The sequence below is a fragment of the Podarcis pityusensis genome (genome assembly GCF_964106645.2).
Source record: "Podarcis pityusensis genome assembly, chromosome: 1".
NCBI classification, from domain to species: Eukaryota; Metazoa; Chordata; class Lepidosauria; order Squamata; family Lacertidae; genus Podarcis; species Podarcis pityusensis.
The window spans coordinates 97,973,675-98,262,032 of NC_138028.1; the positions used below are offsets into that span (position 1 = coordinate 97,973,675).

At 41.7% G+C, this 288,358-nt stretch overlaps 7 protein-coding genes and 2 long non-coding RNA genes across 18 annotated transcripts in view; 3 read left to right on the forward strand and 6 right to left on the reverse strand.

Moving 5' to 3' along the window:
• Positions 1-14,677: 14,677 nt before the first annotated feature.
• On the reverse strand, positions 14,678-20,019 carry LOC308479365. The gene is made up of 2 exons (XR_013987645.1): positions 19,680-20,019; positions 14,678-15,293 (listed from the first exon to the last, which is right to left on the reverse strand). It is a non-coding gene; the product is annotated as an uncharacterized lncRNA (long non-coding RNA).
• A 5,380-nt stretch (positions 20,020-25,399) lies between these two features.
• R3HDM1 (R3H domain containing 1) lies at positions 25,400-73,181 on the forward strand. 7 transcript variants are annotated; one of them, XM_081006012.1, is made up of 26 exons: positions 25,400-25,538; positions 26,640-26,850; positions 34,129-34,170; positions 34,613-34,702; positions 40,039-40,153; positions 41,014-41,092; positions 42,143-42,202; positions 42,291-42,431; positions 45,219-45,327; positions 45,413-45,508; positions 46,559-46,596; positions 46,682-46,732; positions 46,853-47,079; positions 51,399-51,653; positions 52,500-52,654; positions 53,145-53,246; positions 54,994-55,269; positions 56,484-56,607; positions 62,992-63,146; positions 64,117-64,265; positions 67,291-67,394; positions 68,567-68,736; positions 69,346-69,496; positions 69,747-69,829; positions 70,514-70,598; positions 71,740-73,181. In XM_081006012.1, exons 2-26 carry the CDS (start codon positions 26,680-26,682, stop codon positions 72,102-72,104), a joined length of 3,393 nt encoding a protein of 1,130 aa, XP_080862138.1. In that variant the 5' UTR covers positions 25,400-25,538; positions 26,640-26,679; the 3' UTR covers positions 72,105-73,181. The 7 variants fall into 7 exon arrangements, with proteins under 7 accessions (XP_080862138.1, XP_080862140.1, XP_080862142.1 ...); XM_081006014.1 differs by lacking the exon at positions 53,145-53,246; XM_081006016.1 differs by lacking the exon at positions 51,399-51,653.
• LOC308479271 lies at positions 59,438-67,279 on the reverse strand. The gene is made up of 2 exons (XR_013987588.1): positions 64,881-67,279; positions 59,438-59,759 (listed from the first exon to the last, which is right to left on the reverse strand). It is a non-coding gene; the product is annotated as an uncharacterized lncRNA (long non-coding RNA).
• Positions 73,182-75,767: 2,586 nt separating the features above from the next.
• UBXN4 (UBX domain protein 4) lies at positions 75,768-93,725 on the forward strand. Of its 3 annotated transcripts, none has more exons than XM_081007692.1 (13): positions 75,768-76,005; positions 82,879-83,002; positions 83,770-83,798; positions 85,398-85,516; positions 86,975-87,113; positions 87,750-87,837; positions 88,910-88,964; positions 89,634-89,798; positions 90,586-90,713; positions 91,102-91,204; positions 91,910-92,041; positions 92,200-92,405; positions 93,132-93,725. In XM_081007692.1, the coding sequence occupies exons 1-13, from the start codon at positions 75,924-75,926 to the stop codon at positions 93,268-93,270; spliced, it is 1,509 nt and encodes a 502-aa protein (XP_080863818.1). In that variant the 5' UTR covers positions 75,768-75,923; the 3' UTR covers positions 93,271-93,725. The 3 variants fall into 3 exon arrangements, with proteins under 3 accessions (XP_080863818.1, XP_080863819.1, XP_080863820.1); XM_081007693.1 differs by having other exon boundaries at positions 89,637-89,798; XM_081007694.1 differs by having other exon boundaries at positions 82,900-83,002.
• A 60-nt stretch (positions 93,726-93,785) lies between these two features.
• Positions 93,786-118,561, reverse strand: LCT (lactase). The gene is made up of 17 exons (XM_081005134.1): positions 117,550-118,561; positions 116,531-116,607; positions 115,069-115,152; positions 114,827-114,932; positions 114,175-114,253; positions 111,130-111,838; positions 107,759-108,407; positions 104,026-105,588; positions 102,051-102,319; positions 100,564-100,854; positions 97,813-98,011; positions 97,431-97,633; positions 96,859-96,956; positions 96,101-96,235; positions 95,537-95,760; positions 94,687-94,923; positions 93,786-94,331 (listed from the first exon to the last, which is right to left on the reverse strand). The coding sequence occupies exons 1-17, from the start codon at positions 118,205-118,207 to the stop codon at positions 94,120-94,122; spliced, it is 5,793 nt and encodes a 1,930-aa protein (XP_080861260.1). The 5' UTR covers positions 118,208-118,561; the 3' UTR covers positions 93,786-94,119.
• A 604-nt stretch (positions 118,562-119,165) lies between these two features.
• MCM6 (minichromosome maintenance complex component 6) lies at positions 119,166-140,259 on the reverse strand. Its single transcript, XM_081006581.1, has 17 exons — positions 140,079-140,259; positions 138,400-138,546; positions 137,742-137,852; positions 136,411-136,660; positions 131,700-131,865; positions 130,637-130,782; positions 129,884-130,034; positions 128,877-129,018; positions 127,610-127,751; positions 127,401-127,508; positions 125,853-126,008; positions 124,243-124,371; positions 123,262-123,423; positions 122,455-122,590; positions 120,971-121,135; positions 120,286-120,425; positions 119,166-119,653 (listed from the first exon to the last, which is right to left on the reverse strand). Exons 1-17 carry the CDS (start codon positions 140,195-140,197, stop codon positions 119,537-119,539), a joined length of 2,487 nt encoding a protein of 828 aa, XP_080862707.1. The 5' UTR covers positions 140,198-140,259; the 3' UTR covers positions 119,166-119,536.
• Positions 140,260-143,563: 3,304 nt separating this feature from the next.
• Positions 143,564-195,682, reverse strand: DARS1 (aspartyl-tRNA synthetase 1). The gene is made up of 16 exons (XM_081007690.1): positions 195,416-195,682; positions 192,008-192,065; positions 187,451-187,543; positions 178,485-178,587; positions 167,174-167,276; positions 164,843-164,923; positions 163,764-163,823; positions 154,965-155,076; positions 153,415-153,549; positions 151,953-152,100; positions 149,707-149,853; positions 148,048-148,090; positions 147,637-147,717; positions 147,060-147,171; positions 146,036-146,107; positions 143,564-144,124 (listed from the first exon to the last, which is right to left on the reverse strand). Exons 1-16 carry the CDS (start codon positions 195,485-195,487, stop codon positions 144,033-144,035), a joined length of 1,512 nt encoding a protein of 503 aa, XP_080863816.1. The 5' UTR covers positions 195,488-195,682; the 3' UTR covers positions 143,564-144,032.
• Positions 195,683-243,019: 47,337 nt separating this feature from the next.
• CXCR4 (C-X-C motif chemokine receptor 4) lies at positions 243,020-248,519 on the reverse strand. Its single transcript, XM_081000709.1, has 2 exons — positions 248,306-248,519; positions 243,020-244,703 (listed from the first exon to the last, which is right to left on the reverse strand). The coding sequence occupies exons 1-2, from the start codon at positions 248,321-248,323 to the stop codon at positions 243,630-243,632; spliced, it is 1,092 nt and encodes a 363-aa protein (XP_080856835.1). The 5' UTR covers positions 248,324-248,519; the 3' UTR covers positions 243,020-243,629.
• A 7,518-nt stretch (positions 248,520-256,037) lies between these two features.
• The window catches only part of THSD7B (thrombospondin type 1 domain containing 7B), a 646,019-nt gene continuing 613,698 nt past the window's right edge, over positions 256,038-288,358 (forward strand). For both annotated transcript variants that reach the window (XM_081005543.1, XM_081005546.1), the window contains exons 1-2: positions 256,038-256,167; positions 259,347-259,652. The gene's annotated coding sequence lies outside the window, so the exon portion shown is untranslated. The remainder of the gene's footprint in view (positions 256,168-259,346; positions 259,653-288,358) is intronic.

Here is a 288,358-nt window from a genome sequence, read left to right on the forward strand (position 1 = left end):
GGGAGGTCCCATTAGCTAAAGTGGTGCTTCAGGTTAAGAACAGTTTCAGGTTAAGAACGGACCTCCAGAACGAATTAAGTACTTAACCGGAGGTACCACTGTATAGGGTTGAATCAGTCTTTACAATTTTTCTCTCTATACTATATTCAAATAGAATTATTGTACCATCGTTGCTTAGTGTTCATAATAAGTTATTCTGCAGGAGCTTACATCAGATTTAGAAACAGCACAAAGGTGCTGTATTTGTTTAGCTTGGGCTTTACTTGTGTGAGTCTGTGTGTTGGTCTAATTTTTTTTTTAATGGCTTCTGTCAGTTGTGGCATCATTGCAAAACAGCTGGCCATCATGGTTTTGCCTTTGTGGGAATGTTGTTCTTCCTGTTCCTAGTTGTGTCTGGCACCATGTGAGCTGCTGTCCAGATGGAACAGGACATGAGCTACATCACTGTCTGCTTTTAGCAGCCTCTTCATGTGACATTTAACTTAAAAGTGGAGCTGCGTAATGTCTAGCAATGTAGAACGTTTGAATTGTGTTGCGCGGGGGGGGGGCAATAAATAACTTTTTAGCTATGGTAAGGACTTACAGGGGGGTTGTGGGATTTTGCCAGCAAAAGATGGTCAGTACATCCTGTGGGTTTCTCTTGTTCATAGTTCTAATTATGCCTGGCAGACAGATTTGTGTGATGTATCCTGTCTCCTTAAAGTGTTTTATAAAACTAGTCATAATTTGGGAGAATGTGCAATGGAAAATGTAGTTTAGTTTGCTGTTGTGAGTTCCTTTTCCTTTCCTTTTGTGTTTGCAGAATATAGGCGGAGGAGTAAAGATGATGGATCAAAATCCTATGATGCTTGTAGGTGGTAATTTTAAATGAGCAATCTCTGACTAGTTCTCCCTGCAGTAGCACCAAGCCCTTTCCTTCAAGTTTTGTAAAAATGAAATAGATGAATCAGGGTATGAAAGGGAGGGAAATCCCACTTCTGGTGTGAGGGAAGAGTAGCAGTTGGACTCTTCATCAGGCCTTGACATCGGGAGGTGAGGTGGAAATCTGCCAAATTGAATTTGTTTTGAATATGTGACCCTGCTGAGAATGCCTGCCACATGCCCTGAGGCAAATGTTTTGACCCTTATTTATGTGTACAAATATATATTTGTTTGAACCTTGCTTGGGGGGCCATTGGGGTTGGTTTTCGGTTCAGTTATTTGACTTAATTAGGTGGACAAGAGGAAGCCAGCTGTCCCAGGGTATACGTTCTAGTAATTTTTGCTTTAAGATCTGGGGGAAATTACCAAAAGTGGACTGTTACACGACCTCTTACGATCTCAGAATTTTGCTTTAAGGTGACCATAGTGAAAGGAAATATGAATGCTTGTTTAGTATGTGTTGGTTTCCAGAAATCAAGTGGCATCTATCTATACTGCTTTCTTTGATGAGGTTACAGAAAACATATTGCTTGTTCCTGCACCAATAAGTAGGCTTCCCTAGAATTTAACTCTGTGTGTTGGACTCCTCATTATAGTGCCAAATGGCAAGGTATGGATGATCACATTAGGCTTCTTAAGCCAAATTGGACCAATCTAAGTACGTAGTAGATATGATTGTAGGAGTGAATAGGGTATGCTTGGCTTTCATACTGTGAGTTCTTTCCTGTATCTGAAGGATTCTGTTGGATGAAATTGTATGCTTTTGTTTTGTAGTCTTGCTTGGCCTTTAGAGAGTTCTCTCTGGGAATCCAAGAGGACATTATGTGCAACGAAATGTAAAGGTACTCCTGATCGTTAGGTCCAGTTGCGGATGACTCTGGGGTTGCGGCGCTCATCTTGCTTTACTGGCCGAGGGAGCCAGTGACTCTGGGGTTGCGGCACTCATCTCGCTTTACTGGCCGAGGGAGCCGGCGTTTGTCCACAGGCAGTTTTTCCGGGTCATGTGGCCAGCATGACTAAGCCACTTCTGGTGAACCAGAGTAGTGCACAGAAACACCATTTACCTTCCCGCCAGAGCGGTACCTATTTATCTACTTGCACTTGACGTGCTTTCAAACTGCTAGGTTGGCAGGAGCTGGGACCGAACAACGGGAGCTCACCCCGTCGCGGGGATTCGAACCGCCGACCTTCTGATCGGCAAGCCCTAGGCTCTGTGGTTTAGACCAGAGCAATGTTCCTCAAATTCTGGCCACACAGAGTATCGAAGCATGTGAAAGAAGTGCTTCTTGTATGCTTAGCGTTTTGAACTCCAGCAGTGCATCTGGCGTGGAAACATTACGTGGTTTGATCTCAAGCTGTTGTAGCATGTATGGTGAGGTGTTGCTGTTGCACTCAATTGCAGGTTGATGTGGTGCTGCCCCTTGCCAAGATCAGGATGGGACAGGATGGGGGAAGCACTGGATGTTTTTCAGGTACACATGCTTTTTTTTCTTTCCTGGCACTGCTGGTAGCAGCGAATGTCTAACATCTAATGCCTAATGAGAGGTGATATGCTAGCCATCTTCAAATAACTAAAGGGCTGTCACATGGAAGATGGAGCAAGCTTATTTTCTCCTGCTCTGGAGGGTGGGTCCTGAGCCCAATGGCTTCAAGTTACCAGGAGATTCTGACTAAACATTGGGAAAAACCGTTCAACAGTAGAACAGGTTCCCTTAGAATATCGTGGACTCTCCTTCATTGATGATTTTTAAGCAGAGTTGAATGGCCATCTGCCATGGATGCTTTATTGAGATTTCTGCATTGCAGGGAGTTTGACAAGAATGACTTTAGGGGTCCCTTCTAACTCTACAACTCTTATGACTCTAACTTGGTACAAGACAGTTTCTTGTGTTCCTATGAACAGCAACACATACACTTTTTTTGGTATGTAATTTATATAGTAATTTATAGTGCCACAATTCCATAATCCTCTGCAGTAGACTTATGTAAATATACTACATGATTAAACATCATCTAAGTACGTAAAACTGGGCATGAGGAACCTGTGGCCCAACATATATTGCTGGAATCATTATCTGTGGCCATAGGCTGTCTCTGTCTGATAAGAGTTGTTTCTTAACAACAACAGCAGCAGCAGCAGCAGCAACAACAACAACAACAACAACAACAACAACAACAACAACAACAACAACTGAATTTGTTAGTCACTTTATTTTGCCTAGGACAACCCAAAGTGACTTACAACCAAACAGAGTGACAGACGGGGGAACCCCCCTCCAACATAACTACATTAAAACCAAGAGGAAAAAGAAATACAACATCCTGCCCACTTCTAAAATGCCAGATGGTTGAGGGGAAAAGACCTGGCTACAGAGGAAAGTTTTTGCCTGGCACCTAAAGATATGTAGTGAGAGTGCCAAACGTGTCCCTGGGGAGAATATTTCACAAATGGGGAGCCACTGCAGGAACGGCCTATTCTCATGTTGCCACCCTCTGGGCCTCTTGTGGTGTCAAAAACGTCTGGAGGGTCACAGGTTTCCCTTTCTTCAGCTAAACTGTGATGAAGTTCTGATCACATACCAAGATCTATATCAAGTCAGTCTGCAAATTGTGGTTTGTGTGGGTAAATATTACATCAGCATGGAGCAAACCACAGTTAAAGCAGTTTCTCTGCCCCTCTGTTTGCCAATCCAGCCCCACTGCCGTTGTCATTTTGCAATCTAAAACACAATTTCCCCACACTAGGTTATTCAGATGCAATGCAACACTATATTTTAATGTTACGAGCATGAACTTCATTCTTGTAACAAACACTAAATGGCTTGCCTAACCTTTTTGTATACCACTACTGTAAGCTTTTCCTGTGGTTAATCATAATTGCTTTGTGCACCAGGATTGCAATGCAGTGTCATATGCTACGATTACAACCCATCTTAGTGTATAATGTATGGCTTGTGTAAACCATAGTTTTGTCATGTTGGATGAAATTGTGGGTTGTATATGGCCTGCTATTAAATAAGGAAATGAAATATTCAGCCACTGTGTTCAAATGGTGGAGAGAGTGCCTAGTTCAAGGACAATGGTGGTGCCATAGCATTGTTTTGCCTTTTTTGTGAATATTGCCCACATTTGACATCTTAACCAGGATTAAGACACCAAACCATGGTTAGACCTATATTATGTATACCCAAGGTCAATTTGTGCTAGCATAGTTTCCATTGAAATCTACCTTGTGCTTTCCATAGTCTGTGGTTTTATTCACTGAATAAATCTTGGAGCATTTTCCTTGCATTAATTTGCTTGCCCATGGCAAGTTACTTTACTTATTTATAGAATGTCCTTCCTTTCACCACAAGCAGCCTACACCAGTAATTAAAACAATAAAATTCAATTAAAAAAACACCACAGTATCAAATGCAGTAGCTCTGTGCAGGTTATTACTGCTGTTAGTTATCCTTGTCTTAATGGTGAATCATTAGTGATGTTGTTCCTAGCTCCTCTGAGCCTTCTTTCCTTTGCCTCACCCCTTGTAGTAGATAGACAAAACTTTTTAGCTTTGGATGCTAAATAAGCTCTTGTTCTCTTTATTAGGCTGAATACTCTTTACTTTGCTGATTAAAAACTGCTACAGGATACAGATGGAGGCAAAGTGTTGAGAAAGAAGGGTGAACCACAATCTCTTTGACCCTGAGGTGATAGGGATGGCAGAAAAACTGAACATAGATGTTAGTTGTCAGCTGTTTGTAAAAGAATATATAAAATAATTAAGAAGAATAGGCCAACAAGTAACTTTTCAGACATAAACCGTTTTTCTCCACTAAGCTGGCCAACAAATTCATTCTTCTTGCTAGCATTATTGATCTCAAAACTGATAAGAAAATGTTAGTTTTAGAGAAAACATTTGAAATTATTTTAGTCTTTGTTCACCCTGGACTTTGAATTAAATGTCATGGTTAGAAAGGGCCCATGAAATGAGCATAGATTTGTTGAGACATTGGCGTATTCACACTGTATTGGAGTCTAGGGCACTCATGGCACAGCTCACCATGATGTCTCATCTCCAGGCCAGCCCTTCTCAACAGCTGCAACTTGAGTGTGGATTTAGGAAGGTGTGTCACTTGATTAGGATATCTGGGTAAAATGTGTGTCCCAGTCGCATGGATCCATATGCATGAACAGCTGCTCACAAGCAGAGGTTTATTTTCAGACATCTGTGCTCTGACCATTAATGTTAGGACAAGGACAGCAGCACCTGATTCTCCTCCACCACATGACCCCCCCCCATACACATGTTGCACATTAGTTATCTTGTTAAAACATTCAACTGCTTCTTCATAGTGGACATTGAATGCAACAGACCAGATTAAACTGCCCAGTCCCACTAGTGGATGCCAGCACAAGCACTCATTAGCACCTTGGGACTTTCCCTCTCTCCTTACCCCTCATGCCTTCCCCAGATCTGCTCTGGAGGGTCAAGGAAACCTTCCCAAAAGCATGCGGTGGGAGGAAGGAGATGATTGTTCTGTCAGCACAAGTAGAAATCTCCTTAGTGCTACATTGAATTTCACCCTGAACTTTTAATTCTGTGATAAATCACAACTGAACCCTGGCATTTTTTAAGTATGTAGACTAAATAACGGTACTTTTGGCTCTTTCTTTCTTTCTTTCTTTCTTTCTTTCTTTCTTTCTTGTGCCACATCAAAGCGTTGTTTAGTAGACACACTTACTATATGTTCCTTTTCTTAGTTTTCAGTACTGGGTAACAAATTATTCTTTGGTCGAAGGAAAGTTATATCCAAATACATGGAGGTGGTTTGTGGTGAAAGTACTGAACTCTTGTAGTGTTCACATTGAAAGACGAGCAAAAATGTGGAACGAAGAGGTGCACCAGGGCTTCTTTAAAGCACGGGAATACTTAACTCCTATTGGGTGAGAGAGTTGGAGACGTAGAGAGAGTTGGAGATGTAGAATCCATTTTAATTCCGAGTTTGCCTCTGTATGGCCACAACAACCAAGAAACAGTGACAAGCAAAAGTTGAAGATGCACACCATATAGCATCACTGAATGTTGTTCTCTGGAGGGAGGAAGTATATGGGATGTATCCAACAGTTGTCACATTTGTGCAAGGACTTCCGCTTATGTCACAGAACTTCTTTTCCCCACTACACATTCCCCAAATCTATTCTGAGTTTCCCCCCAATCCTTTGGAACAGATTGGGGTGGGGGGTAGGCACGAGGAGAGGAAGGGAAAGTACCAAGGAAAAGTCCTTGAGTGAACGAAACAGCTTTGTTGGATGCAACCCAATGTATTAAGACATAGAAACAAGTGTAATTGTTTCTTACTTAACAATGCACACAGTACCTGATGTTTGCTGGTGTTGAAACTGAGTGAAGCGAATTTTAGAATAAAGAAATGGGTCCACAAGAAAAACTTGTGGTCAGGATTCCTAATTAAACTGTGTTTACATTCAGTCTTCTCAAGAAGTTGAAGGTATGCTTGGTATATAAAATTCTTTGCTATGTGACCTTCTACAGTTAACACCACAAAGAGTTTTTGATAAAGACCATAAGATTGTATAGAGCAGTGCATCATACAAATTTGTCATTATGTGAAAAGTATTAAGGTTCTGATTATTTTACTACTGAATTTCAGGAAGGCTTTGTTACTGGCAACATAAATCTCTGAAGAGTCTCAAATTCTGCGCTTTACATTTCCTCACCAGTAAATCCCCATGGGATTTTTCATAATTGCATAGCATTGCAGTCTTCTTTTGCTTATGATGTCTGTAGACTCCTGTCATCTTTCTGTTCACATCTTATTCTAAAATGTGTATACTGCTAATTAAGCAGCAGTGGCTCTCTTGGCAACTAACGATGTGTGTACAGAGTCTTGCATATGTTGCCAGTTGCATTTCCCCCTTCCCCTTGAACTTTTTGGAATCCCAGTTGCTTAAGCTAATTGCTTAAATTTTACACTGTTTAAAATTGCTTACTTTTTCTTCTTCTACTAGCGCTAGAAGAAGAAGAAGAAAAGGTAGAGGTAGTTCTGTGCTCAACACTTCTCCTGGGTTTTTACAAGTTTCCATCAATTAATGAGCAAAGAAAATACATTCAAAAATTACCAAAAAAATAAATAAAATTGCTTACTTTTTCTAGGCACACTTGCCCTTTAGCATCATTGGTTTACAGCAGCTTAAAATGATGGGTTTTTTGTTTATTTCTCTGTGTGCTTTATAGCTAGTAATAATCATAACATTATGCATAAGTTAGTTAATGAAACTGAATCCCAGGTCATACTTTCTGACATTCAACCAGTGTTGCCTTAAGGGAAAAAGTACCATAAAGAAATGCATGAGAAGAGTCACTGCTCCCCAATCACTGTATGCAGGTCTTTGGATGCCTGAGTCTCCTCTTTTAAAGTTTGTGTTCTTTGCAGGGAAGTGGGAATTGGCACTTGGCTATGAAGCTCAATACATGATATTGGACAAGTCTCCTTTGCCTGAGCATAATGTACTTCATGGGACTGAGCTCAAAAGAAGCACATTGTACACTTGTATGTTACAGAAATATATTTACAGAACTGTACATATGAGGACATGTCATTTCAGTTTCTTTTGTTGAAGTAAATACCTTCTTTCACAAAGCTGGGATGGAGAGGATTTGGAAAGGTTATGAACCTTTTGGGGGGAGGCATCTGAGGGAAGATTGCCACAGTTGCCGTGGAATGTTGGTGCTAATTTTGTTACCTAGAATAGTTAACAAACAGAATGATAATTCTTGTTTACTGCTGCTTCCTTTCCCTTGTGAATTATACTATTCAATCTGCTATTCTCTTGGTGGTGTTGCTGATCACCAGGCAGGGAGCTATTGAAAACACTGATCTAGACTTTGTTTTGATCCCTTTGAAAATGGCTCATGTTGGTGTTTGAGAAGAGAGTGCTATAAAAACAGAATTCAAAAAAGCCAAATGTTCTTCTGATTAGACATGTAAGAAGAATGTTTCCAATAAAATGTGCTTTCTGATTGAAATTGGCAAATTTCTCTGCAAAAGACAGCACATCTTCAAAGGCAGAGGACCTTCAAAGGCAAAGTATCCTCTTTAGGAGATGCAAACTTGTACATCAGAGCTTTCCAAACTGTGTCGCGACACATTAGTGTGTGGGCTGCAGTGTAGAGGTGTGTCACCCGAATGCTCCCCGTGCTTTTCCTGAGGCTGGAAAGGAGTTAGTTTAACCTTTGGTTTGCTAGTAAAACTGAATTGCCATGTCGTGAAATGATGCATGTCTAAAAAGTGTGTCACCAACATAAGAAGTTTGGAAAGCTCTGCTTTACACACTTACCCGAAAGGAAGCCCATTTGAACTCATTGAGACTTTTGCCTGTATAGGATTTGAGCTGCAAAATTCTTTAAGTCAGCTGCATTATGCCTAACTCAGGGTTTCCCTAACTTGACTCTCCAGCATTCATTGTTATCCAGCTTTAGATCCAAAACAGCAGAAAGACACAATGTGGCTCCATGCTTGTCAGCCGATGTGATAACCGAAGTATTGGGTTGTATCAGACATGGCCAAACTTGGCTCTCCAGCTTTTTTGGGACTACAACTCCCATAATACCTAGCTAGTGGGACCAGTGGTCAGGGATTATGGGAATTATAGTCCAAAAACAACTGGAGACCCAAGTTTGGGAAACCCTGGTCTAGCTATAGAGTTTATCCTGTAAAATGTATTAACGTTTTATCTTCTGAAGCATTTAAATGGTTCTTGTAATCTTTCCTATAATCGCTCACACATTCTTCTCTGTGTCTCAACTGTACATGTCATACTGATTTTGTGCAAGTCTTTAGATTGGGTTAGTCACCTTAGTCATCTTCAGATATTGTTGGACTTCAGCTCCCATCACCCTGGTCATTGGCCGTTCTGGCTGGTGCTGAGGCTTGAGAGTACCAACAACTGGAGAACACCAGTTTAACTACCACTGCATAAAATGTGTGTGTTTGCTTCTTAATTTCCACCGACATTATTCAGTTTCTGATTTGCTTTATTGAAAATGTTTAATATTAAACATTAATATTAAAAAAATTAAAATCACAGAAAACATTGGCTGATAACCCATGTTAGTCCTAGGGTGGACCTCTTTAAATCACTAGACTGGCATATGGCTTAGTAGAGTTGAATATCATCCATTATTTTAACTTCTGTTCCTTCTTTTTTGAAGAGTCAATTGTAATTTTGTGGTTTAGGAGGCAAACATTAAATGTATTTAGACATAGGGATAATATTTAATTGTATACTAATCCTACATTAATATTAAAATGTCCAAATCCTTTGGAACAAAATGAATTTATGGAGAATTGGTCCTTAGCACACCCTGGAATGGTGATATTGGGCCAATGGGAGAGGGCTATATTGTGTTGAAGGTTAGTTCTGGTTCTCGGATACAGTCGTCAAGTGATTTAAAGTGCCTGTCAGGTCTTAAAAGTACGCTAGAATATTCTGCATCTCAATTTGATATGATTTAAGTGGACTGATTGCTCTGTTGCAGAATTAATGAGGCATTCTGATGCACTACTGCATGATTAACACATGGTCATTATTCACTGCTGCTTTTTACTTTAGTTTTAAGTGCAGCTATCTTCACTAGTATTTGTGCAGTTGTAGTCACAGGACAAAGACTAGAACAGCATTAGCTAGCTTTAGTACAGCACAGTACAGTAATCATAAATAGGAAAATGTAGCATATCTGCTGTTCTAATGTTGTAGTCTGTAGTCCTCTATAAACACTGCCTTTGTGTAATCTGTGCTTTGTTCAGCTACTAATGGATATTGAAGTGATAGGAATGGATGAACATGGCTTAAATTTAATGCAGGATGCTCAAATCCAAATATGTAAATTATGCTTAATTTCTGTGCTTGCACTACACCAGGGACTGGGTGCTGACCATATGATCTTTTACTTTGAGTGCCATTTTCTTGAAAATGAAGTCCATCAACCTGTATACAGATCCTGGGACTCTGCATTTCAAGCGCAGCCATTGTGGCCAGTCCTAGACAACAGTTCCTGCCAGCTCATTATACTTGGGTCTTCAGTGGGCCAGAAGGCATACATGAGGGTTTCCCAAACTTGGGTCTCCAGCTGTTTTTGGAGGGCCAGTGGTCAGGGATGATGGGAACTGTATTCCCATAACAGCTGGAGACCCAAGTTTGGGAAACCCTGGACTAAATGCTCCAGTGGAAACTGAAAAGGAAAAGGGAGTAGGGTTGCAGCACTTAATTTTTAAACCTTTATGCAGCAAATCATTTGCATCAGATATATGTTTCTTACTTATTATAAATCACTTTTATTTTGTCTTTATAGATAGTCTTTCCTATACAATGATATAAAATGCAAACAATAATACAAAATAAGGCAGTTTTAAAATTTCTGAGTTGTTAATCATTATACAAGTCAGCAGAAATATTTTTTAGAAGTAGACTTCCTCAGTGCCCATCAAAAACATGGACATAAATTCAGAAGGAAAAAGTTCAACAACTGTGGATCCTCCACAAAAAAGGCCCTTCCCCCAGTGTTACGATATGAAAGCTAGGAGCTAAATGGCACTGTAAACCTAGGTTATGGGCACAGCAATGGAATGTGTAGGCTCAGTTTTGTTAAAACAAGAATATGAAGCTGAAAATGAATGAACTGCAGCTAAAATATTACATTCATTTTTCATATGGTCTAGTCCTTCCCCTGCCCACCCTCCTAATATTCTTAAGAGGGTCTCTTCTCCAGTCTTCAGAGAGTAGCTGAAAGTGGGGAGGCAGAAAAAAAGTCCCCCTTTCCTTCCACTCTGCAGTTTTAATTTGCACCCAGAGCTCAGAAACTGCTTGAGCTAATGAAATTCCCTGTTGCAAAATGCGCCTGGAACAATGGGAGTTTTGAACACTTCCTTCGCCCTGATACCAATCTGATCTTCTCTACTGTCCAATCAGAGAGCAAGGCTTCTGACACTTATCTTAAGGCCCTGGTGGGCTTTTAGGTAACTTAAGTCATTTAAAGCTTTAAAAGGTTAATACTCACACTTAAAACTGAGCCTAGACGCAAATTGAAAACCCATATTAATTTGGTGTGATAGGTGAGAAGAGCTTGGATACAAACGGTTCAGTGAAATCCCTGCCCTGCATGTTGCTTATATATTTAGAGTTTGTTTCAAAATGTTTTTTCATGCTTCATATTTGAAAGTGCAAATAGAAATAATGGGTAGCCTTTGTGCCTTTAGATTTAACTGCTGTGCCACAGACATGGAAATATATTTTTTTCTTGCCATGTTACTTGCACATTCTTACAACTAGAACAGTTTGTGCTTCCACTTCTGCATCTTGCCTCCCCCAAAAGCCTTCATAAAGACACGAAACAAGATTAATCTTGGGTCCAATTGAGTTAATGATTTTCTTCAGTATCTAAATACATTATTTCAATTCAATATTCAATGTATTTCAAATACATCCGCAGTCAGAGTGCAAGAGTGGATACTAATTTTCAATCTATCTTAGTGGACAGTTCTGCAAGAAAATAGAAGGCTGACTTTGAGAACCTAGTTCATTTGTATCCAATTTCCACAAAAGGTATGGACAGAAGTTCCTGTAAACATGTATCCTGCATTTATAAAAATACTAGATTCCTGTTCCTTGTATATCCCCAGTCTTCTGCAACTGGTTCACATGCACTTGAATACAGACTTTTTGGACACCATTTGCAAACCAGCTAACATTGCTTAACTTTCCAGTTATGGAAGGAATAAAAGATGCTTAAATTTGCTGATATTTTGAAGAACAAAAAGCTTCTCACCGGTGCTGATTTATAGGCTCAAACTAATCAGAATTTTATCCCCTGGTTTCAGTATTTGCAGATATAACATCTAACACTTGCACCTGGCATCCGCAAGAGTTGTATGATAAAAGGAGCTCTGTCTGTTCTATGCAAGGACACAGGGAGAAAGATTGAGAGAATAGGACAATAATCTAGAAATAGCTATCATACACCTCTGAATGTTAGCGAACTGGTGGAACAGATTCCTATGAGATGGTATCTCCCCCCAACCTGCCTCCTGAGGAAGGTGTCTCTGTACGACACATATGGTTGCCAATGTGAAGAAAAACCTGGGTCTCTTGCCCTCTGTTTTGCAAGAGCAAGGCAAGCAGGTCTACTTGTTGCTGTGTTCTCTTCTCTTCCTTTGTGTACTTAAAAAACCCTTCCTATAATTTGGCTGCTGTTGTCTGAAGTGTGCATGCCAAACTCATGTTCTGGTAATCTCCTACCTGCCTAGCTGGTGGGTGTATTCTACTTAGTGAAAGAGTAGGGTAGATAGAGAAAAGCAGAGCACACTGATCTCTAGGAAAATACAGAGCTGTGTGCTCACACTGCTTTCTGAGAAGACTGAGTAGACCTGGCAGAAGTGCAGGGTGTGCCTTCTTAGGGTTCTGGGCTTTAGTACTTCCTTCAGCACCCTAGAATGACCTCCCTTCTCAGGGCCTGTAAATTTAAGACTGATGTGGTGGTGACAGGAATTACCACATAGGCAAGATGCAGCTCATCTGCCTTCAAGGCTGTTGTGTGGCCATTGCACAAGGCCCTAAGCAAGCTCTCCTAGTCTTCTGTTACAGCTGTGTCCCAAGATTTTCCCATTTGGGGAAGGGATTGTGCAGTTCATTAAGGCAGTTGACGGGTATATAGTACTAGTAGAACCAAGTGTGGTTTACTGGGAAACCTCATGTGTGATGTCTAACATAGGTCATACTCAAAGTAAATTAATGGACTAACATAGGTCTCCTCAGAGTATCATTAACATTGGATATCTCTCTATGGCTCTGATTTTATGTTTCTAATTATGGCTCTTCAATGCTTCAGGTCCTAAATTGGTGATCCTGCAACCCCCATGTGTGTCAAATTGTTTTTATTAAAATACAAGTGATATTAGTGATAGATTAAAAAAAAAGTTTTGTTGCAAATTAAGGGAGATTTGTACCCCAGTACAGTGTTAGAAACTGAGATATGAAAGCTAGGAGCTAAATGCCACCTTAAACCAAGGTTATAGGAGCAACAACGGAATGTCTAGGTGTGCTTTTTAAAAAGGATACAAAGCTGAAAATGAATGAACTGCAGCTAAAATATTGTGTTCATTTTTCACATGGTCTAGTCCTTCACCTGGCCACCCCCCTAATATTCTTAAGAGGGTCTCTTCTCCAGTCTTCAGAGAGTAGCTGGAAGTGGGGAGGCAGAAAAGGGTTCTCCTTTTTTGTTTTTGTTAAATTGTTAAATTGTTGCCAGTCTTTTATTTAAACAACTTGCCTGGAATTCCATGCAAGTGAGTAAACAGGCTGGCCAGTGCATCCCTCCTTTCACCATGGTTTCCATGGTTGCTACAGAGGAAGGAAAGCTTCTTCCAGTTACTGCCATAGAAATGCAGCAGGGTAGTGGATGAGGGATGGATAATTTCATTCTTCCTCTAGTCTGCTGCTTCTGCTTCTTATCAACATAATCATCTATTGAATTTATATACTGCCCTATACCCAGAGGTCTCAGGGCAGTTCACAGAACAAAATTAAAATATAAAACCACAAAATATATAGATATATAGTAGAAAGTTTGTCCTTTTTTATTAGCTTCTTTCCCTGCTGGCCAGTTCTTTTTCAGCCATCATGGAAATACTAGTAATTAGCCTTTTAGCAGGTTAATAAAATAAAATTGCAAGGTACTAACTGTTGTGGACTTACTTATGTTTCAATAAACATTTAAAAATAATAAGAAATCCACCCTTAAACTCGAAAAGTAGGATAATTTATCTCCAATTTCATAAACCTTGGGGTGAAGGAAACAAAACCTTCTAAAGCATTCAGCTTAATCTTTTCCCCCAAGTTGCTTTCCTCAGTGTTCTATAATTGAATAAATACTGTTTTTAAAAACCTGTAGCTAGTTCTTGTATCCATGGCCAAGATTTGAAACATTTACCGATACATCTAATAGAATGGCTTCTGGAAATGTTGAGTATTCAAGACCTGAGATAGGGCATTACCACCTTGCTGGTTGCTGTTACCTTTGGGTACTTTAGGAGTCCCAGATATGGCAAAGTACAGATGATGCTAGGGCTGAGCCTTGGCACTGACAGTCAGTTCCAAGGCTGAATTGCTTCAATGGTTCTTTAAACAGCGGTCCATAATTTCTCTTAAATACATAAATGCTTTCTTTTGAAAGTATTTTTCTAAGATTTCATGTGCAAATATCCCCCCCCCCCCACTGTATTTTGCAGTTTTGATTGCAGGAAGCTTGACCCCACTGCAAAAAGCCATTTCCATGGGATCAGCATAACAGCCATTAGCTGATTACTTAGACTGATTTGCTCAAGTGTTATGGCTGGCTGTAGTATTTTTCAAGGCTTGTGCTTCTGCAAAAGTGTAAACCTTAAACGATGGCACGCCAATAAGATTTGCTGCATTATTGTATGCTGGTGAAAAAGACAAGCTAAAAATATCAGGAGACAGGAAAACAAAGAGGCTGTGCAGGTGGGGGGGGGGATAAATGGGGGACTAGTTGAATGCTGTTGTACCCCCGCAAAATCTATAGTAGGCAAGACTCATTTTTATTGTAATATATCTTTAAGAAAAATCTGACAAGACCAACCAAGTGAGATACATTTTCTGTTTTTTATATTTAAAATAATCAAAATACAAAATGAGACATTGATTTCTGACAGAATTAAGTCAGCCGTTGGCATAAAGATGACTTTTCAAATACAGAACTTTATGAAGCTAGTTTTATATTTATGCATTATTGGGAGGAGGGCAGGTCGAACAGCCTTAATTTTAGGTCTTAAATAGGTTGAACCTTTGGGTAACCTCAGTTATTTTGTGAGGAATAAATGTTATAGTTTCACAGTGTGAGTTAAATGTGAAGTGGAAAGTGACTAAAAATCCCTACAGCCATTTCATAGTATTCTCACAGTTTCACAGGACATTTGCCTTGCTTGCTGCTGAATTGCTAATGAAGAGCTCAATATAGCTTTTGATGCATTTCAGTTTTTTCTCTGTGGAGACTGGCTAAGGTGTTGCTGACATCACAACATAATACAGCTGTTGATTTTCTATTATGGTTGATGCTTCAGCAAGTGCCTTAACCAACTGCTTCAGCAGCTACCTGCCAAATGCCTGAAAAATGAACAGTGGGTATGTTTAAAAGCTAGGCTCTTTTTCAAAGGAGTCCTCCAGAATCTTAGAAAACGGATATTATGGAAAGAGTACCTTTAGCAGCTTTGTATTATGATGCTAAATTGCCGGCATGATGCAGGTATGTTAATTCTTCAGTATCTAGTTTCAATATGGTGAAAGCTTGCATCTATCTAGAGAAGTGGTTGGTGTTTGGGCAAATTTCTTCATAGTATGCTAAATTTATATCTTGATGAAACGTATTGAATATGGATGTGCATAATTTCTTTAGTCCTGTGCATACATATTCTACTGTGTTGAAGTTTGGAGAGATTATAATGGATTATTGTTAATGTACTACAACTGAATAAAATGCCCCCTCCACAATAATATACAAACTAAAAAAAGGGACAAATCTATTAAGTTTTTTTTAAAAATGAAATTCTTAAAGGAACTAGGTTGCCTTGGAAAGTTTTTACATATAGTTTAAAATAAAACTACCTCCTGTACTTTGAATAGATTCCATCTGGACATGCCGTGCAATATTAAGCCTGTTTTTGTTAAGTATAAAAATCCCTACATCTAATTTTTGCTCTGATGATAGTGCAGCAGAGTCAGTCGTAGTGAGAAAGTGATCTTCCTTGGGATATCTAGGACTGGGGATTTGCTCAAAATTAACACTGCAATTAACTAGTAAACATTGTACTGTACTAGTTAAAATAGAGCAAAGTTACAGGTGGGGGCAGGCAAGTAAAGAAGCAGTATAATAATACATTAACTATTTCAAGTGATTGCAATTATGCACTGATATTCCATAAAAAATGTCAAATGCAGGTCTAGAAGAGGTGATTGATTGCTGGTAGAAAAGAACGTTGAAACTGCATAGGTTGTGTCCAGTTAGAAAATGTTGCTGTTCTATACTAGAATCAGTAAGGGAGTTCAGCATAGTACATTTTATGTAGACCAAAACTGATTAGGATTATTATGTTTTTTAAGGCTTAAATTCTCATACATCCTTACTTCTAAGGACCTTTTAGGTCTTTGGGACTCACTTCTGAATAGACAGGCACAGGATTGTTGTGTCAATGGTACAATATATAGCTCCCCCCCCCCATTTTGTTTCCAACAATTGGTACAGATTTAGTAGCTGATAGACAAGAAGCTGATAGATTAAAATATTTAAGTTAAAATTAGAATTCAAGTCGAGTCAGAGGTATGTTTAAAAACTTTTGTTTTTGGTGTATTTTGTGTTGTATTTTAGGAATAAAAATAATAGGAAGTACCCAGAATATAAGGAAGGGGTGGTGGTGGAATCTATTTATAGCTTTGTTTTCATTTTTCCCTACTGAAAATAGTATTTTGATCAGTCACCATAATAAGCAGTTTAAATGTTGTTAAAGTAATTAGCACTGATGATGGCATATTTGATGGAACACTACATACATTCTTCCGTCATAGGCTGCAGAAAGATTAAACGAAGTTCCTCAGTGTTGCCTATTTAGATTGCAAAAAAGCATTTTGCTAGTAGGTTTACACTCTAAATTTTCATGTCTCATTTTTAATACTTCTGTAATATCTAAATTAAATGTATTTTAATGTGTGAGAGGAACATGTTTATATGTTAGGATAGGCAAATTAAATTGATACAGGGTTGTTTAAAGGAACGTGATAACAATATTAAGATCAAATCATGTACATAACTACAGCAATACCTTTTAAATACTGCACTCAACATTATCTGAACTTAAAATGTGTTGCTATATAATGGAATGATAAATGTGAGACTATTATCTGTATATAGGAAAGACTCTTTTATAACATGCAGTCCAGCCTCTCTTCATTTTTTTTTTTTTTTTTGAATCTTGGAATACTAGCAGTAGTCCCTAATAATTTTACCTAAATTATTTTAATTGTTCTGTGAGTTAATAAAGAAGTTGGTTAAAATAATGCATTATTTTGTAAAATTGGTAGTTGATTAAGTAGCATTTTGATAGATATGTTTTATACACTTAGTAACAAAAACTAGGTTTAAAAAAGTTGTTCTTGTGGCAAATAAGTGACTGTACTGTGCTAGATTTAGATTCCTTATTAGATAGGTTTATAGGGTAGAATATGTCAATAATATCTTTCAATTTGTTTTTTTAACTGGAGCCTATGGAAGATGTGTAAGCTTCTTTAACCATTTGGTGTCCCATCGAAAGTCTGTTAATAGGTAATTCAGAAATCTGTAAATTAAGGTATAACCCCAGGCTTCCTCAACCTCGGCCCTCCAGATGTTTTTGGCCTACAACTCCCATGATCCCTAGCTAGCAGGACCACTGGTCAGGGATGATGGGAATTGTAGTCTGGAAGGCCGAGGTTGAGGAAGCCTGTATAACACCTTCAGTCAAGAAATCAAGTTGTTTTGCTAGGAGCTTAGGTAGCACCCCCCCCCCCCCGTGGTAACTTTCATTCATGATCAAAAGTCCCCCCCTACCCCTAGTTAAGAAAATCTGTGGAGAAAAATTCTCCAGAGTTGGGAAGCTGCTGAAAACTGAACCACTGTAGTTACATACAAGTACCTGAGAGACAGGTTACCAACCTTGCTCTGCTACAGACTTAGCTGGATAGCGTTAAGCAAGTGTTTCCCTCTTATCTCAGTATCTAATGCTCATTACAACAAATAAAATAAGAGTTCATGAAATGCTTGGAACATGGTAATTATAGAGGGGGGGAAACATGGAGATAAGAGGGCTATCAGATTATTAGGAACGCTTTATATGTTTTGACCGTGATATTGGAATTGATCCCATTTCATGCACTACAGAGCAAAATACAAGACCTTGCATTCCCACCAGGGGCTTACTAATTTTTAAAAACAATTTAATGTAGCTATGTCTTTTATTTTTTGTTCTAAAAGATAGATGTAGATATATTTAACTATAGCCAGACTAGATGCTAAATGAGATCTTTAACTCTTAATCTTCTGACTGGTTTTCTTCATGTAAGTGGCTATCAGCTAAATTATTTTGAAGGCTGATGAAAAAAAATATTGACTAGTTCTGATGGATCCATTTTTTCAAAGGTTGTCACTGCAGTTCTTATTCTTTTGTCAGATCAGGTTGGTGATGGTGGTGTTAATGTTAGAAAATAAGAGAAACGAATGAGACCTGCAGTGACCTCTTGGTGGTGTCTTCCCTGCCCCTAATAGGTCTTCTTTTATTCAAGGTTTCAGTCAGCCCGAAACAGGAGATTCGTTGTCCTCTCCAGGCTTGTTGGTGGTGGAGCTTGGTGGTGGGAGTGAGGAGATGGAAACATATAATTGGATACTTGGTGATATGGAAGACCTCCGCTTGAGATACTGGAGAACCTTTACTGGTTCAAGTAGTAGACAGGGTTCCTTGCAGGATGTATACATAATATTTTGGGTTGGCCCTGTTAGCTTTCAAACTGATATGTGCTCAACCATATCCCTCCGTAGGTGGGAATGACTGCTGATAGCTATGTGAAAGCAAGTACAAATGCTTAAGTACTAATGTTTCTCTTTGATCTTTTTTCTAGAAAATGTTATTTATAGTGCTGAATAATTAGATATATTTTTTTTTAAAAAAGCATTTTCCTGTTCCCATTTCCATGGTTACTGCTTTGGACTATGGTATGGCATTTGAGCGAGCAGCAGACAATCTTACCTAAGCCTTGCAAGCTAATTAGGGAACAGATTGGTCTTACTGGTATTTAAGGACCTACTAATCAAACTGTAAGCAAAATGAAAGCATTTTCACTGCTGAAAGAGCTGGTTTTTACTTGTTTCCTTCCTTTTGACTTTTATGTAGTCATGCTAATTGTACCTTTTGGTGAACACACTAGCAACTGCATTTTTATATTCAAACTTTGCAAGAGCGTCAGCCCAATTGCCTGCTGTGTAGAGACATACAGTGGTACCTCGGGTTAAGTACTTAATTTGTTCCGGAGGTCTCCTCTTAACCTGAAACTGTTCTTAACCCCAAGACCACTTTAGCTAATGGGGCCTCCTGCTGCCGCCGCGCCGCTGGAGCACGATTTCTGTTCTCATCCTGAAGCAAAGTTCTTAACCCGAGGTACTATTTCTGGATTAGCAGAGTTTGTAACCTGAAGTGTCTGTAACCTGAAGCGTATGTAACCTGAGGTACCACTGTAGAGAGAAATAACAAGATGGCTGGGGGTTTTTTTTGCAGGAGAATTGTATCCTATTGTGACTAGAAGGTATTCAGAGGAAGATTCCTTGGTTTCTGCATCAATGTTGAAGATCCTACTTTGAAACTTGAAAATATGATCCGTTCTAAAAATCCTTGATGGATTTGATGACCTTTTGTTTTTCGCTAACAACAATTCAGCCAAACAACTGCTGTTGGCACAGTATATACCCCCTTACCTTAGGACAACCTTTTTTTGTTTTTGTTTTTGTTTCAAAATTTAGCTTTTGTGGCAAAAAAACAAAGCAATTGCAGACCACAAAATGTGGATTGAACTGGAGAGTGCCAGAGACCTCTGTGTGTTTCCCTTCTGTACACAGTAGTGTTGCAGGGAACACTTATTCATCCATAACTTTCCTAGCTTCTGACCTGAGAGAGAGGACAGTGGTTCCCAAAAAGAGTTTTCAAAGATCTTCTAGTACTCTGTGTGCCTTTTTCATTAAGGTTAGAGGGCTTATTGGTGGAAGCTGGCGTGCCTTTCTGTCTTAATGTGTCTGGATAGTTTAAAATTCCCAGTGTAATATATTCTGCTTCTGATGCATTCTAGAACAGGGATAGCAACAGCACACTGTTCCCTCCCCCCACCTTTGGCATTATGACTCACAGCTCACAGATGCTGATATTGCTTTGAAATATAATTTCTTAAATGCTGTGGTAAACTGCAATTATCAAATTGAAAATAGTGTGGCACTTAAGGCAATGGGCAGTGATTCAGCCTCTTCTGGCTTACGTGAGATTTATTTTAAAGAGCACATACAGTACACAGAATGCCATGGTTTATTACGTAGGCATTGAAGGCAAAATGAATCATGTTTGTAAAACACTCCTACACAACCTTGGGGCACTTGAGGGCCCTTGCTGGATTATTTGCGACGGAGGGAATCTCAATTATGCATTGGGTTGCAGCTCACCTATTCATGGGCAATTTGGTGTGCTGCTGTCATCTTTAAATTTGTGCACCTTTGTCAGACTCTGTGGGCACTAAAAAAACCTGTTGCACTTGGCACTGGGTGTAGAGAGTGCAGCTGGATGGGACACAGCTGTGGGCAGCCTAAGGAAGTAACATCTACCTTGGGCCTGCCCATAAAAGCAAGCTCTGCCGTGGGGACAGTAAAGCAGCTAGAGGGGGAAGAAAGAACTGTGACCCTCTGGACAGTCGTGAGTCAAAAGGGAATTTCACCTTATTTTGGCTGTCCCCTATTCTAAGGAAATTTACACAATTTGGCTGTGAGGTTGGACCCTCTTTTAGATACATACTCATGCATGTTTTATTTGTAGAAAGTCCCATTGAATAAAGTGAAACTTCTGATTCAAGTGGCATAGGTTCATACTGTAATTTTAACTATGAAATAAGTTTTTGCATTCTGAGTAAAGGTGATTAGGAGCAAACTGTTAAGCAGGAGTTGGGGTTGCAACTGGCCCAAGTAAATATATTTCCATAAATGAAGTCAAACTTGGCAGATTTTAAATGGTAGAGAGTCATCTACAGTTAAGAGGTATTGACATCTAAGACTGCCTTTTTGTAAGAACAGGTGGAGGAGTTTAAAATGCAATCAAGTCCACTTCTCACTTCTTAAAAGTATTTTTTAAAGATTGTTGTTTCTTATGATATGAAAAACTGTGCTGCAGTCTTATATATGTTTATCTGGGAGCAAGTCTCATTGAACCCAGTGACACTTGTTTCTGAATAAATAAGGATGGGTAGAATTGCACTGCACATAGCATTTGTATTCTGGCTGATCTTTGAAAAAAATCACTTATAATTGAATTTGGTTATCTGGCAGAAATGAAATGTCATTCATGAATTCCTTCATCTATAGAAAACATGTATGTTTCTTATACATTGCAGAAGAATGACCTTTTTGTTTTTATTGCATTAAAAAATATATTAAAAAACCCTCAAAAAATAAGCATCCTTAGTACTGGCTAAGAATTGTTGCTTCGCTCACTAACATAGTTTGTAAGATGACAGTGGGACACTGTTCTGTCTACAATTTCTTAGGGAATATTGTTCAAAATTGTCTTCTCTACCCTGGTGATATTTTTTTCTTACACTGCCATGAAGTAATTTGCAACTAATAAATGGGCACAATTGTGTGTGCAGCATGCATGTATCATTGAAATCCCAACCCCATGCATATTTGTTGAGAAGTAAATCTTACTGTTCAATGGAATTTATTCCCAAGTAAGTGTACACCAGTTTGGGCTTGACATCTCTCTATCTCCTTGTGTTACAATATGAAAAACTATAGTTTATGTCTGAAGCAATTGCATGGCCCTCTGCAGTCGATCATGTTGCCAGTGCTGCATTTTGAAAGGAGAAAGTCAGACACTCAAATTGAGTAGATGTTCTGGTGTTTTATAATTATAAGGGTTCTGGCTTCCTAAACATTCAGATTAGCAAGTGTCAGTCCATGTATTGATTCTGAAGAGTTTTACTGCCCTCTGCTGCCCTTTCAGTATTTTTCTCTGCTTTTCCTTTTATGGCAATTGTAGCTGTTTTTCTACATCGATCCTTCATTATATCTCATTATAACATTATAAAGTTGCTCTGTATTTCCAAATGAAAAGTATTCTTCCATTTTGTTGGCACTTTCATTATAATCAAACCTTTTATTGGCATCACATACAAACATCCATAGTAAATCAATACAGAATTACCGCCACCCCAATGTTACAGAACATTTGTCAAATGAAAAGAGGCAAAAAAGTCTAATGTTACATCTCTAGGTCTCCAAGGAGATCAGATGTCTGCAATGTGTTTCTGCGACAAAAAACCAAATAAAGATATTTAGCCACTAACTTGGTGAGCTCCTGCTCATTCCCCAGTAATAGAAAATGTATGACCTCCAACTCTGGTTTCCATTTGGGGTTGCAGAGTTGATCTAGAAACTGTTGGTGGAGAGCAGCATATAGTTTACATTTAAGAACCATATGAGTAACAGTTTCCAGCAGGTGGTCTTCACACGGGCAAATTCTTTCTCCTTCCACCATTCCTGAGAACCTACCCCAAAGGAGGTTTGATGGGTCTGAATTAAACCTGGCCAGCGAAAATGCCCTTCTTTCTTGGGGGATAAGCAGAAATTCAAGATAATTGTGATTAGTTTCATATGCCCAAGAAAGTTGAAAGTAAAGAGGGGAACATGTTTTCTCTGCTGCTGCTGCTGTTAGTTCCTGGTGTTCAATGTCCCACAACCTAGTTTTTATTATAGCCTTGGCAGATGGTGGGGGCATCAATCACAAAAGTTCCATTGACAGTTCAAGTTGCTGTACCTTTATATTAAAACTGTTCTAGCCCTGGGGAAATAAAGGGGTCTGACAAGACTTTGCTGAGGGGAGGATCTTTGTCTAATGTGAGGTAGATGTTTAACCAACATAGAAGAAATCTCGCCCAGGCAATGGTTTCTACCTTGTGTTGACCTCCCTCTAGACACAAGGCTGCATTGGGTACAAAATGTGGGACAGCAAAATCTTAAAAAAGAAAGCTGCCCTCACTCGTTCTACCAGCTGGGTAAACCCTGGCAGCCAGACTGGAATTCCATAGAGCAATTGAGCTATTATTTCACGTTGAAGACCTTGAGGGCAGAATTACCTCTTGTTATGAAAAATCACATTATGGCCTGCATAGACATCTTACTGGCATTCACCGCCATTGCACGGTGCGAGGACCATAGAAGCCTATGATGGAATGTAATTTCCAGTTAGTTAAATTCAAATACCTGCTGAATGGGTTTTCTACCAAATACCCAGCTATAGCTCTTGCGTGAATTCCCAAAAACCATTATTTTGCTTTTATCAAAGTTCATGCACAATTTCATTCTGGACAGATAGTCCAGTACAGGAATTTAACAATCGTTTTAGGCCAATTCTTGTCTGTGAAAGCAAAATCATGTCATCTCTGTATAGGGGGATGGGAATGCTTGATGCGTTGAGTTTTGGGCTATGGGCATCCACCTGTTTTAGTGAAGAAGCAAGGTCATTAAGAAAAAGATTAAAAAGAGAGAGAAGCGATTACACAGCCCTGGTTTACTCCTCGGTTTATAATGACGGGATCTGTCATTACATTCCCTGGTGTTGTTCTTATACGACAGGTGTTCTTTGTATAAAGCTTTTTGATCAAGTATAGTAATCTAGGTTTTAGGCCCATTGTCTCCAATTTGGTCCATAACAGCCCCCTGTCAACAGTGTCAAAAGCAGCCTTGATATATAGGAAGGCCACATAAAGACATTCTTTATGAAGCCGCGTGTACTTAGCAGCTAAGTGAGATAACACTATGCAGTTGCGTAAAGTGGATTTCCCTGACCTAAACCCTGTCTGCTCTGGACCTATGATGTTATTTTCATCAAGCCCAAGCAGTTAGTTTATTTAGCAGATGTTTAGCGTACAATTTCCTGATGTTTAACAATAGACTTATTGGCCGATCGTTGGCACTTTCGCATTTTGCTACAGAGTACATTTCAAATCTTACTGCATTCCAACTGCATAGAGACATCACAATTCCCAGTGGCCTTGACCTATTTAAGTGCACAGCTTCCTTCTGTGCATGAATGGGATGGAGGAAATCCATATAAGGCATAAAGTGCCGCAATTTTAAACAGAGGTAATTGCCCTAATATGAACGTTGGCTTTTTTCTTATGGGCCAACACAAGTATCCTTTCATGTGAAATGGGACCTATGACTGTATGTACAGATGCATTGGAATGAGGTGGTAGAATATGGGGCACTACCTCAGGCTAGATACTTCTTTAAATTCTTGCCCAACCCTGCCAAAAACTAAATTATTAAGGGGAGAGCCCAGGCTTTGGCCTGTTTTTGTACTTTTGCAGCTTTTAACTGGAGAGCTTATTTAAAAATAGTGCAGACTGCTCTATGACTTCGTTGTGCAATTTGTGTAGAGCAGTCTTAAGGTGGGGAAGAAATGAAAAATACTGGGGGAGGGGGGTTGTTGTTTTTGTTTGTTACTATGTTGTGTATTTTTTATGTGCCTATATTGTAAACTACCCTGTGACCCTCGAAGGGTGGTTTAGAAATTAAATAAATATATAAAAATGAGGAATAGATCAGATTTGTTCCCTGCTCACAGAATGAATGCATCTTTTTTTCCATCAAAAAGCATGCACTGAAAATCACCAGTATGAAAGCGCATAATGTTGTCTCATAGTCATAGGGCCTTTTGAAATGTCAATGCATAATAGCCAGGGTCTGTGCCTGTTATTGACTTGTGAAAAGCTAATTAAAACAACAACAATATACTAAAGAAATACTTGGGTGTATGGCACACTAACAAGGGGAAGTCATCTTAAACTTGGTCAGACAGTGGGCCAGATTTTACTGAATCATTGTACTAGTGGGAACCAGCACAATAGGGCTGCTTCCCCCACCCACCTAATTGAGCCATAGTACAAGCTTCAAATTGTAATGATGGTACAATGGCACAACTGTGCCCTTACACTACTGCAGGCATCCCCAAACTTGGCCCTACAGATGTTTTGGGACTACAACTCCCATCTTCCCTAGCTAACAGGACCAGTGGTCAGGGATGATGGGAATTGTAGTCCCAAAACATCTGGAGGGCTGAGTTTGGGGGTGCCTGCACTAGTGCTTATGCCATCCTGCCTGATTTTGTGAGCTGATCGTACTGCGTCTGATACTGATGGTAGAACACATTAGGATATAGTATGCACGTTTTTGCCAAAGCAAGCATTTTGAAGACACAACAACCTCTGTAGCAATAAGATTCATGTTTCTGTCTTAATTTGATGAATCTCAAATTTATTATGGTTGAAATTATACTGTGATGTCTTGCAACCCAGTTTTCTTCACTTACCGCTAGTTTTACTAATGGTCATTATTAAGAATAACTTGCTAAGTGTATCTTGAAGATTGTACACTTCCCACGTTTCAAAGGCAATCTGGGAGGATACTATTGAATGGATTATAGAGAATGGGCTTAATGTCATGTTTTTAAAAGATTCTAAACTTTGGATTGACTTTTATATATATATAAAAAATTGTTTTAGGTGTCTAAAAGGGATGGTATTTCTGATGCCCGACAATATAATACCGTCCAGGGGTCTCCAATGGTGATAAGGACATGGGACTCCTGCCAGATTCCAGATGGTTCATCACAACTGACATCTTGGTTGGCGACTGTGAAAAAGATCCTTGGATTATTTTATTTTATTTTCGTGGGAGACCGCAGTCGCAGATCTACAGGATACACCAGGCAAGTAATGCCAAGCAGCTATTGATTATGTAACTCTTTTAAATAAGATTTTTTTTTTAAAGTTCTAAGTTTTCTACTTAACAGTGCAAATCCTTTGCCTGTTTACTAAAAAATCCCACTGTGTCCAATGGAACTTAGCTCATAGTTTGCGTTGTTAGGGTTACAGTCTTAAAGACTTAAGTATGTAGAATGGACCCCATAGCTGTTGATTATGTGTGTATTTATGTATATTTTTATCCTGCTTTTATTGTCTCCCAAGGTGGCTGATGTCAACAAAATAAAATAAAGAGAGAGACAGAAGTCTTTCCATCAGGCTTACAAACTAAAAAGACAAGGGGAATGGCAATGGAGGGCAAAGATAGAGGAGAGGGAGTTCTGGGAAACAAAAGCTTTTACTACATTACTTGTGACATTTTGCGTGGCCTAATAAATGGCTAATCCATTTTTTGAATATTTGTCATTGGCCTTCCCTTACTTTTCATGTATCCTGGTTTTATTCATTTTAAATTTTCTTAACAGATTGTCTGATTTTTAAATACTGTGGATTGGATCCAAAGTATCCCTTCCATGAATGAAAGGACTTCTTCTTTTTATAAAATAATTTGAGATCCAGTAGAGGCTCCCACTGGAATAAAGGGGGAGGTAATTTCCACTTGCATCCCCCATCACCTCCTGTTCTGTTCCACAAATTCATCCAGTGCTCTGGAACAGCTTTTGGGGGTTCTGAAAAGGAGCATCTTATGACTGGATTTCCACTCTATATGTTTAGTACAAATAATAGGTAGAGAATATGCTACTGAAAATGACATTTTCTTGGATCAAGCTCAAAGTTCTAGTTGGGGAATCACACTGGAGTTTTAATAAATGGACTTTCATAGTTCTTACTCTTAAAGCTTAATAAATCTTGTTTGGTTTTCAGACTTAGTTTTGATACTTAAATTGGTTCTGAGATCTGTAATTGTGGTCGTTCATGATGAAAGGATGTTCATGGAGAAAACTATTTTTAAGCATGGATTAGATATTGTTCTTGTTACAGTTATGTTATATAATATGTGAACTAGGAGAACACAAATTATAATGGCTCCTCCTCTTCTTTTTAAGGCTCCATATTTCCTTTAGATTTTTAAAATAACCTTTTCTAATGAGGATGACTGATACTGTTACTGTAAAGGAGGGAGGTGAAACAATGAAAGATTCAGAAACGGAGGTAAAACACAACACTGCAGTGCAACCCTTCATAAAATCAGAAAGCCACGAGCGAATTCAAGTGGAAAAGGATGAAAGGTGTACCGATAATAAAAATGATGTGCAGGTAAGAGATTTCTTTCACCTTATTTTCACCCTCATAATGCATATTGAGCAATGAATTCTTTAGTGCTACTGCACTTTTTACGTTACACCCCACAATTTCCTACTGTGAGATGCCATTCAACTTCAATGATGTTTTAATAACAGAAACTGCATGTATATTTTTCTCTTTCTTTACATTTCCCTTCCCTTATTGTTTACTTGTTAGTTTGCTTTCAGTTATTCCTGAATAGATATGAAGGTACGTTTGCCAATTTTCCCAGATAGGGAGATGGAGGTATTTTGGTAGCAGTACATGTTTTGTTGCACCAAATTGTAGAGTTATTATCTCACTATTAATATTGTGACTGCATGCTGCTTGATAAAACACATTGAGCCTAAATTAATATCTGTTGTTTTGACCTGATTGCAAAGTCAGGCAATTTGTCTCCATTCAGTGGCCCAAACAACACGCTCCATGAACGGAATACATGAATTTTGCTGTGTGGTGGTTCCTCTTTTTACTCTGTATGTGTGGTCGTGTTTTGTCTTTCCAAATTATATAAATTGGTTCATTTCAAAAGTGCTTCAGTTTTTTGCTTACTTAAGCATTCATATTCTGCTTAACTCAACAAAAATGGAAAGCCATCTTTTTTAAAAAATGGTAAACTTAAAGGTGGCTTAGAGGGTCTAGCCATCTTAAAAGGGTTAAATGCCTTTGCCTGAATGCTACCCACCTGTCAAAGTTGACCTGCAGGAGAAGGATCTGCTTCACCAACATGTTCCCTGATGAAACAACACCCAGCAGGTTAACCCTCTCCTCACAAGCTTGACGAGAATCATAGGATTATAATTTTGTAGGGTTGGAAGGGATCACAAGGATCATCTAGTCCAACCCCCTGCAATTCAGGAATCTTTCACCCAATGTAGGGCTTAAACCCACAGGCTTGTGATTAAGGGTTTCATGCTCTACTGACTGAGGATTCAATCATGTTGGTCAAGCAGCACCCAACAGGATTGAAACCTGCCCATCAGGTTGGCTTGCGCTGAGCTTACGGACCCACTTGGACCTTCTGGCCAATATTTTGTCATCTCAGTTCTCCTAATCCACTTAAATTACACCCACACTTCCTCTTCCTGTGTGTGTTTATGTGCAGGCAGGCAGTCTGCTGAAGTTTGCGGTTAGCATGTAAAGGTGGCAAAAGGGGAAAGCTTAAGAAGCCCCACTGCACCACAATGCCAGGTGTCCCTGCGAAATGCATGTTCAGTACTTTGCCCACAGTTGGGAGTTGTTGGTGTTGTGGCAGGCAAAATAGTGTGTGCAACTGCTGCAGCAGTTTTGGCGGGAATGTCTGGTTCCTCAACCTCTTCAGCCCTGCCATAGATTGTTTTGCCACTTATCTAAGTGACAGAGGTAGCAACTATGGTGCAGCCATCTGCTGCTGAGTTGTTGTGAAGCGCTCAGAAAATGGTCAACAAATATCTCTCTCCTGCCTTGCATTGATTTGTAGGGGCACAATGGAGCTGCTTTTGGAGGAAGAAGGGACTTCTCATAAGCTAAGTACAGAGGTAGTGAATTCCTCTTCCTCAAGTAATGACTATAATGGTTTTAATCTATCCCCTAGAGTTTGTCAGCAGGGGTCTGTAGTTTTAGTAAAGCCAGCAATAGATTTGTCAATGGTCCGTATTGTGGTTATAGCAACTGATACAAACTCATGCGAGTAGCCTACCCTTTTCCCCACAGACCAGCCTTTACAACTGAATGAAGCAATGCTTCAGGAAATTAGAGAAGCCCTGTTAGCGAATATTTCTAAGGAAATAAGGGAACTTCACAGTGCTTCCAGTACCTAGTGTTCCAGTGCCTGTACTCCAGGCGGGGCTTCAGCATTTCTGCTGCTGTTGTTCGTTCCACTGCTCAGACTAATGTAATGCCAGCCTCCACATGCAGTTCCAAGAGGGCAAGTGAATAAGAGGAGGTGGTTTAGACTCAAAGCAAGTTACTGACACCATGTCATTGTAGACCTTTTTTTAGTTTTGGAATTGAAAGAAGGCGAACACAGTGATGAAGCGGAAGAACACACCTCTCATATTCTTTCCCCTGCATGCTTTTGCTGTACAAGACATTGGCCTCACTGGGTCTTAATGACAAACCTATTTGATACTCAGTGCTACATTACTTTTGGTCTTTGAGTTATTGAATACCTTGCATTCCTTGACATTGGCATTTGTCGGATTTTTGTTTTACATAAAGTAGAAATAGTACAGTTGGCGCTGATTATAAACAATATGTGACTTGATTGTATTTGATTATAGCTTAGTTGCTCATTTATGATTTGGGATAGACCGTGATACAGTTCCCCAAAGTATTAAGAGCAATAGATCTAACACAATTTATGCTGGTTTCAGCATTATAATGCCTGAAGAAGCTTCCATGTGATAGCTATAACATTCAGAGTGGCATTCCCCATTCAGAATGGGGAGTTTCCTGCTATGAATGTCTGGTGACACTGTGAGAAATGTCTCCCCCCCCCCCCATAGGTACATGCAATAGGCCTGTGAGCAGAAGTGTGTTCTCAGTATAAGCCATGTGGAAATTATTTTTTAAACTGAGGCTATGTGGCAGTGTTCGAAACTCCCATTGTTCTAGGCGCATTTTGTAACAGGGAATTATATTAGCACAAGCAGTTTCTGAGCTTTGGGAAGAGTACTGCGTCTAATATTTCAGATTAAAACTGAAGAGTGGAAGGAAATAAGGACCTTTTCGTGCCTCCCCACTTCCAGCTACTCTCTGAAGAGTGGAGGCGAGACCCTCTTAAGAATACAGTGGTGCCCCGCAAGACGAATGCCTCGCAAGACGGAAAACTCGCTAGACGAAAGAGTTTTCCGTTTTGGAGGTGCTTCGCAAAATGAAGCTCCTATGGGCTTGCTTCGCAAGACGAAAATGTCTTGCGAGTTCCTGCGGTTTTTTTCCCCTCCCCCCCCTTTTTATAAGCCGCTAAGCCGCTTATCTGCTTATCCGATAAGCTGATAAGCCGCTAAAAGCCGCTAAAAGCGCTAATAGCGCTAATCCGCTAATCCGTCAATGGGCTTGCTTCGCAAGACGAAAAAACCGCTAGACGAAGAGACTCACAGAACGGATTCTTTTCGTCTTGCGAGGCACCACTGTATTAGGGGGTGGGATGGGGAAGGACTAGACCACGTGAAAATACATTATTAGCTGCAGTTCATTCATTTCCAGCTTTGTATTCTTGTTATAAAAAAGCGTGCCTAGATATTCCGTTGTTGCGCCCATAACCTAGGTTTAAAGTGCCATTTAGCTCCTAGCTTTCACATCTGTTTCTAACACTACTATGTGGAAATTAGTGTCATGCAGAAACTCTCTGTGTTATAGGTACTACTAACCTCCTGAGTCCTTACCGCTTCCCATCACCTGTTGTTTTGGCATCTCTATTCCCTTAATCTTAGTTCTTGAAGAATGTGATCATATTGCACACTCTTATTCAGAAAAAGTGCTTTATAGGCAGTTCTCATGTTATTTGCAAGTAGACTGAAAGAAGCAATTTGCACCTGGTTTTTAGATTACAGTTAAAAGGTTTGCCCATCTGTTAGGAAAAGATACTTGTAAAATGAATGAGATAGAAAAATCCTTCCTCCAAATGCCACCTACTTAATACAAATTGTGCTGTTGATGATTTCTTTTACTCAAATTAAGCATTGATGCAAGCCTGCTACATGTAAGTTTCTCTTTAACAGGCCTTGATTTTCATTGTAATGATTTTAGCAATTTTAAGTAAAGAATGAATGCATCTATATATATGAGGGGGCATACATGGGTGGCAGGATTTTGTTTAGGCCATGATTTAGCACTTTGGAACCTTTCTCTGAGACACTACATAGGTTTCCAAATTAGGCTGTTTCCATCAGAGTGTGATTCATGTTTCCTCCTCATTCACCATTAGAAAATGTAAAAAGAAAAGAAAAAGCCTTTCCCACACTCCATTTAACAGAAGCAGATGAAATTTGCAGGCATACTGCCAAATTACAAGCAAGTGCCTCTAGGGGTGCTAATGCTAGGCACCCTTTAAGTTTATAGGAGTTCACTTTCCATATGAAATCATTCCCTCTGGTTATAAGCATGATCTATTAGTCATGCTTTCTCTCCTTCCATGTTGTTCTCCTTTCCTCCTTTACCCCATTTTGCTTTTTATGGTAAGCTCAGATATTTTATTTTTGCTTCCTGCGGATACTAACTTACTGTACACTGTGGAACTTCTACGTCCACTGTGCTCTGCTCCCATCTCTGCGTGCACCTTGCACCCTCCCCAGATCTGTTCCAGAAGATTTGGAGGACCTCTAAATCCATAACAGATTTAGGGACTTACAGGTGGTAGAAAGGGGAGATTCTGTTGCACAAGTTGGGCTCCAAATCATTTTTCCTTAAAATTTTATTCATGGTAATATATGCAAGAGGCTCTAATTTTAAGACTGCAATCCTAATTGTATATTCAATGGGACTTGCTTCCAGATAAGTGTGGTTAGAATTGGTGCCTAAGACTGAAAACATTTAAAGCTGACAACTTCTACAGGTACCTACTGCATCTGGCAATGCACACCTACATTGTTCCAGTTTGGGGGCATCAGTGCTTTTGTAGAGTTACCTTATCAGGGTGATGTTATGCATCAAGAAGGCTAGCAATGCTAAATAGGAAAGGACAAAAAAAATCTATGACAAAATCTGTCAAAAACAGCACTTTATCCTTAATGTAAACCACATACATTATCAAAAGTCAACATTTATAATGTATGCATAAAAGCACCAACTGTTTTATGCATGCTACTGTTTTATGCATGCTGTTGTAAATAACTTTGTTCCTTTCAGGCCTGCATCAATTATAAAACTTGCTCCTATAGCAGTGATCCTAAGCATCTGACTGTTTGTCAGCCTTGGATTATACAGCTCCACCACTAGGACTCTTTGCATGATCTCCTAATCTCTCATTTGGTGCAAATGCAGCTGCATCTCACACGTGCACACTGTATTACCAAAAACCGCCATCTCACAGTTTGCACACTTGAAATTGGGCAAGTTCTAACAATAGGCCTAGTAGAAGGATCTTGGACCCTAGATCAGGCATAGGCAACCTCGGCCCTCCAGATGTTTTGAGACTACAACTCTCATGATCCCTAGCTAACAGGACCGGTGGTCAGGGATGATGGGAACTGTAGTCTCGAAACATCTGGAGGGCCAAGGTTGCCTATGCCTGCCTCTAGATTCTTACTTACACTTGAAAAACAACTATACATGTATTTAAAGGTCTAGCTCACTGTTAGATGAACAAACAAAAGATATTTATATCTTTTCTGAAGAGGTTGTTTACAGTAGCTTTATCCACCATCAAGGGATGTTTCTAGGGAACGTTACCTTTGTGTAGTAATAAGAAGAGCTTGGTGTATCAGACTACTCAGTCTGGCATCCTGTTCCTTTACAGTGGTCAGCCAGGTGCCTGTGGAAAGCCTGTAAGGAGGATATGACGACAGTTTCTCTCTCCCACGGTGGTTCTCCAGCAACTGATAATCAGAGGCTTTCATTCTGGGGGGAATATATTGCTATTGTGACTAAAAGCATTGGCTGACCTGAGACTGGTCGCTTTCATTGAGAAGAAGACTACTGTCTAAACTGTAGTTTAATCATGCAGTGTGTGGCAAAAGTAGTGCCTTTGTCCTGATTCTCCTGATTTGATAACCCCGGGTTTCTCTCTCTCTCTCTCTCTCTCTCTCTCTCTCTCTCTCTTCCTCTCCACCATGTATATTTTTATATCTGTTAAGATGTCTCCCTTTCTGAATTGCTTTCAAACTAAATAGTTCTAAAATGTAGCCCAGGCATAGGCAAACTTGGTCCTCCAGATGTTTTGGGACTACAACTCCCGTCATCCCTAGCTAAGAAGACCAGTGGTCAGGGATGATGGGAGTTGTAGTCCCAAAACATCTGAAGGGCCAAGTTTGCCTCTGCCTGATGTAGCTTAAGACATTCTAAGCAGTAACCACTTATTATCTTTAACTTGAAGAAAAGCATCCAGAATTTCTGCAAGCAATTAATTTACCTCCAAGGGCTAATGAACCTTCAGCTTTATCTCAGAACTTGCAAGCAAATGCTTTCACAAAATTAAATCTTTGTTTAGAAAATGCCTTAGGGTCTCTTCAGTTCCAAGAATATATATGCAAACAATGCAGATACCGATAAAGGAAGGAGGATTTGGAATCCCAGATTTAGAATTGTATCACCAAGCATATTTACTTTACCTTTACACAATTCTGGAGATACACAACTGAAAACAACTGTCCAAACTTGGTCCTGCTGCTTTGGACTATTTCTATGTGGCTGCTTTGGACTATTTCTATGTAGCACCTTTAGAAAGATGAGCGGCACTTGGGTTTAAATACATTAATACTCCTAAGTCTCTCTGCCAGCAATGCTTGCTGGAGGAAGTCACTAGCAGAGGGACTCGGGAATAGTGGTGGTTTCACCAGTGATATTCCGCTGAGTGAAGCTGACCACAGTCTGTTCCTCATACCGGTCCTTGGCGGTATATTGATATATCACCCAGGCCTAGTCATGTGTCGTTTCTATACTGGATGAAGTAGTAGTTTTGATGCAGGTTATTTCCAGACCATTTTCAACTTGTGGCAGGCAGTGGCAAATTGGCTGTACCTAGTGGCTGATCAGATTACTGTTGATATAAAGTTTGATTGCTTTCAGCAGGATGTTTTTGCTTATATGTGTATTAGTGCCTACTGAAGATGGCATTTTCTCTGAGGAATACAGTAAAAGAACAGTGGTAAGAACAGTAGTTACTTTCCAGAGCTTAAACCAGGCAGAAGAGTATTGGCTAAGTGGCGACAATGCTGTTTTAGAAACAATAATCTTCATTAGTTTCTGACAGTTGTGTAACCCCTTTGCCAGTCTGAGCTGAGCAGATGTGGGGGGCAGAGCGGGCAGGGACATATTTTTTTTTGCACTTGTCCTGGGGTGTGTTAACTTTTCATTAGCAAGTTATAAACTTGACAGACTTTTCAACGTATAAACAGAATTATTGTTCTAGAAAGGAAGGTTGATGTTTCTCCATCCAAAGATCTTGGGACCATGCCTTTTGCATTTGCTCATAGGATGGATAATTCTGCAAATAATGGTCAGCATGGAATTGTTTTCTCTCTGCTGTGCACGCTGGTGAATTGATTAATGCTTTTATACAGTCAGTGCATAAAGTTTTAATGCAAACTCTCTTTTGTTATGCTCACCATTCAGCGGCCAGTGCAGTCTTTTGGACAGACAGGAAAAAGGTCAAAGGTACAGTAGACTTGTGTGCTGGCATGCTAAGGAAGTCTTCATGCTTGATGAAGCCTTGCTATTTTGTGAAAATATGTATTGACTTCAGTTTTGTTCTTTTCTTTGGCAATAAAGTATTTTTGTTTTGGATTTTTGATTTGCCTAATTGTTTTGTTTTGCTTTGCCTGTATATTTCTAGTGGCTTCTTGTTGCTAGACAGAGGAAATAGTGCTTCTCTTTGCTTAATTTTTTTTCCAGTAACTGAAGTTGCTTTCTGCTAATAATCATGATGACTTTAAAGCTTTAACTGCTTGTTCTTTTGCCTTCTCGTAATGAATGATTGTGTATTGAAAATAGTCAGCATACGAATGTGAGCAGTTTTGTTATGCGCTTGGCAGTAAGTTAAATTGAGGAAAACTATCTGTGAACTGTAGATTTTTAATTTATAAATACTTTTCTTTAGTCAAGTACAAAGTTAAAGCTAGTTCGGGGCCTGGCTGTGTGTGAAGAATCTCCTCCACCTCCCACAGCTGAAATTTCACAGGACATCCAGGTAAAAATAAAATTGAGTATGAGACCTGAAACCTGGGTTTTTTGCTCTTTAAAGAATGTTTTGAAAGAGAGCGGGACTAGGGTTGCAGTTAGCCCTTTTGGGGAATATGTGAGCAGCTAGAAAAAGAAGTCTACGCCTATGGATTCATGTTGGTGTGTGAACAATTCATCACGATAGAACACTAAATCATTCCCTTGATCAATAATATAAAAGTACTTAGGTTGAGTGAATATAGTTTGCACACATGCTCTGTGTCTCCTGTGGCTCATACCCAGCTTTCTGGCTGACAAAGTCATTTGATTTTTGAATGTTTGGTAACTCTAGAATATCTGTGTGTGACTAATACATTATAGAAGGTTTAGCTCTGCAATCAATAAAGTGATTTGCAGTATACCTACTAGTAACTTAGAGACTTGTTTTCTGATGTTGAAGTAGTCATATTTAATGTGCCTGAATTTCGTGTTCTGTAGAAATACGGTACTTCTTCCCTTGACACCAGTGTGGCCTTATGAGTCCATCTTACTAGAGCAGCATAGTGGGATTGTCTTGTAAATCTCTTTAAAAGTCTGCCCTGTGTGGGGACTCCTGAGCAAATGCAGTTGTATCATAGGGCTTTATTATAGTCATTGGCCTGGTTTGCATGGAACACTAATCCACGATTTAGTGCTGTATGAGCAAGCCCAAGGTACAACTGGAAAAGGTCTAAATGAGTCAAGAAATAGAAAGTAATGGGAGAAGTTGGATGATGTGGTGCTCAGTATTATGACGTAGGTGACAGGGAATAGAAATGAAAGCAGGGTTCCCCCACCCTGCTGCAAATATATATCTGACAGGAATATAGTTTTCTCCTCCCTTTTGCAAGTAAAATAAGTTCTTAGTTGTTGTTTTGTTGTTATTTTTGAACTCACAAGTCAGAAAGTTGCTACCTTTTAAAATAGGTGTTCCTTTCGGTGTGCTGGTGTACATTCTTTGGCATGTGGTACAGTGGTGCCTCGCAAGACGAAAAGAATCTGTTCTGCGAGTCTCTTCGTCTTGCGGTTTTTTCGTCTTGCGAAGCAAGCCCATTAGCGGTTTAGCGGATTAGCGCTATTAGCGGCTTAGCGGATCAGCTGATAAGCGGCTTAGCGGATCAGCTGATAAGCGGCCTAGTGGCTTAACGGATCAGCTGTTAAGCGGCTTAGCGGATCAGCTGATAAGCGGCTTAGCGATCAGCTGTTAAGCGGCTTAGCGGCTTAGTGGATCAGCTGATAAGCGGCTTAGTGGCTTGGGAAAAAGGGGGCGGAAGGAAAAAAACCCCACAGGAACTCGCAAGACATTTTCGTCTTGCGAAGCAAGCCCATAGGAAATTTGTTTTGCGAAGCACCTCCAAAACGGAAAACCCTTTCGTCTAGCGGGTTTTCCGTCTTGCGAGGCATTCGTCTTGCGGGGCACCACTGTATCTGTATCATTTTAGTTGTTAGTTAGCAGTAACAAGATTATTTCTCTTTAATAGCAAGGGTATGCATTCTGTTATTTGCTATGAACTTATACTAAGTTATTTACTAAATGCAAATCCTCATCAGGGAAATTAGCTAACTACTTGGGTGGGGGGGTCATGACTCATACCTTACAACATTCCATTGTAGTATGAGGATCCGATTTCTGCTTCCATAGTTAAGAGAGTCATATTGTCTTGTGTATATTCAGAAGTGATACTAGCACTATAGTTGGCTGAGCCTCCTTGACATCTGTGGCATAATGGAAGCAGGGGTTGGAAAAGATAATAGATTCCTACACTCAAATGCAAGAGAGGTGTTAGGAGTTACTTTTTTGTAAACAAAAAACAAAAAAACCCATCAGTCAAATCAGAATTGTAATGTAGGGTTGAATTATTCTCCGAAATGAACGGATTTCTCATATTTCTCTTTTAACTTCAGCTGTGAGGGTGAGTCAGGTTTCCATCGAAGCAAAAGCATTTCTCTTTCATTCTCTAAAATGATATTGGTAGATTTTGCAGTACAGTTGTTTTGTTGTATCTTCACAATTTGCTAAACTACAGGAAGTATGGTGTGTTGAGAGTAACTTAGATTAATTTTTGTTGAGCCCTGAGTAAGTAAGGAGATCAAGGCCACTGAGAGGGGACTAGGCTTTGTGCACTGGGCCCAGAGCCAACCAAGGGTCTGGACTCCTAGCTTTCAGTAAAAAAAACACCCCAAAACAGATTTTTGTATGCTCTGAAAGGAAAGTTTTGAAGCTATGTAGAGCCACTCACCCAGAGACTTTTCTGAGATGAGCCAGCCTGCACCTGCCTTTTTGTGTTTTAATCAGTGAAGTGAGATCTGTGTTTGGTAAGTGAGCTGTTTGGACACTGGGCAATAGATTTGAAACCTGCTGTCCTAAAGTGTTGTTGTTTCTCCCTCTGATTTACTGCACTTTTATTTCCTGTTTGGTATAGTTTTCTTCCATCCTAGCAACCAGAAGAAATTCACTGTAAAGCGAACTTATGCTCCATCTTCGCTATACATTTAAAACAGTATCATACCACTTTATACAGTCATGGCTCCCCCCCAACCCCAGTTACTATTGTTTATTAAGGGTGCTGAGAGTTGTTAGGAGACCCATTCATTCTGCTCATGGAGCTGCCATTCTTAGAGGAGCCAGCCCTTTAGGCTGAGAATTAGTGGACTGGCTGGAGCAAAAAGAATCACAAGTTAGTTTAAAGTGTGAAACTACATATTCTCAGAGTATTTTTGTTCACACGGTTAGCTAACTGGCGTTTGTTCGTATTTTGCTGTAAACACCTGTTGGCATTCTCTTTGTCAAACATATTACCTGTGTGTAACTCCAGATTTGTTTCAGGCCTGCCCACCCCCCACCTGCAAGACAAGGGTAAAAATTTGAATATGACCTAAAAATATTCACAGATGTTATGCAAATTTGAGTCTTTGAGAACAGCAGCAGAGGGCCTAATCTGTATACTTTATACCGTATTGGCCTGAATATAAGCCTCACCTTTTCCCCAAATTCCAGCTGTGAAAAGTTAAAGTGCGGCTTATATTCCTGACCTTACGGTATGCAGCCAGGAGCTCAGGGCAAACAGTGCCAGGAGCGTGGCAAAGCAGCGTCCGCCCCGTGTGCAGTCCCCCGTCCTCTCCCCAAGGCCAGGAAGGGAGAGAGCAAGGAAGGGGAAAGGCTGCTGGCAACGCAGCATGCCCCCCCCCCCCAGTATGCAGCCAGGAGCAGCAAGGAATGGAGTGGCTTATATTCAGATATTTTTTCTTTTTCTCTCTCTCCCCCCCCCCCCCCAAATCAATTTTAAAGTTGCAGCTTATATTTGGGTGCGGCTTATATTCGGGCCAATACAGTATGTAGCTCAGGAAATCCTATTCGTGATCCCTAGTTGGTATACTTAACAGTTGAAAGGGGCCAAAAGGATATAAAGTGAAATGCCTAATCACAAAGCAGGAGACACCCCTCTCAAGCTTAGTTGAACAGTCCTTAAATTCAGTATTGTCCAGTCATCGAATTGTAGAGTTGGAAGGGAAGGTCATCAAATCTGACCCCCTGCATATTGTAATCCTCAATTGGTTATGCCATCGGATGGTTTGTACTTAAAGTTTCTATGGTATACATTAAAGCAAGGATGTGTTCAAGATGTTTGGCAGCTTGTTATTTTCTTAGCTTAATATATTGGACTTTCCTTTATGGCAGGATAGATGGACATTGACCAGCATGATATTAAAAAGTCAGAGCAATAATATGGCACAGTGTTTCTGTGGTGATTAATGCTTTTGAAAAGGCTAGGTCCACCAACATGTGACGCACTAGCAGGGACATTCCCCAGGTGTTTGAGTCCATTGAAAAATTCATCTTTCATGAACATTAAAGTTACTGCAAGGTTTAATTTGAACTGGACTGAAAGACTGCATTGTTGTAAAAAGACCAAAATCTGAAGCTCGTTTTAAAAGATGAATGAATGCAAAAAGTCATGTTTCCATAAATGTTTTATGACTAGTTTACACATCATCATATTTATAACTGTGTTATTTTGATACTTTGGGAAAGTTTGGTATATATTCCTTTTTAAAGTAGACTGAACTAGTTTTTGAAACAGTGGTGTTTTGTGCAGTTTATGGCATAATTCAACAATTTCTGTTTTTGTGTGCTCTATAGTAGTTATTCTCTGGCAAGGTTCTCAACTTGAATTCATTTCTGTTTCTTGAAGATTCTCTGGTGAATGTTGAAACGAGTTACAATTGAAAAATTAATGAATACTTTATTTATTTTGCTGCTGTTCTGTCTTCAATGGCATAAATGAGCACTGTTCCACTAGCTGCAACTATATTTCACGTCCCTTAAATCAGATTTATAGAGTTGTGTCCACTGTAGCAAATGTCATTTTGGAAAGATTTAGATAAACGAAAAAAGACTAAAGCAATATGTTAAAGGTATGTGACAAATTGTTCAAAATAAAAAAAATCTGTATCAATGTAAATTCTGTCAAATCCAGGCACTAAAATGGGTTGTTGTTGTTTTAATAAATAAACTAAAGGAAAGATCGCTACAAGGGAGGAGTTAGCTTTACAGAATGCATCTTTCCTTCTCCCCACCCCCCAGTTCTGTGTCCTTTGTTAGTTCCAGGGAATGGGAATCTGCACCATCAACTTTGTTTTTTTGTAACTCCTACTGAGTTCAGTGGAGTTAACTCACAAGTAAGTGGGGATAGAATTGCCATCTAAATGCTGAAACGAATGGCCAGCCATAATTACCTAGTTTCATGTAACGTTAAGCCAAACCCATGTTTTAGCGTAAACAAGCAAATGTCCAGGTTTCCATTGAGAAAATCATGGCTGCGTTGCTCTTTTTCTGGTCCTACTGCTGTTGTGCTGCTGTGAGCAAAGCCATGTTTTGACCCGACATTATGTCCCCTGAGTGGTAAGCCAGAGAACAAATCTTGGTTAAAACACATGGTTTGACTCTCTAGCGAAATAAAGCATGAGCCCAGGCTGAGAGACAATGCAAAACCCGAAGCAAATGCCCATATATTTGCTTGTCTGTGCTAATCCATGTTTGCTGTAGCATTATAACTGGACCACTGCTTGGGTTTTGTTTGGTCCCCAGCCACTGAAATCTGTGTTGTGCACTAAAGACACATAGTGGGTTTGTGGGAAATAAAATAATGCTAATAAATCAATTTTCCTTTTAAATGGATTGAGAGGTTCTAAGACAATGCTGTGTGATTCCTTTCTGGATTCCAACCAACATACTAGGCTCTCCGCTGCAGTTGGTTGATTGCTTAAAATGACACATTTTTCATAGTGGGAGGGGAAAAAATGACGGATTTTACTTTTCAACAGGAGAAAATTCAGATCCAGCTAACACAGTCTTTTGAAAAGGAGGAGAAACCCTTGAAAGATGAAGCAGAAAAGGAAAAGTCCATTGATAAATTGCCCAGGAAAATGTTATCAAGAGGTTTGCTATCTATCGTTCTTTTTAAAAATCTCATTAATCTAGCAGGAATGCTGTGAGGTGGCAGTGGGGGGAGGAGGAGGGTGGAGAAGTATAACTGGAATAGGACGGTGGCCTGGACCTGATTGAGAACGTTTTTATCTACTCCCTCTTTCATTCAGAAGCCAGAAGGTGGGGAAAGGCCAAGGACAAAAACTAGGCCGTCACCAAATTTATTGTATGATTCTGTGCATGTTTGTTCAGAAGTAAGATTTCAGTGGCCATGTTTGGATAATCACATCTCTACTTAATAACCCAAGATATGAACAAGCTTTGTGGTCTCCCCCCCTCCTTTTATATGAGCAAGAGAACAAACAACCCAGGAAGTTGTCTCAACTGGGAAACAATGTTTTTCAACTTGGGAACAAGCTGGGATATGACACCTGGTTTAAAGCTGGCTTAATTTTCTGGCTTATTCTGGAACTATTAACCATAGTTTCCTGGTTTGGACAAAAAAGGAAATTTATAGTTAGCTCAAGACTTCCTTTCTTGCTTGTTGGCTTTCACAAAGGAAGGAGTAAAGGGGTTTCTTGTCTGCTCCCAAGACATGTTCATATATTGGCTATTAAACCAAGATGTGGTTGGCAAGATGTGTCAAAGGGGATTACCCCTGGTTTAGTTTGGGTGACCCTTGGGAATAGTGTGGGGTATAGAGGGGGGAGTTGCCAGAAAGTGTGCCCCCCCTTCCAAATATACTTCCAAATGTGGTGTTCTGTTTATTAATATGTAAAAAGGACAGCTCTTAACATATAAGGAGTATATTTTACTAAAATAATTAATATATTTTCTCCAATCCTGGATTTTTCTTTCTTTTTTCTTTTTAGATTCTAGCCAAGAATATACAGATTCAACTGGTATAGATCTACATGAGTTTTTAGTAAATACGTTGAAAAATAATCCCAGGTAAAGAGGTGGTAGTTTGTTGTTTTTAAATTCAAATTTATTAAATTCAAATTTTCTTACTCATTTTAGTTTGTGGTACTAGTAAGTGCCTCAAATATTGCTCTGGGGCAGTGGTTCCCAATTAGCTCATAACTATGGAAATAAGTTTTGAATATAAGTTTTTCACATGACCCGGACAGCTGAGGGGTATGGAATGGTGCCATGGGTGGATTACGCAGACCCCAATTAGGAATCACTGCTTTAGGATGCCTTGTGTAAAGCCTTAAAATATTTATATTTCTGTATCCTGTTGTATCAAAGCCTACTTCTTCAAATGATTATTTCCATTCCCTTTACTCATATGTTAAAATAGCTTTGTCTGAATGATTATCTGCTGAAATCGGTACAGAAACTTACATAAGTGATGGCTAATATGATGGAAAGCAGGGGCTATAGCAGGGGAAGCCAATGTGGACCCCGGCAGATGTTGCTGGACCACAGCTAGCATGCTGGCGGGGGCTGATGGAAATGGTAGTGCCACAACATCTGGAGGGAAACATGTTGGCGATCCTTTATCTACAGCAATTGCCTCGGCTGCAACTCATGTGGCTTTTGTTGTTTACACCAAGAAACCATTTTTTGGGAGGGGAGGCCTGGGAGCAGAGAGACTCTGCCAGGCTCTGCCTGGGTACAACAACACAAGCATTACTCCACTAGTGCAGGGCTCCTTGTTCTACCTGCCAAATAAGGCTTTCCAAGGCTGAGCCAGTCCAGGATCCACTGGATCCAAAGACAAACTATCATGCAATATCATTGGGCTCAGTTGTTTTGCCAACAATTTGCCTGAACCCCACCTACCCCCCTATCCATGGCAGAGCTGGGCCATGGCTTTATTAAGCTCTGCTTGTTAATATATTTTAATACATTTGTGATTTAGAATCATAGAATCCTTTTTAATAGAACAAATAGTATTCTTGCTTAATACACTTATTATATTACAGCATCTGGAAGCACTATTGTCTTCTGTTGGACTACCTCCTTTGTCTCACCCCTGTGTTTTTTGGTTTCTAGGGACAGAATGATGCTGCTGAAATTGGAACAGGAAATCTTAGATTTCATTGGTAATAACGAGTAAGTGCTACTTGCTGGTTTTGAAGAAGTTTTTATTATATACGGTGTAGTAACTCAAGTAAAACTAAAACTTGATGCTGCTTTTCAGAATCCCTCGAAAGAAATTCCCCCCCATGACCTCTTACCATAGAATGTTATTGCACAGAGTGGCTGCTTACTTTGGACTGGAGCACAATGTGGACCAGAGTGGGAAGTCGGTTATAGTAAATAAAACCAGCAATACCAGAATGTAAGTTAGGAATTTTTTTTTTATTCTTCATTAATCAAGCAGTCCAGTTGTCTGGATGATGGAATGTTTTAGTCTACTGACCCAGGTAGAATCTAGTGAATATCTATTTTTATTTCATTTTTTTTAAAGGATTCTTCTTTTCCTAGAGGTGATCCCTAAAACATGATTGTATTTCAAATCAAAGGGATCACTAATTTTGTGGGTATCATGATAAATGAAAGCTATTTTCAGTGTCTGGGGTGAGGGTGTCACTATTCATTCTCTGACTATCTAGAAATCTCTTCAGTGCTGCTGTTCCTCCATCTTGTGAGAATAATTCTTATTCCTGAATTGTAAAAATTTGGGATCTTGAAAATAGAAGGGTTACAGCAGGCAAGACAATTAAAATGTATAATTGGGTTAGAGCTAGCTTTTTGTTGCACTACCTGTTTTTCTTTGTTATTCTGTAATTGTTATGCACAAATCACACATTATTCATAAAATAACAGTCTTCAGTAACTATCTACACCACAAAAAGGGTCTTTTGCTGTATTATCCTGAAAACAAATATTGTAATAGTTAACAGATTAGTTCTAACTTGACACACAGTTCTTGCATCAGACAACCTTGATCTCCCTTCTTGAAATCAAACAAAATGCACAAGCTTTTCCATGTACAATGTATGCCAAACGTCATTCAATCAGTCATTTGCCTCTGGGATTTCCATATTTCCCCATTTATGAAACATTTCTCTTCTAGCTATAGTAATTTAGAGGAAACAATAATTAATGCCAACCCTGGGAACCAAGTCTTCAGTTTTGATGGTGTTGGTGGCAGCTCAAACACAGTAATTGTCCTTAATAATTTCAGCAACTTTCTTCCCTACATTCACATCATACATGAAAGTCTTCTGGTCTTGGTGCAACACTTTTTGTGTTAATTTGTTGTTGTTTTCCTGGTCTTTTAAAAATAGCGTTAAAGGTGCTGAAATGCTTTGTCAAATTGGGGGTTAAGTATGGCAGCCAAAGTCAAAGGACAGCATGCAACGTTTTGCATAAATAGAAGAGTTCAGCAAGAACAGTAGACAAAGTACCTTCATATGTAATAAATTGATTTCATTGGGAAACTGGCAGTGGGCCTCTTTTCCTTTTGGAGCCTTACACCAAGCCATTGTGTTCAATGAGATGTTGATTCTCATATAGTTGCTCCCATGTAGAAGACCCCTAGAAATATTTCTGCTGTGTAAGAGTTTGAATACAGGAGGGTTAACCCTCACTTACCATGTAGATGCCTGATCAGAAAGTCACAAGTAATATCCACAAAGGTCATTTTATGCAGAAGTAAGGGAGCCATGGGTATTGCTGAAGGTTTTCTGGAAGCATCTCTCATGCCGGATGAGGGACACCTTACTACTGAGTTAAAGTATAGCTTCCCTCTTAGGGAAGAGGAGCTAGTTTAGAGAACACACAGTTCCATTGCTCACCCACAAATTAGTCATCTGTATAACAGTAGAGTCACAAGCACCTTGTGGTCCGCTGATATACCATAAGTTTTTTCTTTGTCTTTGGGTGGCAGCTATATTTGCTCAGAAAATGGTATTGCAGAAAAGTGGAACTTACTAGCTGTTATGAGGGTTTTCATTTCATTCCCACAATTATTTTTTGTGTTTGGAAATAATTATCTCATCTTTGTAACTCCATCTTTTCAGTCTGTAAAATGAAACAGACATACAACATTAAAAAAAACTATATTTAAGATGTGCTTATGCAAGATGTGCTCAACAATTACATATATTTGCTTGCTATACTCTTTGTTGTCTTCCCTGTTGTAAAATGACTTTGACACCTGGTTAATGAAGACTTTAGTGAGTTGGAGAATGAGCTACAGTAACAGATGAGCCCTTTTATTGTGAAAATAACTTTTGATATCAAAAAACATAGGCTGCTTTCTGGAAGCCCCAATAATAATTAGCAGGCATTTCATATAACCTATAGACTATGTAAATTATTTTAAAAGGTTTTCAATGTTCTTATTTTAAATCATTTGGGATGTAAAATAAGAATTTTAAAAGAAAACCTTGGAGGTCTGCTCCATATTGAATAAAACCCAACTTGCCTTTTCCTCATAGGCAGATTCCCCGCTCCAGTGCCGATCAGTGCTGTTAATGACATCATCAACCCAGTGCACACTGGGACGACTCAGTGGAGTGGTGATTGCAGGGCAGTAAATTCAGGGACCTTTAAGAGAAAAGAGGTAAGACAGTCTAAAGGTTCTCTGAAGTGCCTGCTAATTACATTTGGGCATCCAGTAACTCTTAGGTAGTTTGGGAAGTATTTCATTTAATTATAATATAGTTCAGGAATTAACTTGATCCTTGCTTTTATGCAAATCTCTAGAGTAGAAAATAAATGAAAAAAATTGCAAAACATGTGTGCTAGTGTACCACAGTGTGTAGTTAGCAAGGCCCCCAAATAAATTTCTTATTTGTGAATGGGTTTAGAATTCCCATTTACAAATTAAATGTTTATTCTGCTGTTAGCTTTACTTAGTATCTGTATGCCTCAATACAATTTATTCAAATAAATGTATGAAATGAAGGGACATCAGTGCTCTCACAAGCGCATAAACTTCACTAGTTGCAAAAAAATAGATCAAAGAAAATAAAGGTGTTAGGACAGAAGCTGTATCCAGGGCAGTATCCCAAGTGTGTTCTCAGAGTTGTACCTTCTTCAGATTTAAAGGTGCACACACTTTAAAACATTTTCATACCTGTCATGATTTATTTTATCTTACTCATTTTTTTTAAAGACCTGACCAGAAGTTTTGTGAACATATAAAAGATGAAAAAAGTGAAGATTTTCAAAAGCGGTACATCCTTAAAAGAGAGAACTCTAGTCTAGACAAAGATGATAACCAGGTAAATGTTGAACTCATATAGTTGTCTTGACTACACACTTGCATTGTGCAATAGAAATTGGCAATTAATAACTTATTTAATTTAGATGCGAATACGATTAAAAGATGACAGAAGAAGCAAATCTATAGAAGAACGAGAAGAAGAATACCAGAGAGCTAGAGAACGAATATTTGCACAAGATGTAGGTATTAAATTACAAGGAACATTCATAGCATCTTTGACTATGTATGACTACCATGACCTTAGATTGTTATACAGTACTTTGTTTATAATACTTGAATATTTAAATCACTTTGATGTGCATTGGGTAAAGCTCATAAAAATGCTGTGACTACATTAACATTCAACAGTGTGTTGAGGGAGCGTTCAGTTGGTTTGGAAACTAGCAAGCAACTTGCTATTCTTCTCCACCTCTAGACCTTTAGATAAGGAAAATTTACGCCAAATAAGGAGTGGTGGATAACAGACTGAGGAATAAAAACTACTCAGGCCAGCTGTCCCCTGAGGACTTGTTAAATTCTGGATGTTTTAAGACTTGCTGTCCAGTGTCCCTTGTTTCTAATAAAACTTATGTCCATATTAATTTCTTGGAATCTTAAGGTTTTCAACAATATTTTGTATTTCTGAGAAACTTGCAGTAGAGACATGAAGGTGGGGAGGCATTTGTTCACTTTTTACATAATATGGGATGTGGATTCTTTTTAATAACATGCTACTTCTGTGACAAGAGTGTGGGATAGTAGGGATGTGCCAATGTGGAGGGTGTAGGTTGCATTACTTTTTGTCAAGGTAGCCTTGCCCCCTTTACCACCTCCTTACAATCCTGATCTGCCCTTACAGAGAGAGTGAAGATCTCTGTATTGCTGTTCGTTGCTGTTCGTTAAGCATAAATCATCTTACCATTATTTAAAATGAGTTCAGATATCCACCTGTACATATGGTGATTCTTAATCGTTCTGACTCTTTCGTATCATTGTAATTTTGTACAATATAATGAAAAAAGCAGCCAGCACCTTACCATGGCTTAGCATTAGGAGTAGACTAGGCTAGTGTGTGACATGGCTTGCTATAATCTTACTATTAACTTGTGAACCATTATTGGGTAGTATGGGCTATTTATTACAGGTGACCAAAAACATTTAAACGTGTGTGTCATATTATTTGTCACATTGGGATTGATAATACAGTAGTTAGCAATGGTGATCTTCATTCTACACTGTTTCTTCCTCAGTCGCTGTGTTCCCAAGAGAATTACATTATTGACAAAAGGTAAGAGAAATCAGTTTTTAAACAAGTTCTTATTTGCTTTTTCTAATAAAATATTAAGCTACTGTTTTATTGAACATGCCAACAGAATCCAGGAGGAAGAAGCCAATAGTACCCAGCAAAGGCGGCAGATCTTTAGGTATTGAATAAATTGGGTTTTTTAAAAAATCCCAAAGTATTTTGCACGTATTTCACTTTTTCTTGTCCCTGATTTTGCAAATAATCCCTGTATTTTATAAGCCAATTTGGTGAATTGCAGGGTCAATAAGGATGCTTCAGGGAGGTCAACCAACAGCCTTCAAAGCAGTACAGACAATGAGCTAAAGTATTCTGAATCCCGTCCATGGAGCAGCACCGACTCTGATAGCTCCCTTCGCAATTTGAAGCCAGCTGTGACCAAAGCCAGCAGCTTCAGTGGGATCTCTGTTCTGACAAGAGGCGATAGCACTGGAAGCAGCAAAAGCACAGGCAGACTATCTAAGACAGGTATGAGTGACAAACAATCTGCTAATGTGTACATGCGTCAAATATCTAAGGAGAAAATATACCCCCTTTTTGCAAAAAGTAGTCCTCCGCCCTATCAGAGATTATTTTGAGGAGAGTTGCTTTGGCTTAATTGCAATAGCATTTTGCTGCAAAACAAGTCTGTAGTGTGGTGGTTGGGAATCTGTGGCTTTCCAAATGTCATTGGACAACAACACCAATTGTATCTTACCACTGGTCATTCATTGCTTGCTGGGGCTGATGAGATTTGGGAGTCCTGCAGCATCTGGAGGGCCACAGGTTCCCCATTCCTGATATAGTGATTAAGTTTGTGTTGTTATAAAAAGACAAGCAAGGCCCACTGTTATCCCATTGCAGCTGGAATAAAGGCAATGGCTTTACCCCGCTTTACCACCTGAGTCAGTTACTCCCCCCCCCAAAAAAAAACATGTTAGAAGCCATTGATTATGCAACATATTTGGAACTACCTGGTTAGGCAAGGCATTTGGGTCAGCATTAACCCAACTGGTCCTGATTAATTACTGGGGGCAGTAAACTGAAGCCTGACATACAGTATACAGTGCCAATCAAGGAATTGAAATTCAGTTAACATTACAGTATGTCCCTGACATATTTAGATTGGAAAGTTTTCATTTCAATAACATTGTCGGGTCCTAGACATAGGCAAAAAATTGGGGGGAATAACTACAAAAGCCAGTTTCATAAGAATGGCTGAGAACTTCTTGGTGTAAGGTTTTCTGTGTGTAAGGTTTCAAATGACAAGTGTACTCTTCATGTAAGATAAAACACACATTGGATTTAATGTACACAAGTACTTATGCAGCTACTTACCTTTGAAGCAAATACGTGAGCCAGGATAGATTGAGACAGTTGTGACCCAGTGTCTATAAAGCAGGGATTTGAGTGCAGGCCACCCATTCCCAAATCCAAGCATAGCCTTCTGCACTCCTGGGCTTGAAGAAGCTGAGCTTTCCCGCTGTCTCACTGTTCCCCCTTTCCCTCTTGGGAATTGGTAGTGATGTTCAGTTTTGGGAAGCCAGGTGAACAACCTTGCCAGCGTTGCCTCCCATGGGCAACTGCCTAGTTCAGTATTGTCTACTTTGACTGGCAGCAGGTCTCTGGGTTTTAAGATAAGGGTCTTTCCCAGCCCTACCTGGAAATACTGGGGATTGAATCTGGGACCTTCTTCATTCAAAGCAGTTGCCCTGCCACTGAACTACATCCCTTCCCCGACGATGAAAGCAGTTTGTTATTTTTTATGTCTACATTTAGGCTATCTCCTATTGAAGGTAATTATCTTCTGTATCAAGTTTTGCTTCGCTTATAGAAATTAAATAAATAAGTAAATAAGATGAAATAATTTTTTGTTAAGCATGAATTTAAGGAATAACTTAATTTGACAAAAGGTGTGAGCTATGAGAGGCTCAGTCCTGCTAATGGGAACCAGTTTTAAAATATATCTTCCTATGGATACAGGTGATCTGGGAGCTATGTTCTTTGCCAGCTAAGCAGTTATCAACTTTTTGTTTCTGGGAGTGTAAAGCTCTGAATTATCCTAAATCTGTAGTAGTGCATGTCCTTTCTGAAACACAAAGTGCCAGTCTTGAAAGTCAGCTTGCTTAGTTATCTTTATTTTATTTTTTTAGCCTCCTGGTGTTAGCAAAAGCTGTTGATCTCTGGGTCTTATAGCAGAACATGTCAATGAAACATGGATTGTGGCCTCACTCTATGGAGGCTGTTAAGAGCTTGTTTGTGATATGACTGTGAAAGACAGCAGGGCATTTGCAGAACTTCCAATGTTCCAGCATTTACTTAGCTCTTTCAGAACCTTCTCTTAATTTCACAGGATCCATCTCATCTCTGCTTTACAATTCAACGCTGAGTTTGGACACAGCCCAACATATCAATCTGTAGGCCATGTTGTGGGAGGAATAGGGATATTTGTTGGTGATGGTGTTCAGTCTCTTGTGGAGTTTCTTCACATAAAAAATTAAGGTTATGGGCACAGCAATGCACAAGAGCCCTTTCCATTACTGCTGTCTAGCAAGACATCACTGTTTAATGTTTGGATTTCACAACAATGTTCCCGTAGTATTGAGGCTACAGTACTGTAACATTTTCCTTGGTAGTTCTCCAGAATTGGTCCTTCCAGTTCTTTGCTGTGTTAGTTGTTAGAATACACTCATTTTCTCCCTCTCTGAACTTCCTAATGGGCATCCACAGGTATAAAACAAAACTTTTAAACTTGTGCAAAATGTTCACTGTTGTGAAGTGAGTGCATACCTGTGCATGTTAGAAAATCCTATAGTTAGGTTGGCCCTATAAGAAACAGGTTGGGTAATTCATTAGGAAAGCACTAACTTCAGTCCCGGGAGAACTTTTGTTTTTTGCTGGAATCTCAGCGGTCATCCAAAGTGTGTTAAATTTCCAAGGCAAGAGTACATACACAGGATCTCTTCACAGTTAAGGTACAAGTAATCTGTGTTAAGCAGTCTTTGTAGTCTTGCTTAAAAACAAGCTGGATAAGCTTGTAGTCTTTTAGGTTGTTGCTTGATTTTAAATGGCAGTTTGAATATAATTTGATTGATGTTACGAATGTAATTTTATGTTGCTTGGTTTTAATTATATACTTTAAGTTGATGGTTTAATTATGTTGACTTGGCTCCCAGTTGAGCAAAACAGCAGCATAAAAATCAGATAAATGAATAAACTAGTCGAGGATTATTTGCAGTCAGCCTACAGTCAGTGAATGATCCTCCAGAAATAGACCAGTGGGCCACGCCTACATTGATCTAATGCACCAAAACGAAAGCATTAAAGCTTTAGGTATTCAGATTTCATATGTAACATACTAGTTCACAGAGGACCATTTCAGTCTAGCAAACCATAGTATAAATCTGGAGTAGCCAACTTGGTGCTATCCAGACATTTTGGACTATTGATTCCTAGTAGTAGTAGTAGTAATAGTAATAATAATAATAATAATAAGACTATCCTGCTCTTCCTCCCAAATGAGTGCAAGCTAGCAAACACAAACAAACGATAAACTTCTAAAATACTGAAAAACGATTCTAATATGGATGCAGATTTAGCTTTAATTATGCTGATGTCAATCAAATTTGAAATCTTGAAGATTATACCATTTTATAAACAGTTAATTGTTTTCCTAGCAAGTGGCTTGATTTAGAATGCTACGAAAGCCAGTATACATTCTTTCCACAGTTTCATCAGTGCTGCATCATGTTGCAAGGCACACTTGTAGACATGCTTGCAGCATACTGATTCAGCCACAACTGAAAAGCAAAATTAGTACCATAAATTTTGATCTGCTGTGTGAAGATGAAAAGTGCAATCAGAGTGAGAGCTCTTCTCAGTGAGGAGCAATTGTTCATAAAAAAAAAAAGACAAATCTTGGCTCAACAGAGCCATTTAAAATGAAAGATGTTGGCTTCATCTCAGATATTTATCACCTTAAAGATTATACAGAAGCTGCTGACTTATTCTTACATCTCATATATGTACATTTATTACAGAATCTGAAATATTAAAGCTAAAGTTGAGCTATGCCAAGTCCCATTTTGGTAAAAGGTTAAACACGTTCTTAATATTGCCTCTTGACATCAACTTGGCTTACTGTTGACTTCTCCTTAAGATTAGCTTCATCTTGATACCTAATTCACTGACTGATATGCAAGGGTGCAGTAGATCAGGATGGGGAACCTGTGGTCTTCCAGTTGTTGCACTACAATTTTCATTTCCCTGACAGCTGGCCTTGCTGGTTGGGGCTGATGTGTTGGAGCTCAGGAGCCTCAGAGTCCCCCCCACCCAATGCAACAGACATAAACTCTGTTGTAGGCTATGTATGTGATAGAGGGGAATCTAATGGTATTACATGGTCTCTTTCGAAGACTGCTTCTGCATGCTTTGGTTGCCTCAGATTTCTCAGCCTACTGCTCCATTGATTAGAACCTTTTTTTGGGTGTGTGTGGGGGGGGGAATAAGACATGGTGTGTTGCCATTCTGCTTTATTTTTCTCATGCCCAGCATGAGGGCAAAGAACCTGTGCAGAAGTTTGGGGCAGCTTTAGGGCAGGCCCCTCTGCTCTCCTGGCATGCACTTGTAGCTGATGCAACTCACAATCAGGAGAAGCTGCAGGGGTTGGGGCGGGACGGGGCAGCTACTGTAGTTCCAGGCTGTGCATTTAAAAGCGTTAAGCATTTAATAACAACCTGCCTATTTAAATGTGCATGACTGTTATTCTGTCTCTAGGTGAAATTCATTTCTCGTTACTCCTCTCCTAGGTTCAGAGTCTTCTAGTAGTGTAGGGTCATCCACGGGTTCTCTTTCTCACACCCAGCAGCCTCTTCCAGTCACAGCTCTCAGCCAGCCTTCTCATGGCACATCTGCCGTCTATCCAACTGTCAGCACTAGTAGTTCCCTTCCCTTTGATGGTGGCATAAGTGGGCAAGTGGCGCCTCCTAGCAGTAGCTTCTTTTTGCTTCCCTTGGAAGCGGCAGGCATACCACCTGGAAGTATTCTGATCAACCCTCAAACAGGTTGGTATCCAGCCGTGGATGTCTGTGCCTTGTCTCTGTCTCTCTGTCTCTCTCTCTCCTTCCCCTTTCCTTCCTTTTAACAATAACGTTTAACTTGCCATAATGTGTAAAAGAAAATAAATTTTAAAAAAGATTATTATCAGTTATTTATTAAATGTATATCCCACCCTTCCTCTGAAGATCACAAAGATCTTTCTGCCTTTCTCTCCTCACCCTCCCAGCCTGATTTCCCCTTCTCCTAATTTTGCAGCAACATGTATTTTAACACCTCCTCAGAGGACTTTGTAAAATTGTAATGTTATATACCTTGATGTACAAATGGTGAGGAATAGTGAAGATTTCTCATCAGATGATGCTCTTCTGCCTTATGAGGAGCTCATGTGTGTACAATATTTTCAAATGGCACATAATAATATTAATAATAATAATAATAATGTGGAATTGATAAGTATAGATGCTGCAATTGGTTTATGATCTTAAATTACTTTTTTTCTGTTAATACCTTCTATACCTAGGTTGGTCTGTTGATAGGAATAAATGTACAGTAGTCCTTTATTGGGCCACCTTCAGTTGAGAGTGAAGGGGTGTGATATGGTTCTGCTGCTAAAGCTGAACAGTGTCTGAAAGGGAGACCATCTGCAAAGCCCTCGCTTTTCCACTTAATCTTCCCACAAAAAAGCCTTGCTTTGACACCTGCTATTAAACCCTTTCGTCCTCTTGAGGAGCAAACTATAAAGCAGCGCTGTCTCTTGAAAATAGGTAGTGGTTGTAATGCTATGTTTTGTTTTGCCGGTAAATTGCATTTTGCTGAATAATGTGTGTGTGTGTTTCATCTCGGTTCTCTAGGTCAGCCATTCATTAATCCAGATGGCACTCCAGTTGTGTATAATCCTCCTATGCCTCAGCAGCCTGTTAGAAACCAAGTGCCTGGACCTCCTCAGCAGCCACCTCCTCCCCTACCATCTCAGCAACAGCCAGCAACCAATCACATCCTATCACAGGTGCACATGTCAAAATATGCAATGCTTGACTGAGTGCTCTTGGCATCCGATGAGAAGAAAACAGTGGATCGTTGTGGCTATTAGTTGGGGAAAGGTGGCGCTGTCCTATTTATGACTTAAGGGGACAATTTTTTGTTCCAAGTAACTGCATTTTCTTAAAGCAGTGAGACAACCTGTCGTGGTTACATATGCAATGTGTGTGCCTAAGTTTTTAAGAGCTAAGAATCTTACAAATCCGTCTTGCTTAATGTGGTGTGGGACGTCCTTATGAAGCAAGTCACACCTATAGATGGAGGAATGCTTATCGTTAGGGTTACTGTAGGTAATCTGAGTCTTGTGTCAAATTTACTTTTAGTTGCACAATTAATATGGAGGATGTTCTTGATTTTGCATAAATTTATCCCCCTCCCCAAAAGAAGAGAAATACTGCCACTTCCATTTCTTCTTACTCTGTTGTTAACTGGTGTGTGTTCCACTGTTACTTCTTCAGCCTATCCGACCTCTTCAGCCTTCTTCACAGCCTGTTCAATTCTCCACAGTCACTTATCCACCCCCGCTCCTGCCCGTCTCGTCTACCCAGCAATACACTGTGGTATAATACCTTCTACTCAACTCTTCTGTGCATGACAGAATCTTTATAGACTTAGCTTCATGTGTTGGGATGTGCATGCATAATAAATAATACAAATACTGACTGGCTGTGGCATCCAAGGTAATTCAGCATGGGCCGGGGTGCAAAAAAGGGGTTCAAGGAAGAAAGTAATCCTGCCCTGAGTTCATTGGAAGTTTACCTGCAAGTTAAAAACAAGCTGTGTGCACAAAAACAATTGCATTCTTGGTTTTTTTTAAAAAAAACCCTGCTTTGACATTACTTTTTCTCAGCCAAACAGTATTTGTTTGTACCCCTTGAATATTTTTTATTTTGTTAGGGCCCTTCCTTCTCTCTCCCCCCCGCCCGCCTATTTCTTTGACTAACCTCCTAAGGTGTTTTGCTTTCTCTCATCTCCCACTGCAATAAAAAGCTTTCTGCCACCCTTTAATGTTTGATGGGTACCAGAATTTGCCTCCCCCCCCCTTTTTGAGTGCTGCAGCTTAGCTGCATTCCTCAAAATTATAGACATCCAGCTTCCTGATGCAAGGTAAGATTCTCCACATATCGGAGTCCTTCATTGCAGTCTTTTGGATGAATCTGAAAATTTCAGATTCTGTCAGTTCTTGCTTTTTCCGCTTAAAGTTCAGTTCACCCAATTCTGCATCAGTTTGTGGGTTTTTTAAAGGACCGCATGAATATTTGCATGCATTTTCATGCTAATTTCTCCCAATACACTCATTCTTGTGTTCATTTCCCCCCAGTATATAATTTTTTGTGTGCAGTTCATTTGTTTGTTGGATAACCGCATTGCAAAATTTGGAGAAGCGTGAATTTCAAAGGATAAGTTGCACTTTGGTTTGTGTATTGATTCAGGAAGTGTGAATTTGGTATGTTTACATTAAAAAGAAACTGGATGAATTTCTCATCCATTTCTACTTGGAGAATTATGCTTTAACATCAGATGAATGGGAAAGCCCCAGTGCATTAGTGGAAGTCCTTGTGTGCACTTCTGCTAGTGGCACTAGTTAGCTGAATCCTGCTCTATATATAATATGTGCACACACACCATTCCCAACATATTTAAAACCAAGTTCGATGAATGGACAGGTGATTTGTCCTGGCTACTAAATGTCATTTTTGTTACAAACTCAAATTCTCAAATTTGCTCTTTTGCGTAATTGAACTTCTCATACACAAAATAGCCAGATTTCCGCGCCTCCCCCCCCAAGGTTCCCCAGCTTGTTGCATCTGTATCTGTTGGCAAATATTTCCATGGTACATTAGCACCAGAAAGCAGTGGCGTAGCGTGGGGGGTGCAGGGGGGGCCGGCCGCACCGGGCGCAACATCTGGGGGGGAGCGCTCGCACTCGCAGCTCTGCCCCCTGCTAAAATCCACGGGTTAGGGGGCGTAAATTACTTGCCTTGCCCCGGGTGCTGACAACCCACGCTACGCCACTGCCAGAAAGTATTACCAGGCACACTGAACACAGCTTTTACAAACATTAAAGTTTGTGTTTCTTGCTGTAGGTATAAAATTTGGTGTGTCATTTCCCATATTTCTACTTATTGCTGCTAATGAGATGTTACCTTTGTCTTAAGGCTTTCACTTTTAAGCTGCTATAACTAGATGTGAGGATACTTCACTATTTCATGTTTACTTGTGTGTTGTTGTTGTTTTAATCAAACAGTGCTATCTCCTCTCGTGCATTCGAAAGAGGAATAACTCTTACTGTTTTGCTTATTTCAGCAAGACAACCTAGGCTCCCAATTTAGCCATATGAGTCTCTCCCGACAGCCATCTGGGGAAGCTGCTGATCCTCATGCCACCATGTTCCAGTCCACGGTTGTCCTTCAGCCCCCACAGCAATCTGGTTTCATCATAGCAACGGCCCCACCTCCTCCACCAGCCCCACCGCCACCCCCTGGCCAACCTGTTCCTACTCCTAATTACAGTGCATCCAGCCACCCTGTCAACCAGCAAGTTCTTCAGCAACAGGGATATATGCAGCAACCAATGCCACAGGTAGAGAGAGCTTTGTAATATTACCAGACAATGTCAAAGGTGTAGTTCATATTAACTGCTGATTAAACTGAATCTAGCTTTGTGTAGGGCTTCCTCTTCCTCCCACCCCTTTAATTTATGTGGAAGCAATCTGAACTTCATACTTCAGTCACAGAAAGAATTAAAGGACCCTTGCTGTCAACAAGAATTAACTTTTTTATTGCTTAATTTTAGCAGAATTAGAAGTTGATGCATATTTATTACATATTCGAGTCTTCTGTTCTTTAAAAGGACTGTGTGTGCATTACAATAGTTAAAATAATGCCTCATAGGTGTTCCACTGACATATTTGTAATACTGTATTTTGACCTAAACAATACGTATTTTAAGTGAGACTACAGTGGTACCTCTAGTTACGAACTTAATTCGTTCCGGACGTCCGTTCTTAACCTGAAACTGTTCTTAACTAGAGGTGTGATTTCACTAATGGGGCCTCTTGCTGCTGCTGCGCCGCTGGCACACGATTTCCGTTCTCATCCTGGGGCAAAGTTCTCAACTCGAGGTAACTCTTCCAGGTTAGCGGAGTTTGTAACCTGAAGCGTTTGTAACCTGAGATGTTTGTAACTCGAGGTACCACTGTACTTTTTATAGCCTGTGTCTTGTTATTGTTGAGACTTCCACAAGAGCCTCTTCTGTTTATGATAATGGATCCAACAAAGTCATATTCAGGGGGGGGAAAACCTATTGAAATAAGTGTACTTAGATTAATCATGCTCACTGTGTCCACCCAGGCATGGCCAAATGTGACCCTCCAGCTGTTTTGGGACTACAATTCCCATCATCCCTGACCACTGGTCCTGTTAGCTAGGGATGATGGAAGTTGTAGTCCCAAAACAGCTGGAGAGCCAATTTTGGCCATGCCTGATACAACCCAATACTTCGGTTATCACATCGGCTGACAAAGCATGGAGCCACATTGTGTCTTTCTGCTGTTTTGGATCTAAAGCTGGATACAATGAATGCATGTTAAAATTTCACCAAGAGATAATACTGTTCAGCAGCTAAACGTTTAAATAACCCCACTCCTCCTATTTTTCACTAGACTTGCTTTTCTGAGTGTGTGTATGTGTATGCTTATAGGCTTTCTTATTTATCTGCCATCATTTTATGCTGCTGGACGTGACTCAATTATAGAAGCATATAAATGAATCTTCAACATGTTGCTTCCTTTTTAGATGCCAGCCTGTTACTGCGCTCCAGGCCAGTATCCACACTCCAGTCAGCAGTATCGGCCAGTTACTTCTGTTCATTACAACACACAGCAAAACCAGCCACTGCCACAGCCTGCACAGCAGACAGGTTGGTGGTCTCTCCCCCTCCCCACCCCCTATAGCCCAAATGCATGTACTTCTGGACTTTTTCAGGGTGCTGTGTAATGCAGGAGGGAATGCGGTTTTGTTGTGAAAGCCTGAAAGGTCTGTTAAAAATAAAGTAAGGTTTTTTTGGCTTTGAAGTGCTGATAGAATTCCCATTTGGTGAAAATGCATTCTTTTAAATTGTTCAAGCTGATAAAACCTAAGAGACAGGATTCACTAGAAAAGAGGGTGGGAAGTAAATTATTTGTTTGGAAAACATAACCTTGAACACTCATTCTCTTCAATCCATTTTTGGCAATGTGAAGAACTTCTAACAAAAGTCCAAATTGACATGGATTGATGTTCTCCTCAATATTCAACTTTCAAGTTTGTGCAGTTTATACTGTAACGGTAGCATTGCTCCATAGGTTTTTACCTTAAACTTGTTCAGAAATTCTTCATATAAGATATCTCTGATCCTGAGTTATGGCGAACAAGTTTATCTCCCATTGCCCTTGGCTTTTGATGTTTCTCTGGGTCTTCATTCTCAAAATTGCATAAAACTATAACATTTCGGCTTTGTCTTTTCCTTGTCTTTTCTGCTGTTTCTTGAACCTCGTTTAGTCATAGGCGGTAGTTTTAATACAATGACACCCTTACTTTTTACAGATTGAGCTATATTGTCAAGAAGGTTTGTACTTCAGTATGGTTTAGTGTTTGTGCATGCATTAATTGTTAAGAAGTACAAAGGGGATTCTTCTTTGAGAATTGACAATTGGACTCAGATGTTTTGTTTATTTTTTGAAATTTTGCTTTACTTGAGAGCCTCTTAGAAATGCTTTCTAGAATATGAAGAGGAACAGTTACGGCTTTTGTCCCACTGGCAACACTTGTGTTCTCAGTGAGCATGTTTTCATTCCCACAGCAGCTAAATAAATAGCAGGGAATATAGGATTGGCTTCTCTTTTAATATGTGCTGTAGAAGTGCAAGGGCTGTCAAAAATGAGATTGTGGCCTTGATCTAGTCATGTTGATAAGGGTTTTTTAATGCCGCCTTTGAAAACTTTGTGTTTTGAAAAAAGGGATACCTCTTACACCATTGGGTCAGGCATGCTGTATCTACGTAGGCCCACATGGAAAGATCTTTTATAGGGAAGGATCAGGCTGGTTATCAGAATACCCAGAGTGTCTGCTCTCTTCCAAATCCCACACAAAGGCTCCAGGAAGACCTGTTTTAAAGTCTGCGTTGATTATATTGGTAGGAGCCACCTTGACTCATTGTGAAGGGATGAAGTAGCATTTGAGCATTTGAAAAGTCAAATATTACCCATTCCTTTATATAAAATATCAGCTATTTTAAGTCACCTTGAGGATGTCTTTGGGACAGAAGGGTAGCATGCATTCCAGAAAAAAATTAAAAAGTTAAGGCTTTCTCACTTTAAAAAACAAATTTAAAATCACATAACTAATTCTTATTGAGCAGTGTTTGAAAACATTTACAGAGCACCACAATATTACAAGGGCAAGGATGATAAAGAAATCCTAATAGAAAATAATATATTTTATTTTTTTAAAGAACCACCTTTCAAATCTATTATATTTCAGCAATGATTTTGGCACTACTAAAGTGTAGTTCTGTAGTAGGTTTAGGGCTACTAACATTGAATGAGAAAGAATTGTATGATCATATTTGCTTATATTTGCCATTGTACATGGGAATACAGCCATGCTAAAGTTAGATTTTGTCCATCTTAGCAAGGTTTAAAATGAACTCTCTCTCTTTTTGTGTGCACATGTTATTACTTTAATCTTTATTTTAGACCTGAACAAGTTGCCTTGAATCAATATGAAGTTGGGACCTATTGAAATCAGTATAAAAAATAGATACAAACTTTTCACACTGATTTCTTGAATTTCAATGGGACTGCAAGTAACTTCTAAGTATAGAGGTTGGATATATGCAGTGGCTTGGATCCTAATTCTTCCTGCTTCCAGAAACGCCCTGCATTCCATCTTGCATTCTTTAGAAGCCCTGCCCCAAGAAACTTTTGGGGAGGGCACAGGTGGCTATAGGAAGGAAGGAGAGGCCTAGAAATTCCTTAATTTACCTTCTAATCCAAGATACTTCTTTTAATTGCATAAGGATACTGTCTCTGACTTGGCGGCCTTTGAGATACTTTAGGGCTCATTAGCCAACCACGTCACACAGTTATTAAAATTCTCCTCTGTTTTCTCACCCAAGTTTGCCTTACAATATTGAGGATTGCTGTTGATGAAACTCAAGCAGAAACTTCCTTTGCAGTGTAGAACTTGGTTGCATGGGTCCCAGCCTAAATATTTTCCATCTCGAACAGTATTTCCCACTTCCTGTTTTACAACTCAAGCTGGGCAAGACTGCCATGACCAATACATTGTGGATGTAGAGATTGCTCATCAGTATGCTCCTGCGGGAGGGGTTTTGCACGTTAGCCAAAGGGCCAGAGCGGGTTTGTTTCTGAGGAGTTGTGCCAGTTTATACACACATTTAGAAGCTTCTGGAACCACCAGTGCTCTGCTGGTAAATTAGGTCCAAGCTGCTGAATCTTAGAGGAAATGTCAAGTTAGTTTCAGGATGTTTGAAGAATGGCCTGGAAAGTTTCCTGCTGTGTGTATGGGAGTTCAAAGATTTCTAGGGCAATAGGAAATAGTATCTATGTAAGTACAAAAAAAGCACAAGTGCTCTGCAAAATGTGAAAGGACTGAAGTGTTTAAGCCCATTCTTTCTTAAGTGAAAGCAAGAATAAGCCCATTTGAATGCTACCTGTTGTTCACCACTATCTTCAGTGACCTGTGGCTTTTTACTTTGCAGCATTTTAAATATTTTAGATAATTACTGAAAACAACTTTCAGAATATCTACGTATTTTGTAGTAAATGTGTGGTTTTATGTGTGTCTCTGTGGCAAACCAGGCCGTGGTATGTGTGATAGATTGTGCAATAGGTTGGCTTTATTCATGAGCTGTTGGATTCGGGGCCGTAACACTGTCTGAGAGGGTTACATTTCTCACAGTGAACCGGTCTCTTTTTCAGCTGCTTCCTGGCTTCCTTTTTAAAGGGGTCTCAGGTGTGTCTGTCTTGGATTGTTGCTTTCTGATCAAGGAGCAAACGCTGTTCTTCCCTTTAAGAAAATAAAGAAAGAAAAGTCAGCAACATCTGTCCTTACCTAGGTGGCACTAGAAGGAAGCACCAGGAAGGTGATGTTCAGAAACAGACATTGGGCAAGAATATCTTTGACAGGCTTTTTTTGCCATTTTGTGGTCTGTTTTGTGTGTCCTGTGTTCTTTGTGTGTTTTCTCACCATGCTTGAGGTTTGCACTTCGTTAGTGAAATATTATGTCTCTTCCTAATTGCATGAGATGCAGATCGTGGTATTGTAAGCAATTTCGTTATTTAAGGAAGAGATAGTATTGCAGAATGTATTTTCTCGTTCTTTGCAGAGCTCTTGAATTTTGGGAAGCATGAGGTTTTTAACTACAGTTTGCTAGCGCTGCTGTAAAATAAATTTCAGCAGATGTTGCTTCTTCCCTTTCTTTTTCCTGCTGAGTGCTGTATTTCTTTCATGCCACTTGGTATTCTGGGGTAGAATAGTGAAGCTAAAAATAGAAAGTGTCTTGAAACCCCATGGGGCAGTGTGTTAGCAGCAATTTATATTGCCCTAGTTCCTCTCTCAGCATGGAAAATTGATTTTTGCTTTGTCTGTGTGAAAGTGCCAGAAGACACTGAATAATTTTCACAGCTACACTGCAGTCCCTGAGAAATATATTTTTTTAAAATTTTTTTGAAGTTGCAGCACTTTTGTAGATTTCCAGGTTTCTATGCCATCATTGGTACCGTAGCCTGGGTTCTAGTGCTGCTGGACACAATTTCTTAGGTGCTGAATATATTCAGGCATCTGTTTTATTTGAAAATATAGAACTGTTGAGAGGAGAGCATGATAAAACCTCAGGATCTCTCTTTTCTAAACAAGATTGGGAGGGAGGTATACTAAGTAAACTGTAACTTTGCGACCATGCATATTTAATCTGGCTTGTACACATCTTTTAAGTTTATGTCTTAATAGTAGATTGTTAACATGTGTTTTAGCTGCAGTCCCACTCAATTACTTCAGATTATTACTGATTTCACCTTTTAAAAGAGATTGCATGCTTTATTTCCTTAAATGCATACATATGATCTTAATAAGGAAATAAAGATCCTGCTTCTACAGGATGTAGTTTTGCATAGTAGGTCCAATATTTTAGGTACAAGGCAAACCTGCCTTAAGGACAAGAAGTTGGGTGAAATCAGCCACTTCTCCATTCTGAGCTTTTGAATCTTTATCTAGTAATGAACATGATATTTGATAGCCTGTGTCTAGAAAACAGATGTAGTCCACTCATCAGACTTAACATCTTATGCCATGCTCATTCTTAATCAGATAAATTTGCTGCAGGAAAGACTTGTAGAAAAACAAAAACAAGGTATCATGAATGGGTACATTATTTTTGGGAGAGCCCTAAGGTTTAGTACTGTATTCAGTGTGTCTGGGATTGTGAATGCACACATGTAAATAATGCAGCATGGCTGTCCAGATGAAACACTTCCATTTAGAGTTAGGAGAACTGATTATTATTAAACAGCAACGCACTGACACAGGTGATACATCTTGTTTTCAAAAGCAGGACAGCAAAGTGCAATGGAAAGTGATACTTCCCTTGAAACTGAGGACTGGGAAATCAGTGTCTGAAAGTTCAGCACAGCATTCAGCATTTCAAAGTACAACTAGTGGCTTGGCCCCCCTCATCTGTTTTCAAAGGAGAAAAAAATGCCAAACACATTACAATGCAACAGCTGAAATGAGGCCTCTCAAGCACTGTGTGCTTTACTTTATTTATATGATTTTCCAGGGAGACCGGAAGGCACAATTGTAAAGAAGCAATTAGGAAGAAGAGCAAAAAGATAGCATTATGTGTCCAGAAAAAAGAGAAAGGGGCAGCTGATCATATTTTAACAGATGAAGGTGTATATTGCAGAATGTAGGTCTTAATTTGAGTTTCCAAGGGCTCAGTGTCAGTTTATTGAAATAAAACATGTTTGAATGTTACAGATACAGTGCTGGGTTTTCACTGGAGAAATAACCCATGCCTTTAAAAGCTGTGCTCATCACCCAATGCTTTACACTGTATTAAAAAAAAGCTTACAAGAATGGTACATTTTTTTGACATTCCACATGCAAATTATTTTCCAGTAATTGGATGGGACAGAGAATCTTTTCTATTAACTTATTCTATTCACCCAGCAAAGGAGCAGCGCTGAATCTTGCCAGCTCCATGCATAGTTTTACTGGGACCATATACCTTATTCTCAAAATAGGGAAAAAAAATAGGCACCTGACATTGATAAGACTGTGCTCAGTCTTCATTTCTTAAGTAACTTAGAAATTTGAGCCTGTTCTGTCAATCTGTATGAAGGCATTTGGTTTAAGAAGATCTGGTAATATACTTTTAAGGTGATCTGATAATACACCTTGGCCTTTAAGTAGTGAGCTGGTACCTTAGCTTAAGGTCAGTGAGAATTTAGCCCTTGTTGCTGTCCTTTGAACCCCATTGGGAGACTTCCAAACTACCATCTTGTCAGTAAATGGAAAAGATGATAGGAGGGGGAACCTTTTGTTGCAAAATATTCCATGTTCTTTTTATACTTAGGACTGTTCCAACTCATGAAATAAGTCAGACCTGTGACCAGGTAAACAGACACACACATAAGATAAATTGTCTGTCTTGCATTGTTGTTCAGTGGGCTTGTTCAACTTGATATGCATGTGTTGTTACTGATTAAAATAAAACAAAATTACTCAAGGAGACAATGAAAAAGGAAAGGAATCAAAGTTCAAAAAGCCAATGCTTTGTATACCTGAATAGAATCTGTCATTTTAGTGAAAATGAAGTACAAACTCATAGTTGCACTGGACTTAAGTAGGCAAAAGTTGCCACATGCCAACTAATTATGATTAGTTGGAGGAACTGTCCAAACAAAACTGCCCCATGTATCTATAGTGCCCATTAGATGTTATAACACTGGCATGGGAGCTCATTTTCCTGTGAGTTCAGTCAGTGCTATTGCTGTGACATCTGAAAAGGCCCACAATTAAACAAGCAGGGCTATTGACATGGGTCTTACTGCACAGTTGTTGACAGATCCTGTGCAGTTATCCCTGCCAACCTCATGCTGATCCTTTAAACATTACAACATATTTGTGCAATAAACCCACAGATTCCTGTTCTACAACTGTAGCATCTAAAGGGAACTGGGGTATAAATATGTTTTGTTATAACATGTCAAAATGAATAATAATATTTCTGTATTTGCAGGTTACCAAGTTATGCCTAACCAGCAGCAAAACTACCAGGGTTTAGTTGGCGTCCAGCAATCTCAGAACCAAAATCTAGTCAGTGGCCAGCCAAACAATATTGGAAATCAGATCCAAGGTGTACTTGTTCCGTACCCACCTGTGCCATCTTATCAAGTAAGCTATTGTCTGTTGTCTTCTTCTTATTGCAAATATGAAATATAATTGATTCTTTTTTAAAACACTGAAGCTTTGCCTAGTCAGGACTAAGGGTGGTTAGTCACTTTTGGAACAGGGTTATCACAAATGTATGCAAACTTCATTCTTAACTGCCACAAAATGGTTTGTTGAAGTGAAACATTTTATTTGTAGACTAAAGCTTCACAGTTACTCAGTTTGGATTTTAAGCAATGGAGAAAGTTTGCTTACTCTGTTTCCAGAGATCAGCTAAGCCCATTTGCAGAACAATCAAGGTGGCCGAATACAGTGCGTCACCTTGTCTTTCTGCATATTAGTTTTGTGTAGCTGACATTCACCTACCACTGTTCCACATCGTTTTCATAGGCATCTTGAAGAGCCAGAGGCTCTGGAAAATCCTCTCTGCCATTCCACAGGCTCTGGTCAAGAGTGAGACCCAAGACTTCCTCTGAGCTAAACCACTTCAAATTGTATGTAGGGGCTGCTGGAAAACTAGAACCAGGAAGAATATTAGGCTCTGGAAGGCCCTGACACCTAGTTTTCTTTGTGAAGGGAATTACTTTGTATGGATGAGAACTCATTCATTTTGGACCCCTACCTATAATTTGAAGCATTTCATCCTAGCGATAGGTTTATGCCTCCTTGGTAAGTACTAGGCTGTCTCTCTTGGACCCGTGAAGCTGTTGTCAGGATGGGTATTTATGGACCTTGGTTTACAGCAGGACTTGGGAATGTGTGGCCCTCCATTTGATATTGGACTCCCTTCTTCTATCAGCCCCAGCTAGCATGGTCAATGCGCTGGGATTATGAGAGGTGCAGTCCAGCAACTTCTGGAGGGTCACCAGTTCCCCACCCCTTGTTTACTAAACAGGTTGTCACAATAAATGTGTCAGTTCTTTTTCTTTTAAAAAAACTTCATTAGGTATCCTAATGTACTTCTAATCCTCAGGTTTCAATGGCTCAGGGTTCCCAAGGAATGTCTCAGCAGACATATCAACAGCCAGTTGTTATTCCCAGTCAGTCTAACCAAGGACTATCCACATCGGGAATGCCAGTTTACTACAGTGTCATTCCATCTGGACAACAGAATAATTTAAGGTGAGTTTAATATTATTATTTTTTAAGAATGGATCATATTATTTGTATGCTGCTTTCCCACATAAGGTTGTGCTCAAAGTAGCCAGAATCCACAAGAAAAAAAGGCAGTAGGAAAAGCAGTTCATTCAAAAACTTATTGGTCTTTAGTAATCTGAGCTGATGTATTTACAAGGATTTGAAATTTCCTACATAGAGGCTGTTTTATTTTTATTATATTATTAAAAGAGAAATGTCTGGTAGTCATTTTAGTTAAGGAATGCTGTAAATGTGCAGGGCATGTAGCTCAGTTGGTTAGAGCATGGTGCTGATAATGCCAAGGTTGCATTTCCAATCCCTGTTAGGGACAGCTGCATATTCCTGCATTGCAGGGGGTTAGACTAGAAGATCCTCAGGGTCCCTCCCAACTCTTATGATTCTATGTCTGCTGAAACTTCAAAAACCATAAACTGCCTTCCTGGACATAGATTTCTTTTCTCAAATTTCTTATTTTGCTCAGTGGATCTTAGACTTTACGGCAGTATGCTCTGTGCCTTGTTCACACTCCTCCTTGCAGGAAAATTGCAACTGTGCTTACTTAGGATGCAAAAAGATAATACATTTTCAAACTGTACTTACTCCCTTTTTTCTGGCACAGAAACTGCCCAGCTTTCCCCACAGCTTCACAACACAATAGGGAGTTATCATCAGCATTTTAAATGCCGCTCTTGGCTGTCTGTCTTGCCCCTCCTCCTCCTAGTCTTAAGATGTGCTGTTCACTTTTTCAAAAGGTGAGAGAGCAGGAAAACACAGCATTAAAGACAATCCTTTAAAACGAGCAGCAAAGCTGCTTCAAAGATGTGGGTCTGAGTTTGCAGTTTCGAACTGATCAGCATTGTGCATAGCCAACTTCTACTGCTGAGCTGGTTACCTCTGACCTAGACCCCAGACAAAAGGAATGATACATCTGTATATAACAGGCATAGGCAAACTCGGCCCTCCAGATGTTTTGGGACTGCAACTCCCATCATCCCTGACCACTGGTCCTGTTAGCTAGGGATAATGGGAGTTGTAGTCCCAAAACATCTGGAGGGCCGAGTTTGCCTATGCCTGGTATATAACATAGTGAGTGCGTTTCCTCAGTGTCTTGACTGCTCAAGCTGTCTTAGGTCTCTGTGCAATCCTGGTTTCTTGGAAGGAGTTAATTTGGCAGCAGTCCCAGACAAGTAGGAGAATTACCTATGCTATCTGTTTCACTGATGCCAGTCTGCAGGTGACCTGCTCTAGCTTTTGTAAAATTATAAATATATTTATTTACAACTCACCTTTTCCCCAGACCAGGACTCAAGGCAGGCAACAGATAAAAACACAGATAAGACAGAAAAAGGCTACATACACAGGAAATGTGACATAATTCCAGTGAACCTTTGCATCCAACCAAAGTGTATGTGTGAGGGGGTTGTGTAACATATGCAGTACCTCGTGCCAGGCTCAAATTTTACTCCTAATTGTGGCGTTTCATTTGCACCATCACAAAGAAGGTTGTGATTTAAACAGTGGGAGCTGACAGCAAGCCACTTTGTGGTTCAATTAGATTTATTCAAGCATTTAACAAATACATAGTTGTTCTAATGGCATTCATTTAGTTATTATTACTAGCGGTACTACATGGATGGATGAAACGATCTGATTCTTATTTGAGTGCTAAGAGGCAAACTAAGATGTCTCAAAAGTGCAATCCTGTACGTGTCTACTTGAAGGTAAAAGCCCCACGTAGTTCAAAGGGGCTCACTCCCAGGGTAAGTATGCATAGGATTATAGCCCAAGTAGTGTGGTGTATTCTTCCATTGGTCCAGAAGGTATATTTTAGCCTGTTACCGGCTCCTGCTGTGTTTGTGGAACCCATGCCCTACCATTTCCTCTCCTATAGTGATGAAAGACATAATGCAGAACTTCTTCCTACATATCATCCAATGCATTTCTGCATTAGGATGAATTAATCTGATTTGTCACAGATGAATAAACCTGTAATTACTCCCTAATGACAAAACAGACAAAGTGTTTTAAGCAGTACCTGCAAATGGATACCAAGAGATAACGTATCCTATGGTTGTACTTCACAAACATGGATATGCCACTGGGCAGAGAGAAAAGTATCAACACAGCATTAGTTTCCCACTTAAGGCCAATTTCTTTCCCTTATCAAGTAAAATGGATGGGTTTCCAAGGATGAAGCAATAGTATCCTGCACAGCTCTTTGGTCATCTGCAGTTATTCTGCAGAAGTACTGCAAAATAGATTTTGAGGTCACCTTGGTGAAGAGTTCTGACTTCGTTTATATTCCCTGCAAAACAACGAAAAAATCTCGCCTGTAGGTTATCTTTGTATCAGTTCTATTTGATATTTAGGGTTCCTTTGATCTTTGTGCGTTGTGCTTTGAAAGCAGCTTTTATTTTTTTAATGTCAGCAATTTGCAGTAATGTGTTGCATTAATGGCAATCTTCAAAGCCTGGTCACCTTTCCAAAAGCCACACCATGAATAATTCACAAGAAGATTAGAGAAATGAGAACAGTCACTAATTTTTTCCCCTATGGCAACTGTTTCACCCTCTCATCTTAGTTTTTATTAGTATAAATTGTAAGTAGGGTTCATTCCCCCCCCCCCCAGAGCTTATAAATCTTTTCAAATTATGAAACGACAAACGAATTGTAAAATGGCAAAAAGGGAAGGAATAACAATGTGCCCAAGCGGTCTGTAGGATAACCACCTTACACAGGTTTAGCCGCTTTCTTCATCCTGCAGGGGCCAGCCCTGTGCCACCTCTTTACCTATTTTGCCAGGATGGCAGGTATATGAACTAGCAGGGTTGTGCAGCTGTACTTTCTGTAACAAGTAAATTATTTATTGGTTCTCCTGTTCAAAATCAGATCGCATGCTAAAGTGGCTTTCACAAATTTCAGATGTCCTGGCTGAGGTCTACAGTTTGCATTTAATACACGGTATTTTCCTTCCTTCCATCTCTCTCTCCCCCCCCCCAACCTTCTGCAGCTCATCAGTAGCATATCTTCAGCCTCCTGGATCAGAGCAGATACCGTTCCCTCGGACAACCTCGCCCTGCAACTCCCAGCAACTCCAAGGACAACAGTGTGCAGGTGTGAAAAGAGAGTCGTGACCATTAGGCCCTTTCACTCTCTGATCGTGGGGCTAATTTTTTAAAAATAAAGACAACAACCTTATTTGCTTATCAATCCTAGTCCAGTTAAATTGCTTACAGTGAGTAATGCATGTACTGGATTCTAAGATTTGTTGAAGTTCATGAATGGAGACTTGCCTGCCTTCTTATCTGAATACCCCTCCAGGCCCCGTGACCCCTGAGAAGCCCTATCAAGAAGGCCAGGGGCACCCTTCCAACCAGTGTGGGATGGCATGCATCAGGCAGGGGTGGGCCTTCTGCTGGGGAAGTGGAGTTCACCAAAATTAGACAGACCTCTTCCTGTCGGCAGCAGCAGCCACTGCCGCCACCAATGAAGTGGGCATTGGGGCAATGATGTCAACTGTCTGCTCTCCTGGCCTAAAATATTTTTGCTGTTCTGGCCTAACTTACCTCACAAGGTTATGGAAAGAATGAACTTGAGAAGGAGAGACTGTATGTGCCACCTTCAGTTCCTTCAAGGAAGGGAAGGAGAGGAATGAAATAAGGATCTGGAGAGCAGTGGGTGCTCAGCATATCCTAGGTCTGGCTTTTGTGTTCAAAGCACCCACAAAAGGTTTCTAGTAAATCCTTATAATTTCAGAGAACAATTGGTACTTTGCATTGTGTACTTGGTGTTCTTAATGGAACTGTAAAAAGAGGAAGAAAAAGAATAATAGCTCTGGGTTTCTAAATGTTATTAGTTGGGATTTTGGAGATTTGTTTCTTTAGGAAATATATATATAAAAATAAAAAAAATTGTCCAGTAGCACCTTAGAGACCAACTAAATTTGTTCTTGGTATAAGCGTTCGTGTGCATGCACACTTTTTCAGATACACAGGTACCTGTTTCTTTATGAGCTATAGTCCCCGTCCCCCCCAGGAAAACTGTTGTGCAGTAGACGGAGTATATATAAAAAGTAGGTTGGAGGGCTGCAAAATTGCTTCCAACATGTACAAAAGCCCTGAATTGTGTCTCACCCCATCTTCATCTCTGACATTGGTGGATTACGGAGTGGAGAATTTGCTGGTGGCTTTAGCAGGTGGCTGGGTTAATGTGACTGGAAGCAATCTTTAGGAAGGTTGGGGTAACTAGGAACTTAAGCACCCTTCTTTCCTAATTTTGTTTTGTAGCAGTAGCACCACCACCAGGTGGAGGAATGGTAATGATGCAACTCAGTATACCCAACAATCCTCAGCCTCGACCCCATTCACCTCCCCAGTGGAAACAAAATAAATATTATTGTGACCATCAAAGAGGGCAGAAGTCAACAGATTTTGGCGCTTTGGACAGCTCTACACAGGTATTCCATTTTGATGTTTTAAAAGGGGGGGAGCATTCATTTCATCATTTTCAGTGTGTAGCAGGTTTTTAAAAATATTTACATACCTAAATATTATATATTGTGGAAACGACTAAGAAAGTTGTACAGATCGCCAGTAGAAAATTGCCCCTTTTTTGGTATAATCAGTGGTTCCTGTGTCTTCGCCCACACACACCACAATATGGGATGGCCTAGTGCTGCAGCAAAAGGAACAGCACACTAGTATGGGTCACAGTCTGTCCTTCAAATGGTATCCCCAATAGGTTTCCTGACTTACATGTCTAGGAAGAGGGGCAGAGTATTGTTTCTTGTGTTTAAGCATCTTGCCAGTCACAGTAGTAGTAACAACTTTGTAATGGGCTTGTGATTTTATGCATCATAGCTGCATAACAGAGAATCATCTCTTTATATGAAATGGGAAATGAGAAGATTTCAAAATGCACAAATTCAAAGTTCACTTGCAATCTATGAAACTGATATTCACAACGGCCCCCACCTCCCCACCAAACAAACTTGCAAGGGTTGCTTTCATCTATTCTCGTAAACTCAGGCATAATGCTCTCTTTCCTTTTTTGTTTTCTTTTAAAGTTGCAGCATAGTCCACAAATAGGTAGTCCTGTCACCTCTCCAGCCCAGTCGCCAGCGCCAAGTCAGCTGTCAAACATAAAGAACATCCGTCCCACGTTAACACCTCTTCCTCTTGTGCCCCCATTCTCTAGACCTTTTGTTCCTGGACAAGGTGAGAACTTGATTACATTTTTTACTTTTTTTTAATCACTTGGAGAGTTGAATTTTAATGTTTCTCCTAAGGCATGTTGACTTCCCATGAATTTGGAACTGACTCCATCCTAATTAACTGCTGTCAGTGCAGTTTCATTGACTTGGAATATTGATACCATTGCACAGAAACAGTTAATTGCATTTGTTTAGAATTATTTAGAATTGATTGAGCAATCTGAAACCTAAGTTTATTTATGTGTCTTTTTCAGGAGATGCCAGATATCCCTTACTTGGTCAGCCGTTGCAGTACAATCCTCCAGCTCTGCTACATGGGCATGTAGCAGGTCCACAGGTAGGGAACAGTAGGAAACAGCCCAATAATTTGGATGTCACTTGTTTGTAAGTCAGGTTCATTTTATAAATGGGAAAGAGAGATTACCCACTTTCCTAAAAAAAAAGAATTGTTAACGTTTGTAAAAAGTAGGAGCAGCTATTTTGAAATAAAAAACATGCATAAGTGATGCTCCAGTTTGAGGTGGGGAGAACCAAGATAGGTTCATTACAAATTAGGCTAGACAAAAATGTCCATTGTCAAAATGAAACTGCATAGTGTTACAGAATTCTGTATATGTTTGCCCTCTGTGTCTCAAGTTGAAATCCAGGTTAAAGACAGGTTTGGGGGTAGTAAGAATCTAGGCTTCACCTAGAACTACTGCCATCTTGCAGAGTGTAGAAGTGCACCAACACTGTGCTGTTTGGATCTCAAAGAGGGTTCATTGACCAATTACTCGAATGCAATTATTCGAGTTCTTCTGGAGTGCAAGTAATTTTTGTCAGTGTGAGAGATGTGCTACTTCATGGGTTCAAATGGCACAGCACCGCACCTATTGCCAAGTAAAACATTTTCAAGAAAAGGAAGCAGTAGTTTACCATTTGCTCCACTTAGATGAATTGTGTCATACCCTCCATCCCTTGTGGGAGGTAAAAATCAACCTCTGATCATTCTTTGTGTATGTCTGGCCCCTCTCCCTGGTAGTGTCAGCCTGGAAGCAGACATGGGAACCGAGGAAGAAAGCCAGCCAAAAAGGCTGCTTCAACAGACCTTGGTGCAGGAGAACCAGGTATGTGACTTATTGTAACTTTGATGCAGCTGAACTACTAGGAAGGTATATTATGCCTGTTACCATTCTATCACAGCTCTCTAGGTCTAAATGTCTTCTGGAGATGGATTCAGAATATGCCACAGCAATAAGAGGTGCGATAGGTTACCTGTCCAAAGTGCTTTGCATCTGTGCTCAGATTGTGCGAGCTACTGCTATTTCCCTATCACCATGATCACATTCATGATATTAAGCTGATATTGCATAGTATGCTTTGTACACGTGCCCCTCTCTGTGATGAAGAGCCAGAGTACGTTTTTTGTTTTGAAACTGCTGCCATATCTGGAATGTGTATAAATCTCATTGGAGAGCTTTTTTTAAAACGTACCTGTAACGGAGACAGAGTTTGTGAAAGACTCTTGCAAGAATCACAAAGTGACATTTCTGTTCCAGCAGATGGGGGGGGGGTGTTTGTGTGTGTGTTTTATCTGTAGGGTTCCTGCCATGAGAGGGGAAAGCCAAATATTATAATTTGGGTTCCTGCTGGAAATGCTGGTTCTCACATTCAATTTGTTGCAAAACAGCAGATTTAGAAGCATCAGTATTTTTGAAGTTGTTGACTACTGCTACTACTTACTGAAACCCATAGCCACTTAAATTTACTGGGTAATCTCTAATTATGGCAGTGGGTTTTCAGAAGGGAATCTGTCAGTAGAAAAGGGAAGGAGACATTTCAGTGATCCTCCCTGCACCCCTCCTAAATCTGCTTCAGAGAGTCCCACTGATAAATTCCCTCCTGCCTAAGGACAATCACCACTGGATACACTGATCTTGACATTAGTATCCTCAGGCCATTGTAGAAAACTTGGCAGTTAATAGATTACCTTTTTTCTAGGTATTGAGAGGGTGTGGTGGCCCTTGTCATTTCATGACCATATGCTGCACCTTTCCATTCAGTAAGTTTTTAAAATAGCTGCTGCACAGCTATTGATGTCTCATTTGTTTCTTCTTGATAACAATGGGCATTATTGAATTGTTAGGTCAAGGAACTGGGTTGATTGCCAGCCAAGCACAAAAACTTGTTGGTGGGTCTGGCTCTGGATACCATAGGCATTACAAAGCAAGCCATTTTTAATCCTGCATGTCTTTTTCCACCCCTCAGTTGTAGGAAAAGTCTTAGAAATTACTGAACTGCCAGAAGGAATAACTCGTGCAGAAGCTGAAAAATTATTTGTGGAACTTCTTAAAGTTGGTGCCAAGATTCGGTGGCTACGGGATCCCCAGTTCCTACAAGTGCAACAGCAGCAACACCATCACTACTGTGGTAGTGGAGATAGTAATGTGAACGCTGAACCTTCCAAACTTAGTGACTTGGCATCTACGTACACGGTTCTAGCAACGTTTCCAACCATGTCTGCAGCCCAAAATGCATTGAAGAAACAAAGTAATTCACTGAACAAGTTTAGGCTGAGAACAAGCAAGAAGCACTACGACTTTCACATTCTGGAAAGGGCTAGTTCTCAGTAACAGCCACGTCATTGAACATTCAGCCTTTATCACTTCCATGTCCTTATCTCCTCTACTTGATTGGCTTGATGTTTATGGGTTTTTGTTGTCTTCATAAAAGACTCCTTGGATGTCATGTGACAGTAAAGCCTTTGAAGAAAATAAGCCCAGTGATCCAGGAGAAGATGCAGAAATTAACACGCAATTTAAATCATCAACAACTTAAAGTAAAATACTGCTGTGATGTGAAACGGACAGGCAGCCTTCTCTGAAGAATGCTGTTGAAAACACCCCTTTTGTAGTAGTTTCGTTTTATATTTCTGAATTCTTGTATCAGATCCAAAGCTCTGTTGTACAGCGAACTTTTGTTCATAAGGAAAAACCATATTCTTACGTGTATTTTGTAATCCCTTTGCACACAGCCAGCACACTTCTATCAGTTTAAGGGCAGTGATCTGGGGGAGGGAGGGAAAGAGAAGCGCTTCCAAGGAATTTCACTGTGTTTCTAGCCCAGTATGCCAAAGGGCAAGGAAGGTAGCATATTTCTCTTCCCCTCTGTTCCTCTTCCAAGGGTAATGGAATCCAACAATAACTACTGAAGACCTTCTCCAGTCCTGCCGTTTCAAGATTTACTTTAGAGATGTGAACCTTTAACTGCCAATAAATTATATTCCTGAGCAGCTTGCTTCTGTTCCATCAGGATAAGTATTAAAAGGGGGGAAATGAGCACTGCAGAAAATTTTTAACTGGAGCCCATTAGTTTTTAATACACAGTGAGGAAATTAAATGTGACTCCCCCAAATGGCAAAAAGTAAAAAAAAAAAGTTTGCACTTTAATTGTGTTCCCATTGATATAGTTTTCTTTTCTTTTTCTTTTTTTACTGTAAGAGTAATCGCATTTGATAAGTGCTGGAAACTTCTTAAGTGGTTTAAATATGTTTTTTCATCATTTGTAGAGGATCACTGGACATCAAATGATTCATTGCACATATAAAGGAGACACCTTTTCAATTTCTGTATAATTTGCAAGGCTGTACAATGTGTGCTGATGCAAGCCTTTCTTCAGTTTGGAAAAAAAATAAATGTTTACAAGTACAAGTTTTCCGGTGTACTTTTTTTTGTGAGCTTGAAAGAAATGGACATATTTCATATTTCATAATGCAGTTGTAGATAGTCATAGCAGGCATCCTTAAGCAATGGAGGGTACCAGATTGGACTTCTGCATGAGGTAAGACTTCAATTAAATTGAATTAGTTCTGGCCATAAATAGAGAAAGTAAGATCTTAGTAGCAAAGTCATACAGTGCCCATTCTGTGCACAATTACTTGGAACTAAATTACAGTGGTACCTCTGGTTGCGAATGGCATCCGTTCCGGAGGCCCCTTTGCAACATGAAAAGCGTGCAACCTGAAACGCCGTATCTGCGCAGGTGTGAAGCGCGATTTGGTGTTTATGCGTGAAGTGCTATTTAGCCCTTCTGCGCATGCGTGAGCAACGAAACCCAGAAGTAACCCTTTCCGGTACTTCCGGGTTGCTGCTGGACATAACCTGAAAGAATGTAACATGAAGCAAACGTAACATGAGGTATGACTGTACATTAAGTTTAGTGGGATAATCTATGGTGGGTTTACAGCTTTAATGTAAAAACCTTTGTTGTAATCAGCATCTCTTCGACTAATTCCACTTTCTGATAGTTTCTCTGTTCCACACTACTCTTCCTCCTCCTAAAATCACAGTGGCATTAAATGAATCATGGAGATAAACTGGGTGGAATATGGTGCTGAACAAAAAAAGTTGTCAAATCCACTTTTATGGCATACAAAACGGTAGTACAACCTTGGCTACAGTCAATTTGGTCCAGGAAACTGTCTGGATGGAAGACTAATTAGGAACGAGTTACAAGCTGCTAAATAGAAAGTAGGATTTAATTGTTAGCAGTAAAATGATAAGCTGCCCAGCCAAATGCAACCACAGTGCATCAGTTAGCCGTTTTATTCTGTACAATGGGTGGTGAAATTAGTGCCTTCCAGATGTATTTAGAACTCCTATTAGCTGCAGCCAGCATGACCAATAGTCGGATCAAGGGAGCTGTAGTCCAGCGGCCATCGCTGCTACACAAGATTAGCCCATACAAGTGGAGTTGCTAGGAGGAAATTGTTCAGATTGTCAATTCAGATAACAGATTGGCAGAAATTTATATTAGGTGGCTAAGTACTGAGAAAATATCATATTCAGGAGATACTGTGGTCCTTAAACTCATATTAAGGACTTTTGTTGAGGCAGCTTCTTAGTACATACTGCCTGTTAATGCCATTTCCTCAAAGTATAACAAAGCATTTTAGTACAGAGTTAGCATGCTATATTTTTTAGATTGGCAGCCAGCATTTTTAGCCTACTTAAAAGTGCAGGTGTTGCATTATGGGTTGTACCTTCCAGACAGCTGGCCTGCCAATAGCATGTTTTTGTTTGAGTTGTCACTTGCAAATACAGTGGCAAACTCATTTATTAGAGCCAAGATTGGTCTTGTGCCTGGTTTTCACTATTAGTATAACTACTAAAATGCCTCAAGGATACAAGAAGCCGCTTTACCTATCTCATTAGGCTGCCATCTGCATTTACTTGAGTTTTTAGTGTCTGGAAAAAACAGCTACATAAAAAGCAATGAGTGCAGCTCACTCTTTATACATGTTTACTCAAAAGCAAATACTCTTAAGCTCTGTAAGGCCTAAGTTCCTCTCACACCACAAAAACAAGAGTGTTGCAGCCTTTGATATTAGGAAGCTAATAAGTTTGTTGGTGAGAAGAGTACTTAATTGTTTAGAAGTTTTACCCTACCTGTCCAGATGCATTTACAATTTCAATAAAAAGGCAGCTGTAATCATAAAAAGCAGCTAAATTCTAGAGATACCAAAAGGCCTTTGTAGAAACATTTTTGGCTAGCACACTTGTATGAAACTCAGTGGAATGTTTAAGTAATTTATCTTGTGAGAAACAAAGCCCATAAAGTCTGCTTTGTTTTCAACGTTTGTAACTTTCCAGATCTTAGTTCTATTTTTTAAATAGATATACTGTATAAACAAACCCTACATCTTGCAACAGATAGGCTTGGAGATGAGCCTTTCCGCCATAGGATTTAGGAGGTTTAAATAGCTGCCCCATGATTTGTGCTTAGTTCGCATTAGCAAATAAAATCATTCAGTGTTGCATAAAAATCAAGTGGTTTTTATTTGACACGTTCACTTTTTAGCCAGTACTATGGTGCAGTTTGGAGTACCTCGCCTACAAAATAAAGATTTTTGGCAGTTTTCCAGTTCATGCCCTCATTTTTGCTGCTGTCCCCACCCCAAAGCGCCGCTCCCGTCGTCACTCCCTCGCGAATCGGCTGCTGCTGAGCCGCCGCCTAAAAAAAACAAACAAAACCGCCCCCCGCCGCGGAATCTACAGGCGCGAATCGCAGCCCAGTTTACCTCCCGAATCTAAGCGTGCCCTACTGCCACAAACGCTTCCTCTTTGGTGCTGTGAGGGTGATTGGTGGTGGGTGGGCTTTTTTTATTATTATTAAGGCGCATGCGCCCTTCAATGTTTTTCCCCTACTTCCGGCGGGTAATCCAGGAAGCGGATCTCAGTGGGCGGAGAGAGAGAGAGAGAGAGAGAGACGGCGTTGTAGGTGCAGCGAAGCGCGACGCAATCGCGTCCGAAGCGAGGCTGACGTTTGTGACGCGCATGCGCGCTCCGCGTCGAGGCAAACGGACCGCTGGGGAGGCCGCGGAGGGGCAGGCAGCGGGGCCGAGCGCTTGTGCATAATAAGCCCAGGCCCGACGGGCCGCCGCCGCCGCCATTATGCTGTGGTTCCCTGGCACCATCCCGGCCGCCATTGCCGCCGCCAAACAGCGCAGCGCCGTCTTCGTGGTGTTTGTGAGAGGTACGGGCCCACCCCCGTGTTTCCGTAACGTGAGGATGGGCGGGGGCGGGGGAGGTTTCGGCTGCCTCCGTGCCTCTCTTCTCAGGCTTCTTTCCCTCCCCTCCCCGCCCAGCCTCAGGCGAGCTCCCTCCGCCTACGAAAAGGCCTCTTGAACGTACGGAGGGGCTTCATCCCACCCTCCGCGGGGCCTTTGGGTCCGACGCCTCGCCCTCGCGACTGCCCAGCAAATTTGGGAAGAGGAGAGGGGCTTTTGCTTAGAAGCACCCGAGCTCGCCCGTTCAGCCGGTTTCCCCCTTTAATGAAATAAAAGAAAAAAAGGGGGGAGGTGTCTTCTTGAAAGATTGGGGGGGGGTAGCGGGGAAGAGGGGAAACCCAGCCAGGTGGGCTGGGTATAAATAAAAAATTGTTGTTATGAGGAGCGCCCGCGTTTCTCTGGAAATACCTACGTGAGCGCACTCGTGTGCAAATAACTCAGTCGACAGAGCGTGAAGACTCATAATCCCAGGATTTTTGGTTTTGAACCCCACGTTGGGCCAAAAGATTCCTGCATTGCGGGGGGTTGGAGTAGATGACCCCCGTGGCCTCTTCTGACCTTACAAATTCTCTGTTACGGGTGTCCTGGTGCGTGGAAGGGGACTGGCGATTCAGTGGAAACATCCCCGTGTCCTGTAATCACAGTTGGCTCCCTTCCTTCCAGTGCTTGTTACAGAACAGGCCTCCCTAGCTCAGTGCTTGTAAAAAAAAGACATGGCTATATGCTTCCTTCAGTAAGGTCTTGTGCTTCCTTCTCTCTCTCCCCCCCCCCCCACACTTTATTTCTTGTACGCCTAGCCTAATGCTTCTTGCTTGTTCTTATTCCCGTGTATCCATAGCAGCCATATGTGTGCCTTGGAGCTTGGCACTGATTTGGTGCTCTCTCCTGTCTTGTGACCTATATGGGGGCAGTGCTTGCTGTGTCATGCTGAGCAGGAAATAAAATGCCTTCATTGCGTAGGATAAGAAGGAATTTTTAATGTGCATTCCTTCATGGAACTCAAGGCAGCGTATATGTATGAAAGGACTGACCGAATCGAAACATGCTTAGCTTCAGCAAGCTGGCTGCATCATGCGTTTTTACACCCTGGAAAGGGTCTATCTGTAGCACTTCCTATGTTGTTGGAAGTTGGTGTGATGGGAGTTGTAGCCTGATAGCATCTGGAGGGCCACAATTTCACCATTATGCTTTACGACTTACGCTAGTTCCATGTATCCTGCATATAGTTTCTGGGAGGACTTGTTGGTTTAAAGTTTATCCATGTTTGAATATGTTGGGTTCAGGTCATCACATTTTGGTTTGGTGCTGTAGCACTAGAAGTTCCTGTGGGAAAGTCACATAACATTTCTTCCAGGACACCACCTTTAAAAGGCCTGTCTCCAATGTACCATATATAGGCTATGGGAATTAGAGGTGCTGCACCAGTGCATCAAACGCTGGAGATTATTGTCACTCTATACTTTAATTAAACTGGTTTTCTGTAAGATCTGGTATGACTTCTTCCCCACAATGTAATTTGTCACGATTCTTCAACTGGAGACCTGTCTTCAGGAAGATAGTAAAGGACAATAATGGGCTGTCATTCCCACAATTACCTCACATTTTCTCAAAAATGACCCGTAATACCTTTGATACTGTCATTGCCATGTCCCTATTGCCACTTTTTTCTTAAGACTCAGGGCAAATTATAAAGGGTAACTTTTTGCCTGTGCCATGCAAACTTCCACTTACGTTCCTGCTGTCACCTTTTTTGGAATTGCCACAAATACTTTTATGTATCTAATTTCTCTTGTTACCTCTCTTTCCTCCCATCCTTCCTAAATATATGTGTAGTCATAAGTTCTGAAAGTACGGTACTTTTACCATAACTGGAAAAATCTGGCATCTGATCATGTAAATGCCTCAGAATGTGCCTAATTTGTTCTGCCTTTCAGCTGTATGCTATGAATTCTGGATGCAGTTCTGTTTTCTTAATATTCCCACATGAATAGTAATAATATTTAACATACATATGCTTACAGTAACTAGACTACAGATAACTATTAAGGCCTTGCAGATTTATTGCCAGAGTTCATGAACTTTTAGATTTCCCACTGAAATAGAAGGGACAAGGAAGTGCTTCAATTTAGAATAGTCTAAATAGAATAGTCTAAACAGTGTGTCAATCATTTGGGAGAATTCTGCTAGTTAAGTAACACTAGAGAGCTTATATACAGAGTAGCCTCAGATCTACTAACAAGCAAACAGGAAGCTAAGTTAGCTAAGATAGGCTGTTAGGTGTTCACTTGTTACATTTGTCCATGCCAGGATTTTTTTCCTCCAGTATATTTGACACTTCTGATAAAAAATTAATTTTCTTCTATTATAGTGTGCAAAATAGCTGCCTGCACATGCCATTGTTTTTCTAGAATCCAAAATAATAGATTGTTAAACTGTTTAGTGTACCATATACAGATGTTAAAATAGAATGCACTAGAATCTGCAGTCTGCGTTATTTTTATTTATTGTAAGAGCACTAAGAGTTTTATCCAACTAAATTACTGGATGCACAGAATGATTTCCACACCCTTCATATCATCTCAAAATCTGATCTAGAGGATTTGAGAAACCCTAGGGCAGAAAAGGGAGGCAGAGTTCCTTTGTGCTTGCGAAAGTTGTTCCATGCTTACAGCTATATAGTTGGATGCAACCCTATATCCTTTCCTCATTTGCACTATAGTATGCAATCATTCCACTTGTGACACAGGATTAGAAAGTATTCTGGGTGCACCCTTCGAGATAGGTGGTGGAAGTCACGTTGTTCATGTTGCACTAAAAATTGATACAGAGATGGCCTGCATTTCATAGAATGGTGGAGCTTCAGGATATGCACATATATTTTGAAATCTCACTGTTTTAGTGTATTTAATGTATCTTAATTGACAAGGCAACAGGAGAGAATGAAATATTTTTCTGCATCTGTAAAACAATTGTTGACAGCTCCTGGACATTATGCAGCAAAATTATTACCAATACATTTCTAGTAAATGGGTTTTCAGGACTGTGGAAATGTATGGCATCCAGTTTTGTTCTGAATAGTGATAGTAATGGTATGTATATTGTGGTTGGTAGACTGATATAAGTTGTTCTACAGCTCTGGAAAATTGTCCATAACTGGAAATGGTGACTGTTTGACTTACTGCCTAAAGTTGGCTTTTTTGGATACACCAAAAAGCTGCTTAGAGAGAGGGTAGGATGTAAATATAGTAAATAATTCAAAAGAATTGAAGTCATCCGTGTCAATTTAATGATCTGAAGTATTTCCAAATTTTAACACAACACTGGATAGGCTGAAACAGGCATGTCCAACAAGAGACTGTGAACTACTCCCAGTATAATAATAATAATAATAATAATAATAATAAATTTTATTTATATCCCGCCCTCCCCAGCCAAAGCCAGGCTCAGGGCGGCTAACAACAAACAAATAATCAAACAATCAAATAATCCAACATTCTAAAACATTTCATTATAAAAATTAATTAAAATCAATTTAATGGCAACCGTTGAGCAAAGTTCTGTGCAGGTTGCCAGAGGAGGGAGTCAGGCTGGGCCCTGACCAAAGGCCTGGTGGAACAACTCTGTCTTGCAGGCCTTGCGGAAAGATGTCAGGTCCCGCAGGGCCCTAGTCTCTTGTGACAGAGCGTTCCACCAGATTGGAGCCGCAGCCGAAAAAGCCCTGGCTCTAGTTGAGGCCAGCCTAACCTCTCTGAGGCCTGGGACCTTCAGGATGTTTTTATTTGCAGACCGTAAAAAAACTCACAGTGATTGTCATTGGAGGAGGAGCGTGCGTGGGGTGGGTGGGTGGGTTGCCCAGAGTTGTTAAGCTTTTTGTGGGAGGATTGCACAGAGGTTTTTTTAGCTTTCCCCCCATAACTTTTTGTACATGATAAGGATCCTGTGATCTACCAGGATCAGTCAGGGATCTACGGTAGGTCGCAATCTACTGGTTGGACATCGCTGGGCTAAAACAATCAGCCCACCCAGCATAGCCAGTGGTCAGGGATGCTGTAGTCCAGCAATATTTTTGTGGCTGCAGTTTCCCTCATCCCTGAGCTAAAATACTGAAATTTTGCAGCCATCTTTGAAGTGAAAATTACTAGAATGATCAGTCTTAAGCAAAAACAGTATCATCAAACTGATGAAAACTCATGAACAGCTAGAAGAGTGCAGAACTGTTAGAATTGATCGTGGCCCAATGGAATGATTGCTTAAAAGCATTGAAATTTTGCAAAGTCAGTTATATAGCATTTTGTAAATTAACAGTACTCAGCTTGTGCATGGTATGTTTCTTGCATGTCCGCTGCATTTTACATCACATGATGAATATCCTTGTGGGAAATCAGCACACTTAAGCTCTTTATTTTTCTTTTCATGTTCTCTCTAGGGAAGTGATTCTGGAGTACACAGATTATAGCTGTGCTAGCAATTGGCTCAGCTCAGCTATTTTCTATGTGTGCCTGCCTCTGTCAATACTGCAGAGTTGTTCTTAAGCATAGTTTAATTATACAAGTTAACCTTTGACAAGATCATTTGAAAAAAATGTAACCTTCCCTTTCTCAGACTACTGTACTTTACTAAGTATCAGTATCTGCACAGAAAATATGGTGGACTTTTCTGTTGTAAAGCTCTTTAGGTATTAAATAGTGATGAGATACAGTATGCTACTCAGAAGTCAAGTGGATAGCAAGTGGGTTAACAACAGTATTAAATCAGATCACATACCTATGATCATTTCCCTTCTGTTCTGTTCTATGTATTTGTATTCAGCTTTGCACTCTTTCCTGAAAACTCTGGTCCTTGAGTTTGGAGAGCATCTTGGGGAAACATAATGAGAAGTGTGTTCCTATCAAAAGTATGAATAAGGGATTCAGACACACTTTCTATCATAAGTTTTCAAAGTTTAAACCCTGCTTCTTCAACTACAGAAGTGAAAAGCAGCAGATACCATGGGAAGGGTCCACACTGCACCGACTCATCAGTCCTCCTGGAAACTGGGAAACTTGGGCTCTTCCTGCATATCCCCCACTTCTCATGTATGCTAATGGCTAAGCAGTGCAGGAAAGAACCCCCACCATGAAAATAAAGGTAGAAGGGCCCTGAAGTGAATAGAAGGTTTCCCTCAGAAATTATCATTTTTTAACTGATAGTATCTTAAGTTATAAATAGAAGGGGAGAGCAAGAGTTAAGTAATGTTTCACCCAGATGCAGGTGCTGCTTCAAACATTCACATTACTGTAAAGTTGTTGGCATCCCTCTGTCTCGGGAGACAATGGAGTGCGTCTCCAGGGGTAAAGTCAAACTGCTATGTTAGCAGCACCAAAGTGATCTCCCCAGTACACAAGCCTGGGAGTGTGTATGGGGGACCTGGGCTGCCCAGATGACAAGACCTTGGCCTTGCTGATGTGATCTAAAGGAAAGAAGAGCAATGCGTTTGGCACCAGTTCTGCTGCAGGAGTTGCTGGAAGGAGGCGTACAAAATGCCATTCAACCGCCTTAGGGAATCCACTCCAGATTTGTGTAAAAATATAAAAACACAAATTCAGGGAATTCAAACAAACAAAAATAGGGTCTAATCTTATGGGCCAGGGAAAGCCCAGGCTGAAAGCTAATATATATGTGTGTGTGTGTATCCGAAGTACAGGAGTAATCTCATGCATAGATCATATTGCTGGAAGTAGGAGGAACTGCTATGTATAACATTGGTAGCTTGAACTTTTAGGATATAGTCTGGCTGACGCATTAGGATCTCAGACAGAGAGAAACATTGCATCAGTAACAAATGGATTTAGATTTAAGATAGTGGGTGAATGAAGGTATAGAAGACTCTTCCAGACCACTTAACTTATATTTGATTACTTCACTTATGAATAGCTGCTAATCGTTCCCTTGCTCCTTTAAACTGGCAATAATTATTCTCTTTCAAATTCTGCCCTCTTTCAGTTGCTGAAATTGTGAATTATCAATAGATGAAAATATAAATGAACACTTCATGCCTAATTTCATTAGGGGGAACATTGCAGATTGTCAGCAGTCTTTCTATATGGGTTGTTATAGCTCTGTTCTGTTAAAAATTGTTACTTTGCTTTTACAATAATTGCACATGAATATGTATGCTTTTATATTGCTATATGAATAAGTGTTTCAAAGGCAGAAATTATGCATTAAATTGCTTCTAAAATGTTACAATTTTCTAGCTGGTGCATTGTTTGGCCACTTTTTTGTCCTTTAAAAATCATAGGATTGACAGATTATAAAATAAATACTAGCTATTAGCCTTTTAGAGAGTGGTGAAAGATTTATTTGCTGGAACATAATGAGTTAGCAGTTGCAAACAGAATAGTTATAATTTTTTCATATGTAAATTAATAAAATAACAAATACAAGTTGATCTATTGCAGCTCCTGATGTAATTATCAGTCATATTTCTAACACAATCTTTTGATCACGTGATCCGAAAATGTTTTAAATGAACACCAAACTGTGAGAGACCCTTGTTTTGTGGAGCACTGCATGTTGATGTTGCACCCCCTTTACATAATTATATGTCACTTGTCTTTCTCGTTTGGGTCATCTGGAGCTGCTGGTTGTGCATATCTTGCACCTGCTGTCTGTTTGTGACACTTTTGGGTCTAGAGTCTTTTTTTAAAGTTGAGCCGTTGGCACCTGGTAAGTGGGTTATACTATCTTTGGGTCTATCCCAACTCTGTAGTTGTGTGATCATCCTTGCCCTAAAGTTATAAACATTGCATTTCTAGTATGCTGTAATCTGTAATTAATCTATATTTACATCTGTGAAGAAGACTTCTTGTTTTTCGCAGGGGATGATGAACAGTCCATAGAGATGGCTACCAGCTGGGAGAATGAGAAAGTGACTGAGGCAGCAACAGATGGCTTTGTAGCTATTAAAATAGATACCCAAAGGTTTGGCAACTTCTTTTACTGTTGTTTTTGTTGTTAGTAGTAATTTACTTTTAAAGAGACCTCTGTATAATGTAGTTACTTTGGAAGGGAATTCAATTGGTATGTGTGTGGAATATTGTTATCCAACTAGACACTAAGTGTATATTTTACTGAATAGTTTACTTTATTCTCGTTATATTTGTGCTACTCCATTCTCCATTAAAATTAGATCCAACTGATACTTTTCACTTTGAAAATTAAAAGCCATAATACTTTCAGGAGGACTTTAAAGTCTGGAGGAGACAAACCATGAACCCATGTTCAGATGACACCTAAGCCAAACCATGGCTTAACTCAGGCATAGGCAAACTCGGCCCTCCAGATGTTTTGGGACTACAACTCCCATCATCCCTAGCTAACAGGACCAGTGGTCAGGGATGATGGGAATTGTAGTCTCAAAACATCTGGAGGGCCGAGTTTGCCTATGCCTGGCTTAACTCACAGGACTGGAGAAGGAATAAAGCAGCCATGATTTCCTTTCCTGGAGCCCATAATTTGTGCTAAACCATGGTTTAGCATAACATTACATATGAACTGAGCCACTGTATAATCTGCATACTGTTTTATGTAAGTTAATTTCAGTGTAGTGTTTTAGAGAAATAAAAAATAATTTGTTGTGATCCTACAAGGCTTTTAAACAATTAGATATACAATAACAATGTAACTGATTATTTTATGACATTTCGTATTAGTGTGATTGTCTAAACTTGATACTTTTTTTTACACAGTGAAGCCTGCCTGCAGTTCTCCCAAATCTGTATCCTTGAACAAAATATAATAAATTGAATCATTTCAGACTCAGATGTTCATTTATGGGCTTTGTTATTGTATGGTGCAAACTACAGGATCTCCTCCCTCAGGAGATTCTGTCTGTTCTCCTTTACTGCTCCATATGCTTCGAACTTCCTTCTAGAATACCTGTGTGATGCCACCTTTCTTACTCCATCTAAACGCATCTTCAAACCCACCTTTTCCTGAAGAGTTTCCTGGTTACTATAACTGACTACTAAGCCTAAGTATGTGAAAGTGAAACACCCCTTGTATTTCTCGCCTCCACTTCCTAATATTGTAAATAATAATAATAGGTAATAATTTTGTATTACTGTTCTCAACAGAGAGGCATCAAAACCATAGTCATTTCTGGCTCTCCTCACTGGGGGTTTATCTCTGGTTTTTCATTCTGTGCTTTTCTTAATTGTTTATATAGTGATATGGTATATACTGAAAAACCGGGACTTTGAGGGTGCTGTTCCATGAAGAAAACAGCTTGCATGAAACAGCACCATGATTGGGATGGTTGTTCTACTTGTAACCATCTTGGCTAAGGTTTATTGAATAACTATCTGTCATGAGCACCATTTCAGAAAAACAGTGTGACCAAACTGAAGATAGATCTTCAAATTTTTTTTACAGCAAGTTGATTTGCAGTAAATTTAGGAGTAATGAAAAACAAATAAAACCCACCATGCTATTGACTTTTGAGCTTCACTACCAAAACATGTTGTGTGTGGAATGTTAGTTGATGCCAAAACAATTAGACTAAGACATGTAGAATAGCATCTACTACCTTGGTGTACAGAGGCAATTTACTTCTGAGTACCAATGACAGAGACAAATCATGGGAAAAGCTGTTTTCTTCATGGTCCTGCTTATGAGTTTGCCAGAGGGATTTGACTGGCTGCTGTTAGGAAAACTAAGCTGGGCTAAATGAATCTTTGCTGATCCATCAGGGTAGGACCAAAGCAATATTTGACCATGAACTACTGCCCATGTGATTTAATTGAATCTCAAGATGTGGCTCACAGAGGATGCCACTTAAAAACAAAAGAGGTGTATGCTTTGAGGTTAGAAGTGATCCTTCTAACTTGTGTTCAGTTTTCATTCAAAATATTTTTGTGCAAACTGTCTCCATGATAATCTGACACATTTCTTTAGAGCTGGGAGAAGAGGGGTGAGGCAGCAGAAAAGTGATGGGCTTGGTATCACTTAAATTTTCCATGGGGAATTCCGATATTTCTGTACTGGTAGCATCAGTTTGCTATAGGTGGCATCCAGTTGGTGTCCCATCATTGATAAAAGGTGCTGTCGGCAGATCAAGAAGGCAGACACTTTTAAGGTACTCCTCTTTCTTCTCTAGCCCTACACACCCCTAATCGGCTTCAGAAGGCCCCTATATTTGGAAAGAAGGGGAAACTGTCAAAAATTGTCTCCCCCATTTCACTGAGGGGCACTAGTTCAATATATGCTTTGCTCAGCTGTTTGCAATAACTTATAATCATTTGCATTTATGTTTCTTTTCCAATTTACTTTTGCCTTCCTTACAATTGAGATGTTGTCCTTTACTATTGCTGCATAGATCCTGTAGTGTGTGTTCCATCCAGTTTCTTTATAGGAGACAATGGAGTCCCGTTGGAAGTGATTGCTGGCAGCGTTTCTGCAGAGGAACTTGTTACAAGAATTCATAAAGTCAAGCAGGTAAGAAATAGTGACCGACCTGGTTTTTCAGCATAGTGAAATAAATGTTTAAAAGCTCGTTCCTGTTGAATGGATTACAGGCGGAAAAGGTCACTGTGTCAGTATGCCTATAGAATTGTGAATTCTATATGTTCTTGCTTGATGAAAGAATATTTAATCATACTATAGTTATGCTAAATTAAGCCAGTTTTATGTACCAAATTGGAAATGTACTAATAGAGCAATAATGACCTTTTCTAGAAGACATTTTTCTTGATGGGCTTAATCATTGGGGGGGGGGAACACTCCTGAAATGTACTTGTTTCTCACCCTTTTTTTAATGCAGCAAGAAAGGTCAGGTCACATGTGTTTCCCTTCATTTGCCCCTTTAAGATCAGGCTATACAGTGGTACCTCCGGTTGTGGGTGGGATCCGTTCTGGAGCTCTGGTCGGATCCCAAGGTTTCCACAACAGGAGGCACCACTTCTGTGCATACACATAGTGTGGTAGAGCGCATCTGCGCATGCGCGCGTGGTGAAACACTGGTTTGCCGCTTTTGCAACCCAAAGTTTACGTTACCCGAGGGTAATGTAAGCCGAGGTGCTACTGTAATTAGTCTTGAGACATGGCATAGAACTATTGTCCCCTTCACACCTCCCACTGGCACTTTTATGATGATTATTTTACTGCAAACTGACAAACTGGTAATTTGGATTAAGTTTTTCATAAGATTAGGCCAGGTGGTGACCCTAGCTTTTTATTTAATCCTAGCTGCCTCTTAAGTGTGTACCAGGGCATATGCTATTCAAGCATCTTTTTCTAAATGTTGTATCTTTCCTTATCAACCCCTGTGATAGTAGTTTGCCTTCAGTCTCTGCCTGTGGGATAATATTATATACTAATTTGATTGTTATATTCAAGGCTCCTTGACTTGGTGACTTATAGTTAAGTGGTCTGGAATTTTGTTATAGAACTTTCTTCTCATTCTACAACTGCTAAAAGAGGGGACAGAGCTGTGCTACACACCAATTTTCAGGAGATATAAAACAACATCAGAGAAAAACAGTGCAAACAAAACGACTTGTTCTCACATTAAGAAATAGTAATATATGACATATTTTGCTTCCTTCTCCCTCTCCCTCTGTCAATAGAAGGGTTATTGTACTCATTTCAGGAGATCTTTAGCTACACACTACTCTTGAAAGTGAAGTCATCCATAAAATAATAGTTGCTTTTTCTTCCTGCAGTCAAACAGGGCCTTTGACAGCCATGCAGCCATGTTTCTGCTCTTTTCACCATGTATTAGTATCATACAAAGTGCACTCTTAAGCTTACTATTTGTAGATTAGGCTACATGAGCATCAGTTTTGTACTTTGAAGCCTAGCAGTTGTTTTCACTTTGATTTAGAAAATGGCTTAAAAAGCAAAAATTCTGGAATTACAGCCTTTTACTGATATCTACACTTCTTTCTTCCTTAGATGCACACGTTAAAAAATGAAGCAATGGAAAGTTCTGTGCCGTGTTCCTCATCTTTAAATGGCATCACAGAGGACTCTCAGTCCCAAACAGCTGAGCTTGCTGAAGCACAGCCTGAAAGGCTAAGTGTATCCTCAGCTGGTAAGTATGTGCAGCTGCCTACATTCAAGATTAGTATTTACATATGGAGTTAAAATGGTTGAAAAAGTAAAGGATGGGAAAGACCTTCTTTAAGTGATTACCATTTTTGTGTGTGCCTCATTATGCTACTACCTTGTAACTATTTTTTCATTCCCCTCCATAACTGCTGCTCGTCCCTGCCACGCTTTCTCATCTGCAGTTGTTTCTTCAGGGGTGCATCAAGAACAGGACAGGGCCAGCCATGCCTTGCTCATTCTAACACAAGGAAAGAGTGGTACAGAGACAGGTGAAGTGGAGGTTGTAGTGCTGTCAGGTACGCTACTGGCCTTGCTGAGAATGAGCAATTCAGTGCGTTAATTAGGCAAAGGATATCTGAAACTATGTTAACTGCTTAACTGTTGTGAAGAACCTGGATCCAAAGTTGAAGTATTCAGAATATCAACTTTGTGCAGAAGCAGCTGAAGATGTTCTTTATTCTAAATAGTGAGCTAGTTTGGATCATTAATATTCATAGAGGCATGATAACAATATTTTGTAAGAGTTCATACAGCAATTGCTTATGATGGTAAAATGTTGATACTTTTCCCTTTCCCATCTCCTTCTTTTCACTTACCTGTTATTTCTAAACTACTTAAGGTGAAGTAAATTTGGACCAGACAAATGTGGAAAGTGACGGAAGGGGGGAATCGCAGACTACAGATGACCTTACAGCCAAAGTAGAAAGGTATGTTTTTTGCAGACTTTCTGGTTATTCTAGAAAGCAGGGCTAGGCAGCCTTGAGCCCTGAGGGCTGCATGCAGCAGTGGGAAAGCAGTTGAGGATTGTCTGGCAGTTTTCATGGTCAGAGCCAGCCACACACATGCACTCTCATTCGTTTTTCCAACATACAAACACACACAAAGAAAAGATGGGACTGTGTGGCAAGCACAAGACTGCCTGTAATAACTGTGTCATCCATAACTATCAGACTGCATCAATTCAAGAGGAGATTGCCACCATTTATCATTACTTATTACTTCTAGAGTCTGACTTAAGGGCCAAATCATCAAGCCAAGGCTTAAAAGGCAGATAGTGTGAGAAGAAGCCATTTCAAGAGAATGTGAAAAGCACAGGAGAAGGCAAAATTACACTGATCTGCAAAATTACACTGATCTGTCATCTGGATTGCACTTCTCAACTGTAGTGCAGAGCTACAATGCAGTTTAAATTACCCATCGAAACAGTCCAGATCTTTTTAAGCGCCTTTTGAAACCTGTTCTTTGGCAGAACGTCTTCTAGGTCTATGACAAGCTCTCATGCTTTGTTATTTGCTGCCAGCCAACCCTTCTCCAGCTTTGCAACAGGACAGAATGCAGGTGTTGTTTTTTACCCACAGTTTTCTAGTTTATGCATCTTCATGGCAAAGTTCTTACCCCTTTTCTGTCATACTAAAGTTAATTCACCAGGCCTGTGTATTTGGCAGTGCAGGCAAGGAAGTACTTTATGCAACTGAAAATTTAATAAATGATAATACTGAGTTATTGTTTTTGCTTGTTATTATGATACATATTTTTGTGTTTTTATATTGTAAACTGCCCTGTTGTTTTTGGATAAAGGGCAGTATAGAAATTTAATAAATATAAAATTAATAATGGTAATAGAACTGCTGTTGGAAAGCAGAATTGCTGTATTATAATATACTGCCTTTCAGTTTTGGGTGGTTTTGTTTTTTGGCAGAGTCATGTATAACACTTTGATGTGCACTTCCCCACACAGAAATAAGGTTTCACCTTGTGTTTGTATTCTTCTAAATTTAGAGTGACAAAAAAACTTGAAGAAAGAAGAGAAGAGAAAAAGAAAGAAGAAGAACAGGTAGAGTGTAACTGAATTTATAATGTTGCATTTTATTTTTATTTTGAAAAACGTATAAGCTGCTTAATAAAATAAATACTGTACATAAAATAATATGAGTATCAATAATACATATCGCCCCCAAAAAATAATATTTAATTATATGAATAGGCTTGCTGGAATAACAATTATCAGGTGGCTAAAGCAGCAATTTCATTCTCTTTTAATGTCCGGGAATTTTCTATTAAACTAATTTTCAGGAAAATTTTAAATTAGTTGTGTATTTATATGATAGGTAAAGGTAAAAGGACCCCTGACTATTAGGTCCAGTCGCGGACTCTGGGGTTGCGTGCTCATCTCGCTCTATGGCTGAGGGAGCTGGCGTTTGTCCGCAGACAGCTTCCAGCTCATGTGGCCAGCATGACAAACCACTTCTGGTGAGCCAGAGCAGCACACAGAAACACTGTTTACCTTCCTGCCAGAGCGGTACCTATTTATGTACTTGCACTTGACGTGCTTTCAAACTGCTAGGTGGGCAGGAGCTGGGACTGAACAATGGGAGCTCACCCCATTGTGGGAATTCGAACCGGCGACCTTCTGACCAGCAAGCCCTAGGCTCTGTGGTTTAGACTATAGCGCCACCCGCATCCCTTTAAAAGCATAGGAAAGGTGTATTCTCTTTTCACTCAGAAGGAAATCAAGAAAGAAGTAGAAAGAAGAAAAAGTGGAAAAGATATGTTGGAGTACAAAAGGAAACAAGAAGAAGAACTTACAAAGCGAATACTGGAAGAAAGGAACAGAGAAAAGGCTGAAGACAGAGCTGCTAGGGAGCGCATCAGACAGCAGATTCAAATGGTAAGTCATCTGTTACAAGGGGGCCTTCAACAAAGTGTTGCATAGTGGAGTGCTCTCTGTTCAGGATGTCGGCCACTCTATTCCTGTCCACCGTCTTCCCCTCTCTCCAGTTTCCTATCCCCACCCCCCACCGGCCAGTCAGCATTTCACTCTCACTCATTTTTCTGATACTCCTTTGTGTGTTGAATATGGAGCATCACTCAAATAACTGAAATCTCTGTTAGTACAGTATATATGATTTATTAGGTGAGCTTCTTGGAAAAAAGTAAGTTCTTAGCAAATTGACCTTCAATACACCTTATTTTCCCGTGTATAACGCCCCCATGTATAAGACGACCCCTATTCTTTGGGACTTCAAATTAAGGAAACGGGGAGATTGCTCAGAGTTGTTGAGCTTTTTTTGGGGGGGGGATTGCTGACAATCGCTTATCTGCCTGGCTGCCGCTGACAATCGCACACGTTGCCGAAGCCACCAATCGTTTGTCAGTTCAAACACAATGGATAAACAAGGCTTCCAAACTCCTATTCCCAGTTGCACACAGGGAGGAGGGAGAGGGCAAATCTAAGACTCACCTAGGCTCGTTCATGGCATGGTAAAGCGTGGTTTAGCATGAAGATGGCATGTGAAGGTTAAGTGTTTATTGAATATAATAAATGAGAACAAATTATGTCCCTCACCACTTACAAGTTGGTTGGTAGTAATTTCTTTCCATGAGACTGCACTGATTAAAATAGCCTCGACTGGGCCATGGTAACATGTAGTGAATGTCTTTGTCCTCTTATGAAGGATCGTGCTGAAAGAGCAGCTCGTTTTGCAAGGTCCAAGGAAGAAGCAGAAGCTGCAAAAGCTGCTGCTCTCCAAGCTAAGCTGGTTGAAATGGAAGCCAGGAAGGAAGCATCACAGAGGGAAAGAAGGTGAATTCTTTTTCATGCCTTCATCCAACTCTTCCCATTCCCTTCACCTTGTACACACCACCTTCCTCCTTTATTGTAGCACCATGCATTTTTTGCTTTGTTGTCTCACTCCTTTATCAGCCCATACAATCAACCTTCTTGGCCCTCTCTTTGTAAAACGATAAACCCTCAGCTGAGAACATGTTTCTTCTGTATTCTGTATATTCTCTTAGTGTGCTACTGCTGCTAAGGAGATGTCAAATAATAATTTGATCTAACTTAAAAATAAATGCAGTTGATGAACTCTTCCTCTCTAATATCCCCTGGTATATGAGTGAAGCATTTAAAGGAACTTAAGTGATGGAAGCTGTTCTTAAAATTCATTCTTAAACTGATATATTTTCCCTAGTGCTATGGCAAGAATTCAGTTTCGCCTTCCAGATGGATCCTCTTTTACCAATAGTTTCCCTTCGGATGCCCCGTTGGAAGAAGCCAGACAATTTGCTGCACAGGTAAATGAGGATTTGTTTTATTTTAAAGTTATAGAAGATCATGTATGTATAGTTACCATAATCTCTTCAGGAGTTTTGAGAGAAAGATGGAACGTTTTGAGGAAAAAACAGGTGGCAGCTTTGGCCCTTTGTCTCAATGCTTGGGAGGGTTTTAAAGATGCCAGTTATTGATCTAGTTAGTGCATAACATTGACCATAAATGTGGGTCAGCTGCATTAACACAACTACAAACCACAAGCAGCTAAGTGATCTGGTCTTCAGTTTATTTCACACTGTGGTAAGGGCAGTTGAGAAATGGGGACTCTGTGTGCACCAATTTGCATCTTGTACACAAGCTAACTACCCTAATATCTGAACAATTGTAAACTGTTCTGAGAATATTTGTTAAACTAAATGAAAGTTTTACAACCTTATCATGTCACTACTCGTTTTGGTCTGGCCACAAAATAGGATGCTTCCAGGTGTCCTCAAACTTGCCCTAACTGGCATACCTCTTGCATAATTTTTGGGTCCTGTGTCTTCAGAAGACAAAAATAGTAGGTGTTGGGCACAGATACCATGTGTAAATTAAGAGTGTTGTTTTCCCCCTTTGAAATAACTTATGTTGAGATGAAGCTCTGCATTTCATGGTTAAAGGTCCTTCCCATTTTTATTTCTAAATTTTAAGGGGAATACAAAGTACTTACCTGATTTGTTCTACTACAGACAGTTGGCAACACATATGGCAATTTCTCATTGGCGACAATGTTCCCCAGGAGGGAATTTACCAAAGATGATTATGGGAAAAAATTAGTGGACCTGGAACTTGCCCCAAGTGCTTCCGTAGTATTGTTGCCGGTAAGTGTGCTTTATGGAAAAGATTATTGAGGTATTCAAATTGTGCCATGAACTGTTTTACAACCATTCAATATTACTTCTTGGAATAACCTTGTGTATTTATGGAGTTTTTTCTAGAGTCCAGTTTTCAGTCCTGTTTGTTTTGTATCTTCAAACAGGCAGGAAGGCCAGCAACAGCAGTTGTCCAGTCTTCCAGTGGAGATTTTTGGAGATTCCTGGGTACTATCCTTTATCCACTCATAGCTGTTTGGCGATTTATTAGCAACTTCCTGTTTACGAATCCTCCTCCTTCCCAGCCTACTGCAAGACCTCATCAGCAGGATCACTCAAACCCTTCAGCATCGAACACTGCAGAATCAAGCAGGTAGAACTGACAAGTGTTCTTAAATTATTGTTTTTCACTCCCTCTGGTAGATGCAAGGGCTTGGGAGAAAGACAGGGTTTTCCCTTGTTTAGGCTGGGATACAGAGAAACTCTACATGAATAACTAGCATATCAGTGGCTCAAACTGGCTTCTATGGACAGGATACCATGTTCTAATCCGAATCTACTTTTTGATGGGCGATTACAAATAGCAGTGTAGGAGTAAGCAATAAGAATACACAATGTGTTGCATGCTCCCTGGCCATCTTCACTTGGTAGGGTTTCTTTCTGAAACAGCAGTTTGGATTTCCATGCCAGCTGCTGCCAGAAAGATAGCTTCTGAAATGCATCCAGGAGCATTTAAGATTACATTTTGTGAATGTGCCAAATTAATATCACCATGAGCCAGGAAGTGATGGCCTGGAACCGGCAGCAAACATGTCAGTGCACTATAGTCATTCATAGGTGACATTCCCTCTGTTCTTCAGCTGAATCCACTCTAGGGTGCATTTTGAAAGAAATAAAAACTACATTTTGTACACTGAAAGAGGTATTAATGTGAACTGAATCAAATTATCCAGTTACTTCTCCTGTACAAGGCAATTGTTAGAAGGGTGGATGGGGTGCTAGAATTGAATCAGGAGCTGAATGAATGGTACCTTCTGACGTCTAGAAAACATTGCCACTGTAGGGATTTAATCTCGAACTGCATTTCTTTTTTATTTAGACAAGCAGTCAGGAAACGAGTATTGGAAAAGCGGGGTGAAGAATTCAAAAAAGAAGGCAAAATCTATAGACTGAGAACTCAGGATGATGGAGAAGATGATAACAATACTTGGAATGGAAATTCAACCCAACAGATGTAGTTTTTATGAGTAAACTGTGCATAGTAATCATTGATTTTCCCCTTTGATTTAGTTTAATCCTTCTGCTGCACAAGTGGGCTTGTATGAGTATGCTGCCTGCATTATGCCATATTCCTGTCATAGCACATGGAATAAGGTGTTAATTGTGTAGCTGGATACTGCAACTGTAACTACTGCCAAAAGCTCAAAGAATGTAAAAAAATCCCCATCTTCCATCAGCTTTCAGAATTTCATACTAACTAGCCCTGTTGTCATCTGAAGGCACTTTTTAATCTATATAAATCTTGGAACAAATCGGAAGCCCAGATTAAAACAAGAGAGTCTGACTAGCAGAAGCATAATACCTTGCAAATTGGATAACTTATTTTTTCCCCCTTTAGTGCTTCTGCAACTACAAGACTATACTGGTAGTTTTTAATCTCAGAGCATTCAAATAAAGGTTTTCAAAAAAAGAAGTCGTCTGTATCATCCTTATTTGGAAGATCTCTGATACCAACTTGACACTTTGCAATATGTTATCAACTTGTTCATTTATTTTAAAATTGTCCCCACCCCTTATTCCCAGGGTGAACTGCACATAACAATTCAAGCAATAAAAATATTAACGTCAACAATAGGTATTAAAATCAGTGCTTTTTTTCAGGGAGTATTCAAGGGTACGCCGTACCAGCACCTCTTCTTGTTGTTGTTTAAAAAGTATAGCACTTACTGTAACAACTTCATGCTGAGTACCGGCACCTATTTTTGCTAGAAAAAAAGCACTGATTAAAATAATTGTGTGCCTGTTCTAAACATGGGCAGGAGAAAAAACTATCGCATGATAAACTAATTAAATGCAAGCTGCAATATTTAAAAACTTTTTTGGCTGGCTTTTTTGGTCCTTTTTCTATATAGATATGAAAAAAGAGCAATGCCTAGCACAGACATTAAGAATAGGGAAAAGAGCACATAAAGGCCTACTTCTGCATTAGACAAAGTCAAGTCCAGTCCCAAAAACTGCACCTTCATGGCTGAATTGTCGATAGGCCGAGCACTGCTGCTTGTTGGCGCCATAGTAGTACCTAGAAATGTAAGTGAAATTCACATGAATGACACTATGAGCAGGGAGTACCTTCTGATCACCCCCATTTAAATCTTTTTTACTTGCTTCTCCAGCCTTCCAAAATACATCAGGCCATTCGGGCAACTTTTCTGTAAAAATCTAGACTAAATCATTTAAGGCCATTACACCAAAGATTTTTTTCTTACACAGCCAACTTCTGTTACCATATACCACCTTACTTTCCAGAATCAGATGTCATTAACACAATATGCAAGTTTTCTATAAAAGCGAAGTTAAAAGTTTTAAACATTTAGGTTATTTTTACTGTACCACTTCATGGATTTTCCTAACTCCGCAATTAGTAATCTACCTACCTCCAGATTGTGACTCAAGGCACAAATGAGGCCCAGTGGCTGGATCTGGAAAGCCATTACACCGGATGATAGATGAATAATATTTTGAAGACTCCTTTGGAATTCTGGATAGATTTGGGTCTGTAAAGTTGGTGTAATACAACCCAAATCTTTCAGCAAAGCCCACTGCCCATTCAAAATTATCCATCAGGCTCCATACAGTGTAGCCTCGCAGATCAACACCATCAAGTACAATTCCTGTTAAGGTGGTGGGGGGAAGAGTTTTAAAATGCAGCCCTATACATGCTTACACTATACTTTAATGATCAACAGGGAGTGAAAACCAAAGACCCCTTATTAACACTAGGTGCTTTACAAAGTATCCATTCCTAACAGAGATTGGCTGCACCTTAAAAATCCCAAATTCCTTTTGTATCCACAATCTGGGTGATCAAAAAGTTGTCAATTAATGGATTTTTTTCTCATGTCTTCATATTTACTGGCAATGACAACAATGAAACCAGACAGTGGTAACCATTTTAGAGGACTTAATGCGGCGTAAGAGTATGATCTTGTGTCAATGGGAATTAAGCAACATATTCTGTCTTGATTCTGCAGACTAGTCTTTCACTCCTGAAGTCAATAGAAAGTGAAAGTCCTGGGGCAGCTCCAGAAGACATTTCAACTCCCACACTAGAAACCAGTCTTGCTTTCTGCCCAGCCCTATGCAGATACAGGCACAGAAGGGCCTTACCACCAACTCTGTTGCAAGGAATGCAGGGCAGGGCAGAGGATCACAGATCAATTTAAATCCATGTGTCACAAACATTTGGGGGGTGATTGGGAACCATGCAGAGAGGAAACCACGTACCTTTTAAAGCTTCATTGATGTAACTCCTTAAGTAGTGTATTCTCCAAGTATCATTGAAGCCCCCGTCTATACGCTCTGAAATCCCATTCTCGGTCACATAAATAGGTGGGTCATTGTATTCTTCCTTGATCCACTTCAGGAGCCTCCTGAAGCCGAAAGGGGTCACCTTCAACCAAAAGGAACCAGAGCCCAGCCAGCTGCGGTCTGTTATAGAGGCAACACCCCTGCAAAAAAGAACATGATAATAATGTGGGAAAAGGTTATTTGTATTGATCCATTAAAGTCAGCTAGACATCAATCATGAAGACTGGTCAGCAGTAACCTCTTTTGTTGGGGGCTTAAGTGTGATGCAGTGTGCAATGCACTGGGCTTAGAGAGGAAAATGGGTACTCAGCCTTAAAACTTTCTAGTAGATCACCAACTTGATGCCCTCCGGATGTTTTGGTATACAATTTCCATCAGCTGCAGCCTGCCCAACCAAGATTATTAGGCACAGAGTGAAAGCACAAATTCCAGAAAAGTATGCATGCTTTGATGCAGTATGAAGTCATGCTCACACCTTACCTATCAGCATCGTAGGATGTAAAGAGAGAAGAATAGTTTAAGTTGGATGCCAATACTGTTGTATAGTGGTTCAAACCAAAGAAGTCAAAGGTGCCTTTAATCCTCTGCTTTTCACTTTCAGTAAATTCAGGGAGTCTGCAACACACACAAAATGGGAGAGAGGCTCACATAGATGCATTTAACAAAAGGGAAAGCTTCAATTATCATCATACTTACTTTTTTTAAAAAACAGGGCACTGTCATTCAGAGCGAAAGTATTGTTTTTAAAAGCAACAGCTGGTAGCTGGAAATTTTAACATGAACAGTAATGATGACCACATGTACTTCACCTTATTCAAAGAGCAGGTACTCTAAAAGACTAGTCCCCTGCTTTGTCTCAATCATCACCCTTTCCTGCTCCCTTGCTGTACTACAGTATTACAGGCTCTGAACATACCCTGGATGGAGGAGAAGGAACTTTCAATATAGGGTGGTTCTGTTTCAAGGGGAGTTTACCCACAACTGTGCTTTAGCTGCTGATTGCCTGTGGCATTAAGCAAAGAGGGCAGTGCACACCAGGAGGAAAACAGCAGCAGAGGAAAACTACTTTGGGGAGGATAGATTTGTTCTTGGACACAGCCAGGGTGGCCCTTCAAAACGTGTGGTTTATTTTTATTTCAACAATTTAGAAAGAATCGCTTCTAAGTGACATGAGCCAACAGTATGGACCACCCGTGGTTGTGGTCCAGCTGCTGCAGTTAGTCCCGCCAGACACTTACCGCGATTGGCCAACACTTCTCTCTTGTATCCTCCTTTTCATCACCTCGCTATAGTCACCGTTTCTGAAGATAGGGTGAGCAAACCAACCAGCAAAGAACTACAACAGGGAAATAAAAAGAGATGCTTATTAAGCAACGCTTTGGCAACAGGTCTCTTGGCTGAACCAATAGTTACCAGTTCATCAGACTGACCCAAAAGGCAAAGTCTCATCCCTGTCTCCAAGTGTCTGTTTTTAAAGGATAGTGCAACACCCCCCAAGGTATCCAAACAATGGCAGCTGACTGGTCAGGATCGTGGCGAACATTATGATTTGAGTGTTCAGATGAAATATGGTGCCCAAGGATCAACACCTTGGGTCCTTTAGAAGGATTGACATCTTGTTTTGCTGAGTCTCTGAAGCAGAGTTAAGGACATAATACAAGAGCCTACTTGAGGAGGCTAAAGGCCCAGCTAGTCCAGCACTCTGTCCCCATAGAAGCCCCAAAGGGAAACCTGTGAGCAGAACCTGAGTGCAACAGCACTCTTCCCAGCAACTGGTACACAGAAGTTTACTGTGGAGTCCTCACATTACCTGGACATATCTCCTGGCAGCGTCGAGGTCATCCTGCTTGGCAGGGTTCTTGGGTTCAGCCCACTCTACGCTGATGGAAAGAGAGATCAATCCTCCTTGCTTTGGGCGGTATGTTTCATTGTAAAGATGCCAGACTTCTGCGTGGGCCTTGATCAAGTTGTGGCCCACTATGTAAGGGGCTCGGCCTGGTCTGGCAGAGATGCCTAAGAAGACAAGATGATTGGAAGTGCATTATTCTGCAGCACTGGAGAATGCTTCAGCTGAAGCAGCAATTAATGGTGCATTTTGATAGCGTTTCTCAATAGTTCTAGGCAATTTGGCTTTCAACCAGGAGACACCTTCAAGAAAGGCATGCTCTTGCCAATGAGAACCTACACCTTACCTGGAGCTGAGACTCCATAACCGTAACCAATGTTAGCAATGGCATAGGGCTCATTCAGGGTTATCCAGAATTTCACCTTCTCTCCAAATCTTTGGAAAAGGATCTCTGCGTAATCTTTAAATTTCTGGATTATAGTCTCATTTTCCCACCCTCCAACATCTTGAAGGGCCTGAGGGAGGTCCCAGTGGTATATAGTTACCTAGAGATGGAGACAAGACATTCACAAACACCTGCCATTTTGTCAAAATAACCAACCACTTAATTGTAGTAGGAAACCGGGGCAATGCAATTGGGGGGGGGCATGCAAAAGTAAAGCTAAATGTGAAGTTTGTCCATTATTTAACTATTAGGCACAGTCAGCCATTTTATGCAGATCTACCACATACAGATGGGTAGCCGTGTTGGTCTGCCATAGTCGAAATAGAAAAATTCCTTCCTGTAGCACCTTAAAGACCAACTAAGTTAGTTCTTGGTATAAGCTTTCGTGTGCAAGCACACTTCTTCAGATACACTGAAACAGAAGTTACCAGATCCTTCTATATATTGAGAAGGTGGGGAGGGGTATTACTTAGAAGGGTGGTGGGAATCGGAGATTGGCAGATAGCTGAGATGAGCCTGTTGACGACTCTTAACGACTGTAATAGGTCTTACAGGAAAAGGCAAGGGGTGAGAAGGTGAGAAATGGCTTAGTCATGTATAATGAGATAAGAATCCAATGTCTTTGTTCAAACCAGGTTTCTCCATTGTTTTAAGTTTGGTAATGAGTTGTAATTCAGCAGCTTCTCTTTCCAGTCTATTTCTGAAATTCCTTTGTAGTAAAACAGCTACTTTGAGATCTTGTATAGAATGTCCTGGGAGATTGAAGTGTTCTCCTACTGGTTTCTCTGTTTTGTGATTCTTGATGTCAGATTTATGTCCGTTTATTCTTTGGCGTAAGGTTTGGCCTGTTTGTCCAATATAGAGAGCTGAAGGACACTGTTGGCATTTGATGGCATACACAATGTTAGACGATGAGCAATTAAATAGTCCCGAGATGGTATGTGTGATGTTGTTGGGGCCAGTAATGGTGTTGTCCGGGTGTATGTGGCAGCAAAGTTGGCATCTGGGTTTATTGCAGGCTCTGGTGCCAGTGTCCGTGTTAAGTCTGGTTGTAGTATTATTGTGGGTTAGGAGTTGTTTAAGATTGGGTGGCTGTCTGTAGGCAATGAAAGGTCTTCCTCCCAGAGCTTGAGAAAGAGAACTGTCATTGTCCAGGAGAGGTTGTAGATCTCTGATGATGCGTTGAACTGTTTTAACTTGGGAGCTGTATGTGATGACTAGTGGAGTTCTGTTATTTTCTTTTTTGGGTCTGTCTTGCAGCAAGTTCTCTCTGGGTATCAGTCTGGCTCTGTTGATCTGTTGTCTAACTTCATCTGCTGGGTATTTTAGTTCTGAGAAGGTTTGCTGTAGATCTCTTAGGTGAGAGTCTCTGTCTGTAGAATTGGAACAGATGCGGCTGTAACGTAGTGCCTGGCTATATACAATGGACTGTTTGGTATGTTTGGGATGGTAGCTAGAGGCATGTAGATATGTTTGTCGGTCAGTTGGTTTACGGTATAAGGTGGTGTCTATGTGTCCATCCTGTATTTTTATAGTAGTGTCCAAAAAATGTATTTCTTGCATAGATTGATTCATTGTAAGGTTGATTGTGGGGTGAAAATCATTGAATTTCTGGTGAAAGGTGTCCAGGGTCTGTTGACCATGTGTCCAGATGATAAAAATATCATCAATGTATCGTAGGTACAAGAGAGGTTTGAGTGGGTAGGAGTTTAGGAAACGTTGTTCTAAATCTGCCATGAAGATGTTGGCATACTGTGGGGCCATGCGGGTGCCCATTGCTGTGCCGCTGATCTGAAGGAAGAGGTCATCACCGAATTTGAAGTTGTTGTGGGTAAGGACAAATTGGCAGAGTTTGGTGGCAAGGTCCGCTGTGGTTTTATCTGAAATGGTGTTCCTTATAGCTTGTAAACCATCGTTTACCACATGTAACTACCACATGTAACTCAACAACAATTCCTGGATTGTGATGGTCAGAAAGCAAACTAGTTCCAGAAAACACGTGAGGATTAACAACACCTTTTACAAGGCTATCAAGACTTTGAACGTAGCATTTTCAGTTCTCCTTTTTCCACCTTTCCCTGAACCCTCATTCAGTCAAAGAAAGCGAGAATCAAGAAAGGAGTACAATATGGGATGTATTTTCAGAAGTTCTTGCGGCATGACCTGGAAGGTGTAACACAGATGGGACCTGCCATGCCTAATGGTGTCCAGAAAAAGGCTACAGTCTGGGAGCGGACAATGAATTCCTGATAAAAGTTTATTCTACTTCCTTGTGGATACTTGGAAGAAATCCAATGCAGAAACTTAGATTTCTGGAGCAGACACTGCATTCTCTGCTCTCTTAAAAATCATGGCAGATTTCATAATTGTTAAGTCCTATATAAATACCCTGAGCCCACATTATCTTCTGCACAAGTTTAAAATAGGTAGAGCTTATAAGTGACTCCTCTGATTAGAATATGGCAGCACGCATTTGTGTCAGCCTCTATGAAATGGTCTCTGACCATTTAACACAAGCTAATTGAAGATGTCTGAGAATTGAAGATATTGCCAGGTTCTACAGTGAACACTGATAAACATAATCTAATTAAAAATCAGACTGATAACGTATGTTACACCTTTTCCCCTGCGTGCAGAACTCCAATCATTTACCTGAGGCTGGATATTGGCCGCAAGGAGAGCATCCACAAGCCTTTCATAGTATTTCAGGCCAGCTTCATTTATGTACTTGGTGGTCCCATCGGGAAGAATGCGAGTCCAGGAGATGGAAAAGCGATAATGAGTCACCTGGAGGTCCTTCAGAATAGCCAAGTCTGCCTCCATCTTGTGGTAGCTGTCGCAAGCTACATCTCCATTTTCATCGTTGCTGATTTTCAAAGGCGTATGTGCAAACTGGTCCCAAATGCTGAGACCTTTCCCATCCGCTCTCCATGCCCCTTCAATCTTTAAGGAAACAAACATTTCTCACATTTGTATCCCAGCTCAAGGCAACATACATGCCCCAGCCTCAGTTTTTATCCTCACAACAACCTTGTGGAAGTAGGTTGGGCTGAGAGCGACTAGGCAAAGGTTGCCCAGTGAGCTTCACGGCTGAGTAGGAATCTGAACTAGGGTCTCGCCAACCTTAGTCCACCATTTTAATCCAGGCTTCCCCAACACGGTGCCCTCCATATGTTTTGGACTACAACTTCCTCAGCCACAAGCTGACTGGCCAATGGTCAGGGATGCTGGGAATTGTAGACCAAAACATCTGGAGGGCAACAGCTGGGGGAGAGGAGGCAGCTCTAACCACTACAGCACCCTGGCTCTCACCTTAGTGATTCACCATGATCAAGGTCCCCAAGCCTGACAGCATTCAGCTTGCTTAGTTGGCATATTATTCACAAAATGAAGGTTTAGAATAGCTTCCACAAACAAGCAACAGTCTAGCAATAGACTACCTAAACCTGGAGTTTCATTCATGTGGTCTGTGGCATGACGGCAAATCTGTGGTTGAAGACTAGCACATCCATGCCATTAAATCCTTATTTGCATTTTTATTGCTTCTTGTTGCTCCTTTTATTTCTTATATATTTATATATTAAAAGTAAAAGGTAAAGAGACCCCTGACCATAAGGTCCAGTCGTGACCGACTCTGGGGTTGCGGCGTTCATCTCGCTTTATTGGCCGAGGGAGCCGGCGTACAGCTTCCGGGTCATGTGGCCAGCATGACTAAGCCGCTTCTGGCGAAACAGAGCAGCACACGGAAACGCCGTTTACCTTCCCGCCTGAGCAGTACCTATTTATCTGCTTGCACTTTGACGTGCTTTCGAACTGCTAGGTTGACAGGAGCAGGGACCGAGCAACGGGAGCTCACCCCGTCGCGGGGATTCGGACCGCCGACCTTCTGATTAGCAAGTCCTAGGCTCTGTGGTTTAACCCACAGCGCCACCCACATCCCTCTATATTTATATATTACAGAATTCAAATTTCAGTACAATAAAATATGACAGGTAAGGAACAAAAGAAGCAATTAACTGCAATTAACTATCATACAGCATCTAGCACAGTGCATTGCAATTGCCACCAGAAGCAGAAAAATCATTAAGCTGCTCTGCGATTTTCAAGTGGTCTGGTGGGTGGGGACCAACTGGCCTAACCTGATATGCTGCTGATGCCACACTCCAATAAAAGTTCTCTGGAAATTCTCCATAAAGGAATTCTTCCTCTTTTGGCAGAGGGATTCCATTCTGACGTATGATTCCAGCATAATATATCGCTGAACGTTTTGGAGTTCTTGGCCTGTTCGGATTTTCAAAATCAACCTGGTGAAGGCCGAATCTTGGCTCGTAACCATTTAACCATTCAAAATAATCCATGAAAGACCAAGCAACATAGCCACGAACGTTCACGCCGTCCAGCTTGTAGGCTAAAAGAGAAAGAAACACTTGCTTAACAATGTAACGATGAGCAAGACAGCAGAATTGTGAAAAAATACACTAATTGCCCATTGTATGTTCACATGCATATTAACAGCCAATCCTTGCCAATTCACAAGTCCCACTGACTTACTCCCTTTCCACAAGCATTATTTATTTATTTAAATCACATACCACCTTTTCCTCCCAGTACAAGAGCAGGAGATGGGTGCTGACAAGCAAAATAATAATAATAATAATATAAAAAAATGTAAAGAATTTGTACAATACAGTGGTACCTCGGGTTGCATACACTTCAGGTTAAATACGCTTCAGGTTACAGACTCCGCTAACCCAGAAATAGTACCTCGGGTTAAGAACTTTGCTTCAGGATGAGAACGGAAATCGTGCTGCGGCGGCGGCAGCAGGAGGCCCCATTAGCTAAAGTGCTGCTTCAGGTTAAGAACAGTTTCAGGTTAAGAACGGACCTCTGGAACGAATTAAGTACTTAACCCAAGGTACCACTGTATTTCGTTTCAGGTCTTACTTCATACTCATGCATTTTCAAGGATAGCAAATCCCCAAACCAGGCTTTACTAAAAACCTTATGAATTATATACTTTAGGAAAGATAAAAAAATATATTTATTATAACTATAATTCAAAACCATTATCAAGAAAGGAAAGAAAAAAGGACTTCTGCATACTTTACTGACATTTCGTACTTATTAAAACGCTATTGACTGTGACACAAAGACTGAGGATGACCAGACTATTTAATGCATGTAGCAGAAACAACCCTCACGTGTAGCTGTTTGGATAATCCACGGTTTGAGGCCTGTAGCCAGACATTTTGTAGAGAAAATAGGGAGGCCTGAGGGGTCCAGAATAGTTTCAGAGCAATCAGAATATAAATACAAGTAGCCTAATATGTTTAAAGCTATTTAATTGGGTTCAGTGTAAAAACATGGGCGTGTAAAGTAAATTTCAGGAGGAGCACAACCTTGATTGATCCAGACTCTAGCATGAAGGGCTATAACCCTTTTTACCACCCACCTTCTCTTGTACTCTGGATCAATACCCTTGATCTAGCAATATACTTTAAAAAACCCAATCACATAACTGGTATGTGTTGTCTAATTTGGCACTCAGAGTTCTTTTAATGATGCCTTGTGGCGTATAAGCATTTTGTGCTGACTCTGCACAGTTTGGGAACGACTGATCTAGAATCTAAAACTAAAACTAGTCTACACAGACCGCTAACTGATTATTTAGCTGATTACATTGAGCAAACTTCTATTTTTACCCAGTATCTTAAAACTTAAAACTAGGGACGCGGGTGGCACTGTGGGTTAAACCAAAGAGCCTAGGACTTGCCAATCAGAAGGTTGGCGGTTCGAATCCCCGCAACGGGGTGAGCTCCCGTTGCTTGGTCCCTGCTCCTGCCAACCTAGCAGTTCGAAAGCACGTCAAAGTGCAAGTAGATAAATAGGTACCTGGCGGGAAGGTAAACGGCATTTCCGTGCACTGCTCTGGTTCGCCAGAAGCGGCTTTGTCATCCTGGCCACATGACCCAGAAGCTGTACGCCGGCTCCCTCGGCCAATAAAGCAAGATGAACGCCGCAACCCCAGAGTCAGTCACAACTGGACCTAATGGTCAGGGGTCCTGTCTTAAAACTAGACCACCTCAACCTATTGGGTTATTACAACATCTTTACCTTTCAAAACTTCATCAATGTGTGTTTTGTAATAGAAGATCCTGCTGGTGTCATCAACATCAGACTTGGCTTTTAGCCCAACCCCATTCTCAGTAATGTAAATGGGAGGATTGCTATATTCCTCTTTGATCCAGTTTAGCAGCCTACGCAGCCCCCAGGGCACTGCCCGCATATTTTCCATTGCTGAGCTAGGCCAAGAAGGGTCAATCTCCAATACTCGTTCTTGATCATACTCGTAAGAATATGGTTTCAGCCTGGTGGTGCTGTGCTTTATAATTCCGGCAGTGTAATAATTCAGGCAGAAGACATCGGCTGTGCCCCTGATATAGTCTTTCTCTTCTTGTGTGAAACCTGGAAGCCGGGAAGATGGTAGTTTCTGTAGTTCACTCCTGTTCCCTACTTTCCACTTCATTGCATCTGGGTAATCGCCGTTTTTAAAAATTGGGTGTGCAAACCACCCTCCCATGAACTGCAGGTAGCGATCAGCAGCTTCTACATCCCGAGGATCGTTTAGTGTCTTTGGCTCAACCCAATCCATGTTGAGACTCAGAGAGATCACACCTTTCTGACTCTCTCTGTATTTCTGGTCATATGTGTGGTAAACTCTTGCATGGGCCTTTAGTATTGCATGAGTAACACTGTAGGATGCATTGCCTGGATTATCTTTTACATTTGGTGGGAATAATCCCGTATCGTAGCCTAGCACAGAGATGGCAATCGGTTCGCTGAAAGTAATCCAGAACTTGACCCTGTCTCCAAATGCCTGAAAACAAAAGTCTGCAAAACTATCAAACAGTTCAACCATCACAGGGTTTTCCCAGCCACCAATGTCTTGTAGAGCTTGGGGCAGATCCCAGTGGTGGAGAGTGACCATTGGTGTGATATTCCGGGCCAGCAAACCATCAATCAGCTGGTTGTAATAATCGACACCATAGTTATTTATAGAATGGTTTCTTCCATTTGGAAAGATCCGAGGCCATGCCAGGGAGAAGCGATAGGTGTTTACCCTTAAGGCTCTCAGCAGATAAAGATCTTCATCTACTTTATTGTAGCTGTCACAAGCTATATCTCCTGTATCATTGTTCTTAACATTCCCTGGGATGTGGGTAAAATTATCCCAGATGCTAGGTCCCTTCCCATCTGCATCCCAACCTCCTTCAGTTTGGTAGGCAGAAGAAGAAACACCCCACAGAAAATCTTCTGGGAAGGTGCCATAAAAATACGTGTCTCTTTCCAAATCAGTCTGTTTTGAAAATTTCTCCCAAACCACCTTTGCCTTTGAAGGAACTTCAGAAGCTGGTAAACTAGGCAGCCGTGGAGGTATGGAAACATCCTTTCTGAGCGGCTGGATAAATTTTCTTGAGACCGTGCTAGGAAATCCATTATTTTCAATAACGGTGGAGAAGAAATAGGCAGATTCTTTGGGTGTCCTTTGTCTGTTTGCATCTTCAAAATTCACTTGGTGTAAGCCGAACCTTTGACTGTAGCCTGCTGGGCCTTCAAAGCCATCAATCAATGACCGGGCAATGTATGCTTGAACATCAACTTCATCTTGCTTTATAGCTGTCAATGAAGGAGATAGAATTTAGTTAAGATTTTTAATCATTTGTTTAAATACACAGCACAACCACAACTACCCTCTTCTCTCAGCATTGCAGCGACGGCATGGATTTTCAGAGGGTAGCCCATATTGTCCCAGGTCAGTGCAAACTATTATTGCTATTCATCTGCACATTTAAATTTCCTTTTAAAGTCATTTGCATGTAAGAGACAATATACAAAATGGCATAGGGAAGTGATAATGCACTTAAACAGTTCAAGGACTTTGGCCGGTTCACACATGCATCCTCATTTTTACTCAACTATACAGTACTTGGCTATACAGTACCTGGAAGAATACTTCCAGATGTATAAATTAGCAGCCAATCATTTCTATTTGGCTTTGAGCAGCAAGTGGAGCAGCAAATCTTTTCCAGACGTCTGGAATCTACGTGGCATTCTGTAGCCAGGTGTGCAGTTCTTTTCCCCAGCTCTACATTAAAAGGTAAAGGTAAAGGACCCCTGACAGTTAAGTCCAGTCGTGAACAACTCTGGGGTTGTAGCTCTCATCTCACTTTACTGGCTGAGGGAGCCGATGTTTGTCCGCAGAAAGTTTTTCTGGGTCATGTGGCCAGCATGACTAAGTCGCTTCTGGCGAAACCAGAGCAGCGCCGGAAACACTGTTTACATTCCCGCTGGAGCAGTACCTATTTATCTACTTGCATTCTGACGTGCTTTCGAACTGCTAAGTGGGCAGGAGCTGGGACCAAGCAACAGGAGCTCACCCTGTTGCGGGGATTCGAACTGCCGACCTTCCGATCAGCAAGCCCAAGGCTCAGTGGTTTAGACCACAGCGCCACCCGCATCCCAGCTCTACATTAGGATCATGTTTATATATTCCCTTCTCACTTACAGCACTGCAGATTGTGTATTCTTTCCCAGCCACCACACCCGCAATTTAATGGCAGGGGAAGGAGTGAGAGAGAGAAAAGAACCAGATATAAGACAATTCTTTTTGGAGGGGAAAGGGTTGAAGCGACAAAACTGGTTCCTAGGGGGAAGAGATGAACCACAGAGGCTACAACAATCTAAATAGCACATAATTGGCCAAACAATTTGCTAACAGCTGCGCAATAGGTCATCTATCTATATCTTGGGGAAATTGTGCAACTGTTCCAGTGTGTTAAAAAACAACAACTACTGGCCAGATTTTCTGAGCTCTGAAAACAAAAAACAACAACACACACACACACACACACACACACACACACACACAAAAAGGAAGGTAATGGGAAATGTGGGAAGAGGGTGTATTGATCACTATGTCATGCAGATGACATAAGTACATGTAAATTCCACAGTAAATGTCCAAGGTTGAAGCAGCCTGACTCTTGAAAAGCCTTGTGAGTGAAGCAATGTGAAAATTCTGTCTGTGGCATGCAATCTTTGACGGCTCACTCCTATCAGTAAATTGATACAGGAGTGACCAAAAAGTAATGAAGATGCAAGGTGTCAACTAGTGTTCTCATGTTCAGGCATTCAGGGGTTACAAACTAGGCATTCCTTGATGTCTTTTATCATGGGGTGACAAAATATACTCTGGCTGGGATGAATGCATTAATTACATCGTTTTTCCACCAGGCTCAACTCATAAGAGCATCCAGACCTGTTTGGAAGGGCAGAGCAAAACAGTTCTGCATCTTCTAAGCAGGCAGGACAAAACGGGATAGCTAAGCAAGTCTCAGGTGCTGTCCTCCAAGCCAACCTAGGTAAGCAACCTGTGTATTTCATATACTGCATTTAAGCTGTTTTTTAACACTGCATGCCTATTACCCGGCAAAACTGTTATTTTGAGGACATTTAATTAAAGTATTAAATTTGCTTCCGATTAGTTAGGTCAGTGTCTCAAACCATTTTTAAACAAACGAAAATCATCACATTTAAAAAGTGATGTTTGCATGCCATTTTCACACGGTGAACATATCTACTCATTCCATTCCTTTCCCCACTGGGACAGGGCATGATATTTACCATATGCTGGAGACTGACAGGAATGTGATAAGATCTTGGAGGATATTGTGTTGAAAGGGAACAGGGGGCTAAGTCAATAAACTTGACTTCATCCTTACAGGTTTTCTTTCAATTCCCTTTTGCATGCCTGTTCCCCTCCCCAATTCATAACAGCCCCTTGTACCTTTCAAAGCCTCGTTGATATAAAGCCGGTAGTAATCCACTCTCACGGTGTCGTTAACAAGATCGCCTCCGTCATCTGTCGGTGCGCCATTGTCTGCTATATAAATCGGAACTCTTGTTGTCCCAGTATATTCTTTGGACACAAACAGCAGCAGTCTCCTCAGCCCCCAAGGCACGGCATAGAGCCAAGGTGCGGCTGTCTGCGGCCAAGAAGGATCTACGTGTTGGGAAAAGTCTCCGATATCCTCATAGGTTGGAGCGCAGCTATGATTCACTGGAGCACTGATGAGCCTGGAAGTGTAGTGGGAAAGGCCAAAGAAGTCAGCCGTCCCCTTCACTTGCTGCTTCTCCTCATCGGTGAACCCAGGGAGCTTGGCAACGGGAGTTGAGCACTGCTGGTTCTTCTCCTGGATTTGCGATTTCAGGACTTCTGGGTAATCGCCGTTGACGAATATCGGGTGAGCAAACCAGCCCAACATGAAGTGCAAGTAGCGTTCTGCCGCTCTCACATCCTCAGCACTGCTTGGGGTCTTGGGTTCAGCCCAGTCTGAATTCAATACTATTCCCACCTTCCCATGCTGTTCAGGGCGGTACTGGGTATCATAAACATGCCAGGCTCGAGAATGAGCTTTGAGAATAACATGAGCCACCTTTTTTTATGGGAAGGAAGGAAAAAGTATTATTCCACTGAGTATAACTCACTGGTAGAGCACATCATTTTCATGAAGCAAGTGCCAAGTTCAGCCCCCACATCTCATCCTTTACATGATCTATATACAGTGGTATCTCGGGTTACATACGCTTCAGGTTACAGACTCTGCTAACCCAAAAATAGAACCTTGGGTTAAGAACTTTGCTTCAGGATGAGAACAGAAATCGTGCTCCAGTGGCGCAGCAGCAGCAGGAGGCCCCATTAGCTAAAGTGGTGCTTCAGGTTAAGAACGGACCTCCGGAACGAATTAAGTACTTAACCCGAGGTACCACTGTAAATGCTAGGGAAGGCCTCTGCTTGAGACTTTGGAGAACTGGTTTCAACTGCAGCAGAGAAGGGTAGCCAATATGGATTCCCTCCAGATGTTGTTGGACTCCCAATAGGCCCAGTCAGCATGGCCAAAGGTCAGGAATGGGGAGGTGGAGTTGTAGCTCAACAACATGTGAAGGTACAACATTGGACTATGCCTCGGCTCGCTGGACCAAGTAGAAAGACAGGTTTATACCTAAACACCATTGATATTTGCAGCCCAGTACATTTCCTCATAACATTCAAATTAAATTTGAGGGGCCCAGGCTCCAAACCCCACACCTCAAGGCTTACAGAGATCAGGTAATTATAGCAGCTTTTTGTCATACCTGAGCTCAAAATCAAGTTTGCACCACGTTATAAGGAACACTTACTACAGTTTGCAATGCAGGAAACAGTTCCTTCAAAAGCAAGAGAACTACCTTCTCACTCATTTGCTTGCTGCTGAAACATTTCCAGTCCCCAACATCTGAAAACATGGCTGTAGCATATAGCATTGTAGTATCCATAAAAGTATCTGTCCTAAACTGGTTTCAATTCCAGTCCGCTAAAGATTCCATTTCTTCCCCCAACTCCTTTCTTTTGGAAGCCAAAGCGTTACAACACCTAAATCTAAATTAGCCTATATTCCAAGTAACTGGTAACATAATATACGCTCATGTGGCAGAAACTATTCCCAGAGCAGGCTAATCCAGGTCTGTCTACAGGCTGATAGATGTGCTGCAAGTATTCAGAAACTGTCCATCAGCCAGTCTCATGGCAGGACAGTCACATGATGGATAGCTGTGTGGTATTTGTAAGGCAATTAAAAAATCCCTGGGATTCTTCCCTGAAGATGTCCTGACATCTACCCAATTATCTGTTTTGAGGTATGGTTACGAAATCCTCACAAATCTGCCAGGAAATATTGAATGTGCCAGTTGTTCTCATTGTACCACCTGCTTATACATTTGTTTTAGAAGTTCATTATAAGATACCAGATATTTGGAAATCTTTGCCAACCCCTTTTAAACTTTTAAAACCCCTTGAAGCCCAATACCCTAATAAAACTCTTTTCTTCCTCCTTATACCTAAGTGGTGCACAAACATTCTGATACACTGCTCAACTGCACTATGCTGTCAGGTGTGGATGCAGAGAAAAATTACTTCTGCTGATCCAAGAGATTCCTAGTCTACTTGTAGATATGGGTTTAAAGATGCTTGTTTGGACAACCACTTCTGAATAGAAAGGTAAAAGGCCCCCTGACCATTAGGTCCAGTCACGGACAACTCTGGGGTTGCGGCGTTCATCTCACTTTCTTGGCCCAGGGAGCCGGCGTACAGCTTCTGGGTCATGTGGCCAGCATGACTAAGCCGCTTCTGGCGAACCAGAGCAGCGCACGGAAACGCCGTTTACCTTTCCGCCAGAGCGGTATCTATTTATCTACTTGCACTTTGACATGCTTTTGAACTGCTAGGTGGGCAGGAGAAGGGACCGAGCAACGGGAGCTCACCCCGTCGCGGGGATTCGAACCGCTGACCTTCTGATCAGCAAGTCCTAGGCTCTGTGTTTTAACCCACAGCACCACCCGCGTCCCACTTCTGAATATATAGGATGCCAAATATACTGTGGCCCCTATCAGGAGCGAGATAATGGGTTGTTGTTTTTTCACAGTGCATGAAAATGCTTCTGAGGGTCCCTTCCAATGTTACACAACCAGTGTCTCTCTAACCACACTGCGGCCACTTCCAATACTACTCTGTAGTGCCAGAAGTAACATGCAAGGAGTTTGTTCTATGCTGTGACACCTTTCCCTGTCAGTATTGTTCCAAGCCCTGGGAGGGACAATTCTCTGACATGGGAAGAAGCCAAATGGCATAAGAGCCATGAGAGAACAGCTTCCGTGCCACCACAGTTCCATTGGCAGAGACGCTTCTCTGGAATGTATCATGTCAATACCATTAAGGTAGGCAAGAAAGCCAAAGAGAGCCATTTCAGAATGAAAAGGGCACAAATCCAGCCAATTTCAATTTTTTTCATTCATGTTATCTGATGTTTAAGTCAAAACATCTGGGGGTACAAAGCCATCCTCTGAACAAGAACAGTGACCAACGGAAGAGTCAACTGCATGCTCACACACTTGCTGCAAGATTGTTGCTATTATAGGTTAGAACACGGTAGCTTGACCAGACTTAAAAGACTCATCTGCCCATTGACTCCATTCATGCCCTCTGGCAAAATCAGATATGGGGCTAAGTCTGGTGAGAGAAGAACTAGCCACAGACTAGGAGGCAACGGTCCACCTTTTCTATTTGTAGAGTCAACACAACCCATAAAATTAGGCCCAAGCTGCTGCACTTGTTGTCAGTACCTGATAGGATGCCACGGCTGCATCAGTAATTCCTGGAGGATGCTGCCCAGTGCCATAGCCAGCATAGCTAATGACCCAGGGTTCGTGGAAGGTAATCCAGAATTTAACACGATCCCCAAAAGTAGCAAAGCAGAACTCTGCATATTCTGCAAAGGCAGTGATGATGCTCTCGTTTTGCCAGCCACCAAGATCCTGTAGAGCTCGTGGCAGGTCCCAGTGGAACAAGGTCACCACGGGCTCAATATTTGAATCCAGCAAGCTGTCTATCAGTTTGTTGTAGTAATCTACGCCTTGAGGGTTCAAGCTGCTCTTACTCCCATTGGCAAAAACCCTAGGCCAGGATATAGAAAATTTATAAATATTTGGGCGAAGGCCTCTAAGGAGATAAACGTCATAATCTAGCTTGTGGTAGCTATCGCATGCGACATCGGCTGTTTGATTCATGTGGGCATGGCCCTGGTGCCCGTATTGATCCCAAATGCTCTCCCCTTTCCCACCCTCTCTCCAGGCTCCTTCCACATTGAAGGAACCTGTCGATGTGCCCCAGAGAAAACTGTTAGGGAAAAGGTCAAGCAAAAAGGAGTCTCTCTCCAGCTCAGGTTGGCTGGCAAATCTTTCCCAAACTGCTTGATAGGATGAAAGTGGAGCAATAGTAGGTATCAGGGTTTCCTTTGCCTTTGGTTGGCTGGCCAGATTTCCTGTGTACAAGCTAAAAAAAAGGAAAGAGAGAATATGTCAAGAATTTAGGCACCAGGCATAAACATTCCTCTTCTCCCAGGCCTCTGGCTAATTAAACAATATATGGCCTTTCAAAATAGGGGAGGGGGTCATTGTTTTATTTGTTACTATGTTGTGTATTTTTGTATTGTAAACTACCCTGTGATCTTCAGAGGAAGGGCAGAACAGAAATGCAGTAAGTTAAATAAATAAATCAAACTTTTATTATCATTAAATTTTTATTCAGGATGGATAAGCATTCAAATCAGGCTGAAATTAGAGATTTCAAATATCGTGGGTATCAAACCTACAGAAATTTATCCAGTTTTTTGGGGTTTTTTAATATGGCAAGCCTAAATCTGTATAACAATTATCATCTATATGTACAGTGGTGCCCCGCAAGACGAATGCCTCGCAAGACGGAAAACCCGCAAGACGAAAGGGTTTTCTGTTTTGGAGGCGCTTCGCAAGACGAATTTCCCTTTGGGCTTGCATCGCAAGACGAAAGCCCATAGGGAAATGCTGGCGGTCGGGAGCAAAGACTATCGCCCACAGGCGGCCTTCAGAAGAGGACCTCTTCTGAAGGCCGGCGGGGGGCAAAAGTCTTTGCTCCCCCCCGCCTGCCTTCCCCCCCGCCTGCCCCGGGCGATCTTAAAATGCTGGCGGGCGGGAGCGAAGCGTTCGCTGCCGACCCCCAGCATTTTAAAATCTCCCCGGGACAGCAGAGAAGTCTCTGCTGTCCCGGGGAGATTTTAAAATGCTGGGGGTCGGGAGCGAAGCGTTCGCTGCCAACCCCCAGCATTTTAAAATCTCCCCCTGTCCCGGGGAGATTTTAAAATGCTGGGGGTCGGGAGCGAAGCGTTCCGACCCCCAGCATTTTAAAATCTCCCCGGGACAGCAGAGACTTCTCTGCTGTCCCGGGGAGATTTTTAAATGCTGGGGGTCGGCAGCGAACGCTTCGCTCCCGACCCCCAGCATTTTAAAACGCTGTTCCGAAGCGGGGCGGGGGGCGGGAACACCTGCCCCAGCCGCCCCACTTCGGAACGCTGTTCCGAAGCGGGGCGGGGGGCCGGGAACACCTGCCCCAGCCGCCCCACTTCGGAACGCTGCTCCGAAGCGGGGCGGGGGGCGGGAACACCTTCTGAAGGCGGGCGGGGCGCGAAAGTCTTTGTCCCCCCTGCCTGCCTTCCCAGGGGCTTTTAAATCGCCCCGGACAGCGGAGAAGTCCTCCGCTGTCCGGGGCGATTTTAAAATGCCGCCCGCCAGCATTTTAAGATCGCCCGGACAGCGGAGAAGTCCTCCGCTGTCCTGGGGTTTTTTAAAATGCTGGGGGTGGGAAGAAAAGCCCTTGTCCCCCCCCCCAGCCTTCAGAAGAGGTCCGGGGACAGACTGTCCCCGGACCTGGTCTGAAGGCGGTTTCCCTAGGAACGCATTGATTGATTTTCAATGCATTCCTATGGGAAACCGTGCATCGCAAGACGAAAAACTCGCAAGACGAAGAGACTTGCGGAACGAATTAATTTCGTCTTGCGAGGCACCACTGTATATAGATTAGCGATGGGGAATCATAGGCTTTGGGACTAATTGTGAACTGCTGGACCTCTCTATGTGACCCTCAGGATTCTCCCCTGCTCTCTGCACCCTCCTCAATGGCTTTCACATGGCTAGACTGTGTCCTTGAACTGTGATAATGTCTCTTGCCTTCTTGGATAGAAAAATAGGTGGAACCTCTTGCTTTCTGTAGCTGGAACGTAGCAACATTAGAGTCACATTGATTGCTCCACTCAATTTTAGCTCTGTCCCCGCCCACTACCACCACTGCCATGTGGCTCCCAGAAGGTTGCTCACGACAGAAGGTAGCCCTTATCCCTGAATAAAAGAAACTCTAACTATTCAGCTAAACATACAGCAAGCCAAGATTCATAAAGCCTGCTAGTCTATGTTCCATATCTATATGACACAGCTGAAACCTTATTTGCTATATCCTGATTAAATATTCATATACCAAGTGCTTTTTGTAGTAAAAAAGAAAAGAAAAAAAAAGCTGGGACTCATACCTTGATAAAAATGACAGTGGTTCCAGCACAAAATGGCTGCCAATGTTAGCAACAACAACAAAAAAGGTAACAGTATTGCATACCATAGAGTACCATCATTAGAATTTACCTCTATATTAGACACTTGTATACACATGCACACACGTATGCATGCAGAAACACACACATACACACACAAATATATTCCTGTGTAAGGACTGCAGTCTTAATTATGCAAGTAGCACAGCTTCATAACCAAACTAATTTAACATTAAAAATAAACATTTTGTACCAAATTGCTTGAACGGACGAGCTGTTCATGACACAATTCACATCATACCCTATTGCCCATGCTTGAACTTCAGAAATGGCTGGAAATAGAGGGGCGGGGGGAGGGGGATGAAGGAAGAGAAGAGAAGTTTATCAGCACAATGGAAAAGGGCAGACATTAGGCCAGTAACATCCTATGCTATAGTCCTTTTTCAGTGAAGCCCCACTTCCTGTAAATAGTACAAGGTCTCTCTCATACAGTAAGAGTGGGGACAGGCGGTAGTGGGGAGAGACTTGGCTCATTTCCACCAGGAGCTGTGCATTCAGTATTGTGGGCCCAATTCTGTGGAACTTTCTCACAACAGATCAGATAGCAGCCCCCTCCCCCCACCCAGGCAAAATTGGTGAAGGCAAATTTTTCATTTCAGCAGGTGCTTAAAGTAGTTTTTCTGATTTTACTGTTAACTTTAACCAATTCTATGCTCAGTAAATCTTTTGTAACTTTATTGTATACCACTTGGAGACCATGCTATTAGGTGATATATAAGGGGTTGAAATAAATACATACATATACGGACCACAGCATAGCCTGTACTGTATTTCACACCCACACATCCAAAATACCACACAGGCAAGCCACAAGACCACAGTTCCTTCCTACAGAAGACACTTACCACTGAAAATGGAAGCCACTGTTGCAAATCGGTTTTCTTGCAAGGAGGAACACTCGTGGAACTTGAGACTAAAGAGCAAAATACCCATATTGTTCATCCCCATATGCTATAAGAGAAAAAGCAAAGCAAAATGCATGAGTTCTATCAAGGAGGACTGTCAAAACTGTGGGACATCACCTCCCATGTCCATCTATAACAGATAGCATCCATATAGAATACTTGGTACAATTGCTAAGAATTACCTGTAGCTCATGCAGGAACTTTTGGAAAGCCGCTTCACTTTCACAGTTGTACTGAAGGTTGAGAGAGAGAAAGTCTAGAGAGTCCTGGAATCAAAACAGAGCATTGTCACAGAAAGATATAGCATTTATAATAACTGTAGTTACACTTTAGGCAGCAGCAACATCTATTATTATTACTTTATACTTGGAACCAGAGTTCCTCTATTGACATTCTTCCTTATTTTCTAGGTGGGATTCAATTGGGCAAGAGTTTGGCTAGCACAATGGGGCTCCTACCTCCTCTCCCCAAGTCCCTAAAATCTGCTCAGGGGAGGGTGTTGCGAGGACACCCAGAAAAGCACACAAGAGTAGGGGGGATCATTCCATCTGACTAGCTGAAATGCTCTCCCTAACGGAATGACTGACATAGTGCGCCGTAAATTACATAACAATTAACTCCGCCTCATTCTCAAATAAAGAATCATTAACGTATCACCAATTTTCTTGGAGAGCTCTTTAACTGAAGTTTCATGGGGTGAGGAATAAGAGAAATTCTGAATCATCGTGCATGTCATGCTTCTGGTTTTTCCCCCTCACATGTAAAATGCCATTTTGAAAAATAATGAAAGGTTGGTAAATGATCTTTAAGAGTGATAGATTAAAAAAGTTAAAATAGATATATTTTAACTATATATGAAAATAGTTAAAACAAATATATTTTAACTATATACGAAAATGAAAAATGGGTCTGTGGGTTGATATTTTCAGGGAATACCTCTGGTTGTTATGAGGTAAAAAGGTAAATAAAGGATCGCTGGACGGTTAAGTCCAGTCAAAGGCGACTATGGGGTGCAGCGCTCATCTCACTTTTCAGGCCGAGGGAGCCAGTGTTTGTCCACAGACAGCTTTCTGGGTCATGTGGCCAGCATGACTAAACCGCTACTGGCGTAACGGAACACCGTGGTGGAGACCAGAGCACACGAAAATGCCGCTTACCTTCCCACCGCAGTGGTACCTATTTATCTGCTTGCACTGGTATGCTTTCAAACTGCTGGGTTGGCAAAAACTGGGATAGAGCAATGGGAGTTCACCCTGTTGGGCAGATTTGAACCACTGACTTTCTGATTAGCAAACCCAAGAGGCTTAGTAGTTTAGACCACAGCAGCACTCACACCCCCTAATTATGAGAAAGTGACAACTATGTATCTATCTAGAAAGAGGCAACTCTGCTTTGGCAAATAACTTCCAGAGAGTTGTAACTTGCCCAGGGAGCTTATGGGGAAGAACAGTTAAGATATCTTATAAAACAAGCAAATAAACAAGCCACTGATATGCCTACCCTTCATTCATTTGTCTAACCCCCTTTTATAACCATCTAAGAGGCAATGGGTTTCACAAAAGAATTACATATTGAAATAATTTCTTTCCTCTGGCTTTACTGGATATGCTGTTGTAAGACTCCCAAGAAAATAAAAGGCGTCACCAGAATTGAAGTCAATAAAGATCTTGCTGACACCAGCCCAGCATCACTAACATCTAGTGAAATGGACACTTTCCCATCTGTAAATGAGAGAAAAAGTATGTTGTCAATTTTATTTTCAAAATTTCAATGCGGGGGGGCGGGGAATGGAGAGGGAATACTTTCACTAGAAGCAATCTCCAGGAATTCCTTTATAGTTTTCTCATTATATACTGTATTGGCCTGAATACAAGCCTCACTTTCCCCCCAAATTCTGTCAAAAGTGCGGCTTAAATTAGCGACCTTACAAAAATGAGCTTTTACGATATCGCTGCTGAAACAGACATACGGTAAAACGGTATGGGCATGAGTGCCTGTGGAATTTTAAGGGAGCGGCTTATATTTGAGTGTGGCTTATATTCGGGCCAATGCGGTAGTGACATCAACATTCATGTGCTTTACAAACTGATCTCTGCCCCAAGAAGCTTACATTCTAAGGTTGGTGGAGTATGCCGCATGTAATATATCCAAGTAATGTGTGTTAATCTGAATGAACTTCTGTTTATTATCATGAGGAGGAGGACAACAAGTTCTTTGCACTTAAGCCTTAATGGGAAAAGTGTGGGCTGAGAGATTTGAATGAAGATATTGTTCTGATTTTAGCCGTGATCTCTCCACGTCATTCTTAAATATTATAAGGCTCCTTGGCCCATTCATTCAGCAGACAAGAAATAATTTTGGCAGGAGTCTTAGAAAGATAGCGCAGGACAATGACTGGGCCCATCTAAGAGGCCTGGTGGGCAAGACAGAAGAAGTCAAAGGATTTTTTTTCTTAAATGAAAGACGTCCCTCCCCTCCCAGTTATGTTGTTGGAGTGCAAGATAGCGATCAGAACTTCCAAGGCCTGTGCAGTATCAGTACGTGCACAGAAGTCAGTCTTCCATATGCACTTAATTCTCATGCACACCCCATACGCATAGTGCATGTTACATTATCCAGAGGAGCCACATCTCATGTTCCCTCCTCCCTACCATTTTCTTTACCTTCTGCTGCGTATTTTTCATGGTAGATTTCATAAGCTTTCTCATGTGCTGAAGCTAGCACCTGCAAAGGGAGGGCCAGCGGATCTCCATGAGACAAGCGCTCCACGTCCTCAGGCAGGCTGCCAAAAGTGAGCCAGGTGTCCACCAAGTCACCAAAAGATGCAAAGGAAAATTCTGCATATTCCACGAAAAGGTCGGTGAAAGTCACAGATTTGCTCAAAGCAAGCCGGGTCTCCAAAGACTTCGGCAAACGTTTCTGATGTAGAATTAAAACCGGTTCGATGTCAGCCGCTTTGAGAGTTCTCAGAAGTTGTTTGTAGCATTCAACGTTCGTCCGGTTGGGGTTTCGGGCATTTGCCTCTGGAAGGATGCGAGTCCAAGGCAAGAAGACTTTAAAATGGGTCACGCCACTTGCACGGAGCTCAGCGAAGTATGGCGGCAGAGAAGGGAAGGAAGGCCCATTGCAAAGATAGTTTGACTGTCCCGTTGCAGAATTGAGAGGTTCTCTTAGAAGTCCACTTTGGAAGTTTAAATTACTTACTAAGTCATCGCTAAGAGGGCCGGCGACTAAAATAAATTTCTGAGTAAGATCCCAGCCTACTCCAAAGCAAGGCAAAGGAAACAGAAAAACCAAACACACCTTGTACACCAGTGCCATATCTGCTAATGCAATGGTGGAAGAACTTGTGCCACCCTTATGCTACATCAGAGATAATAAAATTAACAACTTGTGCAATCACAAAGATGCAAAGTTCCCTAACCTCAACGTACACAAAGATAAGACAATCAAAGGTTTAAGTCCCACTGAAGGTGCTATTGTTAATGAATCATATGCAGAGTATTGAAGAAATGAAGTTGCTGGGCTTAACAATACAGGCCTGAATGCAAATATTGGAAAAGTCCATTTAGATAACCAGAAGATACTAAAATGCAGGGCTCCCAAATCTAAGCTGCTAACACAAGTGCAGAGAATTGGAAGGAAAATAGTTAACGTTCCCCTCCATAAAAAAAACTTGTTTTCTACCCAAAGTTTATTCCGAGATCAGAATAAGAAAATAGTAAAAAACAGGATGCAGAAACTCTTAAACACAGACTAGACAGCATGTCAACTATGATTATAGTGTGGGCTTGTCTTCCATTTTAAATTAAGAACAGGAACTGGCACTGGTGGGGCGGGGGGGGGGTTTGACAACGACAAGGGACCCTTCCTCCTGTGCCTTTTTCTCACCCCAAGTTACTGCCACCCAGATACTTTGGGAGCAAGTAGCTGGGGGTGAGGATTGTGGTCAGGAAAACAACATGTGTAGGAAGTCAGACCTGCCCTTGCACGCCATGGCCTGCATTCCCATCCCTGTATCACTACTCTTTCTTTGAATAAAACCAAGTGCAGGCCTGGGATAGAGCCTCACGTGCCAAATGTATCATCTACTCATGGTCTTAATGTGTTTCTGTGTGAGGGTGAAATCATCATATTCATACCAAGTCCAAAACATTTAAGCCTCTAATTCAAGCATTGAACAACAGATCCCAAATCTGGTTTGGAGCCACAGCTTTATAGAATCCTATTTAAAGTGGCGTTTGGGCCTATTTCCGTAGCGAAAAAGAAAAAGAAATCATTTTGTATATAAGGAATACTTTATTTTTCACAAATTAAGATAGGAGTCAACCTATAACATAAGATTATGCTACAGAGATGCAGAAAAAAAGTAAGTAAAAAGCATAAAAGGAGCTGAGGATATGGAAGTTTTGTTCTAAACAGCTGCCCTGTTAGGTTGCAAGGCCCTTTTTCTGGAAAGGAATGGAGCAGCTTTTCCCTTAATAAAAGAGAATTAAAAAGAGAAGATGGGTGAATTATGTGACAAAGCTTTTTTTGGGTATCCAACTATGTACAAAAGTGATAGACAGATAAGATATAAAATTAGCCAGTTGAGTGCTGGTCTCCAATAGGGAATGGATACGTTGTGACTGTAGAATTGTTTCATAATCCCTAGTCTTCCAACAAGTAGTTAGGATTAACTACAAGGTAAGGGTCTTCTTCATCAATGCTCTGTCCTTCCACGGAATCTTTCAGCCCTGTCTGTGTGAGTTCAATTAGAATGTGGTCCTGAAATACAGAGAGCCTCAGTCAGGCCATGTTCTGAAGAGTCCTAGGTCACACATTGTAAGACACCCCAGTCACAAGCATACTTACTTCAAAGGAAAATGCCATTAGCTAAAGTGGTGCTTCAGCTTAAGAACAGTTTCAGGTTAAGAACGGACCTCCAGAACGAATTAAGTATGTAACCAGTGGTACCACTGTACTTCCAATTCAGCAATTAATATCATGCCCTCTTCATCTCCATTTCTCACAAAACTTATGTGCGCCAGAATTAAAGGCTACCACCAACAGCCCATCAAGTGCATTCTTCTGCATATCTACTTGGAAGAATGTACTACTGATTCAGTGAACTCGCACCCAAGTATGTGCAGTATTGCAACCTTAGATTACAATCATATGCACACCTACCTGGAACTAAGCTCCACTAAACACAACAGGACATGCAATTCTATATATACTTGCTTGGAAGCAAGACGGATTTAACACAGTGCCATGTGTCACAAGGTAAACATGCATATAGGATGGGGCACTGAGCTAATCAAAGACCACATTATTTTTATCATCACATCCCTCAAGGAATTTAAAGTAGGATTTTTACTTCAAAAAAACCTTACAATTTCAGGTATAAGTGTACGTACATAGTGTGTAAGACGGTGGATCACTTTTTCTATTATCATCTTCTTATTTATCAGTTCTTCTTCAGAATCTATTTCTGATTCAATTTCCTTTAAATACCAGTTGATAAGTTCACTCTTTTTTAAGGAGGTGTCATCATCTTCTGCAGGAAGAAAAGAAAGCAAGATGATGATGATGATGATGATGATAAAACACTCTGAAATCCCAGACTGACTGCCTCAAAAATGTTTCAAAAATGATTCAGGAAGTCAAGACACCATATAAGGAAAACGCTTGCTGGCAGGATAGAAGGGGAGCTGGACTTTGTTTATTATTTACAGCTAAGACCTTCCAATCCAGGATTTATATTTTTTGGGGGGTGGGGGGAAGAGCAGAACTTGCTGATCCAAATTGCTGAATTGAGCCCCAAATCAAATTTGGCAGGCTGTCCACAACCCTACTTCCTCCCCCAACTCTTGCTACAGTTAGCATTAGGGGGAAATCATCTTGTAATGGTAAGTCGGAGGGTGGGAGAAGGAGATGATTTCATGGGGACTGTAGCTGGGGAGGGATGGCTTAAACCACATAACCCCACACGCTCCAAATCTGAGACCTTCCCAGTGGCTTGCACTTGGATTTCAAAGAACATGCAATGTGATTACTAAGCATGTACTTAATTCCGCACGCACCAAGACAACGATTTCTTACCTTCTTCCGATTTTCTCAGATGCATTACAATGAGGTTTGAGATTCTGCGATATTCAGGGAAACTAAGCCTTAGGGAAGCCTTTGGTGCCACATCCTTGCTCAGATCATCTGCATGTCCATTGATGCCGTTCACCAAGCCATTAACGACTGCAGTGTCTCCATCTCCTGAGCACAGAAAGTTTTTGTTCACATTATGCCAAGGTGGGGACAGAGGCAGCAATAGAAGCACATCATGAATGACTTAATTGCCTGTTTTCCCCCTCTACCCAGAACAAACATTTTGAAAGTGTAGCACTTGCATTTCTCTTATCATATCAAATGATGTTATCTATATATTCTAGGTGGCTAAGATTTTATGGAGTCTTCCAAACAGATACCTTATCATTTTCAGTTCTGTAGCCATAAGGATTTCAGAGCATAGTTCTTATTTTCAAAACAATAAATATGAACGATACGATGTCTATTATCTTGATTAGACCAATGCACATTATTGACTAATTTACAGCTCCATAAGACACATATCTACTCAGAGTTAAGCCCTACTGACTTCAATGGGAGTTACTCCTTGGTAACAGATTACATGATTGTGGTTAAAGCTTATATATTGGGTCCAAATTGGGTTCTCTTAGTAGTCCACACTAAGTCCACCACATATAAAAAGCAAAACAGGTTTCAAATAAAAATCCAATTTATTTAAAAGCTTTTTGGTGGACTAAATACTTGTTGAGAAGATGCCAAGCAGGGAATGCCAAGAAAGAGCTCCAGCACTAAAAAGGTTCCACTTGAGATCTTAAACCTACTGGCTTAAGGCAAATGCACAGCGTGGTAGCACACACTGCTAAAAGATGCTCTGCTCCACTCTGCCTCCTGTTGCTGCTGCACCGCCAAGAAAACAAGCCAGAGCCTGACCTGTCATGAAGTCTGAACCTGGGCGTTTAGTTTTTCTCCTTCAAAACAAACCATGAGCAATAAAGCCAGGAAGAAACTTTGGTTTTCTACACGCTAAACCATAGCTTGTTTTTAACTATGCTTCAAGAGTACTGGAGGAAATATATATATATATATATATATATATATATGTGTGTGTGTGTGTGTGTGTGTGTCTCTCTCTCTCTCTCTCTCTGTGTGTGTGTGTATATATCCTTCAGATAGGCAGAACCCTAGGCTGTGCAAGGCTTCAAAGGACAAAACTAGAACCTGAACTGGACCCAGAAACAAGCAAGTTCCAAGAATTATTTTATTATTAAGAGATTTATTTTGCGACCTTTATCATAACAGCTTTCAATGAGGCTATCAGGTAAAAACATTTGTCAGGTGTTCCCCAACCTGGTGCCTTCTGAATGTTCTGGATCACAGCTTCCAACAGCCCCAGCCAGCATGACCAATGACCAGTGACAATAGGAGCTGTATTATAAAACATTCTAGTGGACATCACAGGTTGTGGAAGTCTGATATAGTCTATAGTTCATCAGCAAATTACTCACTCTGAACTCCATCCTGGGCCTCAGGCTCATCAATGGCTTGTTCTTCATCTTGGTCTAAATTGATATCTGGAGTTTCAACTCTGATGATGGATTTGTTCAATAACCTGAAGGCTTCCTTCACATGTTTTGGATGGACCTTTACAAATGTTTAAGAAGAGTCAAGATGAATAAAGAAATACCTGTCCAAACACACATTATTTATTTATAAAAAAATTACATGCCATGAACTTGTATATAAAAAAAATCCAAGGCCGTGTACAGCAAAATATACACGTGCAAAAATTTATACACAATACGATTGATGGGCTCCAAAACATCTCTTGGCCATAGAAGCGACAAGAGTACTTTCCAACTTATCCCCCTTCCCTGTGCCAAGGAGGAAGGCTCCACTAACACTGGATTCACAGTCAAACGCCAGACACCACCAACTTCTATAAATGAAGAAAGCTAAAGATACAGTTCATAAAGTTGTTGTCTTTTACTTAACTCTCTTTCTCTCTCTTAAAGACTGAAGGCTTGTGGGCCACACAAAAACTTGCAGCTGGTCTAAAATTTCAGCTAAAAACTTCTGAGGGATAAGCATTTCCACCCCTATGTAGAAACATAAGCTAGCACTGGACTATTTACAAACTGAACATGTAACATTCATATAAAAGGTTTTCATTTCAAGCGACAGTAATCCCAAAATGTATGCTTAAAATGATGAGAATGAACCATGGGCATGTTTAAACAGAATAAAAATGTTAAGAACAGCTGCATTGGTCAAAGCTCTGTCCTGCTCCATGCTGCCCCATTAAGTTTAGCTACCTCGTCGCAGCAATGCATCCGTGCCATTGCTTCCGACAGCCGAATCATGCTTTCCAGCTGCCGCACTGTGATTCTCCATGACGATTTTGTAATGCCGGAACCATCCCTCTGGCGAAGGCGCTTATATTGTTCAACTATAAAATCCTCTGACTCCTTAGAAATCTATTGGAGAACGAATGAAGGGAAAATGTGGAAAGCTATAGTGAAACTGTGCACCACTTCCCATTTATAAACTTCATATATTCATTGGGGCGGGAGAGTCAAACTTCCATTACAAACTAGATCAACAGCTGGATATGGATTCGACATTTATTTGCAATGAACAAGAAGAAAGAATCAGTCTAAAAAAAATTATTGCGTAATTAAAACGTGCCTGTCTACTGTCATTGACAAAAGCGCACAAAAATACAGTACCAAATTATTTATTTATTGTATTTATGCCATCTCTCCTCCAAGGGGCTCAAGGTGGCATGCACAATCTGTCCCCCATCCCCTTTTTATCTTCACAGCAACCCTGTGAGTGACCGGCCCAAGGTCACCCTGTGAGCTTCATGGCTGAGTGGGGATTCCTACTCTGGTCTCTCTTGCCCAACACTCCAACCACTTCACCACAATGGCTCACCTGAACACTTCTTGCTGCATCAAACAACAGACACACTAAACTTTAGGCAAACCCAACTGGCTCCAAATCGCTGCCACAGAAGTAGATACCAGTTACACTACATCCTAATTAACCAGGCATGCTCGTACGTGAGCCTGAGCATTAGCAACTATGTCGAAGTCAAAGTAACCACTATACATTCGGTATCATTTCAGGTTTCTCACGCCATGCTGTGCTCAAACTCTCTGGAATCACAGATCTCGTAGAGTTGGAAGGGACCACAAGAGTCACTGAGTCTAATCCCCATGACCCTGAGATTAAGAGTCTCACGCTCTATTGACTGAGCTATCCCAACCTAATGCTGAAGTCTGTCTCATTACCTTGGGTTTAAACTGCCTGGCAAAGAGAAGATACCTTCGGATGTCATCTAGTGAATACAGGCGATCAATCGATTCGTCTATCCTAGAATGAAGATCCACAATGCGTCTTGCAATGGCATAATCTGTAACCTGAAGGGGGTAGGTTTCGGTCAGAATACGTGAACTAAAGTTATAACAAATCATTAACAAAACAACAGAATAACAATGATGCACCCAGCAACTTCCAAAACGTTTGAGGATATCTCGATGGTTTAGGTAATGCAAGCAGCTCAAATGAAACTGAGCTGTCCAATACATGAATAGATACCAAATTAGTCCAGTCAGTGAGTTCATTTGGGTCTTTAGAGGTAAAAAGAGAACACTAAAACAGGATTATTTTTTTAAAAAAACTACCATCTGTTGTAGAAGCAATCTGTTTTACACACTTTTTAAAAGGACTAAATATTCTATTATGAACAAGCTTCCAAATAATTCCATCAACTTGGATCCTAAGAGAGTTCATAGAAGGAAAGTTTTCCCTCTCCTGCATCACAGCCACCAGTGCCCCCACTACCTGCCAGCTACCCTGAGGTGTGTTTTTGTGAGAGAGAATATACAAAAATACATTGGGATGTTTCTCCCTTCCTCCAGTAATCTCCTGCACATCATCCTAAATTATTCAATAATGCCCCCCAACACTCTAAAGAGGATTTTTAGTCAGGTGGACACAAGAGAGATGGGGAACTTTCCTTCCACAACTTCCTTGAGGTTGATGCAGGGGCGTAGGAAGGGGGGGTGTGGTGGGGGTTGCTCGCCCTGGATGTCATTCCTGAGGGGTGTGTGACAAAAAGGCATGTCGTCACACACAGGGGGGATTGCCCACCCTGCCGCCGAAGCACTCAGGGGATCGCTCGCCCGACGCTGCAGTGTGCAGGGGATCGCCTGCTCCGCTGCTGATGCCACAGTGCCCCCCCCATGCACGGCATGGGTGTCCATGCAGCTAACTCTGTTATTGGGTTAATGCAGGGGTCAGCAACATTTTCAGCCGGTCCACCGTCCCTCAGACCATGTGGTAGGCCGGACTATATTTTTTGGGGGGAAATATGAACGAATTTCTATGCCCCACAAATAACCCAGAGATGCATTTTAAATAAAAGCACACATTCTACTCATGTAAAAACACCAGGCAGGCCCCACAAATAACCCAGAGATGCATTTTAAATAAAAGGACACATTCTACTCATATAAAAACATGCTGATTCCCGGACCGTCCGAGGGCCAGATTGAGAAGATGGGTGGATCCAGCCCCCGGGCCTTACATTGCCTACCCATGGGTTAATGTCTTGGATTCCAAGATGAAATTGCATCTGCCACATTGTTGTAAGATGTTCAGGTTACGCCACTCCCACCCAATATGTGCCACTGTGTAAGCAATGGGCAGACTAAGACAGAAATGTAGCAATGGTTGTGGGGGAAGCAAAGACACACATATGGCAATGGAAGGGATTAAAATGCACCAATGGGAAGAGTATGAATGGGCAAAAAAAGAGAATTCACAGACAACTGCATTTATAGCTTGCATATTTCTGAATCTAAAATGCATAATATACAGTATGTAGGTTACACATTACCTCATTGCATTCATCCACAAGAATAAAGAAGAGATCAAATCGAGACATGATTGGGGCTGATAGGTTTATGTTCTGTTTCAGAGACTTTGCTCTATCATAACGTCCACCAACTGGGTTAGCTGCAGCCAAAATAGAGGTCCTGGCATTCAGAGTAGCCTGTTAAAACAAGAACATGTTTGTTTGCTTTTCCTAAGCAGTGTAGAGTTGTTAACAAATTACATAAAGAAAAAGTGTTGGGGAAGAAACCATAGCAGTTTCAATGGTGCCTGGGCGCCAGTTTGATCAATCATGTAAAAATATATCCTCCACCCTACCAAAATACATCAACAGGAAAATGATTTCCAGGAACACTGTGTAAGACGACAGTAAAGCATTTACATTTCCCCTGCAACATTTATAACAAAGGCGAGAATCAGCATATTTCATTGCAGGCTTCTTTCTTCATTGTTTATGTGGATAGGCTTTTTAAAAGGAATACATTCTACTGCTGTTTAAGGCCATCAACATGCCCCTAATTATCAGATGCTTAAGCCACTAACTTCATGAAATTATGGACACCTAACTTGATGTATAAAGTAAAGGTAAAGGGACCCCTGACCATTAGGTCCAGTCGTGACTGACTCTGGGGTTGCGGTGCTCATCTCGCTTGATTGGCCAAGGGAGCCGGCGTACAGCTTCCAGGTCATGTGGCCAGCATGACTAAGCCGCTTATGGCAAACCAAAGCAGCACACAGAAACGCCGTTTACCTTCCCACCTATTTATCTACTTGCACTTTGATGTGCTTTCGAACTGCTAGGTTGACAGGAGCAGGGACCGAGCAACGGGAGCTCACCCTGTCACAGGGATTCGAACCGCCGACCTTCTGATTGGCAAGTCCTAGGCTCTGTGGTTTAACCCACAGCGCCACCCGCGTCCCTAACCTGATGTATATTGCAGCCCAATTGTTAACTTTCTTGCTTAGAATCATGTCCTACTGGGTTCAATGGAGCTTGCTCCCCCCAAAAGCCTGCAAAGGATTATAGCCCAATTATCCAGTTTTTCACAGTGGGACAGATTTCTGGAAGAAATGTTTAACAGGAGTGACCAGCATGGAAAGTTGGGTGTTGTGCAGATGTCTTCTAACAGTAGTGCTCCTGCTGCTTTCCTGGATGAGGGGGCACAGAAAAACCATGAGGTTGGGACTACTGCAGGACTCTCATAGCCACTAACTTCCTACCATCCTCTGGGCCCCTGCACTGGTCCAGGTAAGCAGCAATACTGCTGTTGCTGCTGCTGCTGCTCCTGCCAGGCTTAATTTTGACGTAGGGTTGTGGAAGAGGAAGATATCCTGTTCTGGATATGGACTACAGACTGCCACCCTCTTCTAGAAGAATTCAGTTGTAAGAAAAGTTCCTTAGCTCTTCTAATGGAATGAAACTATTTGACAGAAAATGGGAAGGATGGAAAGAAGATCTGGCTCAAAGGTCACTGGAGAAGTAAAGAAATCTCTCTCCCAATACCATCTGAGCAAAGGATACACAAAGTTCAAGCAACACACAGCCACTTACCTTAACTCCTGCTTTAGTAATGGATATAGTCTGTTGCTCCATAGCTTCGTGAATGGCAACTTGATCCCTCATATCCATTTTGTCAAATTCATCAATGCAACAGACTCCCTAAAAGAGAGTGCAGATTCAACAACTGTACTTCCGCACTTGAAAACAAAAGGGGCTCCCTCCTTTCAGAGCTACTAAATACTATGCATTGGATAACTTACATTATCTGCCAACATTAGAGCTCCAGCTTCAATGACAAATTCATAGGACTCTTCGTCTTTCACAACAGCAGCTGTTAAGCCAGCAGCGCTAGAGGCCTTTCCACTGGTGTAGACAGCTCGGGGGCTGAACTCCTCCACGTGCCTGTTGGTTCAAATTGGCAGGCTACTCAGCAATTCGCATCAGAAAGTGCGACACAAACACTACAGTTGGCTTTAAAGTTTTGCAGGCTGCAGGGCTCTAAATTACCTAGCTGATTATTCGATAGCCATGAGCAAGGGGGGAAAGCAAGCCTATTTAGTAATTACAATGTTTATTACTTCAAGAAAGTAGTTTTTGTTCCAACAAGTAGCAGCACCCTGCTCAGTGTTTAAGATCTCCTGCAGAGGCCCTTCTCCCTGTATTCGTTCCATCAGGAGAATGGAGGGCATCTACTGGGGGTGGGGTGGGGGGCTTTCTGAGCAGCCATAATGGAGGGCACTCTCCCCACAAGGAGGTTGCCTGGCATCAAAACTGTTACCATTTCAGTGCTGGGTTAAGAGCAGTATTTTTCACCTAGGCGTTTTAATATATTCTAGTCATATTAGCAGAAATTGAGTGATATTTGTAAAGAAAACGATTAGAGGAATATATACAAAGCAGAAATAAATGATATTATACAACACAAATCTGTGTTAAAAAAATGTTTATATGACAGTATAATGAGAAGAATGGGAAGGATTGTGTCGATGAACACTTTTATTGTGTAAATAGTGTTGTCTTCTCTTGTCTTTTCTTCTTTTGATTTTTTTTATTTCATATCTTTGTAATTTATTCTTTTCTTTTCCTTTTTTATTACTTTATAAGTTTTCTGTTTACTACCTAATTTTATTTTTCTTCATATGTAAAGAGATATCACATGTTTGTATAGATATGTAAATTTTTAATCAATAAAGAATTATTATGTGTGTGTGTGTGTGTGTGTATTCTAGTCATGTTTTTTTTTATTTTTGAAAGTCTCTACAACCCAATTAGCAATGTCTTCTTGGTGCATCACAAATTTAAAAGACAACAAAATACAACTACAATCCAAAACCAGAATAACTGGTAAAGAGATAGAAAAGACCAACACAGAAATCAGCATAAAGCCACTGTTTTACAGAGGCAGCAATCCTATATCCTCTTACCAAAGACTAAATCTCCTGAACACAACATACAAGAACAAGTACTTGTAACCAGCTACCTAGTGACAATGCAAGTTAACCGTACGCTAGTTGGCAAGAAACTTACTTTAGAAATTGACTCTTGGCAGTACTCGGATCACCAACAATACAAACGTTGATGTCACCACGAAGTGAAGTGCTTTCTGCTGTTGTCTTAGGAACGCCACCAAACAGCATGAGTAAAACCCCTCGCTTAACTTCATCATTACCTGCATCACAATAACTAACAGTTAGTTTTGGGGACGCTCACATTTAGAGTCAATTCTAAGAACACAACGCAGGAGAAAAGCTTGGATTCTAGTTGCTGTTATGGGCTGGCTTCAGACAGTAATTCAAAATTCAAACAAGTTTCTTCAGGGACTGGTTAAATCTCTGACAAGCCTGGTGGATAGCCACAGGAAAGTCTCAAAATCATAGCTGCTTCGTCATTTCTCCCCGATATGGCATTAAAATGCAAACAAGGGACGTGATTGCGAAACATACTTAAATATTACAGTTTGAATTTATTTGTGTTAGACAGAGTGATTACCAAGATAACACAGCAGTCAATAGGAATAAGCTATCTTAAACGGTCTATAAATCAGAGTCCAGGGTTATAATCATCTTTTAGAGCACAGAGGTTACTGAATAAGGAAAAGCCAGAGAAGTTATCTGTACAGATTAAAACCCACAATTACAGGATCATGTTCTCACAGCAAGGTTTGAACTAGAAGGTAAAACAAAACTAGGGGCTCTTCTTTCCATGGTCCCATGAAAAAAGAATGCACAGAAAAGCAGCATTATGTATTTGCAAAAACGGCCAGGAAACAGGCAATAATCTTAAAATGACTGCATGCAACTCTCAATTGCTGTATTCCTATCTTACTCTTTGGGTACAATGCCACAAATGACATACAGGAAACAAAATTCACTGTTTTGATACCTCCTGTTCAGAAGGGATAAAACAAAAAAAGACATTTTTAATTGACATGAATACATATTAGACAATAGGAATTTAATTTGAAAGCTTCCAGCTGACCTAGAAAATTAGTCAACGATAGCAAACATTACTATGGCTCCACAATTAGATCTTACCATGTATGGTTGGAAAGAGGCTGGTACAAAGGTTGTGATAAAGGTTTTTATCCTGGCTCATTTCAAATACTTTTTCCCACTCCTTTACCGACATCTGGTTTTTAATGCTTTCTGCAGTCTGTTCTTCATCTCGCAGCTCTTTGCCACCAAACTAAAACAAAGAGGGTTGAGGGAAAATATATAAAAATGCAAAAATATTGCAGAGACTAGAAAATAACTTATGTCTTAAGTCAGGGAAGGGGACGCTGGGGGCCTCCAGATGCTGTTGAACTCTTAACCCCCACCAGCCCCAACCAGCATGGCCCAATGCTCAGGGGTGATGGGGAATGTAATTAAGCAACATCTGGATGGGCACAGGTTTCCTATCCCTGCCTTAAGGCAAAGGTGGGAAGTATGTCACAAGAGGACTTCAATTTAAATATCTCCAAAATGAGACCATTTAGGGATGGATCTAAACATTCAACATGTGGCAGCAGAATGCAATAAAATATTTCAGGTTATAGCTGGGAGAATACTCCCCCAAGCGCATGAGGTTAGAAGGTTCTAGCCCAGAATTTGCTCCGCTGTTCAAGTTCTTGAATAAGAGTATCCAAAAAGGGTCAAATCCACCACTTTACTCTATTGCTTGGCGTAATGATACACTGAAAGGGCACAGTAGGCGCTCACCTTTCCTGGGGACAAGAGAACCAAATCCCATCATTAATATCTTCAAGAAAAATATTCTGGAAGCTCCTCTTCCTGAGTAAGGCTTACCCTTGGGTTCGTTGGTGCAACGTAACATGCTAGAAAGACCAATTTATAGGATAACTCTCTGACTCCAAGTGCACGAAGTCCTCTGACACCTTCAGTTTCGTAGCCTTCTTTTCCACTCACACGAGAGCCAGTTTCTGCGCGGACACCTATAAGAGCAAGACCTTTTTTAAGTTCTGCTCCAGGAACATGTGGTCATTTTCAGCCTACACTCTATGTGGGGCTGCCCTTGAGACTGACCCAGAAACTCCAGCGGGTGCAGAATGCCGCAGCGAGGCTCCTCATGGAGGCTCCTTGCCAAGGGATCACATTCACTTGGTGCTATACCAGCTGCACTGGCTCCCGGTGGAGTACAGGATCAGGTTTAAGGTGCTGGTTTTAACCTTTAAAGCCCTATAAGGCCTAGGACCCTCGTACCTACAGGACCGCCTCTCCTGGTATGTCCCACAGAGGACCTTACGGTCTTCAAATAAAAACATCTTGGAGATCCCGGGCCACAGGGAGGTTAGGCTGGCCTCAACCAGAGCCAGAGTTTTTTCGGTCGTGGCCCTGATCTGGTGGACTTGACATCTTTCCACAGGGGCTGCAAGACAGAGCTGTTCTGTGTGGCCTTTGGCCAAGGCACAGTCTGACCCCCTCTCTCCTTCCGTAATCTTCATAGAACTCTAGCCCAATGGTTGCCATTAATTTGATTCTGAACTGATTTTAGAATGTATTTCAATTGACTGTGATTTTATGTAAACTGTGCTATTTTTACTGTTGTTAGCTGCTCTGAGTCCGGCTTTGGCTGGGGAGTGCGGGATATAAATAAATTATTATTATTATTATTATTATTATTACACATTTGAAAAAGGCAGAAAGGCACAGCTCTTCACTTTGGAATGTAGGTGGTAATAGCAAAGCCTGCACAGAACAAGCTCCCACCACAGAGAAAATAATTTGAGCCTAGCCTTTTGCTTGAAGTATACTGAAGCTGCAGAGTTTCAGGAAGGTTGTCCTACACATGCCCTTTCTTAACAAGGAAGGAGTCCCTCACACTGCTCTGCTCTGCTCAGGGTCAACCAACCTGGGGTAGACAGCTGGGACACATCAGGCACAACAATGAGGGAACCTGTGAAGTCACACTTGTCACCAGCCTGGGCCGATTCCACAGCTTCAGCCCGCAGTACCACCTCAACACTGCGAGGAATGCTTCCCCGGGGTAGCTCAGCTTGTGTCTCCTGAATACGCACCTGATGAGATAGGAAAAGCATATGAAGGACAACATAAGACATATAATTAATATGTTAGAATTTCTATCTGCCAGGATTGACAAGCAGGCAATAATGATGTTCGTGGACGCAGAAAAAGCGTTTGATAACGTGGTATGGGACTTCATGTTGAAAAATCTAGAACATATGGAAGTGGGCAAAGATTTTTTTAACGGGATAAGAGCAATATACACGGAGCAAAAAGCTAAACTGATTATAAACAACGTTGTGACAGAAGAAATAAAGATACAGAAAGGTACAAGACAGGGGTGTCCACTCTCCCCACTACTATTCATAATGGTGCTAGAAGTATTTCTAAATTCGATTAGGCGAAATGATAAGATTAAAGGAGTGACAATCGGACAAAATGCCTACAAGATCAAAGCTTTTGCAGACGACCTAGTAATAATGACTGAGGACCCAACAACTACAATAGAAGAAATCTTAAAGGAAATGGATCAATTCGGGGAAATGGCAGGCTTTAAACTAAATAAGAGGAAAACGAAGATGATAGTCAAAAACATGGACCAAAGTGTAATAGAAATAATTCAACATCAGTCACAAATAGAGGTGGTTAGGAAAGTAAAATATCTCGGGATCTGGTTAACACCTAAAAATATAGATCTGTTTAAAAACAACTATGAGCCGGTGTGGAGAGAAATAAGAAAGGACCTGGAAATATGGGGAGGATTGAGATTGTCTTTTTGGGGAAGGATTAATACTATTAAGATGAATGTTTTACCGAGGGTACTGTTCCTATTCCAGACCATACCTATAATTAAGGGGAGCCGAATGTTTAAAGAATGGCAAAGAGTGCTTTCAAGATTCATCTGGCAGGGCAAAAAACCTCGGATACAATTTAAACTCTTAACAGATAGAAAGGAAAGGGGAGGATTTGCTCTGCCAGACCTGAGATTATACTACGAGGCATCATGTCTTTGTTGGATAAAAGACTGGGTAAAACTAGTAAATAAGGAGCTACTCGATTTAGAGGGCTTCGACAATAGGTTTGGCTGGCATGCCTACCTATGGTGTGAGAAAAGGAAAGTACATAAGGGATTCGAAAATCATATTTTTAGAGGTCCACTTATTGAAATATGGGAAAGGTATAAAAATATATTAGAACCTAAAGTTCCGCACTGGCTCTCACCCCTTGAAGTGATAAGTGTGAAAAAAATTAACATGAGAAGTAATTGGGCAACATATGGACAACTGTTAACTCAAGAAGATGGGAAATGGAAATTGAAGCCATACGAGCAAGTTAAGGAGTATGTGTATGATTGGCTACATCACTTCCAAGTTAATGAAATGTTTAGAAAAGAGATAAAAGATAGAGGGTATGCAGATAAAGATTCAAAATTCCAGACGGAAATTATAAACAATGATGTGAAAATAATATCTAAAATGTATAAGATGCTCTTAGATTGGAACTTGGGAGATGAGGAAGTCAAAACAGTAATGATTCGATGGGCTAGAGATGTGGGTCATACCATACAATTTGAGGATTGGGAGAAACTATGGAAGGAGGGTCTGGATTTTACGGCATGTATAACGGTAAAAGAGAATGTTATGAAGATGTTTTACAGGTGGTACATAACACCTGTGAAGCTATCAAAAATGTACAAAGTAGGCAGTAAATGTTGGAAATGTGAAGAGAAGGAGGGCTCCTTTTACCACATGTGGTGGGAGTGTGGGAGAGTGAGAGAATTTTGGGAAAAAATATACATTGAGTTAAAGAAGGTGTTAAAGTATACGTTTACCAAAAAACCTGAAATCTTTTTGTTAGGGATATTAGGGGACGAAATAAAAAAGAAAGACCATAAATTTGTATACTATGCAGTCACAGCAGCAAGGATAATTCTGGCCCAGAAGTGGAAAAAACAGGAAATGCCTACGACGGAGGAGTGGAGACTAAAGTTATTAGACTACGCGGATTTGGACAGATTGACGGGGAAGATTAGACATCTAAGAGACCAAAAGTTTATCAAGGAATGGGGAAAATATGTAGATTATCTGGAACATATTAGTAAAGGACAAATAACGCTAAGGGGATTTAGAGAAGCACTGTGAAAGATCAAGAGTTATTGTTTAAAGAAAATAGGAGAGGAGAAATGTATAATGACAATACAAACTAGGAAATGTGCAACTTTAATTTTTATTACGAAAGATTTACGGACGAGCTGAAGGAAGTCCACAAAGAGGCAACAATGTAAAATTTTAAGTGAAAATTTCTTTAATGTGTATATTCTTTTCTTTATTTGTATTTTGTTGTTATTTTTTCTCTTGAAAAATTAATAAATATCTATATGCAAAAAAAAAAAGAGATAGGAAAAGCAAGCTGTCAAGAAGCAGGAAGTTATCTTATCATTACTAGTTTACCTGAAAATGTCACAAAACTGAACCCAAATGTTTCCAGCATGAAGACTACCGGGGGGGGGGGGGGAGAGATAATGATGCTGCATTCCTAATGAAGTGCCTTACATTTTTTAAGAACCCAGAATTTTTGAAATTTCTAATTACCAACATCAAGTTTCTAGGAACCCTGGTAACGGTTACAAATACAGTACCTGATTAATTTTCATGCTCTTTCTGATAGCTATCATGGAGCATCACCATAAAACAAAAGTAACAGCACAGCTATTAAGCAGGTTCCCTTAAATGTCTAGATCACCCTCAGTAGGCAAAGGGCAAATCTCACAGGGAGCTCTGTCAGAAGTGCAAGCTTGTTTTTCTACCATGCTGATGGCTGTGGGAAAAACTGAGATGGGGTAAGAAGAGAGTGAGGAACCAGTGGGCTTACAGATGTTGTTGGGACTCTGACTCCCATAAGCCTCAGTCAGCATAGTAAATGCTCAGGGGTTATGGGACCTACAGTCCAACAACATGAAGGTGGAGAAGACGAGACACAAATCCACAACCCCTAGGACAGAGACTGGACAAGTACCAATCAAAGCAAGAGAAGACAACCACCAAAGAAGCAATACACCAGCAGCAAAAGATTCTGTCAAATATAGCTCTTAGTCTTCCATCAATGACAAATGTCTAAGCCCGCATTCAAAGCAGATTTTTGTTGATACACCTTTCTTCTTCTCAAGTGGAAAGCACTTTACAAATGTGACAGGTCTGTACAGCAACAAAACACAAGTGGTTCAAAATGGTAAAGTCAAGAATGTTTCTAATATTGTGAAAAAATATCTAGAGATAGGTGGTCCCTATAGGCTGCACAATGAGATCACTTCTCAGCGCCATTGCTGATCTCTACAGCAGCTGAGACAGATTCCTAAATTTACAAGGTGCATCTTGCTCTTTGGGTTCTGAAAAACACCTGATAATTAAATACATTTTTCACTACAGAAAATTATTCTTAATAGGTTGAATATATGCACACTTTAGTTTCGATTGTGAGCTTACCTCCTGTGAAAGGAAGGCCAGGCCCCTTCCATTTGTGCAAGGTGTGTGTGTGTGTGTGTGTGTGTGTGTGTACCTGACCTCTCATGCTAATTGTAGAGGGTCCTGCACCCTGCTGAAGCAGCTTTTCTGGCTATGCAGGCAGTTGCAGGGAGAAGTTACTGGGGAAATCTGACTTCATCCCCTCCCTCCAGTGGTAGCATGACATGAGTGAACTCTATTCACTTCAATTATGAAGACAAGACAACTTCCAGGTCTGAATACAGCATTCTGGAAGACGAATGGCAGTAATTTACAAGAGCTGCCCATAAGATATTCCAGAGGGACTGCTGTGTTATCCTGCTGTAACGAAACCAATGCAGCCTTGTGGCACCTTAAAGACAAACTAATTTAATATGGCATAAGCTAGAATGCATTTCGTAAGATGCATCCACTGTATCCTCAGTTGAAGGATTTTCACTTACACACAGGAAAAACACAAAAATTGCTACATTTTATTCAAGTGCAGGTAGTGACTGTTTTCTGTACATCCGACTGACATGTGGCTGCTGATGCACAGGTCGGACCCAGAAAAAGGCAAGACAGGAGTGGAACAGGGCACAGTGGACTTATGCGTGCTCCACTGATGTGTACAAGGGCCAGGAATGGATCTCCTGTGCAAAATGTTCGCCACTTGTAGCAAGAGCAAAACTTTACACTTAGAGACACAGGACATAATGCTAAATCATTGTTTAATCCTACACCAACAGGTCTATACTGTCAGGCACCTGAGTTTCTTCTCCTTCCTGCATGTCAAGACTCCCATCCTTTCACTATAGTTTAGTTTACTATTTTGTCCAAAACCAGCAAACTAAGATTTGTGACCTTCAAACCAAGACTTTAAACCATGTTTTGATTCTGGATTCCAAGGCAAGCATAAACTTTAGTTTGTCAATTTAGACTAAACGGCATACAATGGTTTGTCACAAACCCGTGAAAGCAGGGAGGAAATTACAGTTCATGTGGTGCCAAACCATGGTTTATTTAAGTTTACAGCTGAACCAGTCAAGTATAGAAGACTAACCTGACATCACATCATGTTTTCAAACCCAGCGCAAATTCTGACAATTGCTGAATTACCTTTTGAAAGTCAACAAATCTGGATTTGTTGGTGTCCAGAAGGAACCGTTTCCTATTGGCACAAACTGGGTTTCTGCAGATGTTGGGTTGTGTGTACTTGAACTGCTGCTCAACATCTTTTATCACTGTCTGGCAATCCAGGCACAGGAATGTTCCGCTTACGAGCTCTGGGTGAACCGGGTGGGTGCGGACCACTTGCCCGCTAATACGCATTAGTGATCCAATTCGAGCTGACGTCATTTCACGAATTCTGTTTAAAGAACGAAGTCACATTCAAAAGCTCATCTGTTTTAAAATACATTTCGGAAAATCAGATAGCAAGTGCATGGCCTATTATGGTCCATTGTTGTCCAAAGAGAACCAGAACTGACAAGTACAAACTGTTCTGTAGCTAAGAACAAAGAAGTACCTGTTCTGCTCACAGCAGTTAGGTGCAAGCCAACTGAATATGGTGGGATGATTTCCCTGACATTTAAACAGAGGACGTAATCAAACCTTTAGAAGTTTAGGAACCTGAGCTGCTGACTTTAAATCTTGTTCCCCGTAACTTTTAAAAATACCTTGTTGAAATATTGTAAACAGACAAGGCACCAGGGTTGACAGTGTCTAACACCACATAAAGGTCCAGCAGAATCAACAGGACACACTTCCCCATTTTATTTTTGGCAAAGGTCACCACCTACAAAGGATAGCAAAGTCATTTCATGATCAGGCTGGAAGCCAGGCTGAAACTGATTTTCTAGGCCCATTTCATTAAGGGAAACCTGGAGCTAAGATGCCACCGTGAGACCCAATGGGTTTCATACTTTAATGGAAAGAAGCATTTGCCACAACATTAACCCACACAGCTAGTTCTTATTGGGCAACTTTTCTTAGTCAGGACGGGCAAGGGTCTAAAGCACAGGTAGTAGGCCTCATATCTGCAAAATCGCTATCCATGTCTTCGCGCAAAACATCATCAGAGTCTGAAAAAAAACTTCTCTCCATATTTCTGAAGCATACCCACATGGCAATCTCCTGCACACTTTCTTTTAACTATATAGAACACAAGGCATAAGTGTATTGTTCCCCTCACTAAAAAAGAAAAATTTGATGGGAGTATGGTTGTATGCATTAGCATCACTCCGCTTGATAAAACCATGTTGGCTATCAGTATAGTCTGATAGCTGAAATGATGGTATAATCGGCATGGGTAGCCTATGACTCACAAGTTAAATGGAGGCCATTTGAAGGCTCCTGAATTGTAAATAACATCCTACAAAGAAGGAGCTTATTTGGAGTTACCTTACTAACTTGTATGCTTACATCTTGACAGTATCAATGTATCTTACTTGTGTCTGGTAGGTAGGTCCTGGAAAGCAACATAGAAGTCCTTATTGGGGGGAACATTTCCATGGTCTCTAGCAAAGGTTTTTACAGCTCGACACAAGAAAGGATAGACTCTAAAATAGAAAAACAAGTTTTAGTGATGCAAATCTTTATTTTATACCCTTTGGATCAAAGTAGCAGCATACATCATGAATTTCTATCCTTTAAAATATCTTGAAAAGTACATTGGTAAAATACAGTAATATTAAAACAAGTGAAAAATATAAAACTGTTGTCTGACAAATCTGTTTGGCTTTTGGTTCAAGTAACAACTTTGCAAACGTTATTTCGTATGCCTGACTATACTTTAAAAAACCACCACCAGAGGGCTGTGAATGACAAGCACCTTTAACTGTGAAAACATATTCCCTTCTTTCTCAATGTTACTTAGAGCAGAAATGGGGCACCTGTGACCATCCATATGTTTTTGAACTACATCTTCCATCATCCCTAACCAAAGCCCATGCTGGCTATGGGGCATGAGCTGGAGCCCAACATCATCCAGAGGTCCACAGGTTCCCCAGCCTTGACTTAGAACTCCTCTAATAAAACCCAGGATGGGTAAAATAGTTATGATGGAGCCAACTATTCAATAAAGCATGTTTACTGGAGCCTTCTTACCTATAGAACTCTTCTTGGATTGTGGTAGCAAGCTGCTGATTAAACTGCTCCAGATCCTCAAAGCTCACAATTAACGTGTTTCTCTCTGGGCGAATCAATTCCTCTGCATCTCGCAAGTATTTAACTTCTCCATCACTGTTCTGAAATCTGAAAATAGCAATATTTTAAGGGACAGTTTGCAGGAATTGTTTCCTAAATAGTGAGTCTCCGCACGTGCTACGCTCTGTGCTAAGACTATGAAGAGAAAGGCTTAAAAGCTAATAATGAGACACCATCACTTGACAGGAGGGAACCCCTGCTGCTACTGAACACCTAATGAAAAGCTGAGTTATCACTGCGAGTAAAAATGTTCATTTTGTATAAGCTGCACACAGAATACTGAAGAGCCCTGTCTTTTCACTAATTATGCCACATGAAAAGGAAGGAAGCATCTAAATATGAGAAAAAAATACACAGACCCCAGTGGTGTGGTCATCAGATTACAAGAAATAATGATTACAGTTAGGAGGGTTGATGCAATCAGTGAAAAAATGAGGAAAAAATAGCTGCCTTTTATCAAGGAGTCCCACAGTACAGCCCCTTATAAGCTTTTTAGTCCTATGCAAGTTTACTCAGATGCAAGAATCATTTAGCTCTATTGGATTTTACTGATTTGTAATAGTGTAGTGGTTAGTGCCTAGTGTTAGACTAGGACCTGAGAAACTAGGGTTCAAATCTCCACTTAACCACTAAACTCATTTAGGTGACCTTGGGCCAGTCACTGACTCTCAGCACACCCAACCCCACTGGGTTGCTGTGAAGATATGGGGCAGGAACAGAACCATGCGTAACACCTTGAGGTCCTCGAATAGAAATGTAGTAGTAAATAATTGACAGTGTGCATAGGATTGCAGCTATGCAGAGTGAGCCTATGTATGCTTCCTCAGAAGTAAGCCTCAAAAGAGTTTAAGGTGCAGCAGCGGATTTACATTTGAGCAAAGACAAGGTGGGGCTGTTGAAAAGCTGTTTTACAGCACTTCAAAAGGTTGAGGTTATTCAGGAAGAGACAACAGCGGATGCTGAATACTGCAAAGGAAAACCCCTACTACTACTCTTGTTAATTAAACTTATCAGTCCCTCCCCCCCCCAAAAAAACCCTACTCAAGGCGACTTACAGCAGTAAATAAATAACACGTACAATTAAAACCGGCACAAAACTAAAGCAGAGTTAAATATTGATCCCTCTCTCCATGGGCGTGGCCAGGATTTATGTAGTTAAGTTTTATTTGTTTGTTTGTTTGATTGATTTAGGGCGGGCAACTGCGCCCCCCCGTACGCCCCTCCCCCCCCAATAAATAGGGCACACCTGTTGACATTTGGGAATGAGGCGCAATCCCAGCAATCAAACACACTTGCCCAAACAAAACAAAACAAAACAAAACCAACAGCGTCTTAGGGCCAGGAGAAGCACGATGTCAGGGGATAAATACTATACACTCTCTCCCCCCCCCGCCCCCCCACTAAGGGAAAGCACAAGTGCAAAAGCTACGGGGAAGCGGATGAGCGCCGGACTTGCTCCCAGGTGGAGGGTGGCTATCTAGGCCTCCTAGTCCAGCAAAGCCCAGCGCACGACCACCGCCAAGCGCCCAACTTCGCTCCCCTCCCCCCCGTCCCCGTCCCGGGCAGCTCCTACGACTCACGCTTCGAGGAAGTCCTGGAACAGCTTCTGGCACTTCTCGGCCACCTCGTCGCGGATTTGCTTGAGCGGCGCCGCCGCCGCTGCCGCCAGCCCAGCATCCCCCGCAGCGGCTAAATCCATGGCGGACAAGTTCTCTTTCTTTCTCTCCGGCTCAGACAGAGGAGAGAATTCGCGCCACTAGCGGCGCCCTCGTGACAGCGCCCGCCAACCAGAAGCGCTCGGAGGCCGAGGCCACGCCCCACCGGAACTTTCGCCCGGGAAATTTTTTCGCGCCAAACGGGACGGCGCGGGAAACGGGGAGAGCGGGGGCGTTCTGAATACGTAATAAGTGGGAGGGAACAACCTCTGCCACTTCTCAGTGCAAGAAAACACACACACATATATATGTATGTATACACACACACACACATATGTGTGTATATATATATATATATATATACACACACACACATATATATATGTGTGTGTGTATATATATACATATGTGTGTATACATATATATGTGTGTATATACATACATATATGTGTGTGTGTGTGTGTGTGTTTTCTTGCACTGCGAAGTGGCAGAGGTTCTTCCCGCAGGAAATTTTGGTCGGTATTGGCAGAAGGGGAATCTCCTGGCCACCTGCCATAGAGGCTTTAGCGGAGATTCCTGCATTGTATGGGGTTGGACTAGATGACCCTTGAGGTCCCTTTCCAACCCTTATGAATGCAAGGATTCGAATTCTTAAACGTGCCTACTCAGAAGTGCTGCTTGTTTCCAAGGACGCTTACTCCCAGGCAGTTGTGCGTAGGACTGTAGACAAAAGTGCACGCTGGATCGGACCAGTGGCGCATCTGACCCGGCTTACTCTTCTTGCAGAGGCTCAAGCCCTGTGGGAGGCACGAAAGCAGGACGCGAGCGCCACACAGCCGCGCTCTTCAAATCTGCAATGCAGTTGTTTTCAGCCACCTGCTGGTTTCCTTTCGTTTTTGTCTCGAGTCAGCCTGGAGGTATCTAGCCAACATGAGGCTAAGGCTTTCCTATGGACTACTTGTTATCAGCCTTTGCCCCAGACTACCTCAGTCAAAAGCAGCAGCAAAATTCATTTATTTACATATATTCCCAATATACCCAGCACCCAACAACCCAGTTGCAAAGCATATTAAATATAATTTTATTCCTTCATGATCTAAATTCATTTATTTCCACAACAAACACATTGATCAACCCAATTAGCCAATTCAAAAAGGTATGAAAGATTTGTAAATGCATTATTTCCTCAGAATACCCAATGGTCAACAACCCTACTAATCAAACTGAAGTAAATACAAATTTATTTATTTCCAAGTGGAAACATTTGAAGTAATCCTCAAATGAATTTAAGTAGAAACTAATGTATTTTATTAATGTCACAAATAGGTACATATAGAATTACCGTAGTACCTATCAATTGTATGCTTCAGTTTATTTTAGATTTTGTGCTTGATGTGGAAATTGGTTTGGTTGTGTATTAATGTTTATTGTCTATGACTACTTTTGTTACGTTGTAGTTATGTATTTTTTCATGTTACAATGCTACCTCGGGTTAAGTACTTAATTCGTTCCAGAGGTCTGTTCTTAACCTGAAACTGTTCTTAACCTGAAGCAGCACTTTAGCTAATGGGGCCTCCCGCTGCCACCGGAGCACGATTTCTGTTCTCATCCTGAAGCAAAGTTCTTAACCCGAGGTACTATTTCTGGGTTAGCGGAGTCTGTAACCTGAAGCATCTGTAACCTGAAGTGTCTGTAACCCGAGGTACCACTGTATATGATTCTATGACGGCACATGACATTCAACATGAGGATGGAAGTGGAATTGCCCCGAGTGTCATGTTTAGAGTTGATTTCTGCAGAAGTATTTGCATACAGTTACTAGGAATATTAACTAGGACCACTAAGACAAACAACATGTGGCAGCCATCCTTACAGCGGGCTAATCTATTCAGTAAAGAGGGAGTGAAGACCTTGATACAGAGATGCCATTTTTTGCAGTATCCCCCTTAATGGGTGTAATGTGCTCCAATTCATAGGTTGTCTACTGTCAGGGCACCAGGTACCACTGTTTAAGAACTACTGTTATCTGTGTGAGTTACTCAAATGAACATACTAAGCATAGCAATATGGAGCAAAGACATTTCCACACACATGGGATGAAGGCATAAGGGATGATCTGTGAGAAAACAAACAGAAATCTGCAATAAATTCATTTGTCCTAAAACATCATTTTCCAAACCTTTCAGCATGAATCAGTGAGCGACTCTGTATTAGGATGAAGCATCCAATAAAGCCTATTATCCAGAGATACAACTAGCTCTGCATGGGAAAAGGTAATTGAATTTGATCGATTCCAGTTGGATTAGCTGAACAAACAACTCTTTCTGGAACCAGATTTAACAGCAATAAAATTGTGGTAATAAGTCGTTATTTATAATCCACTTAGCAAACAAATACAGCTGGGAACGTGCACATGCAGGCAACCCCATTTTAAAAAAGGTTTCTGGGAATATGCCAGTGCTTAGTACTCAGAGCTGGCCCATTAGCTAAGCTGCCTAACCTGGTTTCTCAACTGGATGACTTCATAGTCCTCATTTTCTGCACTGTCCATTTTTTGCCCAGACCTTTGTTTTGAGTGATAATCCTCAAAAAAAGGTATGAAACAAAATATTAGTGTGTCATTTGACCAAGTCTATTTAAGTGTCTGCAATTTGCACACACTGATTCCTGCATCAGGACCCTTAATTAATGGTAATGCCCCTGAAAATTAGGATACCATAATTCTGTATATACATTGGTACTACCCACTGTCAAATCTCACATCACGGCTTAATTGCTTGGAAACACTTAAAAATCTGGCCAGCAGTTTAATAATAATAATAATAATAATAATAATAATAATAATTTAATATCTCACTCCTGAATAAATAAAAACATCACAGAACTGTAACTATTAGCTCTTTTAGTTGCAATTTCAAAACACAAGACCAAATTATTGTATTTTACAGCAGCATCAGTGTGCATGGCACTTTACAAGAGAGCAGGTTTCAGTATTACAATCTCAGCGATCTCAGGTTCCAGGATTTACAATCTCAGAAAGTATGGGTAATGTCACTGAACTCTAGTTCCCACCGGCTTCAGCCCCCAAGCCCAATGGTCAAATATTATAGGAGTTGTAGTTCAGCAAGAGTGCCCCTGCCATGCTGTGGCCCTGAGGTTAATCGCACCTGTTTTAAGCACATTCTCTTAAGGCTTACATACATGATCATCTCTTTTTATCCTCAATAGTCCTGTGAGATACGGAGGTGGAGAGGCAAGCCAGTTATTAAGGCTCCTAGCATAGTTCATTGTTCAGCCGGAATCAAGATAATTATGCCCTGCTTAAAGTTATCTTCTAGTATTGAAAAGCAAGACAGCACACTGACAAAAGAATACAAATTCTGCAATGTAGAAAAAAAGAGACACACACAAAATAGTTAGGGAGTTTTATTGCAATCTGCATTTATAAGTATGTAAGATCAGAGTTCAGTATTTCCCATGTTAATTCTCAAAATAATCCGTTTCCAACTCGCTATTTTGTCAATTTCTCTTACTACTGTTGATCAAATTCTACTCTGCTGCCACATTAAAAAAAAAAAAAAACAAATGTCCTCCCCTTATTACACAACTATGAATTTTTTAAAAATTCAAGTGTATAGAAAGCTGTAAAGTACAAGATGATAACAGTACCCTTAACTTCAAATATGTTTCATAAAAAGATTACGTTTTCTGCAACATGACCCAGATCTGTTAAAATGGTTGGCTTCATTATTAGTAATAAATTAGTGGAACATTTGCTATTGTGGCACTTTAGTAGGTTAGATGTACATCCGTTGCATACTGCATTTATGCTATATTGTTCAGAGCAGGGAGCAAACTTTCAAACTCGCTCTGGTCTTCTTAAGGCGTTAGACGTTTAGGATCACGAGGGAACATGGACGTTTGCCTGACATTGCTCAGTCCAAGGAACAGCATGGTGACTCTTTCCAACCCTGTAAAATTAAATCCAGTCTCATCAGCTAGAAGACCAAGTGGTGTAAACATATACAGATATACAGATATACATGAACCAACAGAGTGGTTCATGAGTCACATCAGGTTTTGTACTCAGTGTGCTCCTCTGCTGTACAGCCATGAGGGGATAGAAAGTTTTCACTTTAGTTTTTAATTCAATGCAATTTAACAGGTCATCCAAACCCTAATCCGTGGTTAATTGAAACAAACCAACCCATGACTGGAAGGCAGCTTGTTGGGTTTGGATGAAACACCAAGCTTGCAGTTCATCACAAACAGAAGCAAACACAGTTTGAGCTGCCACACTTGCTAAGAAGAATTTTGTTGGAGGGCATCACCACACCCCAAAGCCTCATATGCACAGCAGGCTGCCCCATTAGCTTCTGCTGAGAGAGCTCTCATCCCTTAAACACTACCACATGCTCATTAGATCCGCAGCACAAACCATTGCATTGTAGGAGGCTAAGCTCAAAATCCACTGTGTGGATCAGTGCTGCAAATTCTTCAAAATATGTAATTTCTATTTCTATTAATATTTAAAGCAGCCTTATGCAAAAAGTACCACCAGTCTGAAAGCCTGATATCTGAAGTTGTTTGGTTTTTTAGTTTGGCAAAGACGGGATCCAGCACCGTTTTTACCAAGAAAAGAATGCAGGAGGCACTTACAGGATATACTGATTAACCTTTCCCAGGCTCACGGATTCTTCTCCGTAAATCTACCCCTAGCTTTTTTGCCTTTAACCTGGTTTCAGAGCTTGGCTGAGATAAAAAGAGGATAGGAAGCAGAGGTGAGGTAGGTTAATCCCACCTTCTCTTATTCTGCAAATGCTTCCCTGGTCGTCCCCTCAATTAGCAATATGAGGGAAAGATGGGTTTGGGAAACCTGCATTTCCCTTCAAAATGTGAAAGTCTGTGAGGCTGGTGGGGCTAGAGCCCGGAACAATTTTCCTTCTCAGCTGAAGCCACACCAGAACGGTTAGCAATGGAATAGTATCCCATTGCTTGCTGTATTTGAGTAGCGTAACATGGCTGTACAGTGGACACTCGGCTTGCAAACATGATCCGTGTGGGAGGCATGTTTGCAACCCACATCATTCACGACCTGCGCATCTGCGCACGTCGCGATTCGGCGCTTCTGCGCAAGTGCAAAGTGCGATTGAGCGCTTCTGCACATGTGCCGAAACCCAGAAGTAACCGTTCTGGTACTTCCGGGTTTGGCGCGGTGCGCAACCTGAAATCGCCTGTAACCCGAAGTATGACTGTACTATTTCGTGTTTGTCATGTGCTAATTACTGCCTGCAAAATCAGCAAAGTTTTGCCATATAAAGCAAGTTGCATAACCTGTAAATGAAAAAGTGTTAAGTAAATAGCCAGCTTTGTACTTGGGAAAAAAAATGTTCAAGTTTGTCCATATACAACCAGTGGAGGTGGGGGAGAATTAAATGAGTTTCATCAAAACGCACTGAGTATTCTAGACTTTATATCATTACCTCTATTAACAGTACGGATAAATCTCCATCAAATAAACAACTGCTTTCTTTCTTCATCATTCAATGCCCCACTAGTGGGAAGGGGGGCTGGGAAGGAAATACCACTGCTAACAAGCAGTAGGATTTTCTCCTTTGATTGTGGGCTTTTGAATCTTGTCCGATCATTTCCTTTGATAGTTGTCTTGTAAAAAGGAAAGCAAAGCTTAAAGCATGGATTGTTTTATAAATCTCAGAGATAAGAAGCTTAGGATGTTTCTCAAACATACACATCCCCGGTAAATCCAGGTTAGCTTTCCAAATTAAGCTCAAATGCTATGATCATCTTTGTTGTAAAACTGTCCTTCCATATGATGATAATCCAGGGCCAGAATACAATGAAAATAAAATAAGCTACGTTACCTATGCCACCACCAGCGTGGGGAGGTGCACCAAAACGGAAGGAATCAATGTAAGACTTAATTTTCTCTAAATCTGTAAAAGAAATAGATTATTTTGCTTCACGTCCAATTCTCGTTAGCAGCACAGCAAAAGCATGCAGCATAAATAGAAAGAATACACATTAATCCAAAGTAGTTCAGTTTCTGGACAGCTCCCCCCCCCCAAAAAAAACCCCCAACAGACTATTATTGTTTTGCACAAATCCAGTGTGCTTAGTAGCCAAAGCTGTGTTGATCTTGTTGTTGCTGTTTAAAAATTGAACAGAAGATATGAGCAGCAGCTCTGTTTAAGGGGTTACACCCCCACCCAAAAAAGTAAATCCACAGAACAGCAAGATATTGCTTTCGGCTTTAATATAGTACAGGGAAAGGCACCAGGTCCACCAGCCCCCAGGCCCACCTGTCCTTTCTGTAAATGACATCCTACCTGGGGACAATATTCTTTGATTTCCCTTCAGCAACTAACAACTGCACGTTTACCAAATGATAAAATGATTACCCTGAAACACCTGCAGGTATCCAAATCCACTTTTGTGCATCCCCTGCATTTAAGTCCACCTGACAATTCAACATATTTGATGGTCCCCTGAGCTTTTGGATGGATGGAACTGAAATATAATTGTAGCGAGACTGACAAATATTGTACAGAATAGAAACTCGTGACCTGGGGGAAGTTCCCTGGAACAGGTACCCTTAGAAAAGTTGTTTGTGGCTGAAAATCTGTTGGACACATTTGTTATATGTTGCTAAGACACCTGGCTGTATTCAGACTAAGATCCTACACTAAGGGCCCATCAAAATCAACAGAGTAAGTTAGATACCGCTTAATTTCAATGGGAAGTAACTTAAATTTGGATCTAACCATTATATTTCTATACAAAGAATAAGGCTTCCATTTCCTGCTCTAATCTCTCCTCTTCATATCCTTGTTGCATGCATTGATTTGAAAGTGAAACACAGGATTATATATATATCTGAAATATTACCAATGCCATGATGCAAAGCTCTCTCAGTCAGCAGCTGAGGATCATGAACTCGCTGAGCCCCAGACAAAATTTCTTCTCCCCTCATGAACATATCATAGGAGTTGGATGTTTTCTTTAAAAAAAGATTGCATTTTAGTAACTAGCAGGTAAGCGGTATGCAAAATTTGGCCGTTGTTAAGCGCAGATTATGCCCATCCCACTTCCAACGGAGAAGGCAGGCCTCTCCTTCCCTTGTGTCCACTGATTTCAAAACTGCTGAAACTGTCAGTACAATAGCAGCATCTTTTTCCATTGGAGATCATGGGACTTGTAGTAAGAAAAACAAACAAAAAAACACCTGCTGCTAGCATTGGTTTTAGTTCCTGAAGGAACCTGTGCAAAGGACAATGATCAGTTCAGATTATGAGACCCACACCTACTCAACACCTGACATTAAAGTTACTACATGAATATGGTATAATTGTGGCACAAACTCCATGCCAGGCCAGTCCCCTATTGACACCTTAAAGTGGCCTGCAATGTTCCATCATATTTCACAGCAATCAAAACCCTGATAAGCATGCAACAATTTACTTACAGGATTTGCTGGATCTGGCATTGTGTAGAAAGGTCTAACAGCCAGAGGATATTTGTCAAGAATATAGAAGTCTGTGTCATACTACAAAAGACCAGGTATAAATAAAATTAACATAATTTTTTTTCAAGGAAAGGGGTTTTAAAAAACAACTAAATAATACATAATTAAAAATCTGAGGGTTTTCACAACCCATGATTTTGCTAATCAGTTAATTCCAACAAGTTTAAGGAATTTAAATTTGATAGTATCACGCAGGTTCTAAGACAACATATTAAAAACACTATAAAATTCTATAGGAATGACCTGCTACAAATGTTAACGTTTTCCTGTCAAGTATACCTGTTCAAACTTATTCCAAAAATACACTTTACTGCTATATTAACGACTCAAAGTAATTTTTAAAAGGTTTACCTTTTCCTTCACCAGTCGACCCAAGAGCTTTTCACTTGGTGTACTGAAAGCAAAGATTTTAAGGTTCAGGTTAAAGCAGCTTTTTTATAGTTCGTGTTTCTGAGTCTTTATGCACTGATCTTTGAAAAGCTGTACAAATCCCACAAATGAGAAAATACGTGTGTAGATCCACTCATGCCATTCAATTGTTTTAGGCCATCCCTGGATGAATGTGATACTGTATTATTGGTCATAGGAGCCAGACAAGCTCCAAATGTTGGATCAGGAGTGGCTGGTTTTATTGCTTACCACCCAAGCCTGCAGTGGGCTTTATTCCCTGCTGGTCTCTGCTTGGCCACATGACTAACAGGGACCAGACCAGACTCTGCAGTATGTTATGCAGAGGTGGCTATGCAGTCACTATTTGTATACTCCACTTCCATATATTGCATTCAAAGTAGTGCCTACACAATTAACTGTTTTGCTAAATGTGTCTGTGAGAACCAAGTTTGGCACTGGTATAGTACACTTTGTTTCCTGCAGTGGGAGTGCCTTCCTTGTATGCTTTCCATTCTTCAGTACACAACTGGCATCTTTAGGCACACTCCACCTAGGATCACTGGTTGCTAGTTTCAGGCAATTCAAAGCGCCACAGAGATTTTTTTAAAAAATGAAACTACTATAATACTTATAGCAAAAGGGCCAACGCTACACGTTTTTCTTTTGCAGTATGGTGGTCGGGACATTTGTTTACTCCTGAGATATTGTGAGCCTATAAAGAGACACATAACCATCTGGAGAAGCTGACAGAAAGTAAGCTGTCACTGCTTTACAGAATTGTGTGTCTTCATTATACAGAAACTATGTTAAGTCCAAGTAATATTTCCTAGGGATGCTTAAATGGGTATAAGACCCACTGACTCCAATGGATGCATTTCTGAATAACCATACATACAACCAAACTCTTAGGATGTTCAAGCCTCTATAATGAACATAGTTCACAAACATGGAAGCCAGACTTCCTTATTTTGTGCAGAAGACAAATTTAATCAGAAGGCTTTCCATCATCTGTTGATTAACTGGACAGGTCAAATATTTGTTTTGGTAAATAATCACATCAACTTTTTTCCATTAAAGTAATTTTATGTTCCAGAATGAACTATTGTAATCCCAGGACCAAGGATTTTCAGTTTGTTTCTTTGTTTTAAAACAGACCACTGTTTACAGAAAGAAGAAGCTGTTACACTACTCTGGGTGGTCTAGGATGAATTAAGGGACAAGAGAGAGACTTCAGGGCCACACAGATTTGGGTTGACCTGTTTATAGACAGCTCCCGGCTATACTGCACCACCAGGTTTGTTCCCTCCACTTAAGAGCTTGGATTCTGGAACAGATGTTTTATACTACCTGGAATGGTGAGGAACGAACGTTAAAGGTGCTCTTCACACATCACATTCTTAACAAGGAGATTTATTTTAATGGGGCGTCTCTCTGTTTGTACCTGAGTGCATAATGGTGGCAATTCCTATAGCTGGAAAAGTGTGACAGGCTTGTGTTGGCATTCCAGCAAATGTATGAACTGTTTTCACAGCGACATGTAATCCAAATGTAGTCCCAAAATGGTTACATCTGCAATACCAATAGATATGGCACTAATCTTTCCCACCAACATGAATGTACCTGAGATCATCTTCATCCCCCATCTCTACTCCAGCTTCCCGAAGCATGGCCAGAGCTTCTCGGTACTCCAGTCTCAACGTTGGCTCCAAGAACTTGAATGGTTCACATGGAAATTGTTTGCTCACAGTCTGGATCTCCGTTTGAAACCTTCATGTAAAAAAGAATGCCATTTTCCACAAAAGCAAAAACACAGAAGAGAACAGGCACTATCCTTCTTCGCCACAAGAGCTCACTCTGACACCATGCAACATTTATGATCTACGTTTTTCTGACTTCCTTCACCAACAAAAAAGATTGGTTGAAATGTGAGGAGATTTTCATCATCAGATCTCAGGGAGTAAGAAGGAGCACATGCAAGACCCTCAGGTATCCTGGGCCTAAACTATGAAGGGTCCTAAAGGCAAGCATTGGCACTTGAATTTAGCCTGGAAACAACCTGCAACCATGAATCTCATATAAACAGGTTATAGTGGAAAATCAATTTGGCTGCTGTATTCTGAACCAGTTGCCATTTCCAGGCAGCCACATCCTGTCTTGAGGGCATTACGGTAGCCAACTGTAGGGGTTACCAGTAAATGTGCTACTGTATTCAAATTGCTATTTTCCACAAAAAGCTGCAAAAAGTTGTTGCTGCTCCTGGCCACAGTTTCAAGCTGGGCATAAGAATTCTGAAAATACAAGCCTAAGTACCCTCCAGAATGTTATGAAACTGTCCTGTATGAGGTGTGAGGTCAAAGTGGGAAACTATGCTAAGCCTTTATAACAACAATACTAACTGTAATGCACATGGCTATGTGGCAGCCCTTACATCCGAGAGCAGCCTTATGGCCTTACCATTCCATCCCCAAAACCTATGGGTTGCCCTTTGACGTACCCCAGGAAGCTGTTGTCGGGAGGTGAAATATTCAACACCCAAGCAACCGTAAGAAAACAGCAAAAGGAAACAGTTCATGGCCTACAACCTAATCCTAAAATGGGCCAAGTACATCATTCCCATGGCATATATATCATTACCTTTCTGTAGTCTAGAATAGGGGGCAAATGGATTTAATGCCAAAGGGATATTTTTGGCTTTCCCCTAGAAACCTGAACTCCACCAGCAAAATCCAAGTGTAAATAGTAGTTTAGAAAGAGGGCTCGATGCTTACAGTTAAGGAATGCGTGCATCTTCGTCCAGGAATTTATTTTCAGGGCCAAAACTTGAGCACTCAGTTCTTTCACTCCAACCCATTCCTGCAAAACCACCCACCCCCCGGCCCCAATTATCTTTGTTTCAGCAGCCTAGCTTGGAAACAAAAGTTGCTGCTATTGTTACACAACTCAGAATCAAGTATCAAATGTACTTCAGATCTTCCAGAGATCTCCCAGTAGATCTATTCTCTGCCCACCCCTGGTCTAGAATGGGTTTGTGTGTGAAAGAACTGAGTGCTCAGTTTTGGCCCTGAAAACAGATTCCTGGACGAAGATGCACTTGTTCCTTAATTGTAAGCGTATTCTCTGCCCACCCCTGGTCTATAAAAAAAGAATATTAGGGGCCAAAAAGGACTATATGTGTAGGTATGAGAAAAAATCTGAAAGGCAGTTCAGCAGGGCAAGAACAAGTATTCACAAGCTGTATCAGACTAAAGGACCACACAGCCCAGCACTCTGTATCCAACACTGACTAGTTTGATGCTCCACAAAGCTCACAAACAGGGCAATGAATTGAGAGTCACCTATGTTGTTCAGCGGCATAACACCTATGAACACAGAGGCTCCTTCTTAGCTATTATAACCAAGAAAGGCCTATTCATGAATCTATTTAATCCTTTTAAGAAGCCATCAAGGCAATGAATTCCAACAGTTCATACTGCATTAGAGAAACAAAGAAATGATTTTATGCTCGTCTTTAACCTGCTGCCATTCTATTATTTCACTGACTTACGGTCCATCAGTAGAAAGAAAAAGAAATTTCTCTCTACTCACGTGGTTCCTCGTATGCAAGATCATGCTTGTGCCCTGCTAGCAGACTTCAGTATCAAAAACTGTACTTCTTGCAAGATAGAAAAAGCTGAAATTTGGTGTACAGATAGTCAAAAGTTATCCTGATTACCGTACATATCCATCTGGCAACAGGGTACTTTTATGACTCTTGCCTGTAAGAAATGATACAAACTCTCTTTCTCACATTAGCACTGGCACTCCAGACAACATTAAATAGCCTCTCATTTTCTATGGTTTCTATAGCCATGTAATTTACTTTTTACCTTTCTTGGAGTCCTTTGAATATCTGCACCATGGTGTCTGCGATCTCGTCCACCACCTCATGATAATGGTAATTAAAGGCCATTTCAATATCCAGACCAACAAACTCTGTCAGGTGTCTATGAGTATTAGAGTCTTCTGCCCTAAACACTATACAAAGGGGGAGAACGTTATAAATTACTTTAAGATCCCGAACAAATGGGTCTCAGTAGAGACTAGCTTCAGACAGACACTCTAGCACCAAATTACTATTTTAAATAGACAGAACAATAGCTCTTATCTGAAACAGGACTCTAATCTCCTGCCAGAGAGACCCCTGTTAAACACCAAAATGGTCACTGTGGTAGTAAAATTTCTGCAAGTGACTCTGAATCCTGGCAAGGAGGTGCTGCTGGCTCCCCTGGGAGATAACAGTTCAACAACAGCTGTCCATACTCTGAGTTGGGGGCTAAAGCACAAAAAAACCCCTACAAATACAGGGTGCTTTTTTTGCGACTTGAGAGCGCAGCTTCTACATTGAAAACTGCATAGTCTGTGCTATTCCCAAACTAGTGAAGATTTAGAACAGTAACACACACCAGTGTGCATGTAGATTCTTTGAACACCATCAAGAAACAATTTAAGCCAACAATGAAGTCAGTGAGACTTACAAATATTTTTGTATTATCTCAGAATATTTCCCCAGTTCATATATCACACAGGGTGGTGTTTCTCCTGCCATGGAAAAGTAGCTCTTATCTCTATCTCCACCCACATTTTATATTATGGTACCTATGATCCAGGGTCTCTGTGTCAACCAATACTTTGTGCAATTTCTTTCCATCAAAAATAGGAGGGGGCAGGAGCTAAAGTAGTGCAGCGTTGGTGTGCAGAACTTGGTTCTTATATTCAAGAATATGTTTGGGGATATGAGGTGCACGGATTGCTCTACAATACAAAAATGAGTACAGTACTCCCCTGTAATTTATAGCTCAGGGAAGGGGAGAGGGAAGATAAGCACATGCTATCTATGATGTGGAAAACCAGAACATGAAAATATTTTGCACCATCTAATTTAGGATGTACTGATTTTCAGCAAGCCCATATTAATAAAACCTCTAGCGCTGCCAAGCTTGTAGGCTTCTATTAAGTTCATCAAGAGATTAACCATTACAGTTGCAGTCATCTTTTTCTCTGCCAGGAAACAGCTGTATACTTCCAACAACCACTAGAGAACACCATTGCTCTGTTCACTGTTCTTGCATCAGCTGAAAATATTACATTTGTTCCGCCTGCAAACCCTGTCAAACTGCCATATGGATTAGCAGCCTTTGCATGAAACTTTTGTTTGGTTTGCAGATTAGAAAGGAAAAGGCCTCGCAATGCTCAGTACGTGCATAACCTGAACATTTAGTGCACGCTGGCTCCAGAGACATGACTGTTGCATTAGTAAGAAAGGGGAAAAAACAAAAGAGCTTTCCTCACCTGGCCCAATGCAGAAAACCTTGTCAAAGTCAGCACAGATACACATTTGCTTATAAAGCTGTGGGGACTGTGCAAGGTAGGCACTGCTTTTGAAGTAAGAAACTGTAAACACATTGGCACCACCTTCGCTGGCAGCTGAAAAATAAATGCATTTATCTATAAAGCAGGAGCAAACTTAAGTGGTGTATTTTTCTTGATTCCTTCAATTATTGCATGCAACTGACAATTCAGCAAGTACACTTTCAGAGATGAAAATGGAGTGTTTAAACACTTTCTCCCAGGGTCAGAAGACACCAGCCAGCGCCATTTTGCTGACTGAGGTAAAATACAAGAAGGCACTTCCCCTCCAACACTACCACCACTCCACATATACAAGCTGCCTGGCAAATGAATCTTACTTTGACACGGTCAATAGGATAGCATCAGACAGACCCAACAGCAGCGTTCTAGGGAGGGTATACACAGCTCTAATGTCCAGCAAAGGTGAATGGCCTCAGAGTTCAGGAGGAATGGCTGTAGGGACTGCTGCCACCGCCCCAGCACCTGAAGCAACTGCAACACACTATCTAAAAAAAGGGCTGGCCATAGTAATAATGCCTGACACATTTGGTATCACCTAGGTCCGTGTTGTTAGGGTTGACAGGCCCAAGCCTTCTGCAACCTTCCAACCCCAATTCTCACCTTCTTTCCCTTTCTATGGCGCTAGAGTGGACTTAAAACCAAGGCAAGCTAAAATGCCTGCTCCAGAAGAGGAGGAATGTGGCATGAGGCATTCAGGTGGGGTTTTATAGGGAAAGGGAGGAACTGAAGTAAGAATGTGGCGTTGCAATCCATATTTTACTATTTCCATTCCTTTCCAGACTATGGATTTTGGCTTCACACAGCCAATGGCAGTGAGAGGGGGCAGGTGGGTGGCTTGTCTGTAGGTCCCAGTGAGCATATGAATTGGCTGTTGCCAGCCACTACACAATATGGTTTGTTTTCTATGCTTGTTATATAGCCTTTGGTTTAAAGCAGCCTTGCATTTAAGCAGTAGCCTAGTAGCCACCGGTGACAAGGAACTCTGTGTAGAGGAGTGAACAGGCTGGCAAAGGAGAAATGAAGCAGTATATCCACCCTGTGTCCAGCAAACAAACCAAGAAAGGAACAGGAGAAGCCCCCCCCCCATATGAACCAAATACATAAAAGCAAAAGTTAGCTGCTGTGGGAAAGATAGATCTGTCTCTCTTCTGCCAGCCCCAAGCAGCCTAGGAAGCCTTTCTGCAGGCTAGCTCATTTTTCTGGGCTTCAAGACTGGTTAAACAGATGGAAAAACTACACAAAATGCTAAGGAATAAGCCTGTTTCTCTACCCTGAGATTACTGGGGAGTGCACCAACTTCTGTTTTTCCAAAGGATATAGCAGCATTTATTTATTTTTAAAGAAAAGGTTTTAATGTGTAATACTTTCTGGTTCAATGATATATTCCCCCCTCCCCCCACCTGCACAATAGTGTACTGCCTCCAAAATTGCGAATTTATTTGAATCCATTACAAATAACCAGTACATACCAGAAATAATCTTTGGAGTCTGAATTTCCACAAACCCCTTGTGAATGAGTGTTTCTCGAAAAAGCTGGCAAATGCCAGACTGCAGGCGAAAGACAGCTTGGCTAGTGGAGGTCTGTTAAAGAGAAGATATTACACTAAGATTTCTAGCTTTATTTCAGCTGTTGGACACTGTTTGAATTTTATCAGGACAACGGATATCATTAAACAGTTCTCTCAAGAGAAATTTTTATTACCCAAAGGCCTGCAGAGGAAACTTTCTGAGAGGTTTGCACAAAAAGAGCAAGAGAAACTGCTAAAAATCTGTACCAACAGTTGAGACAAAGGGGTTGATTAGCTTTTATTCATCATATATAGATATATAGGTAAGGCGTTTAGAGAAAAGTTACAAAGGTACAACTGTTTTCTACAGAACAACATTATAGCATTCTGCTACCAATAGCTGAATCCGCTCCACAGTAGTCGTTGCACTCATCCATAATGAATATATAGAAGTAAAAATAATGCTTAATGTAAACTAGATGAAAAAACCAAATTGATAAAATATATTGAGAGAGGCTATACAAAGTCACCCACTCCCGTCACCCACACACAGCAAAGAAAAGTCAGCTCAATACAGAGTTGAAGGTAAAATCTAATGCAGTGATGGGTGTGTGGGGGGGGAACCCTCTGCCATTTCTCCCCTCCAATACAATAGTTCTTCTTCCAAAACAGAGACAAGCTTGATACTCCTCAGAGATCACAGATTGCTTGCTTGCAAAACAGTTAACATACCAGCATGCTATGCAGATCAAGAACCCTGAGGTTTATTGTGAAGAAAAAATAAAGAATAGTTCAAAGCAAACCCACAACTGCGTTGGCAACATACAGCTGCATGTGTCTATACAGTAATGGCATTTTTTATCCTCCCCTCCCCCCACCATCCGTGCCTCCTAAATAAGGATGTGCGTCACTGTTCTGTTTACTGCAACTTTTCAAGATGCCTACCTTTTCAGTTAGGTTGAGATGTGTGGTTTTTCACATGACATGACGCCAAGCCACAGATGTGCAGAAACAAATACAAATGTGATACATCTGTCCGGGTTTTTTTTGTTTTCAAATAAAGTTGCTTTTTCGTTTTTGTTTTAAACACAACGGACTGCATTTTTTAAACCAAAGCTTGCTTTCATTTCTTCACTGGAAAGTTACAGATTCTAGTTAATTAAAACAGCACGAGAAAGTGGCTGGTACCATCTTGCTGGTTTGGTTTCCCACCCCGCTCTGTTTTGTTTTTAGCCACGTGAGATCTTAACCACAGTCACACTGCGTTCCTAAAGTAGAGGGTTCAGTGCAACCTGACTTTGTTTTCAGCTGACTGGTGGAAATAAAGTCTGGCTTGAAGTGCAGAGGCTCATCTCTAACAAACATACAGGCTCATCTCTAACAAAGCTATGCAAAGTACAGGAGGCATAGCTGCAAGGAAGCACAGCATGAGATGTGCTTAATGTGACGCACACACGACTGTGTTCTGCACAAACAAAACAAAAAGACTCGCAGAAGAGAGTGAAAACTAAGCAACCACCAGCGGCTTAGTCTCACCACAACCACCCCCATAATATATTTAGCCTACATTTAAAAATATATACAAATGCTTGCACAACATGTTCGTTGGAGTGCACTTGATAATTTGCTGTCTTGCTAAATAATAAGAGCAATGGACTGAATACAGAGTTTGGCTTTTGGGTTCATTACAACAGCCTGAATGTATTATACAATCTAATGAGCTATTTTGTTAACTAGGCTAGTACAGTATATGATTAGTACAGTACAGTATAGTATATGGGGAAACCCAGCCAGATGGGCAGGGTATAGTGAAATTATTATTATTACTACTACTAAGTGCTGCCAGATCTACACTGCATTTTAGTTTACCATCAAAAATAGTTCTCCTGTAAAAAAATTTAACCATTGTGTATTGTTCAACATCTTCACAAGCAACTAGGCTTTGGCAAATTTCTAGGGCTAAAAACAGAAGCAGATGCTTTCAATCTCTCTCTCGCAGACCCAGTGGAGAAAAGTGAGGGGCACATGAGCCCTCACATTCTCATATCTCATTAAGCCATAGTTTGGCTCACTGTCACATGTGAACAAGACCAATGTCAACAATATTAGGTTAGATGGATGAATGGTCTGTCCCTATATAAGGCCAAACCCAGAGAACTAACAGATTTCTGTCAATAAGCAGCATTTGGTTGCTCTTTTATTTCTTCCTCCTTACTTGAAGTTTAAGGAAAGCAAATCATGTGAAATATATATTTTTAGGTGACTTCTAACAATGAGACCCTTAAATAGCAATCTAACCTCCATCGACCAAACCCTGGCCAACGAATTCTAATCCAGGGGCTAAGTTTTAGTACAGCAGAGCTCTATCTTTAACTAGGAAAGAAAAGGAATCTTGAGTTACTATCTAATTCTCAAATTCAGCTGACATATCTAGCAAAGTAGCACAATGTGCTGCCACAGGCCCTAAAACTAAAATTCTTGATATGGGACCCTACAACAAAAGCTGTGGAAAAGCAATTTGATGGAGACAAATAATCACTGCTTAAGAAAATATACTGCAAGATCCCCAAGACTGGAAGTTGAACCTTAAGCAGGTTTTGACCTTGAAGTGAAGATGCAGATTAGGGAACAGACAATAAACAAAGGCTGAACTTGTTTCTGTTACTTAATTTATTACTGAGTAATTCCCAGATTAGATTAGATATGTAACCAAAACATTTACGTCAACTCAACTGGGGCAAAACCTTTTTGTTTGTTTGTTTCACAGTGTCACAATGAAGCCTTAGATAATAATAAAAAAAGAAGGGAACAATTTTGGTTCTCCCTTGTTGACGGTGGCTAAAGACTGAGCTTCATGTGCTAACAGAAGTCCACTTTCAAGAAATAGCATAGGAATCTCTGAATCACAGGCTACAAGTCTCTGATATCAATTTGCCTTTTCATTCCATTGTCTACTACTTACGGCATGTCAGAAACTAGAAAATTTTCACTTCATTTCTTTGGTCTAGATATAGGAATCTCTTTAGGTTTACTGTTTCTTGGAATTACAAAGTCACTTTTTAAAATAAATTTATTTTTACTTGTGTTGACAGTGGCCAGTTATTCAGGCTGAAGCTCTACGATGTTTACTAACAAGTGTTGGATTTGTATAAAATTTACAATAGTAGCAAGTGCATTAAAAACGAAACATATCAAATGTAATCCTCTTTTCTACCTGCAGAAGGATTCAAATCTTACTAGCTTGATGAGAACCATGCTTCCAAGTCACCTAGATCAGCTTATCTTAAACTTTCTAATTAGCTATAACAGCCATAGCTACCTATTTATGGACTTAAAGCCAAGTTTACGTGGTATACTAGTGTGCTTATGATTGCACAGAGACATCTATTTTTATTTTTAAATGAACTACATTCATATCCTACCTTCCCCCCATCTTTGGCCAGTCACTTGCTCTCAGGCTAACCTACCTCACACAGTTACTGTGTGGATAAAATGAGGGATAACTGTATACACCACATTGAGATCAGCCAGTAAGCTTCATGACTGAGTGAGGATGTCAACCACAGGTCCAGCACTCTATCCACTAAACCGCACTGGGTCTAAAGTATTGTATTAAAGCACAACAAATGTAGTGCAGCAGGCCAATAGGGATTTTGCCATACCCCCAACCCCAATCTGATAAATACAATCCGAGAGCCTCCATTCAACTTCCTCAGACAAAACACAGGATGCAGCCTCTGAAACCTTTCTAACAATTGGATTTAAGAAATCTGGCTATATGTATATACAACAGTGTTTATTGAATGCTTGCATAGAATACAACTACTGCTGCTGCTGCAGCAACAACAACAGTAGTAAACGCTGTCAATGTAAGCTATAAAAGATAACAAACACAAAGAAATCAGAAACAAAGTAAGGCCATCTAATTTATAAGTGTAGGCTCATGTCCAACTGAAAGGAGAGCTAACTGAGTAACACAGCTGCTGCTGTTTTATTGAATGATTAAACTTCTGAGAAATTGGAATGTTACTTTAAAAAGCGGAGGTGGGGGTGGGGAGATGCCTGGACCAGATGGAAGTGTTGAGGTCAAGAGTTTGACAGAAGATATGTCTGTATGTCAGTAGAGGCAAATGTGAGGACAAATGAGGTGTCAGCACTGGGAAATTAAACAAAAACCCATCTACAAAATTGCACATGTATCCATGTTTATTCCTATCATTCCTCTAGAATGAATTGTCACTGCAGGACTTGGGATTTTCATTTTAAATCTGAGTGATTTTATTGATATCATTCTGCAAAGCTTCTGTCAGTTCCTCTGAATCTAAAGAGAAGGAGAGCTATAGACTGGATATGGGATTACATATAATTTCCATTTCAACCACCTGACTTTCAAACGAGGAAAACAAGAGACCAGGAAACCATATTTGACAAAAGTCATTCCTGTGCATTTACTCTTTCTTCCTCATGCAGTTAACTGAATCTGCAATCAAAGAAGTGTAAGGATTAACGGATTGAAGGGAGGAGGAGAAAACTTATCTTATTCTGAAAGTCTTAAATTCTTCCACAGTATATGTACAGTAGCACAATAAGGAACTGGAGACTGTGCTAAAGCAATAAAGAATATCTTAAACACATTCCTGAAGTTTAAGCTTCAAAAACAAGTCTTAAATAATGTGTGAGACTCTAGTGTCAATGTTATATACTATTGCTCATAAAATGTGAAAATGAATATTGCTTTTGGGATGCCGGAGGCAATATTTTATCTTTCTGTTCACATACATCTCTGTTGTATGTGAACACACATATCCATGCGGAGACAAATGCTTTGTTTAAGCTTAAGGAAAAATACCACAACCTTCTTGTGCTGTCAGATTGTAAATACATGCATTAAGGCTAAACTCTTGTTCTCACCAAAGTGGTATGCCTGTGTCTTGGCTGTACCACTTAAGACGGCAGGTAGGGTGCTCTCCCATGATATAGCACTCTTAAATACCAAGATTTCCCTGCATGTAGACAACTTGGTCTACCTGCAGTCTGAAGTTGTACAGTCCAGACAAAGACATACCATCTCAGTAAGAACTAGGCCCACTTGAAAGAGGCATGCTTAAAAGGGGGGGGGGGGGTTGCAAGTTAGGAGGCAATCCTGCAACACACCTCAAAGCCTTGAGTTGTCTACTCATTCAATCTGAAGTTCAAAGTTGTGACAGGTGTGAGCACTAACACCACATTGAAGGAACAGTGAAATGCACAGAGGAGCCACAATTAGGCCTGCTCAAACCTCTCAGCTTAACAACTGAGGGTGGTGGAGTTACACATTTTTCCCATTCTCTCCTGTCCTCACTTCATTCCACCTACCCCTTTCTTGGTTTTTATTTGGACAGGATTCATTAGCTATTTTAAGACTGGGAATATCCTTCCCCACCTGCAAGATACGAAAGTATTTCTTTGCTATTTTCTTCTTCTTCCAGTTACATGTTTTATCTATATTGTGAGCAAGCTCTGAGAACGCTTTTAGCTTGTGCAGCACAGAGAGGCTGGAAAGTAAACCACTTTGATGTGGATGTTGCTTACTTGAACTCAGACCTCCAGGAGGATCTGTACATATATCTAACCGTTCTGTTTACATTTCACTTTTCAGGTGGTCCCATCCCCATCCACCCCAAGTGAGGGATCGCGAAGGCTTAGTTGTGAGTCCTATTTTAAAACATCAGGGATCAGTCTAGAAATATGGGGATTTATTTATTTCTTAGATCTACAGTCTGCTCCTTCTCCGAAATGAGATGGGTCAATAATAGAATACAATTAAAACCAGGTCTACCTTTTTAAAAAAACAACCTTCTTTTTAAAAGCTGAGAACAGCTTTAAAACAACAACCTATCACCCACTGCACAGCTAATAATGACACCAAATACTTTATGTATTGAAGTATATTCCAGGTCTTAATCTGAGTCAAAGCTTTAGGCCCAGTACCTAGAGATCTAGAATTCAAACCTGAAGTACCAAAGAGGTACAAAATTACCTCTGGGGTTGTTCAGAATGCTCTCTGACTCTACACAGAGCAATGCTGCCTGCCTGCAAGGATATCTGAGAAGGGGCTTTCAAGATGATGTACATAATTTCAGCACAAACCTGGGCACAGTCACCTCTAATTTTATAAATTCAAGCAAGAAATGAAATGAGCAAAAGCCCCATGCCTGATAAAGTCACTTAAAACAAAGGTATGTACAGCTGACTGGCAATGTGAGAAAATAAAATATCCCCTCCTGTGTCTATCTGGAATTGCTGCGCACATTCAAGCTTAGGCAGAAGTTTTCAACATTATGAGATCTAAAACTGAATAAGCAGCTTCCACTATGCTGAAGCCAGCAATCCACGCTGCCCAACTCATCTTCCAGTGGCCTTTCCCCAAAATTGTATTTCTTTCATTAAAAAGAGCTCAATGCTTCTTAAGAACACAGATATTTGAGGGGAGCAATGAAGCAGAACCACCAGCATCAGCAGGTTTCCCCCCCTCCTGTATTTCTTCACAGAATGCACACAATGATTTTTAAGGGAGATGACACTTCCAGAAATATCAAGAGCAATCATGGATAAGGTTGCTCTGACAGGTGGTTTAAGATGCATTTTTATCCTCTCTAACATATATACTTTTGCAGCAGAAAGAGCTACAGCCTACAAATGTTCCATTTATTTGGCACTGGATGCTTGGGCTCATTATTTGTGGGCAGGCAAATCACTTCAAGCTGCAGCCTTTACTTATGACCCTGATGATGGTATTGCTAATGGAATCAGTGGTGGACTGAGAAAGTTAGGCTGATCCTGCTACACAAACACAGGAAGGCAACAACTCTGGGGCAATTATTTGTACTAATAGTTTTCCATACACTATTTCATGTGCAAACAATGGCAGAAGTCATCTTGTCCCTTACTGTATTACAATGTGGAGTGGATTCAAACACGGTGGTTGATCAAATTTACATGGACAGCCAGCTGTTTGCCTAGTTTCTAACCATGTAGTACGATAACCATTATTATGTGCAGGATCATTCACTTTAGACTAAAAACTAATGATAATTATTCATGAAGAAAAGAGGGTTCTGCAACAGTATCCACACACACACACACACACACACACACACTATGTGTATTTGCAAAGTGAGTGGTTCAGAACAAGAACATGCGAAGAGTCCATCCTTGCCAAAAGACAAAATCTATCAACCTACCAGACATCATATCACCCGGTTTCCCAAGGGTGTGTCACAGGGAGCAAACACATCATGGAAAAGCACCAGCAAAATAAACTGTACCAGATGTTTTAAATAAGGAAGGAAGCCATCTGTCCATCAAATGTTGGGGGGGGGGGGAGGTGTTCTCAGCCATGGGACGGAAATGCCCAGACTAGTGAAATGTAATATATGTATATTTAGTCCTTCTTCTGGCATTGTTAAAGGTATTCCTATACCCTTTTTCAAGTGAACATGATAAAACAGTTCACATAACATTATTAAAGCTATAAGCATCAATAAAAATTATACAACTGAAAAGAAAAAAATGAACAAGTGTTTTGTCTTGAAGGTGCTAAAGCAACTTCTCCACCCACCTCCCACCCAGGACAAGAATATTTGCTTTATATTAAATATGATTTAGGATTATGCAGTAATTTACAGGCCACTGTAAATTTATTTCTGTGTACCATGAAATGCCTCACTGCAGATTTTTAGTCGTGACACTCCTGTAATATTCACTAGTAAGCATGCTTAGGAACTGCTGCCTTAGCATAACAAAGTCTGTAATCACAGACAGGCATGCTAACTTGGAATAAGACCCATGGAATTTGATGGATCTTGCTTCTGAGAAAACATGCATGGGAATGGAATACATTTTACATTTGAATCGTTCCTTCGCCTCAAGTCTTGGTAGGCAACTAGTCACTGAGACTCAAATAACAACGAGCAAAGAATGGCCAAGTTGAACTCCCAACAGCGGGGACAGGTTTCATGTATGTTTTCTGTGTTCTGGGCCAACACTCCCTAGTTGAAGCACATGGTGTTGACCCAGGTGAGCATTTGGTACACAGGAGAATGACTCGTAGATTGACTAGTGACATGGCATGTTTTATTTCTCTCAAAAGGTATCCATGTTCTACTATAAACAGAGCTTCAAGGGAAGGGCAATGCAACTCTCAGGTGTCATCATGCAGCCAGCTCTTAGCTGGCTCCAAACATCCCCGATGTCATCACATTACTATGCAATTCGGTTGGGCAACCAGGATCGCATAGCAAAGTACCAAAACGTCAGCCTGATAGAAATGGTATCTAGGCAGCAGCAGATTACCGGAACAGTGGTTGAAAAGAAGCATGAGAAAGTTGATACCATTTTTTCCCGGAGGGCTTCTCACCCCTTGAAAAATCAGTTTTCTCATCAGAAATGTTTTGATGGCAAAAATTCACTGCGACTCTTAAAAAACTGGGCTAAAGAGGCCACTGTGTATTATGTAGGTGTATGTGTTTGCCACTGATGTAACAAACTCAAAGGCATTTGAAGCATCTCTCCATTGGCAGTTTTTTCATGTTACACATCCCAGGAATACAAGTAAGTGGTCACTTTTAGCACCATCATTATCACTGACTTTTGCTGGAGTGAAACAAGTTTACAGCAAATGGGTCATACAAACCCCCCAGAATTCTGAGTCCTGAGAAATAATCTTCCCACCTTCTAAACCATTTGCTTAGTTTCAAGGCCAACACAAGGGGTTCTTACCCTTAAGTCAATCACTCTGTTGTCCAATCTTGTATCCTGGTTTACAGTAGCTCTTCCTTCCTGAAGAGTTGCAAAAGAAAAACACACTGAAAACCACACGTGCAGAAGGGGGGGGGGGAGAGAAACAATGCATGTTTTGTAACATAACAAAACTTTTGGTTCATTGCACATTCAGAGGGAAACTTCGTCAGCTGCTCACACCTAAGATTTTCAGTGCCTGAGATAAAGACACCTGCCAAGTGTCTAGCACAGCTTGAGTGAACCACTTCTGCACCAAGAGGGAGCAGCTGTGTGGTCTGCATGTATCATATTGCCTTCACTAAGGATGTTTCCGAACGGGAGCTTCCTGTGCTCCTGGCATGATGCTTAAGTACAAAGCCAGACGTGTAAGGTGAACATAATTCAAATAGCAGGTGTATGCTGGTTCCATCACCATCCTTGGCTACAGAAGGGAGATCAGGACAGGCCATCCCATCTGGCTGATTCTGTCAGCAGGCTACCTGGAGAAGTCCTTTTCAGAGACTGTTCTCAAAGGACCAAATAAAGTTTTGGAACATCTGACATGTTTGGCCTGTGACAAGTTTTCCTAGTGACTTTTAAAGAACGATTTTCCTTCAGGATGGCTATCTTTGGAGAGGGAAATCTAGACAGGCTGACAATGAATGCAGGGCATCTTATCCAAAACCTGCTATGCTTGCGAAATAATTTCTTCATACAAAACTTCAGGTCTATCTATCTGCTTGTTAAGTATCTGTGTACAAAATGTTGAAATAGGAGTAATTACTATAGGTACCAACCTTGTTCTCTTGAGTAAAAGAGCAGTTAAGCCCTGTTTAGGGAAGTTTTTAATGTTTGATGTTTTGTTTTGCTTTTAATATTCTGTTGGGAGCTGCCCAGAGTGGCTGGGGAAACCCAGATGGGTGGGGTGTAAATAACAACAACAACAACAACAACAATAATAACAACATTAATGCTGGATGATAACAAAATTCAAGGCTTTAAAAGATAAATTATGAATAGTAGCTACTGAGATTTCAAGCCCTTGTTTAATCATTAACTTTTAAAAAAGTTATTTTCACCTCTTCTCCTTCCACCTCTGGCCGAATAGCATCATCCAGCTGCAAGGGCAGTCGGGGTTCAGCCAAACTGATCACATAGATCTGAAAGAAACATTTTTTAAAAAAAGAAGCATAAAAGTACTGAGAAACAGTGTGATTTACAGAAGTATATTTTTGGCAGAAATATGAAACAAGCTTTGCATAATGATTTTCTGGAAGAATATAGAATAAGTCAAGGGGGAAAAGTAAAGAGAGACATTTGTTTGGTTTTACTTTCAGTGCAATATCAAAGACACTTAATAAGAACTTTGTTATCTTGCATTCTATGAAAGTTGATTACAGTGATACTGATTTGGTTTGCACATTCCTTCTCCCAGATCATTCTGCTGCTACACTGCACTAAGCCAAGCATGAAGCATGTTGTTTGAACCCAGGATCATGGTCTGTTTCTCCTGGTCAAACCATGAACCCTAAACCATAGACCAGGGGTAGGCAACATAAGGCCCGGGGGCCGGATGCTGCCCAATCGCATTCTCAAACCGGCTCATGGACGGTCCTGGAATCAGCATGTTTTTACATGAATAGAATGTGTCCTTTTATTTAAAAAGCATCTCTGGGTTATTTGTTGGGCCTGCCTGGTGTTTTTACATGAGTAGAATGTGTGCTTTTATTTAAAATGCATCTCTGGGTGATTTGTGGGGCATAGGAATTTCGTTCTTTTTCTTTTCTTCTTCTTCTTCAAAATATAGTCTGGCCCACCACATGGTCTGAGGGATGGTGGACTGGCCCACGGCTGAAAAAGGTTGCTGACCCCTGCCATAGACAAACTTATGGTTAGGCTGGAGAGAGCTAAACCACAAACACGGGTTCAGATTACACACCAAACAATGGCTTAGCTCAGTGCAAGAGAAAGACCAGGGAGGAACAAAGTGGTCATGATCTCTTCTTCCAAAATCCACACACTCGTACATTCACACTAAGCCACAGTTTGGTGTAGCAAGACATATGAACCAAGCCACCATCTCAAAAGCCGATTTAATGATCTAGCTATTAGGCCTGAAATAGCTGATCTTTCTGAAAACTCACATTCTGATGCTAGATTAAGTATGTTAATTCCCAATATTCTTCGTGGCTACACTGACAGAAGTCTAAAGGCATATATCACTGCAGTAACATGGGTAAGGAGGCAGCTGATGTTCAGAACAGGATTGCAACTTAATGCTTGTATTTTTAAAAGGTGAAAAAGTACCCAAAAAATTAGCACGCCGACAGAACATCCATAATACCTGAGAGATATTTTAGAGGGGGGAAATAGGTGTTTTATCAACAGTGTGAGTAAACATGTGATTTCTAAGGGAGCAGTTTCAGTTGACTGGATCCAAACTTCCAACGGTGGGACTGAAGCTGGGCAGGGGGATTCTGGCCAGCTGCCCCTTCTTCCTGCAAACATTTGCACCTTCCTAAACTCTGCTTTGGAGAGCTGGGAGCAGGTGGGTGCAGGGGAAGGGTGAAATAAGCAAATAACTTCTCCCCACCGCTACTCCTGGATCAAAAGCCTTCCATGATCAGCAATTCATGGAAAGCTAAGCCTGGAGTCTGTCATCTTTGGCTTAAACACCTCACATTCCATGTTCTCAAAATTGACTTTTGTCCTCCAGCTGCAGGTGACTGAATTTAAGTTGTGACAAACATTTACAGCATGGGTTGAAGTCGTACTCAATCTATGAAACAGGTCTGCAAGTCATCAGCCTCCCAGAAAAGAGGGACAAAAAATATGGCCAACACTCTAGTGTGTTCAATAATGTTTACTGCCTTTCAAGCAACCATCCCCACAACATGGGGATTAACATTTAAAAGTTTGGGGGTCCTGAATTTTCTCCACTTCCACTACTACTACAGAAATAGTAAGTGGTTCCACCTTTCAGGATTGCCTGGAAGACACATACGATTTAAATGTCTTGTGCTGTGTTACACTTTAGAAGCAGATGTTTATGTACGCTGGGTTATCCATCTATTTCTGAATAGGTTTCTGGGGAAAATGTGAACTGCTCATTCCTACAAAAAAACCCCAGGTCTGTCTGCATATTTTTCTTTTGAGAAAAACAGATTTTTAAACACAATCTAGAAGATACCATTTAAGGAACACATGGAAATGAATATTTCCTTTAATATACAAATAAAATGGCTTTATAGTTACCTCATGTTGCTATTTTAATTGCATATGCTGGATAAATCATTTTATTTCTTCTTTTTGCTATTTGCTTGCCTAACTCTCCACCAAGAAGAACAGTACTTAAGAGTATCACCAGAAATCTTAAAACAACATCACACAATAGCATTTTTTAGTATTACCCTCTGAACATGCAGTTCAATATCTTGCTGAGTGCAGCCTCCAATTTTATGCGGTACTTTCCTCACAACACCTTCGATGTCAACAATGCTCTCTTTGTTGATGCTGCCAATTAAAAAAAAAAGTCGGTATGATAATTGCGTCACAGTTGGGAGTATTCATTTGCATTTTTGATGGCCACAATGTGGAATTATTATTCTTATTCTTATTTTTAAATTAAATGTTGTACCACTGTAAAGAGATTTAGAACACATCATCAGGAAGCAGGGGACATTAGTGAAATTATTTCTCAGCTGTGATAAATTAACAACAGGGTTGATGGCTGAAATGGAGGATAGCCCTAAAGAGATTTTTTGTCAGCATTTCAGATCCAATCATTACATCATCTGTCTGGGAAGCATTAAGCAGAAATAATACTCTAAGTGCAAATGAGCAAGGCTACAGTTCTTCCAGATTGTCAGGTGTATTTTTAAAGCATGCACTTTAAAGGAAGGTGCAGATAAAGACGGGACAAAAGATAAACTTAAAAGTGGAATATTTTGATTTTGTTGGTAAACTCAAGCATGGGAAAGCAATAGTAGAAAAATGCTAAGGCTGCTTTTGTTCTTAGTAACAAAAAAATCTCAAAATTATCTGTAGGGTGGAGACAGAAGGCTTGTCTTCAGTCAAAAAAGCCAGAAGCTTCATTTTAAAAAGGGGATTGAAAGATAAAATTACCAGTGCATTAATATCTTTTACCCTAGCATCTCATATTTTTAGATGCATTTCATTCTGACAGCACTTTTCCAATGAAAAGGGGTGTATTTATATTTCTTTTGCTTTAACCACTATTGGCTGAAAAAATCCAGTGGACGGATTTACTCAAGTTCTTTGTGAACATCATGGCCGAGTAAGGATTTGACCCTTCCATGATCAAACTCAAAGCCCAATACACTGCACTGGTAGATGTCTGTGCTTCTGAACCAGGCGCCTCTTTGGGCTATGTTTGGTTTAGTGTTACAATAAATATCCTACCTTTTTCTCCCCCACCCCCTGGCCACTGCTTTACAGACATTTCCCTTCTCCTCTGGCATGAGATTGGAAGTTTCTGCTTTGAATTTTGAGTAAAAATACATCAATGTGTCATCCAAAAAATATATACTGTGGTTAATATTAACTATGCTCACAAAAACAAGCTAGCTTGTTTTTCTAGATCAGTTGATCTAGAAAAGAAGCAAAGATTTCCAAACAAATCCTCATACCTGCACCAGAGTAGAGGGGAGTGCACGAGCCTGGAGTATGGCATGCTCATTCCTGTTATACCAGACTATGGTTTATCTGAATCTTAACTGTGATGTCTCAGTCCAACCTACTGGCTTGTCTCCAACATTTATGTAGGTAGATTATGAACTGCAACATCCGGTGCTCCCTGAAATGCTTCTCCTGAGGGCAGGGGGGATCAGTGGAAATTGGAGAGAGGCAATGTAGGTAGATTGCATGCTAACCACATCAATCGACTATGCGCCCACTTCACTATTTCTCTACAGGGGTAGGCGATAGTATCCTGTACCAGACAAAGCTTCCAAACAGTTTTCACAGACAGATCCATACCACATAACTGTTCTTCAAGTTTGCAATGGGATGACTTTAATAAGATCAGGAAGGGACACAGCCATGGTGTCAGATGGACCTGACATTAACACACATCTGGCTATAATAGCTAGCTGTTTGTCCAGGAGCCAGGGAGGGTGTAGAAGAAAACCCAAGACTGCAGAGACTCAAATAACAGATTAAGAGGAAACAGACACCGCACAATATTCAAGTAAATAAGCCTTGATGAGGTTCCAAATTCTTTAATCCCACCTACTTTAAAAGGCAAACACTCGACCCTGTGGTATGTCAGCAACATCAGGAAACGAGAATGAGATGTTTAAATCTGAGTTCTCTGGTCAACCATTAAATCACACTATGCAAATTAAAAGTTCCCATGAAGACTGTTAAAGATCATTGTCATTTCTTGATCTGCCAAGCCTCACTGAAACAGAAGGTTTCTGTCAAAGCCATCAATGCCTGCTCTTAATAAGGACATCGAAAGGATTTGAAATAATAGAGTCTGCTGATTTTAATTCCACCCTCCTCTCCTTTACTCATTCAAGCAGTCCCTACAAGTGACTCACTGATCCTCTGTTTCCCATTCGTGATGGTAGGTGTTGGCATACTAATATCAAAAACGTTGATTTTTGGAAAGGTCAAGGTTTCTCTCAAACTGCTTGTATTATAAGGTGATGATTTCTCAGCAGAGGTTCAGTAGTTTTTCCAAGCCCAGTAGTTGCCAAACTGAAGCAACGGAAACCTTAAGAAGGTACTTATATACTTATCAGGAGCATCAACAGAAAAATCCAATCCTGGTGAAGTGCCCTTTCCCTACTCCTCATACCATCTACTCCAGCTGTTGTCTTCAATGTTTCATACCAACAAGCCTATGGCTGAAAATAGTGGTGGCTGAAAGGTTTCATGGGAGTTAATGTTTGTATAGGCCCAACCATTGTCGAGATAGACAGAGGTCATGAGGAAGAGGGAGAGAAAGGTTGAACTGTACAGCGTTGCCAGCTGTTGGCTTGTCCAACACCAGTAATGATCTTGCAAGAATGAGAGAACGTAAAAGAGCACTAATGGGCAGACTACAACTCTTAACAAGAAGCCTGAGAACACAGATCAGAGTATCAACAGAGGCCAAGGTCTTATTGCACAGGAGTTAATAGTTTGTAAGTGCTATATAGATGAACAAAAAGTATAAAATTCTGCTTCTCCAGTAGTCAGAAAAAGCACACTTGACTGGTTTTTAAAAGCAGAGCTGTATAAATCAATGAAAAGTATTTTAGAGCTAATATGTGGTCTCTCATAATCTCAGAATCTGGGGGGTCTTGAGGGTCTGCCCTGCTGCTATTTACCCACCCATGATTCTCAATGGGAAATTATCAAGCGAAAGCTTTCTTCCTTTACCACAGGTAGAAGTCAGCTTCCATACTGGGAGATTCCATGCTTGTTTGAACATAGGATCTTCCCTAATTCTGGGAAATTAAACCTTTGTTAAAGGCTTAGGAGACTGTGTGGTTTGCTCTAAATCTTCCTGGGGAATTTAGGACTGTGGGAAGATTTGAACAGGGCACTTCTAGCAGCTCATGGTCATGAACATGCCAGAATAGGTATAGTAATAGTAACAAAATGATTACCTACATCTTATCATTTGCTTCAAACCTATGGTACACGAGGGCCTTGGTTGAATTTGTGTATTCTCCCATGCATACTTTGTAGCACTTAGTAATGTGTCAATGAAAAGTCAAAACAGGATAGCCAGGATTACAAAAACAAGTATAAAAAATCCAGTGTCAACCAACTCCCACCTAGGGTCAGAATTAAGAAGCCAGAGTCTGTGTCTCCATGCACGGATAGAAAAGAATAGAGGTAAGTAGAAAGTGAACCGCAGGTCACCTGTCAGTTTCCAACGGGCTGCCTAAACTCCTTCAAAGAATGGTGGAGCACGTAAACCTCAACCTTATACAGTGGCAACACATCAATGTGTTTTAACTTAGCTAGCATATACAGTATAGCATGGCACTTCTTCTATATATTCTAAGCAACAGTATATACTTAGGATCACTTAACAAAGAACTATTATGCCTACCCTAAAGAGATCCTAAGAATGCACTTGTGCTTTGTAAGTTTAAGACACACTGGTGGGCTGTGGGAAAATTAATAAACATAAAAGTAGACAACATAAAACTAAAGTCAACCCAAACCTGCCCAAGAATCAGGGCAGTCAGAAAAGCAAGATCACAACTGTGATCTTTTTTTCCTTTTTTTTTAAACTCCAAGAAATAACTGTTCTGGACTCAAAGGAAATTAGGAACGATTGTGTACAGGAACTAATGATTTAAGAGTCAGTTTAGGAATGCCCCTGAGCAAACAGAAAACAATTCAGAGAAAGAAGCAAAGAGGAACTACAAAGGTCAGTAGCAAAGAAAAGTGGAACTTTTGCTGAACGCAGCTTACTTCCAAGTAAATATATATGGGCATCTTTGCACCGGGGGAAAGGCATTAATATCATTGTTTCCAGATGACTGCTCAAAAACTATATGTCAACAACATACAAGAGTGTCTAGTGAATTATTGTATTTTAGTATTTTGTTGGCAGCCGCCCAGAGAGGCTGGGGGAAACCCAGCCAGATGGGCGTAATAATATAATAATAATAATAATAATAATAATTTAGTGTGGGAAGCAATCACACCATGTGTTTTTCCTACCTCAGAAATATCTTTTGAAGAAGAAAAGAGTATAAAATCTGCATGTATGGCTATTCTATACAGTCACCTATAGTGTCATAGGAAAAGGTTTACATGCAATGCGTCCCATGGTTCATACCTATTTAATCTACTCCACTCAAAACAGAGCATGCATTTTTATCCCACTCTATCACTGTCTGTAGGTACTAGGGGCCTGCACAACCACATGATTTGGTTCAGAACATAATTTGGTGTTTTGGAGAAGAGCCCATTTCAAATGGGCTCTTCTCCAACACTCCAAATTGGGTTCTGAACCAAATCAAGTGGTTGTGCAGGCCCCTAGACTGGACTGAAATAATTTAGAAGCTTATCAGAGTCAAAAGTTAAATTCCAACTCAGAAAAATAAAGCTTTGCGTCTCTTCCATTTACAATTAATGTGGAATTAAAAAATATATAGTAATACCCCTAAGCACTGTGATTGGAGATCCCTGGGAATATCATTCCATCCAAGAGAAGTTAGACATGCCAGTCACACAAGCTCCCTTTCTCCCTTCTCCCCACCTTGGTGTTTTTCGTATATGGCAAGCGGAGCGAGATGGGGGATTCAATTTTTGCAGGCACACGGTCTGCAATATGCTTTTAACATTGCTGAAGCAGCCCAGTCCCACTGGAGGTTCTTGCTTTGGGTACTTTATCTAAAACAAGCCCCAAATCTGCCCAAAGAATCCTGCTTCAATGTGGGATGTGTCCAAATCAGATTCTTTTTTTTAAAAAAAATGTTATGAGGAGCAATCTATCACTTGATTTCAAACTAGACCACGAAGGCACGCTATTCCAAATGGTCAAATTATTTAGGTCATGAGGCTCAATAAATACGCAAGTGTGCTTGCATTGCATCCCTTTCAGGAACTTAACTGGATAACCTACATTTCCACTGTTAAACAGTTTTATGTCATCAAAGCCAACAACACTCAGTTTCTGCACATGGCAACGTTCAAGCTCAGCTATCCAAGTATTAGTCAAGACTTTCTGCTTTAACCACATTGATTGTGCAGTCTGGTTGCATTTGAGCAAACTTCTTTCAACAACTTTGTATTGCAAGATCAAACCCACAGCCACCGCTTAGTAATGAATCACTTTCAATCAGGTTTCTTGATAGAAAGCTTTCCATACTGCAGAAAGTTCACGAAGGTTATTTTTCCTTTAGCTGACACCTAAGTGCTTTTTTAGTTGTTTTGAATTAAACAATAACAGCATCCCTGAACCTGAGCCTGATTCAACAAAAAGATCTGTTCTGACCATATTGCCTCCTTTTGCTCTCTCAAAAGCGGTCAACTCCAAGGGCACATGCAAGATGTGGCATCCCATAATTGGGCTACAGTCATATGTAGGTTACCAATTTTTGACCTAAAGTGCACCACCATATTAATTTCAGTTTGTCCTCATCTGTCCATTTTCATTTAAAGATTTGGTTCTGGGCTACATTCTATCCAAAATCTGACATTAACTTATTTAGGGCTCTGAAATACAACATAATTGCAAACTGATGAGCATATATTCTTTTCAAAATGAGACACTAAGATCTATTATTGATGCTCCAGGGAGGACCTCTTCAATCATGACAAGAACAGAAGTGGGTACTTACCACTTCTAAGTGAGCTCATGCAGGCCTATCAAACAAGTTTCATGGGTCAGTAATTTAAATCAATGGCTAGTTTATGCCAGGTAACACTTTAACTGCTTATGGCCAAAGACTTTTACAACAATAGTTTTCTTGGGTTTTTCCCTCAATCCTTTTATTCAAAAGTACCCATTGCTTGAGTCAAGTCTCATAAAACACCTTGGTATTCATGAATTTGAGCTCTGTTTGCTGAAGCTGAACATACTTTACATGACTCAAGTTCCAAAATTGTTGTTTGAGTTTAAAGTTTCATTTGCAACGAACAATGAAAAAAAATACTAATATATGTATAAAGAAACTGTAGTACTGGTGACCCATTTCACTACATGTTAACTTGCCTACTATTTGAAAATATACAACAAAGGTTTATTTTGCAGTTATTGGAAGGACAGTTCTATTAGGCTATGCTGAATGTTATTTACTATCCAACCCAATAGGCTGGTGAACAGTAAAAACTCTAGGAAACTAATCCATGCTAAATGAACATGTCAACTTTTGCTACCTGAGATCAGTTCCTGCTACCTTATATATTGAGCTACAATTGGCAATCCTTTGCTCCCTTCTCCAATATCCTATTTACTGTAACTCAGCAGTAGCAAGGCTAACAAAGAGAGCAATCGATTGATGTCACCTCTTAAGAAAGGTAGCACTAAACCTTCAACATTTTAACTGTGCCAGTAAATTCAGTGAAGGCTGCGGGGGGCGGGCGGGGAGTGGCTTTGACATGACTGCTCCATGGTCACTGATACACAAGAGCTCAGCTTGACTGGCAAGAAAGTGGAGCTGTGCAGGAAGCTTTCCTCTAAACAACTGGATAGGTCTAGTGGGCCCTTTCATACATAGCATTCACAACCATGTGCGTCTGCTTTGGCACATCAGTCTCTGCTGGTTTAAACTACAATTCCCTGCTATGTCCATAATAAAGCATTGCCGTTTTAATGTTGGTTTACTAGCTAGGATCATGTAGTGCGTTCAAAACAGGTTCAAAATCTTTTCAGGGTTAAAATGAGCTGTAGTTTACACTAACCAGGACCAGCTCACTGAAGCAGGAATGAAAAGGGGAAAGAGGCTTGGGGAGGCACCAACCCCAGTCTCATTTCTCAGCTTGCTAAACTATATGGGATGTTATGCACAGAACAGCATGTGGTGGGAGGAGAGGGGATATTATTCTGAAATGAAATCTTCCCTTCTTGCACAGGTTTGGTGGAAAAACAAATGTAACATGTTTTGCCACAGGCTCACTAGATCTCAGTGTCTTGGGTTTAAGCATGGCTAGGTTCTGCACTGTTCCTTACACATTACATTCCAGTGATGGCCAAACTTGGCCCTCCAGCTGTTTTGGGACTACAACTCCCATCATCCTTAGCTAACAGGACCAGTGGTCAGGGACGATGGGAATTGTAGTCCCAAAACAGCTAGAGGGCCAAGTTTGGCCATCACTGAGTTAAGCAGTGTCACTCTGCTGGCACTTCAAAGTCAATAGTAGCATGTTAAATGTTTTCAGCTTGATCAAGAAAATGTTTCCTCTAATGACTAAGTAGCAGAAACGCATCGCTCAGAGTAAGAGCTTCTGGCATGAAAGCTGGAGTATTTTCAGGTAAACATTTCATATCAATAGTTCCCCCCATTACGAAAGTTCTCAGCTCTGTGCTAACACTGAGAAAAGGAGAACTATACTTGTTTGGCTATGTACAAGAAGAAGCAGAAGCAGTATGAACCTAAGATGCTCGAAAACTGCAGATGCCTCTCATATATAGCTAGGTGTTCAAAACTGTGTTCGGATAGATCCCATGAAATGGGTAGGAGAGCCAGATCATGTGAAATGAAGGCAAGGTCATTCATTCATATACACATAAGAAATATTGACAGCATTCGAACAGGGATAAATGCTTAAGTCCACTCCAAATGCAGCGTTGTATACCGTATTTTTCGCTCTATAGGACGCACTTTTTCCCCTCCAAAAATGAAGGGGAAATGTGTGTGCGTCCTATGGAGCGAATGCAGGCTTTCCCGGGCTTTTTGCAGCTCCGCGCCACTCTCCAGACACCCGCGCGAAGCCGCGCGGGGCTCCGGAGGGTGGCGCGGAGCTGCCTGCGCCCCAGGGCTTCCTGCAGCTCCGCGCCACCCTCCCGATCCCGGCGCGAAGCTGCGCGGGGCTCCGGAGGGTGGCGCGGAGCTGCCTGCGCCCCAGGGCTTTTTGCAGCTCCGCGCCACCCTCCAGACCCCCGCGCGAAGCTGCGCGGGGCTCCAGAGGGTAGCGCGGAGCTGCCTGAGCTCCAGGGCTTTTTGCAGCTCCGCGCCATCCTCCAGACCCCCGCGCGAAGCTGCGCGGGGCTCCGGAGGGTGGCGCGGAGCTGCCTGCGCCCCAGGGCTTCCTGCAGCTCCGCGCCACCCTCCCGATCCCGGCGAGAAGCTGCGCGGGGCTCCGGAGGGTGGCGCGGAGCTGCCTGCGCCCCAGGGCTTTTTGCAGCTCCGCGCCACCCTCCAGACCCCCGCGCGAAGCCGCGCAGGGCTCCGGAGGGTGGCGCAGAGCTGCCTGCGCCCCAGGGCTTTTTGCAGCTCCGCGCCACCCTCCCGATCCCGGCGCGAAGCTGCGCGGGGCTCCAGAGGGTAGCGCGGAGCTGCCTGAGCTCCAGGGCTTTTTGCAGCTCCGCGCCATCCTCCAGACCCCTGCGCGAAGCTGCGCGGGGCTCCGGAGGGTGGCGCGGAGCTGCCTGCGCCCCAGGGCTTCCTGCAGCTCCGCGCCACCCTCCCGATCCCGGCGAGAAGCTGCGCGGGGCTCCGGAGGGTGGCGCGGAGCTGCCTGCGCCCCAGGGCTTTTTGCAGCTCCGCGCCACCCTCCAGACCCCCGCGCGAAGCCGCGCAGGGCTCCGGAGGGTGGCGCAGAGCTGCCTGCGCCCCAGGGCTTTTTGCAGCTCCGCGCCACCCTCCCGACGCCCGCGCGAAGCTGCGCGGGGCTCCAGAGGGTAGCGCGGAGCTGCCTGAGCTCCAGGGCTTTTTGCAGCTCCGCGCCATCCTCCAGACCCCCGCGCGGGGCTCCGGAGGGTGGCGCGGAGCTGCCTGCGCCCCAGGGCTTCCTGCAGCTCCGCGCCACCCTCCCGATCCTGGCGTGAAGCCGCGCGGGGCTCGGGAGGGTGGCGCGGAGCTGCCTGCATTCCGAAGCCTGGTGCGCACTGAAGAGCGCGTCCGGGCTTCGCGCACCTCTCCACAAGCCTGGGGAGACCGGCTCGGTTCCCTAGGCTTGCGGATAGCAGGCTGTTCTGGGGGCTGGGGTCGGGGGAAGCTCGGGCTTCCCCCGCGCCTGCCATGTGCCTGGGGAGGGAATTTTTTTTCTTTATTCCCCCCCCCAAAAAATAGGTACCTTGAACGCACCTTGTTTTAGAGGGAGAGAACAAGAAAAAAAATTTTTTCCCTGTTCTCCCCCTCCTATGATCCGGTGCGTCCTATGGTCCGGTGCGTCCAATGGTGCGAAAAATACGGTACATTCTTATTTTCTCCTCTATTTTATAGAAAGCTGTAAAGAAATAAAAGGGTGAAGCAGCCAGATGTGATGTGAAGGGGGTTTGGGTTCATTAGCATGCCTTCCTCTTTGGACAGACTCCTTTTGAGTCAAGCTTCTTTTTCTTTTACAAAAGGTGGTGAGAGGTTAGAGTGAGCAATCAAGATTGGCATCAACTTTTTTTGGTAATCACTACAAGTCGGTAGGATTTTGATTTGATTTGATTCTTTACACTGGCTAATTCAAAGTGTATAGTGTTAAGTGGGGAGCACTCCAAATTAAGGCCAAAAAAGAACTGGGGAGCACAACCAGTTGCCTAGGGAGCAGTTGTCTAAGGGAGACGGAGATGACAAATTGACAATTAGAGGCAAAATGCATGGCTTTGTTAGGGGGAAAAACCTTCAGTATTTAGGCATGAACAGAGGATACAATAGGAAATGCCTGGTGCAGAGCAGAGCTGAAACCATTAGGAAGGTCAATCAAGGACTCATGACACAGTTGGAGCCAAAGCGAGGGCACCATTTAGGAAGACCAAATAAAGAGAAAACCCACATTTCTCTAATTATGTTCTCCAGGAACTAGGAAAAAAATTGAATCTCAAAGACACTAAAAGAATTAACAGAACATGTTACACATGCTCTAAATACTAGTAAGCTAATGTGATACTGACTGTGCTGCTCCCTATGGCCTTGAACTTAATTTCCAGAACGGTTTGGACCTCTGAAAAACTTTTCTATGGAGAACAATGCATCACTTTCCTCTCCACCCCATCAGAACTGTCTACACCTTCTGGCATGCATTTAGGGCCCACCCCTGAGCCACGAAAGCTATGTTGAGAAACAGAACAGAAGTATCTTGAGTTCTCCATACTAAGGTAGACTCATAATTTAAAGCCTGGGTGTACCAAGTCAAAAGCTGGACACAGAAACATGTTCTGTTCTTGTAAAGGCCACTTTGCTACATAGGCATGTAAGGGATCAAGCCAATCGGTGGTCTCAAAACTAAAAGGTGCAAAGGATAACCCACCCACTCTCAGTAGTGTAACTTTACACACAATGCAAGGCCCAGACGTAGAGAGAGTTCTAAGATCAGAACTGGAAGCCTGCTCTAGTGCCACAATCTAGTTCTGTTGCCTAGCTTGTTTCCAGGGTACCTTGCTTTCTGCCCTCATTCCCAAATTACTTTGGTAACCCAGGCAGCTGTCAACTCAGACCCCAATCTTAAAGGCGCCTGTGGAGAGAAGGCAAACCCTTGCCTTGACCATAATGCTTCTTGCTAAAATAGAAACAGAGCCAATTACAATCGGGGGAGGGGGACTTGAGGAAGGGGGAGGGGCAGGAATGCTACACAGAACAAGTTTTAGTTCCAGTAATGAAGATTACAAGAGTGCAAATTAGGTTCCTAACCCTTTCTGTCTTTTGGAGAGAAAAAAATTGCACTGCTGAACTTCTAAATACCTTCAATTTGCACTTTGCATTTAAATGAGGCAGAATACATTACACAGTAAAGATCTCATGCTTAAATAAAAAAAGATTGAGCCTGTGTTCACATGCACACACAAACATCCGACAAAATAATGTGTCCGAGTTCAGCCTGCCAACTTTTTTGTTAGCCAGCTTGAAAGTAAATAGGAGCTGTCTGCGGAGACAGAATGCTCCCCCAGCAGTTCAGAATGAATTTCAAGGCTGTGTTCCATTTTGTCTTTGTAAGTGTAATGCATTCAACACTATAGTGAGCTGACAATTTAAATAACTACATTTTAAAAACAAACGTGGCATTGATGTTCATGTGCGAAAATGGTCCCAACCACTGGGAGCCTGGGTTCCCACCATTGTTTACTGTGACAACAGGATATAATTGCTTACTTACTTGGCAGCAAACTTTACCATCTGCTTACTTGCATGGTCTCCCACAGCCACCAGAGCCTGGACATTAAACTGCTGCTGACGTAGGACTAAGAAACACTGTTTTCCTGAAAAGAAAGAGGAAGGAACAATGCAGGTGTATTCAGGGCACGTTACTTGGGATCTTTCTGAATGAATACAAAAATATGTTCTACTACTTTAAAATTAAGCCAGACTTTTAAACGCTCACAAAGCAAAGCCTACAGGCAGACATGTGCATCCTTTGGCACAGATTTTTTACTCACAATAACCTTTTCATAGTTCCAAATAATTTCTTTTTTTTTTAAAAAAAAAAAGCCAAATAAGCTCTTTGGATTGCAGCCTATGTATTTAGGACACTTGAAATGATCAAACAACTTATTCTTATTTTACAACAGTTGTCTTTGTGAAGTGGGTGCAAATATAAATAAAATTTTGTGGGCATCTCTATGGCTGCAATCCTATACACATGTGCCCAAGACGTAAACGCCACTTAACTCAATGGTATTTCCTTTTGAGTAGACACGCAAAGGATTGCGCTGTAAATTAAAGGGCAACTGCACTGGCAGAATGGCTTTTGCTCACAGCAACAGGATTCTTCTTCCTCACTTCCTCCCACCCCACTCCCAAATCTGCTCTGGGGGTTCCCCCAACTCTCTGCAACAGATGGATAAAAAGATTGAGAGGACTTATTGCAAAACTTGCTTTCATCCTTCTCAGGATGCCTCCAGCATCCGTATTGCAAAACTTGCTTTCATCCTTCTCAGGATGCCTCACCACCTTTCTCCTGTTATCTTCCCCTGGAAGGTCTTATTCAGCCTTTTTCTCTGATTGCTCCTGCCTGTCAGTGACTAGTGGGGGGAATGGGAGAGAAAGAGAGCACATTGGAGCCTGAAGGCACTGTGACACAGAGGTAGTTGGGAGCTACATCTCTGGTCCCTTCTGTGTCTCACTGCTGCAGATGCAATCTGAGTGATTCCAGGAAGAATGGGATCAGTCGCTTGCCCTCTGAATGTGGTGCTTCCCCCTCGGATATTAGAGCCTACTAGAAGGAGGATGCACTCTAGCCCCTGTGTAAGATACAGACTAGAGGGTCTTAGGCTTCCTTGCTAGAGTCAAGCCTGGAGGTTTGACTCCCCTTATAAGGAGGCTACCTCCCCTTATGGGACGCGGGTGGCGCTGTGGGTTAAACCACAGAGCCCAGGACTTGCTGATCAGAAGGTCGGCGGTTCGAATCCCCGCGACGGGGTGAGCTCCCATTGCTCGGTCCCTGCTCCTGTGCACCTAGCAGTTCAAAAGCACGTCAAAGTGCAAGTAGATAAATAGGTACTGCTCCGACGGGAAGGTAAACGGTGTTTCCGTGCGCTGCTCTGGTTCGCCAGAAGCAGCTTAGTCATGCTGGCCACATGACCCGGAAGCTGTACGCCAGCTCTCTTGGACAATAAAGCGAGATGAGTGCCACAACCCCAGAGTCAGCCACGACTGGACCTAATGGTCAAGGGTCCCTTTACCTTTACCTCCCCTTCCAGGATCCACTAATTGGTTTTTCGAAAAAGTGTTTTTGACACCTATTTCAGGAGAAGTTAGTCCTTGCCTGTATGCTCCACTCCTCCACTGGCTGAGAATGTGTTCTTTTTCTGTCTCTCAGGATTGTTCACATTTTCTCTTTTCAGTAGAGGGGGGGAAATGGAAGGAAACCTATTATGAAACCTGGTTAATACCTCTGTTTATTTAACTCAGAAATATATATGTGGTATTCTGGAAGTATCTGTGTCAGAGATCATGGCCATTTCTGATTAAAATGACTATTTTTTTTTTTAAAAAAATAATATTTATTAATAGTTTCAGAATTATAGAAAAGAAGAGAAAATAAAAAACAACACTACAATACATAAAAAAGAAAAAAACGCAAAAACCAATACAACAATACAGCAAAAAGATTATAAAAAAGGGAAAAAAAGACACAAATCCCAAATTACATATCTATAACTTCCATTTGTTTGTTTCATTGACCTCCTCACACCTCCCTTTTTGTATTCTAATTTAATTAGTTATTTCAGCAAATTCTTTCCATCTTTCTCAATTTTTGTTAAATAATTTATCTTAATAATTTAACCTAATAATTAGCTCAACAAATCCTTTCCATCTTTCCCCATATTCTGTTATTCAAATTACCTTAATTTATTTAACCTTATCTTACCATAAAGTACCTTAAAGCTTGAATCTTAATACTCAAATATACATAACTCCTGATATCATTTCTGCTAGAGTCATATAGTTTCATTCCAACATTTTCCCTAATATTCATTGATTTTAGGCTAATTCCCTAAATAAAAAATTTTCTTTATAGATTTTCTTCCAATCTTCATCCAACGTCCCTTCTTCCTGGTCTCGGATCGTGTCAGTCCTTACTGTCCATTCCATCTAGTCCATCAACCTGGAAGTCTTATGTCCGAGGCCCTTAAGTCTCTTCCATGTCCCTTCTGCAGATCTTCTTCTTGTTGTTTATACTTGCCCTTTTCCTTGTCTTTTGTTGGTCTCTTTCTTAATTTCTTTCCTTTCTCATTGAGGAGTAGGTCTCTGGGGGATTCCAACCCAAAATTGTCTCCATCTCCCTTCATCAAACCCGCCCATTCCCCACAGTCCCACTCCCCACAATCATCAATGTAATCCAAAAAGTATTTAAAAGCATATTTCAAGGTCTCTCCAAAGTTAGGAACCTCCTCAGCTCCAGACTCCCCCTGGCCCGCTCCAACTTCAATCTTCAATGACATCGGCTTATGCTCCTGTAGGGCCTCGGGTCTCTCCATTTGTATTATTTGAGATGCAACCGCATCCTCCTCCATTATCTTCTGCACTTGCCCAGTCAGTACAGGTTCATGAGTTGGTCCCTGAATGGTTTCTGTATCAATGTTCCCTGCTTGTCCACAGTTATTAACCACAACAGTCATCAAGTCCATTTTCTCATTCATCAAATCCATCTTCTCATGCATCTGTTCCAGCAGGGCACTTGTCTTGCCTAAAGCAAGCACCCAATCTTCCTCCCAGCTCATCTTTAGTCAAGGTCAAAAAAGACTGGTCCCACGATCTTAATCTCACAGCTGTTGAATCCTTAAGTATACTGCAGCAACAATTTAACAAGCTCCCTCTAGAGGAGACAATTTCTATTTGTATCCATTTTTTTTTTAAGGCAAGTCCAACAAAGGAAAATTACTTTCATTTTTCAGATATTTTTCAGATATTTTGTTTCTTTAGAATGCAAAAGGCAACATTGGAATCAGTTTATTTCTCTTCTTTGGCTTTCTGTCAAAGTATTCCATTCACAGTCAATGAACCTCTCCAACTATTTCTGTCTCTGACACACCGTTCCCAGGTTAGAGACGGTGGAAACTTATCCTTCTTCACTCCCTCTCCTGCAGGGGTTAAACAAAGTCCCCCCCCCCTTTCTCCTGCTTCCAAGGGGGTTTCAGTAATTCTACATGAAGGAAATTTAGACTTTTTTGATGGCTTTCCAGGCTTTAGCTTACAAAATTTTTGCTTTAGTTTATGTACAAAAAGCGGAAGGCGGACTTCCTGTTTTGAACCTTCCCGCTTCGATGCCAAATTAAGATATTTCTTGATCCAATTTTCCGTTTCTACTCACGGGTACTTGTTTTAAATCCAATTGTCCACAGGAACAAATGACTATTGTTTAAAACACACTCTCACTCTTTTGCGATTCTGCGAAACAGACAAGATGAATTTTCCATATGCAACTCAACACCTTTTGAAACAGCTTTCTGACTCATAACATTAATGTTGCAATGAACTGGCGAGTGGACTTCTACCGAGACTCATATCAGTTCCTCCAATGCTTGCCACCAACGGAACCTGAATCACACATCTCATTTTTAGTTTGACAGCTTGGATTCCTACCAGTTAGTGGTTTGGGCCAAATATTGCGGCTAACATAAGGCAGACAGGGAAATTCGTCATCTCTCTGCCTTACGCAGTACAACCCCTAATCAGACGTGTCACTTTCTAATCCCATCCTTATACCAAGCACCTCCGAGAAGTACAAATGGGTTTATCTCCATATTTTCTCACAGTTAACCTGAGAGATAGCAACTAGCCCATGGCCCCCCAACAAATATTATTATTGCACAGTATGATATCTTGTTATGCTCAAGCTTGCAGAAAGGCTCTCCGCTGTGTACGTTAATACATTTTCAGACTCTTGAGTGATTCTTTTATCATGACACGGTACGAGGGATAGAAAGATTTTTAGAAAGGGGCATAAGGAAACCAACTTGCCCATTCAGAAATTTTCTACCCGTCCCAAGACAAGCCCTCAGCACCAGTCTTCTCACCTGCCCATTCCCCACCCTTTTACAAACATATACATCTGAAAGAGAATGGAAATAAGGGAGACCAGTAGCCCAGCCTAAAGCTGAAGGCTGGTTAAACTGTTCCAGCATTCTAATTTCCCGCTACACACACACACACACACACACACACACACACACACACATATATATAATTCACTGACCAGTAGGGGGGAAAAACCCTCATTTGCATAGTTAAGGGGGGATCTGTTCCTTCTGAGCCATACCAATGACTCCAGACTGTGCTCAGAGCATGTGACGCTGTGAAGTGTAGCACTTTATTCACTCGGATTCATTTCTCTGGTGGGTTTTTAAATTTTATTTTAACAATGAATTTACCAGTGCTCCTCTGGACAATGGTGCTTTCAAGCAGGCCCAAAAATGATCTGGAAATTTAGGTAGCATTGGTGTTGTACATTTTGAATCCCTCCTGTCACAATTTGCAAATCTGGCGAGGGAGGGGTGCAAGAGGGAAACAAATACAAAGGGGCTGGGGCAGTAGTGCCCCCAGGTTGGGTCTTTCCAAACTTTGGGAGAATTCTCATTAAGATCTCTGGCTTTTTAGGAGAATCTGAACGCACCATGCGGTATTATGCATTTCCACAACTGCGCAAGAGTTAATTTGTCTGCAACAAATTAAAATTAACCACGGTTTGGATAACGCGGCAGGCTGTGGTTAGGCAAAAGTAGAAACGAAAGCTTTTGAAAACTCCCTCCTTGCAGTCATGACGCAAAAGTGGGGGAGATCACAAACCTGAAGCTTGCCTGGTCTCATTCATATGAAACTAAACTTTTCACATCAGCACACAGGAGGGAAATCTGAACCCCGTCTCATTTTAGGCAGCCCCTATAGCCTCCTGAAGCTGCCTTGTGCTGCCCCCATCCTTCCATCCCCATAGAGTTCCTTCATTTGTGTTTGTTTCCTACTTATTTTTTCCTGGCTACTTACTGTGTTTCCCCTCCCTTCATGCAGTTTTAATATAATTGGAAGTAGTTCATTTTATAAGAAATAAACTCCCTCCCCCTGCTTCTTCCCTATGGAACTTTCCCCCTCAACTTTCCAAGATCAAATTTGTATGCTTCTGTCATATATGCATGTGTGTGCGGCACACTAAAGTCAGAAAGGGGTTACTTTCACTTGCTTTCCACAACAGGGGGTTTATTGGTTTGTTGTTCTAAAGATAAAATACTCTGCATATCTGAGTGCAACTGAATCAAACTCAATAGGCTTTACTTCCAAGTTAACCACACAAGAGCAGAAATTCTAATGTAAGGCAACCACAGTGAAAATTGAAGCAGGGTGGATTTTACTCTGGATTAGTTAATCCAGAAACTTGTCTCTAGCTCCACCCATCATCTGCTCTGCCTCTGCCTACCACTGGTGTGGGATTATGGTCCCTCAAGTGGGAGGGGGGGAGGCTATCCACTCCTGGTTTAGCCCAGCGTATGAACACGGGTCACTGTCCAAGTTGTTTGCTTGTTCTTAATTCTACTGAGAATTATAGAATCATAGTTGGGAAGGACCATGAGGATCATATAGTCCAACCGCCTGCAATGCAGGAATCTCATTTTGAAGTGGAGGGGGGGTAATTCTGAAATAAAATAAGGTCACCATTTTAAGAAATATATTTATTCATTTATTTCTATACCATCCTTCATTTTGAGAATTATCAAGGTGGTTCACAAACAAGTGAAACAGCAAGATGCAGCACTAAAACCAGATCAATAAAATACAGTGGTACCTCTGGTTACGTATTTAATTCGTTCCGGAGGTCCGTTCTTAACCTGAAACTGTTCTTAACCTGAAGCACCACTTTAGCTAATGGGGCCTCCCGCTGCTGCCACCACCCGATTTCTGTTCTCATCCTGAAGCAAAATTCTTAACCCGAGGTACTATTTCTGGGTTAGCAGAGTCTGTAACCTGAAGCCTATGTAACCTGAAGCGTATGTAACCCGAGGTACCACTGTAAAGTTAAAAGTATCAATCACAGTGGCCAGGAATGTTGAGCAACAGGAATTAATGGTCAGGGAATTACCCAGATGAACAGGTATGTTTTCATTTGTCAGCAAAAACATCACAGAGTTGAAGCCCACCTGATCTCTATGGGCAGTTCATTCCACAAAGGAGGTGTCCTGCCGAAGAAAGATCTCCCCTGCACCAGTGTAAGGTGCACTTCTACAGGCCATGGTACTGTTAACAGACCTCCTCCGCAGATCACAGCAACTAGGCTGGTCTGTGCAGGAGAAAGGCTGGTCTATATGCTCCCTTGGATAACTTGGTCGTGAGCTGCTTAGGGCTTTGTATACTAAAACCATAAACTAGCCAGTGCCGCTCTTTCAACTATCTAACTCTGAGTCAATATTGGCACTCATGTGTGCATGCCAACCATCCCAGATAAGCTTCATGGCTGTGTAAGATTACATATATTTCCATTTTTAAAACACATATATGCAAGTTAAAGCTGGCACACCCATTCAGGCCACTATGAACATTTGCTAGTACAGTCGTACCTTGGAGGTCGAACGGAATCTGTTCCGGAAGTCCGTTCGGCTTCCAAAACGTTCGGAAACCAAAGTGCAGCTTCTGATTGGCTGCAGGAAGCTCCTGCAGCCAATCGGAAACCATGGAAGCCCCTTCGGACATTCAGCTTCCAAAAATAATTCGCAAACCGGAACAGCCACTTCCGGGTTTGCGGCGTTCGGGAGCCAAAACGTTTGAGAACCAAGCTGTTCGAAAACCAAGGAATGACTGTATATTATTATTATTATTATTTTGAAAATCACACACACACACACACACACATATCCCTGGGACCATTAAAATAAATGTTTAACTTTTACTGTTAACATTTATGCCCCCAGAACAAGTATGAAACTATAGTGAAATAGGTAACTGACCAGACTTAGTAACTAACCTTTCTTTTCTCCCTATTTATGCCCAATACAAGAAGCGTTTCTATCAAGCATGTCAAAGATTTTGGGGAGCAGAGTTCAACTCCAGTTCCTCAAGCTATTGTCATATTTTGTTCCGGAAAGCCTTTTTTCTTTAAATGTACGGCTTCTCAACCATGAGGTAAGTGAAGTTCAAACAAATGGAACATCTGTCAGACTTGTATGTCACCTGAAGTGGTCAAAGCATATTTAAACTCGTGCAATGGAAAGTGATCCCCAAGAGAAGTAGTGCTCCCACAGTGAAGAAAAATGACAGGCAGGTGGTTCTGTCTGAACAAGCCATGCCATGGAGCTCAAGCTTAGATAAGGATTTCTTTGAGGCCACTGTAAGAACAATTTTTTAAAAAAATAATAATGAGCCGACATATTTTGTTTGGGGCTACATGAAAGGCCAATTCGTTCCAGGGTTTCCCATTTCCTTTAAAACTTAGGAAGTAACACAAACTAGCTTTATTCCGATTATCCAACTTGAAAAGAGAAATTCTAGTATGCCTGATGGCTGATACTTCAGCAATGGTTTTAAATTTTACTTCAAAATAGTACTTTATAACTTTAGAGGCATTTAAAAGTAAGTATTTCATTATACAGCCTTCTTGAAAGCACCGTATTTACCTGTAGGTCTTTTTCTACCATGTTTAACTATAGAAAAAGAACTAACGCAGCAATACGGGCACATGTATTTTGCAAAATGGAAAACAGAAATAAAGTTTTGGCTACTGCATTTGTGGCAAACCGTTCTCAAGAGTGTAACATTCCATAAAAATCCAGGAGGAAAAGACACAGAAAGCAAGAATCTAGAGCACCTTTAAACACATGTAACTATTTCCAAGCGAGCAGTCTGCGGCCATCTCCTAGCAATCTACTCCTGAGTAAACAGCCTAGCTCTCATTTCAAGCAAGGCCTTCAGCTTGTTGCTGGGTACCCTTCCACCCCATTTTCCTGCCAGGGAGATATCTAGATATCCTTGACACAGATATCCTTGACACAGCAGGCTGGAATATTTTCTTTTAAAATCCCTAAGCTGCTATTCAGAGTACAGTGCTACCTCTGGTTACGTACTTAATTCATTGCAGGAGTCCGTTCTTAACCTGAAACTGTTCTTAACCTGAAGCACCACTCTAGCTAATGGGGCCTCCTGCTGCCGCCGCGCCGCCGCAGCACAATTTCTGTTCTCATCCTGAAGCAAAGTTCTTAACCCAAGGTAATATTTCTGGGTTAGCAGAGTCTGTAACCTGAAGCGTATGTAACCTGAAGCGTATGTAACCCAAGGTATCACTGTAGTTCTAGAAAGCATCAGGACAAGGGGAGAAAACCTGACCCTTCCTGACCCATAATAAAATGTTTTTAAAGAACTGTGTTATTTTCATGGACCTTTAATAAAGGACAGATCCACAGTTTGATTTGTCATAAGCTGTGGGCAGTACATAAACCATCTAAATAAATAAATGGTGCATAAACAGTCTAGGACAGTCTTCCCCAACCTGGTGCCCTCAATATAATTTTGGACCACAACTCCCATCAATCTCCGCCACCGTGGCCAATGATCAGGGTTGGTGGAGTTGTGGTCCAATAACATCTGGATGGCACCAAGTTGAGAAAGGCTTATCTATGGCAATCTTGGAAGAGCTAAGCTTACCTTTTGCTCTGCTGGTATGAATCCTCCCACGAACCCAGACGATGTCATCGGCTTTCTCTGCTGTCAAGTCCTTTATTCGAACCAATACACGATCTGCAGGCAATACATTACTTGGTTAGCTATTATATTCATAGGAAGGGGGAACAATAGCCATTTTGATGCAACAAAGCTACCCTGTAGATTTTATGTACAAGGAAAACTATTTACAATGCATTCGTGGCAGAAATGAAACTTGGTGGCAAGGGATGCCTTTTCCCAGCATCAGTCAGTTCACCATCTCTGACTTGGTACTGGATATGAAGTCTGGGCGCATGTTCTCTTAACCTCCCATTTGAATGACAGCAATACATTATGCATGGTACCTCTCCCTGGGTATGAGGGTTTACTGGTTCACACATACACACACACATAGTTCTACCCCTTTGAATAATCTGACCAGTGCTTTAGAGGAGGGAATGGAATAGGTGGAGCAGCATGAATGAATGGTAAGTTGAGTACTGTAGTGCTTTATATAAGGTACGCAAGTTAAGGAGTCTGTGGTGGGGGATAGAGAGAATATGAAGTACTGTGCATACAAAGATTGCATGTCATGGTCAGAAAATGAGAGGATGGGATATCCATTGGAGTGGTGGGGAAACCCAGATGGCTACAGGCCATCCCACTCTCTGCCCTAGGGATGCCGTTGGTGAAAGCTGCTCCGTTTCACAACGAAAACCCAACTCATCCCCCATGCCAAGGTCCACGTTGCTCAGTTTTATTCCATTTTTACTTAGCTTTTAAGATTTTATTTGATTCCTGCATTTTATATGACTTTATATTGACTTTTTAAATTACATTTTACGATAGCCGCTTAGAGATTTCTCTTCATGCTAAGTGGTATGCACATTTTATAAATAATGTTGCCTTTTTAATAAGGCAAGCAATCTTGTAAATTATTAATATCTGTGTTAGTTGAAAACCACTGCTTCAGGTACTAGAGTTGGTTCTTTCTGTCCGGAAGCACAACTACCTTGTGTAGTACCATAGATGTCTGCTCTTTTCACACTAAGGTTTTTTTTCTCTCTCTCTCTCTCCTTCCAACTTCTGACTTTAGTGTCTTCCTATTCCAGGCTGTGTCTGTTTTGTTAATTTTTCACTTTCTGAATATCTTCACAGCTATACAACTACTATATTATACGCTGAGGTTGGCTTCTCTTCAGAATAATTCTTTTAGGTTCTGCAGATTCATTTAAGCTTTTAAAAGGATAAGATGACTCTAAGGAAGTTCTATGTGAAGAATACCATGAATCTCAGAGGTAATTCTGTTGATATGAATAAGTTTAGGAATGGTTAGAGGTAACCACTGCTCTTCCATGAAGGGGAGATGTTGTCTTCTCTAAGTAGTTTAGACAGAAAATCCTAAACACACTTAACAGATAGTGTCAGACTCACTGAACACATTGTGATTTACTTTCTAGGAAACATGCGTTGGATTAAGCTGTTGAAAACAAATTACTCTGAAACAGGGATCTGTGGTAAAAGGGATACACTACTACACTGTTGATGCCCTTGAGGTGGAAAAATAAAAAACGATGAAACTGAGTAACAAGTTCTAATCCAATTTCAAGTTTCACCAATGCTAACGATAACTGAAACAGATCTGCTAAGCCTTAGTCAGACAAAATTACATCAACGATTTAAAATTATTACAAAGCGGCAACATTTTCCAGACATGAATAAAAAGGAGAAAATGAGGTATCACACTTTTCATAAGTCCCTAATGTTCAAGGCATCACCCAAAATGTGCATTAGATTAACTTTTTAAAAAAATACTGTAGACATAATGGCCCAACTTTCATTAAAACCAGATGGCAAACACATTTGACTACATGTTCTGACAAGGTCCAAATAATTATTTTCAACTATTGCACTGCTTCTATAAAAAAAATCAGAAAGCAACTGCTAAAGAGAAACATGCTGCACAAAAGTATTTTTGCACAAGTAGGTGAAGTAATCTGTTGCTTTTCCTTAATGGTGTTTTTTTTTAAAGAAGAAGAAAGTTCTAATAACTTGTTTCTTTAAACATTGAATCTGAATGCTTTCCTTTTCTCCAATCCACAATGGCAACTTAATCAACCTTTTTAAAGCGCTATCCAACTTTCTATTCCTTCCAATTCCTTCTTTACATGATGCAGTGAACCACTGCCCAATTTCTCCCCTCATGTTTCTCTTTCTCTCTCAAAAATGAGAACCAAACCTCTCAATTTGTTTCTTCTTCAAAGCTGCATTTTGCAAACGCAGCACAATATACATCCCAACACATATGTGCTTGGATTACTCCCAGCTCGCACACAGAACATGACTTCTCAAAGGCTGGCATTATGTCCAAATACAAATTCATGTAGTGTAATATCTATTATGGACTTATCTGCAAGGCTGAACTGAAGCCATAAACATGCCTACCCGGGAAACAGGCAAGTGCGCAGGAGTGGCTTGATGTATTTGTAGACATATAGTGGTACCTCGGGTTACGTATTTAATTCGTTCCGGAGGTCCGTTCTTAACCTGAAACTGTTCTTAACCTGAAGCACTACTTTAGCTAATGGGGCCTCCTGCTGCCACCGCACCACCAGAACATGATTTCTGTTCTCATCTTGAAGCAAAGTTCTTAACCCGAAGTACTATTTCTGGGTTAGCGGAGTCTGTAACCTGAAGCGTATGTAACCCGAGGTACCACTGTACAAATAAACTGTCTTATTAGCCCAAGTGAGTTGCTGGGCCACACCCAACAATTGAAAAAAGGCCATTATTAGCTACGTTTTGTGCATATCTAATGCTCCTTTTCTAATTACGTAAGAGGAGGGGTGTGGAGTGTTAGGCGAAGGGTAGTATCCCTGGTAAGGGACACGTCATTCTCTTTCTGGGATAGTTTGTCCCATCTTTGGTCCCCACCCTGCACTCATCTCTCTCCTGTGGCTCCTAGAAGCCATCAGCACGCAACAGCACTCAAACCCCAGGAAACGGCTTCGACTGGCCAGCTAAACCAGGTGAGGGTATTTGATGGCTCTCAAATCCTCAGTGAGTTAGGGACTTCCCCTGCATGTGAAGACAGGCTCCAGCGGATTGAGCGGATGAGACCAACAGTAGGTCCAATGGTCAAGAGGGTGGTTTCTGCATGAGCTGTAGAGGGAAGTGAAGGGCAGATTGGGCTCGTCAAGCTGGGAAGGGAGCCCATCTAGGAGAAGGAAAACTCTGAACCTAAACCTCTGATACCTCGTGAGATATATTCAGGAGAAGAAAAGGCTAGGGAGTAAACCCTACACAAATCCGGAATGGAGTCCCTAAGATGGTTGGATGGCGCCTTGTACACCTCCTTCTGGCAACTCCTGCAGTTAAAATGGTGCCCAACATATTGCTCTGTTTTCCTTTTGACCATATCTACAAGGCTGAGAGGGAAGTCTTGTCGCATGGGCAGCACAGGACCTCCATATACACTGCCCAGCCTTTTATCTCAGGGTGTCAGTTTGGTGCTGGAGGCATACAGCACTGTCTCTTGAGATAGACAGAGGCCAACAAGTGGAGGTGTAGCCCTCCAGAAGCTGATGGACTTCAAATCCCATCATCCATAACCGTTGGCCACTATGGCCAAGGGGAGTTAAACAACTTTTGGATGGCTTCCCCATACAGTGGTACCTCGGGTTACATACGCTTCAGGTTACATACGCTTCAGGTTACAGACTCCGCTAACTCAGAAATATTACCTCAGGTTAAGAACTTTGCTTCAGGATGAGAACAGAAATCGTGCAGCGGCGGCGCAGCGGCAGCAGGAGGCCCCATTAGCTAAAGTGGTGCTTCAGGTTAAGAACAGTTTCAGGTTAAGAACGGACCTCTGGAACAAATTAAGAACTTAACCCAAGGTACCACTGTACTTGATGTATGATTACAAGAAACCATGGCTGCAATCCTATGAATGCCTAGAAATCAGTCCAAGTGTATTCATTGAAATTTAGATCTGCAAGCAAAGATTCAAGAAGGAATCTATCGTTGTGCTAAGGCAATTGTTCCGTCATGGCAAGCATTCTGGCTTTCTAGACTCAGCAATCCCACCTCTCCTCCTCCCGTGGGATGTTCCAGGGCTTCTCCTGATCCCCTCAAAGCAGATTTTGGGGGGTGCAAGGAGGGAGAAGGGGGGGAGCCCCATCTGCGCAAGCAGAAGTCCTTGCACAGGCATTCTGCAAACAGGATTCATTAGCTCACAAAGAGAAAGGGGCCTCTATATTTTTTGTCTTAATATGTGCCAATTGTTCTCTCAGATTTTTAGCACATAGCTAGTGTGACTGGGGTTTGTTTGTTTTTTGTCATGTGTTAAATTTAGCTGAAGTTCCACAGTATTTTGTTAACTGCAAGCATGAAGTGAAACAACCTCTTACCTTTTTTCCCTCAGACAGACTGGCTCCACTGCAACTAGAAATGTTTATCTGTATATTGGACCTGACACAACTATCAGCACTATCTTGCAGATTGTGGTATTTACAACCCAATAGGTTTTTGTATGCTTTCCAGAATTTTGAAACTGACCTGGCTTCTCCTGAGACTGGATCAGCGGCAATACTCCATACCTTTCCTTGGCATAATCCTATAAAGGGGAAGAACAGTGTGTTATGCTAAAAGCTTTTACCAAGCCAGAGTCCAAATAAGACAAAAACAAAAAAACAAAAAACCCTGCATGTTGTGTGCACAAATCTGAAATGACACACTTCATTTGAGCATTGCTAGCTCTTAATGGATGGCAATGTTCTATATAAGAAGTCAAGTGCTAAACACAGACTGGAATCTCCAAATAAGAGCCAATTTTCACTTTGCTTTTGGTAGTCTAGAATATGTACATGTCATCAAGTTTACATTCATTTTTTATCAAGTTACTTTAAAATGTACACCACAAGCTAAATTCAGCACTATATGCTACGTGACATTGCCTTTAGTACTGATCATTACACACACACACACACACACACACAAACACAGGGGAAAACATCATGTGAGTGACATCAGCCTAGGGATCAACTTTCTCAAACTACGCTTTTATCACAGAATGAGTTGAGCCTTGACAACTGTGAAATCACCATGCTTCCCATGCATCATCGCCATAACAGATATAAGCTCAAATAACTCAGCTGCAACCACCAGCTATAAACCTATGGGAATAGATTGCTTTTCGTGGAGCAATTGGACTATGGCATTCAATATCCCAGTTGATCTGCCAGACCCAGACTTTAAGTCATGGAACAGAGTTCATTATTTACTCAGGCTTGTGCCTAACAGGTGCACAAATGGGAATACAAGGAATGCAGTGTTCCCAGAATTTAGACTATATTTCCAAACTTTTTCATCCTATTTACTCTAGTGTAGTTTCAGATTAATAATGTGAGACTAAGAAAACACTCCAGTAACTAAATATTAAAGCTGCAACCTCATTCTGTTTCAATATACTATTTGAGGCTCCGTCTGTGTAATAAATAAATGATCCTAATTTCTATCCTTGGTATCTCAGGAAACAAGGTTATGCTAAGAAAGGTTACCTAAAGGATCAAACCCCCCCCCATATGCCCCTGCGCTTCTCAGATGGGCTGCTTCTGAGAGTACTGCATGCCCCAGAGGTATGCTCAGGTTACACTAGAAACTGGACTTTTAGTGTTGCAGTTCCAGCCCTCTGGAATCAATTACCAGCTGAAATTAGTTAAGACACCCAACATCATGACGTTCAGGCACCTACTGAATACATTTCTGTTTAAGATGGTTTCCCCTAAGGTGTAACCTAATTGATTATGAAACATTAACTGTGCATCTGTAGGAATGGTTTATGTGTTATTAGAATTTATATTTAATCTTATTTTTGCCTTGTTGTGTATCACTTTGATGGTCTCAGATTGTGAACCTGTTTATAAATTTGCACAATAGGAATGAATTAAAAACATTTGTTAATCTTTAGGAAGCCACAAGTCTCTTTGTTGTTTCTGCTGCCAGCCACAGTGGGCAATAATAGGCAAGACAGAATAACAATTAGAGGGGAAAACCTAAGATAGTTCCACTAGAGAAATATTAGGATGGCCTCATCTTGGGAAATATATCGAACTGGTTATTGAATTAGGCAATTCCAATTTTCCTAACATTGACATGAACATAAAATGTAATTACAAATGCTACCCAATCACTCTATCAGCTAAGTTTACTCAAGAATGAAATATATTTTATTTTCTCAAGCTACAATTGCTCCAGAGATCATGTGCAAGGAATTTCCTACTAACAGGAAGGAAAGGGGTTGATTTTTGTCCTGTACAGCCCAAAACCTGCTCCAGATCACTGGAGGACCCTCTGGAACACCATGGAAGTGGAACATCAAATTGCAAAGGGAATCAACAAAAATCTCTCTCTTTCATGAGTGTCAGCATCCACTGGATCGCCAACCCTTCCACAAACCAAAGAGCTGATTCAACCTGCATTGTACAGCTGCCCTTTATGGCTGTGATACTCAAAGTCTATTTGCATGAGCAGAGGTAATGCAGCAGCTGATTCTCAGGGGCCGCTCATCATTATTGGGAATAATTTTTGAGCAGATGAGCTTGAACTAAGTAGTTTAGGCAGCAAGACCAATCCCACTTACCCACTGAATTCAACAGGACACTTCTCAGTAAGCACAGTTAGGACTGTGCTGTTAAATCAACTGTGGAGACAGTTGCCTGCTCCAAGAATTAATAATTACAATGAAAACAAGTATAAATAATAGATACTTATGAAAGCGGAAGACACTAAAGATAGTTTGCGCATAACACAAATTATATAATGCATATTTTCTGCTAAGGAGGATTCTGAACAAGATCATGTTCAAAGGTCTTGTTAATAAAAATGATATAGTCATAATAAATATAGGTGCTCAGAACAGAATAGATTACCCTTGATAAAGAGTACAAGGAGCTAATCATGTTTCAGCTTGTTAGGACATTAGTACAGTGTATGTATCCACCCTGTTCTATGATGCAAGCCTCCTGTAACAGGCCCATATGCCCATTCAGTGAGCAGAATAGAGGTTTTGACACCACAGAGCATGGGTGGAGAAGCTATGGCCTACGGGCCAACCTTGGCCTCCCAGAGCTTGCACCTTGGCCTATGAGACCATTTTCCCCAGATCACACCACCCGCCCATCAACTGGCATCACTGGTGGTGGTGGGCAGGAGGGCAGGGTTGAATCCTGCATCCGCTGTCCAGCCCTGTTCCTAGCAGGATGTCCTCCCAGCTCATCAGCTGAAATCTATCCACCCCTAACCCTGAGGAACGTGCCAACAATTGCACAGCCCCTCCATTCACCTTTCCGTAAGACACCCCTTAACCTGAAGACGGACAATAATAGCCGCGCACATGCACACCCCATTGACAGCAGTTTCATTTAAGGTTTGGTGACACAGTGCTCACACGGGAACTCATTGTGCTGTTGCTTCTAGCAAACAGGTCTTTCTGCAGCGTTTCAAAAATGCCTGGATGACTGCTTTCTTTCTTTTTTAAGTGAGTAAGTACGCTCCTACTGGGTGCGTGTGAGGAAACTCCAACCCCCCCCCACAAAAAGTTGCTGCTCTCATCTTGCACAGCACAATGAGTGGGGGGGGGGGAGTTTGAGAGAAACCCGTAGCGGGGAGCTATGAAGACCTGTGTGACCTGATAGCAAACAGCGTCTTCATGGGGTAGCGGGGAGGGAGTTGCGTGCACAGGTATAACATGGCACCTTCCAAACCCTTCCCAGTGGAGTTTCGTGTGAGGAAATGGGATGGGGGGGGTGCGGAAAGAAAAAGGAACCGGGTGGGGGGGGGAGGCTTCTGACCAGGCAGTGGGCCTTTGAAGTTTGCAGCCCGCCCCCTTGAACCCCCCCCTCTCAGAGCCCACCCCCTCCCAATAAAGCAGTAGGAGACCCCACCCCGCCCCCTTCAGAGACCCACATCAGCCGGCGGCTGCTCCATGGCGCTGTCTCGGTTCCGTTCCTGGTTCTTACGGGCGGCAACGCCGGGCATTTTGCCACCTCCGGCAATAAAGTTGGCCAGAGCCGCTTTATTTCTTTTCTTTGTCCCCTACGGGCTTCCGTACCACCCTGTCTCTTTCTTTCTCTACTCCCCCAACCCCGCTTTTTTCCTTTCCGATACTTGCTCTCCCCAGAGTCCCTCCGCGTGTCCGCTCACGCTGCTTCCGGGCACGTAAAGCACACACGGCGGCTACGTCACGCGAGAGCGCTCCCGGCCGCTCTTTGCTCACTCAACCCCTCCCTCCTCGCTCAGGGAGACGCATCGCGGGAAGCGGCCTCGTTCTCGCGAGCTTTCCCGAGTTCCTCCGCTCAACGTGTCCTTCCGTTTCTCCCTTGTCTTAGAAGTAGTCGCCTGTTGGAGGGGGAAAGGCGGGCAGGCAGGCGCGGGAAATTCAGGGAAAAATAAGATAAAGGGCGCCTAGATAAAACGGGGAGCAGGGCGGGTTGCATTGCTCTCTCTCCCTCACGGGAGGCAGTGAAGGCAGCAAACTTGGGTGGCTTTTAAAAGAGGGCTGTACAGATCAGTGCAGGATAAGCCGGCTATTGATTTGTTTTCAGCCGCATTCCCTCCGCCGTCAGGAATCGAAGGAGCACTTGTGCTTGGCTTCTTGTCAGACTCCTATAAATTGGAAGAGATGGAAGGGGTCACGAGGGTCATCCAGCCCAGCCCCCTGCAATGCAGGAATCTTTCTACCCAACGTGTGGCTCGAACCCACGACGCTAGGATTTAAGAGTCTCATGCTATGCATGAGCTATGCAGTTGGCTGCTTTGAAAACAGGATGCTGGGGTGGGTGGACTGTTGGCCTGATCCAACAATGGGACGCAGTCGCTGGTGGCGCTGTGGTCTAAACCACTGAGCTTCTTGGGCTGCCAATCAGAAGGTCAGTGGTTCAAATCCCCGCTATCCTGTTGCCTCTGTCCCAGCTCCTGCCAACCTAGCAGTTCAAAAGTATGGCAGCGCAAGTAGATAAATAGGTACCACTACGGCGGGAAGGTAAATGGCGTTTCCATGCAATTCTGTCATGTGTTCCCATTGCTCCAGAAGCGGTTCAGTCATGCTGGCCACATGACCCAGAAAGCTGTCTGTGGACAAATGCTGGTTTCCTCAGCCTGAAAGGAAGATGAGCGCCGCAACCCCAGAGTCGCGTTTGACTGGACTTAACCGACCAGGGGTCCTTTATCTTTTTAATTTCTCCACAAAAACATATAGTATGCCGCCACAAACGACTTACAATGCCGTATACGTTATTCTTACTGTAAACTGCTTTGTTTATTTATTTGTTGTTGTTTTGCAATCAAAACAGTATATACATTTTGTGAACTAAGATAAACGTACCCACCCAGAAGTAAATGCCACTTTTTCAATGAGTCTTATTCCCAAGTTAAAGTAACTACAGGATTGGAGCCTAGAATTCAACATGACTTTCTTCTGAGTTGGCATGCATATATTTGCAGTGAATAGGCATATACAGTATAACCTGCACTGATAGTCATACTCAGAGTACACCCATTGAGGTCCATTTATTTTAACAGGTCTGATCTAAGAGTAATATTTGATACCACTATGCAATCATAACCCCACTTACCTTGGAGTAAGACCCACTGAATTCAATAGGCCTTACTTCTGAATTGGGTTAGGGGTAGGATTGAGCTGTGAATCTGAAAGAGCTGCAAGACGGGAAGAAATTAAACATGCAACAACAAGACAGACATATGTGTGTATATATATCTTTAAAAGTGAAACTAAAAGATGGATATGAATGCCCATTAATTTCAGTAACACGCACCTGCCATTGTGGTAAAACCCTCCTTAAAAAGGTAAAGGGACCCCTGACCATTAGGTCCAGTCATGACTGACTCTGGGGTTGCAGTTTTCATCTCGCTTTATTGGCCAAGGGAGCCGGCGTACAGCTTCCGGGTCATGTGGCCAGCATGACTAAGCCACTTCTGGCGAACCAGAGCAGTGCACAGAAACGCCGTTTACCTTCCCGCTGGAGCGGTACCTATTTATCTACTTGCACTTTGATGTGCTTTTAAACTGCAAGGTTGGCAGGAGCAACCGAGCAACGGGAGCTCACCCCATCGCGGGGATTCGAACCACCAACCTTCTGATCAGCAAGCCCTAGGCTCTGTGGTTTAACCCACAGCGCCACCCGCGTCCCTTAAAATCCTCCTTACCAGGATGATATATAGCAGGATGATATATAGATTACTGAGTCAGCCTGAGGTAAGGGTTCAGCCCCTAGCGTACTTTGGTAATCTGCCAGTCCTTTTTTAATGTTTGGGCTGCTCCTATGTTCCATTAATTTGAACTAAGTGAGGGCAAGGGGGGCAACATCACAAGGGCAGGCTTCACCTCCAGCTGGATAAACAGACAATAACAACTCTACAGTGTGCCTATCCATGTATATTTGTATGCATGGAGAGGTGCCAATGAATACAAGCAAGGCAGGGACAGAGCTTCTCCCCATCCACTCCTGGGCTGGAGGTTCCCTACCCATTTCATAAAACCCAAGGGTTAGATCCAACATTAGTTGTATTTAGAATAGACCTACTAAATCAACAGACTTAGTCATGGGCCTGCAGGGCAGCAATAGGCCATAGGACCTGGTATAGCTCAGCCCCTCAGACTCACGCATACAGAAGCAGACACCAGTTCTGTGGAGGAAACCTTACTTAGAGTGTCTGTGCTACCAAATGAGCTGCTGGTGGCGATAAGGGATGATAGCCACCTCATCCTAAGAGCTTTTGAAGAGGCCACTTCTCTAATATTACTGCTTTGAATAACTATCTAACTATTTAATATAGCTTTGAATGAATGACTTCGCTCCACTTGCCTGGGATAAGGGGTTATTATTGCCTTTTGCGGCTGACACACAATCTTGATTCTAGCAAAAGCAGCAGCACAGGATTCGGTTGTTAAATAATTTGCCATTATCTGCTGAGTCTTGTCTCTTTTGCTGTGGGGACTCTTTTTTCCAATCCTTGGTAATTGCATAAAAACTCGAGTCAAATAGAACCTCAGTGAAGGGTAAATTAAATTAAAACTGAACATCTGGGGCTCGATCTAGTCAAACAATGGCAGACAAAGTGCCCATGCTTGGAGTCCCACAGAGCTAAGACTGCCTTCCACCAGCACAAGTACTCGCTTTCCCTGCTGCCATTCACTGTAGTATCCCACCTTTGCACTCATTGGAAAGGAAATAAGGAAACCAGAACTCTGTTTAGTTTTGTGAGATTCTGCACATGTGTGCTGTGTACCAAAACCCCTTTTTTTTAGTCCTGAAAACTCACATCTGCAGAATACGTCCCCCCCCCCCCCATGGCTATAAATAATGCCTCAGGTTTTTCCCAGGAGCCACTGTTTTAATTGTTCCTTACTCATTTGACAAAAAACAAAAACAAAACATGTTTACGATTCCCAGATGTCCTGTATTTGAATGGAGCAATCTTTGTTTCTAGAAGAACGTAACTCCATGGGACACAACACATTTTTATTTCCATAGACCTTCACAGTGCCAATGCCACACCTCTACAATATCTCCTATTGATGAGTTTTTTACTTCTCTCTCCCCCCACTATCCAAATAAACATGCATTTTGGTGTTAATTGCAATGCGATTCTACAGCCAACACCCTGAAAACCAAACCACAAAATATTAACTTCAACTTTCAGGAAATGATACACACACACACACACACACACACACACACTATTATTTTGATTGGGTGAAGTGAAATCCGCAAGGTTAAGTTATTTAAGTCCATTCATTTCAATGGGCTTACTCTGAGTGCAACTTAGTAGGATATCACCCATTATTTCTCATTTTTAATAGCTAATCAATGATGTAAGCAACATCTCCAGTCTTTCTAGTAATGGGACTGGCAAGGATCTTTACTCAAACTAGCTCAATCTGGAATGGAAATGGATGGAGGCAGCAGAGTTCATCTGCTGTGCCTTCTGTTAAGTGGAAACAGTTGCCCTTTGAGCCATATTTTGTTTAAAAACCCAATTAATAGGGGTGCTACCTGCCGTGAACTTAACAGTGATGAGTCCAAATAAATCTGTTACACAGAGTTAAACTAGGCGGAGGAGCACGCTAAGCCCTGTTGAAAAAGCTTTAACACCCTCCCTCTCCATTCATAAGGGGATTGCCAAATGGGGGTGACATCACCAGCTGTCAATTGGACGGCCCCCTTGGGTATACACAGATGAAAGCTGTATTGCACTTAAGTAACAAGACATGACAGACCATGTGTGAGTACTAAATAATTTATACTTCAGGCTATGTACAGTATACCACAAAGCCAAACTGAAGACATTTTGGCAGCTTGGGATTTAAAACAAAACTAATTCTATTCTCCCTCCCCCATCCCCCCCCCAAAAGAGGGGGAGAGAAAGCAGGCAAGTGCAGTGCAAAAAATAAAAAAATAAACTAAGTGGATGAATTTAGAGGTTAGAGTCTCTTTGGGTATAAGTCCAATAAATGCTTGACAAGTTGTGCCAAAATAAGGCCTATGCTGTATTTTAATAAAACTATTATAGTTGTGCTCTTTTGAACTCTTATTTTTGAATTCAGTTATGAGTGCTTCTGCACTGCCTACTCATTGTTCTACGAATCGACACAATTTTTCATGCTTAAGCATGTGCATCTCCTAATTTCCATCACGTCGGTTTTTCACCTTCAAATCATGAAATGCTTTGTAGACAAAAAAGGAAGTGATTGATAAATTGGTAGTGCTACCTGTAGTAAAAAAAATACTTCATTGTTATTATTCTGTTGCCCTTTGATGGGGGAAAAGGAAGTTTTTTTCTGTTTTGCATATAACAACATAACAGGTGGAATGAAGAGGATTAATTTAATTAAATCCTGTAACTATGAGGGAAAACGCAGCTATTGGCAGGTATGTAACAAATTTATCAATTTTTGACTAAAACTCCCATCAAAACAAAGCAAATAATGAATCCTTCCAAAATGGTGTAGGAATAGAATTTGCAGGAAAATCCAAATCCATCCTGGATTTTCATTTAGGAAGTTGCTACCCTCCGGATGTTTTTCCCCCTTCTTCAATGGGAAACAAAACCTTATTCAAAGGATTAAATGAGATGGCTATTCTCTTTGTTTTACAACTTCAGTCAGAAGTCTTTTCCTCTGACAAACAGCATTTTCAATTAATACACTTCTAAAACAGGAACTTTGAGGAAGTGCATGCCTGTGATAAGAGGCAAAGAGTATTTCTTTTCCAAAAGGACTTCACACAAAGAGGCATCCTTTTTCAATTAAAAGGTTGATAACAACGGAGGTTTAAAAATCACGGTTCTGAAGGGCTATTCTGATAAGAAGCAAACCACATTTTGTGCTAAGCTGAGATGAGCGGTGCATTTAAATTGGAGAGAACCAATCTCATCAACACTTTTGGTTGCTATGAATCTCAAGGTCTTTTTAACAGAATTGGGAGCGGGGGACTCCAATCTTATATTTGGAAGAGCAGAGTTAAATCTAGCAATCATTACTTGAATACACACACACACACACACACACACACACACACACACAGTGTGTGTGTGTGTGTGTGTGTGTGTGTGTGTGTCAGAAATATGTACAGCTTGAGATGTTTTGAAAATGTTCCCCATATTCTTTCTATAATACCAGGCGGTTCCCCTTTTGTAAAATGCTGGAAATATTTTATCCTACTAATAAATTCACCAATTCATCTTAATCTCCAAGAAAATGTAATATGTGTTCTTCAGTTTCACTTACAACACATCCCCCAAAGTTTTTCTGACTTGTGATAAGTCATATGTGAACATGTGTACAATTCTGGTTGCCTCACCTCAAAAAGGATATTGTAGAGTTGGAAAAGGTTCAAAAAAAGGGCAACTAAAATGATAAAGGGGATGGAGCAACTCTCCCGTGAAGAAAGGTTGCAGCCTTTGGGACTTTTCAGCTTGGAGAAAAGGCAAGTTATAAAATTATGCATGGCATGAACAAAATGGATAGAAAAAAATAATTTCTTTCTTTTATAACACTAGAACTCATGGGCATGCAATGAAGCTGAATGCTGGAATATTCAAGGAGAGATCGCATCTTCTTGAAGGAACTGAGATCCTGGATGCTTCTGAAGCCTGATAGCGGTCTGCACCCTTGCTCCTAATTTCATTTCTGCATCACAATGGCATTGCTAATGCAGCAGTCTGACTTCACCCCTGGAGGCATACTCCATTGCCTTTCAAGGCAGATGGAAGCCAACAACAATATAACCACTCCATATGTCTTTTTGTTTTTCATTAATGATGGTGGCAAGGTGGTTATATTGTTGTTGGCCTCCATCTGCCTTGAGAGACTTTCCTGGAGCCCAAGCCTGGGCAATGTGTAGGGAGATCTTGGGCTGCCAAGACAACAAGACCCCCCTCTCAGCCTTGCTGATGTGGTCCAGAGGAAAGCAGAGCAATACATCTAGCATCAGCTTGGCTGCAGGAATTGCCAGAAGGAGGCGTACAAGTCGCCATCCAACCCTCTTAGGGACTCCACTCCAGATTTGTGTGGGGTTTACTCCTTAGCGTTTTCTTCTTCTGAAGATATCCCACAAAGCAGCGGAGATTTAGGTTCGGAGTTTTACTTCTCCTGGATGTACTACCTTCCCAGTTTGAAGAGCCCCATCTGCCCCTCACTTTCCTCTACAGCACATGCAGAAACCACCTTCTTGACCTTTGAGCCCACTATTGGTCTCATCCGTTCAATCTGCTGGAGCCTGTCTTCACATGCAGGGGAAGTTCCTAACTCATGGGGGGGGGGAGCAGGTTGAGATTCATTGGCTACCCTTACCTGGTTTAACTGGCCAGCCAAAGCTGTTTCCTGGGATGTTGCCGATATCGCATGCTGACGGCTTCCAGGAGCCACAGAATGGGGACCAGAATGGGGAGCCAGTGTGGTGTAGTGGTTAAGAGTGGTGGACTCGTAATCTGGGGAACCGGGTTCGCGTCCCCGCTCCTCCACATGCAGCTGCTGGGTGACCTTGGGCCAGTCACACTTCTTTGAAGTCTCTCAGCCCCACTCACCTCACAGAGTGTTTGTTGTGGGGGAGGAAGGGAAAGGAGAATGTTAGCCGCTTTGAGACTCCTTAAAGGGAGTGAAAGGCGGGATATCAAATCCAAATCCAAAGGTGGACAAACTACCTCAGAAGGAGCATGATGTGTCCCCCAACAAAGGTAACAGCCCTACTATTATTGCATCAATGACATTACCAAAACAAAACCACCCAGCAGTCTGGAAGGGTCCATAGTGATACCACCCTGTTCCTTAATTCTATGTATGCACAAATTCTTTGGAAGTGTATGCATCAACTAATAAAAAATAAAATAAATAAGTCATGTTGGTGGCTCTTTCAGAGAAGAGACATGCCAGCCCTATCTGAAGATGCTAGGGGTTAAACTAGGAAGCTTTTGCATGCAAAGCAGGTGCTCAAGCACAGAACGATAAACACTAAAAGTGGTGATGCAGAGAGCTAAGAAGCAATATCTAAGATGTACTGGTAGGTTATTACATTTACAATATACTGGAATAATTGTGCAAAAAGAAGGGGGCTGCTGTTGTTACCAAAGCAAACCTAAGAGGTCTTTTTGTGTGTGCTCACATTGTATTAGACTATGGGATGACAGTCACACACAAAAGTCTCGCAGCAAGAGAACTGAGCGATTCCTGGAGGAAATAAACGTTATCCTGAGAACAACAGCTGAACCAAAATCCCATAAGCCAGGAAAAACAGCTACACAATTACACTAACAGGTGGCTGGTTTCAAAACAAATTTCAAGGTCTGACAGCTCTGTGCACCTGCTATAGGCTGCTTTCTTTTTAAGGGGTTGAGTTTGGCATGATCCATACATAAAAACTATGGTTTGTATTAATAAGAAAAGCCACCCCTGCATTCGAGAGACGATAAATGTCTAGAATTAGCCAATAGGCAGTTTCCCTAATTTTACATTCTGTCTTAGTGCAAAAGTAATGTTGGAGCCAGAAGTTGTTAGTGTCAAATTGAGGGATATAATGAGCAATTTCTTTCACGATCATGAGCACCAGAAAATTAATCCCAGTGTTCAGGACAGGCAAAACTATAACAAGGGCTATTTAATTCTGAGTTCAATATCTGAATAATTTTAGGGCAAATTTAGGACGTTTTAAAAGTTGTTATTTTAAATTTGGGTATGCCTTTTCTCTCTCCAGTGCAACTATAGATCAGGGTACACTTTTTTTTGTTTCTACTTTGGCCGAGGAATAAAATTGTTTTACCCACTTTCTCTGGACTGTCTGGCCCCATCACCTGGCATCTTTGGGAAGGTGCTGGGGCCACAGCACCCCATCAGGATCCATTGCCTGGGGCCCCACTTAAAAAACCCACACTACTCGGTGATTTGAGCAGTGATCCAGTGGTTGGGCCCAGGTCCCATTTTAATTTCCCACAACTCCCTAGAGCAATAAACAGCAACATGAAAGGATGATATGATTTAAATCATAATCTGGGCTGCCATACCAAATGAGTTTATTAAACAATACAATTTTCTTCTTAAGCTTCTTCTTAAAAGCTGCCCCCTCCCCCGGTACCAATATCTTGTCAGTGCTTGAGAAGTATTTGTCCCTGTTTTCCCTCAGATCCAAAGTTGTAACTTCATGTAACATTTTGGCCATTGCTGGCCATGCCATTAAAGGTAAAGGTACCCCTGACTGTTAGGTCCAGTCGCGGACGACTCTGAGGTTGCGCGCTCATCTTGCTTTATAGGCCGAGAGAGCTGGCATTTGTCCGCAGACAGCTTCCGGGTCATGCAGCCAGCATGACTAAGCAGCTTCTGGCGAACCAGAGCAGCATACAGAAACGCTGTTTGCCTTTCCGCTGGAGCGGTACCTATTTATCTACTTGTACTTTGATGTGCACTTTGCTGGCCATGCCATCACCCACTGTAATTACCCACACTGTCATTGTCAGGCATTAGCCAAAATAAAGGGGAAAGAACCATCTAAATTAGCCCTGCTTGACGCAAACTACACCCACCTGCCAATCACCTGATGTTATACAATGTCAGGCAGAAGACAATTAAAGGGATCTTGTATCTCTGATCTAAGTGTTAAGACAGACAATAAGCCCTCTATGATAGTAAAAGGTGGAAGAGAAATCTTTTATCTCTGATCTTAATGCTAAGCACCTACTGTTGTTGGCATCTGTCTGTCTCAGGAAACCCCGGAGGAGTGCACCTTCAGGGGTGTGTGAAGTCAAACTGTTGGGAGGTTGCAGCACCATCTGTGGCTGTAGAGACCAATATGGGAGAGACATGTTTTGTTGCAGCTGGGGCAATAGAAGGCATCTGGTTGTGCTAATGCAGATGCACCATGGCATTTCTTCTCTTTTCGCTTCTCCCAGTGGTCATTCCTCCTCTGGTCACTGCTATGGAGACACGCAGCTGTAAGATCAGGCACCAGCCCTCTGTCTGCCTGCTCTTTGACAGTAAAAGGCAGCATTTCTCCCCATGCCCACACCAGCACTGTGATTTGTTAAAGGTACTGTGAGGGGTAAACTACAGTGCCCAGAATTCTTTGGCAGAAACTATAAAAAGCAGAGACATCACTTTGCTGACAAAGGTACATATAGTTAAAGCTGTGGTTTTCCCAGTACAGTGGTACCTCTGATTACATACTTAATTCATTCCGGAGGTCCGTTCTTAACCTGAAACTGTTCTTAACCTGAAGCACCACTTTAGCTAATGGGGCCTCCTGCTGCCACCGCGCGATTTCTATTCTCATCCTGAAGCAAAGTTCTTAACCTGAGGTACTATTTCTGGGTTAGCAGAGTCTGTAACCTGAAGTGACTGTAACCTGAAGCGTATGTAACCTGAGGTACCACTGTAGTGATGTATGGAAGTGAGAGCTGGACCATAAAGAAGGCTGATTTCCGAAGAATTGATGCTTTTGAATTATGGTGCTGGAGGAGACTCTTGAGAGTCCCATGGACTGCAAGAAGATCAAACCTATCCATTCTGAAGGAAATAAATCCTGAGTGCTCATTGGAAGGACAGATCCTGAAGCTGAGGCTCCAATACTTTGGCCACCTCATGTTGGGCAAGATTGAGGGCTCAAGGAGATGGGGACGACAGAGGACGAGATGGTTGAACAGTGTTCTCGAAGCTACAAACATGAGTTTGACCAAACTGCGGGAGGCAGTGGAAGACAGGAATGCCTGGCATGCTCTGGTCCATGGGGTCACGAAGAGTCGGACATGACTAAACAACAAAAATGTGCTTTAAATGTATGGTGTGGATGTGAGCTGGGTTAAAGTGGACCTTCCAAGTGTCCCTATTTTCCAGGGACAGTCCCAGATATACAGAGGCCATCCCAGTTTCTGATTTGATCCTGGAATGTCCAACTTTTCCTTAGGGTGCCCCTATTTTCCTCAGAGAAATGTTGGAGGGTATGGAGTTATCTGACTCCCGAGCCATCTGAAGGCAGCCCTGTATAGGGAAGGGTTTTTTATGTTTACTGTTTTTAAAAAAAATGTTTTTGTATATGTTGGAAGCTACCCAGAGTGGCTGGGGCAACCCAGTCAGATGGGTGGGGTATAAATAGTATTTTTTATTATTATGGAATAGGACGTCCCTATTTTCATCAGAGAAATGTTCGAGGGTATGGTTAAAAGTTGCCACTGACTACACAATCAACAGGGAACTGTCCCAACTTGCTGTTGGAAAGCATCCACATATGTTAAAAGTGTTTGCAAAATATACACTGGTTGCATTCAGACATCGTATTTTTAGGTGTACATGCTAAGGGCCAGTTTGTATTTATGCTTATCAGTAGTGAAGTATATTTGGTATTAGGCTGTCAGTCTCTGCAGTATTGAGATATTCACATTTCTTTGCTATTTAAAGCAGGCTGAATGCAGATTTTTTTCCAAAGTATTTTGAATATTGAATTTGAATTAGCTTTCTGACGTTGCCCAAAGCATCTAGAAAAGCATAAGTGGAACTGATCCCATGAGTACATTAGGCTTAAAAACCTATTAAGGAAACTTAACTATTAGCTAGTAATGCTTATTATTCATATAATTTGTTCACAGACCGGAAGACCAGTGCGATTGAACCAGAGAAATGTGAACCAGAGAGATGTAGAATTATTCAGATCTGCAAAACTATGGTAGTCCTCTGTGATCTCAGGAAGGATTTAATTCCTTGAACTTAAATTCTACTGTATTGCAAAGGTCACTGTGCAGTCATCAAAACACTTTCCATTCTAAGTGCTTGGAGCGCTTTGTGCTTATGAAGGAGCTTGACTTCTTCCTGTGAGATGTCAGCACTTCCTCTGGTGGTGTTGGGTTCATAGCTCCCTGAGCCATTAGGATTTTGGAAGTATTTCTGTAGCTTTTGGCAAGGAGAAGAGTTCCATCTCCTCAGTTCACACAATTATGAAACGCATATGCCCAGGATAAATGATCATTCCAGCCTCATTACCTGAACAGCTTGATGAAGTTTGTGGAAGATGGGACAAAAATTAGAAAAACAGGTGGGGGGGAAATGGTCCAGGAGACTTGATGTAAAAAGTACATGCTGCACAAATGTCTACTTCTGAATATCATGCTCCCTAGGGTCTATTGAACGGCAGAGTACTATTTGCATATGCATTTTGAATTAGCTTGTTACAGGTCAGGAACTGCTAAAATCATACCTTACATTTAGAGTGTGTGTGTGTGTGTGTGTGTGTGTGTGTAAAAAAGGGCAACAGGACAAAAAAAGTACACCCTGAAGAAGAACCATACAAAAACACAGAACACAAAATGAGTAAGAAGCAAAATTACTATACGGGTATACCTACAACTAACACCAGTGGGACAGGGGAAAAAAGTTTGAAGGGCATGAGGAGGAGACAAAGGGCCAAATAAGTTCAATAATTTCCCCAAACAAAATCATACTGGGCTGTAATGAGACAACCCATTGTGTGAGTAGAATCTACCAGAAGTGCTGTGAATGCACAGAAAACACTAGGGATATGGTTTTCTTGGAGAAGCTAACTCATGAACTCAAAGTCACCATAAGATTTTATAGTCATAAGCGAGCCCTTTCTTTATCTTACATGATGATAGGCTTTTAGCCTGTACTGGATTTTGGGACACCTGCACTTTGATACTAGCCTTGTCGCTCCTCAGGAGAGATTACACTTTACTTGACGTGATTTGGCTCACTATGGGAAGGAAACGGAATAAATAGAACTGGAAGTGCCAAGGTCACTTTTAATAGCACACGAATTACTTCTCAACAAGCTTCACAATTGCTTTGTTTCTTCCTCCCTGTAACATTATAAACAGGCATCGTCAAAGAAAACTAAAAAAAACCCCACACAAACACAAGGAAGCTGCAGAAGCTCTTAAGAAAGGACAGAAGTTGGCCAAAAGGGTTCACTGAGAATCCCATATTGTCCAGCAAGTGCATTTTGAAGTGACGTCCAAAAGGCTGGCTTTGTTTTTTTAAAGAGGAAGCAGCTATATTGTCCTGTATTCCTGTGCTTTAAGCACAACATAAAACACATTGGAGGTGTAAATGCTGAGTGTAAGGCTCAACATTGTGACAACAGAAGGTTTTTTTTAAAAGAGTGATACATCCTAATGAAACAAACAAAAAAGCCTAATTCAGCATGCATTTCCCTATAGAATTCAATCCTATTGATTTCCATGAGGTTCCCAGACTGACAGCTGAATCTATTTCAGTGCTGGCCACGGGACAACATCTTCCGCTGCACCCAAGGACAGCAGGCTAGTTTAGGGAGCACAGGGAAGGCCATGTAAAACACACACTCCAGTACCTTGCCACCACTCACTCTCTGTTCCCCTGCATCCTCTGTCACGGGTGGTTGCCTCGCTTTGCCTAACGGTAGGGCCAGCCTTTCATAAAATCTGCGAGCCTTACCCACCTCCTCCCAGTTTTGTCTGATTGTGGCAGTCCCTGTAAACTTCTACGGAGGGGGTCATCACAAAAGGATACCACAATAGGGTATCAGGTTCTTTTTGCCCTGCTGTGTCAGTCAAGCACTGCTTTGTGTAAGGGTGTGTAGTATTTAAAGGAACCACATCATCTTGCAGTTCCTGAAAGAAGCATCAAATACAAACCAGATTTATAAGGTTCAGTAATTCACTGAGCTACATGAACAGCATTGGCTCGTTTTGTTTTCCCAAATGGCAAAGGCTGGCGAAATGTCATTTGAAAGGCCTCTTTAGCACCTTACCCTTTGGAAAGGATTCAAGGTTTTTTGTTTTTTTTTAAGGGTGACCTTTAGCTCACTATGTCTCTAAAAATGTGTGACGGAGGAAGAGATGCATTAAAAGAGATGCTCCTTGTGGTTGTTCTCATCTTCCCACCTGCCATTCAGTCACTTCTTACAATTGCTGCATTTGTTATACAGGACTGAGAATCGGGAATCTGATTCATGCCATTGGCACTTAAGTTTTTTAATGCACTGGCTGCTGCTTTGTTATTAACTCTTTTTATAAGGTTCTGTTGGTGACTGATCACATCTTCAGTTAGCCCTTCCTTGCCTGTGAAACGCTCTTTCTTTTAAACCCGAAGTTCACATGTCCAGGGCCAAATACTTTACATCACTTACCATGGTCCAGTAATCCTTTGACCACTCTGATGTACTAACAGTAATGAAAGGAGAGAGGCGAATGCATACTTTAGGGAAAAGCAGGGACTTGACTCTTCATTCATGATTATCAGCTTGAGTAAAAATTCTTCCCACTTGAGTTCAGAGCTACTAGCCACAATGGCTATGCTTGATCTCCACTGTAGCAGGCAGTATGCCTAGGACCCTCGTACTTATGGGACCGCTTCTCCCGGTATGCCCCACGGAGGACCTTAAGGTCCATAAATAGCAACACCCTAGAGATCCCGGGCCCTTAGGAAGTCAGATTAGCCTCAGCCAGAGCCAGAGCCTTTTCAACACTGGCTCTGGCCTGGTGGAACGCTCTGTCTCATGAGACAAGGGCCCTGCAGGATCTGATTTCTTTCCGCCTGGCCTTTGGTTGGAATCAACTTGATCCCTTCCCCCTCTTTCCTTTTTCCTTTCTCCTTCTGTGGTGGAACTCCTATTTAGGGACTTCCCTGGCTTTTTTCTGGCCCGTGTAGGACCAGTCTGGATAGTTGGCCTTGGTGAAGATTTGAAGGTTTTCATCCCCAAAAAGTTTTTGATTTGAGTTTCTACTGAAATGAGGCTGCATTTTAATGTTGTACTTAATCTTGTTTTTAAGTTGTATTTTAATCAATTGTTTTTACCTGGTGTTAGCCGCCCCAAGCCCAGTCTTGGCTGGGGAGGGCAGGGTATAAATAAAATTATTATTATTATTATTATTATTATTATTATTATTATTATTATTATTTACCAGTTGCTGGGAATCACAAGTGGGGGAAGTGTTCTTGTGCTCAGGTATACTGCTTCTGGGCTTCCCATAGACACCTGGCTGGCGACTGTTGACAACAAGATGGCCTGATCCAACAGGTTCTTCTTATGTTCCTATGTTCTTGCACATGTGGTGAAAGGTTCACAGGGCAAATGATTTCCCTCTTGAGCAGTGGTGTTGCACAGAGGGAATGCCAGGGAGTACAGCTCTAGAGGAGCAATGGTGTCACCGTTAGGAGGGTAAGTGATGGGCTCTCCTTGCTATGGCAAAGGAGGTGATAACAAGGCTTTCAGGTTTTACTATTATTTGTGACATATTAGCATAGAGGAAGTAAGACAATGAGGCTAGCTTCCTATTCAATGACCGTCCCCAAATATTTATCTGTAATTAACACAGCTCCCTTCCCTTTTTTTTTTTTTATCTCTCGGGGGGGGGGGATATCATGGTGAGTTACTGTGCTTCAAAATTTACCAATATGCCACTGCTTTTGAGCAAACCCAAGCCAAGTCTTCTCTTACGCCCCTGCTCATCTTATTTCACACTTTAACCCAGACTTTCCAGATTTGGTGCCATCCAGCTGCTTTAGACTGCAGCTCCCACTAGCCCCAGCCAACATGGTTGAGGAAGGCTGCTTCCTCAGGATGGTAACGTGAGGTAAAATGAATACATGTATGTGAGAGAGACATTGCTGTGCTGGAGCTGTGGTTGTTTTGGTCCCATGGATCACTGGGTTGTTGGAAGTCCCTTCCCAGTTAACAGGGGAAAAATGACCACAGTGCTTGACCAAAGTGTCAAAATGCAAAAAAACTTTGTTCTCATTGAAACCAATGGGAATTTAAATTAATACATGACTAAGGTTGCATCCTCACTTTACATTTAAAGCACATGAGTACTTCAAATGTATGGTACAGATGTGAGCTAATTTGTCCCAACTAAGCTCAGCTGAGCTCAACTAACTTGTTGCAGCTAATCTTTACTAACTAGGGCTGCAGTACCAACTCCATGTATTTGGGTGTAAAGCCCAATAAATTCAGTACGGCTTAGTTGTAAGTAAACATGGTTGGTGTTATGGTGTTAGTCTGGATCCAACCCTATGTATGTGGCAGGCTAAAATAACTTAAACCCCTGCATGCTATTGGTGACCTTTACTAACCCTGCTATGGCCATGGAAGTCTGCATTGTAAGATGCCTTTGTTTCTTGCGCTTATTTGTTTTTTGATACTATCTATGAGTGTTGAGCGATTTCTTCCTGTAGGGCCCACATTTACTGCAGCAAAAGGAAAGGCTGGGACCTGAGAGCCTTTTGACGGTTTGATTCCAAAATGCAAAGGGCATAGATTGCTCCCTGCCCTTTCCTTGCCTTCCTTATCTCTCCTGCCTATTCAGGGACACTGAATGGCTTTATAGTCCAGCCAGAAATGTCTCAATGTATGTGTCTACCTCAGACAGAGAATAATATTCTTGGATGCCAATCAGCTTGCAAGATACCAGGTTTTGACATGGGAGTCTGGGCTTTGGTTCTCACCATAATGTGAGCCATAACTTGAGGTTACCAGACATCCCCGTTTCCTGGGGGCAGTCCCCATATTTACAAATCAGTCCCCATACAAAATCCATTGAAGTTGAAAAGTGTCCCCAGATTCATTGAAAAAAATCTGGTAACCTTACTATCTCCAGATGAGGGATCTAGCCATACCTGATAACATACACCCAGAAAGAAGAATAGAATATAGTAGGTTTTTTAAATAAAATAAAATAAAATCTTAAAATACGCTAGCTTTCTGTAATTTGGGTGGAATGCCTGCACTTTTGTGGCTTGGTCCCCCCCCCCGTCTTTTCACCTTTCCACTTTTATGCTAATGCTGTGGGTGTAGAAAAAACATGATGGCCTGCTTCCCCCTTAACCATCACTGTGCTACCCTGTCTTTTCAGCATAGGAACCACTTTACTGTATTGCATCGTCCAAGCTGTTGGAATATGAAGATCTGTGTTTTATGGTACAAGAAAAAGTCGTGATAATACCGTATTTTTTGCTCTATAAGACTCACTTTTTCCCTCCTAAAAAGTAAGGGGAAATGTGTCTGCGTCTTATGGAGCGAATGCAGGCTGCGCAGCTATCCCAGAAGCCAGAACAGCAAGAGGGATTGCTGCTTTCACTGCACAGCGATCCCTCTTGCTGCTCTGGCTTCTGAGATTCAGAATATTTTTTTTCTTGTTTTCCTCCTCCAAAAATTAGGTGCGTCTTGTGGTCTGGTGCGTCTTATAGAGCGAAAAATACGGTAATTAATACTAAGCCAAACAAGGGGGAGGTTTGCGTGTGGCTCATATTTCAACTGCTTAGGAAACTGCTTTACCTTGGACCACGTCAGCAAGGCCGAGAACTGGGTCTTGTAATTTGCCAGCCCAGGACCTCCAGACACACTGCTCGGGCTTGCACCCCAGAGAAGTTGCAGCAAAAGCAATGAGGGAGGCAGCAGTTACAAGTTATAAGCTCAACCTGATTGGCATTAGGTGTGAGCACTACGGGTTGCCTTCATTGGTGGAAAAGCCTAAGGAAAGTCACATACCGGTATACTTTGGCTCACTTAAACATAAATACACAGTTAAGGGCTTCAGATTCTTCAGGGATTTACACTACTTGCTTTTGGATTCGCCCATCATATCTCAGAGGCAGCAAAGAGTCATGATGCTGATTCAGTAACCAAACCATTCTCCCCCTGGCATCAAGACAGAGCAATATAGTAAGGAAGAAAATGCAGAGTTCTCAACATCATGATAGTCATGTAGGGACATGAACGTAAGATAGAACGGGGCATAATTCTGTAGCATATTTCCCCCCTTCCTGCTAGACTGTGAGACCAGAAGTGAGTAAGAATGGGGCAAAACAAGCAAGTACTTGCAAGCAAGAAGGGGGATGTTCAAGGTGTAGGTGTGTGTGTGTGTGTGTGAGTGTGTGTGTGTGTGTATGTATGTATGTATGTATACGTACCTCCTCTTTCTCCTGGCCACAAATTCTTCCCTGCAAGCTCACCCTGCCTCTGCATGCCCAGTATATTGGTAGTTGTGCCATTTGGTCCATGCATTTGCTGAGATCATGTCAGGTTCTGGCCTTCACCTATGTAGCTTCTGTGCCTGTTTCCACCCAGATGGCATACACCAGAACTTGAACTTAACTTTGGTTTTTGCTGTCACCCATAATGTCCTTGTATTGCCTTTCTGCCATTTTGCCTATGTTAGTTTTGATAACTTGCAGGGAACCAACAGGAGGTGCTTCAAGTCCTGTCGAATGACATTTCCCATCTGAATTCTCATGCACACAAACGTCTGTGAGCACTCCAGCCACAACAAGTAGGGCGATGTTTTGGTTTACACAGAAAGTCATGTCCTTTAAGAACGGGCACAGGTGTGGCAGAAGACTCAACATAGCCTATAGCCGGTCTGTTGGGCAAAAGGAAATGGACAGGAATCCTGCCCTCTTAGTCCTTTTCCAGTAGCAATGAGCCTGGAGATGGAGGGAAATGAACAAACGCCAGTCAGTCTTTCCCTCTAAGCCCCAAGGCCCTTCTTTGCACACCAGCTGAAGAAAGGAAATGCAGTAGGATTAGCCCATTTCCCTTTGAAGACAGCTGTGTGTACACAGCGCACAGAACTGGAGTATTATTTTGTTCCTTGCTGGCTGGCAGCAGCCTCAACTTGCAATGTCATCTTTAACTGGGGGTGGAACCAACGTCCTGTTGCGGCATCTGCCCAGAGGGCTGCTCCGGTGGCCTCTCTCTCTTTTTTCCTGTTTTTGTGAACAAAACTTAACATGAAACTGTTAAATAGAGAAGCACCGGAATAATCTTGCAACAGCACCAGCTGCAACTATGGATGGGGTGTGGTGTGGTGAGGGGGTTGCCCATTTTGGGATTGTAAAATGTAACTGAATCTCTTTCCTGCCTCTGTGTGCTTCATTGTTATGGGGAATTAGAGCCAAACCAGATACGGTGTTCTGATGGGATCCCCCCGTCCCTTTGTTTAAAAAGTCAATGGGATGGGTATGAGTGTGTGTGGATTTTGGGACCCATGGCACCATGGAGGAAGGGAGCTTCCGTTTGTGCTGTTTTCCAAGTCTCAAGAATCTCCACCAGCTTTTTATATAGGCTGCATGGAGGCAAATAGCTGCTGGCATGGGCATAGCCAGGATTTTTGTTGGGGGGGGGGAGTACTGTTGTTAGGGACAGTTAGTTAAGTATTTCTATTGTTTTACTTGACCTAAGGGGGGCAGTCCCCCCCCCCCGCTGGTTGCTGGGGCAAAGCCGTTTAGGTGAGATAAAGACACAGGGCAGAGATGAGGAATCTGTGGTGCTCCAGAAGTTGTTAGACTTCAAGTCACATCAGCCCCAGCCAACCTGGCCAGTAGTCAGGCGTGATTGGAGCTACAGTCCAGGGACATCTTGAGGGCTACCGGTTCCCCAACCTTGGCACAGGGAGAAGGAGAGAGAGCCACAGCAGTGACCTCCAGATGTGGTAGAGCCTTAGCCAATGATCAGAAGTGATGGGAACTGTAATCCAACAACATTTGGGGGACATCACATTGGGTACCTCATAGGGGGAGGAGAAGAGTTAGCCTTCTTCCAGCACAGTGGTCTGATTCCAAATTGAGGGCACGTGGAGATGCTTTTAAATCTATCTATATTAGAAGAAGCAGGAAATCAGACTATGGGTAATCAATCACAGCCTCCCCAGCTATGGTGCTAAAAGCAGAAAACCAACAGCAATTCATCCCTACCTTGCTCATGGGCTTCCCAAAGGCAACTGGTTGGCCATTGTGAAGTACAGTGGTACCTCGGGTTACATACGCTTCAGGTTACCACTCCGCTAACCCAGAAATAGTACCTCGGGTTAAGAACTTTGCTTCAGGATGAGAACAGAAATCGTGCTCCAGCGGCGCAGTGGCAGCAGGAGGCCCCATTAGCTAAAGTGGTGCTTCAGGTTAAGAACAGTTTCAGGTTAAGAACAGACCTCTGGAACGAATTAAGTACTTAACCCGAGGTACCACTGTACAGGCTAGTAGAACAGATAGGCCTTAGGTTTGATCCATTAGGGCTTATGTTCTTAAGCAGACAGTGAAAGACTGGGAAAAGATCCTAAGAAGATTCTGCAGCAGTGGTTTCATGGAAGAGGGTTTACTTTAGAACGTTCTGATATTACTGTAACAGAAAACAGAAGCAGCAGGTAGTGTTTTCTTTTCTTACTTAAAATCTAACAAAACTATAATTCACAAATAGATCTCTCCTTATGAAGGGTTACAAGAAAGTTTAAGGATGGATCTCATCACTTCGTGGGAAGTTGCCTTTTACATGGAGTCAGACCACTGGTGCACAATCCGGCTCAGTATTGTCGACAAGCTTACACTGACTGGCGCCTTCAGCCAAATGTTGCTACAAAATTGGCAGTAATTCATAAGACAGTGAGCTATTCCAAACTCTGGCAAGTGGATTGGGTGTGCGTGACTTCAAGGGGCCTTGGGGTGGAATGAGAAGTACCGATCAACAGGAGGACGGAGAGCAAGCCCAAGCCAAACAACAAAATAATGTTCCCGATAATTCCTCACCAGTCATACTGAAGAAGGGTCCCCTTTCGTACCCAAATTCAGAGAGGCAAAAATTAGCCCATGGCACCTCAGCATCCCTGGAGCAGACTGGCCTGCTCTGTCGATGCCAGCAGCATTTTGCTCCCCTTTTTGGAGAGTTGCCTGGCAACGGAATGCTGTCTGCCTGAGCAACTGCAGAAGCCCATTGAAAATATCAGAGGGGGGAAAGAGAGGAACAGAGGCAAAGGAAAGAGGAGGGAGGGAGAAAATGAGCTCACCTATTCAGACTGGGTTGGCAGGCATTTAAAAAATGGGGAAAGCTGAATGGAAGGGTAAATAATTAGCAATGCAGCTATGCAGACATAGGCTCTCATTCTCACATGTGTCATAGTAGATGTACACGGCTGTCAATCCGATGGCTGCATTGTGCTTTAGAAGACTGAGACAAGGGCCTGCCCTCCATGTTTAAGAAGACAGGAAGACCTAGAGAAGGGAGGATAGATATAAGAAGCTGGGAGCAGCTATGTCGGTCCACTACCATCCCCCCCCCCCACCTTGAGAATAAAGGAGGAAATGGCCTCAGTGGGGAGATTGGCTCCTGCTAAGAGAGAGCTGGGTGACTTGAGAATGACAATATCCCTTATAAGCGTATGTGTTTCTGCTTCAGATTTCGTGGGTGATAGATACTTTCAAATATGAGAGCTTGAGGAATGGAAATGAGTTAAGTCAATCAAAGTGGCATCGTGGGCTTGGAGGGAGGGCAGATTTAGGGATAGGGCAGGCAATGAACAGTGCCTTGATGAGGATTTTTGTTTCTCATTGTTACCTGCCCTGAGGCTTCAAATATCAAAACACTGTGTTGTCTTTCTTGTCAGTCATAATGGGAAAACTTTGTGTGCTTGTAAAGAAGCCACCGGGGACAAGCGCTGCGTGTAATTTCTAGAAGACAGGAAATATTGTAAGAAATTCTCGTCCCTTTAATACACAACAGCTCCAGTCATAAACACACTTATTAGGCAGTTAACCCCATTGAACACAGTAGGAATTTCTTCCAGGCAAATGCACAGCGTGTGTTATTAGACTGCAGTTCTATCCACCTTTATCTGAGAGACTACTGAGCACAGCGGGACTTAGTTCTAGTGGTGCCAGAGACAACGATTACTCAGTTTGCACATTTGGCACAATAGAAATGTGAACAATCATAATCTGAATGAAGGTCATAAGAATGTAAGAAAAGCCTGCTGGATTGGGCCAGTGACCCATCTAGTCCAGCATCCAGTTCTCAGAGTGGCCAACCAGTGGGAAACCTGCAATCAGGATTCAAGCACTCTCTCCTGTGGTTTCCAGCAAATAGTATTCTGAAGCATTGCTGCCTCAATCTGTGGCAGCAGAGCATAGCCATCGTGGTTTGTATTGTAGTTGATTCAGATGATCACAGGACCACATACACAGCACGACAATCTCAGTGCATTGTAACAAGAGTAGCCTAAGGTTAAATGTGCTGCATGTTTGGAAATTGTTAGCATCATCATTATCAACAGCGACATTTACAGTATACCGTATTCTACTGCTCCTCCAAGGGCTTCAGTCAAGTGAACATGGTTCTGCCCAGATTTGATCCACACAACAACCCTGTAATGTACTGTAGGTTGAGCTAAGCGACAGTGACTGGTGAAAGGTCACTCAGTGAGGCTAATGGCTGAGTGGGGATTTGACCCCAGGTCTCCCAGGTTCTAGCTAGTCCAGCCCTCTAACCACTGCACCACAATGGCTTTTTTTTTTTTTTTTGTATAAACCCCAGGAGAAGACCAGATTCAGAACTGCTGGACAAAATGGAGCTATTTGAAGAATGCAACCATTACAGATATAATCTATTAGGCAGGTTAGAGAAGCAAATCATTTGGGGCTTAAATGAACCTCCGAACGTATGACATAGTGTAGGTTAATTCAAAACTGGATTAAAATTTCTTAGCTATTCGTGGATGCATTCACCCGGCATATCATTTCAATTCTCTGCAGTTCAGTGGCTTGTGCATCTCCCCGCCCCCACCTGCCCCCAGTTTCCTTGCAATGCCCAGAAAATGAGCCACACAAGTTGCCCATTGGGGAGAACACACATGAAGGTCAGCATTCTGCGTCTCATGAATATATACATATGTGTGTGTGTATATCTACCTATCTATCTGGTGGATTTTTCGTTTTGAGAGAGAGAGAGAGAGAGAGAGAGAGAGAGAGAGAGATGATCACGCCAATCAAATATTTCCAGGATATAGGAACACACCAGCAATTCTTACGCCTGAGAAAATGCATTTCACTTTCTTAATCTAGGCTTGACCTTTACAGTTTTCTTATCAGCTTTGCCAGGCATGCCACACACAAAACAACAATGTTGGAATAACTATAAGATGAAGGCAAGCATTCACAAAAGAAGGAAATTCTGAATTAAAGGTTTTCACTCATGCCTTTCAGGCCAGCTGGGTGGTGTGCTAGTTAGCGAGGAATCGGGGAGCTTACAGCATGCTTAGATGAGTCACACCCTCACCATACATTAAAAGGAAATTTAGAGCACACAGATTCCCCCAAAGAATCCTGGTAATTGTAGCTCTGCAAGGGGCTACATTCAGTTCCCCAAAGCCCCACATAGTTCAGTATGGCCAACTCATAGGTAACCGTGCATAGACTTGCAGCTGGAGTTGCACTAAGCCGGGTCTCTTCCCAAAGTACAGTCATCCTATTGTGTGGAAGTGACAAAGTAATTATTGCCAATATTTTCCCAAGTGCTCAGCAAGATTTGTTTGCCCAGTGGCTTGCTTCATAATACTTGGTTATTTAATTACTTATATTCCGCCTTTCCCCCCAGAACCAGGATGCAAGGTGGCTCACAAGTTAAAATAAACATGGATAATCCTAGTGCAAAAGCTATAGCTAGTATTGTGCTGGATGTTGCTCAGCTGAAGGGAGTTAGAATGTAGAGTTCTTAATATAGAAACTAATTGCCACCACTGATTCTTAAATTGTGTTGCATTGCAAACTGGGACAATCATGTTTTCTGTTTTCTTTTTTACATTTACACCCTACCTTTCAACCCAAGCCACCATCCAGGCATCAACTGAAACCAGATCTGCTCAGTTAAAGGATTGGGGGGGGGGGTTTAGGAAAGCATGCAGTGTGGGATAAACAGTTGATTGATCAGGCCAAATGCTCATTGTCATAAAATGTCCCCGCAAACAAATCAGAATGAATACTCAATGAAAAGGTAAAGGTACAGGACCCCTGGATAGTTAAGTCCAGTTGAATTCTATTATGAGGTGCAGCACTCATCTCCGCCTTAAGACTGAGGGAGCCGGCATTTGTTCGCAGATAATTGACTCTCCAATGTCATCCATTCCTTCAACCAACAAAGACAAGATGCTTCATAATATAATCTCATATCCAGCAGGGAGAAACCTCCTCTCTCTTTTGCATCTATCAATATTCTCTTTTTTCCCCCTTGACAGATATATTTAGAAATATGTTTTTGCCATACATTGAAACAATCTGTCTTGCCAATCAGCAGAATTGACTGAAACAAAAATAACATTCTTGGTAATACATTCTTGGTAATACATTCATTTTTATAGTCAACATTCTAACTAACAGTGAAAGTTTCATTCTGTCCCAAATTTACCCATTTCTTTTAATATCTTCTCAGATTTTTAAATAATTATCTTTATAGAGAATTATATTATTTGCTGTTAACCATACATCTAGATACTTGATTTTCCTTTCAATCTTTAGATCTGATACATCTTGTAATTTATTTTTACTCTCATCAGTCATATTTTTTACCAAGAGTTTGGTTTGTCTTTATTAATCTTAAGACCTGCTACATCTCCATTATCTTTTCTCTCTTGTAATACTTTCTGGATTGACTCTATTGGCTCTTTTACAGATATCACCACGTCATCTGTGAATGCTTTTAATTTATATTGTCTCTGTCCCACTCCTATACATTTAATTTCTTGATTACATCTTATTGTTTGTGCCAATACTTCTAAAACTAATATAAACAACAAGGGTGACAACAGGCAGCCGTGTCTCATTCCTTTAATTATTTTGCGATTGTCAGTCATGACATTATTTACTATCAGTTTAGCTGACTGTTTAGTATATATTGCCCTGACTCTGTGTCTCCACAGCTCATATATTCCAAAACTTTAAACATAAAATCCCAGGAAACATTGTCAAATGCTTTCTCTGCATCTAAAAACATTAAAGCCGCTTGCTTTTCATTTTTCACTTGTAAATATTCTATTATAGCAATTATATTCCTAATATTGCCCTTCATTTCTCTTCTTGATGAGAATCTGGCCTGGTCATAATGGAGTGCCTCTTTTAATGCCATTTTCAGCCTATTTGCTAATATATCTGCAAAAAGTTTATAATCGTTATTCAACAAAGATATAGGTTGATAATTGTTGAGTAGCCCATGTCAAATGGCAACAAATCCTAAGGAGCTGCCTAAAATGCTGTGGCCTATCAAAAGAGGAACATCAAGGCTGATTATTTTACCAAGAGGCACCTCAAAGGGCAACCCTTTGATTTCTCCCTTTACAGCTTATACAGTCAGATAAAGCTATTTTTAAAAAATCAAAAGAATCCTCTTTATTTGTATTGGGAGGAGAGGAAGCAGTGATCAGGAGCAAGGTGGTAGTGCAGGCTAATAAAAGGGATCATCTACACATGCTGATGGCCTGGGCTTTTTAAACTGCCCCCCCCCCTGTGGGATGCATAGAAATGCTGCTCTAAATAAAATATAAAGAAATAAAGCCCTTTACGGAAAAGCCTGCATTACACTGCATCAGCATCATTGCGTTGTGAATGATGCCGGACCACAGCTGTTTATTCCTTTGATTCTTCTTACTGACAAGAATTTTAAGATCGATTTGGACAAAGTGAAATCATCTTCCTGTTGTGTGCCACGAGATAGGCAAACAAAAGCACCTGTGATATTTAGAATGTCAGCAGTTATCAAAGAGTCGGAGACTCTGTGGAGGAGTCAGCAGAGGCAAGCAGATGGGTCCCCAATCTAATCCCTGCTCTGGCTTAGATGTGAAAGATGTGTACCGCTTACAAGCAGTCTTTAAATAATGGCTATACCATATGCTGCTGCGGAGAAGCACATTAAAGTTTGGCACTTGGGCGAGAGAACATATTTGCTATCATTCAAAGCTTTATTGCCCAACTTTCTGCAATGTTACCTTAAAACACTGGTCTGTGTGCATTATTGCTATATTTATCAGATCAGATGGGCGTTTTGAAAAGTAAATACTACTTCCTGGGGTTTTGTCTTTTAGCAGATTTAACTAGTACATCTTTCTACAAACACCCCTCCCCACCCTGAAACACATGAAAATATTGATCAGGAATGATGATACCTTTTAAGCCCAAACTATTCCCAAACTATGGACATAGTAGGGTGCAATGAGAAAGGAGAACGTACCTTCAAAAATTAAGCCGCCACTTTGGACTTGCTCCTTGGAGTAAGGAAGCCCCCTGTGGTGTTGCACCCCTTCTCGCCATACCAGTAGAGTGGTACCTCGGGTTACGAACTTAATTCGTACTGGAATTCCATTCTTAACCTGAAACTGTTCTTAACCTGAGGTGTGCTTTCGCTAATGGGGCCTCCTGCTGTTGCCGCATCGCAAAGTTCTCAACCCGAGGTACTACTTCCAGGTTAGTGGAGTTTGTAACCCAAAGTGTTTGTAACCCAAGGTACCACTGTATATGAGCAGCGACATCACCCAAGCAAAGGTATATGGTGGTGATGCTGATGCATTCCAGGCTATACCTGACAGGTGTATGGGAATCCCAGAAGCCTGATAAAACACATTCAGGATAGGCACAAGGTTTGAGAAGGCCTCATGTTTCCCTGTGGGTTTACCTGGTGTCAGCAGCTGGGTCTGGAAAGCCTCTCATCATATTTATTTCTCATAATACCCTGCGGCGACACTCTGCCAAGTGCTCCAGGCGCTGTGGGGAATGTAGCATTGGTGGGTGGCTTCCTGGAGTGTGGGGGGGGGGGTTTAAATAACTTATGATTATGATTATTAAGCCGCTGCCAGGTGCTAATACCTTGACCCTGCAAATGCTGTTCATGCCTTGTTACACCAGAAGAGCTGGGTATACATGTCCTGATTCATAGGTAAATTGAGCCTTTTAAATACATTTTGACTAGGTTCCTTGTATTACAATTCTGCAGTTTTTTAATCACTATCAGTGCTGGTCAATGGGGAATTTTGCAGATTTGTAGTGAGCAAGGATCAGGCACAAGTTAGTTTTTAATTTTAGGAGATATGACTAACTGATACACAGCACAGTTTATTTCCATTCTGAGATTGAGCTTCTTTAAACAGCCAGGAGCTGTGACTATCCTCTAATGACTTCCTCTTCATATTTACATGCAAAAGCAACTTCATTAGTTCTGCTTTGTTTCAGTGTTTTCTCAAGCTTGTTTTGTTTTTGTTGATAAGAGACCAGGGCACACTGAAAGAGTTTGCAAAGCATTGTCTCTAATCAAGTGACAAGTGATAAACAGGCTTCATTTAAACTGTGAATCCCATCAGTAGTTCCACTGAAAACAAATGGCGTTTGCTGTTTTGTAGTTGGAGTGTCCCTATCTCTCTGATTCTGTTCCCATTGCAGAGCAAAGAAGACACTTTGCATGTGTTGTTTACAGCTTTGTGCCAAAAGTTCTGATTTGGTGGTGTCCAAGAACTTGATAGTCACGTCTCTTACCCTTTACAGAAGTTTTTGAAGATGCCATTATCTAATCCTTTCAAGAACATGTTGGGCAACATCTACCACTTTCTCTCTCTCTTTCATAACAACTGCATCTGAAGCAATAATCCCAAAGGAACTTAGCGTGCGCAAGGAGCTTCAGAAAAACAGATTTTGATGGATCCTGTGCCAGGAAAGTGTTTCCTCCTGAATCAACGTACACCCCCAAAGTCTGCAATCTCCTTGTTAGTGCTGGCAACAGTTTTCTTTTGAATACTGATAAATGGTAATTCTCTCAGATTCCCCCAGCCCTTGAATTTCATTATTTCTAAGCTAGTTACAGAGCCTCTCATAATTTTAAAGGGCTCTAAGCCCCCACAACTTCATATTACCAAAGAAGAATCCTGTTATTTACAGAAGATTTCCTATATGTATAAAACATTCCTGATGATCCAGTTGCAGCTATCAGCCTTCTACAGCACAGCCCTATACATATCTACTCAAAAGTAAGTCCCTTTGAGTTCAAAAGGATTTTCTTCTAGGTTGGCTGCAGTGCAATCTCTTACCTACTTAATCTGGGAAGATGTGCCACTGAACTTAATGGTACATATTTCTGAACAGATATGGAGAGGAGTGCAGTATCCATCCTTTTATTCCCATTCTGTAAGAACACACAGGCCCTCACCTAACATGCGTCACTAGTTTATGCCCTCTCTTGATTTTTTAAAAATCACCTAACATGCATCACTAGTTTATGCCCTCTCTTGATTTTTTAAAAATAAGTCCCATTAAGAAAAGCTAGTGCAAAATACAGTATTTCAAAGTTTAATTCTTTTATCTGTGTGTTTCCCCTTTCATTAATTAATTAAACTGTGTGATGACGAAAGAGGCAGAAATTGGATAGCTTTCCTGCAGGGAAAGGCAGCAGGATGGTGGCCAAATTTTAACCATATCAGGCTATTTTTATTTACCTAGTATCTTTTCAATATTTCACATTGATTTATAAAGTCTATCCCAGTATATCCATAGCTCCCCTTCCCACCGTAACAATTCTGGCCATGGACCTGAGTGAATGCTATCTGAAAATGCAGCACTTTTGTTTGCATGGCCATTAAGGTGGTGAGGGAAATGTGGTCCTCATGGTAGCCTTGCAGGAAGACACTCGGTTGACTAAGACTCTGCATGCAGGTGCTGGCTTTGTGGTTTGAGAGCAGATGTCAACTGTCTGGCTAACTTAGACCTCCCAGACATCCTGTGACCGATGAGTAAGTTTATAGTTTGCTCATAGCCGTTGAGCCAATCAACAGTTTGTCAACAAGTTCAAATGTTGCACCTAACTTGTGGTGGTATCTCTTTAAGGGGACTATCGTATTTTGGAGGGAAACCCCTGACTTTCAGTAAGTGGGGAGGGCATGGAGTCACAGCCTGGCAGAGGCAGCTAATACAACTACAGGCCCCAGTGAAAACCACTATTAAAACAGCTATCTCGTGAAATAAAGGAAGTTATATTACACTGAGTTACTATGACATCTGTCTTCACTGGTGCATCTAAGAGAAAATTACATAAACCACAAAGGAACTAGGAGGGCTAAATATTTATTTTATTTATTTAGTGGACAAAAAGCACCTCCCCTATGAGAAAGAGATCTGGGGTTTTTTAGTTTAGGAACAAGGCAAGTATGAGGGGATGTGCTAGAGGTTTATGAAAACATGCACTGTGCAGATAAAGTGGATAGAGAAATGTTTTTCTCCCTCTCATTTATTTGGCATATTTTTAGCTGGCTCATTTCATCTTATTAGAATTGTAGGGTAGGGTATAATTCGCAAGTCAGGATGCCTACAAACCATGTAAAATGGGCTTTTAGACAAAGCTACACATTGACATTTTTAAGCAGAGGTTAGATGGTCATCTGTCATGGATGCTTTAGCTGAGATTCCTGCATTGCAAGGGGGTTGGGGTACATGGCCCTCGGAGTCCCTTCCAACTCTACGATTCTATGACAATAAAGACAGCTAAAAAGACTTTGATCCTACTACTGCTGCTGCTGCTACTACTACTACTACTACTGTTGTAAGTCCTACATCTTGGGAGGGGGGATATTTGGATCATCCTAGGAAGATTGGCAGAAGATTCAGATTCAGAGCAGATGAAAGGAAATACTTCTTCACACAGGGCACAAGTGATTTGTGGAATCCTCCATTAGAGTGGCCAGGAGTCTACCCCCTCCCCCGGGAGGAGTAGGTTAAAAAAATGCTGTTGTAGTCAAGGATGATTGATGTCTCTAATTGTTCCCATAATTTTTACTGTGATTAATTGCTGGTTCATAGATTTCATTCTTTCTTTATTCGTACGTACATCTGATTGAATGTTATAGCTTATAACTTTATTAGAATCACATTCACATTCTACCTTCAAAACGTTTTGCATTTTAACAGCCATGGCTTCCCCCCGAGAATTGTGGGAACTGTATTCTGTTAAGGATGCTGTTTGGAGATCCCCTCACAGAGCTACAGTTTCCCAGCATCCTTAACAAACTAAGTTCCCAGAATTCTCTGGGGGAAGCCATGACTGTTGAAGTGATATAAGAGCACTGTCAATTTAACAGTGTGGATGTGCCCTAACAGGCCCATCCATTTATTATTTGTAAACCGCTTATTATTTTTTTAAAAATCTCTTAAGTGTTGTTATGCATCTAGTCCTGCACAGTGCTATTTCTTTTTAGAAAAAAAAGGTGCCAGAACTCACCATGAACATCTCTTTTGTTCTGCTATCATGGCAATGGTGCCCACCCGAGAGGTACCAGAACTGAGTTCCAGCAAGTTCCGGCTGAAAGAAAGCCCTGGTCCTACATCTGTTTCTGCAGCCAATTTCATCCAGGCACACACAATCAGGATATACAAGTGATGGCCTTCTCCCTTCATTTGCCTCCACCATCAAGTATTTAGAGCACGTGTAGACATCTCTCTCTCTCTCTCTCTCTCTCTCTCTCTCTCTTCACAGGAATGCTGTTTTTTCACAGTATCCCTGTGGTGAACAGAACATACACTCCAACCCTCAGCTGAACACTTCTTACTTCCATCACATTTTGACCTCATCTTCTGCAAAATGTCACTTTGCCATTCTGTTGCTTGGTTCAGTTCAGGAGCTTCATTCTGATGCCACAGAGTACCCCTTGCACCATAGGTGAGGCAGCAACGAATATCAGTCCTGATATCCGATGTTTGTCCTCTCCTTCTGAAGGATCAGGCCGTTCTAAGAAACATGCTCATGCTGACATGCGGTGTGTTCGGAACAGTGCAAGTAGGCATTGCTCAACCTGCATGGAAGAGCTCACTGGTTGCGCCCCATTTCTCACACTTTGGATTGAACTGTAGCAAACAAATTATTCTATTTGCTGCTACAGCTAAAGCTGATCTGCACTGCCAGCCATAAGATGATTTCTGATCTTAGATGCCAATGAGAAAGGTAAAGGAACTGCAAGAAGCAAAAGGGTTGACTATAACATGGGTCTGTTCAATGTGTAGTTTAGTTGTGTTCCTTGTGTAACAAAAAGGAATTTAAAATTAAAACAAGAATGCTTGCCTTCAGTCTACTGCTTCGTTCGCTCTGTCACGGGCAACCTCCCTGTTAGCCTAAAGGTGCCAACAGCAAGCCAGGCATTGCTGCCAGGGGAGACCCGCATTTCTGAGGTGACATCTGGGTCCTGCAGCTGGGGACAGTAGAAGGGGGAATGGGAAACAGTGTACTCTGTCATCAAAAGGTGGTGGTGGTGCCAAGTTAGCATGGAGATTACATACAGATGTCATTTTTAAGAAATTCAGACAAATAGCTTGGCTATTAGATAAAGACAAAGATTTGCTCAGAAAAGCCTGATTTGTGAACAAATATTGGCCAAATGGGACTAGCAGGAGACGTGTTGATTCTGAAATCCTGGTGGCTGGCTAAATAATATTTTAAATGTTGAGCGATCACATTCAGAAGCCTCCGTGCAGAAGAACAGATGTAGACTGGTTTACAGCAGTGGTTTCCTGAATAACTCACTGTTTGGGGTTTTCCTAGGCAGATACTTCAGATCTGATCAGTGTGCAGGGCAAAGGGTGTCTTCTGAAAAGACCCAGTATTCGGGAAATCAACACAAATCAAAATCCGTCAGGTAGCTGCATTGGGGCTAAAGGAAACTGGAAGGCTATTGAACTGGCTCTGTTTTAGAAGTCTGATCCAAGCCAAGGACAATCTTTCCACTGACTCCTATTAACTTTTGATCAAGCTCTGGGCGAGATAATTGAATCTCTTTTGGGGGTATATATCCAGAAGGGATGCTGGAACTGAAATCCTTTGAAAGCAGAAGCAAAACAGAATAAAGCACAAAGTTGTACAGGGCTGCATCTCCTTTGGTTCCCAAAGAGATAGAGAGAAACAAAAAAGAAGCAGCAAGGAAACCCAGGGGATCTCCAGCAGAGAATAAAGCACACTTAAAGACGATTGATTTTATCAGGCTCAAGTTTGCCCGACTCTGCACTGGATTGTGACCAGTGCCTTAAAGATAGGGCTTTTCTGTTGGCACCAGTCGCATTGATAGGTCTTGAGACCAGTTGGGAAACTACAAGCCTTTGATTCACACATTGTTCTCTCAGGATTTCCTTAGGCTAAACTACAGAGCATGAAAGAGTCCCATTTACAGGAGCCAGTGAATAACTAGGAAGTGAGAATCACACCAGCCATTATCAAAAGATGTTTGCAAACGTGCAGGCTGCTCTGAAAGGCCTTTCTCTCAAGCAATAGGCGCTTTCAGGCTGATTCAAAGCAAGCCAGGTTTTCTGTGGTACCACAGCCTGCGTGTCACCATAGACAGCCACTCATGTGACTGGTCTGTGCCTCTTTCTCTGCTTTCTTACAGGTTTTCAGGCACAAGAGCATTTTGTGTCATGGGTGGGAAAACTGTTCAGGCGGGGGCGGGGGCGGGGCAAGTCTAACAATCCCTTAAACAAGAATGCTCTGGTTGTAGTTCATTCCAGCACTGCTTCTACCTTTATGTCAGGGAATCTTTTGTGGCATGCATGCATGTATGCAAGCAAACAAACAAGCAAGGAGGAGTTGTCCCACCCGTGGGCTCTCCGGATCTGCCAGCTTGGCACAGACCTTTTCATCTGCAGGAAAAAATTGCTGTTTTGGCTTCTTGACCATTTTTGATGTAGTTGTTTTGTTAGCTTTTTACTTCTTCCTTGTTTATATTTGTTTCCCTTGTTGTCCTCCCCCTCCCTTCTTCATTTAAATAAATAAACAATGCTGGGTGCAAACCCTAATTAAATGTGCCGTGCATGCCTATGTTCCTGCTCTTGCAGGATGTTGTATATTAAGTAACGGTTTGAGAGAGGCTTTACACACTCATGGTATATAGCACATTGCTTCTTTGTCGCTCTGGTCAAGCAGGATTTTAAAACAAAACAAATCCCTTGGTTGCAGGAATTTGAATTACATCAAGGATTTCACTACCTGTCAGGACAAGAAGCAACACTGACTTTCAGTGAACCAGGTGTCATTTTGATTCACTACCTAGGTGCTCAACTGAAACCCAGCCTTGAAGAAAGATGTCTATATATATCAATTCTAACAAATGAAGAGCAACTGTACATATCAATTGTGTGAGGAAATTATTTTTTGGAAGGCCTAAGTCAACCCAGGATGAGAAAATGCAGTTTAGAAAACGGTATAGTTTTGGACAGCATCAATGTAGAGTTTCTTACTAATACCCCTTCCTATTCTGATTGTGTGGACAAGGTTTGGAAGACTAATTACTCAAGCATTAGCCTTAATGAATGCATTGTTGCATGAGTATTTAGCTGAAATGTTCACACTGATGACTATTTGCTTTATATTTAACACCTTTGAAGCCTAAATAAATATTTTGCTAGTTTTAAGGCTGAAATGCATCCTTATTCGCACTTATTGTTCTGCAGGTTGCTTAAGGGTCATCTGTATCTCATGTTCATGTATCTCATGTTCATGACTCCTGAAGATGTTTTCAGCCCTTGTCATTTGATTGTCCCTTGCTGATTGTTCACTGAAGACATCTGTTCAGTTTAAAATGAACGAGCCTCCAGGGAGTCTTGATCTGTGCGTTTTCTTCATAGACATCTATACTTATTTCTATATAATTTAAAACTGAAATGGAACTCTGCTCACGGAGGAAAATGAGTTTAAAGGTTTCTTAGTAAGTGATGGGCTGTTATCTATCTATCTATTCTTTTCATTTACTAGAATATGGAATATTCATTTTGAGTTCAGTTGTGTGTGTACCTAGGCCCAATTAGGGATAGTGAAGGGGGAGAAACTGTTTGGTTCATATTATGTGAACCCACATTTTCTGAACCAATATGCTAAAAAGCAGCAACATGCAGCCATCCTTTGACATTCATGCTTCTGAGAATTTTGTAATGTAGTTCTCTAACAAAAAAACTGTGTATCCAAAAAATGTTGGGGAGAATTGCACACAAAAAGACTTATATTAGTGAAATAATGTGCAAAAATGCATATATTAGGCCAAAAAATGCAAACACAATGTGTATTTTAGGTAAAATGCACAGAAAAAAATGCATATGAATTTTCAGATGGATTTTTTTAAAAAAAACAAATGGGTATCAATTTGGGAATAATAATTTAAGACTGGAAAAATGAGAGAAACCAAAATTGACATATTGGTCCTTCTCTAATCAGGGTTGCATATATTAAACTTTAAAGGTGTGTGTCTTTCAGACTTTGTATTTACCAGCAAACACCAGTCCTGCACTGGGACACTTGCAGCAAATGTGTGTAGCTGCTCCAAGGCCACTACTGCCCAATGAATTATCTTAATAGTCAAGAAAATTGCTTGGCTTTCTTTTCTGTCATATGCCTTCAGTGGTTGTGCTTTGCCCTTGCTGCTTTCTGAGAGGGAGGGCAGGCAGGCAGGCAGTGTGATGCCATGGTTAGCTGCAATTCTTTGCAACACTTACTTGGAAGTAAGTTCCTTTAAACGAAGTGCTGTTAAGTTCTGACTAAATGTGCATGGGATTAGGCTGATAAGAGTATTTCAACCTGAGTTCAAATGCCTCCTTGGTAATGAACTCAGTAGGTGGTTTTGGGCAGTTACTGTCTCTCAGGCTCATATACCTATGTGTGTATGCTCCACTACTTGAAGGAAGTTGAAATATAGTTGTTAAAAATGCTACAGTGGTTGTGTTGACCCTAAACCAGGGGTCAGCAAACTTTTTCAGCGGGGGGCCGGTCCACGGTCCCTCAGACCTTGTGGGGGGCCGGACTGTATTTTGAAAAAAATATATGAATGAATTCCTATGCCCCACAAATAACCCAGGGATGCATTTTAAATAGAGGCACACATTCTACTAATGTAAAAGCACGCTGATTCCCCGACCGTCTGTCGGCCGGATTTAGAAGGCGATTGGGCCGGATCTAGCCCCCGGGCCTTAGTTTGCCTACCCATGCCCTAAACAGACAACTCAGAAATGAGGCTTAGGATAGGCAGTAAATGAGGCTTAGGTTAAGCAGTAAATTCTGTGTAGAACAGCATAATCTTAACTGCGATGAAGAGTGAAGTGCTGGATGATCACCACTTCCAAAGTCTTGCTTGCTCATGCCATCCAAAGCAGAACTTACTGAGTTCATAATCGTGGAGGCATTTGAACTCCAAAGTCAAAGTGTCCCTCTTTTTCTCCCAATTGCTGGTTGTTGTTGTTTTTTAAATCATACCCTCTTTTGTTTTCTATGTGGGAAGGGAAATGGCAAGGGACCCGATCCTGGGGACTCTCAGGGGATGTGCATCCAGTGGATCTGAGACTGCCTCTGCCCAGCTCATCTTAAGCACCGCATTTTGGGTTGAACGGCCAGCATAGTCGACTGTAAATCTAGGCCTGTGAAGCTTTCAGTGAGTGTAATGAGGTCTCTGGGGCAGACATGCCCCTCCAGCTGGTAAAAAGGAACCTGCCCCACCCTAACCCCTCCTTGCTAACAGACCTGGAAATTACAATTATTATTTTTTACTTCAGTGTAAACCTGCATAGAATCAGAATGTAGCTTTTACTTTTAGTTAGGTTTTTTCTCCAGCTCACTATTTGTAAAAGGATTATAACGAAGCCGGCAGAAAATCCATAGCTGGTTCTGTTGGGCAAACATTATCACCTTGCTCCTGCATGATCCTCACAGCTTCCAAAGAATTCCTTTACATATGGAAGGAATCATATATATAACTGTGTAGCAAATAAAATGCATCATAAACCATAACAGCCACTACCAAATACTAGATGAAACGTACCTACCTATTTTAAGTGATAAATGATTAGGAGTTTCTCTGCCATCACACTGGATAGAATCTCTGAATATTTATTGGCAACCATACCCCAAGAAAAATAGAACCATTACCTTTCGATAGAAGCGCAGTTCAAATGAAATTAGCCTTTCGAATGAGAGTGCTTGGAGAGTCTTGTCCATGATTTAGTGATGTAATAATCAGCACTAATTTGATTTAAAAGGGACTTGTGGTTGCCTTCATACAACTGGGAGGCATTAGCCATGACATGACCTCCTAGGCAGCTGTAGATGTAATGGCAGAATGAAGGTAGGGTCCCATTATTAATGTCCCGAGCTGACTGACCTTTGGTTAGATTAACTCCACTCTTTAGTGGATAATTTCATTTGCAGCAGCTGAGATGCCTTTTTCAGGGTTTGCTGATTCAGGTTTACAAAGTCACTGTGGTTGTAGAGCTTGTTAACATCAACCGTCCAATGAGCTTTGCTCCTAAAACACTTTATTTAAGAATGGCAAAAAGTGCTGTATTCGACATTTTGGGGCATGCTGATAGCAATCACGTACCTTTCGCTGCCTTGGGCACATGTCCTGATTGAGGTGGGCACAAAGAGCCTTAAAAGAGTATGCGTGGAATTGTGGGTGTTCATCAGTGTATGAAAAAAGAAGCTGGCAAATAAATGTTGGTTTTCCCCAATCTGGAAACTCTTACAAGTTAAATGAGATATGGTGGATTGCTTCTGAAGGTATCTTTGGTTTAAGGCAGGCTTCCTCAACCTCGGCTCTCCAGATGTTTTGAGACTACAATTCCCATCATCCCTGACCCCTGGTCCTTCTAACTAGGGATCATGGGAGTTGTAGGCCAAAAATGTCTGGAGGGCCGAGGCTGAGGAAGCCTGCTTTAAGGGAAAGCATTGACAGAAGTTGGGGTGTCTGATTTTTGCAGGGAATGGGGGGGGGGGGTTTGGCAAAAATGGTGCTGCCGAGCTTGCCCTAGCAGAAGTGATCTTTGCTAAGACAAAACAACCATGGGCTACAACCCAGTTGTAAAGCAGCAGACTCTGCCTTTCGGATTACAGTACTAGCTGTTTTTAGTGCAACTCTTGTGCTTTTTACAGCTGACTCATACACACAAATTTAGCAGAGGAATCATTTCATATTAATTAATTTAATATGGAAATTTAGAGGAAATTTCCAGGGAAAGTTAGCTTCCTGTGCTAAATTTGTGTGTGTGAACTCCTGATAAGGCACAGGAACAGAGCCAGGCACAAGGCTGAAATTGGTTCTAGCTCCCAGTTTCATATCCAACAGAAAGCTGCATGAGTGGCCTAGATAAGGTAGTGACATTTATACACTGCTACAAGAGAGCCAGAATGGTGTAGTTAGTTAGAAGAACGTTGCACTAGGACCTGAGACACCAAGAGTCAAATCCCCACTCAACCATGAAGCTCACTGGGTGACCTTGAGCCAGTCACTGTCTCATAGCCTAGCCTACCTCACAAGGTTGTTGGGATGATAAAATGGGGAGGAGTAGAACTATGTACACCATCTTGGACCCCTGGAGGAAAGGTGGGATATAAATGTAATAAACAAAAATCAAATGAATAAACAAAGCTTTTGGCCAACTCGCTCCCTTCTTGACAAGAAGACTGCTTCCTTCAAGATGACCCAGCATTTTTGAGTGATGCAGGAATTATTTTTAGATGTAGTTACTGACTTTTGGTTGGTCTGTGCTGAATAAGAATCTGGGAACCAAGAACCAGCTTATAATAATTTGGTAATTCATGCTTCTAAACATTTTAAAAAATGAACCTTAACAACAACCCAAATTTACTTTGGGGCAATTTAAATTGTGTAGTGTAAGGTCACGCTTGACAAGTTGCTTTTTAAGGATTTGACATCTTTAACTTGGAACAGCCACCGAGAAATTTGGAAATGCTGCTTTTGATGTTCTCTATGTTTTGAACAGTGACCTTCTGTTCAGGTGGCTTTTGTACTTAGGTGTTGTGCGCATTCAACATGCTATAGAACTTTCTTTTGCAAAATGAAATTTGTGTGGTGTGGTTCCCCTGATTATACTTTCCTTCTTCTCCTGTATATTGTAAAATGAAAAGTTTCTAGTAAAAATCACTTATTTTGGAACCTCTTTGTGGTTTCACTGGAAATCTCTCTGTCATAACAATACCCCTGCCCTACTCTTTTCTTAGATATGCAAAGCTTTGTAGGTCAGACCATTACATAGCATAGCAAGGCAGTTGTGTCCCTAGAGCGTGTACCATTTAAATAGTATATTCCAAAACAGGGTGCATTCACCTAGTGTCGAAACAAATATAAGCAAAATTCTGCTTGTAGTTTCCATGGTACTGTATCCAGTGCCTTTAATACAAGAATCATACCAGACCAGAGTAATTAATAGTGGGGCACAATTTGGCTTGGTGTTACTGGTCGCAACAAGACTTCTTTCTGTAGTGGATTAATGGTGACATGCTTGCCAGAAGGAGTGCCTTTTCAATAGGGAAATGACTGAAGTGATCTTTGGTGCTCTAGGAGAGGGAAAAGGAATCCCAGTGTATAGAACAGCATGGAAGAAGATGGGCAAAGACAACCGTGGGAACAGGCTTCAAAGGCAGGGAAAAGTCAGTGAACAGCAGAGGCGGAACGGCTTGTAAGCATGTTCTTGCTCTTTGTGGGTGTGCTGTACACGTCACGGGCGCCCACTGTTTAAAAATAAGACCAGTGATCCCATCACACTGCAATGTATTTCATCTTTGCTGTTGCCTGTTTTAGTCTTACGCTGTATTGTGATTTTTAAAAATGCATTCTGTATATTGAAGGAATTCAAGAAACAACCTTAGAGGCACAATGAATACAAATTACAAATTTGTATTATTATTATTATTAGTAGTAGTAGTAGTAGTAATGTTTAGCAGTAAGATCCTAGGCTGCAATCCTAAGCACACTTACTAATCAGGGAGTAAGTCCAATTGATCTCAGTGAGAATTTCTCTTGAGTAAATAGGCTCTTGCTTTGCATGCAGAAAGCTGCAGGTTCAATCAGGGCTGCCTGAAATCCGGGATTGCTGTTGCCAGTCAGTGTCAGCAGTACTAAGCTACATGGACGAAGAGCCCAACTCTTTATAAATAGATTCCTATATTCCTACTCTTATGTTCAAAGCACTTCCCATTTGTCATTTATTTTAAGCAATAGCAATGCCCTCTTTTAAGGCAGACCATAATTTCTTTGCCAACATTGCAGGTAAGGCTGAAGCAGGATGGCTCGCTTAACCAACTGAGTTCTTGGCAGCAGGGCGATTTCAGACATTGCACCATGCTGTTTCTCCTTCTCTGGTAAAGCCATTCAGGGAGTAAATAGGAACAGAAGCAAATGGGCAGCTCTTTGTCTTCAGTGATGTCACTGATGGAACTGACACAGAGATAAAGGCCTCCATCAGAAGAACTGCTCTCTCACTTAGACCAAAATAAAAAAATCCTTCCAGTAGCACCTTTAAGACCAACTAAGTTAGTTCTTGGTATGAGCTTTCGTGTGCAAGCACACTTCTTCAGATACACACTTAGACCAATCAGAGTAATCACGGGAAGATCTGACTGTTTTATGGAGCATTAGATAACAGTTTCCAAATCAAACAAGCCTGAATAACGTTTGCTCCCTGGAGGGATGAAAATAAAAATCAGAACAGCAACAAAAGTGGTGTCACATCATAGAAGCCTTTCACACGACACATTTAGCTGTTTTTAGGCAAATATAGCTGTGCACACTGTGAAAGCATCACATCACGAGAGGTAGAAGATTTCTTGTCATACTTTTACTTGCCTCTTTCTTACACATTGCTGTGTAATCCTGTTTGAAAATTGAGTTTAAAAGGAAACAGCAGCATGTGGGGAAGAATGCTAGCCAGGGAGAATGGATGCACTTGGTTTGATTTTGAGCTGCAATTGAAACTCCTTAGGAGAGCTAGCTAGTCTCTCCTAGGTGCTGCACAGTTTTCATACCCTCCAAGTGTCCAGATTTTCCAGGAACAGTATGGGAATGATTTGATCCTGAAATGTCCCTATTTCCCCGCCAGTGCTGCTGCCACCGACAACAATGAAACATGCCTGACTTACTCACTGGCATTTGGCATTGTTGATGTTTCTGCACAGGTCTGGCCCAATACATTTTGCTGCCTGAGGTGGAACAGTAAATGGACACCCCCCCCCCACAACACACACACCTAGCCAAATCAGTGTGTATAGTACCCAAGGTCAACCAAGTTGTTTTAGCCCCTGGAGCAGAAAATACCACAAACACTGTTTCTTCCTCTAGCAGTAAAAATACAACAATAATGAATGAAATAATGAACTGTTGGCTACACTTCAGTGCCACCCAAAATCTGCTGCCTGAGGCAACCACCCCAGACTCCTAATGGAAGAGCTGGCTCTGTTTATAAATCTTGAGTTCCTATGCATGTGCATTGGATATAGTTTCCAACAGATCTGACATTAATCTAGAAAATTCATTATGCAAGAAGAAGAAGCACTGCTAAGTCACATAATGATGGGTGTTATTTCAAAGGAGATTGACTTTTCCGTCAACAAGTACATTACAGCTGCATTTCTGTTTTGGTGCCAAAGGCCCATTGAATGCATAAGTGAAGGAGTGGCATCCTTTAAGACACTTAAGCTCAAACGTTTCCTAAGTTTTAATTCTTGGTTCTGTGAGAGAATGTACCATTGTTGTGTTGCTACAGCAATACATCTGGTTTGAGGAAATCCTTCCTTTCATCCTTATGGTACTTCCTTTCCCAAACATTTTTTTAAAATGTTGCTTTTGAATGAATGTGAAGGGCTCATTCATTTAATTAACAAACACCAGCACTACCATTGAAGTACAATACAGATAATACAGATGCAATTATTTAATGGCTTCATCATATATGCTATTTCTCCCACAGAATGATTATTCTTTTGTGCAGGACAAATCATGTATTTTGTGACATATGTTGATGTTTGGATTTTTGGCCCCTGGGAGACAGTAGCATTTGCCTATCTCTGTGTTTACACCATTAAAACACATACCTTGCACACCAGCAGTGTTGTGTAGTGGTTAGAGTGTCAAGAGTTGCAGCAGGGAGACCCAGGTTCAAATCTGTCTTGAACTATGAAGCACAATGGGGATCTTTTGCTCAGATACTCTCTCTTAGTTTAACCTAGAGTAGAATAAAAATGAGGGAGAAGGTGATAACCATGTGTGCAACCCTGAACTCCTTGGAGAATGGATTAGCCAAAATCTTCCTAAATAAGTACATTGCATATACATTAGTGCTGGATAGACATTCAGTGACATTTTTCTCTAGTCATGGAAAAGGGGATAGTGTTCATAGCACAGGTGTTACCTCTTCTGCATCCCTGATATCCAACCATACAGTAGAATATTTGCATAGGAGTGTGTGCATGTAAATTGTGTTTGTAAGAGTCTAGCAGGCTTCCCAATATACTGTTTGTGTGAGCCTGAGGTCATGGACCATGTACTTGACTGGGTTTGTGCAACCACTTTTGCCTTGGATCCTCGCCTATCATGACTTATCTGGAAGGAGGGGATAGCCATGGAGATAAACAATGTCTCAGTTCAAGAAGGATTGGTCCCAGGCTCCCGGTGAGGAGTGTAGCTGGGACTGGGACACACTGGGGCAAGTTGGGGAATGGGAAGGAAGGTACTCATAGGGTGATGGAGGATGGCGAAGGTATGGGGGTCAGTGTACAGGAACCAGAGCAGCAGGACTCATCACCAGAGCCAAAGGAGCCTTTGTCCTCACAAACACAGTGGGCTCTGAGGCGTAGGTGACAGAGGAAGGAACGCTTTAGGGCAGGCATAGGCAAACCCCGGCCCACCAGATATTTGGGACTACAGTTCCCATCATCCCTAGCTAAAAGGACCAGGGGTCAGGGATGATGGGAATTGTAGTCCCAAACATCTGGAGAGCAGGAGTTTGCCTATGCCTGCTCTAGGGAGGCTGAGGCAGGTAAGGGCCCATAGCCCAACTCCCTAGCTGGCCAGGTGGGGCCTGCAAGCTGTGGGAGGAGGTGATTCCTCAGCTGGAGCGGGCTCAGAACAAGTGAGGGTCACATGGCTCATCAAGCCCAGGTGCTGTAACCAGCACGCATAAAAGGAAATCTAAAAGGAAAGCAGAGCTGAGGTGCTGTTTCTGCTCAACTGCCCATGTTGATGGACCTTGGCTTGGATGCTCCTGGACCTCTTTTGGACTCTGCTTTGGGTTTGATTCTGGACTATATCCTGACTGCTGGACTTTAGACTTGGCTTACTTGGATTGATCCTGGACTGTGTTTCCTGACCTTTGGGCACATGGCTTGACCCTGGACTTTGAACTTTGGACTTGACATACTGACTTGCCACCAGGTAGGCCAAGGGTTCAGAACGGGGCTGTCTTTGAAAATGGTTTAGAAGCTTCAATTAGTGCAGAATGTAAGGAAAACACTGGGGCCTAGTTCGATTAGCAAAATACCTGGCACCTGGTGGGCGGGGCCTTTGTGTTGTGCTCTGGAATTGGCCTCTCCCTTTGGATAGTCAGTCAGAGAGGCTTACTGTCATTCTTGCTTCTTGCTCATGGTGTTGTTGTTTTTTTAGTTTCCCTCAGACAGTATGTTATTGTGTTACTGTTTACTTAAAGCTTTGTTTGACATATACGTGAGCTGCTTACTTTGCTGAAAGACAAGAAACTCTGCTGAAGAATAATGAATTTCCTAAACTTGGGTGAGTGAGGGGATATTCCCAGTCTGACAGGAGAAGCTTCAGTTAGGGCAGAATGCAGTTGCCTGACTGTTGACAGGTTTTGTTTTTCTTTCCTGAAAGAAAGTCTCGGCTCCATAAAATTCCCACCGATTACAAATGTTGCTAATCCTGAATACTTTACTTCCATAAATCATCCGGGTGGATCAATGTGTTTTTTGTGTTCTAACAAATGGCAAGCTGGTCTTCAAGGACTTTTGGATCTGGCCTCCGGAGGTTTAAATCACGGGCATGCAAACTCTTCCTGAGGTTTCCTTTTCATAGGTTCTCTTGCTGGTAAAGGTCTGTTGTTTTTTATTCTGTTATACAGTCTTTTGCATTAGTTTCATGTGAAATATAAAGGCTGGCTGACTGCAAAGTGTAAAGGAGTGGCCGAAGTTAATACTGGAGTCTTGTGAGCATTTGCTAGCTGTTTGCTCTATATAAATTAGACAAACCACACAGAATCCATTGTTAGGGGTGGAATTAAAATGAGCCGATAGCATCTCGACAAGAAGACCTGGAGGTGGGCAGGTATCTTATTTCTAGAATGGTTGCAATATTGAACCAATTAATTATCTGGTACTGTTGTTTTATCTTCAATAGGAGCACTTCAGACTATATTTTCTTTTGGGAGTTTGTTTTGTTATTGCTATTAATTCCCCTGGGAATTTAAGTGAGGATTACATGACATCAGATGGGAGAGAAAGATGAGGTCAGAATTGAAGGAGGAAACATCAGGCTTGCATTTTAAATAAGAGCAACAAAAAAAAAACAACACAGCAGTTTTGTTCTTCATGTGAAATTACATTCACACACATCCTTGTGATGTTCAATTTACTCTAGAAAAGACATGCTTTGTTAGACCACTACAGTGGTACCTCAGGTTACATATGCTTCAGGTTACAGACTCTGCTAACCCAGAAATAGTACCTTGGGTTAAGAACTTTGCTTCAGGATGAGAACAGAAATCGTGCTCTGGCAGTGCAGCGGCAGCGGGAGGCCCCATTAGCTAAAGTGGTGCTTCAGGTTAAGAACAGTTTCAGGTTAAGTTCGGACTTCCGGAACGAATTAAGTACTTAACCTGAGGTACCACTGTACATTATTTGTTTGACTTTCACATTTGTGATTTTCACACTGTGATTTCCTCATTCCTTTCAATGTCAGCCAAACCAGAAGGTACTTGGAGCTGTATTAAACTCCTCACCCCCCCCAAGCAGTAACTGAGACCCCTTGATTAGGGTTGGGCTGGATTAACCCTTTATATCCTGCTACAGCATACCCTCCAACATTTCTCTGATGAAAATAGGGACATCCTATTTAATAATAATAGTAATAATAAATAAATAAATACTTATACCCCACCTATCTGACTGGGTTGCCCCAGCCACTCTGGGTGGCTTCCCAGATATTTAAAACATAATACATTAAACACTGATTCCCCCCCCCCCTATATAGGGCTGCCTTCAGATGTCTTCTAAAGGTTTTATACTTATCTCCTTGGCATGGGTGTGGGTGGGTGTCACATAACTATTCTCACTGTACTGAAATCAGTGCTGGATCTCATACTTTGTGGTCTGTACACATCCTGCACTGGCCCATCTTGTCTAATTTGCAAGTTGATTTCTCGTGTACAGCAGCTCTTGAAATGGAGTATGCATTCTTAGGGAGATCTTTTGTCCATTTACATACATGTGCGAAAACACCACTCTCCCTGCTCTTGGTTATTTTTTTACGGTTGAGCATATATTGCTAAAAATGCATACGTTGCAAGCATGAGAAAACAGTTGCTAAGAGAGGCCACACTAGCAAACCATGCATACCACCCTCCAGTATAAATGACTGAAAATGAGAGTCTTGCTTTTGTCATTCTAATATAATGGAACTATGAGTGTGTTGTGTTCACTCAGCTTTTGGAATATATTACAGTCTGGTTTATTAGAAGCGGTGCATGTGATTTAATTTGAGTGACTTGCATTGGACTCTATGCAAATAGAACCAGAGTGCTGACCTTCTAAGGAACCTCGCTTCAGAAAAATGGTTTAAACATGAGTGCGGAAACAATAAACCATTTCAACGCCAGCACAGTGTTTAGATTTTTCTCAGTAAATTTGAATTGTTTCAAAGATCTGAGATGCTCTAAAATGAAGGGTTGTGGGAGCCAAGCTACTCCTTTCACAGAGGAAATAGCAATGCACTATTGTATTCCCTGGGAAAAATATGTCTCTTAAAAGTAAAGCCGGAATTGGGGACTCTTGGCTCCAGAGGCAAAAAGTAGCCTTCCGAGCTTCTCTTATCGGACCAACATTATTCTTTCCAGGCTACACTCTTCACCAGCCTTGCTTTACTCTCTCTCTCTCTCAGTGCTCTTGCCTGGATGGAACATGTCTTTGAACTGAATGTTTATTGCTTGCCTGGATGGAGGATAGAGGGCTGTGTGTATGCAGCAACTAGTTTACTACACAAAGGGAAGGATGGCATCCATTGCTCCACCCACTTTCACCTCTGGCTCCACCCAACACTGACATGTTGCCCTGGAAAGGTTGCTCAGGTAACACAGCTCTTGAAAAATGCTCCCCAGCCATGGACTAAGGGGAGAGATAGTGAAGTTCCAGATAATGAGAGCCACAAGGCCAGTGTGAGAAAGCTTGCTCACTCACGTTGTCTTACTTTGATGCATCGTTGTATTGAATAGAGAGCTTTGCTTAGCAGATCCTTCTTCAGTTCATGAGTTAAACTAAACAGTCAGGATCCAGAGTTGCTTTTTTAAGCTCCGTTCCTGACTGCCCAGCGTATACTCTACCACGACAGGCTGTGCAGTTGCTTCTGGTGGCACAACTGAAGGCATGTCTGCTATGCCACAAGCATCATGCAAGTTTAATCTCTTTCTTCTCTGTGCAAACAGAAAGCATGCAGCAAACTTCTCTTTTCCATTACACTACATTTCCAGAGGCAATCTCTGTTTGGGTGCAGAGCCACCCAGCCAGCTGTGCTGGGAGAAATTACGCTTCCAAACTTTCAGCAACTTTCAGTGGGCCAACTTCCCTTGTGAACAGGGTTCAGGCTTAGAGGTAGAGTATTAGCTTTATGTTCAGATAGTCAAAGGTTTGATCCTTGACATCTCCAGGTAGTGTTAGGATAGACGTGTCTAAAACATTGGAGTTGTGCCAGTCAGCACACCTAATACTGAGCTAGATGGACCAGTGGTTTGGCTCAGTACAAGACAGCTTCCAATTTTCCTTAACACCCTAAGTACATGAGTTATGTCATATGTGCACAGACCCACACCATGTTTGATAACTCTCCCAGCCGTATTTTTCCCCAATCTTATATGTCAGTTTCTTCTAAAGAAATCTCAGCCCATTCCAAGTTTCTCATCTCAGGAAGAAACTAAGTGCTCATGGGGGTCTCTCTCAACCCTTCAGGTTGTGCATGAAGGCTGAGATTTCCTGAAAAAACATTGCAACCATGTCAAATGGTGTCATTGTGCCAGTTATATGGTGCATACTTTTAGTGAATGTGAGGGTGCTCCTGCTGTGAAAGGCTGTCTAAATAATTGACATCTCCCCCTTTTCGTGATCATGCTTCCTCTTGCTTTGACCCAATGTCATGTCAGTCACATATCCTCACTGAAGCAGTGTGTTTAATTTATGATCATTTTAGGTACCAGGTAAATGCCTTTTTGTTCCCAGAGTCCTTTTAATTGCAGTGTTGTATAGTTCTCTTGGGATTCTAGGTTCTTCTACCAAATTGTTCCCCTTGTTATGATTTTGTAGTTAGCTGCTGTACTTATGTTGCTGTTGTTTGTTACGATTTTGTAGTATTTATGACTAGTTTTTACTGTTTAAACTTTGCATTGCTCTTGGAATTCTGAAAAGGTTGGTCAGCTGCCCAGAAAACCAAGTTATATGGATAGCCAATAAATGCAAAAAATAAGAATGTCAGTAAGAAAGCACTGCTGGTATGGATCAAAATAATATCCAGTCCAGCATGCTGCTTTCAACAGTAGTTCCAGAAAGTTCATAAGTAGGGCCTGAAGGCACCAGGGTCCCCCTTCTTTGTCCACAGGAACTGGCATTCAGAGGTATACAATCTCTGCAGTGATCACAGCTAACATTCATTCTGTGGAAGATGGGGAAGTTGTGGGTCTTCAGCTGTTGGACTCACAAACTCCCATAACTCCTTATGTGGAGAGCCACAGGTTTCCCATTTTTGCTTATTTGCTTAGTCCCTTCCTAGTGTCACTTAAAGTGAACCACATCCTCAAACCTTTGTTCAGCAAATTCCTCAAGTTAGCTACCAACTCCCTTTTTCTGGAAACTACAAGCAAGTCTTGCTTCATTGAACAAGTCTGTGTTCTAGAATTATGAGGGAGAAACATGTGCCTGCATCCACATCTTGTACAATCATATTATCTGCAGTTTCCTGTCAAAAAAGCCCTACTTGACAGTTACATTTGTTGTGCTCTATGAAACGACACCTGCAAAAGTGCTCAGTGGAGAATGCAAGTTCACCCAAAGCCATTAACATCTCATCCCCAAAAGATCCCTGTATAGGCCAGGGGGGCTTAAAGGGTGTCCCCGCCCCGCTTCCTGAGTGTAAGCCTATTACAAATACAGACAAGTTTCTTCTCCATTTAGTCTCAAATTGATTTAATGGAGGCAGAGACAAGTTTACACATACAGGATATGGTTAAAAATTAAAATTCTAGCCTTAATGTAAGAGGTGATATTAGCTACTTGCTGTCCCAAAATTATGGGAGCACTCAATTCCTCTTGACTTTTGCAATGCCTTTTAAGGGTGAGAAAATAATTCAATAACTTTGAAATTGTGCCAGAATAGCATTCTTGGCTCTGAAAAAAAGAAATCGTTGTATTATTTCTGGCTCTGTGCATTCAGAAATAAGGAGCTTTGGTTAGAAAGAGGTGGTTTTGAGACATCAGTAGCTCTCCAAACTTTGTTGGTCTACAACTCCCATAATTCCCAACCATTGGCCTTGCTGGCTGGGAGTAATGGAAGTTGGCAGCCCAACTGAATCTGAAGAACTACATTTACCACCCCCAACATAAACAGAACGAGGCAATGGATGGGAGAGAGCAAACAGGGCAAGGGGAAAGTAGGTTTTTTTACTACTGCTGCTGCAAGGCTGTGTAAACAATAAACAAATCACCAGCATCCTAGGGAAAAAACACACAGAGAGAAATTGGGTTTGGTGTCAATGACCCCCAAACTCAAGACCACAAATCAGAATCTAACCTTGAGAAGGAAGAACAATAGTTGATTTCAAAGACTAGGGGCTATTTCATAGTACAGGGCAGAGTGGCTTGTGTAGACATGCAAAATGTTCCGGTGCAAGTCAGAAAAGCAAAGTTTGGACTGTTTTACTCAATATTAAGGAATGGACATATAATATGGCATCACAGGTATCCCCCATCCCCAGCAATACTCTCAGGAATGATAGTTTGTCTAGAATCATGTTGTACCTTCCAGATGTTAATAGAATACAACTTCCATCAGCCCCAGACAGTATGGTCAGGGATGACTAGACCTGTAGCTTAACTTCTGGTGGGCACCAGGTTGTCTAGAATTTAAAATACCCTATAATTACTAACTGAAATTCCAAGCAAGACAAAAGGAAATAAATAAGAAGCTCCAAAATGAAAACACAATCCCAAGTAGTTTTCTTTTATCACAAACTTTTATTTACAACTTTACAATGGCAAAAGATTTGCAAACCAATTTGCTATCAAAAGAGCACTTGACAAGAAGATACTTTGGTTGTAAGTGTCACTGGGTGCAATCCAGCTGCATTCAATTTTATGCATTTTGATATTTGCCTTCTGGGATTGCACCCACTTTCTGCAATGCAATAAAACTAGTGTAAACCAAAACAGCTTATGCAATCTGGGCCAGAGGCCTAAATATCCGTATAAAATATTATGCCTTCTTTCAACCAGTACACTGAAAATACTTCTTTTATATACAAAAAACTCAAACGCAACCGTTATTCAACATCTGCACAACTAGACAGACAAGCAGTAAAACTTTTATCTCCTAGCCACATATTCAGGCCCTGCCTCCTAGACACACACACTCACCAAGATGTACAGTTTTTAATTTTATAAATAAGTCCATTAAATCCCACAGAAAACTAAAAGCAAATACAACATTCCGTCTGGGAATAAACTTGTACATTATCTTGAAGGAGTTCAACCTCCAAAATCACATAGAACAAATATATATATAGAGTCCCAATTTTACAAATATTGAGAGAAAATAAAATATATCGTTAGCTGGAATGGAAACTCGAAGACTCCGACTCTGTCGAAACAGAAGAATGTCCCCCTCGCTTGCCTTTGGAGAGAATCTTAAGGCTTGAGCCTCTGCTAACAGAGGTCAAAGCATTTTGGGCAGATGTCTTGAATTTGGCACCCAGGAAAGCATAAAGGATGGGATTCAGGCAACAATGGAAATATGCCAGGGCTTCAGTAATGGAGATCCATTTGTGCACAACCTCCTCAAAGTAACAGCCGTTCTGGATGACTCCAAGGAAGACAAAGGTGTCTATGCTGATGCCAATGTAGTATGGTAGCCAGCAGGCAAAGAAGGCAACAATGAGGATGACTGTGGTCTTCAAAGCTTTGCGCTTCTGTTGGCCTTTTGACTGTGACAACTTGGAAATGATAATGCAGTAGCAAGTCAGGATTATAAGACCAGGCAGGATGAGGCCTACTATAATATGCTGAAACCTGAAGGAAATTGTCCAGGTTTCGTGAGGGTAAAATCGCTGGCATACGTATTTTACACCCGGCTCACCAGTGACCTTTGTGCTAGCAAAGATGATATCGGGCACAGTCAGAAGCAGAGCTGGCAGCCAGACACCAATGTAGACGATCTTTTCCGCCAGCAACTTCCTGGGTCTCTGGCTGTTGGTTGCATGCACAATTGCCAAGTATCGATCTAAGCTTATGAAGGCCAAGATCAGGACACTGCTATAGAGGTTGACCGTATAAATGCAATGGACTACTTTGCACAAGAAGTTGCCGAAGTACCAGCCGATCACGGCATCCACAGACCAGAAGGGCAAAGTGATTACAAACAGGAGGTCAGCCACTGAGAGATGTACTCGATACTTGTCAGTCATGCTCTTCAGCTTCTTCTGATAGCCCATGACAACAATAACCAAGCCATTGCCAATGATTCCTGTCAAGAAAATGATGGAGAAGATTGTGGGCAAGAAGATCCGGTTGAAATCGGCGTTCTCCTGTCCAAAACATGCTTCTCCTTGGTAGTTGCCATCGTCACCAGAGCCGGTCTCATCGGTACTATTGTCAGAAAGGTCAAAAAAGTATGCAGAAGACAGCTGTAGAAGAATTAAAAGAACAAAAACTAGTTAGATGACAGCGAGAGAGCTTACAGTTAGTGTACACTCACTAGCAGCAAGCATCAGTGTTGTATAGCAGATAGCACCTTAGATTTGGCAACCAGGATTCAAATCCTCAAGAGTACCTCGAGGTGACCTTAAGCCACTAACAGTCAGTCTTTTCTTCTATGACTTTTAGGGAAATTAGAGTGATGGAAGCAGTGCTTTTGAGAACATTTATTATACTTTCATTAGTTGCAACAGACAAGGAAGGTTCTCTTTTAATTGTTTATGCTTTGCTACTGTAGTGTACCCAAGGGTTCTGTCATTCTGCCTTTAAAGCTCCTAATTCTGCAACTATAAACAATAACAGCCTAGTTCCTTTTTGTAAACTTTCAATTTTTCTTAACATATAGACCACATATTTTAGTTTCCAAGAACGGTCAGTGACCTAACCAAAAGCTAGGAAGAAAACATGAATCTTTCAAGATAAGAAATGGAAACTAGCTGCGCAAATTAGTTCCAGACTAATTTGGAATTTTTCAATTTCTTTCCCCGCTGTTCTTCAAACACAAGGAATTTTCTTCATGGATCACTAGATAAAATCTTGCAAATCATGTGCACATAGTGCAACAGGTGACAACTGTTACAGGCAAGTTAGATCAGAGCACATGTGATATACTTGCAATACTGTCAATCACTGCTTTCCATTGCATCTATGTGTAGGCTATGAACAAAATAATACACAGTGGGGATCACATGTGGTCTGTAGGGTTTTTTCTAGATGGAAGTGCTATCTATGAAGTCAAGTCATCATGACTGAAGTGATTCCCAGATGTACAGTAGAAAAATGAACATTAGTTCCCTATTTATCTTAATGACAAGAAGAAACTAATTTTGAAACAGAAGTAGGCATTATAATGGATTTACAAAAGCCACCCACTAGAGCTTCAACTTGGGATATGAAAGCAAACATCCAGACTCCCTTCAGTATTTCCTCTATGGAATAAAATGCTGGTCAGAAAATTTGTTTATGAACCTGAAGCAAAGTTTTTATACAAAGTTTTCATTAGCCATGCAGAGCACTGTGCTATACAGTTTCACATAATATGACCTGGAGCAGTCTAGGAAAGGGATAATGGATTACTGATCCATTAAGAGGAAAATCCAAGAACATCCATAGGGCCAACTCAAAGGACCTTTATTAGGGCCTACTAACAAGTTACAATGAAGTGGGGAAACCTGTGACTCAATGGAAACTCACTGGGTTGGATGTTGAACAAAAACACACACACACACACACACACACACACTAGAGGAGGGGGCAGAGAATAATAAGGATGTTGGGCAAAATGGACAAGCCTAAGTCCTCATTAGATTACTGTTCCCCCGTGGCTGTTGCATAGGACTGCGTGTCAGTAGGAGGGAAAGGACATTTTTCAATTTTGCCCGCCAACAGAATAAAAAAAGAGAAGTAGCAAGAGAAAGGGCATCTTAGGAAACCACCAGCCAAGCAGACAGGGAAAGAAAAGCAAGGGGAGGGCGTGGCCATCTAGGTACAGCCCCTGCCCCCTCAGGCATTGAGGTTTTCCCCCCAGTCTCTTGCACAAGCTTGTGACATGAGAAGGGCATCTCAGGAAACCACCAGCCGTTTGAACACTCAGACAGCGAATAACAGCCAAGGGAGGGAGTGGCTACCTGGGCACAGCTGCTGCTACCCAAGACTTTGAGAATCCCTCCACCCTCTGCATCTCTTGCACAATCTTTGCTCTCACACTTCAACAGAACTCAAGCAACTTTGTAGGCCAATTCAAAGCACATCTCTTTTTATTTGGGCCACAGATTTATTTATTTTTAACAACTTTTAAAAAGGAGGCCATCCTGGATCAAACCTGAAGCGCCAACATTGCTTTCCAACAGAGAAATCTCTTCCCCAAGCTGAACACAGATGTTCAAACTGCAAATGAACTAGGACCCTTTAGATCTTCACATCTCCAAGCATGCAAGGGCTCAAAAACTTATTCAGGAATTTTTGTTGAGGTCTAGAAATCCTTTGCTGAATGTTAAGTAATCTTTTGAACCAAATCTGTTACCCATTTAGCTAACAACTAAAGTTGGTATTATTCTGTCATGGATGATTTAGTTGAGATTCCTGCATTGCAGGGGGTTGGACTAGATGACCCTTGGGGTCCCTTCCAACTCTACAATTTGATGATTCTAAACAGCCATTGACCACCTGGTGTGATATACCCTCCAAGCAAACTTACACAAATCACAATATTCCTCTAGCTAACCTCCGCCACCCTTTGGCTCCACCTCCCCAGTCTTAAACGGATCCATCATACAGATCCCGCTGCGTGTTTAACTTGGGACAGGTAAACTTAAGAAGAAATCGTTTCTGCTCATAATGACGAAAGGCTGCAGTCCTAAACCCTCTAATCTGGGAGTGAACTCCACTGAATTAAGGCAGGGCTCACTTCTGAGTAGACATAGCCTATTTCTAAATATGAGTTGCCACTGTCTTCAGCGAGTTCTGCACCATTCCTCTGGTTTTGTAGCAATGCAAGCTTACGACTGAAGAGAACTGGAAAGGCAAGGCGGCTTCAAGAGTGCTCAAACGCGCTCGATCCACCTTCTAACTTTTCCTCGCTTTGTGCAGCCAAAGCGAAGTCACCGCGTTTCTAACCGCGCGCAGGGAAGACGGGAGAGCCACCGCCAAAGTTTCGCCGCAGAATAATGCTTCGGAATTCAATAGGATGCAGCTATAAACAAGCAAAGGGGTGGTGGTGAGCTGCTTTCTCCCGTAACTGGCTCTCAAGCCTAACAGACAGAAGGCATGCCAAAAAAAAGTTTGGGTTTTTTGGGGGGCAGTATGTAAACATGAGACTTTTTTTAAGGGCAAGCTGCCGTTTTAGTTAAGTGATTCATGCCCTTCCCACCGCAACAGGTTCCTCGGGCTGCAAACCACGCGCGCACCCCGCCAGAGGTCCATCTACGATTCTACTTATTATTGCGTTGTGGGGAAGATCTCAAACCGCCAACCCCAACTCGCGCACATTTACGTGCAAGCAAGTCGCGTTCCTGTCCATGGAATTTCTCCCTAAGGGAAACTGAAAAAAGGACGCACGGAAGGGTGCACGAGCACGCGCTCCACGGCCGCCTCAACCCCCAGCTTTAAAAAAGAGGGCAAAGTCCGGGGGCGACTTTTCTACAGTCTCTTGCAAGGCTACTGCGCCGGCTATTATTGCAAGGTGCAGTCCCGATCTACTGCCAAAGGGCGAGAATCTGCTTTATTGTTAGAGTCCCTAGGAGCCTTAGAAGCTCAGAAGCAGATTTGCTTGCAAAGACGAATGAGCGCGCTCCCATCTCTTCGCCTCTTGGAGAAGCGGAGGCGTCACCCACGTCCAACACGATTACTATTGTGATTATTACCACTGAAACAGCCGCATGGCTGTGCTTGGGCTCTCCCTTATTTCCCGCGAGATCCCGCTCAGTTAGGCAACGCGCGCCACTGGAAAGCGGCATCTCCACAGCCCTCCAGTCCGAACACTCTTTCTCATTCATTCAGTCATTCCACCCCTCCGTCGTCGCGCCACACTTACACCCGCGCTCCGATCCATGGCTCCCGTGCTCTCTCGGCACAGCCTCGCCTCGCCACTTGCAGCTGCCGAACCAAACACAAACAAACTAAAGTTCTCGCGCCGGCGCCACCCGCGCTCCTTATAAAGGCGCCCTCCCCTCGAAGCCAGCCCGCAAGGCAGCAGGCGCCTCCTCCCAAGTCCGTAAGGGAGGGGTAGGGTGGGGATCGCGGCTAAGAGTAGGAGGGCGAGCAAGCGAGCGATCGGCAGAGCGTGCAAAGGAGGTACTCCGCGTGGTTCCTGAGCATGCGCCAAGGGACACCGCCGAGCTTTTCTTGCATGAGGTCGTCGCCGCGGACTACACGCCTGGGGGGAGGGAAGTCCCTAATGGATTTGCAAGGGATGCAAATCCTTTCACTTACGTTTGCCCACTGAGTCTACAGCTCCGCTTAAGAGGGCTTCGTTTTCCAGAATCCAAGGCTGAGGACTGAGTTCGTGTCTTCTGTATCGCCAGGGATTCCACGTATACTAAAAGAGGGAAGCAACCCAAATCAGACCCCAGAGAAACATTGTTAGCAACGAGAAGAGAAAGCCAGCCTTAGAAGATGCAGATCATGTTCGTTTTAAGGAGAGGTCTCCGAAAGCGACAGGCCAAATTTACATAGTCATAGTTTGCTCTTTGTCCGTTGTTTGGTACTCGGTGAACATGGAGGTGTTGTTCCATACACACACACACACACACACACACACACCCCATCTAAACTTGATTCGTAATCTATAAAAGTTCCCAAAACTGCAATCCTGTACATGTTTATTTTCGATTAGTCTGTTGAACTCAAATGACAGTTGCATACATAAGAATGGGTTGCAAGAAGAGTAAGCAAGGATAATGATGTTGATAATAATAAAAACATAAAATAATAATAATAATAATAATAATAATTAACAACATAGTGCCAAATTAAGGAAGATCCAACTAGAAAACTATTTATCAACACCCACAATACCGGAGAGATGTAAAATACCACATTAACTAGCACTGGTGAAGCCTTTGTTTGCCTTGAACAGGCAAGGATCATGTATGCTTTTCATTTGTACAATTCTAGCAAAGAAGTCTTTGTCACAACTGTGGTCATAATCCCGGTGTGTACTGCTAGTTTGGTGTGTTACACGCGCGCACACACACACACACACACTGCTTAACAGTTGGAAACTAATGCAGAATCACTGGTGTCTTTGCACTTGTTTGCAGCACTTTCCATGCATAAGTTTGTTATTGCTGCCACAATTTGTTGTGCAATTTTTTTGCAACCATCACTATACCTTGTGGCAAAGAATTTCATACATTAACTACTATGAGCTGTGTGAAAAAGTCGTTTAGCTGTTCTTACTGCCTTTCCAGTGTTTTCAGAGAGAAACAATTGCCACACTCGCCTTCCTTTAGACATTGTTTTTTTCTCCCTGAACCTAACCTCGTAAGCCTTTTTTCATATGAACTTCTGGACTTCTGATAATTTTTGTTGCTCCCCCTTTCTGTATAACCTGCAGTTCTTCGGTGGGGGGGCATAGCTCTATAGGATCTTGGTGCGTCGCTGCTTCAGGAGCACAGATCTACACTGATCTACATGATTGTTGACTGGGCCAATAAGTAGGTTGCACAAGTGACTTAAGGTGGGTTGCACCTGTGGCATTTCATTTCCTTTTTTTAAAATAGAAGTGGAAAAATATGGAGAAGGAAGTTTTACACAGGCCTCCCCAGCTCTTGGGAATTGCAGTTCCCATACTGCAATACTGAAGGTTTTCTAGGCAGGACTGTTAGCAGTGTAGGTAAGGATGGGGAAAGGTGACAACGTGAAAAGAGGGACATAGAAGTCAAATCATTAAATTGGGTCCTACACTGCTGGTTTAGCTAAATGTTTTGAAGAGCCCAAGGACTGAAGCAGAAATGTTTCACCATCCAATTTGAACCTGTCATGAATTTCAGTGATAAGGACATCTTTGATAGAATTCTACTGATCTGATAGAATGACAGATGACTTCATTTACAGATTTTCTGTAGGACGTACAAACCACTCTAAAACAGGTGTGGGGAGCCTCAGTTCCACCTGACAGTATTTTACTGTATTGTTTTGATATGTTTATTGCGGTAAACCATCCTGGGGCGTTCTCAACAAAGAACAATATACAGTGGACGCTCGGGTTGCCAACGTGATCCACGCGGGTTGCGATTCAGCACTTCTGTGCATGTGCAAAGCATGATTTAGCACTTCTGCGCATGAGCAACCACCGAAACCTGGAAGTAACCTGTTCGGTACTTCCGGGTTTTGGCGGTCCATAACCTGAAAAAACGCAACCTGAAGCATCTATAACCTGAGGTATGACTGTATGAGGTATAGATAAATAAATACACAAATCTCTTGCTTCTCCCAGTTTCTTTCCAACTTTGCTCACTTCTTGCTTTTGGGCCTCATCCAGCACTGGCATGCAGCTCTTGGAAAGTTCCCTGTGAGGGAATGAATGGTCTGTCAGGCTGAAAAAAACTTTCCCCATCCTAAAACCAGCATCATAATAATCAGTATTCCTGTCTCTCCCACCCCAGTCCCATGTTTATAACTGGAAATGGAAACCAAAGAACTTGCTTCGCAGCAAATGGGCATGTTGGGACACAACCTGGATCTCCTGGCCTTGAAGCTCACTCTTTGGCAGGTGGGCCAGAGGCAACTGTCTACAGCCGGCATAGGCAAACTCCAGCCCTCCAGATGTTTGGGACTACAATTGATGGAAATTGTAGTCCCAAACATCTGGAGGGCCGGAGTTTGCCTATGCCTGGTCTACAGACTTTTCTCTAAACTCTACTATTTACTCTAGACTATAGAGTATTTACTTACAGGTCCAGCAATAAAGTCAAGGTTTGCTACATTGAATTGGCACAGAGGCTGGTTGTTCCCTCCTATTCTACTTTGCTGGTTCACAAATTAAGCTCATTCAGCAGTCAAAAGAAGGTAAAAGGTGACTTTATTGGTTCGATGAAAAACTCCCTTGAAGGCAAGGGTCTTCAAGAACAGAGTTTTCAAATGTCAATGACTATAAGATCGATCATTCATTTATTTGGGAATCGGAACTGTGCTCTGCTGCTTTTGATGAAACTTAGGGTTGCTTGAAGTATTAGGCGTTTTCTTTGAGGACAGAACAGGGGAACCACCTCCCTCCCCTCCCAAACCAACATGCAGATAACAACACACAACCATTTCACTGAGTGTGCACATGTGGGGAAAAGGTGATTGGTTGTGGTTGTGGCTTCTCATAAGAAGTCAAATCCATGCATGAGTTCCATGCTTTTTATGATATCAATGTGTTTGCTTCTGTGTAGAAAACATGTCCTGTTTGAAGCAAACCTTACTTACCAGTCAATGGCTTAGTACTACAGCCTTGGAGTGGAGTCCACAACTCATTTGTCTGGCATTAATTTCACTGGAATTCCTCCACAGTTAGTAGTTTTGGGATTATGGTCTTTTGGAGTTGGCTTTTAAAAAATGTATAGTCCCTGTTGTTACTCAAACTATATTTAAGGGATGGGGGGAAATTGTCTGAAAAGCTTCTTTTGAAAAGGAGTAGAAGTCTGTGATTAATGATTTCCAAAGCAATAAAAGAGGTGGCTATGTCAGCAAAAGCATCTCATTCTCTGTGTGTGCAACAAATCGTCTCTGAAAAAAACAGCACTTTTCCTCATTTGTTGATTGCATTAAATGCTCTGCTACCATGGAATAGGTTGTGAAAATTAGAATCAAGTCTACTTGTTAGAAGTTTTTGAAAACGTGCAATTTACAGTGTGGAACCTTAAGTGCCTTTACAATAATAGCATATCAGGCATCTGTGAATCATTAGCACACACTTGTTGAATGATTACAAAATGTTTATGACATTCGCTGATGAACAAAGTGTGACACTTAAATGTAACTGCTGAAATGGTTGACTAGCTTTTGAAAAGATGAACTAAAAGCGTCTTTAGTCACATTATTCTATAGATATAAGAGCCAAGCTTATGGCAGCAGGAGTCTTTGTTGCATCCGTGTCCTTGCCATGAACAGAAAGAGCACTTCCACTCACAGTGGAGGCATCAAGCAGCATCCTATGGTCCTATATGTTGCAGCTGTGTCACCTCTGTTGCTGCAGCCAGATGGAATGGTTACTAATAGCTGGCAACAGAGAGGAAGGAGGTGCCAAAGGGGCCTGTTTTCACTGCTGAGGAGGATGGGAGTGGGCCCTGGGATAATGAAAAACAAATGTTCTGTTACACCTCTCTTTCTGCGGCAGACAAATGGAATGGAAAAGGTATCCCCTATTCCAGACATAGGCAAACTCGGCCGTCCAGATGTTTTGGGACTACAACTCCCATCATCCCTAGCTAACGACCAGTGGTCAGGGATGATGGGAGTTGTAGTCCCAAAACATCTGGAGGGTTGAGTTTGCCTGTGCCTGCCCCATTCCAACCATAACACTGTACCAAGGGAGGTATGCACCACTATTGTCACCCGACTATTCCTACTTTTGATTGCGATTCTTCCATTTTGCTCATCCAAACTACGTGCTTGTTACTGAGTGACTACTGTCTAATGGCCTGTGCAATGAAGGCATGCTGTGTGCTGTGTAGCAGAAGCAAGACTATTTTCTCTATGGCTCCCTTTGTGGCCTCCAGCAAAGCACTTAACCCCTATGCCTTAACTCATCCATCTGTAAAATGGGATAATGCTGTTTTAAGTGCCTCAGAGGGGTATTGTGTGAGCTAATTTGATGCCTGGAAATCACCTTGTAAATGGACAGAGCTGTATTTCAGAGTCCCAAACAGAACACAGAAGGGAACCCCAAAGAAGGCTGTGGTCTTATTTTCTTCCATTGGGTAGGGTGTTATGTTCAAGAGGAAGAAAAATCTGCTCTCCTGTGGGATAGTTTACTGCTTGCTAAGACTGAACTGACCCTGACAAAATGCTTTTGAGCAACTCAGTTAATCTTTCTAGCAAACACGTCTCCATTTGTGTGCCAGCACAAGCTGACAGTTTTATCTCTGAGGATTACATAGCAGGGCAATGCAGGATGCATTTCCAGGACGTTTCCAGATCTGACATCAGATCAGGATTAGGAAGACAGTCAAAATGATAGGCATTATTACCTGACTTGTGTCATTGCTTCACCTTGAGCAACAGGTCCTCTTGGCTCAGACTTGCTTAACCAGACGTGACTCTGGCTTTCCTCCTGATGTGAAAGTTCCATGAAAACTCTTCAAGGTGTTGGTCAATGTGAATGGCAAGTTACAAGTTGAATAGGCTTGTTTTGAAATCTAATTTTGGGCCTTTATTTAGTGCTAAGCACAATTTGATTTTGCCTGTACTGAAGAATGGTTATTATGACCTATTTAGAAGATCCCATAAGAGGAGCCCTGCTGGATTAGGTCAAGAATTCTGTACTTCCAACAATGTACTAGATGCTTTCACAAAGCCCATTACTTGCCAGGCCATAAAGGTGACAGCTCTCACCTCATCCTATACCTTCATCAAATGGTGTTCAGAAGTATGCTGCCTCTGTAGATGGAGACCAAGTTTAATTTCCATTGCTATCATATGAACATAAGAAGAGCCCTGCTGAATCAGGCTAGAGGCCCGTCTAATATAGCATCCTGTTATCACAGTGGCCAACCAGATGCCTATGGGAAGCCTACAAGCAGGACCTGAATACAACAGCGCTCTTCCTCCCTGTGATTTCCAGCAACTGGTATTCAGAGACATATTGCCACTGATAGTGGAGTTAGAACATAACCATTGTGGCTAGTAGCCATTGAGATCCTTAACTCCCCCTTCCTTTTTTTTTTTTTTTTTTTGGTAATCCCAAATAGGCAGGAGAGGTCTAGCAAGCTTTGGGTGGTTGCCATACAATGGTTGGTGAGCTATGTTGAGTTTGGTGGGTCACCAACCGTTCCATGGTTTGGAAATTAAGGAGAAATTAAGCTGAGCCTACAGCATGGAAGAGATTGATTCTTGTGTCCCCCAGGACTTGACAAACGTCAAATCTGTGTTATGTCTAGGAGGTATCTCTGAAGTGGTTTGTTCAGAACTAAACACAAGGTTAGAAAAATAGTACACTGAACAGTAGAGTTGGTATGCTAAAAATATCTTGGGTACAGTCTGTTCAGGACATTGTGTGCTATCAGATACCTTGATACCCGTTTCAAAACAGGAAGAAATACTGGTACATCTGAGGGACCCTGAGGATAAGTCGACTACCTGCCTCATTGCTTCTAGAAAGGTCCCCTGCTGTCGCTTAGGGCAACGTAACCATGGACACGCTCACTCATTTGTTTCTTTGAGTTCCGCTGTCTAAAAATTGGCGCAACTCCCAGTTCAAAACCACATTGGTCTTTAGGTATTAGGTAATCATATGGGCGTAATGTTTTTAACCGTTTTTTTGTGGTCAAAGGCATGGCACAGACAAATTTGCTCAGATAACTATTATGCCATCAAGAAGAATAACCCTAGGGAGGGATTAACTCTGGCATGGCCAAAATCTGAAATCAAACCAAGAAACCACTTATTATACAGTTAAGAAGCGCTGAACAATTTGGCATATAAATGTATGTTTGAAAACATGTGGTATATAGCAGCCAAGGGACTTCTGAAGAACTTTAGTCCTCTTTGTTCTCTGATCTGAACACCCCTGGCAATCTGGAGCTGTAACAAAATCTATTTCAGTTTTGCTGCCGAACACCTGTGCACGATGGAATGGACCTGCGCCTAGCAAAAGCTTGTAAAAGCTGTAAACAACCAGTTGGTCCAAAAGATACAATGCCACCTGGTCTTTTTATGATGGATATGTTGATGGTGACAATTTTAAAATGTATTTATTATATTAATGAGAGCATTTAGATATTGGTGATTACATCATGGAAATAAGCTTTCTCCACATCCTCCCACCACTCCCTCTTGTGATTCAGGGCAAATCAACCATAGCTTGTTTCAAACACCTTTTAAAAACTTGTTTGTATAATCAGGCTTCCCCCAATGTTTTATTTCCCCCACTCTCTCTCTCTCAGTATCTGCTTAGTGTTGTGATTCAGTATTTTATTGTATTTTGATACCATGTATTTCTTAGACTTAAGCTGTTATTTTTTAAAAAAATATCTCTGTACCTTTTCTTATAAACTGGTTATAGAAAAATATATAAATTGCATGCATGATAATATACTGTCTTTCTGGCAAATCGTTCGGGGGGGGCTTATAGTCTAGGAGGTATAAAACAAAAAGAGAAAGAAGCAAATTCAGGCACCAGCAAATTGTGTGTGTAAGCAAATGGCAATTGGTCTCAGGCAGCTGGATGAAGGGGCTTTTCTCTCTCTTTCTCCATCTGATGTATTTAAAGTGGATTGACTCTTGATGGGGTCAGTCATGTGGTGAGAATTGCCCTGGGGTAGTTGGTCCCAGCTGAACCAATGGAAGAGCCTCACACATTTCCTTGGATGCAACCAGGTGATATATTTAGCACCACCAGTATATCTGGCCCTTTTATGTCACAGGCACATAAACAAAAGGGATATATCTCCTTCTGACAGTGGGGAAAGCAAAACTGAAGAAGAGAGAAGGTGGTGACTGAGGTAACAGCATTGACTTAGTTTTGATTTGCATTCTACGGAAATACAAATATTGCTAAAAATATTGATTTTTGTGTTTAAATCCTGCCCTTGCTTTGAGGTGCTTAGGACAATGCTAAGCAGTGGCCCATGTAGTGGAACAGCTTCCTTTATTGGGGTTGCATGGGATCCTCTGCAGGAATGGTTATGTTGCTGTGTCTGCACAGACCTGCCCTTCCTATTGCCCTGCTCTTACCCCATCCCTATCCAGGTAAGCAGCAGTGATGCCCATATGGGCTACAATGCAATGCTGTAAACACATGTTCTTTCCCTGCTTTCCATTTGATACTCAAAACAACCCAGCGAGTCAGTTTAGACTGAGACATGAGTCCCCCTAAAGTGTTATTTACATGAATGGGGCCCATGCATTAAAATGGGGGCTGATGGTCCTGCCCTTGATGCCACACATCTTTCCTGGCTCCCTCCTTTGGCATCCATGAATGGAACATGGGCATTTGAGCAGAGGAGGAAGCCTCTGCATGTAGACTTCCATGGGTGCTGGAACCCTGTACCACTGGGATTCTAGCTCTCATGGAAGCTCATATGTATAGGCTTCTCCTGCTGAGACACCCACACTCAGGTCCCACGCCTGAGGACACCATGCAGCATGGGGGCAGAACCAGCAGCACAGCCCCACTGCCCCTTTGGACACATGGACCCCCTTCACGTGTAATGTATGGTATAGTGATTGTCCCAAGTTTTATGACTGACCAAGGATTTAGATCTGGCTCTCAGCATTCCTCATTCAGTACTTCTAAGTGGTATCCCACACTGGGGTAATATACCTAACAAATATGGTGTGTGAAGTGCTTCCCCATGCAATGCTGCAAAAGTACAAATAGTGCAAATAGTCAAATACAGGGGAAGATAGATCAGGAAAGCACTTTACAACACTTAAAAAAAAGGATTATAGGTAGTACATAGTAGCTGCTTAATTTTTAAAAATTCTGACATGTAATGTAGAGAAATGCAGATTTATGTCGGCAGATAAAAGCCCCATTTGCACTATAATTTCAAAGCAGCACCATATCACTTTAAAGAGTCTTGGCTGCTCCCAAAGAATCCTGGGAATTGTGGTTTGTTAAGGATGCTGGAAATTGTTAGGAGACCCCGTATCCCCCTTCCAAAGCTACAGTTCTTAGAGTTGTTAAACGATTGATCCCTCTTCCTAGGGAACTCAGTGAATCGTAGCTCTGTGAGGCGAATAGGGGTTTCCTAGCAACTTTCAGCATCTTTAATAAACCACAATTCCTAAGATTCTTTTGGAGCGGCCACAGGTATTTAAAGTGATATAATATTGCTTTGATTGTATAGTGCAGATGGGACCAAAGGCCAGCCCATTATACTCTGATGTGGGTAATTGTCCAATGCTGCCTAAGGAAAAAGCACATCAAGAAGGAAAGGGAAGAGAAGAGAGGAAGAGAAGAAATCACAATTAATAATATTTGTACCCCGCCTATATGACTGCCCCAGCCACTCCGGGCGGCTTCCAGCTTATATAAAAACACAGCAAAACATTAAACCTTAAAAAGCTTTGCTATACAGGACTGCCTTCTGTTATTCAGTATATTTCAGGAGGGACTGTAGCTTAGGGGTAGAGCACATGCTTTGCATCCGTGGCTTCTGTTAAAAGGATCTCATAATGCCAAAGACTTCTGCCAGAGCCTCTGGCGAGAGATTGTCCATCAGTACTGGGCTAGGTGTACAAATAGTCCAACCTTGTCCAAGGCAGCTTTCCATGTTAGCTCCTTTAATAATTTACAGAGAATATGATGAACTGGCATCTCTCGTTAAAAACATCTCACATACAGTGCGAATAAAAGGTCAGTGTTACTCAATTATCTGTATGTAAAGTGATAGCTGTGCAGAAAAGATATCTCAGAGAACTCATCTGATGTATGTGTCTGCTTTGTCCAAAGGGAATTTTAAGAAATGCAGAAGAGTTTTAAAGGGCATAAAGAGACTGCGCCTCCTGTCATTGTTTTGAATGTAGGAATTGAAATAAAAAGGGTTGTGTGAGAGGATGTGTGTGTTTTGAGGCAAAATAGGGGGGAAAATGAGGAGAACCAAGTACAGTCAAGAAAGACAAAGTAAAAATAAGCCCATAAGAAGAAAACAGGAGTTGCGGGTAGGGAGAGAGGCAGGAGCCCAGGCCACTGAAGGGCAATGGACAGAGAAAAGGAAAGATGACCTTAAGGATTAGGAAGGGCCTCATCTGCAAGGTGCAATAAAGGGGAAGATGGCATTGCTGTAGCATATCCGTCCCATTTATGAAATACTGTTGCAGGGCTGTTTTATGCAAGTCTCAAGGTGACTTTCTCTTAAAATATTCACATGGTGAGCTGCAAAAAGGGCTCCCAACATGATAAAATGGCAAGGCATGTCTCACCCTGGAATATGTTATAGAAAAAACCTTTTTTCTGGATGTGTTATTTACAACTTTATCATGTTGTCAGTACGCTTGCACGACCATTTTATCAGGAGAAATACCAAGGGGGAAGCTTACATTAGACTGCGCTTCTTTTTGAATCAACCTGCCTTTAAGAGTACAGTGGTACCTCGGGTTACATATGCTTTAGGTTACATACACTTCAGGTTACATACGCTTCAGGTTACAGACTCCATTAACCCAGAAATATTACCGTGGGTTAAGAACTTTGCTTCAGGATGAGAACAGGATAAATCGTGCTCCGGCGGCAGCAGGAGGCCCCATTAGCTAAAGTGGTGCTTCGGGTTAAGAACAGACCTCCGGTACGAATTAAGTACTTAACCCGAGGTACCACTGTAGCTAAAATGACTGATTCAGAGATATGGAATACGGAAGGTTTCTATTAGCATCAAGAAGCGTCAAGGACTTTGGGGGGGGGGGAGGGGGACGGCAGCGGTTTTGATTCCAGTTCACAGTATAGATAATGAATGAGATTCTGTGTGAATAGTGGGTTTTTATGTTGGTTGGGAATTTGTATTGTGCTGTGTAGTGATTTTCTCTGATATTGTGGATATGGATAATATGTTATTTGGATTTTTCTTAACTCATTTGAAATCATGCTTATTGTCTGTGTATGTATGTAGATTATTTTGATTTTTCTTTATTGTAAACCACTTTGAGATATGTACCTAGTAAGTGAACTTAGCTTTTTCGTGCCATGATCTAGACACACCAGATTTTCCTGCTGTTGAACAGGACACATCACAGGCTCTTTCTAAATCAAACGAAGAGGGATGCACATATAGGGATTATAATTAGTTTGAACCGGGCGGGGTCTTGTCCTGCCTATAACATCATGGATGATATTCTGAACTGACAGAGAACATCTTAAGCATGCAAATATACCCCCTTTCAGATGAACCTTGAAAAGTATGTTACTCGTTCTCATTTTTTACTTCCAGACATGTTGGACATGAATGCACATACGTTATGGCTATTATTTCCTAATGCCATTGAGCGCAGAGAGAAGAAATGCTATGGTGCATCTGCATCATCACAACCAGATGCTTCATCTGCCCCAGCTGTGAAAAGACATGCTGCTCTAGTATTGGTCTCTTCAGCCACAACGGGTGTTGTAACCTTCCAACAGTTTGACTTCACCTCTAAAGGTGCACTCCTGCATTGTTTCCTGAGACAGACGGATGCCAACAACAGCAATCTGCTTTAATTCAGCATCAGCCAAACATACTCCGATAGTTCTTCATCAGGTAATTCTACCTTCTTGTTTCTACCAGCTGAGTTACTCGTGTTGGGTTTATGAGTGTAATGTGCTAAAGATCTCCAGTAACCAGCCTCAAGAACCTTTCTTCCTGGACTCCTACCATCCTGTTTCCTTGGAAAGTATACTCGGCCTTTGGGCAATGGTGGGGAACCTGCGGCCCTCCAGATGCTGTTGGACTTCAGCACTCATCATCCCTGATCATTGGCTATGCAGCTTGGCCCACTGGTGGGACTGGGAGTCCAACAACATTGGGAGAGTCATAGGTTCTCAACTCTTTTTTTTTTTTTTAATAATTTTTATTAAATTTCATATTTCCAAATTAAACACATCAAATCAATTAGTCCAAATTATAACAATACATATCATATAATCCAATTGTTTTCCAAATTATAAATTTTTGTGGGGGGTACCCATGCTTCTTGATTGGCAGGAGTCCAATCCTCGAATATTTGTTCTGCTTCCATATTAAGAATGATGTTTCCAGTTTCCTCTTCTCAATACTTGTCATTACTCATTTTCCTTTCCATTTTCCTCCGATATGCTCCGCAAGTGGGTTGAAAAAGACAGTCTTATTTGTATTTCTGTGTGGGCTTTGTGCTGCTCTTTCGTAAATCACTCTCCTCCAACAGTCCTTTCCGCTCGAGCGAGTAATCGCCATTTTTGTCGTTCCGATGAAATACAGTCTAGAAACTCGCTCTTTAGCTTTTCCGACCTGTTGCATCGTAAATTAGTCTTTTTGCAGGAGGGCTGCCTCTTCCAGTTCGCAATCTCCTCGAAAATAATATATCTTCGGCTCGCTCTCCCCAAGACCAACTCCAGCAACACAGGTCTCTTATCAAGTTTCCATTCTTACTGCGTCACAAGAGAGAGCCCTTCTTCTTTCCAAATCCTTCACAGAGTAAAACCTTTAAGTTCATAATTATTCCCACACAATTCATTTTTAGTCCCATTTGCAATTAATTTCTGAGACAGATCTTCAGGGGGAGGGTTATTAATAATCACATAGAGCAAAAGAAATAAAAAGTCGTTTCCCCCCCCTTAGTTCCGGCATTCCAATCCACATACCATATTTGTAGTACTTTGATATAATCTTCCATCTCAGTCCGTCTCAGTCTTCTTCCTTTCAGTGGTAAAATTGTTAGCAGATAAAAACCTCCTGCCTCTCTTGAAGCATGTGTGTTATCTTTCCCAATTTTTTTTTTCCTTTTAAGTAACGCAACTAGTTTCGCTCCTGGAAGCAGCTGCGGAGGAGTTCCGAGGCCCGCCGAGGGTTGTGCACCCAGTGCCTCACCCCCTCCTTCTTCCGAACTCGGGGGTGATTTATGGCAACAGCGGGTGAAAACGGCATCTCTCCCCCCTGGAGAGATGAAGGGAGACTGATATACTCCCCATAATCAGCCTCTAATTACCTCGTGCGAGCTGGATAGATGTTAATATCCGCCATCTTCCAAGGCGCCCCCTAGCGGCCCCTCATAGGTTCTCAACTCTTGCCTTGTGTAAAAGGGCATCCTCTGTTTGCAGATTCCCATAATCAGGTAGCTGACCTTGCCCTCTGCAGCTTTTGTACTTCCAGCTGATTCTACAAGTCAATCAGAACATATAAAGCCCCAGCTCTTCAGACTGTATAACTCAGTAGCAACAGCAGACTCCTGGTACCTTGCCTTGTTACCTGATTCCAGTCTGTTTCTAATCATGCCAGTTGCTTCTAGTTTAGCCCTTCTGATGCTTGCCCATGTGAAGCGCACCCCAGCTACAGCTCACACACCTTGGAGCAAATCCTGACAGAGTAAGGGGGTTGTGTTTTTCCCTGCTCCCTGCTGGAAAATCCCAAACACCCTCCCCCAAAAGCTCATGATAAAAAGAACTGAATATCAGGGCTGCATATGTTGAGATCTATCCAGCTGTATGCTGCTCTGCAGCTATGTGTATGGAGGGCCATCAAGGGTTCAGTGAACTTCCTGTTTTGCTGCCTGCCTGGGACTTCAAAAACAGGAGGGGTTGCCATTGTCAAGCACCTGGGCTGATGTGGGCATGAGTAAAGATAGCTAGAGGTAAGAACATTTTGGGGAGAGCATTAAACCTGTAAACAAACTGTAGCTTCTTGATGAAGACATGATGTGCTGTGGCATGCTTCACCTTTTGTTTTGCTAGAATTTTTGAAAAAACCCTGACAGATTCATTACCAGTCCACCCAGTCCCTTACTCTCATAAAATGATCTGGCCAGAAGAGAATAGCACTTTAGTATCATTGAAACATGAGTCCTTTGTTAGACTGTCAATCAATTCATCGGATATGGACAACTGTCTCAGGAATTGGAGCAAAACATCTGTCTGTATGCTAAGCATTTTCAGCACCAACTGACTTTTTGAACACTTGAACCAATGATCCAGAACTGTTTCAGTGTATCTGAAGAGTGTGCATGCGCACGAAAGCTTATACCCAGAACAAACTTAGTTGGTCTCTAAGGTGGACAATTTTTTTATTTATTTCGACTGTGAATTGCATTGTATGCTTCTTACTTAGCTTAGAGAGAGAAAGAGAGAGAATCCCTAAGCATTAAGTTAGCAGAGGATAGATGAAGACACTGGAATTCTCTTATATAGGTTATTTAGCAGCTCACTGAATTTTGAACCTATTGGGACTATCAGGTATCAGTAGGGACACAGGAGGGTTTTACTACAAGGGGTAGGGAGAATTCCACAAAAGGCTAGCAGCAGCCATGATAACTGGGAGCATTTTATGAACATGGTCAAGAACATAACATGCACTCTTATGAAGGTTTTGCTCAGTACTGTTGAATTTGCTGAAACAGGCTGGATCTAGACACATAAAAGAAGTGTTTCAGTTAAAGGCGTTGTAAATTTCAACAGGGAAAACAGGTAGAGAAAAACCGGACTCCACAGCACCATCTGGTGGCACAATGTTATATCGCATATACAACGCATATAAATCGCTTTTTCTTTACCAATTTAGCTGAGTCTAGCAAACCAAGGAAACTAGCTGACTGACTTGGCAGGCAGATGTTAGTCAAAAAATAGTCAAACATTGCAGGTACACAACCAATAAAATGCATAGTATACAACACAAATAAACAGGAGGCACATAGAGTGATATCTAACGTTAGTCATACATGGTGTAGACCTATTGAAATCAATGAACTTAAATCCTGTACTACTAATATATATTTAGCATATATATTTAACTGGAGTTCTCATACCAGGATTTCCAGCTGGACTGGAAAAGGTCCTTGGATGGGGTTCAAGGTACAGAGAAGGAATTGACAATCATGGGGAAGCTTGAGATTTTGTTGTCGATATAGCATTTTACTCTTGAAAATTGGAGCCCCTTCCCACTCCTCCCTCTTTATGTTGGGACAGATCCAGGTTTAAACAATTCTATGCTTCTATAGGTGTACGTGTACTTTGGCCCTCATCCTCCTTGAATCTTTTAAGAGCTAGAGTTTTGTCAGTTTCAACTGTCTTCCTTGGAATACTGACAAAGTTATTACAAAGCAAGTCATTTTCTTCATGCCAGTTTTGCCAAGTTTACCTCCCTTTCTAGCACACTGTTGATCAAAAGAGCCTTGCAACCCAACTTGGTAAACTTGACAAAACTCCAAAGCAAGATTACCCCTCATTTATATTGATAAAGTGCTGTGAGAGGAACTTTTGGAAGGATTGCATTAAAGGAAAAGAAAATGCAGTAGGCCACACTTTGCAGGAGAGTATGGATAAGCCATGCAAATGTAAACAGCTGCAAGTATACTGAGTTTCTGTATGCCTTGTTTTGGAATTTTAAAGTGAACAACATCAATAAGTACAGTGTTTTTGAAATTTCAGAAAGTGCTTTGTGGGGTAGGTGACACACTATAGTTATTCTGACAAAGGTAAGGCTATGACCAAGTCGTTAGGAGGTTGGATTTATCAGCCAAAGCTGTAGGGTGTAAGACTTGCTTTTTGCAATTGCAGCCTGTGCGGCTTTAGGCAAGTCATTTAACCATCCTATACATTAGTGTATCCACCTGTAAAAAGCAGATAATGATATCTGCCTCACAGAGGTGCTTCAGGACTTAATTTTGGAACTGATACCACACATTGGAAATCCTCAAATGAAAGATGACAAAAATGTTCCAAGTTATTTTCTATTATTCTGCCATGCCCTTAATCTAGGGCCTTGAGCAACTATTGTTCTCCAAGGGAGTTCTGTGTACAAATCAAGGGCTTCATAGAGCATCATTCACAAAACATGAACTTTTGCAGCACAGTGACAGCAAAAGACTAGGAAAAAAAGGGTACCAGTCACAGAAAGTCGGTCAGTTGCAGCTAGGTAAGCTTTGAAAGCTAACAAAGTTCAATACCGTGTAGTTGATGTTTTGCTAGATTAGCTGTGGGAGGCACCAAGCATAGAGACTGAAAGCGGATATAGTGATACATAACCTGAATGTCTGGTAAATGTTGCTCTATCCGTTGGCCGGTCGTGAAAACCCTATATTTTTCATTGGGTATTAGGGGCCAAAACAGGCAAAGTTTTAGACTGGGATTCCAATAAAGACTACACTGGTGTGTGACTCCAGATTTCCCCCTGTCTCTGTGAGTTCAAATGCTTGTAGTGTTGAAGATTTATAATATCAGCAAGACTGAGCTTCACGATCCCACAAAATTCATTGCATCCCCATTACTTGTCAAAGCATAGGAAATTATACTACATAAATATAGCACAATCGATTTGCTCAGTTTGTATAAATATCTACTGATCACGCCATTTAGCTTCCTTTACACATACACTGGTTGCCTCGGTACACATTTCTGTTTTGTTTCAAGAGCAGATTATTCACAGTTCTGGTTGCCTGTTGATCTTCTCTATTGGATGTTGGATGGGAGAGGCTTAGAAGAGAGCATCCCAATGTGTTCTGAGAATGTTGCACTCTGGTCTTGCCTGCTTTGGCCCTCTTCAGCTGTTCACTTTAAATGTTCAGAAATATGTGGGTGGGGGAGCCGTGAGGATGAATGTGGTAGCTCCACCCCATGTTACCTTTCAAGTCAAGCTCTATAAATTGGAGAATAGCTGAAGTTGGGAGCCTCTTTTGTACTCTGGAGACTCTGTGAATTTTAGAACTGCGATGGAGTTCCTCCAACATGGGAAGACTCCATGAGTACTGCTGACTACAGATAGGCACCCTATCCGAATAGGGTAGTTTTTCTGAGGGGTGATGAGAATGCCAATGATGGGGACCAGAGCTAGTGTGCTTGTCCCTGCACCCCTTGTGTATTCACTGAACACTTGAAGCGAATAGTTGAGAGGAGCTTTAGTTGTTCCTTCTCATACTATACATATATAAACTATGGGTAAATGGTCTTCCACGGCCATTCTGCACTTCATATAATTAGGAGAAAGGGAGCAAGCCAAACGTACTCACAACCAATCCCCAGCCTCTGAGTCAAAATGAAAAGGAAATTGAAATAAGAAATTGGAATTGCTTTGTGATGAAATCAGTGCAGTCTGTGTTTGAATGCAATTTTGATTCCAGCCCTTACATCCCTAGACTGATGGTAAAATGTAAAATTTGTGGGGGAGGGACACGCACAAACACATTGCAGCTTCTTGGATATATCACAATGTCTGGAGGTTCAGGAACCTCCATCTTTTTCTGCGATGCGCCATAATCCTTTCCATGAAGTCACAACATCTTCTGGAAAGCCAGTTATTTCAGCAAAACCTACAAAGACACTTGTAGCCATAACTATCCCAGTGGCCCTTTGATTGAGGTCATTGTCTTCTGGGCTCTCCCTGACTTTGTTTCTGCTGCCTTTCTGGCCCTCTCTGGTGCTCCCTTGCATTCAACAAGCCTTAAAAATGTCCCCAACTGGCTGATTGCAGCGCTGTTGTGAAAGTCTGTTGGGTTTGTGGTTAGAGGCAAACCCAATGATTTAACATCTGCATGCCCATTTAAGAATTTGGGACTGATGTAGTAAATAAGCCACTGAAACACTGAGTCCAAACTATACTCTGCCTGAACAGTGTCTGCCCTTCTTGATGTCATTGAGCCAATTTCCTGCTGGTAGCATACTCAATTGGCAAGTGAAAATAGCCCATCATCCTCTTCCATTTTAGTTATCCAAAGAAGGGCGATTGAGATAAAGAAAAGACTTATTATTGCCATGTATTATTGAGCCTACTACTTTGTAGTTTGTTGCCAGCAATTAAATTTTACTATCTTATAGGTCCTGCGTGTTTGGTCTGAATGAATGCGACAGCATGAAGCATCTTAAAAAACAAGCTTCTATAACCATTTTGCATCATCTAGGTTAGGGATGTGGAACTTTTTTCAGCCCAAGGGCTACATTCCCTTCTGGACAATCTTCCAGGGGCTACATGCCAGTGGTGGGTAGAAAGAGCAACAAAATTGACTTTTACCACTGTGCAGTAGGCTACTTTCTACATACTCTTTCACAACCTTCTGTATCTTCCATCCAGACTTCATAGAGGGCTGCACTTGGGTCCCTGGGGTGAGGTTCCTCATCCCTGTCCTAAATACAGAACAGGATAAGCCAGATGTCTCAGGCATTGGAGTCAAGATACACTTGTGTCCACACAGGACTCGAACCAGTGGGTGGAAATGGTAAGAAAGCAGATTTTAGCTAAACCAGTTTCAGACAACTTTCCAAGAGTACGAGCTGTTTGAGAGTGGGACACTCTTCCCTGGAAAGTAAGTGGTGGGCTTTCTCTGCTTGATGCATTCAAGCCATTGTAGGAGAACCTGTGTGTCTCAAGATGCTGTTAGCATGGCCAATGATCAGGGACAATGGAAGGCTTCCCATTCCTGCTTGAGGTTGGATAGCTGTCTGTCAGGGATGCTGTGGATAGCTGCATCATGCATTGTAGGTCCTTCTTTGGAGTAGCTGATGTAAAGTCCCTTCTAATCTATTTAACACCACAGAGCTTGTCTGTCTATTGACAACACCTCAGACACAGTGCTTTGGAGGGAGGCAGTTGCCAAGCTCAGCTGTGAGTCTTAGATGATGGACATATATGTGTACCCCCGTGCTTAGTGATCAAATGCAGAGTTTACTGAGAACTGTAATAATAATTAATAATAATAATAATAATAATAATAAATTTATTATTTATACCCCAGCCACTCTGGGCGGCTTCCAACAAAATATTAAAATACAGTGGTCTGTTAAACATTAAAAGCTTCCCTAAACAGGGTTGCCTTCAGATGTCTTCTAAAAGTCTGGTAGTCGTTCTTCTCTTTGACATCTGGTGGGAGGGCGTTCCACAGGGTGGGTGCCACTACCGAGAAGGCCCTCTGCCTGGTTCCCTGTAACTTGGCTTCTCGCAGTGAAGGAACCTCCAAAAGGCCCTCACTGGACCTCAGTGTCCGGGCAGAACGATGGGGGTGGAGACGCTCCTTCAGGAATACTGGACTGATGCCGTTTAGGGCTTTAAAGTTCAGCACCAACACTTTGAATTTTGCTCGGAAATGTACTGGGAGCCAATGTAGATCTTTCAAGACCGGTGTTATGTGGTCTCGGCGGCTGCTCCCAGTCACCAGTCTAGCTGCTGCATTCTAGATTAGTTGTAGTTTCCGGGTCACCTTCAAAGGTAGCCCCACATAGAGCGCATTGCAGTAATCCAAGCGAGAGATAACTAGAGCATGCACCACTCTGGTGAGACAGTCCGCGGGCAGATAGGGTCTCAGCCTGCGTACCAGATGGAGCTGGTAAACAGCTGCCCTGGACACAGAATTGACCTGTGCCTCCATGGACAGCTGTGAGTCCAAAATGACTCTCAGGCTGCGCACCTGGTCCTTCAGGGGCACAGTTACCCCATTCAGGACCAGGGAGTCCTCTACACCTGCCCACCTCCTGTCTCCTCAAAACAGTACTTCTGTCTTGTCAGGATTCAAGCTCAATCTGTTAGCCGCCATCCATCCTCCAATTGCCTCCAGACACAGGACCTTCACCGCCTTCACTGGTTCTGATTTGAAAGAGAGGTAGAGCTGGGTATCATCCGCATATTGATGAACACCCAACCCAACCCCCCTGATGATCTCTCCCAGTGGCTTCATGTAGATGTTGAAAAGCATGGGGGAGAGGGCAGAACCCTGAGGCACCCCACAAGTGAGAGCCCAGGGCTCTGAACACTCACCCCCCCCACTTTCTGAACACGGCCCAGGAGGAAGGAGCAGAACCACTGTATAACAGTGCCCCCAGCTCCCAGCCCTCTAGACGGTCCAGAAGGATGTTATGGTTGATGGTATCAAAACCACTGAGAGATCCAGCAGAACTAGGAAACAGCTCTCACCTTTGTCCCTAGCCCACCGGAGATCACCGACCAGTGTGACCAAGGCAGTTTTAGTCCCATGATGAGGCCTGAATCCCGACTGGAAGGGATCCAAATGGTCCACTTCTTCCAGGTGTGCCAGGAGTTGTTCTGCAACCACTTGCTCAATAACCTTGCCCAAAAATGGAAGCTTTGAGACTGGGCAATAGTTGGCCATATTGTCCGGGTCTAGAGATGTTTTTTAAAGAAGCAGTTTAATGACCCCCTCTTTCAGCAGGTCTGGGAAGGCTCCCTCACAGAGAGAAGCATTCACCACCCCACGAAGCCCATCGCCCAGCGCTTCCCGGCTACCTTTTATAAGCTAGGATGGGCAAGGATCAAGGAGACAGGTGGTTGGTTTCACTCGTCCAAGCAGCCTGTCCACATCCTCGGAGGTAACAGATTGGAATTTATCCCATGCAACTTGACTAGACAGGACTCTAGCACTCTCCCACCTTGGCCCTGCTCCCACGGTGGAGTCTACCTCTTCCTGAACCTGAGCGACTTTATCTGCAAAAAACTTTGCAAATTCATTGCAGGAGATCATGTGGCCTGTACTGGGCCCCGATGGAGCAGGTGGTTCCGCTAAATTGCGAACTACCTGAAAGAGTCTCCTGCTTCTGTTTTCTGCAGTTGCAATAGAGGCGGTGAAGAAAGTCCTCTTCGTCGTTGCTATCACCACTTGGTAGGCTTGACATTGAGCTCTAACCCGTGTCCGGTCAGCTTCAGAATGAGTTATCCGCCACTGGCACTCTAGCCGTCTCAGCGATTGTTTCATTGTCCTCAGATCTGTGGAAAACCACGGGGCTGTCTGGGCTCCATGCAATTGGAGAGGGCGCTTTGGAGGCAAACAGTCAATAGCCCTGGTTAACTCCACATTCCAGTGGGCCACCAGGGAATCAGCTGAAAGGCCATCAACATGGGATAAAGCATCCCCTACCACTCTTTGGAAACCATTTGGATCCATTAAGTGGCGGGGGCAGACCATCCAAATCGATCCCACCTCCCTGCAGAGGGGAAGGGTTGCGGAGAAGTCCAGTTGCACAAGGACGTGATCTGACAATGGCACTTCTTTAGTTTCGTTTTTACTTAGTGTCAGATCACCAACATCCATAGAGATGAACACCAGGTCTAAGGCATGTCTGCAGCTATGAGTTGGGCCAGACTTATTCAGGGACAGCCCCATGGAGGCCATGCTTTCCACAAAGTCCCGAGCAGCCCCTTGTAAGGTCGTGTAAAATCCCCTAGGACAACCAAACTAGGTGTCTCCAGGATAACATCCGCCATGACCTGAAGTAGCTCAGGCAGGGAATCCTTGGTGCAGCGGTGAGGTTGGTACACCAAAAGGAATCCTGTACTGCCCCTATTGCCCAACTTCCAGAACATGCACTCAGAGAACTGGGTCTTCCCAATAGGACGCCTGGTGCAAACTAATGACTTCCTAAAAATCACTGCAACCCCCCCTCCCCAACCACAAGGCCTGGGTTGCTGTGCAGAAGAGAAACCTGGTGGACAAGCAGTGGCAAGGACAGGCCCATCTGCTTCATCCAACCAAGTCTCTGTTACACATGCCAGGTCAAGTCCTCCATCCATGATCAAGTCATGGATGGCAGTGGTCTTATGAACCTGGCATTGCACAGCAGCACCTTCAGGTCATGTGTGTATCCCTTGTGGATTCCAGTATCCGTCCGGACAAGACCAGACCAGACCCGGAGGCAGGGATAGTCCTCAAATAACGACTAAACCTGCCTCCTCGGTAATGACATGGTCTGGTCTTAGCGTAACTCCTCCTCCTACCTGTGATCACTGAGATCGGTTGTCCCAGTGCACCTGCCCCCCCGGGAACCTGCCCCAGCCATTTTGTTGGCTGGGACCCACTCCCAGGAAGCCCTGACCCCTCCCCTTAAAATAAAATAAAACCTATATAAAAACAAAACAACACAATAATAAAACAATAAAAACAAAAAACAGTAAAAATTACAAATGTACCAAAAGTAAACAAATTCCCAAACCTGACTAAACATCCATCCCACCCTCCTCACCAAAAAGAATTAAAGAAAGGTAAAAAAGAAAATTTAAAACCATTTTAGAAAGAACTCTGTGCTGTTCTGCGTTCTCCTGGGCAGGCCCTGCCCTGGGCCAGGTGGTGAGAGGCAGGGACAGGACCTGAATGAAACACATTTGGTTGAGTGTCCAATATGTAATTCAGTGTAAAACACCTTGGCATGTATGAAAGGAGTTCCAAAGAATGTAAGTGAATACGATGATCATCATCTAGGTAACTTTCAAATAAAATTCAATATCCCCTCCCCTTAATCTTTCTGTATAACGTTCAAATTGTTAAAATGGTTCCTTTTGCTGGAGTAGCTGCATTGCTTAACAAAGAGTTTCATACAAAGGATCCCCAGGGCAGGAAAGAGGAACAGGATGCAGGCTTTGAAACTTTGCTGGCCCAATCAAGATCTTTATAGCCTTAGGCTTTGAAGAGGGTTAATTTGGAGGGCTGTTTTAACCTTTTCTTTTCTTTTCTAAACACATTACAATATATCTGTGCCTTCAACTGAAAGCTTTTATCTGTTACCAGCTGGAATTGTTCTTAACTTTTCTTTAAAACATCTCAAAAAGCTACAGTCCACTTTAACAACTGTTATGTAATGAAAGTGAAGTAATGGGTGTGGGTAACTCCCTTTCTGGTGCTTTAACTTGCAAGAAACTTTACAAAGAAACATAGATGCTGCTGTTAGATCTGGCTGAATCAAACCCAACACCCATCCATCCCAAAATCAGCTCCCGCCTAAATGGCTTCATGGTAAAGTAGACCAAATTGTCCTTTCAACAGTAACATCTACAAATGATTCCTGTCTAGTATTCGTCCTGTCTAGTATTCGTCATAGGAAAGGTTTGTTGTGGTGGTATTAGAATACAGTGGTGCCTCGGGTTACATACACTTCAGGTTACAGACTCTGCTGACTCAGAAATATTACCTCGGGTTAAGAACTTTGCTTCAGGATGAGAACAGAAATTGGGTGGCGGCGGCGTGGCGGCAGCAGGAGGCCCCATTAGCTAAAGTGGTGCTTCAGGTTAATAACAGACCTCCAGAACGAATTAAGTTCTTAACCCGAGATACCACTGTACTCCACTTTTTCCTTTGTGTTCATTAAAAAGTAATGTGGTTAATATTTTTTCAAACTCTGCAATGCAGTGAAACTTTTTTACCCACTTTAAAAAAACAGGGAACTGATACATACACACACACACACACACACACACACACACACACACGTTTACCCTGCAGAAAACCAGGCATTTAGTGGTATATAAATTCATAAATAATAATAATTTATTTTTTTTCTGGCTTAGAGTGCATACTTGTCCAAAGCATGGTTGGCATCGTCTGTCTTGGGAGACAATGGAAATGTGTACCTTTGGGGGTGAAGTCAAACTGTTGGAGAATTACAGCGCCTGCTGTGGTTGTAGAGACTGATATGGGAGAGGCATGCTTTGTTGCAGCTGGGGCAGATGAAAGTGAAGATGCAGATGCAATCATATGCGTATTTACTAAGAAGTCAAGTTCAGTTGGGTTTAACTGCCAAATAAGTGTATTTCGGATTGCATAAGTGCTACAACTGTTATTTGTATTGCACTTACATGTACTGTATAGGGTAGGGGATTGGTGACTGCACTGGGTTAGGCAATCAGGCCTGTGAGCTAATCCAGATTGCCAAGGCTATGCCTCTGGCCCATGTGCTGCCATGTGCGATGCTGCAGAGGTGGGTTTTCTACAATTAGCAGGAGGTTGAACATTCTATGCAGTGATTGTAACAGGCTGCCTATTTCAGAAGAAAACTGGAGAAAAGCATTTTCTGAGGGAAGGGGCCGAGACCTTGGCAAGCCTTACTTTATAATACATATGTGGAAGCATGACTCATTTTTCAGATTATTGCTCTTTTTTGCAGGATTTACCACACTCTCTATTTAAGTTATTATTATATGAGCTGTTAGTTCTCAAAGGACAGTATGGCTAATGAGACTTGCACAGGCTTTTATTTTCAAGCTGTAAGGCATGAGGCTAAGCAGTTAGCTGTTGGATTAAAACCCAAACAGAAAGCGCTGGGATAGATTGCAAAGGTATTTTTAAAATGGTGTGCTGTGAGTTTAACTTGTAAGAGCTCCAAAGTGAGGCTTTGTTTCCCAAGTTTTTCCCAAGCAAATTCAGTACAAAAGGTCCACTGTTCCCTCGGGGCTTTACATCATGGTGCTATCTTATTGTGCCTGATATTTTGCCAGGCATGTTGTGAGGTTCTTGAGATGGGTGAAAATAGGAAGGGGAGGGGGTGAGTTGATCCTAACCTCCTTTATAGCAAGGAATCAGAACCACATTTCCTTTCACTCTGCCACAGCAATATTTTCCCTGGACTTGTTTCTGCTTAGACTGACCAAACTCATTTGAAATTCTTTCCTTTTTTTCTTTTTCTATTTTCTTAAGAAATTTTAATTTGTGTGATCAAACTAAATACAATGTGTCTGTGGAAGGCAGCTAAGAAACTTTATGGCTGTATGTGTACATATCCTAAGGCCATGCTGAGAATGTATCAAGTCATGTTTTTATATTGGGTGGTATTCAGTGTTCCTGTTCTACTAGTGCAAGTGGCTTGTAATAGTGGAATGGAACTCTCTCTTCCTTTGCGACTCCCTGTGCACCCTAAGAATAAGCTATGGAGGATTGTGGGACACTCTGGAGAAGATTTTGGGGAAAGGAGAGGAAACGGAAGAGCAACTGCAGCTGGTACTGCTTTGGATACAATCCCATGGTATGCTCTTGACAAATATACTGATATGAATGCATTGTGTCATCAACCACTTCCCATGGTCTTATATGCGAAGCATAGATTAATTCCATTAGCTATGGCATAAGTTTGTATGAAGTAAATTATGCTGAGCTAAGATCCAGGATGCGGGTGGCGCTGTGGGTTAAACCACAGAGCCTAGGACTTGCCAATGAGAAGGTTGGCGGTTCGAATCCCCACAACAGGGTGAGCTCCCATTGCTCGGTCCCTGCTCCTGCCAACCTAGCAGTTCGAAAGCACGTCAAAGTGCAAGTAGATAAATAGGTACCGCTCCGGCAGGAAGGTAAATGGCGTTTCCATGCGCTGCTCTGGTTCGCCAGAAGCGGCTTAGTCATGCTGGCCACATGAATGAACTCAGGCTTGCTAGAGAGGTTAAAAGCAACAAAAAAGGCTTTTATGGGTATGTCCGTAGCAAAAGGAAGAACAAAGAAACAGTGGGGTCACTCAGAGGAGAAGATGGTGAAATGCAAACAGGGGACACAGAAAGAGCTGAACTCCTCAATGCCTTCTTTGCCTCAGTCTTCTCCGATAAAGAAAACAATGCCCGACCTGAAGAATTTGGAGCAAATGATTCAGCAGAGGAAACACAGCCCAGAATAACTAAGGACTAACTAAGTACAAGAATACTTGGCTAGTTTAGATGTATTCAAGTCTCCAGGGCCAGATGAACTGCATCCAAGAGTATTAAAAGAACTGGCAGATGTGATCTCAGAACCACTGGCAGTCATCTTTGAGAATTCCTGGAGAACAGGCGAAGTCCCGGCAGACTGGAGGAGGGCAAATGTTGTCCCTATTTTCAAAAAGGGGAAAAGAGAGGACCCAAATAATTACCGCCCAGTCAGTCTGACATCAATACCAGGGAAGATTCTGGAGCAGATCATTAAGCAAACAGTCTGTGAGCACCTAGAAAGGAATGCTGTGATCACCAATAGTCAGCATGGATTTCTGAAAAATAAGTCATGTCAGACTAACCTGATCTCGTTTTTTGACAGAATTACAAGCCTGGTAGATGAAGGGAACGCAGTGGATGTAGCCTACCTTGATTTCAGCAAGGCATTTGACAAGGTGCCTCATGATGATATTGTAAAGAAGCTGGTAAAATGTGGTCTTGACTATGCTACCACTCAGTGGATTTGTAACTGGCTGACTGACCGAACCCAAAGGGTGCTCATCAATGGTTCCTCTTCATCCTGGAGAAGAGTGACTAGTGGGGTGCCACAGGGTTCTGTCTTGGGCCCGGTCTTATTCAACATCTTTATCAACGACTTGGATGATGGACTCAAGGGCATCCTGATCAAATTTGCAGATGACACCAAATTGGGAGGGGTGGCTAACACCCCAGAGGACAGGATCACACTTCAAAACGACCTTGACAGATTAGAGAACTGGGCCAAAACAAACAAGATGAATTTTAACAGGGAGAAATGTAAAGTATTGCACTTGGGCAAAAAAAATGAGAGGCACAAATACAAGATGGGGGACACCTGGCTTGAGAGCAGTACATGTGAAAAGGATCTAGGAGTCTTGGTTGACCACAAACTTGACATGAGCCAACAGTGTGACGCGGCAGCTAAAAAAGCCAATGCAATTCTGGGCTGCATCAATAGGAGTATAGCATCTAGATCAAGGGAAGTAATAGTGCCACTGTATTCTGCTCTGGTCAGACCTCACCTGGAGTACTGTGTCCAGTTCTGGGCACCACAGTTCAAGAAGGACACTGACAAACTGGAACGTGTCCAGAGGAGGGCAACCAAAATGGTCAAAGGCCTGGAAACGATGCCTTATGAGGAACGGCTAAGAGAGCTGGGCATGTTTAGCCTGGAGAAGAGGAGGTTAAGGGGTGATATGATAGCCATGTTCAAATATATAAAAGGATGTCACATAGAGGAGGGAGAAAGGTTGTTTTCTGCTGCTCCAGAGAAGCGGACACGGAGCAATGGATCCAGACTACAAGAAAGAAGATTCCACCTAAACATTAGGAAGAACTTCCTGACAGTAAGAGCTGTTCGACAGTGGAATTTGCTGCCAAGGAGTGTGGTGGAGTCTCCTTCTTTGGAGGTCTTTAAGCAGAGGCTTGACAACCATATGTCAGGAGTGCTCTGATGGTGTTTCCTGCTTGGCAGGGGGTTGGACTCGATGGCCCTTGTGGTCTCTTCCAACTCTATGATTCTATGATTCTATGATTCTATGATTCTATGACCCAGAAGCTGTACACCGGCTCCCTCAGCCAATAAAGCGAGATGAGCGCCGCAACCCCAGAGTCGGTCATGACTGGACCTAATGGTCAGGGGTCCCTTTACCTTTACCTTAAGGTCCAGGAAGTGAACCCTACTGACAAGGGAAGGAAACATACATGGCATGGCCGGGCTCGCTAAGAGTCAATGGCCCAACCAGTGAGATTTCTGAGTATACATGTTTTTATTACTTGCCAAGCCAGTGCTAAGAAATTTGTTCCTCATGAAATTACTATTGTTGTAATTTCATGAGAGTAAAGCAAACACTGATTTTGGCTTTTTGTTTAACTAGCGCCACTGCTGGCAATTCCGCGTGTTTAAATAAAGAAATGGTCAAGTTACATAGACATAGGGGAAGTTGGAGCCCAGTTTATTTTTTAAAGATACAGAAATGTAACATATTATCTGTTTTCAGCTGGAGAAAACTGTGTGATTCAGGGACCTCACCTGGTACCTGGTTCATTGAACAGAAAGCCAATGCAGAAAGCCAATGCAATGCACTTTTCACCCTTGGACTGCAACTTCCATCAGTCCTAACCATTGGCCATGCTGACTGGGATTGATGGGAGCTGGAGTCCAACAATATTTGAAGGGCAACATGCTCCCAGATGTGGCATATGTAGACCAGCCCTCGCTATATAATCAACCTCTGAATAGGAAAGCATTACTTTTGAAGCGATGTGTAAGGTCTCTGTGTAGTCTTTTTCTGTTTCATAATAACTGTCTTACACATGCAATTGGCCATTGAATGTTGCAGGGATTGAGCAATAAACATGTTTGTTTGAATTTACCTTGGCATAAATATAAATGAAGAAGAAAAGCAGTTCTCTGGTTAGCTGTTGTTGTTTAGTCATTTAGTCATGTCCGACTCTTCGTGACCCCATGCACCAGAGCACGCCAGGCACTCCTGTCTTCCACTGCCTCCCGCAGTTTGGCCAAATTCATGTTAATAGCTTCGAGAACACTGTCCAACCATCTCATCCTCTGTTGTCCCCTTCTCCTTGTGCCCTCAATCTTTCCCAACATCAGGGTCTTTTCCAGGGAGTCCTCTCTTCTCATGTTAGCTACTGTTTTATAAAGGGACCATCTTTGAGAAGGATGATGATGATTATCATCATCATCATCACCGTGGACAGATCATTTCTGAAAAAGTACATTTTGGGGGTAATAATTAGAAGTCTATTTTGACTTTATATTCTGGCTCAAACTGTTGACAGACTTCAGAAATGTTCAGTCTGTTTTCTAGTGGGATTATAGTAGGACAGCAAGATAAGACTGGACTGGAATAAAAGTGGCTTGGAGAACCCCTGGGCTGGCAGCCACAGGTTTTCTTTTAAGTAAGGAGAAGAAAAGCCAACTATTGCTGAAAATACTTCTCCAGAAAATGCTGTGTCCATAGTGAAAAAATTGCCATGTGACTCTGGGAAAACCAACTTGAACAAAAGCACTGGCAGCTTAAGGTCTTTCAGTCAGTCTAGGAATGGAATGAAAAAATAGCAACACAGAACGTTAGAGAAACTGGGATATTTGCCATATACACAATGATGGGCCTGAATTCCTTGGAGGGAGGGTGGGATACAAATATGATTTATAATAATGCATTTGGTGTTTCTGTGAAGCTTTTCGTAAGTGCTCAAGGTACTTCATCTACATTATCATCTTTGCTGCTAGGACCCCTAGGATTACTGCTGAACCAAGGGCCTCCATAGTAAGTGATACAGTAATGAGGCCTTGGAATTATTAAAATGAAAACATGACCTAATAGGAAACCACTGGAGCAACTGCATAATTGGAATAATAATTAGTCAGCAAGCAACTGGAGTGATAGATGCTTAGGAACTCTGAAATCTCCAGTCTTGCTGACTGCAAATGTTGCAGAACCAAACAGAGTTACAAAAGCACGTTCCATCATCATATTTACACTGTAGGGTTTCACAACCAAAGAGATATTCTCAGGGAAATAAGGCAAGAATTTCTGCTTACTTGTTAAGTATCCCTGTGTCCAAAATGGCGTTTCTCCATTCCTTATATTTTCAGTTAGGATTGCAGATGTTCAAGGGCTTACGTTTTATGGTGGAACATCGTAGTCCCCAGAGAACAAAATAGTTGCCCCTTATTCAATCAGCCTTTCCCCCCCGTTTAAGCAACTGTGCTCCCCTTCCTTCTCCACATAACCAATAGAATGGATGACAAAATCTGAATGATCATAGATACACACAGGAAACTGTCTTAAATTAAGTTGGACCATTTATCCATATATTTCAGTATTGTCTATTCTGCCTGGCAGCCACTCTCTAAGGTCTTGGGCAGAGAAGGTATTTTATATCACCTGCTATGTGCTTTGTTATAGACAAAATTATCCACACTTTGCTGCTGTAAACATACTAGCTAGGAAGGAAGAATAGTGGATAGTAGCCACTGTATTGCAATGGGTCATTGTGTCTTGGTATTAACCAGAAGGTTGGTGATTCAAGCTCACATCAGCATAGCAGTGGGCAGTATTCCTGCATTGCAGGGGGCTGCACTAGATGACCCTCTGGGTCCCTTGCAACTTACGATTCTGTGATTCTGTGAAGAAGAAAGAAAGCTAACAGTAAACTGGCAAAAAAGAAAAAAGAAATGATTTTATTATAGCAATTACATTGCCCAGCAAGATCAGACCAAAAAGAGGTACAGGTTTGAATTCTAATGTTGGTATTAATCTCACAGAAAGGCTGTATTCATTTGAAATGGGACAAGTTTCTAGAATGTGAAATGCTGTATTAGTACATGAAATGGAGATGTATCTATCATCTATTACCTATTGTTCTCCTGCAGTATAGGCTTCACTTTGTTCACCTGATCGCACAGCCCATGCACTAATATGACGCACATATATGATGTGGCAATAAACCCCTGTCACTGTGCCATTATCAAAATTGTCAGGCATGGCCTGGAATTGAGTACATGTTTGTGTCACTGGGGGGATGCTGTCTCCAGCTTGGAAAACACTGTTGTGTGGCTCTTCCATTCCCTTCCTGTTGGGCAGAGACCTTGGAAACCTATCACATCCATCTCTTTTCCTGAGAAACAGACTCTGAAAAGTGATGTGATATGGCAGTATTCTGCATGTACACATAACTGGAAAGTGCAGTTCCGCAATGGTGCCCCCCAGCCACTACCTTGCAAGGGGCATGGCAAGGCCAGTCCTACACTTAGGCAGAGTGCGGTGACCCTTCTCAGGTAGCAGCGGCAACCACGAGCCATTCCCCTCTGTTGGAAGGCAAAGCTATGTGTGCCACATAACCTCCCCTCTACTCTACAAAGTGTGGAAGTAAGATTCAACTTCCAGCCTAGTCATCTTCTTTACACACAATGGAGCAGTGGCACCATCTTGTCCTTCACCTCAAGCTGCATAATGTTTAGGGAGATTAGATGTCTGCTTGGTGGTCTCTTGGCAGCTTCCTTCCTCCTCACACAAGATATATATGGTGTTACCTTCTTCAGCCTTGCCTCCTCACTTGGATTTGATGACTGCCAATTCTTTTCTGATGCTACCACTTGGGGACATTGTATGTATGTATTTGGGTGGGATCTGAAAACATGCTTCTGGATCTTGTCCCTTGCATGTGTGGGGCTGCCATGGGTATGTATGCATTATTAGTGGTATTGCTATGTTGGGGTTGGGGGGGGGATGAGGTTGCACCTAAGCAGTTATACCCTCCTAAGCAGTGCACATGTCAGCCATGCTGCTGCCGACCACTCAGTCAGCTTGTGAAGTGGCCTCGTATGTGTCAGCACTATGGGCATAGTGAATTTTCACATGAGGGGAGAACCTGATTGTCCCAGCATCCCCATATGCATGAAGGGGCTCTAGCACAACCCATCTGGTCAAACAGGTGCAACTCCTGCTCCCCCATTGCCAACCTTGTGGTTTGAGGAACAACCTTTGTTCCTTGTGTCTGCTATGGATATGCATTCTTGAAAGTGTTGGTGGATATTGGATACAGTATGTTTCTTATGTGATTTATGTATTCAGGAAGATTTATAAACTGCTTAATCAAAAAGCTCTCTAAGCAATGTATGTAATAAGATTGTTAATGAAAGACAGCTAAAATCCACAAAATAGTTAAACAAATATATGGAAATATATCTTAAGAAGTGTGCATGCACACGGAAGCTTATACCAAGAACAAACTTAGTTGGTCTCTAAGGTGCTACTGGACAGTATGTTTTATTTTTTTATATATTTCGACTGCATCAGACTGACACGGCTACCTACCTGAATCTAAATATATGTGTGCATGAGAGAAGGGGTGTGTGTGTGTGTGTGTGTGTGTGTGTGTGTGTGTGTTTCTGGTGACTGTGTATTTGGGAATGGAGTAGGCCCCATGCATATTAAGTCTTGAGGAAATTATTGAGGTATTCTCAACATACACGAGTTCTTTGTTAGTTTTTTTCCTGCATCAGCTATTTGCCAGTGCCATAATCATATTACCTTGGAGAAAATATAGAAGGAAACCCTTCCTTCCTTCCTTCCTTCCTTCCTTCCTTCCTTCCTTCCTTCCTTCCTTCCTTCCTCCCTCTCTCTCTCTCTCTCTCTCTCTCTCTCACACACACACACACACACAGCTCTTCTTAATGATTAAAAGTTAATTAGTGGTTTATTCTTTTCAGACACTTCCCCACTCTGTTCCAATTAACGCTGTCTCATCAGTACTATTATCCTGCGATATCTCTAGCTGTCATCAAACATGCACCTCTTATAGTTACAACAGCATCTTATTTAAAGTCTGGAAACCCCAGAGGAGATTACTGTTATCTTTGGTGCAAACATTACATAGGAGTTGCTTGTTAGGATAATGTCTAAATAGCGAGTAGCAAAAAATTTAGGCCTGAGCGAGGAGAGGAAAGATAGCCTTCCTTTATTCCTGACAGTTGAAAATCCCCACGGACAGATTTAAAGTGCATCATAAAGAGTTTAAGAACAGTCAATGATACCAGAGAGTGTGTTATGTGTCTTGCATCTGAAGATTACTTGGTGACTTTAGACTTCTTTCTTTCTTTCTTTCTTTCTTCTTTCTTTGTTTCTTTCTTTCATTCTTTCCAGCGTAACCTACCTCATAGGGTTCTTGTTAGGGTAAAATAAAAACATTTATTCTGCCTTGAGCTACAAATATTGTTGTTCCATGTTGAGGCCAGTGATGTGAACTATGGATGGAAAAGAAACACAGAATGCCAGTTATTGAACGCAATCACAAAGAACATTATTTTAGTCATCAAGCAAACTAAAGAAACTAAAACTTAACTAAAGTTATTTTTTTAAATTAACAACTAAAATTTTCATTAAAAATACAAACTTAAAAACTGAAACACAGAATACAATTTTTTGCTGTTCTGATAACCATATACTGTCAATATTCATGATCTTTAGCTTTAGTAGTGCGGTTTGCTCAATGAGTTTAAAAGTGGCAACACCCTTAACCACATGGAATGGGTAGTTCAGTTATTGTGGACAATATTTTCCTGTAGATTTTTTTTTCTTGTGCAAACCAATCTACTGCCTCCCTAATCTTGTATTTTCAAAACAGATAACACAGAAACTACATTCTGCCCTCATTCATACTGTGCATGCCAAAATAGGAACATGGTTGTTATCAGAAGTTGCAAAGATAAATCCCCTTGCTTATGCTGTAAGTTATTTCAAAACAACAGTTTTTAAGGCTGAGTCAACTTTATCTTTTGTACTCCTGTATTATTACCCAAATTCAACACGTATGCACATTCGATCCATGATCCTTTAAATACAGGCAGTGACTGTTTTGCATAGGCATTGTGTTCCTGACCACCGCGTGTTTTGGTGGAGTGCATTTAAGCCCACCTCACCCTGTTATGCCCCCTTTTCCAGCCATTTTTGGGGTCTGCGCCATCCACTTGTGCATAGTTGCACGTCAGTTGGACATGCTTAAACCAGCCATTGCCTGTACTTAGAAGCAAGGACCCACTTCCCACTTGTCTGCTGCTTCTGTGTCTGTCACCTTTCTCCACCCAACTCTTCATATGTTTTGGGACTACAACTCCCATCAACCCCAGTCATGCTGACTGGTGCTGATTGGACCTCTAGTCTAAAATATCTGGAGGGTTGTCAAAGGCTGGTGTATTCTAAAAGTAAATGCACTTTAAAAGGAGTCGTTTCAGATATTTACAAAATACGGTACTTACATTGAACTCATGGGGTATGCTGACTGGTTTCAAAAAGTCTTCTGGAAAAAAAGATCCTGAAAACACCATTGTAGAGAATGTTTGGAGCTCTATTTGGTCTAAATTCCTTCTGAAGAATGTATCTTCTAGGGTAAGATAAACAATGATTACATTAGTATGTAGATGATATTACAGTGGTACCTCGGGTTACATATGCTTCAGGTTACATACGCTTCAGGTTGCAAACTCCGCTAACCCAGAAATAGTACCTCGGGTTAAGAACTTTGCTTCAGGATGAGAACAGAAATTGTGCTCCGGCGGCCCGGCGGCAGCGGGAGGCCCCATTAGCTAAAGTGGTGCTACAGGTTAAGAACAGTTTCAGGTTAAGAATGGACTTCCGGAACGAATTAAGTACTTAACCCCGAGGTACCACGGTATACGCTAGCCAAGTTAAAACACATTGATGCGTTGCTTTCAACAAAGTGCTGGTGTGGTTGCAACTGATGAGGGAGTTATTCTCATATGTGATGGCTATGCCCAGTTGCACAAGATTTTTGGCCGAAGGTATTTCAATAAATATTAATTATCATACAACCAATAACCTGGCCAATGACCTGGCTAAGCTAGGACCCTTAAGAAACAATATAGGGCCATTGGCAATGCAGGAGAACTGTCCTCCCCCGCTCCTCACCCATGCCCTAAGATGTGAACAGAGACTGCAGATTTGGAAGGTTGCCAGGGTAACTAGGTGTTTTTAGCAAAGTGTGCTGGGAAGAAGGGGGAGAAAAACAACAGAGATCCATTATAGGCAGGCTGGGAGAGATGCCTTGGGCTCGAGCTTGGTTACACTGCTGTGGGGAACTAGCCTCTCTTGAGGTGACCATGCTGTAAGATCTGCACTTCCTCCATGCAGACTGAAGGTGTAAATAAAATCAGATTTCTTAAAGCTATGACAGCATCTACCGCATCTTTAATTCTCCAAAAGGGGCACAGATCCTGGTTGAGGGCCAAGAACCCTGGAAGCCAATGCATGGATATACAACTAGAAACAGTATCCATGCCTCTCTTCAAAACTATTGGCTATTCTACAGTTCTCTACAACATAATATTGTGAACAGGAATTTTCAACTCTGACAAATATGAAAGCTCAGAAAAGAGAAGGGCTTCTTTGTGTTGATGAGGAGATGAGAGTTTGTCTCAAATTAGACTAAATATGAATTAGATACTCAGCAAACTCACACCACTCATTGAGCTTGTAGGCTTGTTTGTAATTATATTTTGGGAATGATTTATGTTCTTATGTATCTGCATTGTTTTATACTTTTTGGATGTCCCATGATCGTATTATAACGTAGTTGCCTACCTATCGCTTTTCTGCCCACTCTACTTCAGGCTCAAAAGCTATTCCCGCTGAGCTATTCTGCTGCATTATGCCCAGCATCTAGTGCTAACCCAGCGTTGGCAAAGCCCCTGTAAGCCTTCTGAAATGTCCCGATGAGTCCTCTCATTTGGGAATTATTGCCCTAGAAAATTACATGTCCATGTGACAGGTGCACGTATATTCTGCGTTTTATATTGCTCAGAACAGCTATTTTATTGGACATTTTAAAATTCTGAATTCTTTCCACATAAGTAAGCAGAATGATGAGCCTGCTATTGTTAATCTGTTTAAAGGCTCAGTTCCTGAAAATAATTACAAATGCTCAAGGGCGAGCAACCTATAGGTTCCATTCATTCAAAAAGCATTCTTCAGATCAATATGGATCACTATCCCATTTTATTACTCTCCCAGCTATCCCTGGGTTCAGTATTTCATCATTCCATACTCCTGCTATAGCTGTCTGCTTTTGTAATTATTTTTGCATAAAATTAGTTGCATATTTCATTCTATTCAATAAAAAAGCCCAGAAAAAAGGGTTTTCTGGGGTGATCAATAGTGAGCTGGTGCCTGACGAGCTGGGGGTGGAATGAAACTGATAAATGAATAATCCTTTTGGTCTAGTGTGTTTAATTAAATTATTGAAATCTTGTTACTGAGGCCTCCGTTCTTGCACTTTAAAATCCCAGAGTTTGAAACGTACTATCTGTTCTTAGCTTAGGTTTCTTAGTTGTGGAAAAAGTACAATTTATAAGAGATACAGAGCAATCCCATACATGTCTACATAAAGTAAGTCCTGTTGATTTTAATGGGATTTACTCCTAGGTAATTAGTTATAGGATCACTGCTATAATCTAAGTGCACGTCCTTTGTTCTGAGGACCACTTTTCCTGCTATATTTTATTGCATTTGTTTCCAAATGAAGAATCGTGCCTAGAAAACTGACTACAAGTTGTAATGCAGGAACAGGCATACACAAATCTGTGATAGCAAAGAAGGTCCTGTGAACTCTCACACGTTTCTTTGATCCTTCTCACATTATTCAAATATGTATTTAAAACTTGGTGGCTGCTTCTTGAAATGAAAAATAGTTTCAAGGGAGGGTGAATCAGTGGAGGAGGAAGAGGAGTGCGGGGAGAGCGCACCACCCCTGGCAGCGCGATCCCAGTGGGGTGCCGTCACGGCTGCTCCCCTTCCCGCGCTGGGTACCACGCCCCCAGGATGTGTGACCCGCCCTGCCATGCCCCCGGGATCCGTGCCAGCCCCGTCCCCGCCTGCTCCCCCCCCCCCGGTGCCGGAGCATGAAGCTCTGCCACTGGGGTGAATTTCATTGGAGAACTGAAGGTCCAGATGTATGTTTGCCCTTGAAAACTCAACCATAGAACTGTAGAGTTGGAAGGGACCCCAAAGATCATCTAGTCCAAACCCCTGCAATGCAGAAACATGCCACTGTCCTGGGATTGAACCTGCAACCTTGGCATTATCTGCACCACTGATATTAACTTGTATCTAGAACTCTGTGTGGAGAAAAGTGGCTACTGGGTGGGGGGACAAATTTGAAGCCAGAAGAGAAAGCGTCAAGTAAAGCTGTTTTTCACTATGAGAAGCAGATGTGACTGTAGAAATACACACCTTTGTCTGAAACATCTAGTTTATCCCATTGCAATAAGAAAATGTTTGGAAGGAAATGCATGAATTCAATTTTAATTCCTCTCATACACTCTGGAGCACATTGGATTTGGAGCAGGCAGTGTAGTACTATGAATTCCCATAGCAAAGGCTATGCAGGTATACAGTATTTGAAGAGTTGAGGTTGAAGGTATTTGATGCCTGGGAGTGCAGAAAAGGAGATGATTGTTTGTGGTGATTTGGGGAACAGCAGGGCTCATGTGGCATCAGGGTGCTGACGGGATGTATCACAACATGGCCTGTTACTTGCTGGGTTTGGCTAGAGAGAAATACGCACCTATCTTTGAGTCTTCCTTTGCCCGTTACTGTATTCCTACATGAAAAGCACTTATGCATGGGAAAATACATGAAAATGCCATACATTCATAGTTCCCAGGTTCTGTGGTTGAACACAGCTTCCCAATATTCATACACCATTCACACATGACATAAAAGACGTGTGTGAGATGCTACATTGCAAATTGCCTGTGGGTTTTTCACATGTTGTTCTACACATGCTTCAATCACCATTAGGAAAACAAATGGGTGGGGGGAATAAACCAGGAAACATTGGTTATTACTGATTATATTATTATTTCCTAGATATGTAAAAAACAAGGCTCTGTCCAATATAAAACATAGGACTGAAGACAGCAGAGCCTTCCTGTGGGCTGACATTGAAATATACAAAGAGCGAGAAGCAACATCACATTAGCGCAAGAGTTTTGAGAGCTGACATGTTTGCACAAGCTGAAGCCCACAAGCCTGTTACTGAGTCTTTCACTACTTCCTTACTTCTTCCATAATCAATTTGTTAGTCTTCAAAGTGCTACAAAACAATTTTTTGTTTTTGCTGCAAGATACTGGCATGGCGCCTCTTCTGGAAAAACCTCTTTGCTTGTTCCCCTCAAAACATGAGCAGCAGAATGTGTCATGAGAATGGACCCTGAGAGAAATGAATTCATTTTATCTTCACCTCTCTCACTTTCACCTTTCAAATATAAGCAACAATTCCCTGCTTGTCACCTCTCTCACCTACTCCTTTGGTTTATCTGACACCTTTGCAAGATGTGGTGGATCCTGTTACTCAATATGAAGCATTTGTCCCTCTCATGAAGAGAACCTTCTTCCTGTGATGGTTGTGGGTGTGAAAGGAAGAGAGTTGTCAAACACCCTTGACAATCTTCTCCTCTTGTTAGGCCTTGGTTGCATCTTCAGATTTTAACAGGCTACGGAATGGCTGCCAGAAGCGCCAGTGTCAAACTCCTCCCAATGTTTGTCTCACAACGACAACCGAAAAGGAGTTGACACACTTATGCTATTCTTCTTTAGGTTCTCTTGAATGCAGTTTTCACACAAACCAATTTGTCCACTTTCACAGTTATTGCACACAGAAATTCAAGCGCACTTGTGAAGTGTGCTTTGGGCTGTAAATCTGCCAAAGGAGCACAGTCTGCAGCTTGAATTCTGCTACTGAGCTAGATGGACCAATGGCCTGACTTAGTATATGGCAGCCACCTAGCCTCCTAATGTGGGATGTCTTATGGGGAAGCTGCTGAGAGAGGAGAGAATCACCCCAGAATGTAGCCCCTTGCACCTCATCCCACTTTGTTCAGGAGGTCCTCCAGAGAGGCCTCTTGTGGGGCACAGGGGGGCAGGACAATCTCCTTCCATGAACTTTTAACTTAGGATCCAAGCTAATGTATATGACCTGTGACCCTCTAGGCCAGTCTTTCTGAATCTTGGGTCTTCAGATGTTGTTGGACTACAACTCCCATCATTCCTAGCTAGCAGTACCAGTGATTGGGGTGATGGGAGTAATTGTGGTAGAATATTACACATATTTTCTATAGTGCCTTATCATACTGCATTATTGCGAATATCCAATACACCATAGGGGGGAAATATTTTTTGTTGGACCAAACTTTTTCTAACCTACTTCTTTCAATTGACTTATGGCAGAAAGCTGTGTATGAGTTTTCGCTGATATTATCCGAGACGCTTTGACAAGCATATCTGAAAGATTTCGTAACTGCCTCTTGAGTGCAAGAAAGCGAAAGACTGCAGATGAGGGGAGCAAGGGAAGAAGCAACTAATTAAAACTGTGATGTTGGGAAACAGCAGTTCTGCTTGACTATTGCAAGTGTGGAAGGAAGCTGGCACTGTGTCGCCATTCAGACTGTGAGATAAAATAAAAGGAGGTTGGGAAAGCAAATGAAGGAGCAAAAAAATGAAGACAAGAGGTAACGTATTGTCTTGCATGAAGCTCATTCACTTTCAGATTTATGTTTTGGCCATAGCAAAATGAAATGGAATCCAAGGAATTGTGGAAATCCCTTGGCAAAAAGCACAAAGTGAACGTGTTGTCATCTAACTGGCACAGAGGAGAACTTCCCTTTGGGTTGTTTTTAATAAGATGATAGTTACAGAAGGGTGAGAGGTGGGTGGATGAAGGAAGCCAGGTCTCAGCGATTGGCTAACTTCCCTCAGAGATAAAAGCAAAAGATGCCTTGATACTTAATCTAGGGATGGCTGAGAGGGAAAAAAAAGAGATAACATATTAGATGTGGGAGTTACTATCAATTTAATCTGACAAAAAAATGTTATACATACAGTGGTACCTCGAGTTACAAATTCCTCAGGTTACAAATGCTTCAGGTTATAAACTCCGCTAACCTGGAAGAGTTACCTCGAGTTGAGAACTTTGCCCCAGGATGAGAACGGAAATCGTGTGCCGGCGGCGCAGTGGCAGCAAGAGGCCCCATTAGTGAAAGCGTGCCTCTAGTTAAGAACAGTTTCAGAATAAGAATGGACCTCCGGAACGAATTAAATTCATAACTAGAGGTACCACTGTATTCAGAATTCACAGAAAATGCCACTATGAAATCAAGGATCCAATGCAGTGTTTAATATGAAAAAATAGTGTTAACACACAAAATTAGGATCCAAATATTTTCCTCCAATCTAGAGTTTTGCAACCTCTAGAGTACCCTCAACTTTGTATGGTTCACCAGAGCTTTTTTTGTGATGGTGCTCAACAGCGAGGTGGACTGTCACCTCTTTTCTTTTTTCTTTGGCCTATGGCAGCCATTTCATCAATATAAGATTACTGACACCTCAGAGTTTTTTTAAATAAAAAAAGTAGAGGTTTATGCATTCTTTTCAACAAAGGTGGCCATTCAGTGCCTATGTAAAACTGCCCCCTCTATTGATCTGAATGAGGTAGACATCTTAGTCCTAACCAGGTGTTTGTCTGAAACTGTGTTTAGGGGGAGGAAGCTGAGAATGCTGGGTTTGCTCCCAACATCCCAGTCCCTTCCAACTGCAGGCCCAGATATTTGTACATTGGGTGGAAGATCTGAAAGGGGGCTTAAAGTGGGTTTAGCTGAACATGCTTCTCCCTTCTTCAGAGTTTCCTGGTCAATGTGGGAAGATATGGGATGGAGCCAGAAGGAAAGTTGGGGGCTGGGTTTGGCATGCGTGGCTCCCATGTGTTATCTGAATATCCAAATGGGGCTCTAGCGTGTGAGCGTTTTCTGTAGGTAACTGTGAAGTTGTGCAAGGCACACAGCCTGTAAAGTGTCCAGAAAGTTGCTTTCCCTGATAAATGCAGCAGTAATGCTATGGATCTGTGGGGAGTGGGGGGGGGGGTAGTCTGACACTAAGGATAGAGGTGTTCATGTCATGGTGTCACTTTGATCCTAAAAGTTCCTTTGAAGAAGCTGTGAGCAGCATGGGGATCTGCAGTTTTCTGTGCAGATTTCACACCTGATTTAGTGTGCCTGACCCAAGGCCTCCATCTGGGAACTGACAGAGACCAAAAGCTAATTGTGCTTTTGTAGGGTTGAGATGATATTACTGTGGATTGAGCAATGCTCCCATTGGTCCATCTGTATGATATCTATGCAACCTGTAACTTTGCAAATAAAAATAATCTTTAACAGACATGGAAAAACTTTAGCACTTTCTTTTCATAAATGGACATTGCAAGGATTGGGGTGAATATTTCATAGCTCAGGAAAGAGGGAAATATAATGCAATATTTATATTGTAATATTA

What these genes read in the sequence shown, in the direction of transcription:
- LCT (XM_081005134.1), bottom strand. Translation starts at nt 118,207, where the DNA reads ATGGCACTGGTGTACAAGGTGTGTTTGGTTTTTCTGTTTCCTTTGCCT. An exon ending in CTTTATTGACTTCAATTCTG is followed by an intron (nt 115,153 to 116,530) that starts GTGACGCCTTTT and finishes TTTTGATTCCAG; the next exon opens with GACTCTCTAGACTTTCTCTC. An exon ending in CTGCCAGGAGATATGTCCAG is followed by an intron (nt 96,957 to 97,430) that starts GTAATGTGAGGA and finishes TCCCTGTTGTAG; the next exon opens with TTCTTTGCTGGTTGGTTTGC.
- MCM6 (XM_081006581.1), bottom strand. Translation starts at nt 140,197, where the DNA reads ATGGATTTAGCCGCTGCGGGGGATGCTGGGCTGGCGGCAGCGGCGGCG. An exon ending in CTCTAATGTTGGCAGATAAT is followed by an intron (nt 127,509 to 127,609) that starts GTAAGTTATCCA and finishes ACTCTCTTTTAG; the next exon opens with GGAGTCTGTTGCATTGATGA. An exon ending in CCAGGCAGTTTAAACCCAAG is followed by an intron (nt 123,424 to 124,242) that starts GTAATGAGACAG and finishes GTTCTCCAATAG; the next exon opens with ATTTCTAAGGAGTCAGAGGA.
- R3HDM1 (XM_081006012.1), top strand. Translation starts at nt 26,680, where the DNA reads ATGAGGATGACTGATACTGTTACTGTAAAGGAGGGAGGTGAAACAATG. An exon ending in CACCTGTGCCATCTTATCAA is followed by an intron (nt 63,147 to 64,116) that starts GTAAGCTATTGT and finishes TCTAATCCTCAG; the next exon opens with GTTTCAATGGCTCAGGGTTC. An exon ending in ACCTTTTGTTCCTGGACAAG is followed by an intron (nt 69,497 to 69,746) that starts GTGAGAACTTGA and finishes TGTCTTTTTCAG; the next exon opens with GAGATGCCAGATATCCCTTA.
- DARS1 (XM_081007690.1), bottom strand. Translation starts at nt 195,487, where the DNA reads ATGCCCGGCGTTGCCGCCCGTAAGAACCAGGAACGGAACCGAGACAGC. An exon ending in CCAGTCTCAGGAGAAGCCAG is followed by an intron (nt 187,544 to 192,007) that starts GTCAGTTTCAAA and finishes TATTGCCTGCAG; the next exon opens with ATCGTGTATTGGTTCGAATA. An exon ending in TTGAACTGCATGTTCAGAGG is followed by an intron (nt 164,924 to 167,173) that starts GTAATACTAAAA and finishes TGTTTCTTTCAG; the next exon opens with ATCTATGTGATCAGTTTGGC.
- UBXN4 (XM_081007692.1), top strand. Translation starts at nt 75,924, where the DNA reads ATGCTGTGGTTCCCTGGCACCATCCCGGCCGCCATTGCCGCCGCCAAA. An exon ending in GAATTCATAAAGTCAAGCAG is followed by an intron (nt 85,517 to 86,974) that starts GTAAGAAATAGT and finishes TTTCTTCCTTAG; the next exon opens with ATGCACACGTTAAAAAATGA. An exon ending in GCTAAGTGTATCCTCAGCTG is followed by an intron (nt 87,114 to 87,749) that starts GTAAGTATGTGC and finishes AAACTACTTAAG; the next exon opens with GTGAAGTAAATTTGGACCAG.